This window comes from Dama dama, chromosome 12, assembly GCF_033118175.1.
Source record: "Dama dama isolate Ldn47 chromosome 12, ASM3311817v1, whole genome shotgun sequence".
NCBI classification, from domain to species: Eukaryota; Metazoa; Chordata; class Mammalia; order Artiodactyla; family Cervidae; genus Dama; species Dama dama.
In genome coordinates, this window is record NC_083692.1 from 50,627,604 (window position 1) to 50,915,961 (window position 288,358).

Consider the following 288,358-nt stretch of genomic DNA (forward strand, 5'->3'; position numbering starts at 1 on the left):
CACAGAGTGGAGAGTCCAGCAGCACTCCTCAGAGAGATGAGCTTCTCCAGGCGTGGGGTCCGTCCAGGTACTAGTGATACACCCTGATTTGGGCTATGATCACTTCTACCATTCTAAGATTTTACATTCTCCTGGCCCTTTCTCATTCTTATGGAGACTTTGACTCCGAGTTCATCTGGTCACTAAGTAAAAGAAACTGGTAATGTATTTCTTGAGTCATTTTGAAGCTTGAGTGAGCTAAAAGTTCACTCAATTTCCATAGAGTCCTTTTCTCTCGGTGGCAGCATTCAGCATTGTAGATAAGCAGTTCAGTACTAGGATGGCTCTTCCTCCTTTAGGAGTCACTTGTTCTTTGCTATGGAAACTCATAAGATTTTTTTTCTATTCTTGTAGCTCAGAGATATAATATGCCTAGGAGTATTTTTTATCATCAATCGTTCTTGGAACCCTGTGAGATTCAAATCTCTTATCAGCGAAGAAACTTTCATTACTGATTGCCTCTTCTAGTGTATCCTCCACCCGCTTCTCAGTGTCTATCCATCTCCTGATTTATATCTGTGTTTTTGCACCGTGCTTTGAGGTGTCTTTCTCTTATCTTCCAGGATACTAATTTAGACATCAACCGTGACCACTTTCTCCTTCATCTCTTGAAATTTTTATATCAAAATCTTTTTTGGTCTCAGAGAATCAGTGTGTGTGTGCACGCATGCGCACGCGTGCACGTTGCACTTATATCTCAAGTTTTCTTATTCTTTTGGTTCAAGGTATCTACGCCAATAGCTATTTCTGTTCTGAGGGTTCTGTTGTAATCCTTCTCCCTGGCTGCTGGGCCTCACATGGGAGCTTCTTTTCCCTTGTTTGTTCCTTCGGGCTCTGTCCTATGTATTGGGGTATCTTAAGTGGGAGCATTCCCAAAGTAGTGGAAGGAACAGTAGTCTCAACTTCCCCTGGCCACAGCTTAACAGCAGACAGATTGCCTGTCCTCCAGTGAAGCACGAGAAGGAAGCCTTTCCTGGTCTTTTCACCTCTTCAACTTAGGGTTGGAAGCAACTCCACTCATCTGCTCAGCTCCTCAGGAACCAGGGAGACCAGGTACACTCCCAAGACCTCCCCCAGCCCCAACATCCTCTGTCAGGATAGTGACACCTCATTCCAGGCACTGTCTGCCTCCTCGAGGCCCCAGCAGCTGCTCTGCTCAGGAGAGGCAGGTGGGTTAAGCTGCAAGTAGAAAAAAGACACAATGCACTCAGGCTGCTAATCTTTCTAGAACCTCCTGTTCCTCATTCCTCGTGTGTCAGAACTTCCTCACTTCTTGTTTATTCTCTCAAAGTGCTCAATGACTATCACTGAATAAATGCCACCACCCCTACCACAAATATGTTCTGGTACAGCTTTTATCATTATGCTTTTAGAAGCTAACTCAAACTGGCTTAAATAAAAAAACATTAAAAAAAAAAAATCTCAACAAACAGGAAGTCCCAAGATAGGGTGGGCTTCGGGGAAGGTTGATTCAGCAGCTCTTTAATATCATTAAGATGAAGTGGTTTTTTTTCCCCTCTCTCTACCAACCTTGATGTTGGCTTCATCCTCAGGCTGATAGCAAGTTGGATGCTGCAGCCTCAGGCAGCACACTAAGACTTAACAACAACCAGAGAAAGTCAGAATCCCCGAATATCTTACTGGCCGGACTGGGTTGTATGCCCACACCTAAACTTGCGAGTGACGGCATCAACCAAAGACCAACCATCCCTAACCCGTGGCTGTTTGAGAAAATACTTAATCAGTGAACACGTGCTCACAAGCTAAATGTTCTCAGCTCGATAAGCAGTTTTTCACATGAAAATAAGGATAGCTGGCATTTGAGTGTTCACCATATGCAAGGTGCCTTACAAACATTCTCATTTAATCCTCATCACAGTCCCCGAGGTAACTAATATTATCATCCTTGTTTCACAGATGAGGTACTTAAAGCTTAACTAACTTTAATAAAGTCACACAGTTAATGAACCATCATTTTCCTCCTTACAGATTCTATATGTCTATGAATGCAGCCCAGCATTGCAGCTGGCAACAGAAAATACCCTTTATGTATCAATTCCCTTGGACCCTACCGTAAGAGTTGTCACTAGGTACTCTATGTCTTTCATGTTACAGAGCCTGGTGACTAGCTCACAGTGCAAATCGTTCACAGCAAACCCTCAGCTGTCCTCTCCTGATGAAGCTGGGGAAGTGCAGAGGTGTCTGGCCATGCCTTGGAGTTTTACCTTTGTTTATTATCTATCGAGCTCAAGAATCCAAATATAAAACAAGCCTCAAGATCTTACTATGATACAGCTGAGCCCTACCCATTAAACACTCATGGCTTGTGCATTCATTCTGTATATTCCTTAAGTATGTGGGAAGTCAAACAAGTATTTTATACCCCTTAAAAGCAATACACACTCATGGAACATAAGAACTTACAGGGAGAAGGTATCTGAAGCTCCGTTCCTCAGCTCTCTTCCTATTCCCAAGATGATCAATTACTATGTGGTGTATTTCTATAGACTCTTTTTGTGGTGGATTTATTTTTAATTTTTAATTTCCATTTATGGTAATATTCAAAGATACATAAAAGTAGAAACATAGTAAGGAAGGCAATGTTCCAATCACCCAACTTCAACCATCAACAGTGACAATGTGTTGCACTATATTTGACACCACACTATATGCAGTAATTTTTAATTATTTATTATAAAAAGAATATTTCATAAAAATTCAAACAATATGGAAGAAAAAAGTTAAAAAAAATGCTCTTCCTCTCCCAAGACCAGTGCTCAGAAATAATTTAATAGTTTCCAATGTATCAACTAGACATTTTCTATACATAAATTATGTATCTTTATAAACTTCAAAAATTTCACACATAAGAAATCATGCTACACATATTTATTAATACTTGCTTTTTCCATTTACTGTTTACTTTATCTTGGAGGCCTTCAGAAGTGAGCACCTAAGAGTGCCCTGCATTCCTCAACAGCTATGGTGTTCCATCGGAAAGCATACTTAACCCAGGAATGTGGGGAGGGTGAAAGCTACTTGACTGGAAAGATATGTAGATTCTGTCTCTAGAGCCAGAGGTTTACAAAGTGGGTTGGGTACACACCAAGGTGTGTGTGAAAAGACCTATTGGAATGTGGGAAGAAATACTGTAGCTTCCATTAATCTTTTACTCATCCCTTTAAATTTTTGCTTATTTTAAAACATAGAAACATAACACTTGCATTATTTATAAATATTTCCATATTATGAATGTTTACTCAAGATTTTTCAGTTTGAGATACAAGATCAACAAAGTTGGCAACCACACTCACAGAAAGCAGAGATGCATGTAAGACTGAAAGAGCAGGCTGACAGCCTGACATCTGAACCTCTGTGATCCACGCTTCATCGGTGACAAGTGTAGTAGCTGTGAAGCTCCAAACCTGTAAGAATTCCTTAGGTAAGAGAACCTGTCCCTGGTTGGGGATCTTACAAAGGTGTACACCTTCTACACAGCAACACACAATACAGAATCTAGACCCTCGGATGGAGGGGACAGAGGAGAACAGGAGTTTCCTAGTCTGGGAACACTCTTATAAGGCCCTTTTAGACAGCACAATCGGAGTTAATATACAGTATTAGATGCACTTAGAAGAACCTGACTTTTTAAAAAATCAGTCAATAAACAAAAACGCATTTGACTTTTGCTCAGCATTTTCATGTGACCCTGGAATCCACATCCCCTCCCAACTTATTTTTTTGAATAGTTATTTTAAAACCTATGGAACTAATACTTTGTGAAATTTATAGAAAAATGTTGATCTGGACGTTTGCTGCAGGAAAAGAAAATGTTTAACTTCTACCTTTTATTATGAAATAATTAGACAAAAAAATACTGTTGATGATTTAGCTAAAGAAAACACTTGTCCACACATACAAAGAAGCTAGGGCCTCCCCATTTGATTTCTAAATTGAGCTTTAGGAATCCATTTCTTGTGCCAGGAGTTATAATGTGTTGCTTATAGACTCCAAAGCTAAGCTGTGCTTTTCCCACTTGTGCAAAACATGGTGGGTATATTTTATATTCTAAAAATACAAATGCATATTAGATTTTGAAAGCAAACTTCTCTCTGGGGGTGAGAGGAGGAAGACATGCTGCCAAGGGACTTAGAATCAGAGACGTTAAAAGTTACACGTATGGGTGTGGGTAACGTGATGACACTAACTTTTGCGTATTATTTCATGAAATTAGCCACACTGCCTACTGTGCAAAGCACACACCCGTGATTAAAATACAAATGTTTCTTGAATACTTACTATACACAAGTTCAAGAAAATGGAGATCAATAAAAGTCAGCGCTGTAGAAGAACCGAGAGAGAAGGGCAATCCAGACAGAGGAAACTGGATTCCCACCGGCATCAAAGTATAACAGCATGAAACAGTCAAGAAACTGCCTTGCAGTTAAATTATATCTAAAAGTAAAAGTAAGTTTGGGCTAACTTTTGCCAAAACTTCAAAATTCAGCTCAAGCATATATCCTCTGGGAAATCATCTTGGCTCACACAGGCGTCTCCTCTGAGTTTCTAGCTACACTGTAGTCATAGTTTATGCACAGATACCATTGCATTATCATCGTTGGCTTTTTTCCTTTCCACTAGATTATGAGGTCCCTGAGAACTTGGATTACAGTCCCTGGGGGGCTGAGGACAAAATGCAGCAGGTTGATAAGCGAATGGGAACTGAAGAAGCCACTGGGAATAGACGATTCTTTCAAGAGCTTGGCTTGGGTGGGGCAGGATTATACCACAGTGTGATACGTGCTGTGAAATGACAGAGAATGCAGAGAATGCTGCGCCTGCATGTGCTCTCAGTCGTGTCTGACTCATGACCCCATGGACTGTAGTCCACCAGGCTCCTCTGTCCACGGAATTCTCTCAGCAAGAATACTGGAGTGCCATTTCCTACTCCAGGGGATCTTCCCAACCCAGGGATGGAACCTGCGTGTCCTGCGTTGGCTGGCAGGTTCTTTACCACTGCGCCACCTGGGAAGCCCCAGACAGAATGCCACAATACAGCAAATAAGAAGGACACCTCACCCAGCATGGTAGGAGGTTAGAGGTCCTGATTCTCAGTTTATGGTAGTCAGGATACAGATATCAAGGTCTGCAAAGCCAAGGGCCTTTTACAACTCTCAAACTTTTGCCAACATCCTTAAGAACAGTAACCAAGTAAGACATCTGCCAAAGTACAAGCCAGCTCTTCAGTAAATGAATATGTTCTGTAAAAATGAAAAATCATTTAAAAAAATTACACAAAGGAATCCAAATAGCTGGGTTCACATACGATAAAATCAAGAGCAAAAAATATTACCTTTCCCCAAAGAGAAACTAGCTCTCAGTGCCCAATATATAACCATTCATTATTAATAAAAACCCTATTTGCCCTATCTAATCTCTCTTCATTCTTCAGATTTGGACTCAAGCATCACTTTCTGGGGATGCATGCCATGTCCTCCCTGACTAGGTCCCATCTCCTTCCTCAATCCCATCTCTGCATGACCAGCTCTTGGACCACCAAAGCCTCCCCTCACAGCATTTATCATGGTTGATATTGACATGTATTCACATGATTATTGCTCAAATGGTGGTTCAGACAGTAAAGAATCCACCTGCAATGCAGGAGACCTGGGTTCAAGCCCTGGATCAGAAAGATCCCCTGGAGAAGGAAATAGCTACCCATTGCAGTATTCTTGCCTGGGAAACCCCATGGACAGAGGAGGCTGGTGGGCTACAGTCCATGGGGTCCCAAAGAGTTGGACATGACTGAGCACTGGGCACACGATATAGGATTAGTATCTGTCTCACCTACCAGCCTTAAGTTTCTAAAGGGCAGGGACTATTAAGTTCACTACTGATTTCCTATCATCCAGCAGAGGTGATGGAGCAACCAAGAGCTTAACACAGATCTATCCATCCAGTGAATAACCGAGGCAACCAGTCCACACAAATCAACATGTGCAGACCACATAAGCCAAAGAATTCCAAACATGTTCTGATAAGGTTTCAAGGGAGAAGAAGAAACAATGGTTAATAGGTCAATTCAGTTAATCAGAGCTGCTACTAATAGGAACTGCAAAAAAACTACAATCACAAATCCAAAATAATGAAAATTAATCATAACATTGACACTTTATAATCAAATTATTCTGATTTCTTTACACAGAAAACAATTTCAAGATATCTTTTTAAACATATATTTCCACCTCCAGGGATGATTATCATTTTAAGGAGAAAGAGTAGAATCCAGCTTACTGTACTGAGCTACTTAACACATCCTAATATGGGACACACAGGTTAAATGTGGATAATCTGATCATACTCCCTGACATGTTTTAATAGAAAATATTTTCCTTAAATAGCTATTAAGCCCCACAAAATCTAGTGAGCAAGGAGGGATCTAATGGCCTGCTTGCTATGATTACTAAGTGACTGATAGCTTCAAGCACTCACCCTAGCAGTTGAAATCAATTAATCATTCATCACAACTGGAGCAGAATATAATTAATTATGCTTGCTTGACTGGTTCAAGTTTAATTCCACTAAAATCATTATTTAAAAAATCATTAAGAATATAGGCCATTATCATGAATTGTTGCTAAAATAAAAACAGTAATGAGCTTCTATAAGAATTTAATTCACATTAAATTTTTTTTTAATTTTTATAGAAAATTTTGAATAGGAACACAGGTAGAGAAGACACTATAATGAATCCCCAAGTAGCCATCACCCAGGTTCAACAATTATCAACTCACGGTCAAAACTGTTTTCAACTTTACTCCCAGATATTACCCAATTGCAGCTCACAACTTTTTTTAAGCCAACACCATATCATTTCACTTTTAGGTATTCAATATGCATCTCTAAAAGGGCTCCTTTTCAAAATGTAACCATGATACCATTTTCACACCTAAAAATAACTGCAAAAATCCTTAAAATCACCAAATATCCAGTTGTTTTCCTATTTTCCCAATGGTCTCATTTTTCATTATTTCAATCAGGATCCAAATAAGTCCACAAATTGTACTGGCAGATATACTATCTGGCAGGTATAATATCTTAAATCTCTCTTAATCCATCTTTTTCTTTTTCCCTTGCAATTCAGTTGTTGAAGAAACAAGGTCATTTGTCCTGTAGTTTTCCAGTCTGGGTTTTGCTGATTAAATCTTTTGTGGTATCATTTGACATGTTCCTTTGCATGCATGCGTGCTAAGTCCCTTCAGTCATGTCTCTGTGACCCTGTGGACTGCTGCCCGCCAGGCTCCTCTGTCCATAGGATTTTTCAGGCGAGAATGCTGGAGTGGGTTGCCATGCCCTCCTCCAGGGAATCTTCCTAATCCAGGGATCAAACCCGAGTCTCCTGTGTCTCTGCATTGCAGGTGGATTCTTTACCTGCTAAGCCATGGGTGTCATTTCTAGTAAAGAGGTGGTTAGATCCAGAGGCTTGATCAAGATCAGATCTGACTTTTGGCTGGCCTGCTTCATAAGTGGTATGTGTGTTTCCATTAGGAGGCACAAATTATTTGACTGTACTTTTGTGAGGTTAGTGGTCATTGTCTGGGTCCCTTAATCATTGTGGGATAAAAATGGTGATATTGTATCACTCCTCTTTATTAACTGGAATAGTTAAGTTCCAAAGGTAACTAGAGTTTTGTAAACTATCATTATTAATTCATACAGAAAAACAGTTTTGGCCAATGAAAATTTCCTCAAGATGCTTCCTGAATCTTTCCTGATAGACCTCTAGTCTGATAGACCTCCTTACTTTCTGGTATGACAGTGCTTTTTCTCAGCTCTACATACACATTTCTTTCCCTATACCTGGAATTAGCCAGTTATCCAAGGAAGTCAGGTTTCTTTGAAGACAGTGATATTTAGAGACCAAATAAGGGCACTACTTTTGACTTTCATTTGGGTTTTGTCCAAAGCTAACAAAGTCAACTAAGCAGGAGTCCTACTATTGTTTCTAATAAGTCCACATGGCTACATGCATGTGAATGTTTAACCAGAGGGCTCTCAGATTTTAATAAATTATCTATATAATATGCTAATATATGTTAATGGCAGAAGTATAACTTGGTACATATTATCTGGAAGACAGCATCATTACTTTTATCAACCTTTAGAAAGTCTTTAACTCACTTTTAATTCCACTTTTAGGAATTTATTTCATTATTTGGCTTAGAATTTTCCTTAAAGGATTACTTAAAATAATGAACAATATAAAAACCTCAATGTCCAAACAATAGGCTTTTTAAAATGTACAATACATCCATAGAATGAAATATTTACAGTCATTAAAATTATGTAGATACAATATCAATATATTATTAAATAAGAAAGCTACATAGAATATCCCAAAATGTTAACAATATAAACTGGGCTATTCTCATGTTTCCAATGCTGGTTTAGGATTTGACTTCCCAGGATCTGCCAAGTCAGACACTATTTCTCCAAATGCTCTCCAGTCTCCAAAACGCTGTTCTTGTTATCTCCAGTATTCCTTATCCTTGTTGGATATGATCTTTTCTTTCCCCAATCACTGTGATTTTAGCAGAAATTTTAGGAAAAAACAGAGGCTGATAAGTATTTTGCTCTACCCTCCATTTTTACCTAGCATTGCGCTGTTTTTCATAAGAGAGATCAAATACTCTGAAAAGCTTATCAATTATAAAACATAAATTTCTACTGAAAATAGTGCATACATGTTTGCATTAACAAACATGTTAACATACACAAATAATACAGTAGTGCAGAATACAAGGGTTCACTTGTATCCTAAAGGTTTGTATACAGACATGAGAGTGGAAAAACTAAACTGGTAATAAACAGAAAAAGATTTGAATGGAAGTTGTTTTTAAATGAGAACATAAAACCAGAAATGCTGAAACCGAAGCTGAGTTCTGTAAGGCAAACTGATTATCCTTTCTGCTACTTAGAAGTCAAAAGTGCTTTTTAGGAAACTACAATTTCTTGCAACTTTAGTGACTTCTCTGAAGAATAACTGTCCCTGGCAGCTGCTTTAAAGCTAAATCCAACTTGCTTTCTAGTTTTGGGAGACCTTGACTCTTTAAATCTGGATAAGGAACATCATTTCCTAAACCCCTGAAGACGGGCTGTCCAGTTTTATAATGGACTTACTACTGTTATACTTTCGATTAGAAATACTTAGGAAATTAAAAGCCTTCCCAAGAACAAGAACCCATAATTGCACAGCTGCCATGGACGCTAATCCCACCTTTGGAGAAATAATAATCCTTAGGTCTTAAAATGTACAGACCACAGGGACAGATATAAGAACTTGAGAGTGGTTTGCTCAGCTTGGAGAAATCTTCAGTTTTCAGTAGTCTGTGAATATAACAAAAACAAAGTACCCAAAGCACAAACTGCTGAAGACACCTCAGAAAACAAGACTGATCAGATAAAGCTGCCATTCCCAAAAAGAAGTCCTTCCCCAAACTGTATATTTTCTGACACGATAAAGGGCACTAGTCCAGAAAGCTTAATAATTTATTCTATAGCTGATTTAATCTAAACAAAATTTAAATATGTAGTTGTAAGTAAAAATAGTAAACTTGCAATCATCTGACTTAATATCAATAGTTTAATAAACATAATATATATTTTGAGGTTTCTGAATTAAAGTAAAAAGTATTGCATGATTTTACTAACTTAACAAATACTACTTATTTAAACTGGCCTCAATATATTAAAAAAATAACTTGGGTTTGGGGTAGATTATTCTGTGCAGGGTACTATATTCTGGGCTTACAATTCTTTCTCTAGGTAAGGCTGAAATGTCAAGTCTTCTTACATGCTATGAATTTGACAAAGCAGGAAAACATGGCTCAAATTTTTAAAATACACTTACCATCAAACTCAACTTTTAAAATACATGAAGTACTTAGCATTCAAAACTTTGGAAAATATATATAAGACCACAGTTTCCAAAATGACTCAGCTCTTCCACTAAGACACGTTTAAGCATTCTGAATACTGAGTAGAAATAATGCAAAGCAGTTGAGATTAGTTAAATGTTTTTCAAATGTTCACTGTGTACAGAAAGAGAGAGATCTAACCACAAAATTTTTACATGAAGTCCTAACTAAGAATAAAGATATCTATACTTGTGTGGGAAGAGGCAATTCCCTTTCTGCTTAACCATCTCTTTCATTTAGCAAGGAAAGGCTGCCTTGCGGGACGCTTCTTTTGATAGTTCTCAGAGTTCAAAGAGTATGAAACCTTCAAGTGGATTTCGTCAAGTCTATTTATTAATGCATTTCAAGTTTCAAAAAACCTTACATCTTTGCACAATACTTTATTTTTTGCAATTTTAGTAAAAATTTCCAAAGTGAACAAAAAGATACTGTATAAAACACAGTGGACATTAAACTGACAGTAGTATTAGATCTCACTTGTCTTGATCCTTTTGTTTTACCACATCTTGATTTGGAGTGGAAAGAGTTCAGTGCACGTATCTCTTTTCAGAAAACATTTAACTTAGACTCAAAATAAAATAGGGCAGTTGTATACCTGCCAAAACCCTACCACAGGATAACATTTCAAGCAAAAAATGTACATGTTCAAAGTCTAGCACACTCAAGAAGTTACTAAGAACTCTGGCGGAGTAAAAGTCACCATTTTAGAAATGCAAACCCACTTCCAACCTTTGCACAGTCCAAAAACAAAGGCATTTAAATGATTTAAAAGCAATTACATACATATCTACCTACTTGTTTGTTTAGAATTATTTATAGTCTATCTGGGGTTTCATGTACAAAATTTGTCTCTAAATCATGTACAAAAAGCTGTATTTTGAAAAAAGTCACCACATACTGTACAAGTTTACAAGGAAGAGATCCCATTATTTTCTCTAGCATTTTTGGCCTTGCTGGCTTGCGTCACATTATGAGAATGATTGTGTAAACCTTATACTCTTAAGAAAAAAAGGAAAAAAAAAAAGCCAAACACAAATCATTTCAACTTTACCTAAATTTGACTCCTATGTGAAGCCAGGAAAATCATAGCTGTTTACTTCTAATTTAACGTGATGTAGTTGGAAAACAGAAGCAATAAATACGTCACAAGCTTAAAAGTTTTTTTTGTAATGCCCCCTTCCATTCCTGCATAGCAATAATCCTGTTAATACATTAAATGCTTTTGACTTCTTTCTTTAAAAAGCCAATTATTTACACTTGTTTAAAAAATAAATTTGGAATGGGACATTGTGCTGTTTCACCTTCATTGCTGATAAAATATCTTAGGGAAAAAAAGTGTCAGAAAGCCTATCTACAATTTTAACTACTAGTTGAGCAAATCACTCCTCTTTAGTGGTTACCAATGATCATGATGATATGCTGAAAATTCTGTTCAAATATCTTGATAAAACAGACACACAGCTTTTCTTTTCCATATCAGACAAAACCCAAAACATAATTAGCATACAAACAAGAGGCTGCAAATAAAAAGAATCATTTCATTGACCTAACTGCTACCAAAATGAATAAAAATTTCACCTATCAATTCAAAAATGGAATTGAATTAGAAAGTTTAAAATAAGTAAGCAGAAATCAGACATTTACATAAAGAACTAAGTCTGAAGTAGTAGTATGCTGCATATGTCCAGTTTTCACAACACTTAACTGTGTTCTTCAGTGTCGTCAATCCTGTGCTCTTAGCAGCCGTTTGATAAAACAAAACGAATATCAGAACCAACTCCATCATGAGGAAAAGGTAAACTGATTCTCTTCTCATAACTGCCCATGTAAAGCATGACAGAATCCTGGACCACTGAATACCACCATTCTCTGTTATCCTGAGTATGTCAATTAACAGTAATTTTTCATTAAGAGCGGAAAAAATTTTATAATACAAAGAAACATCCATATTGCAATTTCTGTTTACAATTGCACACAGAAGTACAGTGTACGTAAGAAATAACATGTCTGCATATAACAAGGTATGTACATTGGCAAGTGATGTCTCCAATGTTGAGGTGGTAGAGCCTCCTAGCCTTGATTGGCAGTTGAAAAAAATATATATATTTAAATTTGTGATAAAAGTTTATCGAGAGCCAAGTTTGCCTGCAAGTGAAGAAAATGCAGCAACGAAGAAGAGGGAACACGGGGCACATAATAATATTCTAAGACTTTGTGCCATTAGGTTAAAAATATCTGTCTATAAGAAAATGGGGTTTCTTTTTTTTTTTCACATCCCACCCCCAAATTGGAATTTTCAGGCTTTAAAATTTAAGTAATTCCACCTGATCTGAGGACATGATCTCTTGCCATTTTTTTTCTTCTACTGTTATTTGTGAGGGTTTCATTTGGGGATGATGATTTAATAGGTTTCTCTTTGGAGTGAAGTTTTCCCATTGTAGGCACTAGGAAGAACCAAGGCAAAAGCTGAGTTAACGTCTCATGTGTCCCATCTGATAACTCTCCCGGGGCCTCTGACGCTGGGGCTGTTGAATGGGCTGGGGAGGTCTTCTCCTCTTTAAAGTGCCTGTGGGTCACAAACAAAAGCAAAAGAGGTTTATCACGAGCGTTTCAATCTTTTAAAGACAAAGTTGCCATTTCAATAAGTGGACAGACCAGCTCTGTCCAAAACAAATACAGTATGAGCCGCATACATACTTTTCTATTTTCTGGTAGCCATAATGAAAAAAATAAAAGAGAGACAGGTAAAATAATTTCAATAATATTTTGATTTCATTAACCCAATATAGCCAAAATATTAAAAATTATTAATAAAATATTTCATCTTAAAAATACTAATTCTTCAGAGTTTGGTAGGCATTTTATATTTACAATACATCTCAACTTAGACGAGCCACATTACAACTGCTAAACAGTTACAACTATCAGATTAGTAAGGATTCTGAGGACAGACTCCACGAGGAAGAAACTGCTGGGTATCTTTGAGCAAATGACTTAACCTCTCTGAAGTTCAGATGACTAGTCTCTAAAACAGAGACAATTAACTAACTCATATAGTCTATTGTGAGGATTATATGATAATTCATGTCATAGTGCTCAACATCTTTTGTGAGGGTTCAATAAACAGCAGTTAAGAGCTGGCATTTTCTTAAAATGAAATTAAGTTAAAGAATTTTCCTTGAATGAGAATAATGTAGTCTCATTCAATAAAATGAACTGGTAGTGTAGTTAAAAAGTGTCATGTGGCCCTTGGAAATCCCTAAGAAACTAACAAAAGTTCCTGACTGCTAAAGCAGTAATTTTGAAAAGCAATGACATCGAAAGCAAATTTCCTCTGCTTACCTCCAAGATATTATCCCAGCATGACTACTGAGAGTTTCTTACCTTAAGACAGGGAAATACAGGAGAACAACTGAGGGAAAATTATAAGAAAGCCCTAGTTTTAAACAACTTTATGTAGGGCAGTGGATTTGGCCTGAGGCAAGAGGCTTCAAGAGGTGAAGTTGAGTGGGAGGCAGGAGAGGGAACCCTGGGATGGTGCCCGCCCTTGAACACACAAGAACAGAGTCCAAGGGTCCTGAAGAAAAGGGTGGAAGGGACACCCAGCCTGGTGAGGAGGAGGGAGAAACAGGCGGGGCCTAAATAATCTGGTAAGTGGATTTCTTACCCTTCTCCAAATCCATGAAATGAAATGAAAAGTCACTCAGTCATGTTCAACTCTTTGTGACCACATGGACTATACAGTCCAAGGAATTCTCCAGGCCAGAATACTGGCGTGGGTAGCCTTTCCCTTCTCCAGGGTCTCTCATCTAAAGATCTTTCCCATCTCTCATCTCCCCCCAGCCCCGGCTTCCTGAGAGGTAAAGGTGGAGATAAAACCTTAGGAGTTGTTTTCAGAGATGGAGAATAACTACATTTGTTTGGTAACTGAAGCTTCTACCCTAAGACTCTCCCACAGACTGGAATCTGTATGCCCCCACAAGAGAAATCTGTATTTTTCCCTAGGGAAAATAAGTTTATGTGCCAGAATATATTTCAGGAGCATGAATACAAAACCCATAACTGAAGCATAGCTGTTGGAAAGACCAATTGTTTAAAAGTGGCAAAAACCACTACAATATTGTAATTAGCCTCCAACTAATAAAAGTAAATGGAAAAAAAAAAAAGAAAAAAATAAGTGGTCTATCATAATAAAACCAAAAAGAGAAGATTTTACCATTTTTTTTTTTTAAAAAGAATATATTAGCATTAAATCAGCAGCCATAAGCTAGACTGGGTTGATTGGAAAAAAAAAAAAAAACCACACTTAAAAATCAACTAAATAATCCATCTAGTAATCCCATTCTCAAGGAGAAAGTACTATAAATCAACTACTAAAGACTCCTTTATAATTCAGTTCTACTTGCGAATGGTTCTGAGTAATAAAAATATATACCTTGCTCAAACTGTCTTACCTGGAAGAGGTTTAGGAGGAGGCAACTTTGGATTACTACTTGGAGTGTGTACACTGCATATCTTAATAAAACCAGCCATTAACATGATCAGGGCAATTCCCATAAGTAATACTGCCCACCAATAAGCCTAGAAATAAAAAGATTTTTCCAATGAAAAAACTATAAAATATTTTAGAATATTCTGTACTATATAAAATATATAATAGGATATATTACATTTGAATTTTTAAACAACATTTGCTCAATGGGTGTTGATAGCTATCACATAAAAGCACATACATATTAATTTCTTTAAATATAAAAAAGTGCAAAGGAGGAAAGAAAAATCACCCATAATTTCACTTCCTAGTGGAAACTACTCAATCTTATTTTCATTTCAGTTTCTTTTTCTGTATAACTATGCTTGTTATACACACAGAAAACCCATGTGCAAAACTGGGCTCATCCCACACATGGTTTATATTGTATTTTCCCATGTTACTAAATATTTTCTGATTTAAACATTTCCTTCCTTTCTTTTGCCTGTTACTCTTATAGACTTTGCTTTTTATACTCTCCAGTGACTTAGAAGATATATAGCTTGCTTTAAAGTCTACTAGATTTTTAAAATATTCTTTAACCTATCAATTTTTCTAATCATCAAAGCTAAGACTGAAATTCTATCTTTTCTGAGGCCCCTCTTTCCTGTTTCTCTATTTCATTAGGAACTCTAGTCTTAGGCTACCATTATTAAATTATTTTTATACAATCTATCTTAGTTTTCATTATATATATATATATTACATATATATTCATTTATTTAAAGGTTAACTGCCTTCTTTAACATGAAAAGTGGAAGGATACACACATGCTAGAAGCAGGCAAAGTTTACCTTTGAGAAGGTACTAAAGTTTCACTTCCAACTTAAATCATATTAGATCAATTAGCCAAACAAAAAACTTCAAAAATTACTGGCATATTTATAGAAAAATTATGCTGCCATTCTTAATAAATCCTAAATCTATTTTGCAATTCAAAATATTCAAATTTTGTCTTAAGATAGCATATAATAAACACCATACAAAATATTAACAATTAGAAAACTATGAACCTTATATTATTAAAATGTATACATAGTTACTGCTAATTTTGCCAATAAAACTCACATTTAAGAAGAGTTACTATGATCCAGGGCCTTACAACAAACAGGCTACTACTTCGAGATTTTCTTTACCCAGTAGTGACAATACAATTAAAGAAATAAAAGCTAAAACAAAAATGAATGTTGTGGTCAAACACCCCAAGCCACCCACTTTCCCCATGTGTGTAAAGCCATGTGTATAAATTTATACATACATATAAATTTGTTTAATTTTGAAAGAACCCCAAACTTACAGAAAAGTTCCAAGTACAATACAAAGAAGCTTTTAAAATCTAGAACCATCTAAGAGTAAGCTGTTTCCATGATGTCCTATTACACTTGAACAATTCGACATATAGTTCCTACAATCTATGGGTATTTTCCCTAGATGATCACAATATAATCATCAAAATCAGGAAACTGGTATTGTCACATTAGTACCGCTAAATCCTCTGACCGACTCATTCACGTTTCGCCATTTGTCCCAATACCATCCAATTCAGACCACGCTGCCTTCAGCGGTTGTGTTTCTTTAGTCTCCTGCAGTCTGGAAATAATCCAGTCTTTGCACCTTATATAACTTGGACACTTTTGAAGATTACAGGTCAGTTATTTTGCATTGGAATGTCCCTCAATTTGGGTTTCTCAGATGTTTCTCCATTATTAGATTCAGGTCACACATCTTTGGTTAGAGTATCTCAAAAATGATGATTTATTCTCATTGCATCTGATCATGTGACACACGACTTTGACCTCATTACTGAAGAGGGTTTACCTGACCACTTCATCAAGGTGTAAACTGCCAACCTTGACCAAAAAGATACTCTTCTCTTTTGCAAGTCAATGAGTATTTTGTACAGACATAGTTTAGAACTAAGTAAATATTCTATTCCTTATAAAGCTTACAATTTATTCATTTGTTCATTTGTTTATTCCCTCTCGGTTTCCTATTTTCCTGAATGGTTATAATCCATTACTATCATTATTGTATCTTTTGGGTCTGTCCTCACCATTCTCTGAGTACTGAAGCTGGCATGAGAAGTTCCAGATCCATCTTATTCTTTCCCTGCCCCAGCCCTGGAATCAGCCATTTCTCCAAGGAGCCCCAGTTTCTCTTAGAACTGCCCTTCCTAAGCAGACAATTTCCTCTCAATACTCATACTCTGACATCCCAAGACAGTCACCCCTCCACAGGGCACACAGGGCACCCTGCCTTGTGCCAGGACAGCTCCCCTCACCAGGCAGGGATGCCTCGCCTGCTTGGCATCACCTAATTACCTTTAGGGATGAAGTGTTCAAGAAAGGAGACAGTAAGGGGTGATGTGATTCAGCCTTGCTGCTGAAAGAGTTGATCTTTCAAGAGATGCTACAAATCTGAATTTTTATATGAAATCTGTTTTTAAATGCTGACAACTCATTCAAAATTTCTAAAAACAACAGGTAGACCATACAAGACACATGTGCTGGGTTGAATGTGGCTTGGAAACCAGAGTTTACAATCTACTTTTCAGAAGCTATTTCTTATATCCTCCTGAGAGTGCCAGATAGTTTCCTAAATTTTTCTTTTGTTTTCTATAGAAAATAATTTTCAGAGGATTGCTCCTCCCTGTGAGTCTTTAGGATAATATACTCTTTCCGTTGTTAAATAAATCTCCCATTGGATCCAGTTGTTCTTCCTGTTTTATTCATCCTCAAATAACAGACCTGCTACTTATCAAAAGACAGGGTTTAAGTCCTGTTGTTAGTCTTTCAACTCAAGTGCAGGCTCATTCCTCTTTTCATTTCTGCCTACTGTCACATACACATAGCTTTTGTCCTATTCCAAGCATCCAGAAGCTTTTGAAATGTGGCATTTAAAGCAGTAAGACATTCTTCGACCTTTCCTGTCTGCAACTCTGACACTCTGACCTAGTAAAAAACATTAGGAACCAAAATCACCAGCTTGTACTGCTATAAGCACTCTTCCTGCACTATCACAGAGATCTGCAACCTTGGCTACACATTAGAATTGCCTGGAAAGCTTTTAAAACTCAGTTACCTGGGCCCACTCCAGTACTCTTGCCTGGAGAATCCCATGGACAGAGGAGCCTGGTAGGCTCCAGTCCACGGGGTCGCAAAGAGTCGGACACGACTGAGCGACTTAACTTTACCCGGACTAAATCCCAGGTTCCGACAGGGTTGGGGTAGATCCTGACATCAGCAATTTTGTTAAAGCTGCCCACATGATTCCATTATGTAGCCAAGACTGAGAACTACCTGTCTCTACCAACAAGGGTCAGCAAACTTTTTCTATAAAAGGCCAAACAATAAATATTTAGGCTTTGCAGGCCATATGATTCAGTCAAACTATTCATATCTGCCACTGTAGTACAAAATCAATCATACAAAAGAAACAAACAGGTGAGTGTGGTTGTGTTCCAGGAAAACATTATTTACAATTCAATGTGCTGGTGTAGGGCCCAGGCAACTGCATTTTAAATGAACATGCCTGTGACCAGCATGCAGATGAGTGCTTCTTAGTGTAGACATGCTGGCACTGTGGGAAGGACCATTTTGAGCAATGCAGGGAGTCTAGCATACATGGCTCTCATCCATCAAATGCCATCAGAGTCCCTCAGCTGCTCTGACAACTACTGTATATTTCCAAATATCCTCTGGAAAGGCAGTATCACTTCTAAATGTGATCCAATCCAAAGGACAAAGAGGCAAGGATCTTCCTACTACTTTCAGGCTGGTGATCTAGGTCTGTTTCAGGAGACACACTTCCATTCCTAGTATTCATTATATTCTCTAACACATTTCCTTCCTTCCAGTCTTCACTGCTGAAAACCATTCCACATGGCCATCAGTGTTACAGTTACTTAAAACATGGAATTACATCACTCCTCTATGTAAAACTTTTCTTCAAAAGCTTCCCACCAAAGATCTCCAAGATAAATAAGTGGGAAACAGAAAAAAACAAAACCTGTGCATGCAATGAACTGCAGCCCAATATACATATAATTCTGCTTGTTTTTTAAAACTGTATTTTCTTGTAAAAATACAGCTTCTGAAAAATATATAAGAAACTCATCTTGAGAAAACCAGGCACAAGAGTAAAAAGAAGGCTTACTTTTCAATGTATTACTCTATCAATTTAAAAAAAAAGGATAATCACACTTTTCAAAAGGAAAAAAGTGCAAAAATATTATTTAAATTAGTTCATACTCTGGTTACTATTTCAGGTACTCCCTCTTCTAAAACATCTACCTGTCCCTCTACTTCTACTAGCCCTTAAGAACTTAGCTTTGGCATCACCTCCATAAAGAAGCCTTCCCCAAATAGGTTCTCTATTTCCTGTGAAAATGATGCACAACTGAAAATGTGTTTCTGTGTGCTTACCTTCTCTATCCCAAACTGGACTGAGAGCTTTTTGAATTTATATTCTATAAACTCAGTACCTACTCTACCAAAAAGTATCCACTGGACTAGTTATTAACACGTGAATCATTACTCCAAACACTGACTTTTCAGAACACTTCTACCAGCTCATTTATTGTATCTAGATTTTCCACACATACAAATAATGTAAAAGGCTCTTACAATGCAGAACATAAAAAATTATCGTTCAATACCTCTTCTGATACCAGTTTTTCAGTACCTACACAGTCTTATATAGAAATGCAAGTGGTATGGCAATAAGAAAAGCAGACTAGAAAGAGGAAACTTGAATTTAATACTGGTTATAACTTTGCAGGAAAAAAGGTCAAAAAGACGAAGTCCCAGCTGAGATTAAAGACATTTGCGAAAATATGGCACTTAGGTCTCTGAGTATTTGAGGTCCCTTCTAGCATTGTTCCTGGTCTGCCTCTAAAATCTTCCAGGTAACTACATAATTCAAAAGCCCAAAGCTTGAGATGTTTTCATGACAATAATAGTAGCTTTTCAGAAACTGAATACCACAATGGACAGAAGATAGCAAGAAAAAAACCAAAGCAATAGTGCATTTGAGAGTGTTAATAAATATAGCCACCTCGGGTAGAGGAAATTTTTTAAATGCTTCCTTTAAAACAGAATTATCAGAAAGCAGTAAATGTTAAATTACATGTTTTCTATTTTATAGGTACTATAAAATCTGGGAAAAGAATACCAACCAGGCTAATAAACGCAAAATATGTGTTTCATCTCAAAAAAGGGATCACGATTTGTCCACTTGTTAGGAGTTTAAAATAAAAGAGAACTGTCATTCATTCAATAAGCATTTAAGGAGTGTAAATTATGAGCCAGGCTCTTGTCTTTCATAGATACAAGGGTGTTAAGTAAAACTTAAAGAGACAAAGAAAAGACATCCAAAAGTTTAAAAAAAAAAAGTTGAGACGCTAACAAAGTACTAAATCAAGTCTGAGAAAATAATCCTACAAAAGAAACAAACAGATGATGTTCAATACATCCACTTATATGGCCGAAAGAAAACAAAGTAGAAAAAATGGAGTCAAAATGACAAAATGAAAGGTCAAAATCTACCAGTCTAATTTATTATATTCTAATTGGGATAATTTTTTATTTAATAATCTAAATAAAAAGGACCTCTAGGATAATTTAAAAAAAAAAAAAAAACAGGCTTCATCCAAAAAACTGTGAGGGGGAAGGAGCAAGACAAGCAATTAAATTAAGTATCTTCAGACATAAGATAATCTGAACTGATTTTTAAGATCTCTAGAAAAAGTCAACCACAGAATCCTCTCAGTGAATTTCCAGTGTTAACAATGCTCACTCATAGCAAACTCACTCGACTTCCTGTGGGTCACAAGACCATGTGGGGCCCACAGTTCCTTGTTATGATACTGATTATGCCATCCTGCAGGGGCAGAAAGCTTCCCTTCTATCCTTCAGAAGATGCCACTGTCCAGACTCTGACTAAATATTCTTTTATCCTTCAACACCCCATGCACCACGCCTTACACCGATCTGCCAAGCGGAAGGCAACTGGCTATTATCTTCCTCATACTTTAAACTCAGCCTGGGCAAGGAGTTAAAATACCACTGAGTGAAAACCCCAAAATATTATAACTTAAAATTACAATAATATGTACAATTTTTCTACTCCATATAAATCATGACATTCATTCATCTAGCAAATGCATACTGACTCCTTATCATATGCTAAATATTAAATAAGCCCTGTGACAACAATGCATCTTTGTTGTTAAGGTTTCAATAGAGATGTCCATGCGGCCTATTCTATCAGGCAATGAAGGACTCTAAAAGTCCACAACCACTTTCCACTTTCAACAGAGCAGGATGACAAAGTAGACAATTTCTGTTACAAGTCTCTTTAAAAGGAGTCATTATATTGCAGAGACTGTAAAAATGGTTCCCAAACTTTAGTGTGCATCATCACCTACTGACTCAGTGGGTCTAGGTGGGACCTGATCATATTTGCATTTTTATCCAGTTCCCAGGTGATGCTGATGCTGCTGGTCAGGGGACTACACTTTGACATCCATTAGTCTAGATTAGGCTTAGCAAACATTTCCTATCAAAGACCAGACAAATATTTTAGGCTTTGTGAGGCCATGCAGTCTCTTGCCATAAGCAATATGTAACTGAATCAGTGTGGCCATGTTCTGACAAATCGTTACTTATGGACACTGAAATATGAATTTCATGTAACTTTCAAAAGAATATTATTCTCATTTTTTTCAACTACTTAAAAATGTGATCTCTCCATTTTCATTTCTAATTTTGTTGATTTGGTTCTTCTCCCTTTGTTTCTTAATGAGTCTTGCTAACGGTTTGTCAGTTTTGTTTATCTTTTCAAAAAACCAGCTTTTAGCTTTGTTGATTTTTGCTATGGTCTCTTTTGTTTCTTTTGCATTTATTTCTGCCCTAATTTTTAAGATTTCTTTCCTTCTACTAACCCTGGGGTTATTTCTTCCTTCTCTTGCTGCTTTAGGTGTAGAGCTAGGTTATTTATTTGACTTTTTTCTTGTTTCTAGAGGTAAGCCTGAAATGCTAAGAACCTTCCCCTCAGCACTGCTTTTACAGTGTCCCATAGGTTTTGGGTTGTTGTGTTTTCATTTTCATTCGTTTCTATGCATATTTTGATTTCTTTTTTGATTTCTTCTATGATTTGTTGGTTATTCAGAAGCGTGTTATTTAGCTTCCATATGTTTGAATTTTTAATAATTTTTTTCCTGCAATTGAGATCTAGTCTTACTGCACTGTGGTCAGAAAAGATGACTGGAATGATTTCAATTTTTTTTAATTTACCAAGGCTAGATGTATGGCCCAGGATGTGATCTGTTCTGGAGAAGGTTCCATGTGCACTTGAGAAAAAGGTGAAATAGATTGTTTTGGGGTGAAATGTCCTATAGATATCAATTAGGTCTAGCTGGTCCATTGTGTCATTTAAAGTTTGTGTTTCCTTGTTAATTTTCTGTTTAATTGATCTATCCATAGGTGTGAGTGGGGTATTAAAGTCTCCCACTATTATTGTGTTATTATTAATTTCCCCTTTCATTCTCGTTAGCATTTGCCTTACATATTGCAGTGCTCCCATGTTGGGTGCATATATATTTATAACTGTTATATCTTCTTCTTGGATTGATCCTTTGATCATTATGTAGTGTCCTTCTTTGTCTCTTTTCACAGCCTTTATTTTAAAGTCTATTTTATCTGCCATATGACCCAGCAATCCCACTGCTGGGCATATACACCGAGGAAACCAGATCTGAAAGAGACACGTGTTGCCCAGTGTTCATCGCAGCACTGTTTATAATAGCCAGGACATGGAAGCAACCTAGATGTCCATCAGCAGACGAATGGATAAGGAAGCTGTGGTACATATATACTATGGAATATTACTCAGCCATTAAAAAGAATTCATTTGAATCAGTTCTAATGAGATGGATGAAACTGGAGCCCATTATACAGAGTGAAGTAAGCCAGGAAGATAAAGACCAATACAGTGTACTAACACATATATATGGAATTTAGAAAGATGGTAATGATAACCCTATATGCAAAACAGAAAGAGACACAGATGTACAGAACAGACTTTTAGACTCTGTGGGAGAAGGCGAGGGTGGGATGTTCAGAGAGAACAGCATTGAAACAAGTATACTATCAAGGGTGAAACAGATCACCAGCCCAGGTTGGATGCATGAGACAAGTGCTCAGGGCTGGTACCCTGGGAAGACCCAGAGGGATAGAATGGAGAGGGAGGCGGGAGGGGGGATGGGGATGGGGAACACATGTAAATCCATGGCTGATTCACATCAGTGTATGGCAAAAATCACTACAATATTGTAAAGTAATTAGCCTTCAACTAATAAAAATAAATGGAAAAAAAAATGCAATACAGTTAAAGGAAAATCCTGACTGGGGAGGGGGAAGATTAAAAAAAAAAATGTGAAACCATTCTTACCTTGTGAGCCATATAAAAATAGGCAGTGGGCTGAATTTGGCTCAAGAGTCATAGTTTGCCAACCCCTGCTCTACATGAATGATTGGTTCTCAATTTCAGCTACTCATCAAAACTGAGTGTTGGGAGCTTTGAAATGACCCAAACACTTAGGCTCTGTTCCAAGAGATTCTGATTTAACTGGTCTACGTCGTTAGATGATTCTCATGTACAACATGAATAAAAGTCAGGTAAGTGTGGAAAACGAAGTTAAAAAGATTTCTTATTGCAGGATGTCTCACAATATTATCACAAATCTCCAAGATGGGAACTATAATATGCAATATTTTCTGGATTCATTTGACAACCAAACGCATAATGTTCTGTGAAGCACATGGAAACACTGCTCTAAATCTTTCATAAAGAATACTATGTACTTAATACTTAGGTTCATAAAATTACAGAAAAATAGGAAATTAATTCAAAAATGAGAAACACATTTGGTGTTTGTCAAAAATAATAATGAAAAGATAAACTTCTGATAAATCTGAAGAAATTAAAAAGAAAAAAGCCACCAACAGACAATTATCTTAAAGTGTAGGGGAAACACACTAATAAACCTAAAAAAAATCAAGGTCAAAGATGGTTTTCTATGTCAGATCTAACACAAAAGGTGCAGAAAACGTGAATTATGGAAGAAAACAAAAAAGAATTACCAATGTACCTATTTAAAGAAAAAGTGACAGTGATGCAGGGTCGAAACAGATTTCCTAGTGAATTCTCTCCAACTTTTCAAGAACTAGGTAACTCTCTGATAAATCCAAAGGATGTTTATCATTATCTCCTGGCAAGACACACAGTAGGCACTCAGCCTATTTTATTCAAATGTTACTGTCAAGGACAACTTTTCCCCAGAAAAGAAAAAGTCTTTATAACATCATTTCTTTGGTGCCAGTAGCAGGCAGTAACTCATACCCTGAACTATTAAACTGTTAAGGTTATTCCCACTCTACCTTCAAGAGGGAAAATGCTGGCCGCAGGATACCATGGAAAGGAGACAAAAAAGCCACCAGGTATCAGTAGAAAGGAAAGTCAGTGAAACTAACTCATCATTCCTTTCATTGCCTCTTACACCAGAGCAAACTAACAACCTACATTACTAACTGGATGGACAGTTTCCTTACACATGATGAAAGACCAAAACACAGCTACTAATATAACAAAACAAACTATGCCATGCAACTAAACTCTGCAAAGAGCACAAATGTGACAAATAACTCATAAGGAAGTGGCTGCTGTTTACCTTACTGTTTGACCTGATTAATGCCTACAAATGCAGCAACAGCCTAATAGTACTCAGGTATTATGGACTATGCTCTTCAAAAGGGTGGCATGTGGATATCAACATTGCTATTCTATACTTACTTAAGGCAAATTTGCATAAACCTAGAAGTGCCTGATTAATCAGTTCACAGCATAAGAAAAGACTTCACATTGCTAAAATCCATTGCAAGAAGCATTTCACAAAATCCTCAAAACTAAAATATGAAAAAAAGGTCTTAAGAACACTTTAACTAAAAAGATCATTTCTAGTAAACATTTTAAAATAGGAATAAATGAGTTTTGGAAATTCTAAATGAGTCAAAATTAGATACAATGGTGAAAAATGAAAAAAAAAATTTTTTAGGTGATATGATTTACTATCTAGAAAACCTAAAACATGCCTGAGTTTATGGCACAACATAAACTCAGCAGAACATAACCCTGAGATTCCAATTATCAGATTTTTTTTTTTCTTTGAACATACTGTTTCCCATTGTAGACAAGTATACCAGATCTCAACTTTTTCTTATTAGAGATAATCAGAAAAAAAGGAAAATAGGAACAGGATTTGATTTGAAAACAGGGAAATAAGTAAGGGGGCCAAGAAATTTAAGTTACTTGAAATCACAGAACCGTCAGATGTGAGAAGGATGACCTGAACCCCTGTGTAATTCCAAGCCTATACTCGGTTCGCTTTAGCACAGAGCCAGAAGGCATCTTTAGTTTAACAGATACTTTCTGAATACACATTATACACCCAACACAGGGGTACAAAAATGAGTCACATACAATGTTTTCATTAATAAATCTGCAAAAGGCTCTGTATCTGATCTTGCCCTGTTCAACATTTCCTATTATGGACAAGATGAAGACCCAGAGTTACACTGAAACATCAGAAAAAATCTTCAGAAAATTTTTCATCTCTCCTGTTCAGCAAAGCAGAACCCAGAGCTGGCTATCTGTCATACTGAGACATGGGAGAAGTATAAAAAGCAAGCAGGGCTTTCCAAAACCAACTTGAAGAAATTCTATGACCATACTCTAATCATACGGACCAAAGGAGGAGGCAACGCATCCAAGACATGAGCCAGGGAGCAGAGTAAAACAGAATGACTCCCATCACCTACCAACCAAATCTATGCATGATATACATGTGAAGTGTGTATCTGATGGCTTTATCAGATAAAGCTCAGGGCTATTTGAACTTTAAAACTCATTCTTCAGACAAAGTACAGCTGACCCCTGAAGGAGACAGGTTAATCACAGTTGGCCCACCACATCCACAGTTCCTTTATACCATGGTTCCTCCGTATCTGTAGATTTAACCAGCCTCAGACTGTGTACTAGTACAGTATTTACTACTGAAAAACAGCCACTTGTCAGTGGACCCATGCAGTTCAACCCACGTTGTTCAAGGGTCAACTATAATTCCACAGCACACACAGAAAAGAAGTGATTTTCTCATAACATTGGTGACCTCTAACCAAGTAAAATTATGATCAAATCATTTTAAGATAAGGTTTCTTTAGAAATAAAAATTATACTTACCACAATCCATTCAGCTATGTTTTCATAGAGCTCTGGACTGAAAATTGCTTTTTTAAGCCTCGCTAGAGGGCCATCAGCATCTACTAATCTGCACCTCATGAAAACATCACAGTAGCCTCTAAAATCATTGCATGGGGATCCAGGTTGCAGGGTGATAGTTCGACCAAGGAAATACTTGTTCCACTGCACAGACCCGGTACTGGCACAAGTTGATGGCTCCACTGTAAAAGAAGTGCCAAATATAAGCTGAAGATCTCTACTGGGTTAGCTGGGAGAAAGGGAGGAAAGGAAGAAACTGCCTAAAATCATCACTGTGACATGCTACACAGGCTTTCATTAGTTAGACTGGATAACACCTTTACTAATTCACCTTAAATATCACAACATAAACAACCAGCAGCTCTTTTGACTTAGTGTCTACAATGGCTTAAAATCCTTCTAACAGTGTATATATTAATTATTGCAAAAACACTGGCAGGTTTCGTCTAGTTCATCATGTTAAAAACACTGTAGGGACCACAAAACTGGAAACACAATGCTATGCTACACTTAAATATTTCTCAAGAGAATCAGTTAAGCTGGAAATTATCTGTCCCAACTGTATACCAAAGTTTAACACTTAATATTTAGGAGAAAATAAGGTTTTTCAAACAGATTTTATACTCGTGTATTTTCAAAGCCTTACTCTTCTTCATACAGCAGACGTGGCATAATTCCTTATCATCTTTGCCATCAGAACTGGCACAGGTACACTCCTCCAAGCCATGTTTCTCACAGATAGAACCTGCACATTGCTGAAAGAAAAATAAAAGACCAATTATTTAATCCCTATACAGTCAAACCTCTTGTTCCCAGTAACAGACAGATGCCTCCAATGCTAAAACAACTCAGTAAAAATACAAGAGGTGGTGGGAACATAGATTAGAATCAGAAATAGACCATATAAACACATCTTAAAAAGAGCAAATGCAAATAAGATAGTAAATCTTAAAAAAATGGTAACAAAAATCTAGACAAAACAGAAACAGGGGCGATTAGATGAACACGAACTTTATGTTGGTTATTATGGCTCCTTTATAAGAAGAGAAAAATGAAAAGCTCCTCGTGTAGAGGAAAGTGATTGTTTAGCCAAGAAAGCTTTAAAGGCTTCAAAGGCAGAGGAAATAATCAAGAGTCCTTTTATTTAGGGTACTAAAATATTAATTTATAAAAACTTAAAAGTAGTACAAAGTTACATGCCTAGTTACATAACTATTTTTCTCTAGAGTATCAAACACACGCAGTAGAAAGATGAAAGACAAGTCAATAACAAGTCGAATGCCACCAGGCACTTATGCCACACAATGCAGTCACAGCTTTGTGAGGAAATAGATACGGATGCTGAAACTGGAACTGAGATGAATTACTTTAACTGTGAGGCTTTAAGTGTCAACAAACAATTATTCTGAAAAAGGTTTCCTAAAATTAAATGAAAATCAAATCAAATGCTTACCCCATTAATGCACACTTGTGTATGCCTATTACAGTCTGTGAAGTTCGGTTTAGGATCAGAGGCTGGGCAGAGAGCTGTGATGCCATTACATATTCCTTCTTTTGCACAGTCTGAATCATCCCGACACTTTTCAGTTTTTGACTTGAATGCACACTGTGCTGTACAACAGGGACCTTGACTTGGACTAAAAGAAGCACTGAGTTAAGTAAAGAAAATCACTAGGACATTTCCTATACAATAGATACAGTGTTAATTTTTAAATAATAAATATTATCTTTTAAATGTTAAGTATGTTACTGTTATAGAACTCTCATTGGAACAAGAGGTTACTAAATTTTAACATTCTAATAATTACAGAAAAATGATGAGGAATCTTTATAATGAAGGCATACTATATTCAGCATTCTTATTCTATTTGCCTTTAATAAAAGGTTACAATGGAAAATGGGTTAAATACTAGGCAAGTTATCAGTTTTTCATAGATACATCACACATTAGTCAATTTATCATTTTTTCTCACATTTACACATTAAAATCAAATTAGGATACACAGAACATACATTTTAAAAGTACTGCACAAACTACATTCTATTGCTTGTATTTATCACTACCAGAATCATTTGAGAAGTGAAATAAATTGTATGACACTAAGTTACAAGAATGTGTGGAATCCATATTCCCTAAATATTTAAAGCTAAAATTCTAAAAATACTGATGAAAGTCACATTTTTAATGTTATGAACTAAATAATATGTATTTTACTGAGCTGCTTATTTAACTTATATGTAGAGTACATCATGAGAAATGCTGGGCTGGAGGAAGCACAAGCTGGAATCAAGATTTCTGGGAGAAATATCAATAACCTCAGATATGCAGATGACACCACCCTTATGGCAGAAAGTGAAGAAGAACTAAAGAGCCTCTTGATGAAAGTGAAAGAGGAGAGGGGAGAAGTTGGCTTAAAGCTCAACGTTCAGAAAACTAAGATCATGGCATCCGGTCCCATCACTTCATGGCAAATGAAGTGGGGAAACAGTGGCTGACTTTATTTTTGGGGGATCCAAAAATCACTGCAGATGGTGACTGCAGCCATGTAATTAAAAGACGCTTAATCCTCAGAAGGAAAGTTATGACCAACCTAGACACCGTATTAAAAAGCAGAGACATTACTTTGTCAACAAAGGTCCGTCTAGTCAAGGCTACGGTTTTTCCAGTGATCATGTATGGATGTGATGTGAGAGTTGGACTATAAAAAAAGCTGAGTGCCGAAGAATTGATGCTTTTGAACTGAGGTGTTGGAGAAGACTCTTGAGAGTCCCTTGGACTGCAAGGAGATCCAACCAGTCCCTCCTAAAGAAGATCAGTCCTGGGTTTTCACTGGAAGGAAATGAAACATAATTCAACTGATGTTGAAGTTGAAACTCCAGTACTTTGGCCACTTGATGCAAAGAGCTGACTCATCTGAAAAGACCCTGGTGCTGGGAAAGATTGACGGCAGGAAGAGAAGGGGACGACAGAGGATGAGATCGCTGGATGGCATCACCGACTCAATGGACGTGGGTTTGGGTGGACTCTGGGAGTTGGTAATGGACAGGGAGGCCTGGCGTGCTGCAGTTCATGGGGTTGCAAAGAGTCGGACACGATTGAGCGACTGAACTGAACTGAGCATCCTTTGCATGTCTTTAACACCCACCACACAAATTATAAGTAGCTCAATCTGCCAGCAAAGGTGCACTAAATAATCCTATTCCAGAAAAATAAAACAAATAACAAAAGTTCCAAAACCACATACATCTCTTAATCGAGTTTCTTCTTTTTTAATCTGGTTTTAAATATGACATAACTACCTTCAGGCCTCCCTGGTAGCTCAGCTAGTAAAAAATCAGCCTGCAATGTAGGCAACCCCATTTCAATTCCTGGGTCAGGAAGATTCCCTGGGGAAGGGATAGGCTATCCACTCCAGTATTCTTGGGTTTCCCTGGTGGCTCAGCTGAAGAAGAATCCGCCTGCAATTTGGGAGACCTGGGTTCAATCCCTGGGTTGGGAAGATCCACTGGAGAAGGGGAACAGGTACCCACTCCAGTATTCTAGCCTGGAGAATGGACTGTATAGTCCATGGGGTCGCAAAGAGTCAGACATGGCTGAGCAACTTTCACGAACTACATTCAAGTGACTTCATAGGTACATTAGCATTACTGGAATTAACAAGGTACCTGCACTGCTTTCCAGGTTTCAGCTTGCATTTTTTCCCCTCCGGCTGATTTGCATCGTAGCAGCACTCGTCTTTACACTGGTCACTATAACCACAATCACATTCTTCACCTTGTTCTACCATTCCGTTTCCACAAATAGGTTGGCCAGATTCTGGAGAAAATGAATAAGACAAAGTAAGCACTGTAAGCAACACTTATTTTATTTCAAATTCACAAACTCTGTAAAGCCTCATTTAAAAAAGGAGAAAGGAAAACATTGAAGACTAAGAAAAGTAGAACAAACTAAGAATCCGGAAATGAGGAGATCTAATTATAACAGCAGCTCAGTCACTGACTAGCAGTGTGGCCTTAAGCGAGTCACTTCCCATTCGGGGCCTGTTTCTCAACCTGTGCAGTGAGGGAATCTGACCTGAGGCTCCCTTCTGACGTCCCTTCCAGAAGTGACAGGACTCTATTTAGGCCTGCCACGCTGAGCTTTATTGAACAATGACTGTACTGTTTATAGTACATGACTGCAGAGTAAGTCAGTGCTTCACCAACCAGAAAAAAATCAAACCTTTTATGTTAGAAAATTCCAAACATACAGAGAAGCAGTAAAAAAGTAAGTACAATGAACTCCTATGAACCAATCACTTAGCTTTAACAACTATCAATGATACGCTGTAAACAACTCCATCTAACCTATTCATCTGCTCTTACAAATTCATCTACCAAGATGAATCTAACAGATAAAGAGTTTTTTTCTTTTTTAAATCTAACCATAATCACTTCTCAAAACAACAGTATGCTTAATAGCATCTAACAGCCAATCTATGTTCAATTTGTTTCAGCTACCTCTTTACATCAGTTTATGTGAACCAAGTTTCACACACGCTTTCCCCAACCCCTCTCCCCTTAGTTGCTTTTTATGCATCTTAAGTTCTTTTAATAGATAACAGATTCCCTCCTCTCTTTTGTTTTTACACTATTAGTTGTTAAAGAAATTGGGTCATTTGTGTCCTATGGAATTTCCCGCATTCTATTTGGCTGACTGTATCCTAGTCAACCAGTAGTTTTTTTTAATGTACATTAGTTTTGATCGTCAGCTAGACCAAACTCCTTAAGGAAAGAACCATGGATTATTTATATCTTTTGTATTTCCACAGAGTCTAACATTAGTGGGTCAAACCTTGGTTCATTAAGGTTAGACTGTCTGGTCTAAGCATAGTGAGGAATTTCAGAAAGACTTTCAGGCTCTTTTTCTAAAGTTCTTTGATTTTGTTAGTGAAGTTTAAAATTGGAACAAGAATGCTACTCTTAATAAGAACATAAAAATAACAGAACTTCAACATCTGCAGAGAAATGAAAAGAATCAAATCTCTTCATTTTAGAGAAAAGAAAACTAACGTTTAGAGGGTTTGGGACTTGCTGGAAACCACAGGCCCCAGTCTGGGCAAAACACAGGACTAAAGCAAGGTGTCCTAGATCTAAAGTCTGTGCTCTTTCTGCTACACCAAATCAGCGTGGGAAACAGCTGTAGCACAGACTTCAAACCGAAAGCTGAGTAGGTGGAAGGGAACATACCCCAAGCACAGGAACCCAAAACAAGGTACATCTGAATCAAAAATACTCTATACAGAGACCTTAGCTTTATATTCAGAAATTTCATGCTTACACTTGGCCACATCAAACATTAAAGGAAATTTTAGGGCTAACTGAAGCTCCATCCCTCTCTCTATATTTTCCTGGCCACGTGGGGATCTTACCTCCCCAACCAGGGACCAAACCTGGGCCACAGAAGTGAAAGTACTGAGTCTTAACCATTGGACAGCCAGGTAATTCCTCCTTTCCTTCACTTTATACCATCTCGTTTGTTCTCTAAAGCTAGAAGCATGTACATACACATATATACTAAGTAAATAATAATGATTTTTCTAAAGTTTAGCAATAATCATCTTACAATTCATGTGACATGTAATTTAGGAGAAAAGGAAAAATTGAAAAAGTCAGAAAACCACACATGCAATATTCATTACACATTAGTTTGTGTCTCATACAGAAATAATACTTCAAATCAGCTATTTGCTAATGGCTTAAGTACAGGGGAAAAGATGTTGCTTAAAATGCAAAAATTGTAAGAGCTACATATTTCATTGTAATTTAAGAAGCAATATGCTCATTTTTTTCTATCTTATGGTAAACATTTTTTATTTATTTAGGTATTTTTTTAAATGAAGTAGTTATTTTACAATATTGTGTTAGTTTCAAGTGTACAACAAAATGATTCAGTTATACATATAGGTGTAAAAGTGACAAGTGTTAGTTGCTCAGTCATGCTGGACTCTTTGTAACCCCGTGGACTGCAGTCTGCCAGGCTCCTCTGTCCATGGAATTCTCCAGGCAAGAATACTGGAGTCTCCTGCACTGCAGGCAGATTTTTTACCGAGTCACCAGGGAAGGTCGTGTGTATATTTATTTATTTTTCCAGAATTCTTTCCATTACATGTTATTACAAGATATTAAGTAGTTTCCTGTGCTATACAGTAGATCCTTGTTGTTTACTTATTTTATATATAGTACACACATATGTTAATCTCAAGCCTCTAATTTGTCTCTCCCCCTCACCCCTTGTCCTGACTATCCCTTTTGGTAACTATAAGTTTGTTTTCTATGTCTGTAAGTCTATTTCAACCTTATAAATAAGTTCATTTGTATTCTTTTTTTAGATTCCACATATAAGTAATATCATATGATACTGGTCTTTCTCTGACATTTGTCCATACTAGGAAGGTACAGTAATCAAAATAGTAGGGTGCTGGCACAAAAACAGACATACAGATCAATGGAAGAGTATAGAAAGCCCAAAAATAAACCTATGCACTTATGGTCAATTAATCTATGACAAAGGAGGCAAGAATGAAAAAAAAAGGAGGCAAGAATATACAATGGAGAAAAGATGGTCTCTTCAATAAGTGGTGCTGGGAAAACTGGACATCTACATGTAAAAGAAAGAAATCAGAATAGTCTCTAACATATACAAAAATAAAATGGATTAAAGATCTAAATATAAGACCAGATACTATAAAACTCCTAAAGGAAAACATTGGCAGAACACTCTTTGACATAAATTGCAGCAGCATTTTTCTTTGGATCCATCTCCTGGAGCAATGGAAATAAAAACAAAAACAAACAAATGGACCTAATTAAACTTAAAAATCTTTTGCATAGTAAAGGGAGCCATAAACAAAATGAAAAGACAACCTGCAGACTGGGAGAAAATATGTGCAAATGATGATATCAACAAGGGTTTAATTTCTAAAATATACAAACAGGTCATGCAGCTCAATATCAAACAACCAACCAACCAAATCAAAAACTAAGCAGAAGACCTAAATAGATATTTCTCCAGCAAAGACATATGGATGGCCAACAGGTACATGAAACGATGCTCGATACTGCTAATTATTGGGCTTCCTAGGTGGCTCAGTGGATAAAGAATCCATCTTCAATTCAGGAAATGCAGGAGACTTGTGTTCAATCCCTGAGTGGGGAAGATTCCCTGGAGGAAGCATGGCAACCCACTCCAGTATTCTTGCCTAGAGAATCCCATGGGCAGAGAAGCCTGGTGGGCTACATTTCTTAAGGTCACAAAGAGTCGGACATGACTAAAGCAACTGAGCATGCGCACACATTGTTAATTATTAGAGAAATGCAAATCAAAACTACGAGGTATCACCTCACACCAGTCAGAATAGTTATTATTTAAAAGTCTACAAATAATAAATGCTGGAGAATAGGTGGCGAAAAAAGAAACTTCCTACACTGTTGATGGGAATGTAAACTGGTGTAGCCACTCTGGAGAATAGTATGTAGTTTCCTTAAAAAACTAAAACCACATAATCTTGCAATCCCACTGCTGGACATTTATCTGGAGAAAACTCTCATTTGAAAAAATACATGCACCCCAATGTCCAAAGAAGCACTATTTACAACAGCCAAGACATATGTTCATGAATAGATGAATGGATAAAGATGTGGTGTACACACACACACACACACAGACACAGGAATATTACTCAGACATAAAAAGAATGAATAATGCCATTTGCAGCAACATGGATATACCTAGAGATCATCATATTAAGTGAAGCCAGACAGAGAAAGGTAAATATGTTCATAATTTTTAAAGTCATTTTCAATCAGAAAGCTTATTGTAAAACTCTAGTTTACAAATGAAGAATCTATATGTCACTTCTATCACTGAGAATAATAACAAAAATGATAATATCAATGTAATTTTAATTTGCCCTTTCAAAAGAAAATGAAGGCTTTATAAGAAAAAGTCAATCAATAAAAGTAAAAATTGACTTTGAATCTTCTTAAAATTTAAGTTTTGCTCTGGAAAAGACTGTGAAGAGGATGAAAAGACAAGCTACAGAAAGGAAGAAAATACATGCAGACCAATATGTGATAAGTGACTAGCAGCTGAACTACATAAAGAACCATCAAAACTCAACAGAAAAAAAAAAAACCTCAGTGGCCAAGAAACATGGACATTTCACCAAAGAAGATATACAGATGGCAAAAAACCACATGATATTCAATGTCATTAGTCATCATAAAAATACAAAGTAAAGCCACAATGAATTAACATTATACATATACCACAGTGGATAAAATAAAAAATACCAAAAGCTGACAAGCATAGAGAGAAATTAGACGACTCATACACTGCTGGTGGGAATGTAAAATAGCACAGCCTTCTGGAGAACAGTTTGGCAGTTTCTGCCAAAACATAAAAACATAAATAAAAACAAACAACTGCTATACTGACCTATCAGTTCGATTTGGAAGCATCTGAAACCTATATTCATATGAAAAGCCTAAACTGTTTATAGCTGCTTTATTCATAACAGCCCAAAACTGAAGTTAACCCAAATATTCTTTAACAGAAAAATGGCTGAATGAACTGAGGTACACACATACTACCTGCAATAAAAAGGAACAAACTAATGACACAGGTAAAAATTTTGATTAATTTCCAAGCAATGATATCAAGTGAAAAATCCCCAAAAGTTACATATTGTATGGTTCCATTTATAGAACATTTTTGAAGTGACAAAATTTTAGAAATGGAGAATGATTTAGTGGGGCAGGTGAGAGGCAAGAAGGAGGAGGTTGCTTTTTAAGGTTATAAAACAGTGGTAATGGAATTGTTCTTTTTTTTTTTCAGGCCACACCATGTGGCATATGGGATCCTAACTCCCCGATGAGGGATCAAACCCATGCCCCCTGCATTAGGAGCATGTGGTCCCAAGCACTAGACAGCCAAAGTGAAAGTGTTAGTCACTCAGTCATGTCTGATTCTTCGTGACCCCACGGACCGTAGCCCACCAGGGTCCTCTGAACATGGAATTCTCCAAGCGAGAATACTGGGGTGGGTAGCCATTCCCTTCTCCAGGGGATCTTCCTCTCCCAGGGATTGAACCCAGGCCCCCTACACTGCAGGCAGATTCTTTACTGTCTGGGCCACCAGGGAAGTCCCAATGGAACTGTTCTTAATCATGGCTATGGTGACAGACACATAAACCTACAATGGTAAAACTGTATAGAACTACACACACACAGAGATGAAAATATGAAAAACTGGGGAAATCCAAATAAGATCTGTGGACTGTTAATCAATGTCAACATCCTTATTGTATGTAACACTGTACTACACAGTTTTGCAAGATGTTACCATTGAGGGAAACTGAGTGAAGGAATATGGAATCTCCATTATTTCTTAAACTGCATGGGAATCTAAATTATCTCGATATAAATTTCAATTAAAAACAAAAGGACATAGTGTTACAACAATTTTATGTCAAAACAAAAAAATGCAGCTAAAAAACCCAAAAAGCCGTGCTTATCTGGAAAACGTCTTCAGTTCTTTCCCCTTGGTGCCGTATCTGAGACTGCTGTTTATGTGCAATGTGAGCAGGCCTCAGTGTTTACCCTCAAGTAACTTAAAATCTTATGAAATGGGAGAAGGATCCCCAAAAATGTAATATAAGGAGGGGTATTTAGAACATATTAAATGCCCCAAGAGAGGCAAGACAGATCAGTGGATAGACAAAATGTAGTATATCCCTTAAACCGAGTATTATTCTGCCATAAAAAAGAATGGCATTGTGATACATGGCTATAGCTTGTGTGAATCTTGGAAATACTATGCTAAGTGAAATAAATCAGATAAAAAAGCATAATCCCACTAATATGAGGTTCCTAGAATAGGCAAAGGCACAGAGACACAAAATAGAATAGAGGTTACTAGAAACTGGGGAGAGAGAGAAATAGGAGTTAATTGCTTAACGGTTACAGAATTTCTATCTGGGGTGATTTTTTTAAAAGTTTGAAAATGGAAAAGCGGTGATGGTTGTACAACACGGTAAATGTACTTAATGCCACCGAATGGTACACTTAAAACTAGTTTAAATATAAACTCTGTTATATATATTTTACCACAATAAGAAAAAAATTCACAGCAACTTTATTCATAATAGCCCAAACCTGAAAAGCCCAGGTGTTCATTCAACAGGAGAGAGGATAAGTAAACTGTGATAAATTCATATAATGTACTTCTACCTAGCTCCCCCCCCCCAAAAAAGGTACAAAACACTAATAATGAACTTCAAAATAGTATGATGAGTGAAAGCAGCCTTCCACAAAAGAATGCCAACTGTATGATTCCACTTATATGAAAACAAGCCAAAATTTATCTATGGAGAAATAAATCCATTTATTATGAAACGGGTGCCGAGACTGATGGGGAAAGGAAATGAGAGAATGTTCTTGGGTGACAGAAATGTTGTACATCTTGCCAGGTGCTTAGGTTACACAGGGAGATGCATTTGTCAAAGCTCATCAAAGGGTAGAGTTGATTTGTGTATTTCACTTATGTAAAAAATATAGGCTAAAGGGCTTAGAGTGAAGTATCCTGATATCCCAAATCCATTTTAAATTACAGTAACAATAAAACATGGATTGAGAGATGAATAGATTGATACATATGTGATAAGTGTTAGCTGTTCGGTTGTGTCCAACTCTGCGATCTCATGGACTATAGGCTGCCTGCCTCCTCCTCTGAACATGGAATTCTCCAGGCAAGAATACTGGAGTGGGTAGCCATTGCCTTTACTAGGGGATCTTCCCAACCTAGGGATCAAACCTGGTCTCCTGCATTGCAGACAGATTCTTTACCATCTGAGCCACCAGGGAAGCCCCCTATGTGATACAGCAAATGTATTAAAGTGCTAACAACTGTAAAATATAAAGGTGGTAATAGTGGATACACAGGTGTTTGCTATTTAATTCTTTCCAGTTTTCTGAATGTTTGAAAATATTCATATTAAAATGCTGGGAAAATATACATACCAACAAAACAGTTGTTTCTCTTCTTCTCAAGAACTTGACTTATATTTCTAATACTACAGAGTGAGAATTTATTGTTGTTAAGTTTGTCCCCAGATGTTGCTCTTGCATACATGATGTAATTGCCATTTTCTTTTTGTCCTAAATTCTTAGATTCTCCTGGAGTGCACTCTGTTCCAGAATCATGCTGTCAAAAAGAATATAAAGTTACATAAACAGGAAGTAAAATAGGGTTTTCAGGTCATCTGATTAGATGTAATTTTCTCATCAGAAGAACAATGGAAGCTTGAGGACTCTCCTTTAGACTAGACCTTACCGTTATTTTAGCCTCTGAAAAGGAAAGATAATTTGCTCTTTCAGGGGCCACTGTTTCATAAAGAAGAAAAAAATCAGTGAAGGTCTAATTGCAATGGATATCTTTTTTTTTTTTAATTCACATCAATCTTTGACACATTCTGCAATTATTTCTTTTAGTTCGGTTCCCAAAGGTAGAGTTACTGCATTAAAAGGTCAAACACTTTAAAGATTTTGAAACATACTGCCAAACTGCCTGACAAAAGGGCCATATTAACTTATATTATATAGCAACATGGATCAAGATTTCAACAGGCAGAGATGGGAAGGAATTGGCTTCTTGGCAGAAGTACACTTTTTTAAATGACTTAATTTGACAGGGAAGAGGAAATAACACAGGAAACATACTTAGCCCCAAATTATGGAAAACCCTATAAATACCCTATAAATAAGTTAAGCCCCAAATTATGGAAAACCCTATAAATAAGTTAAGGAAACTGTATTAGCAATATCAACAGGTATTGGATGTAGGGTTATAAGCAGAAGTGACATGATCAGAATGACTAGAACTATACCTAGACAAGGGCTTCCCAGGTGGGCTAGTGGTAAAGAACCTGCGTGCCCAATGCAGGAGACATAAGAGACATGGGTTTGATCGCTGGGTTGGGAAGATCCCCTGGAGGAGGAAATGGCAACTCACTTCAGTATTCTTCCCTGGAAAATCCCATGGACAGAGAAGTCTGGTGGACTACAGTCCATAGGGTCGCAAAGAGTCAGACACAAGTGAAGTGACTTAGCACGCACATACCTAGACAAAGATTAATCTGCTGAGAGTAAATACATTAAGACTTTCATACTGGGAGAAGGGAACTCGCCTCTTGATTGCAAATTTCCAACAATGTTTATAAACTGGTTAACAACAGGTGTGCAATGAACATTTAGGATAGCTTCCCTGGTGGTTCAGATGGTAAAGAATCTGCCTGCAATGTGCAAGACCTGAGTTCAATCCCTGGATTGGGAAGATCTTCTAGAGAAGGCAACAGCTACCCACTACAGTATTCTGACCTGGAGAATTCCATGGACAAAGGAGCCTGGAGGGTTACAGTCCATGGGGTCACAAAGAGACAGGACTAAGTGAATTTCACATAAATAAATATACACAATACAGTGAACCACTCAGACAGAAAGTAACATTGATATAGTACAGATATATGACAGAAGACATAAAGACAGATTTTAGACAAAAATGTCAAAGAAGACAGGCTCAGGAGTTCATGGTCTGGCTGATCTCAATATTAAATTACTGAAAACAAATTTACTAAGCACCTGCTATCTACAGTATAGTATCATGTGTACTCTATGTATAGTATCATGAACAATATACACAAAGGAATGAGGTGTATTTGAGCATGACAGAATCATTAGAAGTAGTCTGGTATGACAGGAAAAGATAACAAGGTAAGCAAAAAAATGTGAACCAATTTATACATTCAACAATAAGTAATATTACATTAATGTATTAAAAAAAAAACACTTTTCTGGCAACCAGTTAGAAGACAAATTAGATGGGAAGTGCAAAGAGAAGACAGTAGATATCCCACTCAAGGTGTGATCCACAGATCAGCAGCAGCAGCATCACATGGGAGTCTTAGAAACAGACACTAAGGCCCCATCAAAGGCCCACTAAAATGGAATCTACACTGTAAGATCCTCAGTAATTTGTATGCACATTAAACTTTGAGAGGTTGAGAGGTCCTAGACTCATGAACTGAAGGGTAGTTGGAAGGATACTAAAATTCCCCTGGTAAGGGTTGGATGAAGTTGACTGGGAGAGTTGAGGACATTTAACTGACCTTGAAAATGCAAGTTAACCATGAACAAGAGTTCTTTGCTCATCTTTAAAATTTCAATTACTCTTTTTTAAGAACAGATCACCAAAGCAGCCAAGAGGTAGAGATATTAGACATATTTCAAAGACTTTATCCATCCATTCCTGATTGGAATTAGAAGAAGAAAGACTTGCAACTTAGTGAGAGGACACTTACATTTTATGAACTGTGGAAACATTAAGTAAGAGCTTGAGAATTTTAAGTTATTAGAATTCAATTTTTTTCCAAACTCAAAAATTCCCATTTTTACAACTGATAAAGTACAAATGAATTTATACAGTTTTCAAATGAAAATTTCCCAAACTTGTAATTTTAATAAGCCCCACCAAAATCACAAAGACAGAATACCTTTCAGTATTTTGTACTTCCATGTATATTAATCTTCGGTTCACTTAAAAATCAATACAATAGACTATATATTGAAAAAGTGAAAGTAAAAGTGTTAGTCTCTCAATCATGTCCGACTCTGTAGCCAGCCAGGCTCCTCTGCCCATGGAATTCTCCAAGTAAGAATACTGAAGTCGGTAGACATTCCCTTCACTGGAATCTTCCTGACACAGGTATCAAACCCAGGTCTCCAACACTGCAGGCAGATTCTTTACCATCTGAACCACAGGGAAGCCCCAGGGTATTAAATAACACCAAAGAATTATTCATTTTGTCAAGTATCATAACCATGTGGTGGTTATAGAAGAAAATGTCTCATTTTTTAAGAAATGCACACTGAAATATGGAAGGGTGAATGACTTTGTTTCTAACACCTCACAAAGAAAAGGAAATACAGAAAGATGTGGCAAAATCTTGATGATCGCTGAATTTGAATCAGAGGTCAGCAAACAGCAGCCCACAGCCTGTTTTCATATGACCTAAGTTAAGAATGGTTTTTCCATGTTTAAAAGATTGTAAAAAATAACAAAACAAAGAAAAATATGCAACAGAGACCAAACGCTGCCCCACAAACCTAGTTTATTAGTAGACCCTTTACAGAAAATGTTTGTTGACCTCTGTCCTGTAGGATGAACGTAAGATTGTGGTACTATCTTTCTCTACTTTTGCGCATGTTACCAAGTTTTAATACTGAAAGATTTTTAAATAACCTGCTAAGTAGAGAAAGACAAATCTAGTAAACCCCAATAATGCTTTAATAGAAACCAAGCAAAAAAAATGCAATTTGCTAACATTCAAACAATGAAAAAAGAACTTTAAACAATGAAAAGTGATTCTCACTCAATAAATATTTGAATGAGTCTTGTACCAGGCACTGTTCCAAGGTCAGGAGTGAATGAAAGAGACAAAATTCCTGCCTTCGTATAATTCTGGCACTGTTGTGCTTCTTTTCTTATTTTAATTACAAGCATTCGATCTTCCTCCTTTTCAGTACTATGGCCAAGTACATTACTGTGTTTTGACATATAAAAACTAAGCATTCATGTGGACTTGTTTTCACTGTAAACAGTATCAACAAAAATTACACAACATGAAAGACCAGCAACTTAAAAAAAGAAACTAATAATTAGGCAATACTTACTGGAGATCCGAAGTTATGTCCAACTTCATGAGCAAAGGTAATGTGAGAGACTTTGGGGGGTACATGAGACCCATAGTTCTGAACAGTAATAATTCCAGTGTTTAAAGACTTCTTCTTACCATCTGAATAGAGCTTACTTTTTTCACATATTCCTCCAGAGCTTCCTAATTCAAAACAAAAAATGGCTAAAATTAGCATCTTCACCCCCCAAATAATTCTCTAATAAATGCCATATTAACTTGAAACATTTTATATGTATTTTGAGTCCAAACTTGGTATATACATATATCAAGTTCTAAAAAGTTTCTTTGGTCAACGATTACAAAGTCATTTCAAATCAAAGTTTTTATGGCACAAATAAATTCTCAGGATTGAATACAAAGCCCTTATAAAATGTTCCTCTTCATAATCAAAATGTCTCCAAATTTTTACTCCTCTTAATTGAGCAAAACACATATTTAAGATTCTGTTAAATTTAAATATTTCAGCATTTACACTGGGTCAAAGCCTATACTTTTTCATTTTTCAAGAAGAAAACTTATATTTAAGTTAAATGAAAGCTGACAAAATATTCTCAAGGAGATGCTAAGGAAGTCACTTCTACAAATAATAATAGCGATGCACAGGAGTATGTGATTCATGTCCTAAAAGACAATGTACTATGTACTCTTTAAAAAGAAAAAAGTAGTAGAGGCTAGGGTGTGGAGGATATAGGCTGATAGAGGTACAAACTTCAAGTTGTAAGATGAGTAAAGTCTGAGGTTCTAATGTGTAACACATGATGACTATAGCTAAAAACATGGTATTATATAAATCAAATCTGCTAAGAGAACAGAAGTTAAACATTCTCACACACAAAAAGGAAAAATGTAAATATGTGGGGCGATGGATGTATTAAACTTGGTGGCGGGAATCATGCATTCACAATGCATACAAATATCAAATCACATTGTACACTTTAAATAGCTTACAATTTTATTTGTCAATTATATCTCAATAAAACTCAAAAAATGTCAAGTGGGTAAAAGAAAAAAGGAACGAAGGAGAGAAAGTGGGAAGGGAGAAAAAGCAAATGTGGTAACATGTTAACTGATTAATTTATCAGGAGTTCACTATACTACTCTTGCAACTTTTTGGCAAGTTTGAATATTTTTCCAAAATAGGTTCAAAAACCTCAATTATGATTTTCCAACATGACTTGAAGATATTTTCAAATTTCAGTCTTCATCTTTTACTTGTATGAAAAATATGAAATCATTTTGTATTTCATCTGTTCATTTACAGTTCCTAAACTTCAGAGCTTAATACCAATATAAAAGTGTTTTCACATATAAATGCAGTCAATTTTAGAAATTAAAAAAAAGAACATCAGCAAATTAGAAACTGGCCAATCCTTGCTTTTACGTACACTGCACTGAGACGATCACAGTATTTTAAATAACTACTAAAGACTTTCAGGGAAAATACTTTGGTTTACATTCACATTTTAAGAGATTATTTGCATTTTTTCATTAAAATACAATCAAATGGATTAGGATATTCTGATAAATGATCTAATTATTTCAAATTAACTTTCTACACACAAAGTTACAACCAAATTACATCTTTTAAAGTCTAACATTTATAATCTCTGATAAAGTATATAATAGGAAAGCAATTCAAAACAGATGTGCAAGACATACTATATTTAAAATGGATAACCAACAAGAAGCCTGAATGTGGCGGCCTGGATGGGAAGGGGCCTTGGGAGAGAATGGATACATGCACATGTACGGCTGAGTCCCTTCGCTGTCCACCTGAAACTATCACAACATTGTTAATCGGTTATACCTAGATACAAAATTAAAAGTTCAAAAAAAAAAAAAAAAGATATGCAAGAATGGCAAGAAACTACAACCGTTGCCTTGTTCCTTTTAATATTAGAAAGTACAGGAAAACATATAATAAATTTAATGACTATTATGATACAATTCAAGAAACTGAAATGATAATGTGCTTTCATAAAAAACTAAACTGAAAGACTAAGTCACATATGCAGATTTTAAAGGGCAAAAGATTGAGAACCTCTGTATTTAATATTTACTATGTTTTCTACACATAAAACTGAATAGAAAGATAACATCAAATGACTTACAAATATTTAACATATTCTGTTAATCTACTTTTACTTTTGGAGTCCGAAGGACTGTATCACTATTCTAGAAACTAGAAAAGATATAAATAAGCATTCTGTATGTAATAATTACAGTCTACATATTATAGTTTTAAATAAGTAGCAAATTAATATCCTGCCTTATTGAAGATGTGTCATACGCAAATTGGTCCAGTGCTGTACTGTCAGACTTGAATTAAGCATAGAAGACTCCACACTGCAAATCTTTATCAGTTAAAAAAAAAGTAAACAGCACATATTAAAAACTCCAATAATGTACTTCCTATATTTTTAAGGTCTATCTAATTTAAGGAAAGATAATGCATAAATTTGAGTGTAGTCTTCTGAAATACAGTCTTTTTAATTCATATCTAGTTTAATATACTTAACTGCTTTTGGTTTCAATAACTATTGCTTATCTGGAAAGTTTGCTCTTTTTACAGACTAACAGCATATGTTGGAATAATTCAGTTATACAGAAAGAAATACAATACTATGTCTAACTTTATTAGTTGTGATTTAACTTTTTAAATACTATAACAATTTTAGATATGCCAGAAACTGAATTAATGATGTTAGAAATACCTACAGCTAAGTCATAACTCAATTTCAGTAATTGCTTTACACTGTAAATTTAAAAGTTTACTACACAGTCATCACTGAAAAATACAAATTATGAATAACAATGATGAATGGATAACTCAAAGACCAACAAAGAAACAGAAACATTTTTCTATCTACAAGATAGTCTGAGGGCTAGTCACAGAATATCAGTCCTAAACTTGTTAGAACAATTCCCCAAAAGAAAAAAAATTATAAAACCTACAAGGGTAAGTTTAATGCCTTGAAAGAATCCATAAATACAGTTTTGGTGAGAGCAAGCCTAAACATCTACAACAATAGTAGCATGCTGACCATTCAACATTAATATGAGCAGTAATTCTGAAGCAGAAGTTAGTATACTGCCAGACAGGTTCTAAAAAAGAAAAACAGAAAAGAAGATCTCTACCAAATGAAATGTCCCTCAAAATGTTCTTCACAAATGGTCAGAGGAATACTCAATGGTTCAGGATTGGCTCTGCAGATGAATTCCACAGTCAGCCTTCTTCAGTGACCTGGCAAACTGAGACTATGTTCACTGGGTTAACTGATAACAGTTAAGGTGGGTAACAGGTGAGCAGAATATGCCTTAATAAAACAAAGACGACCCCCTCAAAAATCATGTTAGAAGAGTGTAGCAAATGAAGTACAACAAAGGGCTATCTAATATACAGAATTTACTTTGTGAAGGGACTGACATTTCAGTCTCTAAATAAGAGACTACTTACTACCTGCTTAACACAAAACTTTGCTTATAAAAAGAGAAGTTTAATCTTTCCAGTTTCCTATTCAAGACTAACTTCGTTTCGGAGACCAGACTCCTCCCTTTCTAGAGCTCCCTTCTAGGTCCTGTATGATTTCACATGGAAGCCTCCAAGTTAGCCCAGTTTACCAGATGTTTCTACTTATTATGGAGTCAGGGCAGGAGGAACTGTTTTTCTCACTAAAAGGAAACTGAAGGCAGAACCCAACCACAATAAAAAATTTTAAGAGAACAAATAAAAAGTAGCATAAAAAAAGACTAAAACACAAGAAACATTATTGGAATGTTTCAACTCTCATTGTTTTTTCCACATTAACTGAGTCAATGAAGAAGACTACAGCTAGTAATTTGAGTAACTATCCTGTGAAAATTAACACAACAGTATCACAACAAAATTCTTTTCACTACTATATATTTGAATAGTGAAACAGCTGCAGAATTAAATGAAATTAAGCTAAATAATACAATAGAAATTAATTAGGTCAAATAAAAATGAAAAAGGTTAAGACAAGCAACAGACCACAAGCTGAAGAGATCAGCTATAAAATATTATTGCAAAAAATTAGTCTAAAACTAGCATTACTAAGATCTGCATACAGAAACATTAAATCACAAAGGAAGGGCAAAGACAGAAGAAATTACAATGAAAAATAAATAAGCTGAAATAACATGGTTTACCTGAATTTACAGAGACAGAACAGACAAGGACCCAGTACACTAGCTCCCAATCCAGAATTCTTCTCTTTATCTCATGACAATTACCCAAAACGATGCCTAAATTCTAGTCAGACCCGACTGATGTGACTTGGCACACACACATGACTCCTCTCTCTTAAGAAGGAAACAGATTCCATCTCTACTTAGATTCAGGAAACATTTCAACTTCTTCTTGGAAATGTCTTAGAGAGATAAAGGTAGGCTGTTATATTATAATAATACGGAGTAAAATAACTACCAAATGCACAAAACGTGGCGTCAAAAGGTCCAGATTCTAGGTTCTTTGTGGTACTGGGTTGTAATCCAACTTTCCTCGTCTGTAGAATGGAGAAAATAACACCTATACATCACAAGGGAACTGAATTAATTAGTAAGAGCAAATACATAAAGTTGCTTATAAAAACAAATAAAATGCAAACCAAATAAACTCAGTTCAGGTAGTCTAAGGGCAAAGGGAAATGAAGAAGAAAGCTGTCAGGGTAGGTATCCTATTTTAGAAAAAGTTGTGTCAAAAGAACAAAGAGCCCTTCTCTTTCCCACTCTGGCCCCATTCTTCCGTCCCTGCCTAGCTGTTCCTCCAGAAGCTTCTAGGAAAAGGCTTGTGAGAGCTAGAGTTGGGGGTTTAACACAGAGTAAAAGAAGAAGGCATCAGATGAAGAACAACAACAAAAATACAAGTAATGTGGCCTAGCATTCTCAAACCAAAACTCTGCCTACTGTCACTTTAATAAAATAAACAGTACTTCATAAAGTAAGTGGTCCAGACATCACAAACTAGACAGAAAAACTAACTGTCCCCCAAACCCTAGTTCAATCATGAGAAAAACATCAAACAGACTTATGACAGAGGGGCATCCAACAATATCCCTGACCAATACGCCTCAAAACTGTCAAGGTTATAAAAAATAAGAAAAGTCTGAAAAATCATCACAGCTAGGAGGAGACTAAAGAGAAATGACAATTAAATGTATGGTTGTATCCTGGACAAGATCCTGGAATGGGAAAAGGATCTGAATAAGAAATCTGAATAAACTAAGGGGTGATTTTAGTTAACAATAATGTACCAATACTGGTTCATTAAGTGTAACAAATGTATCATACTAATGTAAGCTGTTATAAAATAGAAAGGTAGGGGGGATAACACTCTATACTATCAGCTCAATTTCTGTATAAATTTAAAACTGTTCTAAATATATAGTCTTTTTTTTCAAGTAGACATGCAGATATCTGAATATTCAGAAAAATTTGACCAAGCTCTCTCAGAACCACTACATTCTTAATGAACAACAGTCTGGAGTTGAAAATAGAAAACGGCAGGAAGTTTTTAGTCTGAGATCATCTAATCATTTGCCCAGGAGACATTTTGTGAGCAAAAATATTAATATGTTGGTTTTCTAACTTTAGAATGCATCAGAATCACCTGGAGGGCTTCTTCAGATGAAGACTGATGGGCTCCACACCACCTGGAGTTTCTGAGACAGTAGACCTAAGTGAGGCCCATAAATTTACATTCCTAACAAGTTCCCAGGTCATATGGATACTGCTAGTCCATGGCGCACAGTTAAAGAACCACTATATTAACCACAACATATAAAGAAAAACCAAATGAATCCTTGAGTTTCTATAGTATTTACTGATGAATAAGAATAAAGGATTATAAACTTTATGATAAAATTATCCAACTAATCTTTTTCCCAAGCAGGGAAAAAAAGATTTCAGCATATACAAGTTATAAAATATGTGAATTATCACATCACAGGAAAGAGTGAGATGTACAGTCTGCTGACAATGCAAGTAACACAAAATCGGCACAGATCACTCTTAAGGACAAATATCCAAAAATACTGTACTATATGATACATGCAGCCTATGATATAAACATGTAGTTTAATGACAGCAGAGAAATGTGGCAGAGAAACAAAAGCTTTGGAACCTGTAAAAAGGATATTCACTGCTGGTTTTAAAAAAAGAGCAAAATATATAAGAGGAAAACTATAGTACTAAAGATGTTAAAATATGTATAACAAATCAAAGAATTTATCAAAGAATTAATCAAAGAATAAATTAAGAATAGAAAAGCCTGTCTTACTCCATATAAAGTTGAAGTTGATTCTTTTAAAAATATATATCAGAAGGAGAAATTGCTGTTTACAGCTCAGAAGCTGACAGACTACTGATCAAATTCTATATGGCAAATTTATATTCAAAGAGTTGGGGATTCTTTCTACTTATCTTTCACTTAATAAATTTGTATTTCTCTAAACTAGGCTACTGAATCTATTGTACTGTAAATGACAGATCCCCACTGTACTGCAGCAGAAAGGAGATTATCCTATTCCAGCTTTCTCAATGACAGTGGCTTTCATGGCTAAGGTAGACACCAGCAGAATGTGGGTCCATGCAGTCAAGCCAGTGGAGTTATGGGTCCTGGGGTCTCCTGCTCACATCTCTTTTCAGGCAACACTTGAGTTTTGTTAAAATAAAGGCTAGAAATAAAATAATGATAGTAAAGGTAGTCTTTCTTTTTCTTCCCACCTGATGTTCTTGAGCAGGATTTCTCTCCATTTTATCTCACTCCAGAACAAAAGCAAGAAGATAATTTTCCCTTGTTGACTCTAAGAACCTCTCCCCAACCCCCACCCCATTAATTAATTACATTAACTTTTGTGGAACAATTAACATTCTGCTTTTCAGTTTCAGAAATAAGTACCACTTTTCCCCATAAAATTATTTATTTCAGTCACTGAATGTACACCACCAAATGTCAGGATATCTCCCTGTTAGTACTCATGTAATTCATTTCAGAATAAAAAGCTGCTTCATCTATTTTTCCATTTACATTATGCTTATGAATTTTACCTAACTTGAGCTGTACAAATGAAAATACTGCATGGGCATCACTTTCTCCTATACTCTGTAAAATTCAATCCATCATGAAACTGCTTTTCATTTCAAGTAGTTAAGTCAAGACATATTTAGATAAACTACCTGAAGGTGCTCCAACCCACGCCAGACCAAGGACACCATCATCAAAATCTCGATCTGTGAAAACGTAGGCCAAACAGTAGTCATCATGATTCTGCTCAGAATTCAGCTCCAGAAACTTCTCTACACCAATATTTGGAAAACGGAATGGATTTGTAGGGTCCTTCTCATCAGCAGTTGTATTGATCTAAAATCCACAAAACAATGATTTTAATAAGCAGCTAATGTCAGCAGAGCTTTAGTGGAAGTAGTATCCACTACTTAGTCAAATTTTTTTTTTAAGTAGCCATGAGGATAACTGAAGATTTAGAAAAATTTGACCAAGTTGGACAATATACTTGGGGCCCAAGGAAGTTGGGGCTAAATTAATGCTTCTACAGTTATTCCCACTTCCTCCACCCTATAGCTGATCATAGACACCAAAAAGAAAGAAAAATGGAAAGACAAGGTAGGGGAATTAAAACTGAGTAGGTTACATTTCTGAGCAAATATTCACCCCTTTCCTGAACACTTGGGATGAAAAAACAAGTTCTGCTTTCAAAATTTCTAATAAGGAAGTACAGTTTCTCAAATTTAATCATCTGATCAGTCTCCCTTAGTGCTGATCTCCTACATATGGTGATAAGTAAAGGATATAAAACCCTATATTTCACCTAATTAGCAGAACATAAAATAGACATTAAATCCAAGACTGTCAATTCAGCAGACAGATCATATTCCTGGTTCTACTTGCCTAGAAAATTATGAGTCAAGCCCAACTAGCTTCAAGTTCAATTTTTTTCCCTGAATGTAAGAAATTTTTTTTCTTTGCCCATTTGTTTCTCTATTTCAAGCTGAATTCCTCCAGAATGTTTCCTTCAAACATTTTAGCTACTATACTCTTGGGGCAGGTTTCTCTTACACAATGTGAAGAATAATCCATTCTGATACCAAACTTCACCAAAACAAAAGCTTTTATTTATGAGTCATTACTTCTTTTCAGAGACCTCTGCCTATCTTTTGAAGTCCTAGAACAATTTGGTTTTCTCTAAGTAAGAGAATTACATATAAGACTGTTGACAGGGAATAAAAAGGAATATATATGAGAATAAACACTGCTTAGAAGGCAAATCTCAGTCTACTGAAAATATCACTGATAAGGTAAGGCTATTACAGTCAATAAAATGAAAACTACAGGTCTTTTTATGATCCACATCTTTCAGTAAAACCAAGGGGTTTACAAACAGGGTGGCAGAAACCCCTTGAGGTTAACTGCCCAAGGACAGGTATGAGAACATCTGGTTTATCCATTAACAATTAATCAAAAACAATTAGTTATGGTCATATAACACACACATACACAAATCCCAAAACAAGAACACTATGTGTTGTAAGTAGCCCATGCTTAGAGACATGCTACATATTGCTTTTCCCCACAAAACACAGAAATGAAATTCTGATACTTCTATAATATTGGTTATAAATAAAAACTGCATCTAAATTTTAGTTACCTATATTAAAAATGGGATGATGAATATTTAAATATATGCTTACAAAATATAAATTTCAAATTATTTAATGGGTCACAAACTTCAACTGATGAGATTTTAAACTAAAGTTTTAATCTTGACTAAAGGCCGGAAAAAGAACGAACCAACTGCCACATTACCCTTTTATATACATGTGTTTCTTCATAATGCAAATTATTTTACTCAAAAAAATGTACCTTACTAAAACTTCTTAGGGTGTTCTCTGTTTTTCACTACTTTGCACTTTATTCCTCTGTCTACTAAACAGCAATACTTATACCACTTATCACTTTTATTTGCTCATTTAAATGTTTATATCACTCTCAAAATACACAAAAGCAACTGATTACAGTTCTTTATCTGTCTATAAACCATATTATTTCACCTCAAGACAACTCAATGTAGTATTTAATCATGTCACTTTTAAAAGTAAAGACCACTTTCAGTTATTTTTAAAAATATATTACACATGTATACTAAAACTATAATCTAGTCAATCATATTTTAAGAAATATAAAGAATTCTCTATGGGAAGTTCCCTGGAGTTCCAGTGGTCAAGACTCAGTGCTTTCACTGAGAGGGCTAGGGTTCAATCCCTGGTTGGGGAACTAAGATCCTGCAAGCTGCATAGTGAGGCCAAAAATAAATAAATATATAATTTAAAAAAAAAAAAAACATTACAATTTTTGTTAAAAATAAAGAAGTTCTGTGGAAAGTACTTTTGTACAATGGTATTTTTAAAACATGGGTTATCTAGCTTATAAACTCAGATTCTTAAAAGCTATATACTTTGAAAGAATTCATATTTAGAAAATGTTTGAAACTCCTATTTTGTTAATAATTGAGTATTTACTTATTAACAATTTATAACATTAAAACTAAGAATCAGCATTTCTCAAAACGTGTACTGCAATTCTTTGGAGTCTCAGATGATGTTAATACAAAAAAGGTTAAATGAGCTTAGAAATGTATGGATTTCTTTCCCAAAGGATTTCTCAAAACCTGGAATGCATTAGTGTGCACTGTTAAATTTCAAGAGGAAATAGAATTAAGTGTTTCTCCAACTTCCAACTTTACTTAACCACTGTATCTATCCTTCCCTCCACTGGAGCATCAATGGGACACACTCTAAAGTATACTCTATAAGGGAAATCCACAGAAACTACAGAAACTGGGGAAATGTCAAGTACCAAGTCTCTAGTTACCAGAGCGCTTTATAACTAGCATATTAATCAGACAAACAGAAAACAGTACTTTCTACCATACTTCTTCTACAGTCCAGATTAAATCTATAGATTTCATTCTTAAGTCATTAAGTCCAGGTATCCACTCTGTGTGTATATACAACCCAAGAGTAAAGATAACCTGTATTAGTAAATACAATTTAAACTATTTAATGCATAAAAATGAAATAAAAGGCAAGCATTTTCATTTTGTAAACATGATCCTTATTGTTTCTCTTTTTAATGTTAACTATTGAAATTCCTTACTTACTCTTATGCGTTTCACCATGAAACTGATGTTACGGATTCCAGAGAAGTCTGTTGTCTGGTAAATGGTATCAATTGCTTTAACATGACTGGATATCTATTGATATTTTAAAAAAAGAAAAACATTTTAGGGGCAATGTTGAAACGTGAAAAATACTGTGAATTTCCATTTTCCAAATCAAGAATTATTCATATTCTACCACATTCAAATTTTAAAATGTCAATATCATATACTAGATGAAAGGATGAAAAAGATTAGTGAGAAGAGAAACTGAAGACTCTCCAGACTTTTCTCTGGCCAAAACCAAACATGCACTCTTGCCTCGGTCATATGAAACTTTGTTTCCTCAATTCATCCTGCAATGTCATACTTGCATGCTTTTTCACATGCTGCTGCCTTATACCTAGGGTTTTACTCCTTAGACTCAATTCAAACATATTCTGTGAATATCTCCCTGTTAGTATCAGGATACTCAGTCATTCTCTGACTCAGTCTTTCCACTGCTGCACTGGTACATATTCTGTAAGTTTTGTCCACCACTTACTAGGTAGTAGGCACTGGGCTTCCCTGGTGACTCAGTGGGTAAAGAACCCGCTTGCCAATGCAGGAGACACAGATTTGATTCCTAGGTTGGGAAGATCCCCTGGAGAAGGAAATGGCAACACATTCCAGTATTCTTGCCTGGGAAATCCCATGGCAGGAAGAGTCAGGCAGGCTACAGCCCATGGGGTCCAAAAAGCATTTAAGATTACTCGGCAACTAAGTAACAACAAAGGCCTGTTTTAGGTGCTGGAGGTATAGTGGTAAACAAAACTGAGAAGGTCCCAAAAAACTTACAGAGATTTATTTTAGAGGGGGGAGAAAGGGAAGGAAGTAATACAAATATAAATAATATACATTCAGATTTTGCTAAAATTGAGAGAGACAAGCAGAGTGACAGAACACAGAAAAGATCCTCTTTTTACCTAGCTGACTCCCAACTTAACTCTCTGGCTTCTAAATCACTCTATATGAACCGTCCCATCTTCATTTACAAAAAGCATTCCTGCTACCACTTATGTGAAAATATACATGCATATATAGTTTCAAAACTACTTTCAAATAAATTATATAAACATAGAACAGCCAAGTAGAAGCATTAACAATTTTAAAAGGAGCGCAGTTTGCCACACATTGATAAAGAACATCATAACACTGCTGATAAAGTCCCTTATAAATCTGTGCTACCTACACTCAGCTTGGCTTAGTGATCCCTTATCCAATTCTTGGTTCTTTCTCCACCCTGAACACTGGCGGTTCAAACATTTCTCCACAGATGACTAATTAAATATCTTAGTTTACTAAGAGTTCATCTTGAGTTTCTGCTCTTTTAACCTTCAAACTTTTATATCTTTATCCATTTCTATCTTCCACAAATGGTAACTCTTCCTTATGGAGTAACTTTCTTATATTCTTAACCCCAATCCTTACTGGATCTTCAAAAGAACATTGTCTTCCATCAATTTTTCTTTTTCATATCTTACACTGCTTCTCTACTGGATCATTTTCCTCTTCTGACCAACTGCTCGTGTGTCCCCCTTTCACTCAAATATTCCATATTATTCTTAAGCCACCATATTTCTGGTTTTTCATGTCTCTTAAAACCCTAACTGTTCCTGCCAACCAATTCCTTATTGTTCACAATGTTTTCACCCTCACAACTTTACTGAAAGTTTGCTTAAAACACATCAACAATCTTCTGATAACTAAATCAACTAATATTTATAATCATTCTCTCATTTTTCAGCGTTCAGTTCAGTCAGGCAGTTCAGTCGCTCAGTCATGTCCGACTCTTTGTGACCCCATGGACTGCAGCACACCAGGCTTCCCTGTCCATCACCAACTCCCAGATATTGCTCAAACACGTGTCCACTGAGTTGGTGATGCCATCCAACCATCCAATGCCAAGCTTCCCTGTCCTTCACTATCTCCTGAAGCTTGCTCAAACTCATGTCCATTTAATCAGTGATACCATCCAACCATCTCATCTTCTGTTGTCCCCTTCTCCTCCTGCCTTCAATCTTTCACAGCATCAGGGTCTTTTTCACTGAGGTATAATCAACAAATTAAATGTAAGATATTTAAAGTGTATATCATGACAATTTGCCAGACATACACACTGGGAAAGGATCCCTCCCATCAAGTTAATTAACACATTGAAGTCATTCTCTTTGGTATCTCCAAATACGACACTACTGGCTATGCATTTAATTTGAAACTTTTCTTATTCCTTGGCTGATTCTACTTTATCTCCTACCTCTTTTAACTATTACATTTTAGCCCATAATTTCTCTTCAATCTATTCACTATAAAGAGATTTTATCTCCCAGTTCCTTCCCTTTATATTTTATTCTCTCCTTTTCATTCTCTTTCCTTGTTTTAACTATCTCTTAAACCCTTAAATTCCATGCAGAAAGCTCAAGGCTAACCTCTCCCATGCTCCAATTTTGTATTTTCAATACCCTAAAGGGACAATCATATACATGGGTTTTTAAAACATGTCTAAAAGTAAGTTCATTACCACCAACAAAACAAGTTCACCATTTGTACAAATGACACCTCCACCATCTCAGTCTCAAATCCTTGGACTCAAAATGCATTCATCAAACTCAATGGATACCTTCAAAATGAAGGATATTTTGAAGAGTATCTCCAAAAAATTTATACTTTAATAAGGGTTTTTCCAGTAGAGTGAGAGTTGGACTATAATGAAAGCTGAGCACTGAAGAATTGATGCTTCTGAAATGCGGTGTTGGAGAAGACTCTTGAGAGTCCCTTGGACTGCAAGGAGATCCAACCAGTCCATCCTAAAGGAAATCAGTCCTGAATGTTCATTGGAAGGACTGATGTTGAAGCTGAAACTCCCAATACTTTGGCCACCTGATACGAAGAGCTGAGTCATTTGAAAAGACCGTGATGCTGGGAAAGATTGAGGGCAGGAGGAGAAGGGGATGACAGAGGATGAGATGGTTGGATGGCATCACTGACTCAGTGGATATGGGTTTGGGTAAACTCCGGGTGTTGGTGATGGACAGGGAGGCCTGGCGTGCTGCGGTTCATGGGGTCGCAGAGAGTCAGACATGACTGAGTGACTGAATTGAACTAAACTGAAGGGTTGAAAAGATACAAATGCAGAAAATAGTGTAACTTATAGAGTAGGCTTCTCTGATGGCTCAGACAGTAAAGAATCTGTCTGCAATGTGGGAGGACCTGGGTTCTATCCCTGGGTGGGGAAGATCCCCCCGAGGAGGGCAAGGCAACCCTCTCCAGTATACTTGCCTGGAGAATCCCCACAGACAGAGCAGCCTGGCGGGCCGCAGTCCATGAGGTCACAAAAAGGCAGACACAACTGAGCAACGAAGCACAGAGCACACAGAGTGTTAAGTATAATGAGAATACAGACTAGAAATTAAATACTCTCACTAGGATTCTTCTACCTTTCTCTCCTTTAAGACCACAAATGATAATCTGACCCTCTTTTCAAAGCTAAGCTCCAGTGCCATCATCTTCTTCATGAAATCATTTTCTTAAATCTCTCTTTTGAACGACACTAAAATATCCTAACTGGTCTTTCAGTTATTTACGTTCTTATCTTACATATTTTATCACATCACAACTGAAAATACATACTCTTCACTCTTCCAAAATGAGATATGCACTAACTTTAACTTTTAGAGGAAATTACAGGTATAATGAAACAATATGAGAATATCAAAACTAAAGTAGTAGCAAAATTATAGATACCTGGGCGATCACAGCTTCTCGTGTCCCGTAATATTTAAAGAACAGATGATCAGTCTGAATATAAAGCTGACAGGTATTTTTTTCAGCTACAGTTGTACGTTTTTTCCTCAGGAGTTTTGGACCATTAATAGCATGTTCTTCTTGAGGTGTCTATATGTCAAAAGAGTTATTTCTGATCATTAGCATGTTTCACTATCATAATTTATATAATTAATGATATACATTTTAAACAACTTCATTTTCTACTTTATTATGTAAGACCATAGGTTATTTCCTCACACTGTTAAAAATTCCTAAACACCACTTCCAGTCTCGTAACATTCTACTGTATAGATGATTTATTTATTCAAACAATTCTTTAACTTTGAAACATTTTCAAAACATACCATTTAATATGCAATCATGTGTGTGTGTATATAAAACAAGTCTTACAGTAGTCTATAACACTTTGATATCTTCCTCTACCAATCTATCACCCAGCAGTGTCAAATTTAGCATCTAAGTACTTAGGGCATCTGCCCACATTACCTCTAGTCCATCACATTAGCCCAAGCCACCATCACTTACTACCTACAGTACTGCAATAAGAGTGATGGGAATCCGTCTCTATCCATGGCTGACCTTCAATGTGATCTTCATACTGCAATCTTTTCAAAATACGATTTTGAAAATATTACCCATCTGCATTTGTATTTCAATGACTTCCTATCACTCTAAGAATAAAATCGTAAACCCTTTATATGCACCACCTAGTCAACACTACAGACTCTGTTTACCTGTCCAGTTTTGTCCCATTCCACATTACTTCACAGAGAAACCTTACAACACTACCCAACTCTAGCTCTCTCTGCTACAGCTAAACAGAGCTTCTTTCCAATCCTGCAACACATCATCTGTATCACGTCACAGTATTTTGCACATGGTGATGCTGCCTTCCCTGATCTAGATAACTTCTTTCTTCAGACTTAGCAAAGGTTAGTTAAATCACCCATTTTACACCTCACAGAACCACGGACCCATGTCCATCACAGTTAATCATGTGGTTATTTATTTTCTGTCCCCAGTCCACCACCATTACTTCAACCACTAGCATATGAGCTCTGGAAAGAAGAAACTATCTCTGTGTTTGCTTCTTACTATACTGCTAGCTGCAACATACACTTAACAGGCAAATGGTCGACACTCTTAAGTATTTGTTTAAAGAAGTAACACTGTTATTAGATTTAAATATTTGCTGACATCTAAAAGCACCATGTTAAGTGAACTATAATGACAGTAATAGAGAGTTTAACTTAAATTTTAAGCCACGATTCCAAATTTACACTCACATTTTATAATTTCCTTCTCCCTTGACAACTCCGTGTGTTCTCTTAGTTACTGTCTTCACTGTACTTTTACCTATTTTCACTCAGTACATCATTCTAGGATGGCAGTTATTGTTTCAGCACATTCCACTGTCTTCTGGTTTCAACTGTTTCCAATGAGAAATGAGCTGTCATTTTTACTGCTGCTTCTTTGAAGGTGACTGGACTTTTTACTGGTTGTTTTCAAGAGTATATCTTTTGGTCTTTAGACTTTTCTAATACTGTGTAAAGTATAATTTTCTTCATGAAAGATTTTTCCTGCACTAATAACAGGGTTGACTAAATTTGTTGTTTGATATTCTCTGCCATATGTGGAAAATTCTCAGCCACTATCTGTCTCTATTTCACTCTCATTTTTTCTCCTTCTGAGATATCAATTACATACTTTAAAACTTTCTGATGTATCACTATGTCTCTTAAACTCATTTCTGTATTTTCTACCCATTTGTTTCTAAGCGGTTTATTTTTTTCTTATGACATACTATCCAGGTCTAAGTTCATCAAATTCTTAGTTTCTGTTATTATATTTTTCAGTTCTAGAATTTCCATTAGGTTCTTCAGTTCACTTCCAATTTTCTGCTGAAATTTTTAATTTTGTCTTTATGTACTTGAACACACTATAAAGTCTGTATCTAAGTCTGATCATTTCATTATTCAGATACCTTTAGGTTGTTAACATGTCTGACACCTCATCTATACATTTTTGAGGGTATACACCTGTCATTTATCTTTCTTTTTAAATTTCTATTTCTTATTTTTTGGTCGTGCCATACCATGAGGCATGAGCAATCTTTGACCAGGGATCAACACCTTCCTCCCTACAGTGTCTTAACCACTGGACCACCAAGAGAAACCCTGTCATTTAATCTTGAATGACTAATGTTTGGTAAATAATTTTTTCCCTCTCATTCTTCTACCATGTTGTCTCATTTGTTAATATGCTGATTATTTTGAACTGAGTGCTGGACAATGTACATGGAAAATCATAGACATAATCTGAGGCTTCAAGTAATGATATCTTTCTCAAGATCTATTAATATTTTCACTTCCGGCAAGCAATGAGGCTAGATGCATTAGTAATCCTCCATTACCTTAATTCAGTCAGAGATTAAGAAGATGTGGTGAAAAACTCTAATCCCTTTTAGGGAAGGTAGAACACTTTCTGATTCACTTTTACTTCTAGAGAGCAGCCCTTCTTTCATTCACAATCTCAACATGAAGTCCCTAAACAGTACTTTTATCTTTAGCCTCAAGAACCTGGACACTTCTACTCAGGAACTAGAAGATATAGCTAGAGAAAAGGTAGCCCGAAGTGTCACGGTCACTTTCCTAAGAGTCCTTTTTCTCCCCCTAAGATCTGGCCCACACTTCTTCAAAGTCCTGTTATTTCTCTAATGCCTTGAAATAAACAAACACATATGTAGATACATATATAAATAAACATAAACACATTTTTTAAATATTCAAATTTTGAGGTCAGGTTGGCTTCTATTAGTTGTTCTAAGCAGGAGGACTACTTCTCTATTTTTGAAAACAATTCTTTGTCAATGTCATGTATTGTTAACATTGTCTCAGAGTTCATAACTGTCTTCACTGTAAGGTGTCCTTCACTCTTAATTTTCATATAGTGAAATATACCAATTTTTCAGTAGTCAACGATTTCATGCCTTATTAAAGAGTTTCTCTATCTCAAAATACAAAATATTTTTTAATATCTTCTTTTGTCAAGTGTCTTTTCAAATGCCTTTGCCCATTTTTTAATTGAGGTTTGTGTATTTCTTTTTGAGTTCTTGGGCTTCCCCTGTTGCTCAGATGGTAAAGAATCCCCCTGCAATGCAAGAGACCTGGGTTCGATCCCTGGGTTGGGAAGATCCCCTGGAGAAGGGAAAGGCTACCCACTCCAGTATTCTGGCCTAAAGAATTTCATGGACTGAATAGTCCATGTGGTTGCAAAGAATCAGACATGACTTTCACTTTCACTTTAAGAGTTCTTATTATATTCTGGAGAGGCCTTCTGTTAGATATACATACTGTTGACATTTTGCTCACAGTCAGTGGCTTCTTTTTACATTTTCTTAACTCTATCTTTTGAGAAGTTATTAATTTAACAAAGTCAAACTTGCGATTTTGGGTGGGGAGGGGGGCGGGGGGGGCTATTTTTGTATGTTAAGAAAATGTTTTCTATTCCAAAGGCACAAAAATTTCTACGTTTTAATCTAGAAGTTTATGTTTTAGCTTTATGCAGATTTATCATCAATTTTGTATAAGGTGTAATGGTATAAACAAGCTTCCCAGGTGGCTCAGTGGGTAAAGAATCCACCCGCAATGCAGGAGACGTAGGCAGATACGAGTTCAATCCCCGGGTTGGTAAGATCTCCTGAAGGAGGGCACAGCAACCCACTCCAGTATTCTTGCCTGGAGAATCCCATGGACAGAGGAGCCTGGTGGCCTACAATCCACAGGGTCACAAAGAGGCAGACACGGCTGAAGCTACTGAGCACACAGCCCATAACAGTGTAAGTTGAGGTTCTTTTTTTTTTTTTTACAGTACTATTTGTCAGACCTTCTCTGATAGCTCAGTAGGTGAAGGATCCACCTGCAATGAAGGAGATACCGATTTGATTCATGGGTCAGGGAGATCTGCTGGAGAAGGGAAAGGCCACCCACTCTAGTATTATTGGGCTTCCTTTGTGGCCCAGTTGGTAAAAAATCTGCCTGCAATGAAGGAGACCTGGGTTTGACCCCTGGGTTGGGAAGATCCCCTGGAGAACGGAAAGAATACCCACTCCAGTATTCTTGCGTGGAGACTTTCATAGACTGTACAGTCCATGGGATTGCAAAGAGTCGAATACAACTGAGTGACTTTCACTTTTACTTTCATTTGTCAGACCATTCTTCTGTCCTTTAAATTACTTTGGGATTTTTGTGAAATTTAACAGACCATATGGATATGGACTCTCTATTTTGTTCCATAACCTGTAATAAATCTATCCTGAGGTCAGGATGATACCATCTTGATGACTGCAGCTTTATAGTTAAGTCTCAAATTCAGGTAGTATAAGTCCTCTGGCTTTTGTTCTTTCTTGAAAATTGTTTAGGCTGTGGGTCCTTTACATTTCCACATAACTTTGAAAATCTATTCGTTGATTACTAGCTAAATCCTCACTAGGGGATTATACCTGATTCTTTCATTATAATCACTCTTCTCTTTGTTATCAGTAATTTTTGAATATATTAGTAATAGTTGCTTTAAAGTCCTTGTATGTAAATGCCTGTAATTTCTAGTCTGTTTCTGTCTGGTTGTATTTTTTGTCCTGATCATGGATCATATATTTCAACTTCTTGAGCTTCTTGTCATCCAGCAATGTTTTCTAAACGTCTTACATTCGGAATGTTATATCACTGAGTATCTACATTCAGTGTCCTTTTTTAACAAGCACTATTGAGCTTAAGTTATAATCAGCTCAATTCAGTTCAGTCTCTCAGTCGTGTCTGACGCTGTGCAACCCCATAGACTGCAGCAACCCAGGCCTCCCTGTCTATCACCAACTCCCGGAGTTTACTCAAACTCATGTCCACTGAGTCCGTGATGCCATCCAACCATCTCATCCTCTGTCGTCCCCTTCTCCTTCCACTTTCAACCTTTGCCAGCATCAGGGTCTTCTCCAATGAGTTAATTCTTTGCATCAGGTAGCCAAAGTATTGGAGTTTCAGCTTCAACATCAGTCTTTCTGATGAACACCCAGGACTGATTTCCTCTACGATTGACTGGTTGGATATACTTGCAATCCAAGGGACTCTTCAAGATTCTTCTCCAACACCTCAGTCCAAAAGCATCAATTCTTTGGCACTCAGCGTTCTTTATAGTCCAACTCTCACATCCAAACATGACTACTGGAAAAACCATAGCTTTGGCTACACAGACCTTTGTTGGCAAAGTAATGTCTCTGCTTTTAAATATGCTCTCTACGGTGGTCACAGCTTTGCTTCCAAAGAGTAAGAGTCTTTTAATTTCATGGGTGCAGTCACCATCTGCAGTGATTTTGGAGCCCAAAAAATAAAGTCGTTCACTGTTTCCATTGTTTCCCCATCTATTTGCCATGAAGTGATGGGACCAGATTCCATGATCTTAGTTTTCTGAATGTTGAGTTTTAAGCCAACTTTTTCACTCTCCTCTTTCACTTTCATCAGAGGCTCTTTAGTTTTTCTTCACTTTCTGCCATAAGGTTGGTGTCATCTGCATATCTGAGGTTATTGATATTTCTCTTGATTCTAGCTTGTGCTTCCTCCAGCCCAGCATTTCTCATGATGTACTCTGCATATAAGTTAAATAAGCACGGTGACAACATACAGTCTTGACATACTCCTTTCCCAATTTGGAATGAGTTTGTTGTTCCATGTCCAGTTCTAACTGTTGCTTCTTGACCTGCATACAGATTTCTCAAGAGGCAGATCAGGTGGTCTTGGATTCCCATCTCTTTAAGAATTCTCCACAGTTTGTGGTGATCCACACAGTCAAAGGCTTTGGCATAGTCAATAAAGCAGAAATAGATGTTTTTCTGGAACTCTCTTGCTTTTTTGATGATCCAGCAGATGTTGGCAATTTGATCTCTGGTTCCTCTGCCTTTTCTAAAACCAGCTTGAACATCTGGAAGTTCACGCTTCATGTACTGCTGAAGTCTGGCTTGGAGAATTTTGAGCATTACTTTACTATCCTGTGAGATGAATGATTTGTGCGGTAGTTTGAACATTCTGTGGCATTGCCTTTCTTAGGGACTGGAAAGAAAACTGACCTTTTCCAGCCCTGTGGCCACTGCTGAGTTTTCCAGATTTGTTGGCATATTGAGTGCAGCACTTTCACAGCATCATCTTTTAGGATTTAAAATAGCTCAACTGGAATTCTATCACCTCCACTAGCTTCGTTTGTAGTGATGCTTCCTAAGGCCCACTTGACTTCACATTCCAGGATGTCTGGCTCTAGGTGAGTGATCACACCTTCGTGATTATCTGGGTCATGAAGATCTTTTTTGTACAGTTCTTCTGTGTATTCTTGCCACCTCTTCTTAATATCTTCTGCTTCTGTTAGATCCATACCATTTCTGTCCTTTATTGAGCCCATCTTTGCATGAAATGTTCCCTTGGTATCTCTAACTTTCTTGAAGAGATCTCTAGTCTTTCCCATTCTATTATTTTCCTCTGTTTCTTTACACTGATCACTTAGGAAGGCTTTCTCATCTCTCCTTGCTATTCTTTGGAACTCTACATTCAAATGGGTTTACCTTTCCTTTTCTCCTTTGCTTTTCACTTCTCTTCTTTTCACAGCTATTTGTAAGGCCGCCTCAGACAGCTATTTTGCTTTTATACATGTCTTTTTCTTGGGGATGGTCTTGCTCCCTGTCTCTAGTACAATGTCATGAACCTCCATCCATAGTTCTTCAGGCACTCTGTCTATCAGATCTAACCCCTTGAATCTATATCTCACTCCCACTGAATAATCACAAGGGATTTGATTTAGGTCATACCTGAATGGTCTAGTGGTTTTCCCCACTTTCTTCAATTTAAGTCTGAATTTGGCAATAAGGAGTTCATGCTCTGAGCCACAGTCAGCTCCTGGTCTTGTTTTTGCTGACTGTATAGAGGTTCTCCATCTTTGGCTGCAAAGAATATAATCAGTCTGATTTTGGTATTGACCATCTGGTGATGTCCATGTGTAGAGTCTTCTCTTGTGTTCTTCGAAGAGGGTATTTGCTATGACCAGTGTGTTCTCTTAGCAAAACTCTTTATTAGCCTTTGCCCTGCTTCATTCTGTACTCCAAGGCCAAATTTGCCTGTTACTCCAGGTGTTTCCTGACTTCCTACTTTTGCACTCCAGTCCCCTATAATGAAAAGGACATCTTTTTTGGGTGTTAGTTCTACAAGGTCTTGTAGATCTTCATAGAACCGTTCGGCTTCTTCAGCATTACTGGTCATGGCACAGACTTGGATTACCGTGATATTGAATGGTTTGCCTTAGAAATGAACAGAGATCATTCTGTCGTTTTTAAGATTTCATCCAAGTACTGCATTTCAGACTCTTTTGTTGACTATGATGGCTACTCCATTTCTTCGAAGAGATTCTTGCCCCCAGTAGTAGATATAATGGTCATCTGAGTTAAATTCACCCATTCCAGTCCATTTTAGTTCACTGATTCCTAAAATGTCAACGTTCACCCTTGCCATCTTCTGTTTGACCACTTCCAATTTGCCTTGATTCATGGACCTAACATTCCAGGTTCCTATGCAATATTGCTCTTTACAGCACTGGAGTTTGCTTCTATCACCAGTCACATCCACAAATGGGTGTTGTTTTTGCTTTGGGTCCGTCTCTTCATTTTTTCTGGAGTTATTTCTCCACTGATCTCCAATAACATATTGGGCACCTAACAATCTGGGGAGTTCATCTTTCAGGGTCCTATCTTTTTGCCTTTTCACAATGTTCATGGGGTTCTCAAGGCAAGAATACTGAAATGGTTTGCCATTCCCTTCTCCAGTGAGAAGATAGGCAGCTAATTTACTTGAAAAGCACTTTGATCTTTCTGAAGCTTGGTTTTTCAGCTTAGTTAGAACAGGTCTGGAGTAGTCCTTTAGACTAGGGTGAGATTAGCCTATTCCAAGGGTGGGCTGGGACCTCTACCAAGTACAATTTTTGATAGTTGTTTAGTTCATAGATTTCTCAGTAGTTTTTCTTTCTCGGGTAGTTTTCTCATAGAATCTCACCCTGTGTGTGCATAGGCTGGAATCCAGCTAAGATTCAAGGTGACCACTGTGCAGATATCTACAGCTTTTTGTCAGCTTAGCTCACTCCTTCTCCCAGGTACTATGTCCATAAATCCAGATTCGTCAGCCTTTCTGAACCTTAACCTATCTCTTCAATTCTGCAAGAGTGCCATGCATTTCATACTCTTCTTGAAGTGCCCTTCATTGTGCCATTCCTGAAATTTTGCCTCCAGTCAAAAAGTCATAGAAATCAGAGATATTTATTTCTCCTCTCTCAGGGATGTCAATCCTGCATTGCCTGTTGGCCAATATTTGAAAATAATTGGGACTTTTTTTTTTGGTTTTTGTTTTTCCAGTTGTTTTTTGCAGAATGGCTAGTTGGATGCCAGTTACTTTAGCATAGCTGGAAAGGGAAATTTCCACCTACTGTTCTACTAAGAGTTTCAAAGTTTTTGTTTTAGACATGTGGTACTTACCGAGTTTTGTTTTAAATATTATATGAGGTAAAGATACAACTTCATTTTTTCTCCAAATGGATAAATATTTTTGGGGGGCTCCATTTGTTCAACAGTCTCTATTTTACCTTTGAGAGTTTATCTCTACCACATAACAAAGTTTCATATCTGTATGGATCTGTTCCTGAGCAATTAATTTTACCCCTCTGGTCAATCTGTTCATCCCTATGCTAAAAGTACTCTCTCAGTTACTTTAGTAAGTTTTAATATCTTCCAGGGTAAATCTTTTTCTTGTTCACTATCTTTAGATGGGCCTTATTTCTTCTTAGCCTTCACTTTTTCTTGAAACATTTTAGATCCATCAAGTGCTATGAATAATCATGTTGTAACTGACATGGAATTGCATTGAATCAAGAAATCAATATGAGGAAAATTAATATTTTTCTATTAGGTATCAGTTCCATTAATACAGTATATCTCTCTATAATAAAATCAGTCACCTGTAACATTTCTTATAAAGTTTTACAATTTTCCTTATATAGGTCTTTCTTTGTTACATTTACTCTTTGATACATGATATTCTTGACACTATTTTTAATGATGTCCACTCTTGCATTACATTTTTGGTGGGCTACTGCTGATATAAAAAATATATATAACCTTCTTTTGTATATTAATGTTATATCTAGCCACTGATAAACTCTATTATACCTAGCAGTCTATAGTTTCATCCTGTCTATCCACATTGCCGACACCTATACAAGTGACTATCATTTCTCAACTGAATAATTGCAACAGCTTCTAATTAATCTCCCAGTCTCTAGTTTTTCACCCCTAGCCTGAAGCTAAGAATTCTTTACTGGTACTGCTATCTCTCTGGCCTTGTATTCACTGTTCCTTCTCTTTCCATCTCTTCATGGTCAATCTAACTTTTGCTTATTCTTTTAGTTTCTGATTATTGTCCTCAAACACTTTCGAGGCTAGGTTAACTAGTCTTTTTGTGGGTAGAATACCACCCACAAGTATTAACTCTTAACTTAATTCTCAATTTCTTACTACCTTCAATTTTTCTGTGTCTCCAATTAAACCATAAACTTTCTGAGGATAAGCCTTCATCTTAAATATTCCCAGAAGCTGCCACAGATATTCCAGTATATGGGAGATCAATAGAAAATTGTTCAGTGAATATAAGAATAAAATCTCACTTAGACTTGAAAGACCCATTTGAAATGGTATAATCTTATGCCATTTTGCAGATTAAGAAACATACAAATTTGCATTTGTGACTCAAGAAATGTTAATCTACCCTACTACTTTTAGAAAGGATGTTCAAAATACATGATAAATGTTTTTACTATAAAAACAAAACTTTAAAAATTTTAAACTCATGTTTTAAATAACTACAAAACTATCACCTATAAATAAAATAAAAAAAGAATCAAAGGTCAATAGTCAACAGCAGAAAAACTTACAATTCAAATGTTAAAAGCACTGTGATTTTTATTAGGGTAACTAACCATCTGAGTTTGCTTAGACACATGATTTTCAATGGTAAAATGAAGATGTCCCAAGCAAACCTGGGGAAGTTGGTCACTCTAATTTTCATACTAAAGAAACACTGACATTTATACGAAACACATGTTCAGATTGAATACTTTTAATTTTATGATAAATCATGTTAAAGAGAATATTTTGGACATGTTATGATTTGGGGGTCAAGCAGACTGTATTCAAATCTCAGGATCGTATTTTTTTATTATAAGCAAGTTATTTGGCCTCTTTGAGAATTAAGAAATATAAGTATTTCCTGACAATAGTATAAATATTTTATAAATCCTAGAACATACATCTTAAATGCAGAACCACACACAACTTCACTTTCATTTCTTAAACACAAACTTGTATTAAAATCTTACCTGTGTTACTTCTTCTACACCAGTCATCTGGTACTTCCTCATCCTTTCAAACACTGAATGATCTGCACAACCCCCCTGTGGACCATATTTATGGGGATACTCTAAAACACAAAGAAGAAATGCTATTACTGTCACATGTTAAGATAGTACCAATTATCTTGTAAACAAAAATGTATGTGTCATAATTCATGAAAGCCATAAATGCTTATTGAGCACCAATGGGAAAGGCATTATGCTAGGTATTCTAATTTTAAAATATGACAAGTAAGGACTTCCCTGGTGGTCCACTGGTTAAGAATCCATGCTCCCAACGCAGGAGGTCCAGGTTCGATTCCTGGTCAGGGAATTAGAACCCACAACTAAGAGTTCACATGCTGCAACCAAAGATCCCACATGACACAACTAAAACCTGGCATAGCCAAATAAATAAATAAATTTCCTTTTTTAAAAAGTTTGGCAGGTTCCAAAGTTCTCCTTCAACATCACGGGTCTCTAGGTTTTTTTCATATGACTGATTTGTGAGTTCTAAAGAAGACCAATAATCGTTCTTTATTCTGGGTTTAAATTTCCAAATGTTGCCCACTTCAGACATATAGAGCATTTTAAGACTGCAATTTACTTCATTTTGTAATTTATAACTTTCCCTTCAAACACATTAAATTTCCTATTCTGTGAATATATAAAACTACTTCAATCTGAACTAGTTAGGCTAATATAATACTTATTTGTTTGAATTCCTTCAATGAATACCAACTAGCCTTAAAGGAAAGTAATCTAGAAACATGCTCCATGGCGTGGTAAAAACAGATTGAGTTTAAACTTCTTTAATGTATAATTCAAGTGAATGCTTTACAAAGCAATAACTATTTTATTATCATTTGTTTTCCTTTTCTAATTAAACAGTGATTAATTTTGCTTTAACTGAATTGTTTCTATTTACTGATAGCTGTTCAATTTAGTGTAGTCATTTAAAAGTTTATTTCACTCTCTCAGTTCACATACTTCTCCCTTGTTAAGGTTTGCCTTAGTTCATGAACATATTTTATAACTCTATCTAGTACCCATAATTAAGAGAACTGTCAAAATAAAATACCAAGACATGGGTGAGAGGGGAAGCACTAAAACATCTATAAGTAGCTATAGTTATAATATACAGAATTATAATTAAAAAACACTTTCCTAAGTAAATCTAGAACCTAAAGTGGACACTAGTGACCTATTCCATCGGAAATACTAATTAAATATTACAATATAAATCTAAACTGGCTGGTAGGAGGCAGAGGTTATGCCTACCCAACCTATCTACACTGATACAGTAGCTCTGATTTAAACTTTAGTTTTTACCAGAAGTCAAGACTGCAACAGTTGTAAAATTCCAACCAATAAATGTGGAAGAAATGACAGACTTAAAAATTTACCATTTTATAACTCCATTTGCATAAGTTGATATGGGCAAGGACCACCCCCTCCCAGGTGGCACTGGTGGTAAAGAATCTGGCTGCTAATACAGGAGATGAAGGAGACCTGGGTTTGACCTCTGGGTCAGGAAGATCCCCTGGAGGAGGGCATGGCAACCCACTCTGTATTCTTGCCCAGGAAGTGCCAGGGACAGAGGAGCCTGGCAGGCTACAGTCCATGGGGTTGCAAAGAGTTGGACACGACTGAGCAACTTGGCATTAAGGGGTACCAAAGCCATTAGGTCAAAATGTACCATACCAGGATATTCAAAGTTCCTGAAAGTATCACCCCATAGGTGGTGGTTTAATCATTAAGTTGTGTCTGACTCTTGTGACCCCATGAACTGTAGCCCGCCAGGCTCCTCCGTCCCTGGGATTTCCCAGACAAGAATACTGGAGTGGGTAGCCATTTCTTTTTCAAGGGGACCTTCCCAACCCAGGGATCGAACCTGTGTCTCCTGCACCGCAGACGAATCTGAATGGCTGGAAACAGACAAACTGAGAACGGCAAGGGTAAAATTGGCACCAACTAAAGCAGCCTAGATTCCTGAGTCACTTCTTGAAAAAAAGCTGACCGATGATGAATATTCACATTAAACTGTTACAGTAGTGAGAAATGGGGTTTCAGTGCCTTTTGTCGTTTAATTTGGGACTATCTGGTACTGCAGGCAGCATCACCTTATACACAGTAAAAAGTTTTGTTAAGGAGAATAGAAAAACTCATTCTATATCTGAGCTGCACTGGAATTTAGCAGTTTTCCTGTCACAGTCAATATCAAAATAATTTTGGCCCAGCATATCAGAAAATGTTTAGCAGTATTAGTATTTACCACTATTTCCTGCATATTTTCATCTCAAACTAGTTTTCATTTATCCCAAGATACAACTTTTGCCCCCCAAAAAATCAGTCATATGGTTAAGTCGAAGACTGATACCTACATAGACTCTACAACAGTCAGATTAAACATTTTGCATGTCTAGAGAAATAAGTGCTATTATCATTTTTCAAACAGTTTTTTAAGAGAATTTACTAAATCAAGATTTTCAGTTTCAGAAACCAAAAAGCTGTGGTTCATTAGGAATCTAGTTATAAGTCCCCCACAAAACAAATATGTCAAAACAACATTTTTTGTTTTCATATATAATCCAGTTTAACCAACACTTCAAAATAAAGTGAAATCAGTTGATATGCCTGATCTTATTCAAATTTAAGAAATGCCAAATATCATAACATAATCATGACAGATATTAGGATTTACCTTTCATTCAAAGCATACCATAAAAGGTATTTTGAATCTCCTCCTACACAGGCATAAAAGAGCTGCTACAAAGTACTTCTAGAAGAGAAAATTTCCTTGCCAACACATAAACAAATTATATGTGTATAGCATTTAACTAAACATCTTACAAAACTGAGGAATGGAACAAAAATATCCCTATCTTAAACAACTGCAACATCATTTTTAATGCAATGATAAGGGAAGTCAACAAACAATATATATGTCTGATTTATATATAGTCAGCATTCCCTATTATATAGTATCCCAATAAACTATATCTTCCAGATATTAATAATGTTGAATACTAAGCACATTGGCACTCTGTATCATCAACATACTGGTACTGATGCTAGGCATGTGACCATTAGGATTAAGGTAATCAAGTAACTACTGGGTATCTCATCTACTTGATAAAATACATAGTTGATTTATATATGCAAACATATACATATATATATACACATGAATGTATTTGTGACATCGTAAATACAGGTGATATTAGAGTCAATCTCTTCCCTACCACTCCTCCACATGATCAGAAGTCAGGCAAGTACTGGTATAATACCATACCATCAATAAGATAATATCAGCAGGAGTTGACAGGAAGCCAGTAGAACAACCATCCATATAGCAGGCTACTACTCCCCAGTAAAAAGGTAGCCTGGATTCAAAAGTAAGATTGCCCTGCCCCTATCTCATTCCTAATAGGCTGCATTTGGCTGGAATCAAGGGAGTCCTTAATGTTCCACAAAATCACTTCCTCTGGTCCATCATGACAGGGGTCAAGAGAATCATTCTGCAGCACTCTTCACCTCTATCAGCAGGATTCCAGCAAATACCAAGGGAAACCCTAGAACTCTTCCTGTTCATAGGAAGACATTCCCCTGACCCCCACTTCCTTAAACACTCACAACTATCTACCATTTTCTGCCTTGGGCCCATCAGCACTATTTTCATTGGGGTTCAGCTTTTATGGTCATGAGACTATACCACCAAATACTTCAATTTACTATAAGTTTTTGCAGCCTCCAAATCACTACTCCCCTCTATTATCTTATTTTTAGCTCCTAACTCACCATCACTCTCTCAGACACCACTCCATCATAATTCCTAGTGATTTCAACATTCAGGTTGATGACCCTTAAATACACTCATACTACCTTTTCTCCAATGGTCTTCTCCTAGCTCAGTTTCTCACTTACATGGTCATACTTTTGAACCTGTCAACACTAATTACTGAAACCCCTTCTTAATCTCAATTTCCTCATCCTACTTTCTTTCCACCACTCCTCTTTTCAGAACACTCCCCCTTAGACTCCAGCAATCCTTCAACATCTTGAAAACCCTCCAATCCACCAATGCTACTACCCTGTCCACCACTGGATATTCTCTTTCTCTTTATTCAGCTTAAATCCCAGAGTCAATTATTATTATAATTACTCCATTCATTTACCTTCAACCCCCTTGCCACCTCCACTTCCCAACTCTCAAACAAAACCTGTTAAAATGCAACTCTCTACTAAAAAAAAAAAAAAAAAAAAAAAAATTCAACTCTCTACCTGTACCCCTCCAGTTCAATGGAGCTGGAGAAGAAAATGCTAACTATAATTGTTCTCATTCAAAAATTATAATCTGTAACTTCAAGCAGTTCCTTTATGCCACCTGGCATTTCCAGAGACCCTTCTCAATCCTATTTCATTGTTTAACTTTACCGCATTAGTTGTTCAGTCCCTAAGCCATGTCTGACTCTCTGTGACAATGTGGACTGCAGCACGACAGGGTTCCCTGTCCTTCACGATCTCCCTGAGTTTGCTCAAACTCATGTGCATTCAGTCGGTGATGCCATCCAGCCATCTCATCCTCTGCCACCCCCTACTCCTCCTGCCCTCAGTCTTTCCCAGCATCAGGGCCTTTTCCAATGAGTTGGCTCCTACCACATTAGTACAGGAAATAAAACGGACCAAGCAAGCTGAGACTATGCAAAGTCATCTTAATAATCAGCGGAGGAAATTACAACTATTCCATGACCTTCAAAAATTTTTGTCAAAGTATTGAAACTCTATTATTTATAAATGTGTAGGGAAATAAAAAATAAGACTATTTATATTTAGTACACCACAATATAAAACATTACAAACATCAAGAGTTAGTATATTTAAAAGAACTAAAGTGTTTTATTTCTTTGTAAATTGTATTTTATATATCATGAAGTTTAAATATACATTCTTTTGGAAAGCCTGATATTCAGGATTAAAAAAAAAAATTCCAAAGTCACAAAACAGTATTATATATGCCTCAAAATCTGTCAACACAATACTCTCTCAATAGAAAAAACAAGAAACAAGTATAAAATGTTTCCCATATACTTTCAAAACTTCTAAAAGAGCCTATTTTCCCTGGTCACCACATAAACTATGAAAATGGGACAATGACATTTCCCTCTAAAATTACTGACAATATAATCCCCATTTCTAGAAAAAGCCTTTGTTCGACTAATGAATAAGCCCTCATTGAGATGCTAAATCATAGGATGCACTGTAGTTCCCCTGAAAAGGCCAAACAGCATATTCTTTCACAAAGAATGAGTCATTGGTGTAGAATATTCAGCCTATTTAAAACAAAGATCAGCTTTAAATCTAAGGCCTTTCTTCCAGTTCCTTTGCATGCCAACCTCTTGCTTTTGCTTTGTTGTAGGAGGCACAGATATAAATAATACATATATTGTGATACCACCTCAAGCAGGAAATAGCTCTAATTAACTCTCAATCATCCACTTCAGGAAGGGGAAATATTTACAGTTCAGATCATCTGCCCCAACAGAGTCACACATAAAACACCCACTTCTCACTAGATACTAACTACAGTAGACTTAACATCCTCACTACTCCTAGCAAGCCATCCCTCCCTCAATGTGACTGCCAGGTTAGGAATTTTACTGCAGAATCCTAAGCCTTAACTCTGAGATAATTCTAACAATCAAAACTTGGTATAATTTCTCTAGTAATGAAACAGTTTGGTGTCATTTCAAGGGGCTCCGAAGAGCTCTGGTACCATAGTCCTTTATGTCTCAGTGCAGAGAAGAATTCAGTGAGAGCAAAGTGATAGATAAGAAGTGATGTATTAGAATAGGACCCTTGTGAGGCTTACAAGCATGCAGGGAGAAATGCCACGTCTCGAGTACTTACTGGGCTAGTTTCATAATCAGGAAAAGTGGAAGGGGGTGGAAAACTTCTTTGTCTTTCTTGAGTAGACATCATGTTTCCATCATTAGTTTCTCCTCCAGGTTGGGCAGGGGAATTTTCTTATCCCTACATGGTCAAGCTAAGTCCACAAATTATTGTTTTTTATATGTACAAACAGCATGTCCTAGGGACCATTAACTTACTGAGCTCACTGGGCAATCAATATGTGGGTCTCATCCCACCACTATTTTATTGTTTTGGGACATGTCCCATGCTTCTGTTGCATGGTTTTGTTGCTAAGAAAGCTGGCTTGGTTTTGTCATTAAGCAAACCTGCTTTCTTAAGTAATCATTAAATTATAGGGATCTCTCATTTTTTTTCTACTTAAAATCCTCTAGGCAGGATTAACTATCTAGTCATCATTTGTCCCTTTACTCTGTCTGTATCAATAACACACTATGAATCACTAAATTTAATCAAATGACCCAACTTTTATGCTAGTCAATGAATTTAAAAGAGAGTGGCTCCATAGACAGTTACTGTACAAAAACTTGCTTTGCTAGTATCTGAAAGGTAGATAGGTGAGGTCCTTTCCCATGAAAATGCCATTTATTCCCAAAGTTGCCAAAAAACAGCAAGGGTTCACTGAAACAGTAAAAAGAAGAGGAGGTTTTTTCTTTCTTCTTCTTTTCAAGGAGAGATGGTGAATTTGAAGGAATGGAAGAATGGGTCAGGCAGCCCCCAAATATCCTTCCCCCTTCTAATTCCAGTGGACAGAGGTCCTTTTCTCCCTTTCCCCATCTCTCACAACCAGTCTCTGTTTGGGGAGGGTGGCGAGACCAGGAAAAGAAAGGTATAGTATGAATGTCCCTGGGAAGGAGAGTAAGCTAAAGAGGTCCCCTTTTCCACATGCTCTCACAACACTGATCTCCAAGGAAACAGAAACTTGGAGCTGGTCCAGGCAAGTCCCTTCCCACCTATAGTTTTTAAGATGGGCTGGTGTTGGGGGCCAGGGGAGTCATGGGTATCAGGTCAATAGGAAATGTGCTGCTCTATTATTCTGATCAGCAGACTCTAGAGGGCATTAGGACAGAAACTCTGCCTTGTTCATCACTGTATCCAAGATATCTAGAAGTGTCTTGTACAGATTAGACACTCAAACAATATTAACTATTAAGCTATCATTAAACCTGTAAATCTTAAAACTGAAACGGAATGAAAACTTGTATCATACTGATTTAAAGTGACTGTTAACTCCATTTATTTGATTTAGCACTATAAACCTATACACAGAAAACAGGTGACTCCAGGCCAAAGAGACTAGTTCCTTTTCTGAAGTTCCTGAGCTGCAGCAGCTAAATGTAAATATGGTCCTAGCCAGAATAATATTTATCTTTCTCCTATTATCACAGATTCTTATCTCCAGCAGTCAAAAGTCTACCCCTATCTTCAAAGTTCAAGTTAAATGCCACCTCCACTGGGAATCTTCCTACATATTCCTATGGGTCCCCCAGGGCATACTAGTGCTTTGATGATAACATTTCTGATACAAAATTTATCACATAGTGACGCTCAATTATTGACTAAGAATATTCCTGAAGGTTTAAAAAGAAGTCTGAATGGTTCCTCAATATTCCCAAGTCAATAAACATTTGCTAAATTTAATTTTTCAGTCGGCAGCTGATTTCCACACCTCTTTTCAAAGGTCATCAACTAACTAAAGATCTGTAAATTGTTGGCTCCAACAACATCCTTTTAACCTTCATTCCACCTGCAATAACTAGGCACTGTCTCTCATTATGTTCTAAATCTCTAACTACTTTACAGATTGACTATAAAATAGGGCACATTCAAAATTAGGGCCATACTGTATGCACATAAATTTCCTAATTAAATGTCAATGTTATTCCTAATTTTACTAATTTATTTACAAAACTAATAATGGGAAGGAAAAACTATTATTTACCAAACATAAGCAATACAAGAATAAATGACACAATATATACGATCAAAGAGCTTACAGTCTAGCTGGGATATCAGATATGTAAACAAGAATTCCATTTAATTATCTACTTGCTAAATATTAAGTCTCTCTGCAATCATCCACAGTTTATTAAATAATGGTTGAATTTACTCATCCAGCCAACAGCAATTTTCCTTCCATGCCTCTTCTCAAAGGTCATCATATGACCAATGATCTGTAAATACTGAACTCAAAACATACAGAGGACTCACCAATATACCAATCGAAGTAAAAAGAGGATACCCAGAACTAAGGGGCCAGAAAAGGTTTCCAGGACATTATACTTGGATTATATTTTGAAGGATGAGTGTGGGTTTGGCGAAGAGAGAATTTATACGTAAGTAACATAAGATGAGCATTCGTTCTGCTCTCTTGTTTCCACAAGGCTAGTCTTAAATTTCCAAAATGCCCCCTCTTTAGAGCTAAGTTAAGAAGACAGTTTTAAGGAGTATATAACATATAATTGCACTTACATAAAATTCTAGATAATGCCAAATTCACCTACAGATTGGTGCTTGAGGAAAGAGAGGTGGGAAGAAAAGGAGGACTACACTGAGGAGAAGGAAGCAACTGGGGGCAATGAATATTTATACTATTCTTGATTATGGTGACAGTTTCACAGATAAATACATATGTTTAAAATTACCAAACTGTATACTTTACATATTAACAGTTTATGTCAATTTTTCCTCAATAAAATTGTTTAAAGAAAGATGAGACAACCAAAGACAATGTATAAGCTTCAACTGCATCCTATATATACATTTTTTTAATGTCACTTTTGTGGAGCAATTAGAGAAACAGGCCTGCAAACTACATTAACACATTATTACATCAATGTTAAGTTTCTAGGTAGAAAAGTATAAATCTGTATGACTTTCTTAGAGCATCACCTGGTAATATACAACATGCTGAGGGGGAAAATTATGCACAAAAATGTGTACTGCAGTAATAAAAAAAAGAGTAAACAATCTAAATGTCCATTTAGTTGATGAGTTGATAAATAATATATTCATCAATGAAACGATGAAATACTATGCAGGCATTAAAAAGGTAGGGCTAGCCTCATGTTCAAAAAAGATAGGGCTATATTTATTGGAATAGAAACAAATATAAGGTATTTATATTTGACACACTTCATCTTCTAATTAAGTCACAAGGAAAAATGTCTATTTTATATAGTCATTTCATAATCAGAAAAGCTAAGAATGTTTCCAGCTTTGGAGAAAAAGTAGTTTGGAATTATCAAATTTTAGAAGAAATAAGGAATGTTAACAATGTGACACCTTCACTTTATAATACGAAGAAAATGAGACCCAGAAAAAGAAAGTTCCTTACTTGCCTAAGGTCACAAAGCTATTCTAAAACATCATCCTGATTTCCCCTCAAACTACCTTCTCATACACATGCCATGCCTCAGTTCTCTGACATGTTACCTCCCATGCTTTTTCCCTAACCTGTCTCTCACTAACTTATGTGATTTTAAGTAAATGAATTAAACTCAAAAACAGTTTTAACTGTTGATCTACAAGGTCATCTTTAAATCTATGATTCTGTAAGGGAGCAAAATTTGACACCTGAAAATGTCTTTCATTGGTATTTTTTAGCTTTCATTTTTATTTTCGTAAGTTACGAAAGTATGATAACATATTTATAGGAGACTTGGAAAATACAAAACAAGGTTATATAGAGTTTCAGTAAATATTACAATTATTTTTTAAGTGGATAAACCAAGATCTTTATTTGGAATTTCAATACCAAACTCTCAAAAATTAAAAGAATGAATATAGAGAAGTAGAAGTATCCTTCTACTTTTTAGTAAACCTGAAAAGTTCTGTGAACCAATTGAATGTAATTAAGATTTATACAAATTTCACACAACAGTAGGATACAAATTCTATTTAAGTTCCCATTAATTTTAAACTAGGAGACACTGGAACATACAGAGGGACATAAAACAAGGTGCAAAAATTTCAGGGTCTAAAGGTATTGAAATCATAGTCTTTCTCTTATCACTGTGGAATTACATTATAAATCAGTATCAAAAGATATTTGAAAATAACCCACATATTTTCAAGTGCGTGTGACATTTACGAAGAAAGTGCTTCAACTGGGCCATCAAAAACCTCAATAAAGTTAGACTGAAAAAAACACAGAGGGTGACTACAGAGATGAAAACATTTAAATGAGAAATTAGTATCAAAATGAGAAATTAATATTCAAGATACTTTAAACAAAATCCCATGTATCTGAAAATTAAATTTCTACTATTAAATGATGGGTGTATTTAAGAAGCCATAACAAGAAAAATTAGAAAATACCTGCTATAGAATAAAAATGAAAAGAGAATTTACCAGAATCTGTTGCATGCAGCTGAAGCTGATCAATGCAATTAAATACCATGCAGAGTCTTGAAGAAAATATGAAAACAAATAATGGACACTGGTGTAAAATTTTGTGAAATTTGAAGAAAATCTGTACTTAGTTATTAACACTGTATCACTTGTTAATTTCCTGTTCATTTGTTTTACAACATACTACAAAATGTCTTTCTTTGGCATACAGATTATTTTAGGCCAATTATTTTTAAGAAAGAGGAAGGTAGAAAGAAAAAAAATCTTTCTTTCTACCTCCCCTTTAACTGCCTGAAAGAATTTAGATAAAGGGTCAGGTCTAGGAAGAGCACTATCAACACAGAGATCTACAAAAAATATGGAGTAGGTGTGGCAGGAAGAACTCAGCAGGGCCTGGAGATCAAAGCCCTCTCTGTGTCCCATTGTCCCTGCGTGGCACAGCAAACACCTGTTTACCCAACATTTGCTCTCCCATCTTCCTGTAAGTTTTTTGCTCCCCTTTTAAATACCAAACCCTTAGCCTCTTCACCTATGAAATGCCATATAAACTTCAATTGCCTAAGTTGTTCTGGGGTCTCATTTTCCTGATGGAGACCTTGTACGTACATAATTAAATGCGATCTTCTTCTTCTTTTAAAATTCTTAGATCAGCTAGAAGAACAAAAATGGAACACAGGGAAAGTTTTTTCCTTCCCCAACAAAATCCAAGACTCTACAGTTGGTGAAAGCAGGAAAATCCAAATCAATGAATTCCTAGTCTATTTGAATATAAACATAAGATACAAGATTGCTTACCAAGATATCTAATCTCCAAATTTATAAACCATGAACAGAAGTTTTACATGTTTATAATAAATATGATACCACAATGTAAAGCTGTTCTTTACAGGGCTCAAGTCTCAGACCTATGTCTTTAGACACACTTACAAGGTCACTAAACATAAACATCAAGCACTGAATTGTGCTAGAAGAGATGTGAAATATAAACATATACACACTTTTAATGCTACTTCTATTAGTTTTTCTATAAATCATCACTCATAAAAGTTGAACCTGAAATGTCAACTTACCCTATTTTCCAGTAGCAAACATAGCCATACTTCTGCAAAATCAATGATACCAAAAATAAAGCCTTAGCTTTCTCCTAATATTTTTAATCCTCACAATAACTGTCTTTACTGTCATTAAGTCCTTTGACTTTAGCCCCTTTAAACAAGTCTCTCCTAACTTACAATGTACAATGTAACTAATAATGTACTGGAGGGAAGTCAGGATACATGGATCCTTGCCATGAAAATATCTTGCCCAAGCTGTTTAAAAAGACTCTTTAGGCTTCAGTTTCGGACTTCCAAGGTGACACAGTGGTAAAGAATCCACCTGCCAATGCAGGAGATGCAAGAGATGTGGGTTTGATCCCTGGGCTGGGAAGATCCCCTGGAGAAGGAAATGGCAACCTACTCCAATATTCTTGCCTGGAAAATTTCATGGACAGAGGAGCCTGGTGGGCTACAGTCCATAGGGTCACAAAGAGTTAGACACAACTGAGCATGCACCTACACACACACAGACTTCAGTTTCCATGATCTTAAAACTTAAGAGTTTAGAAGTAATTCTAGTGCCTTTTGTACCAGTACTAAAATTACAGAATTCCATTAAATTCAGAACTATCAATACATCAATCTTCGGTCTATTCCAAAAAACTCTTTTTCACAAACAGCTTGCCGATGAGGTATGAAGAAGAAACAATGCCCCCCAAAAGAAAATCCTTATTTTTTAAACACACATGGTTATGAAGTCTTAATTTAAAACTTTCTTTCTTCTTACTATCAAATCAAATATCTATAAACTTTTTCCAAACTCTCAAAACCTACAACAGTATAGTGAGAACATATTCAAACTGCATCCTTAATACAATATTCAGGTGTACAATGAACTAAATTTCTTATTCCATCTCTTTGTAAAACTATAACAAAACACTGCAAAACAAAATCGTGAGGTAATATTTCTCAGAAGAAAAAGAACAAAATTTTCAAATATAATTTTACTTTCTAGGGTGAGTTTTAAAGTTGTTTTATAAGGTAACAGCTTTGTTATTTTTAAATAATCTATGTTTCTGAAATGATCATTATGCAGCTAAAATATTTTCTATTTATGTTTTTAAATAAATATGTATACAAATATACATGCTAACCAATCAAAAAATGTCTTGATTTAAAATGTCTTTAACTTGAGTCTTAATTACATACATAAAATAAACTGTGATTGAATAATATGAAAGTGCTGGGCATATTTTCCCCAAATTCTGCAAAAAGAATCAAACCCCTTAAATGTGTTCCCGATTAAATATCTCACATTTCTAATTAAATATTTTTCAAAAAGCTATCATTTCTCACAGACTTCTCAACTTTTCTTCATTTGTGCCTGTGGATTGTTTGAAGAAATTATATTTCCCTAGAGATTAACTCAGGAAAAAACAAAAAGAGTCAACAATGCCTTTAAGTTTTTATACTTCTTTCAAATATTATCACTGTGCTTAATAAAATTAAGTATTTAAGATCAATGCTAAGTAAAGCAAGTTTATAGACTGACAATAAACTTGTATACACTATGGAAGTTCTAAAGTCATGGGCACTTCCCATCACAGTTGAGCCATTCTGTGACTGAATTATCAATCAGAACACTTCATTCCTTAATCTTTCTAAGTGTCTACCACTGTCTGTCACAACTTCAATACACATAAGCATATTTCTAAGCTCCAGACTGGACCTTAAGCACAGACAGAAACATTTCAAGATAAATCCTCAGAATTTCCTGTGACCTCTAGATGAACACGATCAATCAATATATCAGATATGAAAAATGCTAGTCATTATCAATACTTTCCAATTCAATTCTTCCTTCCCTCTTTTTCTTCTATTCCTTGTCCCTTCTTCTCACTAACAGTAACACAAAAAGAGTTGAAAGTCTTAATGCCTATGAGAAAACTCATTTATGTCAACAACTTCCAAAACACATTATGGAACAAATTGTTTTTTTAAGGTTAATTAAAAACAATATCCTTACGTTTCAGAAATAGAGACTTCTACGTGAAGGAGTCATTCATCTTGAAATGATTAAGTAAAATTCAACAGTCTCAATTTTTCAGAACGAGGAATAATGAGTCTTCTCATTGAAACACAAGATAATGAAGCTACAAGTACAGTCCCAGCTAGCACACAGGCTGACAGTAAAAGTATCCTACTGCCATATGAGGCACAAGCCAATGCAAGCTCTCTGGGCTTCTCTATACCACCCAAAGGACAATAATCTGAAGTGAAAGAATTTGACTCTTACTCTGCAGCGTCAAATATTTACTTAAAATACCTTTTAATTCAGAGGCAAAATAGTTCTTTATAAGTACAGCATGGAAAAATTACTTAGACCTTTGCCTCTCAGAAAGGTAGTACACAAAAGGGTACAAAGAGCCACTATTTACCACTATTCAAACCAATTCCAAAGCACTTACACAGACATTCCTAAAAGTACTCATATTAGTAAGATTAGCAGTATAGTTTATGGTATAGCATAGTTTACAGGACAATGTTTTTTCCAGTTTCTTTGAAATAAACTGGTCCAAGAGGTAGAGAACTAAATGGTATTCTTACCCTGTCATAACTGTTCATACCTCTTTGTCCTAGAAGACAGTGCCTTTTAACCACCTAAGCACAGAATTGAACAAGTGCGAATTTTAAGCTGGTCACTACATGTAGTTATCACCTTCATGTCAAATTATTGGCACTTAAGAAAATTATATCAAAGCATCTAGAAGTTATTAAGTATTTTCACTGAAAACTGGCTCTGTGTTCCTGTATACAGGAATGGCCTCAGAAGCCATTCCCTAAGGTTCTCCAGAAGAGCAGTATCTTATTCCACGGTAGTTTCACATATTCAGGTCTAGAGCTACAAGAACAGTATTAAGAGGAAGGTAGCCAAATTCTCATCAGGATTCCTATCCAAAGCTGGCATGCCTCACCTGTAATTTACTTCTGCTGAAAGTAATACATATAGGGACACCAAATTCACTCAAGCCTATAGACAATGACCTAAACAATCATACTGTACTTTAGTTGTAAAAATAAACTATTGGCACTTAAGTAAATTATATGAAAATAATATTATTATTAAATAATAAAGGGACACGGTCTCCCTTTTAATTAGCTGTGAAATAAAACATCCACTGCTAAATATGTTAAGGAAAGAATTTGGCTCTAAGCAGCAATAAATGCAAATGTGTGATTTCAGGGAGGCTTACAGATTTCAGAAAAGACCCAGAAATCCTTGGAATAAGGGCAGTGAGAATTTACAGCTTCATTTACAAGAATGAAGCAGAAGACACAGGGATAAGAACACAACATCCACAATCAAGCAACATAAAGTTTCTATGCTCCGTTTCCTCAACTGTAAAGTAGAGGTAACATGTGTGCCTACATACCTCATAGGGTTATTGTGAAGATTAAAATAATGCAGGCAAAGAACTTCATATGGTGCTGGGTATACATTAAAGAATAGTAACTACTTGTACTTCTACTGTTATTAGAACCTTAGGTATTCTACACTGAGAGGTTAAAGGGCCAATTAAAAGTAAATTTAATCTAGACAAGTATCATGTGATTTCACTTACACACAGAAACTAAAAAAACAAAGCAAATGAATGAATAAAACAAAACAAAAACAGACTTATAGACACAGAGAACAAATCAGTGGTTGCCAGGAAGAAGAGTAGGAGACTGGGCGAATAGATCAAAGAGATTAAGAGGCTCAAACGTCCAGTCATGAAATAAGGAAGTCATAAGGAAATAATACATAGCATAGAGAATACAGTCAGTAATACTCTAATAATTGTGTATAGTGACTGATGTTACTAGCTTATCATGGTGATCATTTCATAATGTATATAGCTGAAGTTAATATAATGTTGTATATCAACTATATTTTAACTTAAATAAAATTTATCTATCCATCCTCTAGAACAGAGGTAGGCAAACAAAAGCCTACTAGATAGATGAGTTCTTTTGTTTGGCATGAAAGCTAAAGATGGATTTTACATTTCCAAATGGTGGGAAAAAATTAAAAGAATAATATTTTGTGTCATGTAAAAATCTCATGAAATTCAAACTTAAGTGTCAATAACTAAAGTTTTATTGGAACACAGTCATTCTTATTCATTCACATATTTTCTACTCTGTTTTCATACAACAATGGCAGAATTCAGTTGCAATAGAACTAATATGGCCAATAAACATGAAATATTTAATATCTGAACCTTTTACAGTCTATCAACCTTGGTCTAGAATCTAGACTTAGAGCAACTATTTAACTAAAAAGTTAACAAGTGTATGCTTTCCTTTCATAGCTAATTTGACAGATTTTCAGCTAGTTTTTCGAAAGTAACAGTTTAAATCTGCAAGCATTAAAAAGTCTGTTTAAGGCAATGCTTCCCATATTGTCATCGTCACATCATGACATTTCCATTTACCAGAGAAAGTTACAAACAAAATCACCCTAAATATTACTATTTTTAAGCTCTAATACCACTACTGGTATATAATAATAAACACAATGTGAAAAGATCTCCTTACCATGAATATATATTTACTAAAACAATTAAGAATTAAGCACTGAAATCAATGGTAAAGTTAAATGCCAAAAGGAATTGAACACTAAGTTGCATCCACTGCCATCAATTCTCCAAGCTGACTCATCACCTTTGGGGAAAAAGAAAGGTTGAAATAAAGGGAGATATCTGAAAATCACTAAAAGATGCAAAGTGGAAAAATGCAATTATATGATGAAGAAGAAACAGAATTCTGAAAAAAGAGCAGGACATGCTTAAACTACATACAAGTAGTACACACATAAAAGGCAAAACAAACACAGTAGAGGATACTTATAGGAAATAGAAGGAGAAGAACTGCTTGATTACAATATGATAAGAAGGAAACCATGAATTCAAAATCTGTCAATCACTCTCTTCCTCTCCTTTATTTCCCCAAAGGTCTTGTTCGATTTTGAGAATACTTTCTAGGGAAAATGTTGCAGGACTTTATTAAGTATCAGTGAAGAAAAGTCCTCCAGAGGTAAATGATATGTGAGATGTTAAAGGAGAAAAACAAAAAAACAGAAACTGTAGTTGAAGAACTTACACACCCTGACAGGGGAGGTAAACCTGCAAAACAACTAAATTACTAAGAAAATTCAAAAGTATCATACAAATCAAGTAGATGATGATCCTGTTGGCAAAAAGAAAGGAAGGTAAAGGAATCCATACTCCAGCTTGTGAAGGAAGACTGTAGATTGGAGTTTGAGGAGAATCTGAAATATCAAGAAGGGAATTGGAACAGAAATCAAATAGGGATGAGCAAAAATGTGGATAAGCAGTATTAACAACAAATTTATGATTTATCAGGTAGTAGTAAAACCATAAATGTGTTCCATCTAGAGCAATTATGCTATTTTCTATAGTAATCGAGCATTAGAGATGACAGACTTCAGTATAGAAACTGTCAAAGCTGACAGAGCAAAAAGTCAACATGATTAAGACTTTCCCGTACATTACCAGGGGTGAGAACAAAATTACTGACAACAAATTTCTATATGCATAATAGAAAATGAAGCTTGGAACCTGCCAGATAAGGAAAATAGGCAAAAACTGAGAGACTAGTCTTATTACAGTCAAAAATAAAATATGAGTATTCAAGAGGCATGTGAATTAGAGGAATGTATTTCTGGGTCATTTCATTTCAGCATTCTCATGATTTAATGATTATGGATATACAGACAATGTTAGAATGAAAAGGTCAAGTCCAAATACATTTTCTACTCTCTTAAAACACAGAAAAAGAACTTTCCCAACAAATTACCATCATATAAAGACTATGGTCAAGTATAAAATCTGTAACAATAAATCTGAAGTTTTACCCAGCGCAAGTCATCAATTCAAGATCCCAAAAATATTCAAAAGGCTTAGAAATTACAAAAACATCTAAAATATTCTTTAAATGCTATGCAAATATCCACACTGAAATTTACGTAAGAAGATGGTGCTTCGGTAGGCCATACACATGCATACGCATACAGGTGTTACAGCATTAAATGACTAGATAACATCAGAATATAGAATTTCCAGTTCAATCAGAGTTGGCTGATTCATAGTTCAAATACAATTGGTAGTATCATGTCAACAAAGTGGAGGCAGAGACCGACAATGATATTATCTCACTATATAAATCTATCATTTAACTGAGATTTTGGTTGTGAACCTACTTTCTAGCCTGGTTAATAGCTTAGGAAAGAAAACAGCTCAGATTTCATTTGTCTCCACATAGTTTTAACTATTTATATGCTTTTGCAAAATTAAGTACTTACTAATATCATCTTCATGATAAATGACAGAGTGAAATGGCAGAGTTCGGTCTTTAATATATCTCTCTGCTGGCTCAACATAAAAGGTGCCACCATGAGTCTGAATGAATCCTTCAAATCTTCCATCAATAACAGACCCATGGCTAAAACTTCCTTCTTCACCTATTAATGAAAGCAACAAACTCTTAAAAAATTCAATTTGCACATGAATGTTAAATTCATTCTTCTTTAAAAAGCCATTCTTATGTATTGAAAAAAACCTAAATACAAATTTACCAGAGAAATTAATTTTCACATGAAATATATCAATGTAAATGTGAACAACTAGAACTTAGTAAATATATATTATATATATATATATATATACATAAAAACAATGAAATATGGAACATCTGTCTTGCCGACAATCAAATTCCCAACACCTAGCACAGAGCCTGGTATGTATGCAATAGTCATTGAATAAATGACGGCGAAATAAACTTAGAAAGAGACAAGTAGCTCTTTGTTAAAATACATACATTTAACAGCTCTTTGTTAAAATACAAGTATAAAATACATACTTTCAAAATAAAGACATTAAAGTATATTTTGAATTTCTGCTCTAATTGTCATTAAAAAAAAGTTCTCTCCCACCTAATATATTCTGCATGAGCATCTTGGCTTCCTTACCACAACTGGGTTTTAGAAATACATTTTCAAAATAGAAGAGTGTAAAAATTTTCGAAGTATACCACTAATTCTTTTCAAGATATTGGAAGTTTGTGACAGTATCTCATCAATGATACTTCTTTAGGGAAAGAAAATAATAAAAAAGAAAGTAGTTTTGGTTTTTAATAGTCACAAAACATCAAATGATAAGAGGTGGGAAGTAGGAGGGGTCTATGAAGTTTAATTTACCATTTAAAATTTTTTCACTAAAACAAAACAAAACAAAGGTCTAGCTTTTATTTTCTGACTTTGTATGGCTTTCTCTTTTATTAACCATAATGTATAACTTTCTCAGATACTAACAATTAAAAGTTACTATGAATATACACAAACACAACTAAAAAAAAAATTCTAAACATCAGTTTTTTTTTTCAATTTCTAAGTTGTAGATTAGCACTAATTAGTTGACTTTAATCATAGACTGAAGCTGAATCCAAGACATTTGCATTTTAAATGATATGACATTTATCTACAAACTCATTTTGTCATATGCTTCTCGACTATCACCTAGCAAAATAAAGGGGGTGGGAGGACTACTAAGCTACTTATCCAGCAAGATAAACTATTAAGAAAATAATAAAAAAAAAACTATAACATTAGAAATCTTGATCAATGGAAAAACACTTTACTTTTCTATTACACAATTATAACAGTACAAAAAACTTTAAATTTATTAACTGTGCTCCATCTACAAATGAGAAATTTTAAGTACAAAAAAACCTCATTTATCCTCATTAAAAAAAAAAAAAAAAAAGAAACCTTTCTCAAAGTGTTTAATTTTTCAAGTTAAGATTTGAGGGGAAATCTCTCTACTATGTAGAAATGAAATTTAACTTTCAGTTAACTTTAATAAGTCTTAATAAATGAGGATCATTTTGGGTATTTACTAACGTACAGTTATAATTCCATGATATTTTGTCCGTAGTACCCCCAGAAGACTTTGATTTTTTAGCTTTTTACAACTTCCATAAATTGTTCTGTTCTTCATTCATTACTAAGCTGATAAATGTAGTTTTCCATTGAACTAGTAAGTGTGCCCTCATCTCCCTAATATCTTTTTAAATCTGGTGTAGTAAGAGAAAGTTGTTAGCATTGTGAACAAAAAGCAAATAGGTTCTGAGGAAGGAAGGCCTTCAGAGGACTTTCCTATGAAAGACTTTGCACATTATTTTTGGCTGTTAAGATCATTTTACAGTTTCATTGTAGACTTCTCTTATAAAACACAGTTAAGTTACTGTTAATTTCTTTCATGGAAAAACAGAAAAATTATACAAATCATTAAACTTTTTAAAAATATGTAGCAGTCTGGAGGTAATGAAAGAATCAAAACTTCATACCTTTTAAAAGTCAGGCACTACATAATTCGATACTAAATATATATGTAAAAGTTGATCCAAGAATTACTTCATCCTTCAAAGACCACTGTTCTTCATGATATAGTCAAATCTGCCCAGGATTTACACCATCTTTCTGAAATATTTGCCTACACTTCAAAAAACACAAATTTTCTTGTGTAGAAAAAAAATCAGAGTTCTTTAAGGTTCAACTTACCATAAATATGTCCAGTGTAAATATGAGAAGTATCATAATCAAGTACTGCATTTGATGTTTCCACCCTAAATTCCTCACTGAAAAGGGAAGTATCCCTCTTCATTCGTAGGTTGAAATGTCTGCAAACAGGGTGGGAAAGGAAAAAAATGAAATTAAAAGGATCCAAATTTAAACAATTATTTTTTTAAATAAAGGAAATCTGCAAAATGTGGACTGTTCCACAAAACCTGTCTATTTGGGAAATAACTGACCAATTTTCTCATTAAAATTCTGATCTAAAATTCAACGTTAAAAAAATAAAATAAAATAAAATAAAATTCAACGTAACACTGATACAACTCACATACAAATGATCAGTAATCATCTAGGAATATATTAAAAAATAAATGCCTATAGGCTGATTCCTATATGGTGAAACAAGATCATTCTGAGTGCAACTAACGTGCTTCAAGATAAAAACAAGCTTCTTGACCCAATTACTGTTATTCACCACTACCTGTCTTTCCTCTCTAGTAATTCCACAGCTTTGCCATTTTCTCCTCTTATCCACAATTCAGATAATACATATGAAAGTGTCACCTAATTACATAGTTAACATCTCCTCTCAGAAAAGTAAGTATGCATACTCTTTCCTACAGACACATACAGAAAGAGACACACACACATATATACATACACACACAGAAAACATTTCAAATCCTTTATTTTTCCCTGGGGCAACTTCTAGTTCTTTTTAGACCTTTCTCAGTTCAGTTTGGAGATTCCAAACACAAAGGACCATGATAGCTGAAATCATACTCATTCTAACTGTCCTCTATAAAAGAAAAGACCAAAATACTAAAATAAAATTAAGCAAAGAAATCTCAGGTTTTAGAATCAAACTCAGAATCAAAATCTTAAGACTAAATTTACTAGTCCAGTATTCCTATCCACTAAATAAAGATAACACATTCCATTTTCTGGAACCATTTTAAGGATTAGGGATTATAATCTATGAAAAAATAAACTCATTAACACAGTACTTGGCACAAAGGAGATGTTAAGGATAACATATTAGCTATCACTAGTAAACTTTTAGAATTAAATCAATTGCCATAACTTTCATAATCAACTAACTGACTTTCATAACTGCCATAAAAGTCTGCACATAATATAATTTCTGCTTAAAGAATATGAACCAAAGTTTTTTTTTTTCCCCCATTTATTTTTATTAGTTGGAGGCTAATTACTTTACAATATTGTAGTGGGTTTTGTCATACATTGACATGAATCAGCCATGGAGTATTAGCCAACCTCCAAATGTTAGTAAAGTGAAAATGAAAGTGAAGTCGCTCAGTCCTGTCCAGCTCTTTGCGACCCCAAGGACTGTAGCCCACCAGGCTCCTCCATCCATGGAATTTTCTAGGCAAGTGTACTGGAGTGGGTTGCCATTTCCTTCTCCAGGGGATCTTCCCGACCCAGGGATTGAACCTGGGTCTCCTGCATTGCGGGCAGATGCTTTGACTTCCCTGATGGCTCGGACAGTAAAGCGTCTGCCTACAATGCAGGAGACCCGGGTTCAACCCCTGGGTCAGGAAGATCCCCTGGAGAAGGGAATGGCAACCCACTCCAGTATTCTTGCCCCCCCCAAAAAAGAGGGGCTCAAAGAAATATTTGACTTCCCTGGTGGCTCAGACGGTAAAGTGTCTGCCTACAATGTGGGAGACCTAGGTTCAATCCGTGGGTCGGGAAGATCCCCTGGAGAAGGGAATGGCAACCCACTCCAGTATTCTTGCTCCTCCCCACAAAAAAGGGGCTCAAATGTTAGTAGGACAAGAAATAATTTAAACTCTGACACACTGCTGGTGAAGGTAAAAAATGGAACACTTTGGAAAATTGGCCGTTATTTATAAAGTTAAACATTCAAAAACCCTATGACCCACAATTCTACACCAAGAGAAATGAAAATATAAAACGTATGTCTGCACAAACAACTGGACACAAATGTCCAAACCAGTTTTATTCAAAATAGCCAAACCTGGAAATAACCTTAATGTCAATCAGCAAGTAGAGAGAGAAAAGGCTGTGGCTTATTCATATAGTAGCAAACTATTCAACAATAAAATGATTCAGTTCAGTTCAGCTGTTCAGTCATGTTCGACTCTCTGCAACCACATGGACTACAGCACGCCAGGCTTCCCTGTCCATCATCAACTCCCGGAGCTTCAAGACCCATGTCCATTGAGTCGGTGATGCCATCCAACCATCTCATCCTCTGTCGTCCCCTTCTCCTCCTGCCTTCAATCTTTTCTAGCATCAGGGTCTTTTCCAGTGAGTCAGTTCTTCCCATCAGGTGGCCAAAGTATTGGAGTTTCAGCTTCAGCATCAGTCTTTCCAATGAATATTCAGGACTGATCCCCTTTACGAACACGTTGGATCTCCTTGCAGTCCAAGGGACTCTCAAGAGTCTTCTCCAACAACACAGCTCAAAAGCATCAATTCTTCGGCACTCAGCTTTCTTTATGGTCCAAACTCTCACATCTAAACATGACTGCTAGGAAAACCATAGCTTTGACTAGACTGACCTTTGTCAGCAATGTCTCTGCTTTTTAATATGCTGTCTAGATTGGTCATAGATTTTCTTCCAAGGAGGAAGCGTCTTTAATTTCATGGCTGCAGTCACCATCTGCAGTGATTTGGGAGCCCAAGAAAATAAAGTCTGTCACTGTTCCCATTGTTTCCCATCTATTTGCCATGAAGTGATGGCAACAGATGTCATGATCTTCATTTTTTGAATGTTGAGCTTTAAGCCAACTTTTTCACTCTCCTCTTTCACTTTCATCAAGAGGTTCTTTAATTCTTATTTGCTTTCTGCCATAAGGGTGGTATCATCCATATATCTGAGATATGTAAGGTTGTATCATCTGCATATCAGCATTATACATTTAATAAAATGATTAAATTCCTAAAAATAGGTACTTTTATAACACAAAAGACTGCACATAGTATAATTCCATATACATGCAATTTAACAGGCAAAATCTATCTGTAGTGTCAGAAAGCAGATCAGTGATTACCTGGGATGGAGAGATACTAAGAGCAAATGGGAATGAAGGAATGTTTTTGCTCTGATGGAAATGTTCTACACCTTGATTTGAATGGTGGTTCACAAGTACATACATTTGTCAAAACTTAAACTATTTACCTGAAATGACAGAAGTATACAATAAAGGACAGAGACAGTATGGGCCTAACAGAAGCAGAAGATATTAAGAAGAGGTGGCAGGAATACACAGAAGAACTATGCAAAAAAGATCTTAATGACCCAGATAATCACGATGGTGTGATCATTCACCTAGAGCCAGACATCCTGGAGTGCTAAATCAAGTGGGCCTTAGGAAGCATCACTACAAACAAAGCTAGTGGAGATGATGGAATTCCAGCTGAACTATTTCAAATCTTAAAAGATGATGCTGTGAAAATGCTGCACTCAATATGCCAGCAAATTTGGGAAATTTAGCAGTGGCCACAGGACTGGAAAAAGTCAGTTTTCATTCCAATCCCAAAGGAAGGCAATGCCAAAGAATGCTCAACCTACCGCATAATTGCACTCATCTCACACTCTAGCAAAGTAATGCTCAAAATTCTCCAAGCTAGGCTTCAACAGCACATGAACCGAAAACTTTCATATGTTCAAGCTGGATTTAGAAAAGGCAGGGGAACCTGACATCAAATTGCCAACATTCGTTGGATGATAGAAAAAGCAAGAGAATTCCAGAAAAACACCTACTTCTGCTTCACAGACTACACAAAGCTTTTGACTGTGTAGATCACAACAAAATGTGGAAAATTCTTAAAGAGACGGGAATACCAGACCATCTTACCTGACTCCTGAGAACTCTGTATGCAGGTCAAGAAGCAACAACAGAACCAGACATGGAACATCGGACTGGATTAAAATTGGGAAAGGAGTGCGTCAAGGCTGTATATTGTCACTCTGCTTATTTAACTTATATGCAGAGTACATCATGTGAAATGCTGGGCTGGATGAAGCACAAGCTGGAATAAAGATTGCCAGGAGAAATATCAATACCTCAGACATGCAGATGACACAACCCTAATGGCAGAAAGCAAAGAGGAACTAAAGAGCCTCTTGATGAAAGTGAATGAGGAGAGTGAAAAAGCTGGTGTAAAACTCAACAGTCAAAAACAAAGATTATGGCATCCGGTCCCATCACTTCAAGGCAAATAGATGGGGAATGGTGGAAACAGTGAGACTTCATTTTGGGGGACTCCAAAATCACTGCAGCCATGAAATTAAGACTTTCTCCTTGGGAAAAAAGCTATGACCAACCTAGACAACATATTAAAAAGCAGTGACATTACTTTGCCAACAAAGGTCAGTCTAGTCAAAGCAATGGTATTTCTAGTAGTCATGTATGGATGTGAGAGTTGAACAATAAAGAAAGCTGAGTGTCAAAGAATTGATGCTTTTGAGTTGTGGTTGTTGGAGAAGACTCCTGAGACCCCTTGGATTGCAAGGAGATCCAACCAGTCCATCCTAAAGGAGATCAGTCCTGAGTATTCATTGGAAGGACTGATGCTGAAGCTGAAACTCCAATACTTTGGCCACCTGATGGGAAGAACTGTCTCACTGGAAAAGACCCTGATGCTAGAAAAGATTGAAGGCAGGAGGAGAAGGGGACGACAGAGGATGAGATGGTTGGATGGCATCACCGACTCGATGGACATGAGTCTGAGCAAGCTCCAGGAGTTGGTGCTGGACAGGGAAACCTGGTGTGTTGCAGTCCATGGGGTCACAAAGAGTCACACACAAATGAGTGACTGAACTGAACTGAACTGAAACTATACACTTGAAATGAATGTAATGTAAATTATACCTCAATACAGATGATTTTAAAGAAAAAGAATCAATCATTTTTCAAGTGAATAGGGGTCAACAGTTGGGTTTTATTCATTAGCTTCATAATAATGCCACCTTTTTTGAACACTATAATCTTTTTTTCTTTAATTTCCCGTCAATATTGGCAATCTGTTATTTTGTGGCTGCACTCATTTCTATTTGCCTAAAACTCTCACAAAAAATCTCCTAGGGCTTCCCAAGTACTGTGACAATGACTGTAGGCTAGGAAAGACATCCTTAGAACCTTAAGGTTTTAATCCACTGCAGCAAGCAATCAACAAAGCCAAAGATCTTCTAAATGGGAATTCCACAGTTAAAAAAACAATCCTAAACAAATAGGAATCCTGCCTGAATTCTTACTCCATATCCTTTTCATAAAATTGCTTTCATCAACTAACAAGACAGGAAATCCTTGATCATATATACAAGTATAAATACACACATTATTTTTTAAAGGATCATAATGATTTGAAAATCATTCATTTCTATTCATTTATGTACTTTTAATTTACTATATAAATAGTACTTCTAAAAGAGCATCTTTGTTAAATAGACTAAACAATAAAAGTCCATGGGCTTAATATGTTTGTCATTCAGGATTTGTTTATTATTTAGCAAAACTGTTATACCTTAAAACCATTATAAGCAGGAGCTTAAACTTTTGGCTCAAAGAAAAGAAAAATTACAGTGAACACTGCCTTAAAAAAAAAAAAATCGCTGCATTTTGGGAAAAGTTTGGTGGTTCCTCAAAAAGTTAAACAGAGAATTACTGTATTATCCAGAAATTCTACTTCTAGGTATACACCCTAAGGACTGGAAGTCAGGGACTCGTGTACACCAATGTTTACAGCGTTATTCATAACAGCCAAAAGGCGGAAACAACCCTGATGTCCACCACATATGGATTTTAAGACATGTGTGTGTGCAGTGTAAGCATGCAGCGGGTCATTTAACTTTAAAAAGGAATGGAACTCTAATACATGACACAACACGGATGAACCCTGGAAACACTATGCTAGGTGAAATGAGCCAGATGCAGAAGGTCATGTATCATATGACCCCAGTTATGCAGTACCTAAAATAGGCAAATTCCTAGAGACAGAAAGTAGAATAAAAGTTACCAAGGGCTGGTAGGAGGACAGAATACAGAGTTATTGTTTAATGGGTACACAGTTTCTGTTTGGTATAATCAAAAAGCTCTGGAAATGAACAGCAGTGATAGTTCGACAACACTTTAAATGTACCTAACGCCACTGAATTGTAACCATTAAAAATGGTCAAAATCCTAAGTTACATGTTATTTTGCCAACATAAAAATAAAATTTTAGAAATCATGTATTCCCCAAAGCTAAGGTATAAATAAAATTGTGTGGGCAAAGATATCCATTCCAGTAGTAAAAGCCCCGAGAATATTGGTTGAGATACTACTGGTTGAGATAGCAGTATTGTGATAACGATGAGATTATAACATTCTTCTCAAATTAATGTAGGTTTTAGGGCTTCCCTGGTGGCTCAGTGGTAAAGAATCCAACTGTCAATGCAGGAGACACGGGTTCAATTCCTGGGTTGGGAAAATCCCCTGGACAAAGAAATGGCAACCCACTAAAGTATTCTTGCCTGGAAAACCCCATGGACAGAAGAGTCTGGTAGGCTACACATGGGGTCACAAAGAATCAGACACAACTTCGTGATTAAGCAACAAAAATTAAATAGTTTCAGAGCCCTTTCACACATATTACTGCACCTCATCCTCACAGTAACATTGCAAGTGAAGCATGATGAATGTTTTTATGAGACTCAGGTCACAAGACTAGAATTAGGACTAGAGCTCTAGTATTTGGTTGCTGCATCTTGCTTTTGATAGTATCACAAATGCCTCTCAAGCATGTGATGGAAGCAGTCAACTTAATATTTGCTGAGTACTGTAGTGGTCTTAATGTATGTAATATTACCAGTCTTCGCCAACACGTTACCTTTTAAAATTTGAACAAATTCAAGTAAGATATAGAAGTGAAATATATAACCTTATTTGAATTTTACTGAAAATTTTACTTTACACCACCATACAAAGTACCTTTTGATGCCTGAGATACTCTTAAGACTAAGGCTAAACTCTGTCCCCTTTTACTATGCTTCTTTCAGTAAGTTTAGTTCTTTTTTTGTTATTACAGTGCACTGCCACCAAAGATAAATTTTAGATTTCCTCTGAGGTGGAAGATGCTCTGTATAAGGAACATTATTTGCACTGTGGATGTTTTCCTACTCTTAGATTTAACCACTATGTTCACTGTATGGATCAATAGTATTTTGTATCTCATCCCGATTACAGTAGTTCTATTATCATTCTTTCTGTAGTGCCATATAGTAAAGTTATAAAGAACGGAGTGAAATTATCAGCTAACAAATGACAGTCGTTTGAAAAAATACATGAAACGGATTTTCCAAATCTCTGGCTTTGAAACTTTTATGCTTTGAAAATGCAGTTGTACCATGTGGTAATAAAAGCTGGTTTTCCCCTCTTAGGCTTTAAAAAAGCACTCTGAATCTAAGCAGTACTAGAGGTAGGAGACCCACCTTCAGTATGGACAACAAAATAAATTATGTTAGTATATGATTCTGTAAGTTTCTAGATCATATACCTTCTATACTAATGAGGTATTCTATAGATTCTATAGATTAGAACACTTAAAGATTATAGAGTAAAAAGAAGTTGTCTTTTCCCTCACATTATTATAGGCTAAAGACAGTATATGGCTCTGACTCTCAGAAGAAACCAGCAATAGCTAAAGATGCATCCCTCGAACTGGTCATGGTATTAGGGCTGGTGCAAAATTGCAATTTTGCATCATTGTGAAACTCTGCCATTTGATATTGGAATATATTCTTAAACAAATGTGGTTATGTTATACATCATTTTAATGGCATTTCTCACTTCATGTTTTTCTGCTAATGACTTACTTTTTGCTGTTTATTTTAGATTACAGAAATGACATTAAACAAAAAGCAAATTTGAGCTATTTTTTTTAATCCAGTACAAAATGGGTCGTAAAACAGCAGAGACAACTCACGCATCATCAACAATGCGTTTGACCCAGGAACTGCTAATGAATGTACAGTGCAGTGATGATTCAAGAAGTTTTGCAAAGACTAGAGCCTCAAAGATGAAGAACATAGTGGCCAGCCATCAGAAGTTGACGAGCACCAACTGAGAGCCATCACTGAAGGTGATCCTCTTACAACTACATGGGAAACTGCCGAAGAACTCAACATCAACCATCCTATGGTCATTTGGCATTTAAAGCAAACTGGAAAGGTGAAAAGGCTAGGTTACTGGGTGCCTTGTGAGCTGACTGCAACTCAAAAAAGTTTTGAAGTGTTGTCATCTCTTATTCTACACAACAATGACAAACCATTTCTTGATTAGACTGTGATATGCAATGAAAAGTGGATCGTTTACAACAACCAGTGATGACCAGCTCAGTAGCTGGACCAAGCAAAACCCCCTAAGCACTTCTCAAAGCTAAACTTGCACCAAAAAAGGTCATGGTCTCTGGTGATCTGCTGCCAGTTTGATCCATTACAGCTTTCTGAATCCTGATGAAACCATTGCATCTGAGAAATATGCTCAGCAAATCGATGAGATGCACCAAAAACTGCAACACCTGCAGCCGGCATTGGTCAATAGAAAGGGCCCAATTCTTCTCCACGACAGTGCCCGACCAACATGTCGCACACCAACATTTCAAAAGTTGAACAAATTGGGCTACAAAGTTTTGCCTCATCCACCATATTCACCTGACCTCTCACCAATTCACTACCACTTCTTCAAGCATCTTGACAACTTTTGCAGGGAAAACGCTTCCACAACCAGCAGAAAGCAGAAAATGCTTTCCAAGAGATTGTCAAATCCCAAGACACAAATTTTTACACTACAGGAATAAACAAACTTACTTCTCATTGGCAAAAATATGTTGATTGTAATGGTTCCTATTTTGATTAATAAAGATGTGTTTGAGCCTAGTTATAATGATTTAAAATTCATGGTCCAAAACCGCAATTACTTTTGTACCAACCTAATAGGACAAAAAAGCCTCAGCTAATGAAGTACATTGTTAACTGGGGAAAGAAATCTGAGAGCAAAAGCTTTGCTTCCAAGTATGTTTGAGTGATCTGGCAGTCCCAGAGAGGTCTACTGTGTCTAAACGGGACAGGTTTGTCACAGGCCTGGAGAATGACCCCTAGAAATAAAACAGGATTTAACAGGCCTTCTTTAGAAAATAGACGTTTCTAGGTATTCTATCCCTGTAACATTCACATTCTTCTTCATAAAAATGCTTGAAAAAGTCTGCATTCAAATTATTTTTGTAAGACATGTTGCCAGTATTAATAGCAAATATTACTGTGAGTCAAATAGCACACTTTTTGAAACAGAAAAGTCCTTTTTCAAATTATCTTAAAGAAGCCACCACCCCCTGCCCCCCTGAAAAAGGATAAAACAGAAGAGGTTGATAGAAAGGGAAAGAACAGTTAGCCCGTGTGTATGCTTTGGGGCCAAACCTGAAGCATTCTCCACAGAAATTCTAGGACTCTATAGTTTGGAAAACACAGTTCCAGGCTTTACTAATGGTCCCGAGGTAGACAGATTGCCCCAAATAAGCAAAAATAAACCTATAAGATTCCTCAAGAATTACCAAGGAAGATAAAAGTGAAACTAAAACTGAAGTTTGTAGCAGTTAAGTGCTATGATGAGAAACAAAGCAGGATAAAAGGACAGAATGGTAGAAGGAAAGAAGGTGCTACTTTACGAAGGGTGGCAGGCAAGATTTCTCTGAATGGATGACATTTGAGCAGAGATTTGAATGAAATGGAGGCTCAAGAGCCATGTGACTTAAAAAAAAAAAAAAAAGAGCCATGTGGCTATGGAGTGGAGGTGGGAAAGAGCTGTGAGCAGAAGAACTACACACACTGCGTGTCAGGGAAAAATCACTTGGGCTGAAGTGGTATATAGAGGGGGGAGGGGAGGAGATATGGTAAGAAAACAGAATATAGCACACAGAAGAGATCAAAATCTTTGTTCAATTAATGAAGACCTGGGCAGCCAGCAAGTTATTCTTTACGTGACAAACACTGTCTAAAACATCTCCATGAATATATTTCTTTAAACTACAATATTCCCTGTGCCCATTGTGGGATGTGAGAGAAAGGGGACTTGTCATCCTGCTGCACATTCTCATAATCTCAAATCTCTCCTTTTAAAAGATAAAACTTGCCGTCTCCTCCCCCATGCTCCTCAGGGATTCTACTCCCATAACATTTTTCTGCCCTTGTAACCCTTCCACATCCAGGGAGGCTTGAAGATTCAAACCCCTCCTCCAAGCCCCACTCCCGGGCTCTTCTCATTCAACTGCAACCACATAAGCAGTTCAGGTCTCCTTTTATTTGGGTAACTGGGTTCTACACTGAATTCTCTCTCTTTTTTTTTTTTTTTTCATTTATTTTTATTAGTTGGAGGCTAATTACTTTACAATATTGTAGTGGTTTTTGTCATACATTGACACGAATCAGCCATGGATTTACAAGTATTTCCCATCCCGATCCCCCCTCCCACCTCCCTCTCCACCGGATTCCTCTGGGTCTTCCCAGTGCACCAGGCCCGAGCACTTGTCTCATGCATTCAGCCTGGGCCGGTGATCTGTTTCACCCTAGATAATATACATGTTTCGATGCTGTTCTCTTGAAACACTGAATTCTTATCCTCAGCCTCCCTCCCACTTAAGGTAGAGTTTCTGATGAAGAAAAGCTACTGCCATTCTGCTACAACAAAGTGTTTAACAGCTTTTTTATTTTGCTTTGCAACCTCTAAAAGAAAAGGAACACAATGATGAGAACTTCTACTTGAGATTTAATACTGATAAACTGTGAATAACCGGCTGATGATGAAGTAACAAGAACTTAAGAAGACAACACCATCATCTTATCATCAGGGAGTCTGTTAAAACAAGAAATAAGAAAAAGCCTAAGAAAGAAAGTAAGTTCTAAGTTCAGGCACTCATGCTCGTGTCTGACTCTTAGCGACCCCATGGACTGCAGTACACCAGGCCTCCCTGTCCATCACCAACACCCGGAGCTTGCTCAAACTCATGTCCATCGAGTCGGTGATGCCATCCATCCACCTTATCCTCTGACATCTCCTTCTCCTCCTGCCCTCAATCTTTCCCAGCATCAGGGTCTTTTCCAAGGAGTCAGTTCTTCTCATCCAGTGGCCAAAGTATTGGAGTTTCAGCTTCAACATCAGTCCTTCTAATGAATATTCAGTACTGAGTTCCTTTAGGATGGACTGGTTGGATCTCCTTACAGTCCAAGGGACTCTCAAGAGTTTTCTCCAACACCACAGTTCAAAAGCATCAATTCTTTGGCACCCAGCTTTCTTTGTAGTCCAACTCTCACATTCATACATGACTACTGGAAAAACCATAGCTTTGACTAGATGTACCTTTGTAGCAAAGGTTTTAATAAAGCAGATTTTTAAACATTCACAGAAAGTATGAGTAAAATCTCCTATTTGGGGACTTAAAATATACACAAGTGAAGTTGAATGATTGACCATGTCTCCAAAATGTCATCCAAGCTGGACAGAGTAACCTCTGAAGTCTCTAAGATGAACAATGTGAAAGGCTCACTGAGTTTAATAACAGGTATGAGTAAGCTACTGCTGAAAGCAAAACATTAAAAAATTGGAGGAGTCATGTGAGAACAATTTTATTATGGACAATTAAAATGTTTGTATTTCTTACATTTAGGAAAAAACTAGCCAAGCTATACTAAAAAAATAACCAGATTCTTGCATTCAATCACCAGAGAATTAGTATAGATGGTTTTTCAAAGATACTGGCCCAATATGCTCTTTTAACCAAAATGCCCAAAGACACACTAGTTATTATCATGAATCATTAGAAATTCAAACAAAAAAATGTTACTTCTTTACCCTTATACATGACTATGAAGTCCCCAAATTTGAATTACTTTGCATAACTAGATCAGTGAGATCAAACAAAACTAGAGAAATTCAAAGGATCAGTAACATGGACTAGGAATACTGGTAATGTTTAGCAAGACAAAAGCAAAAAGCAACAATTAACCACTCTCTTCCTCTTAAACGCTTTTCCCCCTGGCTTCTAGGTATTATGCTCTCAGGTTTTCTACTTTTCTTACCACTCTTCAGTTTTTGCACCCCCTCCTCCACTTACAACTTAAAATTTGTTCAGCAGCACTTCAACAACTGGGCCCTCTTGATAAACTTCACATAACATGTTCAAACCTGAACTTCTGACTTCTCCTCAAAACTTATAGCTGTTCCAGTATCATATCTCAGTAAATGGCTCCAGCGGTCACTCAGTTGCTCAAACTAGAAAAGGTCATCCTCGACTCCTTCTCTTAGGACCTCAATATGTATCAACCATGCCCAATAAATTCTACCTTCAAAATATCTCTCACATTTATCCACTCTCATCATCTCTAAGTCAGTTCAGTTCAGTCGCTCAGTCGTGTCCAACTCTTTGCGACCCCATGAATCACAGCAAGCCAGGCCTCCCTGTCCATCACCAACTCCCGGAGTTTACTCAAACTGATGCCCATCGAGTCGGTGATGCCATCCAGCCATCTCGTCCTCTGTTGTCCCCTTCTCCTTCTGCCCCCAATCCCTCCCAGCAACAGGGTCTTTCCCAATGAGTCAATTCTTCACATGAGGTAGCCAGAGTATTGGAGTTTCAGCTTCAACATCAGTCCCTCCAATGAACACCCAGGACTGATCTCCTTTAGGATGGACTGGTTGGATCTCCTTGCAGTCCAAGGGACTCTCAAGAGTCTTCTCCAACACCACAGTTCAAAAGCATCAATTTTCGGCGCTCAGCTTTCCTCATCATCTCTAGTACCATCCTAATTCAGGCTACCACTTCTCATGAGGATGTCTTAATGCCTTTAACGTTACTCCTTTCCAAACTATTCTTCATCTGCAGCCAGACCAGACTTTTTTACCTCATAAAGTTACTTACCATTAGAAACATTCCATGGCTAACTAAAAAAACTATCACCATGACTTACATACACTCTCAAAGATATGGCTCCTGCTTATTTCAGCCTAATTAAAAACCATTCTTCCTCACATCTTAGGAACCAGCCATACTGAAATTCCTTCGTCTCAGTATCTTCACACATGCTATTTCTTCTGTCTAATCACCTTCTTTAGTCACCCTTCCAGGGTCCATTTAAACTCATTTTCTATGACCAGTGGCCTTCCCTGACCTCCAGACAAGATGGCATTCCCCTATGCTCCCACAGCAATCTATGAAAACATTCTTAACATTCATCACAGCTGTCATTCCTGATATAATACGTCTATTTCTCATGAGTCCATAAACTCCTGAACAGTAAGAACTTCTCTTTTTCAGCCTCTCTACTCCTAGCAGCTACTAAAAGTGCCTGAAAGGGAATTCCCTGGCAATCTAGTGGTGAGAACTGGCACTTCCACAGTGGCAATTCTACTGCCAGGGGCTCAGGTTCAACCTCTGGTTGGGGAACTAAGTTCCTGCAAGCCACGTGGCACAACCAAAACTAAAATAAAAGTAAACAGAAGTACCTGAAATACATTGGATGCTTAATAAATATATAAAACAATGAAAGGACTGAAATAAAACATACAAGTGGACTTAGTAAACTATGGCATATTAAAACTAGAGAAACATCTCTTGGAGCTTAAATAAAAATAAAGGAAATATACAATATATTTGTTCTTTCGATCCAAGGATCAAAATTCCATTTAACAGAATTTGTGATTTAGGGTTTAAAAAAAGAAAAAGACAAGTACAGCTACTACGTAACACAATTATTTGTCTAAGATTTAAGATTCCCGATATGCTATTCCTTGTTTCAGCATTATTCTCCCAGTACAGACTATTTTGGAACTTAACTAGTACAAAGTGACTAGAACTTAAAAAAATTTCAGAGATGCACACAACAATTCAAGTTTATCCTTAGGAACAAATATCAGAAATATATTCCCATCTAAAAAAGCAGAAAAAAGCTTGAAGAGGTTATAATACAACCAAGTGAGGACTCTTGGTATCCAGAAGCTACTTCAAATAGGAAGTGTATACACGATTATCAAAGATTTTTTAAACCTATTTAATGCTTTAATGTTCTAAAACATTACTTACAAAAAATAAAACAAAATAAATAAAATAAAATATTACTTAAAAGATTTCACTGACACTTAATAAAACAACCAAGCAGGCATAATGTTACCAATAAACTAAACATATCTATTCAACACAATTATATTAATATAAAGGATTTTCAGGTATAGTGAAATAGGATAAACATTAGTCATACAAAATCCTTGCCATGCTTTTAAGAGACAACATAACAACTTAGAGGGGGCTTAGTCACTTAAAGAACAGAAAAAAAACAAAGTTGGCTATGAATCTGAATTTAGTCTGAGTTGGGGAGCTTACTTCACAAAAGACCATACTGCAAATGCAACATTTTAGTGTGAAATATAACTTACAACTGAGGACTGTAACTGAACAATGATGGATGGGCTTTCCTACTAGGCATATACCTAATTTCTGACATTTATGTGTCTAGGTCACCGACTCTAGAAACTCTGACATTCAATATGCTATCAGATACAAGCCTGTTTTAGATCAACTTTCCAAAGAACTAAAAACAGTCAGAAAAACATTTTTACACTCTTATTTCCATTCCCTTCTCAAAAAGGTAGGAAGGTCAGTTTAAGTTTTTTTTAAAAATTCATCCTCTCTTTTACATAAATCTTACTTTGTGCTTAAAAACATGTAAAATAAAAATGCTTCATGTTTAAATCTTATCTAAGAAGCTAAGTTCAGAGCAATCATCAGCTCTCAATTTAACTTCTTCAACACAAAATTACATGAACACAATGAAGCTCTTCCTATTCTTATTTTAGTAAGTAATTCAAGTAGCCAGTGTAGCCTTCAGAGCTTTTAAAAGATATATGTTAGGCTTTTATTATCTGTGTAAGCATGAAGAATAGGCTATCTTAGAAAATCCACTGCTGAGACAGAGTGGTATGAAATGAAGTCTATGCCAAAAGGCACTGTACCTGACATAAAGTAGGTCCAAAGAAATACCATTCTCCCTGCAAAATTTTTCCTGTAGCTTGCTCAACTTTTGCTGGAAGAGATTTAAATGCAATAGAGTTTCATAGATTAAATTTAAAACTTTTTAAAACTCTTTCCATATCCAAAACAACAGCATTTTTACACAATTCAAATTTATTCTATTTCTCATGAGTTGGCATCCATTTGTGCTGTCCAGATTCTTATCTCTTCTTCTTAAGTGTGCTGGTTTGTCTACAGAGTTAAAAGGGTCCTGGGTTTCTATTACCCTGCTCAAGATATGTCAAAGATCAAGTCTAAGATGCTACCTGACTAACCCAACTCCAGTCATGGAGATATCTATGCCTTTCACAAGTTACCTGGACTACATTCTCGACATCCTTATATATCAGAGGATGTCAGAACCTAAGTCTCAAATAGCAAAGCAAATTTCAAATCAAGTATCAGACCATTTATAGCTTGGAAATGTACAATTGAGGCTACAGGAATAATAGAAATATTGTCAACACTAGAAAAAACTACTGGTTTTAGAGTATATAAGTACTCTAAAATATTATATTACATTTAGATAAAATTTGAAATCTTCTATACTATATGCAAATCATACATTAGATAAAAACGAGCTTTGACTTACTGATTATGTACCGAAAAAATTAAACAAAGAGCCAGAAAAATAGTTTATTACACCTCAGTTCAGTTCAGTCACTCAGTCGTATCCAGCTCTTTGCGAGCCCAAGGACTGCAGCATACCAGGCCTCCCTGTCCATCACCAACTCCCGAAGTTTACTCAAACTCATCTCTATTGAGTAGGTGATGCCATCCAGTCATCTCACCCTCTGTCGTCGCCTTCTCCTCCTGCCTTCAGTCTTTCCCAACATCAGGGTCTTTTCAAATGACTCAGCTCTTCACATCAGGTGGCCAAAGTATTGGAGTTTCAGCTTCAACATCAGTCCTTCCAATGAACATTCAGGATTGATCTCCTAGAGGATGGACTGGTTGGATCTCCCTGCAGTCCAAGGGACTCTCAAGAGTCTTCTCCAACACCACAGTTCAAAAACATCAATTCTTCAGGGCTCAGCTCTCTTTATAGTCCAACTCTCACATCCATACATGATTACTGGAAAAACGACCAATAGCCTTGACTAGACGGACTGTAGTTGGAAAAGTAATGTCTCTGCTTTTTAACATGCTATCTAGGGTGGTCATAACTTTCCTTCCAAGGAGTAAGCATCTTTTAATTTCATGGCTGCAGTCACCATCTGCAGTGATTTTGGAGCCCAAAAAAATAAAGTCTTTCACTGTTTCCACAGTTTCCCCATGCATTTGCCATGAAGTGATGGGACTGGATGCCATGATCTTAGTCTTCTGAATGTTGAGCTTTAAGCCAAACTTTTCACTCTCCTCTTTCACTTTTATCAAGAGGCTTCTTAGTTCTTCTTCACTCTGCCATAAGGGGGGTGTTATCTGCATGTCTGAGATTATTAATATTTCTCCCGGCAACCTTGATTCCAGTTTGTGCTTCTTCCAGCCCAGCATTTCTCATGATGTACTCTGCATATAAGTTAAATAAGCAGGGTGACAATATACAGCCTTGATGTACTCCTTTTCCTGTTTGGAACCAGTCTGTTGTTCCGTGTCCAGTTCTAACTGTTGCCTCCTGACCTACATATAGGTTTCTCAAGAGGGAGGTCAGGTGGTCTGTTATTCCCATCTCTTTCAGAATTTTCCACCGTTTATTGTGATCCACAGAGTCAAAGGCTTTGGCACAGTCAATAAAGCAGAATTAGATGTTTTTCTGGAACTCTCTTGCTCTTTTGATGATCCAGCAGATGTTAGCAATTTGATCTCTGTGCGCTCTGCCTTTTCTAAACCCAGTTTGAACATCTGAAGTTCATGGTTCACGTATTGCTGAAGCCTGGCTTGGAGAATTCTGAGCATTACTTTACTAGCGTGTGAGATGAGTGCAATTATTACAGACTAGATAGTATTGAGGTTTTTTGTTTTCTTTTTTAATTCAGTTATTTGGGTGTTACTAATGTATTTTGTAGAATTTTAAAGCAGAAGAGGCCTTAAACATTATCTCATCCAAACGTCAAGGTTTTAATGAGCAAACTAAGGCTCAAAAGAAGTCACTAGATAACACATGTCAGGTCACAGGGGAACACCAATCTGTCTCCTAATTACCACAATTCTCCTTTCTCTATCTAGTACAAAAAAAAAAAAAAAATACATATACACAAACACACGTAAGAAAAACTGAAATTTCATGATGTATATGAGTCAAACTATTATGCTATACACCTTAAATTTATAGAGTGCGTGTGTGTATGCTCAGTGGCTTCAGTCATGTCCAAATCTGCAACCCTGTGGACCATAGCCCACCAAGCTCCTCTGTCCATGGGATTCTCCAGGCAAGAATCTTGGAGTGGATTGCTATGCCCTCCTCCAGGGGATCTTCCTGACCCAGGGATCGAACCCACATCTCCTACACTGCAAGCAAATTCTCACTGAGTCACCAGAGAAGCCCCCATGTCAATTAAATCTCAATAAAACTGCAAGGGGGAAGAAAAGAACAATGCTTTTTCATAGAATTGTCAAAAATGGCCTTTAGGCTTAAAGAACCTTGACATTTCTTCACTGATATTTGTAAACCTGGGGTATGGTACACACTTTTTTTTTTTTTTTGACATTGAACAAGTTTCTTTTTATTTTTTATTTTTTTAATTAATTTATTTATTTAAATTGGAGGCTAATTACTTTACAATACTGTAGTGGTTTTTGCCATACATTGACATGAATTAGCCCTGGGTATGTCCTTTCTTTTTTAGGAAACTTGGAAGACAGGTTGAAAGAAGTGTGTTCGTGTGCCTGGGCATGAAAACAAACAGAACAAAGAATAACTTAAATACTGACATATATGCACACATACTCACATACCCACACTCCAAAGAAGCTGTGCTTATATCCCAAACTAACATTCTGTATATGGTTGGGTAGGAGAAGAGACTTAGTAGAAAATCTGTAATTATACTTACAGAGGTCACTTTTACAAGTCTATTTCAAGGAAAAAGAGAAATAAAACTATCAGATCATCACATTTTTAACTAAAGTATGTTAGAAGGGAGTGACTATAACCGTGTTTTAGGGCACAAACTCTGAGACAGTGTGACTATACAAGGATAATAATTGAGACAAAAAAATAAATTTTCTGAATTCAAATCTATTCTAGAAAATGCAGTTCATGTATATAATTAACTAAATAGATTTCTGTTAAAAGTACCTAGGATAACCACTTATACACAGAATGAGATTTCTTGGTTCCAGGTTCTTTCTGAGTGCCTCAGTGAGTTCTCCCTCCTTTGAACATCAATAGCATTCTATCTGTAAAGCACCATATCACTTTTCTTCCTATGCAATGACTGACATTCATCTTGAAGCTTCTATTAGGATGACTAAATAACAGCGTGTTATTTAGCACACTCTCTCTCAGTTACTCTAACACACATTCAAAAAAAAGCAGAAGGATCTAAGATTTGGTTTTGCGATATGTTCAATATGAAATATAAAATGGAGTTAATAAAAATCTAGCAATGGAATAGAAATGTGATATCCAAACCAAAGGCAGCTAGAATCTCTACTTTTCCTTTTGGCAGTCACACCACATTTGCAATATAGTATTAAATTTATTTTGAGATAGCCACTAAAAACAGGAAGGATAAAAGACTGCTTACAATTTCATGGTGCCAATACAAATGGGTAATTAAAATTTTCTCTGAGGTTAAGGGTCATAAAAATGTATATGAATTGCCATAATCAAAATTTTTATCTCAAAAGCTCAGATCCTAAAATAAACTTTTTTCTCCTTCATATCAAAGTAGAAATATAACTTGAAAGTGCTTTTTCTATAATGATCGTTGCTTTCTAATATGGAAATTAAGTAAACTATTTACTTCGATTTGCAAAATACTTTAAGTATCACAACATTTCTTATAATCTTATTTTTCCATCCATTAAAATCTTTCTTGAGTATCTGTAATATAATGGCAAATAGTGGACACACTAAATAGGAGCAGATATCTTGCCTGTGAGGAAGAAAACAGTTACAGAAAAATAAACAAGAAATAAACACAGGAAAAGGAAGAGATATTGAATCAAATGCCAATGGTACACATAAGTAATTTAGAAGTTCAGAGTAAGGTGTAAATAAAACTTCAAAGAAGCAGATATTGAATTGTGCATTAAAAGAGGATCAGAATTTATTTAAGATAAATAACACAGGGAACAAACCTATGTATGATATACTCAGCAATGAGAAGCTCATTCTGAACGAAACAGACACTTGATCTTGGGAAGTGGAACAAAATAAGTTTAGAATTGAGTTGAATTAATTTGCAAAGAATTTTTGAATTAATTTATGAAGACGGACGGGTCTTGGTGGACAGTTCTGACAAAATGTGGTCCACTGTAGAAGGGAATGTCAAACCACTTAAGTGTTCTTCCCTTGAGAACCCCGTGAAGAGTATGAAAATGCAAAAAGATAGGACACTGAAACATGAACTCCCCAGACTGGTAGGTGCCCAAGATGCTACTGGAGATCAATGGAGAAATAACTCCAGAAAGAATGAAGAGATGAACCCAAAGCAAAAACAACACCCAGTTGCGGATGGGACTGGTGATACAAGCAAGGTCCGATGCTATAAATAGCAATATTGCATAGGAACCTGGAAAGTTAGGTCCATGAATCAAGGCAAATTGGAAGTGGTCAAACAGGAGATGGCAAGGGTGAACGTTGACATTTTAGGAATCAGTGAACTAAAATGGACTGGAATGGGTGAATTTAACTCAGATGACCATTATATCTACTACTGTGGGCAAGAATCCCTTTGAAGAAATGGAGTAGCCATCACAGTCACCAATAGACTCTGAAATGCAGTACTTGGATGCAATCTCCACAACGACAGAATGATCTCTGTTCATTTCCAAGGCAAACCATTCAATATCACAGTAATCCAAGTCTATGCCCTGACCAGTAATGTTGAAGAAGCTGAAGTTGAATGGTTCTATGAAGACCTACAAGACCTTTTAAAACTGACACCCAAAAAAGATGCCCTTTTCATTATAGGCGACTGGAATGCCAAAGGAGGAAGTCAAGAAACACCTGGAGTAACAGGCAAATTTGGGCTTGGAGTACAGAATGAAGCAAGGCAAAGGCTAATAGAGTTTTGCCAAGAGAACACACTGGTCATAGCAAGCACCCTGTTCCAAGAACACAAGAGAAGACTCTACACATGGACATCACCAGATGGTCAACACCAAAATCAGATTGATTATATTCTTTGCAGCCAAAGATGGAGAAGCTCTATACCGTCAGCAAAAACAAGACCAGGAGTTGACTGTGGCTCGGATCATGAACCGCTTATTGCCAAATTCAGACTTAAATTGAAGAAAGTAGGGAAAACCACTAGACCATTCAGGTATGACCAAAATTAAATCCCTTGCAATTATACAGTGGAAGTGAGAAACAGATTGAAGGGACATCGATCTAATAGACATAGTGCCTGATAAACTATGGACAGAGATTCATGACATTATACAGGAGACAGGGATCAAGACCATCCTGAAGAAAAAGAAATGCAAAAAAAAAAAAAAAAAGTGGCTGCATCAGGAGGCCTTACAAACAGCTGTGAAAATAAGAGAAGTGAAAAGCAAAGGAGAAAAGGAAAGATATACCAAGATACACCCATCTGAATGCAGAGTTCCAAAGAATAGGAAAGAGAGATAAGAAAGCCTTCCTCAGTGATCAGTGCAGAGAAATAGAGAAAACAATAAAATGGGAAAGACCAGAGATCTCTTCAAGAAAATGAGAGTTACCAAGGGAACATTTCAGGCAAAGATGGGCTCAATAAAGGACAGATGGTATGGACCTAACACAAGGAGAAGATATTAAGAGAAGAGGTGGCAAGAATATACAGAAGAACTGTACAAAAAAGATATTAATGACCCAGATAATCACAATGGTGTGATCACTCACCTAGAGCCAGACATCCTGGAATGTGAAGTCAAGCGGGCCTTAGGAAGTATGACTACGAACAAAGCATGTGAAGGTGATGGAATTTCACTTAAGCTATTTCAAATCTTAGAAGATGATGCTGTGAAAGTGCTGCACTCAATATGCCAGCAAATCTGGAAAATGCAGCAGTGGCAACAGGACTGGAAAAGGTCAGTTTTCATTCCAATCCCAAAGAAAGGGAATGACGAAGAATGCTAAAACTACCACACAATTGCACTCATCTCACACGATAGTAAAGAAACACTCAAAATTCTCCAAGCGAGACTTCAACAGTACGTGAAGTGTGAACTTCCAGATGTTCAAGCTGGGTTTAGAAAAGGTAGAGGAACCAGAGATCAAATTGCCAACATCTGCTGGATCATCAAAAAAGCAAGAGAGTTCCAGAAAAACATCTAATTCTGCTTTATTGACTGTGCCAAAGCCTTTGACTCTGTGGACCACAATAAACTGTGGAAAATTCTGAAAGAGATGGGAATAACAGACCACCTGACCTCCCTCTTGAGAAACCTATATGCAGGTCAGGAGGCAACAGTTAGAACTGGACATGGAACAACAGACTGGTTCCAAACAGGAAAAGGAGTACATCAAGGCTGTATATTGTCACCCTGCTCATTTAACTTATATGCAGAGTACATCATGAGAAATGCTGGGCTGGAAGAAGCGTAAGTTGGAATCAAGATTGTCGGGAGAAATAGCAATAACCTCAGATATGCAGATGACACCACCCTTATGGCAGAAAGTGAAGAAGAACTAAGAAGCCTCTTGATAAAAGTGAAAAAGGAGAGTGAAAAGGTTGGCTTAAAGCTCAACATTCAGAAAATTAAGATTATGGCATCCAGTCCCATCACTTCATGGCAAATACATGGGGAAACAGTGAAAGACTTTATTTTTTTGGGCTCCAAAATCACTGCAGATGGTGACTGCAGCCATGAAATTAAAAGACGCTTACTCCTCGGAAGGAAAGTTATGACCAAACTAGACAGCATATTAAAAAGCAGAGACAATACTTTGTCAACAAAGGTCTGTTTCGTGAAGGTTATGGTTTTTCCAGTAGTCATGTATGGATGTGAGAGTTGGACTATAAAGAAAGCTGAGCACAGATGAATTGATGCTTTTGAACTGTGGTATTGGAGAAGACTCTTGAGAGTCCCTTGGACTGCAAGGAGATCCAACCAGTCCATTCTAAAGGAAATCAGTCCTGGGTGTTCATTGGAAGGACTGATGTTGAAACTGATACTCCAATATTTTGGCCACCTGATGCGAAGAGCTGACTCATTTGAAAAGACCCTGATGCTGGGAAAGATTGAAGGCAGGAGAAGGGGATGACAGAGGATGAGATGGCTGGACGGCAGCACCGACTCAATGGAGTTTGGGTAAACTCCGGGAGTTGGTGATGGACAGGGAGACCTGGCGTGCTGCGTTTCATGGGGTCGCAAAGAGTCGTACACAACTGAGCAATTGAACTGAACTGAACAGACAAAGAGAAAAATATAGGGTTTTCAGTCAGCCAGATCTGGGTCAAATCTGTGCTATTAACTTTTTTTTGGCCGCATTGTACAGCATACAGGATTGTAGTTGCTGGATCAGGGATAAAACCTATGCCCCTTACAATGGGAACAGAATCTTAACCCCTGGACCACCTGGGAAGTCCCTGGGTTACATAACTTTAAAGAAGCTATTTAACTTCTCTGAGTCTTAAGTTTCCTTGGATATAAAAAGATTTACCTTGTTTGGATGTTGAGAGAGTAAATAAGAAAATACACATAAAGCATCTATGTTCTTGTACGTGGAACACAACAGCACTAAATAAATGTGATTTTTACCTCCCTCCCTTGGCTCCCTGCATTTTATGCCTTAACTATACTGAGAATTAAGCAGTACAGTAGGTCATCTGTCTACAAGTTGTCATGTTAGAGCTGATAAAATTGAGTTAATGAGAAATTAAATGACATTCAATGGCCTACAACCGGCTACCTTCACTGTTGGCACCAGGGAATAGACATATAGGCCATAAAACACATAAAAGATAGTTGGAAATCACAAACACAGACTCTTCTTTAAAGACATATCCTCTACTAATACAACTGAGGATCTGATTCATGAACTTAAAAACATTTAAATGTGACTGTTTCCTTAACAATATAAAAAGGGCAATCTGTTTTAAAAGAAAACAATTTTTCATGTACACACCAAATTCCAGTGTAGGCTGAATTTACAAATGGGGACTATTCCATTAGAGAAGGAAAATTAAAGGTATAAATTTCTTCTCTTAACATACATTGAATACACTGGAACTTCAGACACAATCAGCAATAAATTTACTTACCTTCCATGAGCATGAAAATCTAGGCGTAAAAACTGGTCCTCATGTGAGACTGCTCTTTTGGCACGCTGGTGTTTTTGGTGTAATGAATCCACATCATATGATAATCCTTCATAATGTCTAATGTATTTATTTAAAGGATTTCCATACTGACCTACAAAAAATAAACAGTTTGAATTAATATTATTTCATGGTTTATTTTAGTTCTAAAATGATTCCACAATTATTCTGTATTAAACAACTGTTTCACCAATCTTAATACTTTATTTTCATAAACGTTTTTTAACTTTTTGTTTTTGTTTGTGGTCACGTCACACAGCATATTTAGTTTCCTGACCAGGGATCAAACCCGTGCTTCCTGCAAGTGGAAGCAGAGTCTTAACCACTGGATCACCAGGGAAGTCCCTAAAAGCTTATTATAATGGGAATTTTAACCACACACACAAGTGTTGATGTTAGCCATAAGTTTGTCTAAGACGTCCTTAATCAAGCTGAGGAAGTTCTCTTTTATTTAACTTTGCTGATAAAAACTACCAGGAAGAGATGTTGATCTTTGTCTGCATCTATTAAGATGATTATAATAGATAATCAATAAAAACTTACTCTATAGCACTAGGAACTATACCTATATGGGAAAAGAATTTGAAATATATATACATATATTTATGAATAAATTAATCACTTTGACATACACCTGAAACTAGCACCACATTGTAAATCAACTATATTGCAATAAAAATAAGTAATAATTTTTTAAAAAGATGATTGTGTTTTTTTCCTTTTAGTTTATTAATATGTAAAATCAAACTGACTTATTCTCATGGGTAGAAGAACTAAACAGACATTTCTCCAAAGAAGACGTACAGATGGCCAACAGACACGTGGAAAGATGTTCAACATCACTAATTATTGGGGGTCCCCTGATGGCTCAGCAGGTAAAGAATCTGCCTGCCAATGCAGGGGACACAGCTTTGATCCCCAGTCTGGGAAGACTCCACATGCTGCAGAGCAACTAAGCCTGTGTAACACAACTACCAAGCCCACGTTCTAGGGCTCCCGAGCCACGGCTATGAGTCCGCATGTCCTAGAGCCTGTGCTCTGTAACAAGTCATAGCAATGAGAAGCCCTGGTATCACAACAAAGGGTAGCCCCCTCTTTCCCACCACTAGAGAAAACCCACATGAGGCAAAGAATACCAAGTGAAACCAAAAGCAAATAATATATAAAAAAAATTTTAAGCTCTACAAATAACAAATGCTAAAGAAGGAACTCTCTCCTACACTGTCGGTAGGAATGTAAACTGATGCAACAGATACAGAGAATAGTATGGAGATTCCTCAAAAAAGTAAAACTAGAATTTCCATATAATCCAGCAATCTTACTCCTGGGCATATATCTGTACAAAACTATAAATCAGGACTATATATGCACACCTATATTCACAGCAGCACTATTCACAACAGTGAATGCTGACATGGAAACAACTTAAATGTCCCTCAACAGATAAATGAATAAAGCTGTGCTACATGTATACAATGGAATCTGACTTAGCTATAAAAGAGAACAAAATAATGCCATTTGGATAGAACTAGAGAATGTCATACTAAGTGAACTTAAGTCAGAAAAAGAAAGACAAATACCATATTATATCACTTATATGTGGACAGACTCACTGACACAGAGAACAGACTTGAGGCTGCCAAGGGTGGGGAAGGAGGAGGGATGGATTAAGTGGGAGCTTGAGGTTAGCAGAGGCAAACCATTATATACTGAAGAGAGAAAGAAGGTCCTACTGTATAGTATAAGGAACTGTATTCAATATCCTATGATAAACATAATGGGAAACAATTTTAAAAAAAGACTGCATATATATGTGTATAACTGAATCACTATGCTGTACAGCTGAAATTAACATTGTAAATAAGCTATACTTCAATTTTTTTAAAAACTGTTGATTTTCTAATGTTAAATCACCCTTGCATTACCAATAAATCCAACTTGATTATACTATAATATGTGTTTTATAATAGTGTTAGATTTGATAAATTTTGTTTAGAATTTTTATTATGTATGTTCACGAGCGACACTAGTCTGTAGTTTTCTTGGACTGTTTTTGTCAAGTATTGGTATCAATATAAAAAAACATTTTGAGAGTATTACCTCTTCCTCAATTTTCTGGACAAATTCATGTGCAACTGGTATTATTTCCTCCTTAAATGTTTGATAGAATTCACCAGTGAAGCCATCTTAGCCTGGAGTTTTCTTTGTGAAAGGTTATTAATGACATCAACTTGATACATAAACAGCTATTCTGGTTATCTATTTCTTGAGTGATCTTTGGTAAGAATTTGTCCATTTCACCTAAGTTTTTGAAGTTATGGAAATAAAACTGCTCATAATATTCCCTTATATGTTTTTTAATATCTTCTGAATCTATAATAATGTTACCTCCCTCATTCCAGATATCAGTAATCTATATCTTCTCTCTTTGGGTCCTAACCAAGATAGTTAGAGATTTATTGATTTGACTGATCTTCTCAAGAACCAACTTTTATTTCCTTTTATTTTCCTGTATTATTTTTCTGCTTTCTATTTTTTAATTTTCAATTTGATCTCTAGTTCTTTCTTTCCACTTTCTTTGAGTTGAATCACTCTATTTTTTTTTAGTGAAGACAACTGATATAAGTTTTCATTCCAATCCCAAAGAAAGGCAATGCCAAAGAATGTTCAAACAACAGAATGTTCAAAAAAACATTTTGAAAGTACTACCTCTTCTTCAATTTTCTGAACAAATTTATCTACTTCACAGTTACACTCATCTCACACACTAGCAAAGCAATGCTCAATATTCTTCAAGCTAGGCTTCAATAATAGTATGTGAACTGAGAACTTCCAGATGTTCCAACTGGATTTAGAAAAGGCAGAAGAACCAGACATCAAATTGCCAACATCCGCTGGACCATTGAAAACACAAAAGAATTCCAGAAAAACATCTACTTCTGCTTCATTGACTATGCTAAAGCCTTTGACTGTGTGGATCACAACACTGTGGAAAATTCTTCAAGAGATGGGAATACCACACCACCTGATTTGCCTCCTGCAAAACCTGTATGCAGGTCAAGAAGTAACAAGTTACAACTGGACATGGAACAACAGACTGGTTCCAAATTGGAAAAGGAGTACATCAAGACTCTATACTGTCACTCTGCTTATTTAACTTACATGCAGAGTACATCATGCGAAATGCTGGGCTGGATGAAGCACAAGCTGGAATCAAGATTGCAGAGAGAAACATCACTAACGTCAGATATGCAGATGACACAACCCTTATGGCAGAAAGCAAAGAGGAACTAAAGAGCCTCTTGATGAAAGTGAAAGAGAGTGAAAAAGCTGGCTTAAAACTCAACATTCAGAAAACGAAGATCATGGCATCTGGTCCTATCACTTCATGGCAAATAGATGGGGAAACAATGGAAACAGTGACAGACTTAATTTTCTTGAGCTCCAAAACCACTGCAGATGGTGACTGCAGCCATGAAATTAAAAGACAATTGATCCTTGGAAGAAAAGCTATGACCAAGCTAGACAGCATATTAAAAAGCAGAGACATTACTATGCCAACAAAGGTCTGTCTAGTCAAAGCTATGGTTTTTCCCGTAGTCATGTATGGATGTGAGAGTTGGACCATAAAGAAGGCTCAGTGCCAAAGAACTGATGCTTTTCCACTTTCTTTGAGTTGAATCACTCTATTTTTTTTTAGTGAAGACAATTGATATAAGTTTTCATTCCAATCCCAAAGAAAGGCAATGCCAAAGAATGTTCAAACAACAGAATGTTCAAAAACTGTAGTGTTAGAGAAGACTCTTGAGAGTCCACTGGACTGCAAAGAGGTCAAATCAGTTCATCTTAAAGGAAATCAGGCCCGAATATTCATTCATTGGAAGGACAGATTCTCAAGCTGAAGCTCCAATACTTTGGCCACATGATCGGAAGAGGTGACTCATGAGAAAAGACCCTGATACTGGGAAAGACTGAAGACAGGAGGAGAAGGGGACGACAGAGGACGAGATGGTTGGATGGCATCACCGACTCAATGGACATGAGTTTGAGCAAGCTCTAGGAGATGGTGAAGTACAGAGAAGCCTGGCATGCTACAGTCCACGGGGTCTCAAAGAGTCGGACATGACTGAGCAACTGAACAACAATGATTTAAGACTTCTGTATTCAGTTATTTTCTTTTCTATCCAGGTGCTATAAGTGTCCCCTTAATACTGTTTAGCAGCATCCCACCGATTTTGTTATGCTGTGTTACCATTTTCATTCTCTTCAATAACTTTATTTCCTTTTTAATTTCTTCTGTAATTCATATGCTATTTAGCTTCTACTCTATTCTATTCTATATGCTATTTAGATGCTATTAAGCCTGTTATTTAGATTCTATAATATGAGGAATTTTTCAGATATCTTTCTGTTACTGACCTCTAAATTAATTCTACTATGCCCAGAAAACATACTTTGTATGACAATCCTTTTAAATACACTGAGATTTATTTTATGACCAAGAATGTGGTCTATCCTTGCAAATGTTTCATGCACAGCTGAAAAGAATGTATATTCTACTGTTAATGGATGAGTATTCCAGAAATGTCAACCTCTGCACATACTGAGTACAGTGTTACATAAACAACAACCAGGTCAATTGGTTCACAGTGTTGTTTAATCTTCTATATCCTTCATGATTTTCTACCTACCTGTTCTATTACTAACAGAAAGGCCCTGAAATCTGTCTATGATTATGGCTTTTTCTAATTTCTCCTGGCAGTTCTTTGCTTAATTGATTTTTGAAGTTCTATTATTATGTGCATAAATGTTAATAATTTTGTGCCTTTTGGATTAATTCACTCCTTTATCATTTTCAGATGATCTTCTTTATTCTTTGTTCTAAAATCTACTTTGTCTGGTATTGATATAGCCACTCCCATTTTTTTTGTTATTTGACTAGCATGGTCTCTTTCTCTTCCATCCTTTTCCTTTTAGCCTATTTGTGCCTACGTATTTAGTGCAAGTTCATTGTAGGCAGCATAGAGTTGGGTCTTGCTTTTTTGTCCAATCTTTTAATTAGGGTGTTTAGATCATTTACATTTAAAGTAGTTACTAATGTGGTTAAGTTTAAGTCTATCATATTGCTATTTATGTTTGTCCCATCTGTTCTTTGCTTCCTTCTCCTTTCTCAGGATTATTTTTTTATGATTCTCTTTTTATTTCTTCACTAGCCTATTAGCAAAACTCTCTGGTTATTTTAGTGGTTGCTTTAGGGCCTATAAGTAAACGTCTTTAACTTAATCTACCTTCAAATGATATTATAGCACTTCAGGTATAAAAATCTGACATTACTATATTTTCATTCCTCTCCTCCTACTGTCATCACATACTTTATTTACTTATGTCTGATGAAGTCCACAATACACTGCTAATGTTTTGGTTTAAAGAGACAATTATCTTTTGAAGAGATTTAAATAACAAGAAAAAAATCTCTACTTCTCATTTCCAGGGTTCTTCATTCCTTGGTGTGAACTCATGTTCATCTGGTATCATTTTTCTTCTACCTGGATAACTCCCTCTAACATTTCTTCTGCTGGTGAAAGGTTTTTCCAGATATTGGTTGTCTCAAAGTCTTTATTTTGTCTTTATTTTTGAAAGATATTTTTACTGGGCATAGAATTTCAGGCTGACAGGTTTGTATTTTTTGAATGTTGCTCCACTATCTTTTCACCTGTATTCCTTCTGACAAGAAATCTGTCATCCTTACCATTGCTCCTCTGAAGGTAATGTTTTTTCCCTCCCTAGTGCTTTTAAGATGTTCCTCTTTAACACTGGTTTTGAACAATTTAATTATGATGTGCTCTGGTTTCTTCATACTTACTAAGCTTTAGTTTCAGTAAACTTCTTGGATCTGTGGATTTATAATTTTTCAACTACGATTTATTCAAAAATTTTTTTACTCTCTCCACCCCCACCTGCCCAAGGAATCCAATTATTAGTATATTAAGGTCATCAAATTCTTCCCAGAGCCCCCTGATGGGTCTTCTCATATTTATCAAAAATTCTTCTCTGTTTCACTTTGAACAGCTTCTAGTGATTTCAGTTCAATAATATTCTCTTTAATGTCTAATCTGTTGTTAATGCTATCCGGTATACTTTCCATCTAAAACACTGTTAGTTTTCATCTGTGCAAGTTAGATTTGCATCTGTTTTATATCTTTTATGTCTCTACTTAACTTTTTTAACATATGAAATACAGTTATAATAACTCTCTTAATGTTCTTGTCTGCTAATTTTAATGCCCACGACAGCTATGAGTTGGTTCCAATTGATTGCTTATTCTTTCCATTAGAGAGTGTGTTTTCCTGCTTCATTGCATGTCTTATAATCTTGCACTGAATGGATGGTAGATGCTGTGAATTTCACCTTGCAGTGGCTGGAACATTTTTTGTACTCTTACAAATATTCTGGTTTGTCATAGGACAAATTAAAAGGTATTTGGAAACAGTTTGATCCTTTTGGGTCTTCCCTTTATGATTTGTTACATGAGTGTGCAGCAGTGTTCAATGTAGGGCTAATTTCCCCCTACTACTGGGGCAAGACATATTTGAGTACTCTATCCAGTGCTCCACAAATCATGAGTTTCTCCAGTTTGGCCGGTATGAACAATCACTATTTCCAGCACTATATGAACACGGGGCACTGTTCTTTCCCTGGCCTCAGGTAGTTTCCCCACATATGTACACTGATCAAAAATACTCTACCAAACACTCCAGGGGAACCCTCTGCAGATCTCAAGGATTCTCTCTCTATGCAGCACCCTTCATTGTGAGATTCTGTCTACAAACAAGCTGCCTTAGTCCAATTCCATCTCCACAACTCTGAGTTTGCTGGTCTCCACCTAGGTTCCCTCTTATAGATGGAAATTCATTCCAAGCAGAAAGCTGGAACAATCAAAGGTCTCACTTCATTTGTTTCCCCTCTCTTGGGGATCATGTCATTCACCACCTGGTGACCAGTGTCTTAAAAACCATTGTTTCTCACCTAATGCATTGCATAAAGCCTAAATGTTTCATCACTAAATTTTCTGCTTACACAATCAGCTGCCAGTCACTACATGGTTAAAGATACAAGCTCTTAAATCATCTGGGTTTAAGTTCTGGAGACAGCATAACAAGGTAAGTATACTTAATACTACTGAACTATACACTAGAAATGCTTAAGATCATAAATTTTATGGTACATAATATTTTGTTAGGATAAAAAAATTATCTGGGTTTGAATCCCATTACTTTCATTTATTAGCTTGTTTTCCTGATCAAATGGAAAACTCAGCTTCATTTTCCCATCCTTAAAATAGAGAGAAGTAGAATACCTTTCCTTTAAGGCTGTTACAATGATTAAATGACTTAAGCTATGTGTGGTAGTTAGCAAAGTGCCCACCATACAGTAAAGGCTCAATAAATTATTCACAGTTATCATCATCTCTTCCCTCTCCTCCCCTTCCATTTCCTCCTCCTTTCACACCTGTCTTTGAGACCTATTTACACAAATTGAGGCCAGAGATTCAGGAATAAAGACAGAAGTAGGTTTGAATTCTGACATTTCCTCACCATGACTACATGATCCAGTAACTATTTAACTTTTTTAAACCTCAGGGGTTTTTTTTTGTTTTGTTTTAATCTGTAAAATAAAGACAACCGTGAATACTTTAAATGCAAGTAAACTGCTTAGCAGAAAGGGTAGAATGAAAAGACCACTCAGTTTAAACTACTGAGTCACTTCACCATACTTTAGAATGCACTGTTCTCAAGAGAGGCGACAGAAATGTAGTCCAAAACTAGAATTCAAAGCTACCTTACAACTAGCAAAGAAAATATAATGAAGCCAAGGTATGAGAGAAAATAAGCCTCCTGGTATGGAAATTTTAAAAATCGGGACTAAATAACAGAATCATACATTGTACCAATATATGTTCCATATTTCTTAAAGATATCTTTACATTTATACATGGATTTTTAAAAACACCCCACACAAGAGAAAACATCAAGAAAAATATCAAAAATGGTGAAGTTGTACTAAGAGAACTTTAGGGTAGTTTCTTCCTTTTTAAAAATCAAAGTAGGGGAACGTCCCTGGTGGTACAGTAGCTAAGAATCTGCCTGCTAATGCAGGGGACAATCTCTGGTCCAGGATGATTCCACATGCTGCCAAGTAACTAAGCCCATATGCCACAACTACAAGAGAAGCCACTGCAACAAGAAGCCTGTGTACCACAACTAAGAGTAGCACATGCTCACCACAACTAGAGAAAAGCCAACGTACAGCAACGAAGACCCAGCGCAACCAAAAATAAATTATATTTTTCAAAAAAATCAAAGTAGGATTACTAAGTTATATTTCTTTTAAGTGGACTGAGTAGTCACAGTACAATCTTAGCTTTGCAAAGTTACTTCTCCCACTCCTTTCTCAGCACCAAAAAGGTGACTTTTTAAATCGCAGTGCAGATAAAGTATTTTGCCACTTTTAATAACTTAAAAAAACAGTAACTGTGGCTGTTCTAGGGAAGCACATGTCATAAAGGCTCAATTATTTGCATGGACAGAACACTTCAGCAAGACATTAAAGAAAGTCATCTTTTCTCTATCCCACACACAAAGGAATTTTATAAAGCAACATAATGTTTCCTTGCACTTGAAAAGGACCTGAGTAATGATTTTCAGAGATATAACAGAGATAAAACATGATTTCACAGCATTTAATTGGGAAAGTTAAAAATGCTACCCAGGTACATACAGTTAACAAGTCCACTTCATTATCAGACCTATGTTCCTTTGTTAACTATGCCTAACTATCAGTATTTATGATATGATCATAGTAATACTTTTAAAATTATTGAACACAATGTATTAAATGAGGGAATTCCCTGGCAATCCAGGGGTTAGGACTCTGACACTTTCACTGCCAGGGCCTGGGTTCAATCTCTGGTTGGGGAACTAAGATCCCACATATATAATGGTATTTAGGCATAGTTAACACAGGAACTGAAACTGCATTATCTTACTTCTCCCTCTGATACTTAATGAAATAATGGGGAAACCATGGAGAAAAAATATATATATATAAAAAGCAGCCCTCCAACACTAAGAAAAAATCCTCAAGAACTAAAACCAAATAAGAAAAGGATATAATCAAGTGTGTGTTAGAGCTGACTGATACAGGCTCAATTCTCTTCCCAACTCTGTTCAATGACATGTTGGTGGCTCGAAATCAGCCATGGGTGGAGTACTTATACTAATGAAATTAGAAAAGCTACAAATCAGAGGGTTTATTGTTTTTTTTTCTTACTATCAAGAGAGTCAGTGGACTAATACAACACAGGGTATATAACCTAATGGTATAATCTTTCAAACAAGCAGCCAAGGAAATAAATAGAATACTCTAATGAGAAAGTGGAAAAGCACAGCACACTGAACTCCTAATGCTGACCCTAGCCGCATAATTCACTTTTTAAAAAAATTCTCTCTTCTGTTTTACCTACTTTCTGCAAATCAGAACTGTATGTACCTGCGGAGCATTTTTAACTTTCCCAATTAAACGCTATGAAATTATGTTTTATCTCAATTATAAAGATTCTGAAAAATTTCAAGAGAACAGAACCCTGGAATTCTCAGAAAGACTGTATATGATCATGAGTCATGATTCACAGAAAAGTAGGTAAAACAGAAAATAATGAGCCCCTCAAACTATGACTTAAAGGAAAAAAATACACTGGTCTCAGAGACAAACAAAACAGAACTTACCCACATTATATCATAGAAAAAACAACAGAACAAAGAAAAGCCTCACCACCACAAACATGGCAAAACATAGCAGAGTAAAAACAATGAAAAAAAAAAAAAAATCAACAACAAAAAGAGAAAAAACCCAATTAAAAGGAAACAAAAACATTTGGAAACTATCTGGAACAAACCAGAATCAACCAGACTTACATGATATTAAGGAATTCTTATTAATTTTCCTCAATACAAAAACACTGTGGTTATATAGTAGGAAAATAATCTGAATTTGGGGAGATGTATTTTGAAGTACTTAGGAGTAAAATGACAAGCATAATTTTCACTGAAGTGATTCCCAATGAGACAAAAAAGAAAAAGGACACAAACTGCTATCAGTTTCCACTTCTGACTACAATGAAGTAAGAAGAACTAAATCTAAACATTCAGAAAACTTGACGAAATACATGGGAGGATAAACAAATGAGGTAAGATCTACAATTGGCCCAACTTAACTACCTATAAGCAGTTTAAGGTCAATATGCAGAGTATAGAAACCAAACAGAACCTGCTGACAGGGAGGCCAGGCATTTAGAATTTGTGGACCAGAGTGCCAAAGAGGAAGCTAACAGAAAGGGAGCTCAGAGATCTAAAGAAGGGTTCCCCCTATATGTTTGGCAAATTTGTATCTGATCATGTGAGAATCAACTATCCCAGACCAGAAAAATAAACCACAAAAAAAGTAAGCAGAACAATCTTAAAAGTTTATATAGTTAGGGCTGGGAAGTGTTCGTATTCCCACCATCCAGAGAACAAAGACCTGTAATATACGGAGCACTGGTAGAGCCCTCAGGAAAACATCATCTTATTCACAGGGCAAAATTAGCCATAGACTAAAGGCTGTTTGGGATCCACCCTAACAAAGCTTAAAGGACTTCGTCCAAAGAACTCAACTGATTCCAAGTCGTTTAATTGTACAACAACAAAATTTGACCACGTTTAAAGGCAAGACAAAATCAAACACCAAAAAAGTAAATATCAAAAATGAACTGCATCCAGTCAATAATTACCATGCATGTAAAGACTCAGGAAAACATCTTTTTCTCATACTATTGGATGAAGAAGTCAGACATTAGCAAAAGAAACTATAAAGATGACAGAATTAACATACAAAGAAATTGAAACAGTTATCATGGGCTAACAGTTGAAAACTAAGGACAAAAAAAAAAAAAAAAACACCTTAAAATCAGCTGTTGGGTTAGGACAAAAGGAACTAGAGAAAAAGACACATTACATATAGAAGAATGAATGTACAAATGATAGCATAACTACATAACTCAGAAGATAACTCACCAACATATTTGAAATACTACCAAAAAAAAAAATTCTCAACCTAAGATTCCATACCCAGTGAAACATATCTCATAAATGAAGATGAAGGGGGGAAAAGGTGAAATAAACCCTTTTTCAGACATCAAAGCTGACAATTTATTGCCAGCAGACCTGCATTGCAAGATATGTCAAAGGAAGTTTTCAGGCAGAAGGAATATACCAGATGGAAACCTGTGTTGACCCAAAGAAGAGTGTCAAGAACAATAACTATATGAGAAAATAAAAAAGATTTCTTTTCTCATTCTTTAACCTCTTTCAAAGTCAAATGATTGTGTTTAAAAAACACTATGTGTATAAACACTATAGTACATAGCAGTTATGACACACATAGAATTAAAATGTATGATAATACAGCTCAATGGAGGAGAGGAAACACGAAAGGACACTGTAAAAGAAGTGGTATTTTATCCAAAAGTACACATTGACAAGTTACAGGTGTATACTGTACACCCTAGGAACAACCTCTAAAAATACATAACTAAACAGGTACATTACATAAACCAATAACAGAGTTAAGATTAAATCATTTTTTAAAGCAAATTAATCCCAAAAAACCTAGAAAAAGAAGGGTTTAAAAAAGGCCTTATGAACAAATGGAACAGAAAGCAAACAGTAAGATGGAAGTTTTAAACTCAATCATATCAATAATTACATTAAAAGTTAATGATTTAAACATAATTAAAAGATAGAAAGTCACTTTCTTATTTTTCAAGAAAGGTAAAGATGAATTAAACTAAAAAAAAAAAATGGGAAAATTATACCATCCAAACCCTAATACAAGAAAGCCAGAGTGGCTACAGTACTGTCAAAGTAAACTTCAAAACAAACCAAAAAAAGGAGAGAAAGAAAGGGATTAAAAAAAGACATTTGAGTTTTAAGTGTGCATCACGTAATAGAGCTTCAAACTATGTGAACAAAAAGCTGACAGAACTGAAAGACAAATTTGTAATTATACCTGGAAATAACACTCCTCACTGAACAAGTAGACAAAAATAAGGACTGAACACTATCAAGCAATTTGACTCAATTAACATTTTATAAAATATTCCACCCAATCACAGAGTACGTATTTTCACAGGCACATGGTGTATTTAAAAAAAAAAAAAAATTTCCATTCTAGGCCATGAAGTGTATTTCCATAAATTTTTACAGACTGAAATCATAGATCACGTTTTCTGTTAGTGCAATTAAAATGGAGGAAGTCTTGTTCAGGCTTCAGAAGCAACAGAACAGGCCTTTGACTTGCTTTTAACCTGACTGGACATTGCCCAGATACCCTCCCAGTTCGCAAGCACAGCAAGTCAGCTAACACTTTAGATAAGAAAAAGAGTAGGTCTTGGAATTCTTGAGCCCCTGGAGGTCTGGACAACCCCCTTAAAGAAAGCCTATGACTCACAAGGTGAAGTAAACAGCATTGTAAAAAGGGTAAAGTAAAAACCAGAGAAGCACTTTTGCGCGCAAACCATTAATGAGAGCAGTTTGCGGCTTGGAATTATAAGCAGCCACTGAAACAGCAATTTGAAGCCTCACCCGTGGGGTGGGCATACAGCCCAGGACCCTTTCCCAACTGGGACTCCACGTTGCTGTTAATGAGGGACTTCCCAGCACTATTAAAGTCTGAATGAGGATCCATTTTGGTGATGTATACACTATTACTTCTATTGTTTCTTTTCCTTTTCTTTTGGAAAAAGTGAAAAGTGAAAGTGTTATTCGCTCACTCATGTCTGACTCTTTGTGACCCCATGGACTGTAGCCTCTGACCATGGAATTCTCCAGGCAAAAATACTGGAGTGGGTAGCCATTCCCTTCTCCAGGGGATCTTCCTCACCCAGGGATCAAACCCGGGTCTCCTGCACTGCAGCCAGATTCTTCACCATCTGAGCCACCAGGGAAGCCCATTTCTTTTCTCTTTTTTTTTTTTTTTTTCTTTTTTTTCTGTGGGAAGGGCAGAGTGGCCTGTGACCCGCGGGGCGGGGCTGGGGGGCTAGAGCTGAGTCCCCCAGAGCCAGGAAGAGCGGCCCCGACCCTGCTGGGCCTCACTGCAGCTCCTGCCCCCTCGGCTCAGAGGAGCTCCCTCGTGTGTAGTCACTCAGTCGTGTCCGACTCTTTGTGACCCCATAGACTGGGGCCTGCCAGGCTCCTCTGTCCATGGGATTCTCCAGGCAAGAGTATTGGAGTGGGTTGCCAGTTCCTTCTCCCATTTCTTTTCTCTTAATGACTGCATGTGGAAATTAAGTTAAATAATCTTCTAGAAAAAATTGAAATTGTTTATAAGTGTAACGAAAGGTTTGTTAACGAACTCTTCAAACCTAAAATGAAAGTAAAACTTCTGGAAAACATACCCTGGTGAAATTAAATCAGTAGGAGATATCTGGAAAAAGTCCCAAATATTGGGAACTTAACACACTTCTAAATAGCCCATAGATCAAAGAAGAAATCAAAAGGGAAATGAGAAGCATTTTTAATTGACTGCAAAGAGCACAGGGAACTTTACTGGTTGATGTAAAAGTTCTAAATTATTGTTATGGCAGTGGTTATATACCACTACATACCTTTCTCAAAATTAATTGCTGAATTTTACTTATGGAAATTATACCTCAATAAAGCTAATTACAATTTTTTAAAAGAAAAACAGTGAGTCGAAGTGGTAGGCATATTGGGTATTTGGCCTTTCTTTTACTTTTTCCCACGGTTAGAAACTTTTTCAAAAAAAAAAAAAAAAAATCCAGAATCTAAAACAATTCAAAATAGTCCAACTTACTAATCCTCCCCTTTGAGAAAAAAATAAACATTCTACTGACCTTCAAGAAACTATGAAGCATCCTATAATGACTCATTATTCACAAGTAACTGTATTTTTGTTAATATGACAGACGTTAAGTAGTAAAAGATGGGGGAAATAAAAGATTAAATGACAATTGGTGACCCCAAGTACGAAAAGAACACTGGGGGAAACCAAATATCAAGGAAAAGTATCAGCTGAGAAGTAGTTACTAGCCCATTTTGAAGAATTTCTTGGCAGTACAAAAGGTCCAATTCAACATTTAAGCTAACAAGCTAAAAGAAAACCTGGACGCCTACTACTCATCAGACTGTTACCACTGAGATTGGAAATTTGTGTTTGTGAATGTTTGTCCTTACAGAACTAAATCTTTTTCTGTGTACAGTATTTTGCATTTTTGTCACACATAATACCTTGCTATTCATACTGTGATTCAGGAATGCCTGGGATCTCCTGGGGAACTGTTAGGGATACAAAACTTGGGCTCATCTCAGATCTACTGATCCCCAAGTGACTCGGGTTCTACCCAGATGTATCTGATCCCCAGAGTGATCTGTATGCATATAGAAGTTTTGAGGAGCTTGCAGCTTTTCTCTATACAGAAATACCCTAACTTCTACCAGCAGCTATATCCTTCTTTTTCTATGTACTTGCTTTAACCTAAGCCTTTAACAGTATATCATTAGGGTCAGGTACCACCAGTTCTACCATTTAAGCAAGAAATACTTTATCTGAAGTCACAGGTAATGTACTGATTAGGAAAAGCTCCCAAATAATATAAAACAGGGGTAGACAAACTATAAGCCCAAAGGTCAATTTGAACTGGTCACCTCTTTTCTCGAAATAGCTCTATGTTCATTAATTTATGTATTTCCTATCACTGCTTTTCAATGGCAGAGCTGAACAAGCAGAGCACTGCAAAACAGATATCAAATCTATAGAAAGTTACTTAAGCACTCAGTTTTATTACTGTGATTGGTTATAATCATCTTTGTCCCCCCTCTACAATAGGATTTCTAACCAAGATCCATGTGCCTCCCTAGGGGATTCATGAGCACCCGCCCCCTTAATATTTGCATGCAAATATTATGAATAAATATGTGTGTGTTTATATATATATGGTATATATGTATGTTTATAGTTGGTACTTTGCTTCTGCTTTTCATATTTAAATATTTTATTCATCTATTTATAATTTTTTTTATTAAACTTATTACACTAGCTAGGACTATGAAACCACACTGAATAACAGTGAGAGCATTTTTACTTTGTTCCTGACTTTAGCCTTTACTTTTCATTATATAATACATTCATAATACTATGCTAAGGTTGTTTCTTCCCATTCCTATTTTAGAAATGCAGTATTTTAAAATTCACATGAAAATTAGACTAAAAGACATTGCTTTAAAAAAAAAAAAAAAAGCTTCACATTTTCAGTTTTAAATGGAAAAATTTTTAAATCCAAAACTATAAACTTTTTTTTTTCAAGGAGAACTCAGTTTTTACGGGTCAAGCCAAATGCAATGCAAAGTTGTTGTTACTTTTTTTAACTAAAATAAATAAATCAGATTTGTCCCTGTGACGGGTCAGGGGAGCTGGCCCCTTGGCCTTGTACTGCCCCTCACTCCTGCCCCTCCTCTCCCCCTCTGACCAGCTTTGGCACAGCAGAAAGAAGAATGCTTCGGAGTCTCCATCGCGTTGAAGGGAAGAGGAAAGGAGGTGGCTAGGCGGTGAAGGGAGAGCAGGACCAGAGGAGCAGCCGGCGCCCGGGATCTGAGCGGCACTTCCTGGCCACACCCAGCCCCAGGTGGTGGAGTGTGCGCGGCCGCACACGGCCGGGACCCTCGGGAGCGGTGGAAGTGGTCGCAGCAGAGCAGACCCTCTCGCTCTGTGCAGGTCAGTCTCGGGCCATCTCCCAGCAGCAGTCCTGCAGCAATGCCCTTGGTCCACCGCACGGTGAGGGTCCTGCCAGAGCCCACCCACCCCACAAACCCTCAGACAGTGATGGCTCCTGCGAGGGGTTGGGGGCTCAGCTTGGGGAGAGGAAGCCACCCTTGTCCAGGTGCGGGAATCTCTTGCTGGGTGACCAGCACTGCCGGCACAGGGGAATGCTGCATGAGGCTGGTCCTGTGGGGTGAATTGGGGGGATAGGGTGGGGGCAGACCTGTCCTTCCCAGGACACCTGCAGGGGCTCCCTCTCCTCCTCCCGCTCCGCACTGTCTCCATGAAGGCTGCTCAGCTGGACAGAAGTTGTAGAGCCCGGGGAGCACCTGGCTAGAGGGGGCAGCCAAGCACAGGAAGGGGCAACAGCCTCGTGCCTAAGTGAGCACGGGGCGTGTGCGGGAAGGGTGGGCAGAGGTGCGGGCAGTGCGGGGGCACCACGCTGTAGTTGGAAGCAAGGGGCATATATATGTCTATTTTATTTGTAAAAAGCATTCAATGTTTTAAATGGACACTGATAGTTTACTATGTACAAAATATATATATATATCCTGACTAGATAGGCTTCTTACTTAAGTTGATTAATTAAACAATGTTTATAAACTAGATGTAATGATAACTAAAACTTCCTATCTTGCTATCAAGCACTTGCTATCTTGCCAGGTCTAGTAGTTGCTCTACAGCTTTTCATTTAATACACCCAACAGACCTACGGGATTTCCCTGGTGGCTCAGACAGTAAAGAATCTGCGTGCAATGCAGAAGACCTACGTTCAATCCCTGGATTGGAAAGAGCCCCTGGAGGAAGGCATGGCAACTGACTCCAGTATTCTAGTCCGAGAGAATCCCCACGGGCAAAGGAGTCTGGCGGGCTACAGTCCATGGGGTCGCAGAGTAAGACATGACTGAGCGATTAAACACACACATACACACGGACCTACTAGCCCATTTTAAAGAAAATGGAGGTCTGAGAGCTATGTAACAAATCCAAGATCAGTTTGGTTTCAGTGACTTCATAACATTCTACAATAATTGTATTACTCTCATCATAAACAAGATAAGTTACCATTCACATTTCTGATGGGACTACAAAAAACTGAAAAGAAAAAAATTACCAAAATAACAGCACATGGCAGGGAACTTCAAAAACCTAAACTGACATCTACCTCTAAGATGCACAAAAACGAGTAATGAAATACCAGAAAAGAATGTGCTTTTTATAGACCAAAAAAAAAAAATATATATATATATATGTGTGTGTATGTGTGTGTGTGTATGTATACCCTTGATTTCCACAGCTAGTGATTGAAATTGGCACAATTTACTCCACAGGAGCCCATGCCAATCTCCTACCCTTGCACTACTTAGCTCAGGCAGACACCACAAAATTGCCTGTTCCCACATGCAGAGTCTCAACCTACTGAAATCTGTTCTTATACTTTAGCAACCAGTCAAAAAATTCAAGAAGTAGGGACAGAATACAACTCTATCACTAAATCTCACTGTTGCACTTAAATAATCACCCATCTCTGCAACTATATCTGAACAGACCTGGACTTCTGACCTACTCATCATCATATTTCAGCTTCCCTTTGTTACAGATTTTCCTGATTCCCTGCCTACTTGTCTACTACAATTCCTAATCAGCTACTCTATTCCTTATCCTTGTTACATGCTAGACTCTCCCAGGTTCCAGGAGCCTATAAATATACATGCCCTAATACTAAAAATCATTGCTTCTAAGGACTTCCCTGGTGGTCCAGTGGCTAACACTCGGTGCTCCCAATGCAGGGAGCCCGAGTTCAATCCCTGGTCAGGGAACCAGATCCCACATGCTGTAACCAGAGATCCTGCAACAAAGATAAAAGATCCTGCTCGCTGCAACTAAGACCCAACATAGCCAAATAAATAAATATCTTAAAAAAAAAATCATTCCTTCAATCTTGAGAAAGAAGAATGGAACTGGAGGAATCAATCTGCCTGACTTAAGACTATACTACAAAGCTAGAGTCATCAAGACAGTATGGTACTGGCACAAAGACAGAAATATAGGTCAATGGAACAAAATAGAAAGAGCAGAGATAAACCCACACACCTATGGATACCTTATTTTTGACAAAGGAGGCAAAAATATACAATGGAAAAAAGACAATCTCTTTAACAAGTGCTGCTGGAAAAACTAGTCAACCACCTGTAAAAGAATGAAACTAGAACACTTTCTAATACCACACTCAAAAATAAACTCAAAATGGGTTAAAGACCTAAATTTAAGACCAGAAACTATAAAACTCTTAGACGAAAACACAGGCAGAACACTCTCTGACATAAATCACAGCAAGATCCTGTGACCCACCTCCCAGAGTAACAGAAATAAAAATAAAACAAATGGGACCTAATTAAACGTAAAAGCTTTTGCACAACAAAGGAAACTATAAGCAAGGTGAAAAGGCAGACTTCATAATGGGAGAAAATAATAGCAAATGAAACAACTGACAAGAATTAATCTCCAAAATACACAAGCAGCTCATACAGCTCAATACCAGAAAAATACATGACCCAATCAAAACGTGGGCCAAAGAATCAAACAGACATTTCACCAAAGAAGACATACAGATGGCTAATAAACACATGAAAAGATGCTCAACATCACGCATTATCAGAGAAATGCAAATCAAAACCACAATGAGGTATCATCTCACACCAGTCAGAATGGCTACCATCAAAAGGCTACAAACAATAAATACTGGAGAGGGTGTGGAGAAAAGAGAACCCTCTTACACTGTTCACAGGGATGCAAACTAGTACAGCCACTATGGAGAACAGTGTGGAGAACACTATGGAGAACAGTTAAAAAACTGGAAATAGAACTACATGCAAAAGGGAAAAGTGGAAGTGAAAGTCGCTCAGTTGTGTCTGATTCTTTGTGACCCCATGGACTGTATAGTCCACGGAATTCTCCAGTCAAGAATACTGGAGTGGGTGGGTAGTCTTTCCCTTCTCCAGGGGACCTTCCCAACCCCGGGATCAAACCAAGATCTCCCACATTGCAGGCAGGTTCTTTCAGCTGAGTGACCCAATAATCCCACTGCTGGGCATACACACCAAGGAACCAGAATTGAAAGAGACACATGTACCCCAATGTTCACTGAAGCACTGTTCACAATAGCTAGGACATGGAAGCACCCTAGACGTCCATCAGTAGATGAATGGATAAGGAAACTGTGATACATATATACAATGGAATATTACTCAGCTATAAAAAAGAACACATTTGAGTTCAGTTCTAATGAAGTGGATGAAACTGGAGCCTATTATACAGATAAGTCAGAAAGAGAAACACCAATACAGTATATTAAACGCATACATGTGTAATTTAGAAAGACATAATGACAACCTTATATGCAAGACAGTGAAAGAGACACAAGATGTAAAGAACCAAAAAAAAAAAAAAAAAGATGTAAAGAACAGACTTTTGAACTCTGTGAGAGAAGGCAAGGGTGGGATGATTTGAGAGAACAGCATTGAAACATGTATATTACCATATGTAAAATAAATGGCCAGTGCCAACTCGATGCATGAAGCAGGGCACTCAAAAGTCGGTGCTGTGGGACAACCCAGAGGGATGAGGTGGGGAGGGAGGTGGGAGAAGGGTTCAAGATGGGGGGACACATGTAAACCTGTGGCTGATTCATGTTGATGTACAGCAAAAACCATAATATTGTAATTAGCCTCCAATTAAAATAAATTAATTTAAAAGAAAAAAAATCATTGCTTCTCTAATACCAAGCGTGAACCAAGAGAAATCATGAATCAAGAGACATCAGACACAAATAAGAATCCAAGATTCTGTGTTCCCTGCAAATCAACAAGTAAATACTACACAGGAAACCTGACCCAGAACCTATAGATATTTCCATAAATACTAACACATTTTCTATTGTGATCTTGATCAATTCCCATACTTCTCATACAGTATTCCATTACTTGAAATAATATTCTACTACTCGACAATACTGGAACCCTCCCCATTTTTATCTTCCTCAAAACTACCCAGGTATCCCCAACAGCAGCAGTACACACCATAATTACTCCAAAAGTATCTTGTGAAAAACACCAATACTGCCCTGCCTCTCCAATGCCAGGTCTGTACCAGAAACACAACCTTAAAACAGTTAAGGAAAAATCTGTCATAATGTCTGAGAGATGCACACTACTGGCAAAACTTTGCAGGCATACCTGTCTGCTCAGTTCAGAATCCAGGTCTCCAGTGATGCTTCTGATCAGAGGAGCCTAGTTCAAAAGACTAGTTTACATGTCTGTGTCCCAGCTGCAAATGAAAGGCTGGGGAATCTAAATTAGGGAGGTGGAATTCATAAGGCTGAAAATGTGGCAAGGTTCAAAAGGTTCTAGACAGAATTCGTAACAAATACCTGGCCCCTTAGCTTCCACTCCTGCCCCACTACAATCTATTTTTCACACAGCAGTCAGAGTAACAACGTTCAAGTAAAGTTGCATCATGTCACATTTCTGCTCAAAATCTTCCACTCCTCACCCATGGTTTCCCCTCCATCTCAATTGAGCCTTCATCTCAATTTATAATTTGAAAATAAAAAAAGTCCTAGCCATGGCTCACAAGGTTGACTGTGATCCTTATAAGGAGCAGCATTCCCCTACTCCACTTCTATATCAGTCTTATCTCATCTTCTACCACTCTCCCCTTTCTCTGTGAGCTATAGTCACATTCGTCTCCTGATCGTCCCTCTGCCTGGAATATCTTCCCCCACAGCCAATATCGTGGCTACCACATTTCATTCAGGTATCTACACAATTTCTTCAGTCTTTCTCTGATTACCTTATCTAAACGCGTAAGTCCCAATCATACTCATTCTAATATCCTGCTCTATCTTCCCTGATATTATTTTGTACTGACATATCCCTCTACGACCAGAAGTTCCATGAGAACAAGAACTCTGATCCGTTCAATGATGTACCCTCATTATCTAGAAGGAAGGAAGAAAATAGGCGCTCAGTAAACATTTGCTGTAAGAATTAATGGATCCACTCAACGTTTCACAGAAATTTCCACTTTCACTTGTATTTATCAAAAGAGCAGCCAGTATTCTGCTGCTAAGAGAGCCATATATCAACCAACAGAAAATGTGACCCCATGATATTCATCCAAGAAGTATCAGAATTTCTAATAGGTCTAGTATTTGCAAAGTGCTATCAGTTAAAAAATAAAATTATTATAATTCTATTCATTAGTTAGGTGTTTTTTCCAAATCTTCTATCAATGCTATGAGTGCATTTCAGGTATTTGTCTCTGCAATCATCCGTGTGGCTTTCATCACTATTTTGCATGACTTTATAAACTGTCACACAGCATTCCTTTTTGCACCTAAGTTTATCAATAACCACAGAAGTATGTGGTCAACATATCTTACTCCATGTTTCAAAAGTTTAGCACAGTTTAGCAAAAATTATCTTTATTTATGGGCTTCCCTGATAGCTCAGTTGGTAAAGAACCTGCCTGCAATGCAAGAGACCCCGGTTCGATTCCTGGGTCGGGAAGATCCCCTGGAGAAGGGATAGGCTACCCACTCCAGTATTCTTGGGTTTCCCTTGTGGCTCAGCTGGTAAAAGATCAACCTGCAGTGAGGGGGACCTGGGTTCAATCCCTGGGTTGGGAAGATTCCCCCGGAGAAGGGAAAGGCTACCCACTCCAGTATTCTGGCCTGGAGAATTCCATGGAGTTGCAAAGAGGTTTTTTTTTCAAATTTTATATCAACGATATGAATACATTTCAGATACTTGTCTCTGCAACTATCCATGCAGCTTTCGTCTCTATTTTGCATGACTTTACAAACTTTCACACAGTATTCCTTTTTGCAACTAAGTTTATCAATAACCACAGAAGTACAAGGTCAACATGTCTTACTTCATATTTCAACAGTTTAGCAAACATTATCTTTATTTATAACTAAACACCATGAGTTAAAATCCCAACTATGCCACTTATTAGTTGAGTGATCTTGGACAAGTTACCTAACTCTGTGCCTCATTTCCCCTGCCTGTAAAATAGATGAAATAGTAATACCTATAGCTAATAGTGTTGTTATATGGATTCAATTATCTAATATATATAAAGAGATTAATAATAATGTACAGTACATAAGCAAAGGAAAAAAGGAAAGATATTCCCATCTGAATGCAGAATTCCAAAGAATAGCAAGGAGAGATAAAAAAGCCTTCCTCAGTGATCAATGCAAAGAAATAGAGGAAAACAATAAAATGGGAAAGACTAGAGATCTCTTCAGAAAATTAGAGATACCAAGGGAACATTTCATGCAAAGATGGGCTCGATAAAGGACAGAAATGGTATGGACCTAACAAAAGCAAAAGATATTAAGGAAGAGGTGGCAAGAATACACAGAAGAACTATACAAAAAAGATCTTCATGACCCAGGTAATCACGATGGTGTGATCACTCACCTAGAGCCAAACATCCTGGAATGTGAAGTCAAGTGGGCCTTAGGAAGCACCACTATGAACAAAGCTAGTGGAGGTGATGGAATTCCAGTTGAGCTATTTCAAATCCTGAAAGATGATGCTGTGAAAGTGCTGCACTCAATATGCCAGCAAATTTGGAAAACTCAACAGTGGCCACAGGACTGGAAAAGGTCAGTTTTCATTTCAGTCCCAAAGAAAGGCAATGCTAAGGAATGCTCAAACTACCACACAATTGCACTCATCTCACACACTAGTAAAATAATGCTCAAAATTCTCCAAGCCAGGCTTCAGCCATACGTGAACCATGAACTTCCTGATGTTCAACCTGGTTTTAGAAAAGGCAGAGGAACCAGAGATCAAACTGCCAACAACTGCTGGATCATCGAAAAAGCAAGAGAGTTCCAGAAAAACATCTATTTCTGCTTTATTGATTATGCTAAAGCCTTTGACTGTGTGGATCACAATAAACTGTGGGAAACCCAGGGAAAATTCTGAAAGAGATGGGAATATCAGACCACCGACCTGTCTCTTGAGAAACCTGTATGCAGGTCAGGAAGCAACAGTTAGAACTGGACATGGAACAACAGACTGGTTCCAAATAGGAAAAGGAGTACGTCAAGGCTGTATATTGTCACCCTGCTTATTTAACTTATAGGCAGAGTACATCATGAGAAACACTGGGCTGGGAAGAAGCACAAGCTGGAATCAAGATTGCCAGGAGAAAGATCAATAACCTCAGATATACAGATGACACCACTCTTATGGCAGAAAGTGAAGAAGAACTAAAAAGCCTCCTGATGAAAGTGAAGGAGGAGAGTGAAAAAGTTGGCTTAAAGCTCAACATTCAGAAAACTAAGATCATGGCATCTGGTCCCATCACTTCATGGCAAATAGATGGGGAAACAGTGGAAACAGTGGAAGACTTTTATTTTCTTGGGCTCCAAAATCACTGCAGATGGTGACTGCAGCCATGAAATTAAAAGATGCTTGCTCCTTGGAAGGGAAGTTATGACCAACCTAGATAGCATATTAAAAAGCAGAGACATTACTTTGCCAACAAAGGTCCGTCTAGTTAAGGCTATCGTTTTTCCAGTGGTCATGTATGGATGTGAGAGTTGGACGGTGAAGAAAGCAGAGCACCAAAAAATTGATGCTTTTGAACTGTGGTGTTGGAGAAGACTCTTGAGACTCCCTTGGACTGCAAGGAGATCAAACCAGTCCATCCTAAAGGAGATCAGTCCTGGGTATTCATTGAAAGGACTGATATTGAAGCTGAAACTCCAATACTTTGGCCACCTCATGCAAAGAGTTGACTCACTGGAAAAGACCCTAATGCTGGGAAGGATTGGGGACAGGAGAAGGGGATGACAGAGGATGAGATGGCTGGATGGCATCACCGACTCAATGGACATGGGTTTGGGTAGACTCTGGGAGTTGGTGATGGACAGGGAAGCCTGGCGTGCTGCCATTCATGGGGTCACAAAGAGTTGGACATGACTGAGCAACTGAACTGACAGTACATAATAGGTAAGAATTCAGTAAATAATGGCTAAATTAACCAATGAACATATATTATCTCATTTCACCTTCATAACAACTCTGTAGGGGAAGTATAATTAATCTTAAAATGAGGCACAAAGAGGTTAAGTAAGCAACCCAAGACTACAAAACTTCCATCTTGCTCTAATATTCTGTGACTCTAAACTTACCCTAAAATGAAAAGGGTATTTTTAAAGTTTCATCTTAGTAACATAACAAAGTTTACAAGTTTTATTGAGTAAAATCAGATAACCATGAAGACATTCTACATTTCCCCTTTTAGGATAATTTTTGCAGTGAATGACAAGTGCCAAGTGTTTTAATAATATTTTTAAATATTAACAGAAACACAGAGTAGTTGAGAAAAAGCAATTTGGTTTTTACAAAGAAAATATAACCCATTCAATCTACTAATTCCTTTAATTAACTGGGCATATAAAAATAATCAGCAAAACCAATACAATAACAAAAATGGTATTTTCATTCCATTTTAAAGTCAATTAAAGTAAAAAGATTAATTATAAGCTTTGGAAGTTTTTTTTTTTCCAGACAGAAACTTGGAATTCTTATGTAGTTCATTAAAAAAATGAAATTATTTAGTTCAGTAAACATTCATTTATTCACTCAACACATATATATTGGGCACTTACTATCTGCACTGTATACTATAAGGGCACTGTTTTTAGATGCTGGGAATACAGAAGTGAACAAAACAAAATTACTGACCTTATGAAACTTTATCCTAGAGAAGGACAGCAGACAGTATAACAAGTAATAATTTCACTTTTGTGGTTTATAAATTTTTCTCATTTTATTGAAGTATATTTGATTTACAATGTTGTGTTAATTTGTTCTGTACAGCAAAATGACTGTTATATATCTATCTTTTCACGTTATTTTCCATTATGGTTTGTCACGGGATATCAAAAAGAGTTCCCTGTGAACAAGTAAGTAACATCAGACGGCTCTAAGACTGTTATCACAGGGTGAGTGGATAGAGAATGCCAAGTAAGGGTTTGTATTTTTATATGAGGTAATCAGAAGACTTCATAATATCTGCAGAAACACAACAGAAAGAGAGCAAAGCATAACAATGTGAATGTACTTAAACACTACTGAACAGTTAAAAATGGTTAAGCTGGTAGATTTTATGTGCATTTCACCACCATGTAACTTTTTTTTTACTTAAAAAATAAAAAGGGGACAAATGTATACCTACAGCTGATTTGTGCTGATGTATGGCAGAAACTAATACAATGCTGTAAAGCAATTCTCCTTCAATTAAAAATAAATAACTTTTTAAAAAAATAAAAAAGAAATAGGGTTGACACTATAGCAATCTACGGGGAATACTGATCCATGTAAAAGGATTGGCAAGTGCAAAATCCCTGAGACAGGAGTAAGCTTGGCATTTTTCTTAAAAGCTCTGTGTGGTAGGAGCAGAAATAAACAATGGGGAAGCACTGGGGCAGGATAAGCATACATGTACATGATGTAGGGCCTTAAGAGCCACTATAAGGACACTGGCTTTTACTTAAAATAATAAGCCGCTGGATGGAGTTTTTTTTTTTTTAATCTTGCTATTTTTTGTTGAGGTACAATTCACATAACATAAAACTCACCATTTTAACCATTTTAAAGTGTACAAAGTACCAATGGATGGTTTTGGCCAAAGTAGCTTCTGAACAGGATCACAATGACTGCTATGCTGAGAGAACAAGAGAACAGGAAGAAGAGTTAGCAGGTTTTACAGTAATTAAAGTGAAATGGGTGTTTACTTGTATCAATCAGGGCAGTAGTAGTGGAGCTAATAAGAAGTTGTCAAAATCTGCATATACTTTAAAGGAGGAACTGACAGGATTGCAAGCAGAGTGTAACAGAAAACAATGAATCAAGGATAACTCAGTTTTTGGCCTGAGCAACTGAAGAACAGAGCTCCCACCTACTGAGATGGGAAATTCTACAGGAAAAAAGACTGTGGGTGAGAGGAATCAGAGGTCTGATTTCAGACATGTCTAACTCCAGAGGCCCACCAGACATCTAACTGGAGACATAGCTGGGATACTGGAGTCCAGAATTCAGAGGAGAGTCCTGGGCTAGAGACTCAAATGTGGGGTCACCATCACGCAGTGTGCTGCTGTGCTTAGCGCTCAGTCGTGTCTGACTCTCTGTGACCCCATGGACTATAGCCCACCAAGATCCTCTGTCCATGGGATTTTTCAGACAATACTGGACAGGGTTGCCATTTTCCTCCTCCAGGGGTTATTTAAAACAACCAGTAAGTACCAGCACAGGAACTACTTCTTCCAAAGGTCTATAGCCATTTAAATTAATATGTGATTTGTGGCCCATAAAAGACTACTATTCTTCCTCTAATTTAAATCCTTTATTTACATGGAATAGATCTGTACAAAAGGAATCATAGCCTACAAGTCTAGGAGTGAAAAAACAAAACGACGACAAACAATGAAAAAAAAATACTAATGTTCAGTCGTCCATGCATACGGAACTAGAGGTTCTTTTATCACTCTGAAATATCACCCAAGCAGGGCAACATGAATGAGCGAAGGTAAAAGGAAGGACTCAATGGATGGCAATCTTTAACTCCTTCTCTCCCTTCTGATAAATGGAATACTCACTGAAGATGTTCTCATCATGTAAAGTTCTTAACAATGGAGAAACAAATCTGTTACCAGACATCAAACCTAGAGTACAGTAAGATGTTTGTAATCTAACATGAAAGGAAAATGAAAGGTTCCACTGAGGAAAATTTCTAAACAACTGAAGTTTATCTAGGTGCCAAATACCTTTCCTTTTGAACCAGTACTGAATTTTTTCCCCCCTCTAACATCTTCTAGAGCCAGGTTCCTCCTTATTAACATCTTTAGCCTAAGAGCTCATAACAATGTGATAACCTCTAGGCGATTACATTATTGTACCATTGTTTCTACATAATAGCCCCATCCTGAAGTGCAGTTATTCTGTCAATGTCTCCTTTCTCTACCGTTAACCTTTTTTTTTTTTTTTTACTAAATAGAAAAGGAGACTAACACTGTTTTACTTTCTAGTCCTTAGCTGTGGTTGCCAGAAATCCAGCCTTCACAAAGCACATATTACAATTCCTTGGTACCTAGTACCTACAACCTCCATGGGAAATTTGAACACTTAAAAAAATAGAAAACAATTTTCTCAGCTATTTAAGGGTAATGTCCTCAACCTTATTAGATGCATACTGAAGTATTTAAGGGCACCAACTTACTTTAGGGGTTCAGAATGAAAAAAAAGAATGTATATATTAAGAATGGTAAAGCAACGTGGCAAAAGATAATCATTAATAATCTTAATGTTAGCTGGCCTATAAATACTTCCAACCCTTCAGAAAACATACATGTTTTTAAGACAAAAAGTTAGGGGGAAATTAGCAGTATATCAAGCAAACGCCTATGTGTAAAACTGGTAGAAGAATAATGCGACTGGACCTATAAGATGGAGAAAACATATAACTAAGTTTCAAGAAAAACTGGGTAAAAAGTAAAAAGCAACACCAAAAAACTACCTACATACACAAATGGCAGAAAAAATGACCAGTAGGTTCAAAGTAGAAAAAAACTAACTTGGTCTCCTCACCACACTGGAGAGCTCAAGGACCTTGTTTCCTTTTTACAGAGAACACTATTTTATTTCCTATACGTGTTTTCAAAGTCACCAGGATACTGGTATTTACTAAAGGTAATTCGACTTTAAAAAATGTTTTTCTCTGTATCACAAAAGTTTTGGAATAGATACTTCTGTAAAAGATGGGGACTTCCTTGGTCGTGCAGTAGGTAAGAGTCTGCCTGCCAATGCAGGACATATAGGTTCAATCACTGGTTCAGGGAGATTTCGCATGCCTCAGAGCAACTAGTCCATGCATTACAACTACCGAGTCTGCATTCTAGGGCCCACGAGCAACAGCTAATAAGCCCCTGTGCCACAACTAGGGAAGCTCGGGTGCCCAAGAGCCAGCAAGTCGCAACTACTGAGCCTGCATGCTGCAACTACTAAAGCCCATGCACCTTGAACCTGTGCTCCGCAACAAGAGAAGCCACAATGAGAAGCCAGCGCCAATGCAACTAGAGAGTAGCCCCCTGCTCTCTGTAACTAGAGAAAGCCCACATACAGCAACAAAGACCCAGAGCAACCAAAACTAAATAAATAAAAAGAAATATAGTAGGGTGTACATGTCCAAAAAAGTTAAAAACAAAAAAAGATATAACCTATATCTCATCATCCAGATTTACTATCTGTCCTCAACCTCTTAAAATAGGAATACATATATAAATTTATCTGTGACAAAACTGAAATGGTACTGTGCATAAAATGTTCTCTGAGGTGCTTCTCTCATCTTAATTGTAAATATTTTTTAATGTCAAAAAAAAAAAAAAACTTTAAAAGAACTTGACTGACCAAAAATCAAATGACTCAAATACTAAGCATAAAGAGCCTGAGTTATGCGCTGATGGTAATCAATCTTCATACAAAGGCAAAATCTAACAACCTCATTATACCTTTTATATTACTTTTTATTCTTATATTAAAAATTAGTATATATAATACATATATATTTATATATTTTATATACTTTTAATGTATTTTATAACACTTTTTAAAGTATGTGTTTTTTAGAGGCAGTAAAGTCTTTGAGAGTATGAATTCTGGAGCCAGACTGACTATATTCAAGTCCTGGCTTCCACAATTAGTAGCTATAGGGCTTTGTGACCTTGAATAGGTTACCCTCCCTGATCCCGTTACCTCTTTTCTGAAATAAGAACAACAGAATCAAAAAAAAAAAGAACAACAGAATCTTATGTCAATGTTGTGAAGACTGAGTTAATACAAAAAATTCCCTAAAATCATACCTGGAATAAAATAAGTACACCATAAACACTAACCACTATGATTATTTTCCTTATTCCACACGTTGGCAGGAATGCTTTGCAAACAAAAGCTTCCTTCCCAACTCCTGAGTCCAAAACCTACAATCTTCTGTTCTCATCAAATTAAATATAAGAACAGGGGGGAAAAGAAAAACAGAATGAAAATTTCAACAATGTCAGAAGGAAAATATAATCAGAGTATATCTTACAGATGGTGGGTATCATCTTTGTGTGGGGTAGCAATATTATATAAGGAAATAATTTTTTTCCTATTTTTATCAAACAAAGATGACAATGCTAAGAATGGAGGAAGAAAATCTGTAAAAATCTTTTGACATTACACATCTCCCTATTTACAGAAAAACTCAATTTCAATAAATGAGAGGATGTGTAAGAATAAGCTAAGGCTGGCACACTTCCATTCATCAGAAAAATTACTTGTAATCAAGTTGTTTTCTACAGACTTTTCATTTGTGTAATTTTAAAATTAGGCACCAAGAGCATTTTTCCCCAACTATCAAGTGTGCTTCCTTCCTAAGGAACTTGAGTCATCAGCTGTGTCTTAGGCATCACAGTACATTGACCAATGCTTCTTAGACTTGATATATAATCACTCTGATCTTGAAGTACTAAATACCATTAACAATCTGTTCTCTTGTATGACAAAGGTAGACTTCAAGAACTATAACGTCCTCTATTTCAGAAATATACTTAAGTTTCTTTACTACAGTCTTAGAAAAGTTACTTCTACAATGTGACTTCAAACTTAAGCCACAGTACCTGCTTCTTCATTAGAAACCAGTCAAATCATTTTCTATAACTATCCATCCCTAACAGTTATAAGTGAAAGCTCAAGACAGGAGAGTATGTCTGAATTGTAAGCATATTACAATATACACACTTTTTCAGATAAGCTGGTCTCTAAGAATTAAAAATAGTAAAGCTAGCTGGCTCAAAGTGAAATTATAAACTATAAATTTTAAAGTAAATCAACCACAAAAATATGAAATATCAATAGCTAAAACCTAACAAATGTATTAAATTTCAACCACTTATGAAATACTTAAAATTCCAAAAGTGGAAACATGCACATAATTTAGATTAAGGAAACACCTTTACACCGTCAAGTGCAAACATAAGTACAGACAAGGGACTATGACTTTTGGCCCACCACGCACATGCACGTGCACGTGCACACACACACACACACACACACAAAATGGCTCCAACTACCACCCCATGTTGACATACATCTACCCCACACTTCGCACCTTATCCTAAATCTACTCTCATTACCTCGCCCTTCCCCCATATTATACCCCAAACCATCTGCCTCTGCCTCCTTCCAGGAAATCTGATGTGTAAATAAAACAATTCAGCCAAAGATGTTACCAATGACAATAATGGTAGGGAAGGATGGAGTTATGAAAAAGACATAAAGGTCTTTGAGGACTTACTATGAGTTAAAATTCTAAAGAAAATAAATTGTGAAAAGGTAAAGCTGAGTAAAACTAATTCTGAAGAGAGATTTGCAGAGTAAACTGCTGGTCAAAGTATCTTTCACCACAGAAACTAAAATCCAGCTAATCCATGGCTTTTCTAGGTTAACAAGAAACTGGTTTGGTTTTCAGATAATCCTTACGGGCTATCAGTCATTTAATCACTCTTATAAATTAACCAAATCAAATATAAATTCAAAGCTGAAGGAAGAATGGGCAATACTGGGGAAAAAAATTTTCTAACTGCAGTGCACAGAGCACTCCAAGATGAAGGCTTCAACAGGATAAGAGTATGGGATGCTTAAGTGACTTGTAATCAATTAAGACAGCAAGCTATCAGAAATAACAACAAAAAAGGATGATGACAATGGTGGAAAACTCGTGCTAGACAGAGCAGGGTTTCTCAACCTCAGTCCTTCTGACACTTTGGCCAGATAATTCTGTGTTGGGCGGGGGGGGGGGGGGGCGGGTAGCTGCCCTATGAATTGTTAAGATGTTTCACAGTATCTCTGGCCTCTACCCATTAGATAGATACCAGCAAGCATCCCTCAAGTTGTGACAACCAAAACTATCTCTAGACTTACAGATATTTTTATGTCTGCTTTGCATATACATTTCAACTACACATTAATTTTTCAAAATTTGAAAATTTTTCAAATTTTTCAAATATTTTTCATAGTATTTACATCATAAATACTATGATGTAAATTCAGAACAGACATTTTAAAAGATTCAATGATTAAGTGACAGAATTGTGTTCAAGAGGAAATTAAGGATTTCTTAAATTCTATTTCTTAATGTGTGGTAATGATGTTCTAGTATTTCAACTTCTATAAATACATTTATTTAACTATATTCTGTAACTAATAGATTCCAAATGAAATTAGGCTTGGAAACAACATATTTTTAATAATTTTGCACAGCACTTTACAATCTCTTCAGCAATTTTACAAATTTATCCCACTTAATTCTTAGGAAAAAAAGCAAATTATATTACACCCAATTAAAAAGTATTAAAAAAAAAAAAAAGTATAGGGTTCTACCTGTATTCTTTTGAAAACTAAATCCAAAGTTCAAAGCTGTTAAATATATATGTGTGTCTGTGTATGTGCATATCCCTTTCAATCATTAATGCAAACAAAGATAAATGGAAAGAAAATTCTGCTCCACAAATCATATTTGTACACTTGGCTCAAGTACAGAAATCACATTATTTTCCCCAATTTGTGTCTGAAATTTCACAATTCACATATAACCAAAAGTATCAAGCATATTCTTGAACTGAAGAGTCTAATTCCAATTTATGTATCTTTAAATCTAACCTATCCCCTCCACCTCAAATTCACCAAAATTCTATCTCCTAACTATCAGGAACAATGCTTCCTAAGTTTTCGTTTTGTTTTAGTTGCTAAGTCATGTCCTACTCTTGTGACCCCAAGGACTGTAGCCCGCCAGGCTCCTCTGGCCATAGGATTTCTGGACCAGAATACTGGAATGAATGCGGAGAAGGAATGCCATTTCCCTCTCCAGGGGATCTTTCCAAACCAGAGATCAAGCCCACATCTCCTGCACTGCAGGCAGATTCTTTACCACTGTGCCACCAGGGAAGACTGCTTCCTAAATGACTAGCCACAAACTGTTGAAGGACTGTGCAAAGTTTTAGCTAACATTCAACAAAAGCATTGCTTCCCTGGCAGCTCAGTAGTAAAGAATCCACCTGCAATGCAGGAGCCGCAAAAGAGAGAGGCTCCATCCTTGGGCTGGGAAGATCCCCTGGAGAAGGAAATGGCAACATGTGCCAGTATTCTTGCCTGGAGAATCCCATGGACAGAGGAGCCTGGTGGGCTACAGTCCATTGGGTCTCAAAGAGTCAGATACAACTGAAGCAACTTAGCAACAAAAGTATTAGCATACAAGTCAGATAAAATTCAACTCTAACACACATTCCAACTTTGAACCTTCAATCTAGATTCAAAATCTTAGACATTTTTCAATTACAAAGTCTGAGGTCCTCAAAGCTTTATAAAACTACTCTGTCTCCAATACAACAGCCTCTAAGGTCCAAATTCAACACAGAGTGAGCCCTCAATAAATTGTGGTATCTTTGCATTAAACATCTGACAAGTTTTACCAGTTATTCTTCCATATGATTTCTTGTGTACTCTTGTTTATTTCTACAATCACTACCCCAATCCAGGACTCAATTACCCAGTTCATCAAGTAGCTAACTTATTCCTTATTGTATCATATCCCAACTGCTCAGTTCAGTTCAGTCCCTCATTGGTGTTCGACTCTTTGCAACTCCATGGACTGCAGCACCCCAGGCTTCCCTGTCCATCACCAAGACTCTCGGAGCTTGCACAGACTCATGTCCATGGAGTTGGTGATGCCTTCCAACCATCTCATCTTCTGTCATCCCCTTCTCCTCCTGCCTTCAATCTTTCCCAGCATCAGGGTCTTTTCCAGTGAGTCAGTTCTTCTCATCAGGTGGCCAAAGTATTGGATCTTCAGTTTCAGCATCAGTCCTTCCAATGAATATTCAGGACTGATTTCCTTTAGGATTGATTGGTTGGATCTCCTTGCAGTCCAAGGGACTCTCAAGAGTCTTCTCCCAACACCACAGTTCAAAAGCATCAATTCTTCAGCGCTCAGCTTTCTTTATAGTCCAACTCTCACATCCATACATGACTACTGGAAAAACCATAGCTTTGACTCAACAGACCTTTGTTGGTTCAACTAACCAAAATTCCACAATATTGGTTGACTCAACCAACCAAATTCCCAACTGCTCAACCAACTAAAAGTCCACAATACGCTATAGTTACCATAGCCTATTATATGAAAAATGAGAGTTCCAGTCATCATGGCTCAAGTTAGCATTTCTCCTTATTTCCTACCGTAAACTCTCCATTCTAGGCAAGTAAACCTACATGTTATCTTACTACACCTTATAATATTTGCTTTATCTCAAAAAGCTCTCTTCAACTGGTTGATGTCCCTCCAGCTTAATAAATTCTCATTTCAACTACAGTACATAATTGGAACTCTTATTTTTATACCTTGACATTTATGTCTACTCTGGCGAGCTCAATGCTTTTTACCTCTCCTCTCACTCAAGACTGTGCCTTCATGACTCCTACTAGCCACAGACATACAATAAACACTGATGACTAAACAACAATGTTCTTATTGTACATGTTCTCACATTGTTTAGTTGGAGCTATAGTAGCTTCAGAATGGAATCACCCAATATCAAAGGGAATCTACACTCCCTGAGAACTGTTCTCAGTACTGCTGTTTCTGCAACCTAGCTAGGACAGAATTGTCCCCACTAGTCCTAAGGCAAAGCCTTCACACTGCTATGTGGCAGTGTTACTACCTTCACAAGACTCTAAATGGTAGGATTATTCCATTTATCCTTAACGTTGCTCCCTTTCCCTTGTAAAAAAATTGACAACCAAACTAAGTTTAGCCCAAAACAGTAAGCTGTTCTTATACTAAATCTCAATCATTTAAGAAAAGATTAAATCCAGCCCCTTTAAAAGGGGCACAGTAAATGTGTTTTATAAAAACTTCTAAGTTATCTACAGGACTCTCAACCAATTTTTTTCTGAGTCCCATCCCAGCAGAAAAAGAAGTAGTTTCTTATTTCCTCACTGAGATAAAGAGATGTAGAAAAATTGTAACTATCATTATTTAAGACCTTCAAATTGTTACTATTATGAACATAAGAATTTTGTAAAATATCTAATACCCTAATGCCAGATAAAAAGTATTGTGTATGCCACAGTTTTTATTAGCAAATTTCTAGGACCACAGAAAAATCAATATTATAAACAATATAATAAAAGTTGAATAAGAGGTCTCAATCCAAAAGAAATAATTTTAAGGTTGCTGTCGGGACTGCAAGGGGCATGGGTTTGATCCTTGGTTGGGGGACTAAGATCCCACATTTCACACAGCACAACCAAATAAATGTTGCTGTCATGTTTGCAAGATGAAATTGAAGCAAAGATGCAAATAACATACCTACAAGGACTGAGGCGAGTAACAAAAATGAGTGCAGCAGGCTAAGCATACATACAGCCAGCCAGATTGAAGGGAATCACGCTGATTCCCAAGCCCAGTTTAAAGAGGGGAACAGCTGCTGCTCTGCTCTAGACAATAGTAATATTTCTGAGCAGTTAACAGGATTTTCAAGCCTTCCTCTCAAAATACAGAAATCCATAAACTTCACTCAGAAATTTCCCAATTTGGGACTTCCCTGGTGGTCCAGAGGCTAAGACTCCATGTCCCAGTTCAGGAAGCCTGGGTTCGATCCCTGGTCAGGGAACTAGATCCCATATGCTGCAACTAAGGATCCCACATGCCGCAATTAAGACCCAGCACAGTCAGTAAATTTTAACCAAAGAGAAGAAGAAATTTTTAAAAGAAGTTTCCCAATTTTTCAAAGTTCATCAGCACTTGAAACTTAAAGACACTGCAAATCAAACAAAACACATCTCTAAGGTGATTCAGTCCAGAGAACACCGTTGAACTAACATGTTAAAACTGCTTTCAAAAAGGCATGAGGGGGCAATAGGTGAAAAGTTCAGGTTTAGGTCAAACTGGCTTGGGTTTGACTGTCTAATTCACCACTGAGCAGGTGGACAATGTCAGAAAAAATATTTCTTCAAGCCTGTTTCTTCAAATATAGAATGTCACCACTCTCTCATACAAGTTGGAAAGTGAAACTTCTAACACAGTATCAGAAATACAGCAGACATTACAAAAATGTCCCTTACTCTCCCTGCTCCACCCTGCAAGTCTGTAAGATAATTTAAAAGATATTAGATAATAAACACCCTGGAAGATGTTAAACAAGTTATAAAAATGAGAGCAAAAGAGAGGGGTGCTTGCCATGCCCAGTTCTTTGCTACTCAAAGAGGTCCTTACACACACAGAAAAGATACTGCTAACTAATGGCTTGAAATGGGTCTTCTCAAGATAGTACAGTTAGCTGGACTATCAATATCAAGATTAAAAAGATGAAGAGTCGCAGCTCCTTAAAGATAAAGACCAAAAGTCTGTCCATTTTATTAAATTCATAGACTCTGACTTGCAGGTAGAAGTGAGAAATAATTTAAGCTTAAACTTTTATACTTTTCATACTTTTGGCCCAACTTCCAGAAAACTTATTTCTTTAAGAAGCATGCAACAAAGCAAAGCATCTACACCAGACTTTTTAATATAAGAAACATGTCAGGAATTCCCTGGTTGTCCAGTGGTTAGGACTCCATGTTCTCAGCTTGGATTTGATCCCTGGTTGGGAAACTAAAATCCCCACAAGCCCAGACAGCACAAAGAAAAAAAAAAATCATACTCTAAGAGTTCATTTAAAGTATGATTTCATTAAACAAAAACAGGGGATTGATTTTACTACTACCGCTGAAATACCTTTGGACCTCTCAAACACACCAACTTTTTTAAAGAGAAAGAAAAAATATCAACTCACCAATATATTTGTGTTAAAAAGTACAATTCACATATACATAAAAATTCTTTGGGCTATATATAATCAGAATAGTTCTAATAAATTTCTAATGTGGTTGCATATAATAAAGCATTTTATTCATATATTTGAGTACATGTCTATACAGATGCTAAGCTCTAGAAAATTCATGGTCAGTCAGTCAGTCAGTTCAGTCGCTCAGTCGTGCATCTTCCTACAAACAGAACACAGGGTGGACATGTGTGAGAAACGGACAGCATTGGGAAAGTTTAGTTTCAAGATTCTAAACACATTCTCTTTTCTAGCTTCCCACCATCACACTAAGAGCAAGATAAAACTAATGCAAAACAGGATTGACAAATCACAAAGCGGAAGCAACTAAAAACGATTATTAAGTATCTAAAACGACTTATACTTTAAAGTTAAATCCACATTTCTACTATAGCTTGTCCTAATCTACACAAACGTGTATTCATTCTCTCATAGGAGAGTCTGAATGCATTCTATTCTCATATCATCCTTAGATAAACTTCTTACAAACGACCATAAATAGCTCAGATGTGTGGATAAAAATACATTACAAATATCTCCAGGTACCCCAAAACTACAATCTTGATGTTAATTTTGAAATTAAAGATTTCTCAGTGGCTTTTTAAAAAAAAAAATCTGCTTAAAACAAACATCAAAAAGTAAGCAGCCTTTTAACCAATGTTTAATGAAAAACGATACTTTATAAATGACTCCAGAGTTCTGAATTTAGAAAATCTTTGTTTAAAAAGGGTCTTAGTCCGCAAAGATTACGCTGTCAATTTATACTTTTTCTTCAACCAACAGAATAGACCAGTGTCTATTCTTACTGTTTAACTCTTTAAAAACAAAGGACATTTTACATACTACTAATCAGTAGTTTAAACTGCCTCATGTGGATGCCTTACTTTTTACTACCTCATAGAAATCAGCATCTAACAAAAAGCGAAAACAGAAATGTGCTGGAAGTCACATTTAGAACATAAATACAAATGTAAAAACAAAGGCCCTTATAGAGGTTATCCAGCATAGATATTTCAAACTAAACATCTACTAGAAGCTCCTAATCTAAAATGTTTCTCTAGAAAATGAACACTACAAACTGCAACAGAAGTCAACCTACAAAGCATCCTCAGACTAAGTAAAAGACGGAACAAAAAATATGCTAGGCTATGCAGTCCTAAGTCAGGGAAAAGAACAAAAACAATCCACTACATGAAATATTCAGACATATTCTAAATTATCAAATGAATCTATACTCATCCAAAACACCCCGAAAAAATTCCAATCCAATTCTTTTAAACATACTTTAAAGTCTTTAAGTTTACTACGGTGGGAAGTGAAAAAGTTAACCAAAAATAAAGCACTTCACACAAGAATAAAATGATGCAGTTGGTCCTGGGTTACACTGGAAACAAAAAAAGTCTTCAAAACCGGAGTCATCAAGAAATTATACGCTTTAGCACACTTTAACTCCAACGTGGGGAGGTGGGGTGGTGGAGGGTTGCCACTGTTTTGACAATCCATTAATTACACTATATGTCTATTCCACCTGAGGGTTGAAGAAAACTCTTCCAAGTTAGGTCACGAGGGACCGTCCCTCTGAAAGACGCAAAGCAGCCTACAGACCAAAGAACATCCCGAAACGACTTAGCTTTCTCTCCACGAAACCCTTTCCCCCGGGCAACAGAATGTTTTCACAGAGCAGAAACACACCCTCCTGCTAATCTTCTCGGAACAGTCGGACAGAGGCGGGGCACTCTGGAGAGCCGTAGCCGCCCGGCTCTAGACCAGCCGGAGACCACTGTTACACCTCCTCCGGCGACCCCTCCGCAGAACCGGGTCGGTCTGGATCGCCGCGCCCGGTAAAGAACAATACAATCGCAACTTCCCACGAGCCTGCGCGGTGATTCTTCGCGGCGGAGGGGACTCCGGAATTCGCCACGGGCAGGGGCTGGGGCAAAAGGGTAAGGAGGGTGAGTGCTGGACCAGACTGGCAAAGATCACCGACCCCGTGGCAGCTGCCCGCCCCGTCGCCCGGCAAGCCCGCTGGAGTGACGGTGCCACCAGCCTGAGCCCCACGGCTCTCGCTTGGCCACCGGACCTCCCGACTTTGCTTCTCTGGCAAGCGACCCCAGCCTCCCCTGCTGCTGGGGCGGCAGGGGGCGGGAAAGGCCTCGCCGGAGATTCAGAGCGTCCTCGGCCCGCCACGGAAGGGAACGCGGTCGGGGCGCGGGGGACAATAGGGAGTGGGGAGCACTACGCGCCCGAGTGGCGCCGCCGGCCGGCCGGGCTGACTGACGCACCCGCCGCACGGCGCGACTGGGCTCCGCTCGGCCCGGCCGCCGCTGCCGCCGCGCGGTCCGCCGAGCTCACGGCGCCCCCGGCACTGGGGGTCGTGCCTCACCTCCCAGCCCCGGAACCCAGGAGAGGAGCAGAAATAACACTCTCAGCAACACCATCTTCCGCCGCCGCCGCCGCCGCCGCCGCCGCCTCCTCACGGGTTAACAGCAGCACATCGAACCGGAGGGAGAAGCTGAAGGGGCTTGGTCCGGAGCCTACACGGGAAGCCGGGACCTCCCCGGGCAGGAGAAACGGCGAAACACCTCCCTCTCGCCCCACTTCAGGGGCCGGCAAAGCTCCCAGCACCTCCAAAACAGGGACCTCCCTCCCCCTCGTTCGTTTCCTTCCTCCCTTCCCCGCTTTCCTTCCCTCGCTCCTTCCCTCTTCTCTACCTCCCTCCCCCGAGCCCGGGACCTCCGCCTCCTTCCTTACCACGTGACCAGCCGGCGCCCAACGGGCAGGCGGAGCCGCACCCCTTCCTCCCGCCCCTCCCCCTCCCCCAGGCGCCCCAGGGCCGCGCGCATGCGCACTGGGGCCGGTTCCCGGGCTGCTAGGCCCGCCGCCGCTTCCTGTCCGCCGGCGGAGAGCTGGGATTGGGCTTGGGAGGCGGGGTTTCCTGGGGTTCCGCCTCCGGACTGGAGCGCAACTCTGCGGACCGTACAGGGTTCGCTCTTAGTGCTGATGAGAACTGTGTCTTGAGCAGAAGAGGCAAACTGAGGGATGTTAAGGCGTCGCTGTCCTCGTCTTAACTTCACAGGGAATGGGGATTTTTGTTACTTCTTTTTTTGCCTCCCTGGGTGTACAACTTCTACCAAGTAAACAAAAGCAAAGCCTCCCCCACCCCGCAATAGAAGCAAAATCCCAACAAACAATAATTACTTTGGAGACAGCCAACAAAGCTCAGAACCTGAATGTAAAGCCTTTCAAGCAGCAGAAACATACAGCCTAAGTCCTATTTTTCTGAATTCTATAAAACTGTGTCACAGACCAGGCCTTGGCCATTCTAAAAGCGTGCAGCCTCTACCACAGGTACTGAATCTAGCCTGAAAAATGTCCTAGTTACCACTTTCTGTTCCTTCTCTGAAGAGAACTCTGGAGTCTCCTTCACCCCAACTTCTTTGAAGCTCCTGTTTGAGCTCACAGTAACTCACTTTGATTTTTTAAACTTGTATTCCATGGATTAAAAACTTAAACATAAAACCTGAAACCGTAAGACCTAGAAGGAAACAGAGTGAAAGCTTGATGGCAATGGTTTTTTTGGATGTGATTCGAAAAGCACAAACAACAGAAACAAAAGTAAATAAGTGGGCCCACATCAAACTAAAAACCCTTGGCAGAAGAATCAAAATGAAAAGGCAGTGTTTGGAATGAGAGAAAACACTTCAAATTGTTTCTCTTATAAGGGGTTAATAAATTAAAATATATAAGGAACTCTTACAACTCAGAGGTTACAAAGTAGACAATCCAATTAATCCAATTTGAAAATGTGCAGAGGAACATAGTGCTTTTTCAAAGAAAACATCCAAATGACCAATAGGTGCTTGAAAAGATTCTCAATACCACTAATCATCAAAGAAATGCAAATCAAAACCACAGTGAAATAAAGCCACATTGTTAGAATGGTTATCATCAAAAAGATAAGAGATATTTGGACTTCGGTGGATAAGAATCTGCCTGCCTATGCATAGGTCACAGGTTCGGTCCTGGATCTGGGAAGATTCCACATGCCCCAGAGCAACTAAGCCCCTGCGCCACAGCTACTGAGCACTCTAGGGCCCATGAGCTAGAACTAATGAACCTGTGTGCTACAACTACTGAAGCCCATGGAGTCCCCACATCACAACTACTGAGCCCACGCGCTCCGACTATTGAAGCCAGTGCATGGCAATGAGGAGTAGCCCCTGCACACCACGAGAGAAAGCCCGCGCAAAGCAGTGAAGACACAGCACAGCCAAAAATAAATAAATATATACATATATATAAAGACAAGAGATACTTCTTGGCAAGAATATGGAGATAGGGAAACTCTTGTGCATTTTAGGTTGGAATGTAAATTGGTGAAAGTAGTACAGAAAACAGCATAGATGCTCCTCAAAAAATTAAAAATACAACTATCATAGGGCTCAGCAACACCCACTCCTGGGTATAAAACCAAAGGAAGTGAAGTCAAGGTCTTGAAGCAAAATCTACACGCACATATTCATTATAATATCATTTGCAATAGTGTCCCTGTATGGATGAATGGCTAAACACAATGTGGTATATAGATAACATGGCATACTATTCAGCAATGAGAAGGAAGGAAATCTTGCCATCAGGGATTAACCTGAAAGGCATTATGCTAAGTGAACTAAATCAAACAGAGAAAGACAAATACTGTGTGGTCTTATTTATATGTGGAATTTTAAAAGGCCAAACTAAAAGAAACAGAGAGTAAAATGGTGGTTACCAGGGTCTGGGAGGTGGGGGAAATCTGGAGATATTGGTCAAAGGGTACAAACTCCCAGTTATAAGGTGAATAAGTGCTGGGAATCTAATACTGGTAATCATTTTGCAGTACTTAAGTGTATCAAATCATGTGTCAATTACATGAAAAACATGTATACAGTTTACATGTGGTATGTTGATTATGCAAAGATATATATATTTGAATGCCGAGTTCCAAAGGATAGCAAGGAGAGATAAGGAAGCTTTCCTCAGTTATCAATGCAAAGAAATAGAGAAAAACAATAAAATGGGAAAGACTAGAGCTCTCTTCAAGAAAATTAGAGATACCAAGGGAACATTTCATGCAAAGATGGGCTCAATAAAGGACAGAAATGGTATGGACCTAACAGAAGCAGAAGATATTTAAGAAGAGGTGGCGAGAATACACAGGAGAACTATACGAAAACAATCTTCATGACCCAGATAATCACGATGGTGTGATCATTCACCTAGAGCCAGACATCCTGCAAGGTGAAGTCAAGTGGATCTTATTAGGAAGCATCACTACGAACAAAGCATGTGGAGGTGATGGAATTCCAGTTGAGCTATTTCAAATCCTAAAAGATGATCTGTGAAAGTGCTGCACTCAATATGCCAGCAAATTTGGAAAACTCAGCAGTGGTCACGGGAGTGGAAAAGGTCAGTTTTCATTCCAATCCGAAAGAAAGGCAATGCCAAAGAATGCTCAAACTACCACACAATTACACTCATCTCACATGCTAGCAAAGTAATGCTAAAATTTTCCAAGTCAGGTTTCAACAGTACGTGAACCGTGAACTTCCAGATGTTCAAGCTAGGTTTAGAAAAGGTAGAGGAACCAGAGATCAAATTGCCAACATCTGCTGGATCATTGAAAAAGCAAGAGAGTTCCAGAAAAACATCTAATTCTGCTTTATTGACTATGCCAAAACCTTTGACTGTGTGGCGCACCACAAACTGTAGAAAATTCTGAAAGAGATGGGAATACCAGATCACCTGAGCTGCCTCCTGAGAAATCCGTATGCAGGTCAAGAAGCAACAGTTAGAACTGGACATGAAACAACAGACAGGTCCCAAATTGAGAAAGGAGTACGTCAAGGCTGTATATTGTCACCCTACTTATTTAACTTATATGCAGAGTACATCATGCGAAATGCTGGGCTGGATGAAGCACAAGCTGGAATCAAGAGTGCCAGGAGGAATATCAATAACCTCAGATATGCAGATGATACCACCCTTATGGCAGAAAGTGAAGAAGAACTAAAGAGCCTTTTGATGAAAGTGAAAGAGGAGAGTGAAAAAGTTGGCTTAAAGCTCAACATTTGGAAAACTAAGATCATGGCATCCGGTCCCATCACTTCATGGCAAATAGATGGAGAAACAATGGAAACAGGGAGAGATTTTATTTTGGGGGGGCTCCAAAGTCACTGCAGATGGTGACTGCACCCATGAAATTAAAAGACGCTTGCTCCTTGGAAGAAAAATTATGACCAACCTAGAGAGCATATTACAAAGCAGAGACATTGCTTTGCCAACAAAGGTCCGTGTAGCCAAAGCTATGGTTTTTCCAGTAGTCATATTTGGATGTGAGAGTTGGACTATAAAGAAAGCTGAGCACCAAAGAATTGATGCTTTTGAACTGTGGTGTTAGAAAAGACTCTTGAGAGTCCCTGGGACTGCAAGGAGATCCAACCAGTCAATAAGAAAGGAGATCAGTCCTGAATGTTCATTGGAAGGACTGATCCTGAAACTCCAATACTTTGGCCACCTGATGCTGGGAAAGACTGAAGGCGGAAGGAGAAGGGGGCGACAGAGGATGAGATGGTTAGATGGCATCACCAACTCAATGCTCACGTGCTGCAGTCCATGGGGTCGCAAAGAATCGGACATGACTCAGCATCTGTGCTTCCTAGATGATTCATCTAGGAAGAATCCTGCCGAGCTGGAGACAGGGGTTCAATCCTGTGTCGGGAAAATCCCCTAGAGGAGGAAATGGCAATCCACTTGCCTGAGAGATCCCCTGGACAGAGGAGCTTGTGTCTGTGGGGTCGCAAAGAGTCAGACAGGACTGCATGACTAAGCAACAAATTAGTCTTCATCTTTAGCATCCTGCCTCAGTAGGCTGAATTAAAGAAGATAGGTATTAATACTAATAATAATTTTGAATTCCTACTTTTTACTGTAGGTTTTTTCAACTTACTACCACGTGCTTTTTTAATTCTCATTTTGAAAAATGGATTACTATAGTTTTGCTCCAACATCAGTAAGCTCAAAAACACAGTCAGAAGTTCAGAAATTATCTGACTCTTCTTCCTTTGTCTACTCATAACTAGTCACCAACTATTAATTCTTCCCTAAAAATGTTTTTCTTGTGCCTTAAATCCTTCCCTACCTACTATTGTCACTCCAATTCACACAATCATTTTCTCTTGCTTACTGGACTTTTAACCCATCTCACTCCAGTCTCTCTCACTTCTGGTCCTGCTTTCAAATCTCACCTCAATCCACTACAGTTTGCCTCCATCCCCATCAGCCCCAAGAAGCTACCCTTGCTGGAGCCATCAAAGATCTGTTAGTTAACCAATGCCACTACACACTTTCACTCCTTATCTAACTAGGCTTTTTGGTCAGTTAACATTCTCTCCTCAAAATTCCCCCCTCCAATGTTTCCCAAGGTCATGCTCACCCCTGATTTTCCTCCTTACTTTTAACTGTGACTTCTGCATCTCTTGGCTTCCCTGGTGGCTCAGACAGTAAAGAATCTGCCTACAGTGCAGGAGACCCAGGTTTGATCCCTAAGTCGGGAAGATCCCTTGGAGAAAGGAATGGCTGTCCAGAAAAGGAAATGTCTACACACTCCAGTACTCTTTCCTGGAGAATTCCATGAACAGAGGAGACTTGTGGGCTACAGTCCATGAGGTGGCAAAGAGTTGGACACAACTGAGCAACTAACACTTTCCCTTTCACTTTTCTGCTTCTGTTCCCTGGGGTTTTTTCCTCTCTTTATCCTTTAGATATTATATTGATATTCCTCAGGATTTTATCTTTGGCTTTCATATTTTCTCATTCTTCATGTGCATGACTATTTTTTACTACCTCCAAATACTCTGACTCACTAGGCTGTAAACTCCATGAAAACAAAGCCTGGATCTGTATTGTTCTGAGTTCTATCCTGCTACCTAGCACATAGTCAGCACTTTTCCTACACCCGTGCCCCAAGCACCAGCCCTATATCCTAGTTTGCCAGTATAACAACCTTGAATAAGGCATCTGTACCACAATTTCCTAATGTTTACATTAGGAATAGTAGGAGTAGTAATACCTACCTTTGAAGGTAGAGAGTTAAATAAATTAATAGAGGTAAGGTAATGAGAATATAGCAAGGCATTAGAGCAAGCATTATAAAATCTTAGGTGTTGTTACATATCTAACATGTGCTAGCCAATTCCTTCCTGACATTATATGGCCACACCAAATTCAACATGTCCCAAAGTGAACAAATCCCTACATCAACCTACCCAAACTGTTTTTTTTTTTCCTTCTAAATTCCCTATTTGAGTTAAGGCAACATTGTCCATGCAATTACCTAAACTTCTCTCCCATTCCAGTAATCAAGTCATCTCTATTCTCCACTGTATGAAATTCCACCTCTTCCACCTATTTCTACTGCCACAGCCCAGGCTCTGGTCTTCCCAGTTCATATCACCTATTCCCTGACTTTTTACCACCACTGCTGCCAGAGTGACCTTTTTGAAAAATATGTCCTTTTATCTCCAGGATAAAATGCAAGGCCTTTATGATCTGTTCATTGCTTTCCATGACAGATTCATCTTTCATGGCTCTTTTCCTACTTTATCTTCTAAAGGTAGCAAGGACAAAGATCAGAGTAATAGTATTAGCTGGTTGTTGGGCTTCCCTGGTGGCTCAGATGTTAAAGAATCCGCCTGCAATATGGGAGACCAGGGTGCACTCCCTGGGTTGGAAAGACCCCCTGGAGGAGGGCATGGCAACCCACTCCAGTATTCTTGTCTGGAGAATCCCCATGGACAGAGGAGGTTGGCGGGCTACGGGTCATGGGGTCGTATGCTCAGACACTACTGAGCAAGCTCGTTATTAGTAAGGAAATGGAAGCTTAAAGAACTTAAATAAATCACCAAAATCTCAATGCTGGTACCTGGCAGAGTCAGCACCCAAAGTTAAATCTGACTCGAAAGCATGTGCTCTAATCACTCCAATACACTGCTGTTCAACTGCAGTTGTCTTCTCAGACGCACGTATCACTTCCCTCTTCAGTATCTTTGCACATTTTATTCCCTCCATAAGGAATTTCAATAATTCATGTTACGACACTTTTTTTGGTCAGGATTTTGCTTTCTGTATAAAAGATGGCTCAGAGAAGAAAAACACTTATAAAATCCATTTGGGGACTTCCCTGGTGGCCCAGTGGCTAAAACTCTGAGCTCCCAACGCAAAGGGCTGGGGTTCAATCCCTGGTTAGGGAACTAGATGCCACACGCTCTGACTAAGACCTGGCAAAGCCAAATAAAAATAATAAAATGAAAATGAAAATCCACTTTTGAGGAAAAGAGAACAGTAGAAAATGGTATTTACAACTTAAGGCATTTAGAAGAGTGTTATAAATATCACTTTCTTTTCAAATGTAAAGGAATAGATATTGTTAAACTTATAGCTCAGGTTTCTCCTTTGTAACATTTCACTAACTTTACCACTAGACAAAATTTAAAATCACTTGCTCAATAACCGTGATATTCAAACCCAACCTGCTCCATGCACAGGATGCTGAGAAAACATACAGGGGAAGTCAAGGGGCTGAAAAAAAAAATTTAAGTATACCATATCCATAATTCTAATGTATTTGTATCAAACTGTACTGTATTTGTTTATGTTAAATCTTCCTTAATTCCTAAAGATAGTAATGAATCACATGTTATAGGGGTTTTGAAAACAGAACCTCAGAGAGTTAAATATCCAACAAATGTTTATTGAATCTTAATGCCAGACTAGAATCCATTTCACTAACATATTCAAAACCTAGGAGTGATTGCTCCCCTCACTGTCTAAAGTCGTGATATCTTATTCTAACGTTCAAGATGCTCCAAAAACCTCAATTGTCGAAATTTTCTCTCTTATTGTTACAATACAGCTTCTACTCCACCCTGTCAAACTGCACGTGGGAATGCGAAAATATCGTCAACTTTCTCCCTTCTACACTTTCTCTCTCTCTCATCCTCCCTGCTCATACGGTATGTTTAAAAGAGAAAGAAAGGCAATGGGCCCAAAATGGAGTTACTTATACTAGGCCTCTTGTCACCAAACTAAGATTTAATAGTTTCAGCTCTCTCAGAAACAGAAACTTAAACCAGTCAATCAGGAATCACCTGATCAGCACCTGATAGGTAATATACCAAACTGTATATTGGGTCAGTCCCTTATTGTCCCCTAAAGGAAAGTAGCTTTGCGATAACAAACATGCTCTTTTGCCTAATATAAGTTCCTTGCTTTCACTGTCTTCTGCCTATAAAAGTCTTTCATTTTTTACAGTACCTTTCTATCTGCTAGATTGAATGCTTCCTGATTTAAATCTATTTTTGTTCAAATAAATTCTTAAAATGTTTAATATGCCTCAGGTTACCTTTTAACATGTATTTCAGACATAGGCTTTAAAGTGCTGGTGACAACCGGTAGCTCATAAACCAATCTAGACTCACAGACAAGTTCAGTTTGATTTGTAGTTGAAAATATTTTTTTTCTTAATTATATGTCATTCTTCAACAGTTAGGAATGTTCATGTTAAAGCCTGGACGCCCGATTTTCTGTGAAAACTGAAAGGTTAAGCAGACTGAAGTTCCTGCCCAGCGTTAGCTGGCTGAGACTGAGGAGAGACAGCCCTCCTTGGACGGGGCTGGCCTAATGTCCCTGCAGTCTGCCTTATCCCTTTCAGTATTTTACCTTATCATATTTGTTTTAAAAATTAGACCAAGTTCCAAATAGTCCTGAAGTGTTTTCCTAGAATCTTGGGGCCCCCGATCTCAATCACATTTAATACAAAACACCTATTATTTATATCCTTCATCTGCAATTAATCATGTGTTACTTTATTGATGAAGAGGCTTTGAGGAGGAGCAGAGGGCACTCAGAAAACTTTACAGGATGACAATGATAATTATAGGTTATTCATGCAACCAAAATTTGATCTGTTCCTGCTTTGGGGATTTCCAGACCACCCAGACAATATTCCTGATGTAGTGCCAGGCACCAAGGTAAGCAATTCCCAAACACGATCCCATTTACTCTTTGCAACAATGCTGTGAAGTAGGTAAGATTCCATTTTATAAATGAGGAAGCAGGGGCAGACCAGGGTTCTAAACCAAGTATGTTTGACTCCAAATCGTGTAGTCTAGTCTTTTGAATTACTGGATGAATTCATTCTTATTATCACTGCCATGATCCAGATCTACTTCTTAGCTTTGAAGTTCAAGAAGCTTGATTTTTCTCACCGCAATCTGAATTGATCAGCCAACAAAGACTAATTCATAGGAACTAAACTTCAAGGGACTTACGTCTTAATCAAAATGCCACCTTATTGTTTTAGAACTTAGATGTTCATGTTAAATCAATAATACATTCTTTTGTAATCTTCGATGCTTCAGAGGCTAAGTCATAATTGAAAGTGGCTTAGTGAACAAGGTATCAGTACAGAAGAAATTAATAGAATGATTTTACTGATTTGTTCATCCAACTATCCAACTGACTGTGCTACATAAGAATCTATCAAGATACGAGACAAGTACCAGGCCATCCACCTATTCAGGTGCCCCCCACACACACCGTGCCCTCCCCCCAGCCCGTCTCCTTAGATGGTGATTAAAGCCTATTGTGACAAACCCTTATGTTTTGGGATCTTTTCTATATTCTATAAAGACTACCATCTCCCTTTCTGTTATTACTATTTGCTTTCTTCAGTTGTAATTGATTAGTCTACAACTTTTTACACCTATTCCGATTTAATTTCCAGAGCTTACTTTTGCTTCTTTTGAACTTTGAAGGAATTCCGTTTTCTAAGGGAACTATGACAAATAGCTAAACTGATTTATTTTATACTTATTTGGTTTTTTAATTCTCATCTTTCTGGGAAATACCTTATAGTAGCCCTTATGCACTACCTTAGGTGTCCCATCTCTATTTCACTTTGTAGATGCTTATGCTTTGTCTTCCTAACCAGATTAAAACCAGTTTGAGGACAGTAACAACAATATCTTTGAAGAGCTTTACTCTCTGTTCCCATTTTATTTACAAAACCATCTAGCAAAATCATTCATGCTATTATTTATCGCCTGCTTTTATTTTTTTCTTTTACAAAAGGTGAAAACTGAAGTTAGGAGAAGTAAATTGACCTACCCAAGTTTATAAAATTAGTCAATGATAAGACCAGGTTCTAGTCCCAGTTCTTGCAGTCTCTGTTCATCACACTTTCTCTGAACATCACACTGTTCATCACATGAGGCTGCTTCTGCATGCTCATGCTTAATATCTCTTCTGTGCCCCACAACATCAGATTGTAAATATTGAATAAATAATCAGAGGTTTTGTTTGTAATTATAAGCCAATGAGTCTTAATTCTTACTATTTGTTTGTTAATATATCAACTATACATTTCAATAATGCAAATGGTTATTATCTGATATTGTTTCAGATGAGTATTTCTCAACATATGACAAGTGGCACAACAGTATTAGAGTCACCTAGAATGCCTGTCAAAATTGCAGACTCCCAAGTTTTTTCCAATTCTGTTGAATGAAACTTCTAGGGGATGGAGCCCAGAAACACACATTTCAATAGGCTTTTCACCTAACAGTTAATCACACTGACGTTTGACAATCACTGTTCCAAATAAAAATAATGAGGGATAGGGTGAATGTAAAATACAAAGTTCTCTTGGAAAGCTGATAATGGTGGTTAAAAAGAATGAGGACAGATTAAGGAAAGCTTTTACTATCTGGCCAACTCATGATATTTAGTGGTTAAGGAAATGCCTTTAAAGGTTTTCAGCAGTAGGAGGAAGTAACAAAAGCACTGCTTATCTAGCAATATACATAATGTACTCAAAGGAACAGAAATCATAGAGAAATCAGTCAGCAAGTTTATTCCAACACACTCAGTAACCTAGGACAGCAGAGAGAATGGAAAACAAAGCTTGAATAAAACACTGAGAAAGAGTTATATCCTGACTTGACTTGCACTTCCAGCAAGTTATCTGATGGATTTAATTTTATGTACAGTTATAGAGATTCAGTTCCAAGAACATTGATTGCAGTGAAGTTCATAATAAACAATGAAAATGATCTAAATATCTAAGAAATAGGTATTGTTCAGCCATATAGTAGGACATTATTTTTTTTTTTTCCCTAATGTTATTTTAACAGACCAAAGAGCAGCAAAGCAAATAATCTTTGCCACCCTTTGGACTATAGCCCACCAGGCTCCTCTGTCCATGGGATTTCTCAGGCAAGAAAGCTGGAGTGGGTTGCCATTTCCTCCTTCATTTTTTTATTTTTATTTTTTAGTAGGATATTATTAACTCACTAGGAATGTTGCTGATGATTGGATACTAACACATAAAGATGTTTATGATATATTGATAACTGAAACAAACATGTTTAGAATAGTCTAGTTTTTGTTGATAAAAATACGTAAGTGTTCAGATGCCTAGAAAAGTTTGGGAAGGATAGACGTGCAATAAAGTATCACCAGTGTTATTTCTAACACTTCATTCCACATAATTCGAAGATGGGTGTTTTTTATTTTCCTCTTTTTGCTTGTTTTCTAATTTTTGGAAAGTGAACATGCTTTGGATTTGTACTTTAAAAAAAAAAGCAGAGTTAATTATTTCTTTACATTAAGCATTTATGTTAAAAAATAGGACTTGACCATGAAGAAACTAAAACAAAACTATTTGAATGTCTTAAGCCTGGGTAACAGAGACTGGTACTAAATGAAAAGTGGAGGAAAGACAAGAGCAAAACAGCATTTTGAGACCGGGATTACATACATATCTAAAGGGAGAGAATATAGAAAAGTGGCCAAAAAAGTAACTTTGAGGCAGTGTGGAGTTCTGGGAGAGTAATAAGAAAATAACACTGGCTGTAGAAGATGAACTTAGAAAATTTTTGTCTTGCTAAGATTTATTTATTAGCAGTAGGGATGAGGAGGGGAGGCTTCCACTAATGCTAGAACAGTAATTCTCAAACTTTATCATGCACCAGAATCACCTGGAAATCTTATTAAAACAGACCTCTTGTTGCTGGGCTCTACACCTTGATTCTATAATCTGGGTGGAAATAGACAATTTATTTTTACATTTTTAATTTATTATTTTTGGCTGTGCTGAGTCTTTGCTGCTGCAAGCAGACTTTTCTCTAGGTGCAGAGTGCAGGGGCCACTCTCTAGTTTGCGGTGGCGCAGTTCTCATTGTGGTGGCTTCTCCTGTTGTGGAGCATAGGCTCCAGGGCACGGGCTCAGCAGTCGCAGCACACGGGCTTAGTTGCTCCGTGACATGTGGACTCTTCCCAGACCACCAGGGATGGAAACCATGTCCCCTGTATTGGCAGGCAGCATCTTAACCACGGACCACCAGGGAAGTCCAAGCATTTTCATTTTTAACAAGAAGCTCTATACAGTCAGCAAAAACAAGACCAGGAGCTGACTGTGGCTCAGATTATGAACTCCTCATTGCCAAATTCAGACTGAAATTGAAGAAAGTGGAGAAAACCACTAGACCATTCAGGTGTGATGACTTAAATCAAATCCCCTATAATTATACAGTGGAAGTGAGAAATAGATTTAAGGGACTAGATCTGATAGACAGAGAGCCTGATGAACAATGGACAGAGGTTTGTGACATTGTACAGGAAACAGGAATCAAGACCATCCCCAAGAAAAAGAAATGCAAAAAAGCAAAATGGCTGTGGGAGGAGGCCTTACAAATAGCTGTGAAAAGAAGGGAAGCAAAAAGCAAAGGAAAAAAAGGAAAGATATACTCATTTGAATGCAGAGTTCCAAAGAATAGCAAGGAGAGATAAGAAAGCCTTCCTCAGTGATCAATGCAAAGAAATAGAGGAAAACAACAGAATGGGGAAGACTAGAGATCTCTTCAAAAAATTAGAGATACCAAGGGAACATTTCAGGCAAAGATGGGCTCAATAACAGACAGAAATGGTATGGACCTAACAAAAGCAAAAGATATTAAGAAGAGGTGGCAAAAATGCACAGAAGAACTGTATAAAAAAGACATTAATGACCCAGATAATCACAATGCTGTGATCACTCACCTAGAGTAAGACATCATGGAATGTGAAGTCAAGTGGGCCTTAGGAAGCATCACTATGAACAAAGCTAGTGGAGGTGATGGAATTCCAGTTGAGCTATTTCAAATCCTGAAAGATGATGCTGTGAAAGTGCTGCACTCAATATGCCAGCAAACTTGGAAAACTCAGCAGTGGCCACAGGACTGGAAAAGGTCAGTTTTCATTCCAGTCCCTAAGAAAGACAATGCCACAGAATGCTCAAACTACTGCACAATTGCACTCATCTCACACGCTGGTAAAGTAATGCTCAAAATTCTTCAAGCCAGACTTTGGCAGTACATGGAGTGTGAACTTCCAGATGTTCAAGCTGGTTTCAGAAAAGGCAGAGGAACCAGAAATCAAATTGCCAACATCTGCTGGATCATAGAAAAAGCAAGAGAGTTCCAGAAAAACATCTATTTCTGCTTTATCGACTATGCCAAAGCCTTTGACTGTGTGGATCACGATAAACTGTGGAAAATTCTGAAAGAGATGGGGATACCAGACCACCTGACCTGCCTCTTGAGAAACCTGTATGCAGGTCAGGAAGCAACAGTTAGAACTGGACATGGAACAACAGACTGGTTCCCAATAGGAAAAGGAGTATGTCAAGGCTGTATATTGTCACCCTGCTTATTTAACGTATATGCAGAGTACATCATGAGAAACGCTGGGCTGGAAGAAGCACAAGCTGGAATCAAGGTTGCCAGGAGAAATATCAATAACGTCAGATATGCAGATGACACCACCCTTATGGCAGAAAGTGAAGAACTAAAGAGCCTCTTGATGAAAGTGAAAGAGGAGAGTGAAAAAGTTGGCTTAAGGATCAATATTCAGAAAACTAAGATCATGGCATCCGGTCCCATCATTTCATGGCAAACAGATGGGGAAACAGTGGAAACAATGGCTGATTTTATTTTTCTGGGCTCCAAAATCACTACAGCTGGTGATTGCAGCCATGAAATTAAAAGATACTTACCCCTTGGAAGGAAAGTTATGACCAACTTGGACAGCATATTGAAAAGCAGAGACATTACTTTGCCAACAAAGGTCCATCTCGTCAAGGCTATGGTTTTTCCAGTGGTCATGTATGGATGTGAGATTTGGACTATAAAGAAAACTGAGCACCGAAGAATTGATGCTTTTGAACTGTGGTGTTGGAGAAGACTCCTGAGACCCCTTGGATTGCAAGGAGATCCAACCAGTCCATCCTAAAGGAGATCAGTCCTGGGTGTTCATTGGAAGGGCTGATGTTGAAGCTGAAACTCCAATACTTTGGCCACCTGATGTGAAGAGCTGACTCATTTAAAAAGATCCTGATGCTGGGAAAGATTGGGCACAGGAGGAGAAGGGGACGAGAGAGGATGAGATGGTTGGATGGCATCACCGACTTGATGGACATCGGTTTGGTGAACTCCGGGAGTTGGTGATGGTAGGGAGGCCTGACGTGCTGCAGTTCATGGTGTCGCAGAGTCAGACTGGGACTGAACAACTGAACTGAACTGAACAAGAATCCAAGTGATGTTGATACTGCTAATCCTCAAACCAGATTGAGAACAATCATACTAGAATTAAGAGAGATCAGGTTAACTGTTGGGTTGACAGGGTAGAAGTTTGAGGAGAGAAGTCCTAAGGCATGAGATATGTGCATGCATGCTCAGTCGCTCAGTTGCGTCTGACTCTGCAACCCTGTGGGCTGCAGCCTGCCTAACTCCTCTGTCCATGGGATTTCCCAGGCAAGAATACTGGAGTGGGTTGCCATTTTCTTTTCCAGGGGCTCTGGAACCCTGGGATCCAGCCTGTGTCTTCTGTATCTCCTGCATTGCAGACAGGTTCTTTACCGCTAATCCATAAGGGAGGCCAGGAAATATACTTGATTCAATTAAAAAAAAAAAAAAAATGAACTAGATGAACAGAGCCACTTCCAGAGGCCCTCTCTCATGAGGCAGAAGAGTCTTGATCCAAGAGGAGCATGGGGCACTAGGCAAGGGAACTGGGCTGGAATTGTACAGCAAGAAGGAGCTGGGGCGTGGGAGTTTAAAAAAAATGAAAACAAACCTTAACATCTGGTGTGTTACCAGGGGAACAAGGATTCTGAACTGAAGGTGATGGACTATATTCCTTTAATTCACTCCTGGTGAAACCTATCTGGACTTATATTTAGGTCCCACTTTTTAAAAAGTCTACATAAGTAAAATTGAGAGAAGTTTTATTAATGCTGTAGCACATTAGAGCTACAGTAAAAGGGAAAAGAAGGTCACTTCCCTCCGGTCACAATCATGTATCTTTAACACCACCAGAACAGACTAGCATCTGGTGAAACAGCATGTAGTAGAAGCAGCACCTGGTAGAATATCACAGGATTGGATTTGTTTCTGAACAGGTGTGGGACTCCTCATGGGGGCTCTCAGAAATAATTAAATACGGGATGTACTTTACAGGAGGCTGGAATTTCTGCATAGTCACTCGAGGGCCAGAGCCAGGGCAATTTGAATTACATGGAAACCCTTGATTTTAACTCAGAATTTTATCACTCTCTCTTGTGTAAAATGCTAAGAGGAGTAAAGGTATACATGTCTTGTACCTGTGCAGTAATCAGAGCCAATTTTGACTCAACTAACAATAAAGAACCACTGCATTATTTTTAGTAGAATCCACAAAATAAAAGCAAGATGTTTAAATTATAGCTCTGATAGGTTTATGCAGGATAAGGTGAGGAAGACAGAATCATAGACTGGGGAATAACTAAAATGCTGCTAGATTCTAGTAGAAAAATGATAAGGACTCAGTGAGGAAGAGGCTATACATAAATGAAATAGTAAAGGGGTGTACAATATCAGTAAGACTTGACAGATGAGATAATAGTAAATAAATTTGGGTAAAAGCCAGATATAGCATCAATTTTTCTGTCATGGTAGCTAGAAAAGCCATGATCTAACCATGAAAAACAGAGAATTTTAAAAGAATTATCATTCTGATGATAAAGATGAATTTATTTCCAAAGCAGGAATAAAGACACAGACATGGAGAACAAACTTATGGATATCAAGGGGGAGAGGAGGAGAGGTGAGATTAATTGGGAGATTGGGATTGATATATGTACAGTACTATGTATAAAATAGATAAATAATAAGAAGCTATTGCATAGCATAGGGAAACTCTACTCACTGCTCTGTGGTGACTTAATAGGGAAGGAAATCCAAAAAAGACAGGATGTACGTATATGTAGAGCTGATTCACTTCGCTGCACAGCAGATATTAACACAACATTGTAAAGCAATTATACTCCAATAAAAATTAATTTAAAAAAGGAAAAAAAAAACTATTATTTTGAGAGTTAGAGATACATTTTTTAGATTTCTTAAGGCTGAAGTAATAACCAGCCTGTGATTTTAATCAGGAGAGTATAGAGTTTAATTACTCCTTCATTATCTCACACTAAAAGATTTTTTTTCTCATCGGAATCTTTTTAAGTTACTGCTTATACCACTCCTTCAGAATTAACTATTAATTAACTTGTATTATTAATGACCAATTCACGTGAATGTCTTATTTCTCAAAGTAGATTTTGCTCTCCTAAAGAATAAAACCAATGTTTTACACTAGTATCCCAATATCTCATTCTCTGGCACTACCAATAACTCCATACTAACTAAATGATACTATTTTACAGCATATGGTTCAGACATCCTTTAAAAAATATAAAGGATATATTAAAAATTATGATCAGTGTTCTAAGAGATGAAAGGAACTAGAAGGAACTCTTGGATATTAAATATACAATAGTGTCAATAAGTAATGCATCAAAAAGAACTGAAAGATAAATTTGAGTAAATCTCTTAGAAAGCAGAACAAAAAGATAAATACAATTAGAGAAAAGATAAGATTTATAAAAGAAAGGAAAAGGACATTTCCCAGACCTGAAGGATGTGTCTCTACACTGAATGTGATCACCAAATACCCAGTGCAATGAATAAAGCAAGACCCACCCAGAAGTATATCAAATACTGAAATGGTGGAACACCAAGAAGAAAGAGATCAAATAAATGTCAGAGAGAAGAACTAGGTTATATAAAAAGGTTTCAGAATCTAATAGTATCAGACTACTCTATAATCACCTGGAAGCTAGAAGACAGTTTCTCAACAACTAAAATGAAGAAAAAGTATCTCCAATGCTGAGTTTTATATTCCAGCCAAACTATACGATATAAAAGTAGAATAAAGGTCCAGCTATTTTCAGACAAATATAACCTACAAAAATATGCTTCCTATGCACTCTTTCTCAGGAAGCCGAGAATATATTCCACCAAATCAAGGAAACAGGAAGACAGGAGATCCAAGAAAGAAAGGAATCAACACAGAAGAGAGGAAGAAGCAATTTATAAAACAACAGAAAAAAGAAATCCCAGGATGACAGCTGCTCAGCAGGCCTATAAAACAAGTCCAGATCAGAGCAGAAATGAGTGTTCAGGAGAGATGTACACAAGATTACAATGGGTCTGAGAAGTAACATGATATGGTTGACAGTACTGCTAAGTCTGGCTGAGTTCGTGATAGGTGAAGAGTTTTAAAGCCAAGCAACAAAATGATAAGGCAATTGTTAATTCCAGGGAAAACAAAACTTTAGCAAAAAAAGTAATCACAGTCACAGTAAAATACCTGATTTTGTGGTGAATAAATCTAATGCTTTACCTTTTGAGTACTTTGATCAAAGTTTTGAAAAAAATTGGGAGGTTGGAGCAAAAGAAGGAAAAAGTGGTATGAAAGAAAAAAAATTAAATCCTCATCTTTCATAGGACTAAATCAATAAACAATATCTACAACTTTTAAATGAAGACATCAGAGTGTAATCATGTTGCTCAGAAATATGGGGATAAGGAGCTAAAGACATCTAGGTGTTGAACAGGACTGCATCAGCGTGGAGAGATAGAGCAGTAACTGCTTTTTTACATAAACTATCTGACTTTTGAGCTTCCTTGGTGGCTCAATGACAAAGAACCTGCCCGCCAATGTAGGAGATGCAGGTTCCACCCCTGGGTTGGGAGGATCCCCTAGAGAAGGAAACGACAACACCAGTATTCTTGCTGGGAAATACCATGGACAGAGGAACCTGGTGGGCTACAGTCCATGAGGTCATAAAACATGGGACAGGACTTAGATACTAAATAACAACAACATTTGACTTTTAAGGCTATTACATCTGTAACCCTGAAAAAAAATTAAAAATTATGGATAATAACAAGTTTGTTTTTAAAATGATCTATTTTAACTAGAGATGCAAATAAGCAAAAAAGAATGGGATATTTTCCAATTTAGTATCTTCTGACATTTCTCCCTAGATGCTACTGGCCACCTCTCTTAGAAAATACTTTGCACATTTTCACAAACTTAAATATATATATTTGGTCATCTTGATTTATATAGTTGCTATGAAAAAAAACCTGATTCTGTTTTTATTATAGATAAGCCATTAAACTATGCATGTGAACATTTGAAACATATACTGATAAAAACTACAAGAGCAAGAAGGTTTAAGTAGCAATTTTGACAAATGGTTGGAGAAGGCAATGGCACCCCACTCCAGTACTCTTGCCTGGAAAATCCCATGGATGGAGGAGCCTGGTAGGCTGCAGTCCATGGGGTCTCCAAGAGTCAGACATGACTGAGAGACTTCACTTTCACTTTTCACTTTTATGCATTAGAGAAGGAAATGGCAACCCACTCCAGTGTTCTTGCCTGGAGAATCCCAGGGATGGGGTCACACAGAGTCGGACACAACTGAAGTGACTTAGCAGTAGCAGTAGCAGTTGAAAAATGGTGAATGGTCATTATTTGAGATGCAGTTTCAAGATTTTTTTTTTTTTTTTTTTCCCTTTTGCACTTTCAAGATTTTTAGCTCTACTATGGTTTCTGGCCTGTAAAAATGATTCATCTATTCAATTTTTTCATGCAATACACTTTTATAAATATCCTTTTTAAAATCAAGGCAGCATGCTGACTTCTGAATTTCCTGAAATCTGTAATATTCTCACTTGTACTTAATGATCTTAAATACTGTAAAGTGCTTAATCCAGCAACATATATCTTAATCTGTTAACATTTGCAATTCTTTTTCAGGGAAAGATTCTAATCTGAACAATAGTATTTATTGCTTATGGATTGACACGGAGACCAAAAACACACAAAACTCCTAAATTCAATACTCTAAAGAAGCTTTCTATTATCTCTTCTAATTTTCCTCTTTGCCAGGAGTTGGATAAGTATCATATTATGTCACTGTAAAAAAGGTGGAAGGAACGTCATTTCTGCATTGTCAGGAAATAGTATTTCCCAAGCAAATATCAAAAATGTAGCAGTAAGAAAAAACATCAGACAGTAAACAGCAAGAAGATATGAGCCCTTCCTCTTATTCACCATGGCATCCCTAGTGCCACAGAATCCAGCAATGTAATGGGTACTGAAACATGTTAAAGTGAATGAAACACTGCTTAGTAACTTTGTCTGTCTTCTCTAATCAAGAGATACAGAAAGACCACATTCTGTTAGATATCAGGAACTGATGTATCTGACTAGGAAGGAAGATATGTCTTGCCATTTTCGGATCCCCATTACCTAAAGAAGGTTGAAAGGCAAAAAAAAGAAAAAAGCCCCCGTCAGGAACAGATCACAGATCAGAGTAGCACCAGCCTACTCTGCCCTCTCTGAAAACTGAATGTCCTTAAGAGGAGTACACTCAATAGAAAACTCACTTTTCCTGACACAGGCACTTCCCACTCCATGCAAAAGGAGGCCAAGTTAAAACCGCAAAGACTTGGCTAATGCAAGCACAAGTTAATTTATTATGATTGGCCCAAATCACCCACTTTTTTGTTTGCCGCGCAGGCCAATATCCACAAACGCACTGACGCCTCATGTAGAGCGAACGTTTTCCCCAGTAGCTGATGAGGAGCAGGATGTTTCTCAGCCAAAACCGAGAGAGACTGGAAATCGTGCATTGTAGTAATCCAAACACCTTGAGTGGATCCCAGCCTTTAAAATTTACATTTCGTAAGAAATTCCTTCAATTTTCCATATTACAAGCTGGGGAAACAAATCGGAGCTTTTCAGGGACGAGTTCTTTTCCAAATACTACAACTGCTGCCAACTCCCCATCCCTCAGCCCCAGGCTGAACCACACACGACTCAGCTCTGAAGGGTCACAACCGAGCTGACCGCCTCCCCGCTCGCCTTTAAAGAAGCCGCGCGCGGTCTAGCTGCCCCAGAGTTCAACTTCCGGCCACAAAATGAGAGGATGTTTTTCTCCTGGCCACGCCCTCCTAGCCACGCCCTCCACTCCCCGCGCTGGCAAGAGCGCGCGGGCGCGCAGGCGAGGCGGAGCCCCGTGGGCGGTCGCTGTGAGTGTCCCTTTCACCCGGCGGCGCGCAGGCACGCCCAGGGCCCACGGACAGCGCGGCGGCGCGCGCGCGCGCTCCCGATGCCCTCCCCCGTGACGTGCCTGGCCGAGGCCGCGCAAGGGCGCTGTAGCTGCCAGTGCCGCTGTCATGGCGTCTGAGTCGCTGTCTGAGGAGAACCCGCCGCGGTCTCTTTAGAGTGAGGGGCGGGCGGCTGGGTATGGAGAGCGGCCCCGAGAGCCTGCAGCCGCTAGAACACGGGGTGGCCGCCGGGCCAGCGCCAGGGACAGGTTCTCCGCAGGAAGGACAACAAGAGACCAGGCTCGCCGCTGGGGATGGTCCTGGAGTATGGGCGGCGGAGAGCAGCGGCGGGAAGGGGCAGGGGGCGGTGGCCGCCGGGAGGAGCCTCTCGGACTCGGCTTCTCCCGCTGGCTCTCCTCAGGTTCTGGTACCCTGCAGCTCGCTCCCGAGCTTGGACTTGAAGGAGAGCGATTTGGAGAGTCCTGCTGCCCAGAAGAAGCCTCTAGGAGGGCAACACAAGGTGACCGCCTCCCCGGAGACAGCCGAGGCCGGAGCTGACCATGGGCTGGGTCCTGCCGGAGAAGCGGGCGCCCGCCCGGATCCCGCCGGCACCTGCCGGGAAGAGTCGGCGGCCGCGGGCTCTTCAGAGCCCAGCAGCGGCGGCGGCCTCAGCAGCAGTTGCAGCGACCCGAGCCCTCCTGGGGAATCGCCGAGCCTGGACTCCCTGGAGTCGTTCTCTAACCTACCTTCTTTTCCCAGTAGCTCCGAGTTTAATAGTGAGGAAGGAGCTGAGAACAGGGTCCCCGAGGAGGAGGAGGGCGCGGCGGTGTTGCCCGGGGCTGTGCCCCTGTGTGGAGAGGAGGTGGTGGAGGAGGAGGAAGGGGAGACAGCCCAGGTGCTGGCGGCCTCCAAGGAACGCTTCCCGGGACAGTCTGTCTATCATATCAAGTGGATCCAGTGGAAGGAAGAGAACACACCTATCATCACCCAGAATGAGAATGGCCCCTGCCCTTTACTGGCCATCCTCAATGTTTTGCTTCTGGCCTGGAAGGTACATTCCGCAGCTTCTATTTCCTACAGCTTTTGGGGAGGGGTAAAAGGGGATGAGGGAGTTGCTGCATTGTCAGCTGATATCTTCTTCCTTTCTTTCCTCATTCATCAGTAATCCCCGTTTCTTCTTACACGAAACTCACTCTGAGATTGTCTTTTTTAAGGAATATTCTCATATGTATGTCAGAAAGAACTGCTGGCAACCTAAGATCTCTCTTCTAGCGTTTAGTGATTAGCGTTCAACATTCAGCTGTGGCTGATACACTTGGAAACAGCCAGGTCTTAGAGGATCCTAAATCTTTTTATTATTTTTTAACTATATTTTTCTGTTATTCCTTCTTACTGACTTTATCCCATATGCAGAGGCGTGAAGAATTGGACAAAATCATCTTCAGAAGTTATCCTCAATCCGTTATATCAGGGAGCAAGTTTTGATGGTTATGTTTATGCTCCATTTGGGTGTGGATACTTAAGGACGTGGTAATAGGGAAGATGTGGCCCCTTAGACAAATTCCATTTAAGGAAAAGTAATGGCCTGAGACCTAATTACCATAGCTTCTGGGTTTTCAAAGATTGTTTTTATTTTATGGATGGTTTTTATTTGCCTCATTTCTTTGACTCTAGTTAAATAGTCTAGCAGTATTACCCATAACCACACAGAATGTGTTAAGAGAGCTAAAATTATAATAACAAATGAGAAAAGATATATTCAAGATAAAGGAGCAAAAGAGGGAAGGGCCCTTCAAAAGTAACTATACTGAGGACTCAGGAGTAAGTCACCTGTACATGAAGTGTCTTATTTAAGCTTGCAGTTTTAGAGTGCTGAGAAGATGCATTTTAGAGCACATATTTTACTGTCAAATTGAGAGCTGTACCTATAGGTAAAATGTTCCCCAGAAAAAAATAACCTGGATTCTTGTGACCAGTTAGAAAGAAAATCAAGTAAAGGGAATAGTGTTTATGAAATTCCCTCATCTTCCTGTCTAGCAAGGGATAATGCAAAAGAAATAAGATTAGAAATCTTACCAGTATCAAGTACATAATGGCACTCAAATGTTTTGAGTGGAGATTGCTTGCTCTTGAAGAGCTGTTGAGCTATTTGGAACTGCAGCATTGACTTACTTGAAATTACTAAAGAACAATGCAAGACAATATACTATAAATACTAGGTTATAGGAAGCAGATTGAAATGCATTAGACAGCCCAAGAGGGGAAATTTTCCTTTAGTCTGGCGTAGTTCCAGAGAGCTTCATGAAATTTTTATATCTTGAAGGAAGCTTTTGAGGAAAAAGTAGGATTTAAAATAACAGAAAAATGGGAATCCTGAGAGAGGGAAGCATATAAACAAAAAGGAATGAAAACAGGATGAATAATACATGTGTGTATGTGTTTTGGATGACAGGAGTGGAAAGTTTATATTGCAAGATAATAGAAAATAAGATTGAAAAGGTGAAGAGCCACTTGATGAAGGACCTTGAATGTTAGACTAAGGAGTTAGATTTCATCCTATAAGCCAAAGTTTCCAGTCTGTTTGTCTGAAGGAGTAACTGTTTCCTTTAGGCTTTTCTCACTTCCTAGTTTCTACATACTACTGCAGAAGCTCAAAGGAAAGAGCAAGTGCTGTGGTCTCAAATATTTGAGGATAGATGAGCATTGGATTGGTCTTTGAAAGACAGCTTCAAGTGAATGACCATAACATTTGGGTTCCCACTTTGTGTGAGATAATAGAATACAGAGATGAGTAAGATGCAAGAGTGCCCTCATATAGCTTAGTATTGATTCAGAGACAGACATATAAACCATAATCCCAGTGCAGTGTGGAATTATGGTATGGAATTACAGAGAAAAGTGTAAGTGGGAGTGGAATGTGTTAAGGGAGAGCTTCATAGAAGAGGTAACCTATATACTGATGGGTCTCATGGGTCTGATGGGTGAGTAAAAGAAATTCATTTCAGGCCGAGGGAATAGTGTATTCAAAGATGTTGAAGCAGAAAAATGTTTGTTTTATTTGGGGATTCCAACCTTGGAGTGCGGCGGCGGAGGAGAAGGAAATGGCAGTAGCAGGGAATAAAATTGATGTTAGGTTAGACTCTGAATGAGAAAGCATGCTAAAGAGCTTCAGGATTATTTTATAAGTCTTTGGTTCTTGCCTTTTTTTTTTTTCTGCCTTAAGGTTATTGATGCACACAAAAATTACTCATCAGTAATCGTCAGTGATTGATAGGGAGATGTATTAAGAGAAGCAAGGTTGGATAGAGCAGTGTCCTAAAAGTGAGCCAGGGTTTCTGAGGTCAGCACTGTTCAGAATAGTACTTAGTTGTTTTTTGCCTTTTTCACACTCATTCTTTCAGTGTCAGTAGAGTTTTCCAAACTGTATGATGTGTGATGACATCCTTGCCCTGACAGTTAATGGAATGTGTGCTCTGCTTTCTTGTGTTTAAAATTTTTCTCAATTTTTATTTCTGGTATAGTAAATGTTGATAGATAGAATCCACTTAAACTAGAGCTTTTTAGGATCCTCAGTGATTTTTTAGGACTGAAGAGGGTCTTGAGACCAAAAAGTTTGAGAAATGCAGTTGTAGAGAAAAATAGTAAATAGAGTTTGAAAGTTTTCCCTGGTGGCTCAGTCAGTAAAGAGTCTGCCTGCTATGCAGGAGATCTGGGTTCCATCCCTGGGTTGGGAAGACCCCCTGGAGAAGGAAATGGCAACCCACTCCAGTATTCTTGCCTGGAGAATTCCATGGACAGAGGAGCCTGGTGGGCTAGAGTCCTTGGTCACAAAGAGTCGAGCATGACTGAGTGACTTAACTTTCTTTCAGGATATGAAGGCAATTGTCAGAGTTCAGAGGACCCATCACTAGGCATGTTTAGACTTTATATATAGTTGATAGTACGAAGCTATTATAAATTATTGGATAAAGGAATGAAAGAGATCTTTTCATTTGAGATTAAACTAGAAGTCAGACTGTAGTGAGTGTAGCAACAAGAATTGATGAGATTAACTCTTTTGGATGGGGAATTCTTTGCCCCTTCTCTTTGATGAGGATAGTGTCACACAGCCTAAATGATGAATTGACTACTAACTGGATATAGGAAATTAAGGATGTGACACTTTTTCCAATTTGAGTAATAGAGAATTGCTTGGATCATTCAAAAGATAGAGAATGTGCTTTAGGTGGGAAAGTTGATGCAAAGTTTGGTTGTGTCGGATTGGAATTGTCTTACTAACAGTAAGTCATAAAAATATAAATGTTTATTATACCTTCAGAAGATTAGAATGGGCCTCAGAAAAGAGGTTAAAATTATGGGAAAAATTGAATTGGAGAATTATTGCATAAATTTAAGTATGGTATCTATGAGAATAAATTAATTCTCCATAGAAAATGGTGAACAGTAGTTCTCAACTATTTGGGGAGGGACTTCCCCGGTTGCCCAGTGGCTAAGACTCTGCACTCCCAGTGCAGAGGAGCCCGAGTTCCACCGCTGGTCAGGGAATTAGATCCCACATGCTGCAACTAAGAGTTTGCATGTCGCAACTAAACGTCCTGCGTGCTGCAACTAAAAGGTCCTACATGCCTCAGTGAAGACCCAGCACAGACAAATAAATATAAACAAATAAAGCTGGTGGGGAGAAGGGAATGCTAAGCAGTAAAGATGAAAGAGTATAAAAGAAACCAGTATAGGCCCAATTTGAGATGTAAATGAAAACTAGAAATGGGACAATGTCAAAACGGTAGTCTGGGGGAGAGACTCTTAATTTTTTTTTTTAAGTGACTTATTGTCAAATGCAACAGTGTCAAGGAACTGGTGAAGTAGGAAAGATTGTTGCCAAAAAGGACAGGTATGAGAACAGGGCATTACAAAGTTAGGATATCATAGAATCCTCAGAGGTGGTAAAATTCTCTTCAGAGGAAAAGAACAACAATCTTTTTTTTTTTTTTTTACCCTGAAGTAATAGAAGATACAAAGACAAGGTTATGTTAATTAAAATGGAGAGAGAAGTGAAAATTGAGGCCTCATTCTCAATTTTGGCAAAATGACCGTTGATCTCATCAGTAATAACTCTTGAACTTGTCAGTAGTTAAGAGGAGAGGTTGCAAAGCATCAAAGTGTGATTTTGTGAGAATATTATGTTGTATTTTAAAGAAGTTCTCATCTCGTTGGAAATTATGCCTAGGAATTGAGGCATAAGTAGAAAGTTGTAGGTGGCCATGGATAAATTGGGGTGCTCTTTTAAAACTTCTAGTATGTCCATTTTGCTCCTCCCCCCATTAGTTCTCTTATCTCTGGAAACCAGAGCAGGAAGAATGGCTGGTTAGCATTATCAAGTATTGGGTTTTTCAAGTGTTGATTCATTGAGAGTCAGTGGAGTTAAGGGTTGAAAGTAAAAGAGTTGATCATCTCTTTCTAGGGAGAATGAAGCAATGAGAAAAATCAATAGGGAATTCTCTAGCAGTTCAGTGGTTAGGGCTCTTCACTTCCACTGTAAAGGGCACAGGTTCTGTCCCTGGTTGGGAAACTTTAAAAAAAAGAAAGAAATCAATAAACTGAATACATTAGGAGGATTTGAGGGATTCAAAGGAAGGAAGTGCCATGTCTCTGAGTGAGAGATGACAGGTAAAATTATCCAATATGGTAAGTACTGATTTGGAAATGTTGGAGTTTTAATTAGAAGTGTTGGTTTAGGACTGATGGAAAATAGGTGATCATTAATAATCTGTAAAATAGTTGAGCCATGATAATCCAATAAATCAATAAAGAAGGAAATCTGTTCATTAATTTAATTTGAGCTCAAATTTTCTAATTCTCTTAACTGACACAAGGTAAATTGACTCAAATTTATGTCTTGGAACACATTTTCATTTGCTTCTTTAAAAGAGACTGGTTTTGGTGGTTTTTAAATAATTTTTCTTTAGTCTTTCATTTTATCTATCAAACACAATGCCATTTATAGGTTTACTTGAGGACTGTGACCCAGTTAATCAGTTATGTTTATAAAAATCAACAAGTCAGAAGAAATGTAAAATTTACTTTCTGATGATACTGGCCTATACTATAAATGTTAGATCTGAGTGATGCGTACTTGTCATCATGCTGTTATTTTTCTACTTTTGCATATGATTTAACTTTTGCATTACAAAACATTTTTAAAAGCTTCTGCATTAGTATTTTTATATCAGGAGATATGTTTAATAACAGAGGGAGTCCCTCCTTTGTCACACTTTTGTATTCTTATAGAAAGAATATAGGTTTAAGGCCCACATACTCAAAAAAATATATGTATGTATATATAGACATATGAAATGAAGTGAAAATCACTTGGTCGTGTCCGACTCTTTGCAACCCCATGGACTATACAGTCCATGGAATTCTCCAGGCCAGAATACTGGAGTGGGTAACCTTTCCCTTCTCCAGAGGATCTTCCCAACCTAGGGATCAAACCCAGGTCTCGTGCATTGCAGGTGGATTCTTTACCAGCTGAGCCAAAGGGAAGTCCATATAGACCTATATATGTATATATAACTTATACTGTACTTGTAGTAGAGGACATATAGTATTGTGATACCTAATTGGTACGTAACATGTTAGTGGAAGACTAAATGCACTGTTCTGATTTAAGATGTGCTTCTATTTAAGATGTGCACATCTTCTCTCCTGCCTAGCCCTTTTGGGTGGAAAATTCTTCTCTCTTTGCTTACCAGGAGCTGAAGTGATGATCTACTCCACATAACGGGAGGAACACCAGGATTCTTAAGTTTGTTTATATTAGGCTGGTTGCTCCTAGGTTTAGACGTTATCGAGAAACTGTAAAGAAGAATTGATATATTTGATTCAGTAAAAAAAGCAAAGAGCTTAAGGTTAAAAAAAAAAAAGACAAAAATATACCCCTTCCCCCAAAAAACTTCACCAGGAACTAAGTCAAAACACACACTACAAACTGAGGGAATTATCTGCTAGACTACTGTATGTGTCTAAGGGCTAATTTATCAATTTACAAAGAACCCCCATAAATTAAAAAAGGAACTTCCTTGGTGCCCCAGTAGCTAAGACTCCATGCTTTCAATGCAGTGGGTATGGGTTACGTCCCTGGTCAGGGAACTAGATCCCACATGCTGCCAAATAAATAAATATTTAAAAGTAGATAAATAAATTAGAAAGAAAAAGATGAGCAATGCAATAGCAAAATGAGCAGAAGGCCATTAGCAGAAAATTCAGTGTTCAAATGGACATATTCTCTGTCTCATTATTACCTGCAGAGGCTGTGCTTCTTCCTAGAAAGCTTTTGCTCTAGTTCTCCTTCCCTCCTGGTGACTTTTCTTTTCTTGGACACTTTTCACGGATACCTCTTCTTAGTTTTGACTAGGTATTACTTTCTCTTTTTTACTTCCTGACTTACAGGAATATTGTAGCCATACAAATTTTCTCATATTCCCCTTTTCCTAAAGCAGGCACAAAGCTCTTTTGAGGATTTCCAAGTGTTCAGTTCAGTTCAGTCGCTCAGTCGTGTCAGACTCTGCGACCCCATGAACTGCAGCATGCCAGGCCTCCCTGTCCATCACCAACTCCCAGAGTCCACCCAAACCCTTGTTCATTGAGTCGGTGATGCCATCCAGCCATCTCATCCTCTGTCATTCCCTTCTCCTCCTGCCCTCAATCTTTCCCAGAATCAGGGTGTTTTCCTGTGAGACAGCTCTTCTCATCAATTGGCCAAAGTATTGGAGTTTCAGCTTCAACATCAGTCCTTTCAGTGAACACCAAGGACTGATCTCCTTTAGGATGGACTGGTTGGATCTCTTCGCAGTCCAAGGGATTCTCAAGAGTCTTCTCCAACACCATAGTTCAAAAGCATCAATTCTTTGGCGCTCAGCTTTCTTTATAGTCCAACTCTCACATGCATACATGACCCCTGGCAAAACCATAGCCTTGATGAGATGGACCTTTGTTGGCAAAGTAATGTCTCTGCTTTTCAATATGCTGTCCAAGTTGGTCATAACTTTCCTTCCAAGGGGTAAGTATCTTTTAATTTCACAGCTGCAGTCACCAGCTGTAGTGATTTTGGAGCCCAGAAAAATAAAATCAGCCATTGTTTCCACTGTTTCTCCATCTATATGCCATGAAGTGATGGGACCAGATGCCATGATCTTAGTCTTCTGAATGTTGAGCTTTAAGCCAACTTTTTCACTCTCCTCTTTCACTTTCATCAAGAGGCTCTTTAGTTCCTCTTCACTTTCTGCCATAAGGGTGGTGTCATCTGCATATCTGACGTTATTGATCTTTCTTCTGGCAACCTTGATTCCATCTTGTGCTTCTTCCAGCCCAGCGTTTCTCATGATGTACTCTGCATATACGTTAAATAAGCAGGGTGACAATATACAGCCTTGACGTACTCCTTTTCCTATTGGGAACCAGTCTGTTGTTCCATGTCCAGTTCTAACTGTTGCTTCCTGACCTGCATACAGGTTTCTCAAGAGGCAGGTCAGGTGGTCTGGTATCCCCATCTCTTTCAGAATTTTCCATAGTTTATTGTGATCCACACAGTCAAAGGCTTTGGCATAGTCAATAAAGCAGAAATAGATGTTTTCTGGAACTCTCTTGCTTTTTCTATGATCCAGCGGATGTTGGCAATTTGATCTCTGGTTCCTCTGCCTTTTCTGGAACTGGCTTGAACATCTGGAAGTTCACGCTCCATGTACTGCCGAAGTCTGGCTTGAAGAATTTTGAGCATTACTTTACTATCCTGTGAGATGAGTGCAATTGTGCGGTAGTTTGAGCATTCTGTGGCATTGCCTTTCTTAGGGACTGGAATGAAAACTGACCTTTTCCAGTCCTGTGGCCACTGCTGAGTTTTCCAAGTTTGCTGGCATGTTGAGTGCAGCACTTTGACAGCATGATCTTTTAGGATTTGAAATAGCTCAACTGGAATTCCATCACCTCCATTAGCTTTGTTTGTAGTGATGCATCCTAAAGGCCCACTTGACTTCAAATTCCATAAAACTGTTCCCTTGGTATCTCTAAGTTTCTTGAAGAAATCTCTAGTCTTTCCCATTTTATTGTTTTCCTCAATTTCTTTGCACTGATCACTGAAGAAGGCTTTCTTATCTCTCCTTGCTATTCTTTGGAACTCTGCATTCAGATGCTTATATCTTTCCTTTTCCCTTTTGCTTTTTGCTTCCCTTCTTTTCTCAGCTGTTTGTAAGGCCTCCTCAGACAGCCGTTTTGCTTTTTTGCATTACTTTTTCTTGGGGATGGTCTTGATTCCTGTCTCCTGTAGAATGTCATGAACCTCCATCTATCATTCATCAGGCACTCTATCAGATCTAGTCCCTTAAATCTATTTCTCACTTCCACTGTATGGTCATAAGGGATTTTATTTAGGTCATACCTGAATGGTCTAGTGGTTTTCTCCACTTTCTTCAATTTCAGTCTGAATTTGGCAATAAGGAGTTCATGATCTTAAGCCACAGTCAGCGCCTGGTCTTGTTTTTGCTGACTGTATAGAGCTTCTCCATCTTTGGCTGCAAAGAATATAATCAATCTGATTTTGGTGTTGACCATCTGGTGATGTCCATGTGTAGAGTCTTCTCTTGTGTTGTTTTGGAGGAAGGTGTTTGCTATGACCAGTGCATTCTCTAGGCAAAACTCTATTAGCCTTTGCCCTGCTTCTTTCTGTACTCCAAGGCCAAATTAGCCTGTTACTCCAGGTGTTTCTTGACTTCCTACTTTGGCATTCCAGTCCCCTATAATGAAAAGGGCATCTTTTGGGGGTGTTAGTTCTAGAAGGTCTTGTAGGTCTTCATAGAACCATTCAACTTCAGCTTCTTCAACGTTACTGTTCAGGACATAGACTTGGATTACCGTGATATTGAATGGTTTGCCATGGAAATGAACAGAGATCATTCTGTCGTTGTGCAGATTGCATCCAAGTACTGCATTTCGGACTCTTGTTGACTATGATGGCTATTCCGTTTCTTCGAAGGGATTCCTGCCCACATTAGTAGATATAATGGTCATCTGAGTTAAATTCACCCATTCCAGTCCATCTTAGTTCGCTGATTCCTAGAATGTCGATGTTCACTCTTGCCATCTCCTGTTTGACCACTTGCAATTTGCCTTGATTCATGGACCTAACATTCCAGGTTCCTATGCAATATTGCTCTTTATAGCATCGGACCTTGCTTGTATCACAAGTCCCATCCACAACTGGGTGTTGTTTTTGCTTTGACTCCATCCCTACATTCTTTCTGGAGTTATTTTTCCACTGATCTCCAGTAGCATATTGGGCACCTAAAGACCTGGGGCGTTCATGTTTCAGTGTCCTATCTTTTTGCCTTTTAATACTGTTCGTGGAGTTCTCAACGCAAGAATACTGAAGTGGTTTGCCATTCCCTTCTCCAGTGGATCACATTGTGTCAGACCTCTCCACCATGACCCTTCTGGCTTGGGTGGCCCCACACAGCATGGCTTAGTTTCACTGAGTTAGACAAGGCTGTGTTCCATGTGATCAGACTGGCTAGTTGTCTGTGATTGTGGTTTCAGTCTGTCTGCCCTCTGATGCCCTTTCTTAGTGCCTACCTCTTACTTGGTTTTCTCTTACCTTGGATGTGGGGTATCTCTTCACGGCTGCTCCAGCAAAGCACAGCTGCTGCACCTTACCTCAGACATGGGGTAGCTCCTCCCGGCCGCCGCCCCTGACCTCGGGCATGGGGTAGCTCCTCTCGGCCAAGTGTGTTACTTATAAAGATGGAAAAACAGATGGTGAGCCAAAGATTCCATTTTAGCCTCTGTCAGCCATATTTGTTCTTAAATATAGATCCTTTAAGGAGAGATAAAAACTTCACACCGTGGTGAAGTTTGTTTACACAAAAGATGCAAGCAAGACTTCTGAAGTTTTTATTTCCAGTCAGTCCTAAAAATTAGGATTGGTGTAATATCTCTGGATTTGTGAGATAAAGTGGAAATGGGCAGATGATATTATGAGTACTCCCTGTGGTGGTTGTCTTATTAGTGATGTCCTCATTGTTTTCCTCTCCCTTTGCTATGAGTAGTCCTTCAGTGGAAAACTTTCCCATTCTCCTTCCATCCTTGTCGATGTTGACTCCCAAGTAGCATTTACACACAAGTAGTATGAGTAATCTTAGGGTACCACCTAAGATTAATAATTATAACCCTAAGTACTCAATTATTTTTGTCCAGATACTCTGCTAAGTATTTTATATGTATTATATGCATTTTCTGTTTTAGTTTTCTCAGCCACATCTTAAGATCCTTGTGTAGATATTGTTCCTATTTTACATACATAGAAAATTGAGGTATATAAAGATCAAATAACTTACCCAAGGTAAGTTGATACCCACTCCAGAACCTGAGCTCTTAGTTCAGATATTTGGTTGGAAAGTTAAAATTAAAGATAACACCTGGTGGACAACAGGTCTGGGACAAACCAGGGTGGAAGAAGAGCTAGTGATAAAGTCAGAGAAGCAGGAATAGACGTCATGAATCACGATTCCTTAGAAGAAATCCTGGGGATCTACTCTTTTTACAGATTCATTCTGTTTTCAGCCGCATATGTTTTATCTCATGTCCTCTGAATTCTCTGACACTTCCAATTTCAGAGCCTTTCTTGAGTTCTGTGGTGAGTGAGCTTGCCTTAACCATGAAAGTTTATTGATTATATTCTTTAATATTTTCAAAAATTAGTAAGCTTTCTCTGTCCTGCCACTATCCTAATTCAGGCCACTTTTCATCTTCTGTACCTTCTAACTGGTCTCTTACCTTATCCTATTCTCATCTATCTTGCAAGCAATTAATATAAAAATTTCACTTACTTTTTCTTTAGTAGGTTTTTCGGCGTTGATAAGCTTGCTCAGCTGCTTAAGTATAAGTGCAGTGAAATTTGAACTAAAGATGTCTTCTTTTACTCATGAATCTTTTACTGGGGAAATTTCTCTGGAACAACATTCTTCATTGTTTTATAATCCTTTGAATTGCATGTAAAATAGGACATTCTTGAAAATCTAATACATATGGATACATCTATAATTTCTGATGGTTAAGAATTTTTAAATAGGCCTCGATATTACTCCGAGTGTGGGATTTGAGTTATGATAAACATTGATGGTAAAAGTGTTGCAAATTGCTGGAAGTTAAAGCTTGTCTCTTATTAAATGTTCCTGATATGAAATACTGATGGCAAGTAGAAAGTTAAATTTTTAGTATTTTTTAAGTACAGTAATTATTTTTAATAATAAATTAATATTACCTATAAGAAATTAGAATATAAAACATGATTCACAATAGCTTGTAATACATGTTTAATTGCTGGAGCCAGAATTAAAGGCATGTTGAAAGGATCCTTAAGTGTTTTAGCTCTTATTTTGAAAAAAACCTACATTCTTCTCTTTGATTCCAGTTAACAGTACTTGCAGTGCAATTATTTTACAATTTGAACTTAAAAACTCATGAATTCTATATGATTTACTGCATATTCAAAATCAGTGAAACTTGAACTGAGAAAAAAATTGTTTTTTTAGCCACACTGCATGGCTTGCAGGATCTTAGTCTCCTGACCAGGGATCTAACCTGGGCCTCCCTGTCCTGGAAGTGTGGAGCCCTCACCATGGACCACCAGGGAATTTCCAAGAAACTGTATTATTTATGTATTATTTAGTGATCCATTTTACCATAAGTAATGAAAAGTAGACTGCAGCATAGGAATCAAATAATTCATGGACAAATTAAAAATCTTTGTCTCCTGAGTTCCAACTCAACTTTCTGTTTGAATGTCAAACTACGTTTCACAGTTATGAAGCAGATATCATTTCTTATACAAACTTACCAAATTTTTTATTTTCATTAGGTGTAGGGATCTTAACTTTTGGAGTTTCCTGAACCTTAGAGTCAACCTTAGAGTTAGTTTTTCTTTTCTCATTATCCTCCACTTTTCATTGGTCATAAAGTTCTGCCAGTTCTTCATTTAAAATATATTTCAGATGATGTTTTGTATAAGACTTCATTGAAAGAAAGTGTTACTGTTTTTAAGTCTGTATATTAATTTTGTATCCTGCAATTTTATCAAACTCATTGATGAGTTCTGGTGGTTTCTTGGTGTTTTTAGGATTTTCTATGTATAGCATGTCATCTGCAAACATTGACAGTTTTACATCCTCTTTTCCAGTTTGGATTCCTTTTATTTCTTTTTCTGACATGGTTGCTATGATCAGGACTTCCAATACTATGTTGAATAAAAGTGGTGACGGAAATTCCCTGGAGGTTCAGAGGTTAGAACTCTGTACTTCCACTGCAGGGGACACAGGTTCAATCCCTGACTGGGGAACTAAGGTCCCAGAGCCACATGGTGCAGCCAAAAAAAAAAAAAAAAAGTGTTAGTGAGCATCCTTGTCTTCTTCCTGATCTGAGAAGAAATGGTGAAGTGCTTTTCACCATTGAGTATGATGTTAGCTGTGGACCTTTCATAAGTGGTCTTTATTATGTTGAGGTGTGTTTTCTCTGTACCCAATTTGTAGAGAACTTTTATTGTAAATGATTATTGAATTTTGTCAAAAGTTTTTTGTGTATCTGTTGAGATGAACATATAATTTTTTTTGGAACATATAATTTTTATTCATCAGTTTGTTAATGTGACGTATCACATTGATTGATTTGCATATATTGAACTAAACCATCTTTGCATTCCTGGGATAAATTCCACTTGTTCATGGTGTATAATCCTTTTTATGTATTGTTGAATTCAGTTTGCTGATATTTTGCTAAGGATTTTTGCATCTATGTTCATCAGTGATATTGACCTATAATTTTCATTTTGTGTGATATCTTTGGTTTTGGTATCAAAGTGATACTTGCTTCATAGAATGAGTTCAGAAGCATCTTTTCTTGTGCAATATTTGGAATAGTTTGAAAAGGATAGGTATTAACTCTTTTCTAAATGTTTGTTAGAATTCATCTGGGAAGCCATCTGATCTTGGACTTTTTTTTAAAAATAATATTGTACTAAACATCAATAGGCTTGGAAACAAAACTGTAAAACAACAGACACCACACATACAATTATTTGCTACTGATGCATGGTTGACCAGTGTCCCACCTAATCAATAGGTTTTTGTTTTTTTGGGTTTTGTTGGGTCTTCGCTGCTGTGTGGGCTTTCCTCCAGTTGTGGAAAGCAAGGACTGTTTTCTAGTTGCAGTGTGCTGGCTTCTCATTGGAGTGGCTTTTCTCGTGAAGCATAGGCTCTGTGGTGCTTGGGCTTCAATAATTATGTCATGTAGGCTCAGTAGTTGTGGCTCCCAGGCTCTACAGCTTAGGCTCAATAGTTGAGGCACATGGGCATAGCTGCTCTGGGACATGTGGGATCTTCCTGGATCAAGGACAGAACCCGTGTCTCCTGCATTTGCAGGCAGATTCTTGACCACTGAGCTACCAGGGACCCCGATCTTGGACTTTTATTTGTTGGGAGTTTTTTAAGTTACTGATTCAGTTTCATTACAGGTAATTGATCTGTTCATATTTTCTTTTTTTTCCTGGTTCAGTCTTGAGAAATTATACATTTCTAGAAATTCGTCCATTTCTTCGAAGGTTGTCTGTCGTATTGGAGTATAATTGTTGGTGTGTGCTCAGTCACTTCAGTCGTGGCCAACTGTTTGTGACCCTATGGACTACAGCCCACCAATCTCCTCTGTCCATGGAATTCTCCAGGCAAGAATACTGGAGTGGGTTGCCATTTCCTCCTCCAGGGGATATTCCTGACCCAGGGATTGAACTTGCCTCTCTTGTGTCTCCTGCATGGGCAGGCGGGTTCTTTACCACTAGTGCCACCTCAGAAGCATAATTGTTGGTGGTACTCTCTTATGATCCTTTGTATTTCTGTAGTGATAGTTGTACCTTCTTTTTCATTTTTATTTTTATTGATTTGGGCCCACTTTCTTTTTTTCTTGATGAGTCTGGCTAAAGATTTATCAATTTTGTTGTATCTTCTCAAAGAACTAGCTCTTAGTTTCATTGATTTATTTTTTTCCCCCGTATTCTTTTTTTTTTTCCCCCCCGTATTCTAAGCTAGCTTTCCCATAACATATTTTTGTGGGTTTTTTTTTTTTTTTTCCTTTAATAAACTTTAAAGAGACAATGGAAAGAAAGCCTTAGGATCATTAACAAAATCTTTGGCATTTGCTTTTGTGGTGATGGTGGTAGAGGGAAGCAAAAAGAGAAGTAAGCTTTCAGGAAGATCATTTTGTGGTTAAAAAAAATTAAAATCTGTTGATGGTTCCTAAAGATTAGTGGGAAACAAGCATTTCTTCACTATTGTACTCTTTAATCTCTCGGTTTAATGAACATCCAGAATTTTTAGTTGGCTAAGATTCAGGAAATGAATATACTACTGAGTATGCTTGGGAATAGTCTGTTAAAATATTTACATATTTGTTGTCTCACTTCTAAAATCTATATAAAGATTGTCATTTCCTGTTTCAAATGCTTGAAACAAGATGTGGTAGGTGGTTGTTATTATTTGGAAATTTCAAGACTAAAACCTGAAATCATCTATTTGTAGAAATCTAGGATTATAGAATGTATTTCCCAAATACATATACTTGTTAGTGCTTTGCTTTCTTATTTTGACAATTTTATAGTAAGATCACTACATTGACCAAAAGAGGATAAGCTGTTTGTTTATGGAATTTTCTAGTAAAATGTATATTTAGTATATATATTTATTTTACTTTTGGCTGTTCTGTCTGGGTCTTTGTTGCTGTGCAGGGGCATTCTCTAGTTGTGGTACACGGGCTTCTCATTGTGGTGGCTTGTCTTACTGCAGAACACAGGCTCTGGAGTGTGTGGGCTTCAGTAGTTGTGGCTTGCAGGCTCTGGAGCACAGGCTCAATAGTTGCGGCTCACAGGCTTGTTTGCTCCACAGCATGTGGGATCTTTCCAGACCAGGGATTAAACCCGTGTCCCTTGCATTGGCAGGTAGACGCTTCACCACTGGACCGCCAGGGAAGCCCTCTAGTGAATGTATTTCTGTACTGGATTTGTCTGGAATAAAAGAATGTATAGGTCTTATTTTATTCAAAAAGCATTGTTAGGTGTAAATGGGGCTTTCAGATTGGTCTGACAATTATTCAGAATGTAAATATTCACAGTGTATGTAAACTACTAGTTTAAATATCAGACCTTCAAAGTGTTATTGAAACACCTTGATGAAATATTATCTAAAAGCAGTTAAAATCATCTAAAGCAGCATTCAGCATACTTTTCCTGTAAAGGTGCATGTGTGCTAAGTTGCTTCAGTTGTGTCTAACCTCTGTGCGACCGTATGGACTGTAGCTTGGCAGGCTCCTCTGTCCATGTGATTCTCCAGCAAGAATACTGGAGTGGGTTGCCATGCCCTCCTCCAGGGGATTTTCCTGACTGGGATCGGACCCACGTCTCATATCTCCTGTATTGGCAGGCCAGTTCTCTACCACTAGTGCTACCTGGAAAGCCCTCCTGTAAAGGACCAAATAGTAAATATTTTAGGCTTTATGGGCTGTACCTGGTCTCTGCTGCAAAGATTCAACTTTGCTATTATAGTCAAAGCAGCCAAAGACAGTACATAAACAAATGAGGGTGACACTCAATAAAACTTTATTTAGAAAAGCAGGAGACTTTAACTTGCCAATGAGTTTCAGTTTAAAAAATAATACTATTTATGGGAACTCTCAGTACTTTCTGCTCAACTTTTCTGTAAACCTAAAACTGCACCAAAAGAAGTATATTACAATTTCTGGGACTTCCCTAGCAGTCCAGTGGTTAAGACTCTGTACTTCCACTATAGGGGGCATTGGTTCAATCCCTGGTCAGAGAACTAAGATCCCACATACCACATGGTGCAGCCAAAAGGAAAAATCTATTACAGTTTTTCTAAATGTCTTAGAAAATAAAAATTATTTAGAATCAAGTAATGATCAAAACCTCCATGACGTCTCTTGGTTTTCACTGAATGATAAAGCCACTGGATGACTAACTCATCCGTTCTAGCTGTCTGGTATGCTTTGAGAGGGTCTAAAACTGTTTCACAAGGATCTTTTTTAGGACTTATTTATTCATTGATTAAAGTAAACAAAGAGGTAGAGATGTCACATACTGTTACTACATTTGGTAACATAAATACTCAGAGCACCTTCTTCAACACTTGTTGGAGGAATTGCTGATTTAAATGATTTCCTTGATTGAACAGAAAATAATTCTTAAAATATTAATTCTTGAAGATTTTTGAATTATACTGCTATTCTATTGTTGATATGTTAACTACTTTGAGTTTTCATCCTATAGTATTTATTTTTCTTCTATGAATATACCAAGAAGTATCCTTTTAAATAAGTCAGCTAAAATGTTTACAATCGTTGGCTGTAATATCTGTGTAACTCAGCTGATAATTCATTTGAAAAATTTAGACTGTGTTGCAGCTGAATTAACTTTTGAGACTTAAATGTGACTGTAACATATATATCTACTTCTAAACTTTTTATTGTGACATGTAGCACAGAAAATACATAAAACAGAGATGTCCAGTTTAACAGGTTAATTATAAAGCAAACAGTGGAACTACCATGCAAGTCAAGATACAAAGCATTGCCAGCACCCCAGAGGCCTCTTGTATGTCTCGTTCTAACTATAACCCCTTCCCTTATTCCTAGGGTTAACTACAGTCCTGATTTTTATAGTATCCATTTTCTTTTTTTAGTACATGTGCAGCTCTAAACAGTGTAGTTTATTTTGCCTGTTTTTTTTTTTAATTTTACAGGTGGGCTCATATAGTATGAATACTTCAGTTTATGACCAATCCTTTATACTATATTCATTTTAGCTATTCAACAACAACAACAAAAAATGATCAAGGTAGACTGAAGTGATGGGATATTGAGCTGTGTTCAGAAAAACTGCTTCATGGCTGATCTGTCAAAACATGTTTGGTGCCACTTCCTGCCCTTTAACCACATTTTCTGTCACACAGGACACTGTTGCATGTGCCTAATGACAATCAGGATGGGTGATGAAAGGCATAGCACTTGTTTTTGAAAACAGATTTCTCAGTGATTCTATGAGATCTTGAATTTTATGGTGATAGGATTGTGTTAAACTAATCTTTAATACAACAAAGCTATTGTTGTATTAAAGATTAAAGTGAGTATGGTATACATATAGTAGATACATATAATATATATACATGTGTTTCTGACTGAAGAAACACTTTAATTACCTAAAACATTTGATTTTATACAAAAAATACTTTGTTTTTCAGGTGAAACTTCCACCGATGATGGAAATCATAACTGCTGAACAGCTGATGGAATATTTAGGTTAGTGTTGAAAGTGAATGACTTTTATATCTCTTTCAAGATAAAACAAAGTTTTCAAAGCTATTATATTACCAAATTTCACCTTTTTGAAGCTATTTTTAATCTCTTAACTAAATAATTTTATTAGTGTGTTTCTGTTCTTGGATGTTACAGACTTCTTTCTGACCAGCATTAAAATTCTTTAATGTAAGTAAAGAGACTAGTGACATCTAGAAAACAACAAGGTATATATTAATTCCAATAAATTACAGAATGGGAAATGGCATAGAAACTCTAACAGTGCATGTAGAGAGTGTTTAAAAATATTGAATAGACTTGAATTAAAACCCAGAAAGTGATTTAGAGCAGTGCTAACCCAAAATATGGTTCACGAACCTATGCCAGTCAATAAAATGTTAGACCAGTCTACAGTGAAATAGAGGCTTGTACTAGAGTATAAAATATTTACTATAGGAAGCACACTGTTTAGTCCATCTGAAATATTTTTGAAGCCAGTTTTTCTTGATGAAGGAAGCAGCATATTGAATTGCATTCTTATGCAAGCTTCCTATTTCAAAACAGACCGTAATACACAGTTTGCAGATCAGCTGCATTCAGAACTTGTTTACAGAGCAGGTAGTTGTTTATCACACTGAGGTCTTTTACAACTTAACAAGTAAGAATTTATATATTTGCACTGTTACCAAATGAGAAATCTTAATCCATATTCTTATTTTTAGTAATTAAGTTTCTATTAAAAAGATCTTATTAGCTGATTAGTTTGTCTATGCTCTTCCAGACAACTAGCTAACTGATTTTTTTGTGAGATATAAGTTTAGTGAAATAATTGAGATTACAGCTTTTGGAAGACCTTTTTACTTATATAACTAATATAATTTAATCCTATTCATTGGCTAGGAACCTCATCATTAAGTGTAGATTACTTCAAAACTAGATATCTGAAAATAGAATTTCTGTTTTCTACCTCTTTTACTCTAGCTTGGTGATTCTTAAACTTTGTGATTTCTAAATTATATTTCATAGAAAAAGGCTGAAATATGCTTAGTGGTTGTGAGGAACAGCCAGAGGACTACCAAGGACTGCAAAGGGGAAGTGTCAGGAGATGAGATTAGAGATAATGGAATCCTATCTCATAGAATATCCTAGGCTTTTATAGCAACTTTGACTTTTGCTGTGGGTGATCTGAGAAGCCATTAAGAATTTTGAACAGAGAACTGACATGATCTGACTTTGAGTTTAACAAGAATTCTCTGGCTTCAAACAGAGTAATAGAAATGAGATTATAAAATATGGTCAGATTCTGAGTATAGAGCTGACAGAATTTGCTGATTAGTTGAATGTGGAGTGAGAGTAAAGTCAAGAGTTACCCAGTGATTTTTGGCTTGAACAACTGGAAGGATGGCATTAACATCAACTGAAACAGGAACAAATGGAAGGAACATGTTTACGGAAGAATATCAGGATTTTGGTTTGGGGATATTTATTGACTTTAAAGTGGAGATATCAGGGAGGCAGTGGGATATATAAATCTAGAACCTAGAAGACAGGTCTAGATCAGCACTGTACAGTGAACCTTTGTGTGTTGATGGAAATGTTCTTTATCTGGGCTGTCCAGTTTCATAGCCACTAACCACATATGGCTCTTGATCTCTTAAAATGTAGTGAATATTTAGCTACGTTTTAAATTGTAGGAAAGTTGAATGCTTAATTTTAATTTAAATTAATATAGCCACATGTCATTACTGGCTGTTGTGTTGGACAGTGCATGTCTAGCCTGTAAATACAAATTTAGGAACAGTAACTGTCATATAAAGGATCATTAGACTGAGTCACAAATAATATGAACGTAGACAAAGAAGACATCAGTGGACTGAATCTGGGACATGCCCGTGATTAGAAGCTGGAGAAGAGGAAGAATAGATAGAAACTCAGCTATGTAGAAGAAAAACTGGAGACTGATTTCCTAGAATCTAAATGAAGAGTTTCAGTGAAGAATGAGAGACTGTCTGAGTCAAATGTTGCTAATAGGCTTTGCAGGATGAAGACTAAAAATTAACCACTGATTGAAGCCATACAGAGGTAATTGGTAACTTCAGTAAGTCCACAGGATGAAAACCTGACTGGAGTAGGCACAAGAGAAAATCAGAAGTCCTAAGACATAACCAATAAGAGTGAAACATAATGCAGCCACTGTGGAAAACAGTTTGTTACTCGATGGGCATGAGTTTGAGTAAACTCCGAGAGTTTGTGATGGACAGGGGGGCCTGGTATTCTACGATTCATGGGGTTGCAAAGAGTCAGACATGACTGAGCGACTGAACTGAACTGAACTGAACTGAAAGAAGCTAATATAGAATTGCCGTATAACCCTACAGCTTCCCCCAAGAGGAGTAAAGACATATGTCCATACAAAAACTTGTATAGAAACGTTCATAGCAGCATTATTCATATATGCCAAAAAATTGGAAACAATCCAGGTAGCCATCAACTGATGAATAAACCAACTGTGGTATATCCATACAATGAAACATTATTCAGCCATAAAAGCAAATGTACTGATGTATTCTATAATATAAATAAGCCTTAAAGATGTTGTGCTAAGTGAAAGAAGCCAAGTCATAAAAGACCACTTATTGTGTGATTCCATTTATATGAATGTTCAGAATAGGCAAATTTAGAGACAGAAAGTAGGATTTGTGGTTGCTTAGGACTGGGGAATATAGGGGGGAAATAGAGATTGACTGCTAAAGGGTATAGAACTTCTTTTGGGGGGGACCAAAATGTTCCAAAATTAGATCATGATGATAATTTCACAGTCCTGTTAATATAGTTCAAAAACATTGAACTGTACACATTACATGGGTTAATTGTATGGTATGTGAGTTATGTTTCAATAAAGCTGGTTTTAACAAAAGAAAATTGGAGGAAAGGAATTGAAAAATATACTTTAGACAAATGAAGAATTAGTCTTAGGTAGTACAGATAGCTCATCCTTAGTAATAGAAGGGAAGATAGACTGTTAAAAATAGGTGCAGGTTGGACTTCTTTAGTGGTTTAGTGTTTAAGAATATGCCTGCCAATGCAGGGGACATGGGTTTGTTCCATGGTCTGGGAGGATCCCACATGCCACAGAGCATGTGTGCCACAACTACTGACCTTCCTACACCACAGCTACTGAAGACTGCATGCTCTAGGGCCTGTGCTCTACAACAAGAAAAGCCATCACAATGAGAAGCCCACACACTGCAACTGAAGAGTAGCCCTGTCTTACTGCAACTAAAGAAAGCCCACAGGCAGCAACAAAGACTCAGTGCAGCCAAAAATAAATAAACACAAAAATTTTTTAAAAGATAAAAGTAGATGGGTAGATGTGGGTGTGGTAGCTTGTAGAAGGTCTTTTAAGTACTTTTATTTTCTCAATAAATGGGAAATCAGATCATCAGCTGAGGGTGAGAATGAAGGAGGAGTTATTGAAGATGAGAAGGAAGGTATAAAATAGTTGCTTAGACAAGTGGGAGAGTGAATGAGGAGATGCAGTATGATTCCTGGGTTTTACCCTGGGGTTGGTGAGACCAGCCGGCGTTGGTGGTATGATTGCTGCAGTCACATTCTGCTGCATGAGTATACGCTTACATAGTGGAGAAGCAGAGTTTAACCAGAGCTGGGTTTTTGCCAAGTGAGTATGTTGAAGAAAGAGTCTAGGGAATTGAAGTTATGTGTAGATATACCTGTGATATAATTATAATAATGGGCCATAATATTTAAGTTGCACAAAGAGGAGATGTGGATATAAATACATTGAAGAAAAATGTGACAGGATTTAGTGGATTGTAGGCCCTAATATAGTCGAAGAATTTTTGGAACCTGGTAGTAACAAAATTGTATGATCATAGGGAATGAGTTTCTGATATAAGGTGGAATATATGATTTTTGTTGGAAAAGAGGTCAAGGAATAGAAAGGCCAAAGTATTAGGTGGGTCATCTCTATGAGCATTAAAATTATCAAAAATTATGGCAGGATTTGTATCATAGAGAGATAGTGAGCTAGGAATGAGGGAGATTGACCTAAAAGTTCGTAGAGAACTATAACCAGGTGGGTGAATAATGGGTAGTAGTATATCATGGCATGGGTTTTAAAACTGAGTTTTAGGGAGGATGAGGGGAAAGGATGATCATAAGGAACAAGTAGATATCTGCCACCAGCAGATTCACTGGTAAAGAAGTATAAGCGAGAAAAGAGCTATGACTTGAAAGGGCTGCAGTGTCATCAGGGCAGAGCCAAATTTCATTTAGGCAGAAGGCGAAGGAAACATTAAGAAAAAACATTTAGTAGCTTTGTTGTTGAGAGACCATGAGTTCCAGAGGACGTTGAAATCCAAAATAGGAATTTAGGGGTCATGGATGGGAAGATCCCCTGGAGAAGGAAATGGCAACCCACTCCAGTATTCTTGTGGAAAATTTCATGACAGAGGAGCCTAGTGGGCTACATACAGTCCATGGGGTTGCAAAGTGTTGGACATGACTGAGTGAATGAGCACACACAAGTCTAAAGATGCTATTTAAATCTGTGGAAACAGATGAGATCATTAAGAGAGAAAGAATAAAGAGAGAAATGGGTACAGGATTGTCTCCTGAAGTTTCCCAGCCTGCCCAAATTGGGTAGAACTGTGTTTCTCAACCTTTTTTTTTTTTTTTCAGTATTGCCCCCCCCGCCCCCCCCCCCCCCAAGGAGCCTTTGTAGACATCTTTGTCCTAATCACTCCAGGAAATTTTAATACCACAGACATACTGTGTGTCTCTTCGTGCTCTGTGGCCCTTTGAAGGCCACAAGCCCTTATAATATCTAAGATATTTTTGCCCCTACCCTCCCAGAATCAGTTTTTGCCCTCTTAGGGGGGCAACATCACCCCTGCTGAAATACATAGGTTAGAAGACACAATGGTAAGGGAAGGAGTAGCCACTAAGAAGAAAGGAGAAAAGCCAGAAGAGGGTGATCCAGTGAAGCCAAGAAGAGAAGAGTGCTAGGAGGGAGAATAAGAGAGTGTTGAATACTGGAGAATATTCTCTACATAATTTGGCAACATGGAAGTTATTGTAACCTTCACAGAAACAATGTCAGTAGAGTGACTGGATGGAAATGAAATGGTGAGTTGAGGAGCATTTAAGAGATGAGTAAGTGAAGACTCAATTGCAGATAACTTTTGAGAAGTTTGTCTATGGATGGGTATGAGAAGTAGGTGAAGAGTAGGAAAAGGTTTAGTAGAGAACATGTGACTTACCTTGGGTTTTGTGGTATACTTAGAATCCTTATAAAGAAGGTGGTATACTTAGATCCCTTGTAAAAAAGGAGAAAGATTGTTTTAGGGCTAGGTGTAAACTATTTTAAGCTCAAGCTCAAGGTAAATAAATGTAAGGCATTTTTTTTCCTTAATTTTATTTATTTTTGGGGGTGGGGCTGTGTTGTGTCTTTGTTGCTGTGCAGGATTTTCTCTAGTTGTGGTGAGTGGAGGCTATGCTCTAGTTGTGGTGCGTGGGCTTCTCATTGCAGTGGCTTCTCTTGTGGAGCATAAGCTCTGGGCATGCAGGCTTCAGTAGTTATGGCACATGGGCTCAGTAGCACAGGCTTAGTAGCTCCGAGGCATGGGATCTTCCCAAAATCAGGGCCTGAAGCCCTGTCTCCCACATTGGCAGGCAAATTTTTTACCACTGAGCCACCAGGGAAACCCCTGTAAGACATGTTTGGAAGAAGGGTGATTTGAGTACAATTTGACTGTGGTTGGTAACTCTGCATGTTACAGAAAGGTAGATTGGAGATTGGGTTAGTAGGCTACAGCTAAACTGAGGAGTTTTGGAAGCCAGTCAGAGAAGTTGTTTACTATGGTAGGCTGCCTCATGTATTTTAGTTCAAGAGGAGTAAACAACATGTTAAGTGTAGTTTTTAGGATTGTCTGGTTGAGACCGATTAGGAAATAGTAATAGCAGTTCAGATGTGGTCAAATATCAATAGATTTTTGAATGCCTAATATATGTAGAAAATGTATATTTTTGAGCCGGGTTTCCTATCCATTTCTTCCATATCCAACTGCTATCTGTCCTACTTTCTTTGTTCTCATATCATGACTATAATCACCTAAACCTATACCACCTGGCATAGTAGCCACTGGCCACATGTGGCTTTTGAGCACTTGAAATATTGCCAGAGTGAATTGAGATTTTCTATAAGTGTAAAATATATACTGGATTTCAAACATTTAGCTCAAAAAAGAATGTAACATATCAGTGATTTTTGTAATGATTATGTGTTTAAATGATAATATTTTTAATATACTGCACTAAATAAAATATATTATTAAAATTACTTTTACCTAATTCTGGGACTTCCTGGTGGCTCACTGACTAAGACTTTGCACTTCCAATGTAGGGGGCCATGGTTCGATTCCTGGGCAGGGAATTAGATATCACATGCCACAACTAAAGATCCTGTATGCCACAACAAAGATCAAAGATCTCAAGTGCTACAACTAAAACTTGGCACAGCCAAATAAATATTTTTTAAAAATTTTTTACCTATTTCTTTTTACTTTTTAAAAATGTGGCTATTAAAAATTTGAGGTTGCATATAGCTTACATTATATTTCTATTGGACAGTGCTAACCTAAACTATGATGCCTCTCCACAGCTTCTTATTTCATCCTGGCTCTGCTGTCTGTGCTACCATAGACTGATATCATTTACCTAACCTGTTCCTTCTGTTATTACCATCAGTCTTCTTGCCTTTGTCTTCTGGGACAAAATAAGCTCTTTTGCTGTTGGTTCTTGTAGCTAAAGAATGCAGTTGTAATGGCAGAGACCCATGAGCAGAGGCAGAAGGCATATAAATGGATGTACTAATAGCAGGAAAAGATAAGACTGAAGTAGCAATAAAAGCATCATAAATTATAATACCTCTTGATTTTACAGATGAGGTAACCAAAGCTCAGAAAGGTTAAATAATGTGTGCTCTCAACCTGGGCACCTTCTACTATTATTTTTTAAATGCTGAAAGGCTAGTATTCTCAAAAGTGTATCTCTTCTCCCTTCCTACCACTCAGGTCTATATTTTAAGTTTGTACTTCTTGTCTCTAGCTTCCTTTTTCTTTTTTCTTATCCAGCAAATATTTACTAATCATGTACTATAGACACATTGTTTGGAGTTGTCAACAATACAGTCAGTGTGACTGCACAAATGTACTCTGCTAAGAAAATGTTAACATGGTTTTTTTCTTGGAAAGAAAATAATTAGTACATCTTGGTATTTTAAATTTATCCAACTGTTTTAAAAAGTCCTAAAGAAGCAGGACATAGAGTAGAGAGTTTTTTAAATTACAGGGAAAAGAAAAATTGATGAAGAAATGTTTAGATCTGGGGTAGGTGAAGAGGTTTGGAAGTCCTGGGTGAGGGTACTGGACTACTAGGGATAGCATGAAAGTAATATGATCCTAATGGCAGGTAGGGGAGAAGTGAGCAAGAGTGATTTGATAAGAGAGATTCTGGAAACTCTGCCTTACCAAAGATAAAATTTATTCAAGGCCATTTCTGCCAGAACTAACTGTTTAGTTTTCTAAGCTATTTGGATTTTGTTCTCTTGAGATGACTGAAGTTCTCTGGAGGAACCAGAGACATTTTGCATTAATAAGCAAGCACTAGTAGAAATATTGTAAAAGAAACCGTTGAAGACTTTCCTGTACCCAGATGAGGAACCATGGGGAATGGGAATTTTGATTGTTAAAGATTAGAAGAGGTGTGGATTTTAATTTGGAAATTTCTAGAGCAGGGCCTTGAAATTTGGAAGGAAAAGCTATGACAAATCTAGACAGCTTATTAAAAGCAGAAACATCACTTTGTCAACAAAGGTCCATATAGTCAACGCTGTGGTTTTTCCACATGTAGTCATGTATGAATGTGAGAGTCGGACCATGAAGAAGGCTGAGCATCGAAGAATTGATGCCTTTGAACTGTGGTGTTGGAGAAGACTCTTGAGAGTCCCTTGGACTGCAAGGATATCCAGCCTGTCAATCCTAAGGAAATCAGTTCTGAATATTCATTGGAAGGACTGATGCTGAAGCTGAAACTCCAATGCTTTGGCCACCTGATGCAAAGAACTGACTCATTAGAAAAGACCCTGATGCTGGGAAAGATTGAAGGCAGGAGGAGAAAGGGATGACAGAGGATGATTGGATGGCATCACTGACTCAATGGACATGAGTTTGAGCAAGCTCCAGGAGATGGTGAAGGACAGGGAAGCCTGGCATGCTGCAGTCCATGGGGTTGCAAAGAGTCGTACACAACTGAATAACAAGAGCAGGGCCAAACTTGAACATGGCTTCTTGGAGAACTTTGGCCTCAAGAAAGAAACATAAAAGCTTGGATACCTGGGAAGTACTGGGAGATCTAATAAAATGGGAATGACGTGTAGGTGAAAGGCAGAAAATGGTTAGAAAGATAAGGTAAAGAAGCACAACATAAACTGGAATGTGAAACCGTTCATCTCAGATTGGGACTTGAACCCACGTGGCCGGGACTCAAACCTGGCCAAAACCCAGTTTAGGACTCAAACCTAGCAAAAACCCTGCTTGGGACTCTAACCCACGTGGCCAGAACTTGAACCCAGCCAAAACCCATGGTCTTCCAACTGAGATCACAGAGCTGGTTTAGGGATATAATGGAAGTTCAGGTTCTTGATATCTCATAGTAGAAAGAATTCAGTGAGAGACAAAGTGATATATGTAAGAAGTGGATTTACTTAGAAACACAATACACAGATAGAGTGTAGGCCGTGTCTGAAGGCAGGAGTAACCTTGGGAGAAGCACATGCCACAGACAACATCATGGGCCTTCGAACAGAGAGAGTGTGGTCTTGAAATATGGTGTGGTTAGATTTTGGGGGCTGGATAATTTCGTAGTCTATTAAGTGGGAGGATTATTCCAGCTATTTTGGGAAAGGGGTGGAGATTTTCGAAATTGGGCCACTGTCTACTTTTTGGTCGACCCTTGAAACTGTTGTGGTACCTCTACGTATGTCATTTAGCTTGCTGATGTGTTACAATGAATGTATCTTGAGGATCAAGGTCTAGTCCAAGTTGACTTGTCTGCCATTTTGGACCCATTTGGTTCTAATCAGTTTATGTTGTGTCCTCAGACTTTATCATTCTTTCAGGGGTTGTGCCCTGTCCCCTTCCCTCCTGTTTCAAACGTATAGTATGATTTTTATAGTTTGTATGATCGTGAGATTAGCACCATATTATAGTAAGGAAAATAGTTGGTGGGATGGTGTGGCTGTCTGACTTTTTAAAAGATATTTTTTCTTTTTTTTCCAAACTGATGTGAAATATTTATTCCAAATTAGATATTTTATGCAGTAGTTTTCCCCCTCAACAGACTTGTGATAACCACATCTTTTGAATCTGTAAATAATGTTATCAAAATAATCTTTGAAATCTCACAAAAATTTATATTTTACAATCCACCCTGAATATCAAGGCTGCAAGACTAATACAACATTTCCTATATCCAAATATTTTACAGCTGTATCCAGAAAGAAAAAAATAAAAGGAAAAAACCACATATGCTTGGTTAAGGGCTGACATTACCTGAGCATCCCGAAATAAAATATCCAAATTATTAGCACTAATTTATTACAACTATAACTTCAATAGTCACTTTGTCATTGACAATGATTGCTTGAGCACAGGGGTGTGTGTTCCAAGGGCTGGTAGTAGAAGCTGTTACTGCAGACCAGTGTCTCTTCCTCTCTGCACTGCCAGCTCCCACCTGTGCATTGCCCTATATATACTGTGTGTATGTGTGTGTTTTAAAAATATTTCCCACCACATGAAGTTCTCTCTATTAAGCAGATAGCAGAGAAGAACAACAACAAAAGCTAAACCAGCCAATCCCTCGCTCTTAAAAGATAATTTATCTTTTGAACATAAATACTATAAAAGCAATACTGAAGCATTTTAATTTTGCCTACAAAATTTTGTCCACAAAGAGTTGGACACGACTGAGTAACTAAACTGAACTGAACTGAATTTTGCCTACAGTTAATTGCGTCTCTTCTTTTCCAGGTGCTTACCATGGGATAGGTTCCCTACTGACAAACCCTGTCTGCTGTTTTTGGCCTAATGTAGCTGTCACGTTTTTGCTTCTTGATTTCTGTTTGTCTGGAATATCCCATTAGTAGCAAAGTCTTAGGGATTCTTTCTTTGAAATTCTTTCCTCTCGGTATACTGGTATTTGGGAGTGTGGTTTATTGCAAGCTCTTTTGTTTTCTCTACTATCCAAACTGGACTGTTTACAAATGTTATCTTCTTAAAGCACTAATTTTATCCTTCACTTGTCGACTTAAAAACAAAGATCCCTTAAGATCTTCACAAGCAACCAAACTTATCAATGTGGTATTTATGATTTTTCTGTAATCTGATCAAGGTTACCCATCCAGCCATATTTCCCACCACTCTGCAACATAAATCTTATGTATGCTGCTGCTGCTGCTGCTAAATCGCTTCAGTCATGTCTGACTCTGTGCGACCCCATAGATGGCAGCCCACCAGGCTCCCCCGTCCCTGGGATTCTCCAGGCAAGAACACTGGAATGGGTTGCCATTTCCTTCTCCAGTGCATTAAAGTGAAAAGTGAAAGTGAAGTCGCTCAGTCGTGTCCGACCGTTAGCGACCCCATGGACTGCAGCCTATTAGTCTCCTCCATCCATGGGATTTTCCAGGCAAGAGTACTGGAGTGGGTTGCCATAGCCTTCTCCAATCTTATGTATAAACCTCCTTATAAGCTATCCACAGGGCATGATGTTTCTTATACATGCTTTTTCCTTCATTCTTTCTCCCTCGAAGAATGCTTTTCCCCTCACTGCCTTGGCAAGTTTTGCTTTAGATACTACCTGCTCCAAAGGAGATTTCTAAGTGCTACAGGCTATCTCAATATCTCTTTTCAAAATCGTGTGATACTTAAGGCATTTATTACAGTTTACAGTATATTATATATACCTTATTATTATCTTATTCTGTTTTCTGTATGTTCTTTACCCAACCAGATTACTAGTTTTTTAAGAGAAATAGTCATTTCCAAACAGGTTATTTGTTTTAACCTGTTGCTGAACACGGAATAAACTATCAATAAATACTTTTTGATTGAAATAGTGTTGTTGATCAATTTTGAAATAAAGGCTAGATAAGTTAGACAAAACAGCAATCTTAAGAGGTGATTTTTTAGATATCTAAAACTGAAGTATGTTCCCTTAAAAACTCAAAATCAGTCTTTTAAAAATATCTAACTCTCTATTATAAACTTTCCTAAAACTATAGATGTCTGTTACTACATAAGATATCACCTCAAAATTTAGTTGCTTTGAACAATGAACATTTATTGTCACAAAGTACCTGTGGGTCAGGAATCTGAGTGTGGCTGGGTGACTCTCATTTAAGGTCTCTCACACAGTTGCAGTCAGCGTTTCAGTTGGGGCTGCAGTCTTATCTCCAGGCCCAGCTGAGGAGGATCTACTTCTAAGCTTGCTTACTTGGTTGTTGACAGGATTCAGTTCCTCACAGGTCATTGGACTGAGGTCCTCAGTTTCTCATTGACTGTGGCCAGAGGCCTCCTTCAGTTACTTGCCATGGCCTCTCCCATAAGGCAGCTCAGAACATGACACGTGGCATTTTTCAGAGTGAGCAAGTGAGACAGCACCATGATGAAAGACACAGTGTTTTCTTTTCTAATTTTTTAAGTGACATTTCATTAATTCTGTTGTATTTTATTCACTGGAACTGAGTCCAGTCCACAATCAAGGGAAAGGGATTAGACAGAGGTGTGAATACCGGGCAATAGGGTACGTCAAAGAGGCTGCCTCCCTTAGCGAGGCCATTCTTCTCTTGTCAAAATATCTTTTCTGACCTCAGGAAAAGAGAAGTTGCTTATCTGAGTCTTTCCCAATATTTATTACACTCGTAACACATAAGCTTTATTCTATGATAGCATACCTAGGGTCATTTAGTATTGAATTATATAATATTCTGCATCCTGACCCTGCTAAAATGTTAGAAAAACATACACTACAGTGTTGTATCAGGATAATTACAGAACTTAAATGAAATAAAGGATCAAAGTATAGCAAATATGGTCCCAATTATTTGAATAAATAATGTATAAAATTTACTCAGTGTAGTTTTCAGTTAAGTGCTATATTAAAATCTCAACATGTAAATATACAATGTGCCAGTTATAGTAAGTTTTCAAAAATATTTGTTAAATATACTTGCTTATATATTTCTGTGAATGAATGAATTTAGTATTTTTGGAGTTCCTTTACCTATGGTATAATAATATTATTATTAGTTCGATTTTGCTGTCTTAAAATTCTAAATAAACCCACAGATAATAATATATTGATGTTTATAGGAATTCTTTGGTTATCAAAATTGGAGAGATTGAAAGAGTACTTGATACAGTCATTGGAAGTTTATTTTGAATTTGAAAATAAAAGTTATATAAAAGCAATTTATCAACTTGTTAGTGGTTTAGGAGGCTGAGTGAGAAGTTGGTCCGATATATCACTGTTTATATAAAAATTAATTCCAAATAACATAAAGACTTAAATGTAAAAAAAGACAAACATAAAATTACAGGAAGAAAGTATATGTGAATGTTTGTATACTCTGAAGGGGTGAAAATCTTTCTAAACATAACGTCAAGCTCAGAAGCTGTAATAGAAGAATGAGACTATATAAAATTAAATATTTCTATATGGTGAAAAATAGGCAAAAAAGCACTATCATAAAGTCAGAGGTCAATATGGGGAAAAAAATAATTTACCACACATATAACAGGAAATGTTCTCATTTCTCTAATTGAAAAAGAGCTTTTATAGTTCAATAAGAAAAATGTAATATTGTATAGGCAGGCAATTTGAAGAAAAGTATGTATAACTAATATATATTTTAAAAAGCAAAACATAGATCAAAAGGTACAGCATATATTAAAATGATGCTACATATATTTAAAAAGTGTGACATATACTAAAAGTCATTTATATATTAAAAAAGTGATACCAAATAAAAATACATGTATAAAAAGATATCAGTTTGGAGGGGTGAATGGTTGGTTTACAATATTAGTTTCAGGTGTACAGCCTAGTGATTCGGTTTCTTTACAGATTATACTCCATTTAAAATTACACAATAGTGGCTATAATTCCCTGTTCTATACAATATATCCTTGTTGCTTATCTGTTTTATACATAGTACTTTTTATCTCAATTCCATACCACTTTCTTGCCTTTCTCCTTTCCTTTTCCCTACTGGTAATCACTAATATATCAGTTTTTTAAATGCAAAGAAGTTACTGTTTACTTCTAAGAAAAGCAACATTCAGAAGACTGATAACACTCATTCTTGGAAAGGTATTAGGGTAACAATTATATTGCTGATATCCATGAAACTTTGTAAAGCGTTTTAGAGTTTTATTGTAGTGATGTGGAAAGATACTCATTAAGGAAGAAAAATAAATTCAAAACATAGGATGTACACTGAAAAAAATATGAGATCTTAGTTAACGGTTAACATTGATTTTCTCTGATGATTTTCTCTGAATAGAATTGGGTGGGGGCTCTTTTTTATGTTACTTATTTTTACAATTTATAATTTAAATATATTACCTTTGTAATTAGAAAAAAAGTGATATTTTTAAAAGGCAACTTTACAATTTCTTTTTACAGGAGATTACATGCTTGATACAAAGCCAAAAGAAATTTCAGAAATTCAGCGTTTAAACTATGAGCAGGTAACAGACCCAATTTTTGTTATATTAAAATAGGTAATTTGCCCTTATGGGTATATTCATTGGTCTCTACCAATGGCTTTTCAGGCATATTTTTTTGTTTTCTTTTTTTTACGCCCTTTTAAAAATGTAAAAACCATTTTCAGCCCACAGCTATATTTGACCCACAGGCCATACTTTGCTGATCTCTCTTTTATATGAACCTATATACAGTCCATGGGGTCACAAAAGTTGGACACGACTTAGTGACTAAACAGTATAACATGAAGAATGAAACATGGATACCATTCTACACACCTATGAAGAATCATAACCTAGTGTTTTCCTTGAAAAAATTGACTTTCAAGTGAATTTGTTATTGATTCATCTTCCCTCATTTGTTTATATTTTACAATTAAGTTATATTTTGGAAATTGTTCAGCAAATGATGTCTAGGGTATGCCATTAGGACTAAATCTGCTATTTCATAGTTTCAGTGTGTTTTCATTGTTTGGCACATTCTTTTGAGATCCTATTCTGTAACATGGGCGGGGACCACTGGTCTCAAAATTATTGGAGCTGGACGTAAGCAGGCAGAGCTTCATTTTCTTCGGTTTTCTTTCTTTGTTTGACAGTAGAAGGCAAGAAGAACACAGGTTCTTGCAGTGGAAGACGTATCAGCTAGGGAAGAAACATATCATTGGAACTTTTGTTTAAATGTGTTCACATTGTTTGGCTTGTTCTTTGGAGATACTATTCTGTAATACACGAGGGAACCACTCAGTTCAGTTCAGTTGAGTTCAGTTGCTTAGTCGTGTCCGACTTTTTGCGACCCCATGAATCGCAGCATGCCAGGCCTCCCTGTCCATCACCAACTCCCAGAGTCTACCCAAACCCATGTCCATCGAGTCGGTGATACCATCCAGCCATCTCATCCTCTGTTGTCCCCTTCTCCTCCTGCCCCCAATCCTTCCCAGCATTAGGGTCTTTTCCAATGAGTCAACTCTTCGCATGAGGTGCTCAAAGTATTAGAGTTTCAGCTTCAGCATCAGTCCTTCCAATGAAGTCAGGACTGATCTCCTTAGGATGGACTGGTTGGATCTTCTTGCAGTCCAAGGGACTTGCAAGAGTTCTCCAACAACACAGTTCAAAAACATCAATTCTTCGGCGCTCAGTTTTCTTCACCATCCAACTCTCACATCCATACATGACCACTGGAAAAACGATAGCCTTGACTAGACGGACCTTTGTTGGCAAAGTAATGTCTCTGCTTTTCAATATGTTATCCAGGTTGGTCATAACTTTCCTTTCAAGGAGTAAGCGTCTTTTAATTTCATGGCTGCAATCACCATCTGCACTGATTTTGGAGCCCCCCAAAATAAAAGTCTGACACTGTTTCCACTGTTTCCCCATCTATTTCCCATGAAGTGATGGGACCAGATGCCATGATCTTAGTCTTCTGAATGTTGAGCTTTAAGCCAACTTTTTCACTCTCCTCTTTCACTTTCATCAAGAGGCTTTTTAGTTCCTCTTCACTTTCTGCTATAAGGGCAGTGTTGTCTGCATATCTGATGTTATTGATCTTTCTCCTGGCAATCTTGATTCCAACTTGTGTTTCTTCCAGCCCAACGTTTCTCATGATGTACTCTGCATATAAGTTAAATAAGCAGGGTAACAATATACAGCCTTGACGTACTCCTTTTCCTATTGGGAAACAGTCTGTTGTTCCATGTCCAGTTCTAACTGTCGCTTCCTGACCTGCATACAGGTTTCTCAAGAGACAGGTCGGTGGTCTGGTATTCCCATCTCTTTCAGAATTTTCCACAGTTTATCGTGATCCACACAGTCAAAGGCTTTGGCATAGTCAATGAAGCAGAAATAGATGTTTTTCTGGAACTCTCTTGCTTTTTTGATAATCCAGCAGATGTTGGCAATTTGATCTCTGGTTCCTCTACCTTTTCTAAAACCAGCTTGAACATCTGGAAGTTCACAGTTCACGTATTGCTGAAGCCTGGCTTGGAGAATTTTGAGCATTACTTTACTAGCGTGTGAGATGAGTGCAGTTGTGTGGTAGTTTGAGCATTCTTTGGGATTGGAATGAAAACTGACCTTTTCCAGTCCTGTGTCCACTGCTGAGTTTTCCAAATTTGCTGACATATTGAGTGCAGCACTTTCACAACATCATCATAATGCAAATTTGGTAAATGATATAAGTTTAACCATATCACTTTACACTTATAAAATATGCGCTGGTTTTATAAATTGAAGGTTAACATAAAGGGACCACCAGGCTCAAAATTACTGGAACTGGAAGTAAGCAAGCAGAGCTTCATTTTCTTCAGTATTCTTCCTTTGTTTGACTGTAGAAGGCAAGAAGAACACAGGTTCTTGCAGTGGAAGACGGTATCAGCTAGGGAAGAAACATATCATTGGAACCTTTATGTTTACTTTCAAAGTAACCCTTATACATACTTTCACCAGTGTCCAGATAGCAACAAGAAAACTAATTTCAATATTGCAAAATTTCTTGAATTTGAATGTTAGATAATCTAGTCCTAATAAGATCTAAAAGCTAAGTATGTTACATTGAATCACTGTGTAAGGTAGGAAATCTGTGTGTATGTTAAGTCGCTTCAGTTGTATTCGACTCTGTGCAGCCCCATGGACCTGCCAGGTTCCTCTGCCCATGGGATTCTCCAGGCAAGAATTCTGGGGTGGGGTGCCATGTTCTCCTCCAGGAAATCTGTAGTTAAAGCCAAATAGGTATACTAAGTCATTTCAGTTCTTTTGGAATTTGTAACTTAAAGCAAGGATTTCCAAACATTTTTCACAGTAGAAACTTGTTTTCAAATGAAATCTTATGTTAACCTTCAATTTATAAAACCAGTGAATATTTTATAAGTGTAAAGTGATATGGTTAAACTTATGAATGAGTGAGTGAGTGAAGTTGCTCAGTCGTATCCAACTCTTTGCGACCCCGTGGACCTTCCTGTCTCCTCTGTTCATGGGATTCTCCAGGCAAGAATACTGGAATGGGTTGCCATTTCCTTCTCCAGGGGATCTTCCCGACCCAGGGATCGAACCCAGGTCTCCCGCACTGCAGGCAGACGCTTTAACCTCTGAGCCACCAGGGAAGCCCTATGGTTAAACTTATATCATTTATCAAAGTTGTATCATTTTTTATTGAAATCAGTAAGGCTATTGTAATTAATACAAAAATTTGAAATTAGAAATTGTAGATCATAGTTGCAGTTTCATATCAACCTCAAAATTTAGTTCATTTCTGTTGCACAGACTTGAGAAAATCTTGAGTGAAAAGTATTTGCAAATGATACCAGCACTTTGTTTCAAGTCTTGTCTTGCAGTCTTAGGATGTACTTCCATTAAGATGATTTGGACTCTTGAAAAATGACTGAAAGTTTTGTTTCAAAGTTGAAACAAACACTGACAGCTACTTGCATTTCTTATCAACATGTCAGACAAAAAGTACCCTGTGTTTAAAATAAGCTCTAAAACTATTTATAAGGTATTGTGATTGAATTACCATTCATTTTGAGAATAGCACGTTCAGTTCAGTTCAGTTCAGTTGCTCAGTTGTTCCGACTCTTTGCGACCCCATGAACTGCAGCATGCCAGGCCTCCCTGTCCATCACCGACTCCCAGAGTCCACCCAAACCCATGTCCATTAAGTCGGTGATGCCATCCAACCATCTTATCCTCTGTTGTCCCCTTCTCCTTCTGCCCTTAATCTTTCCCAGCATCAGAGTTAGTACCAAGCTGATAAAATTGAGTCTAAACTGGTTTTTAATGCTCCACAGGTATGATGTAACAATAATCTTTTTGTATAATTTGTGTGAGCAGAAATGTTCAAGCCTAAATTTTAAAAAGGTCAGCACAGAACTTCAATCTTCCTAATTAAGAATCCTTACCTAAAGTTGCAATATAAACAAAGAGCATATTTTTTCCAGTTTTGCTTTTGATGACAACACAAGAAATTACTGTGTGTGTTTTTGACAGATTTTTATATTACTGCAAATATATTTTTAAAATGTATCTTATGTTTAAATTTAAAATTTTACCACGTTAACAGTACCTTTAAGAAAAATTCTAAGAAGCAGTTGAACTATTGGCTTAAAGAAGTAGTAGTCCTTTTATAAGCACCCTTCCCTAATTTATATTTTATATTAATTATCATAATTTGAATTCAGGAACAAAATGGCAAAATACTCTTTCAAACTCTTTGTTTATAGATTTATTTATATTAGTTTTATTCTTTATGGAGATTATTAGTTATATTAATTTAGTTATTTTAATATTATATAATCTGTTTAAAATGTAGAAGATATATATAGGTGTAAGCTTGAAGTTATACTCTCCCTTGAAGAAAATTGGGTGATTGGCAACCAAGAATTTAACACATAGCAGAAAAAATCAGTAGTAGTAAAACTACAATCCTACAGTAGCTCATATTCATTCATATTTTCTCACATTCATCATTGTTATGGCTTTAGGAAAAGTTTTAAAACACTGAAAGGAAAAAAATGTGAGCTGATTGTTTTCAAAGTTTCAACTTTAGGGAAGACTGAGAAAATAAGTGTTTCAGGGTATTAGAATTGTTAGAGAGAGGTGAGACTGGCAAAAACCAAAGACTCTATAATAGTGCTATCCTGTTGTAAATTCCTCACTCATAAATTTAAAACATTTGAGTAATTTCTGTTTTTGTCTGTGTAGTCTCTTAGGATAGAATTTTGTAAGTTAACTGGTAAACTTTTCTTTTGACCTAAATTTGTCCTTTCCAGATTTCAGAGAGTCCATAATTGTAATATAAAAGGGTTTATTTCATGTTTAGCCGTTTTACTATAAGCCCTCCAGTAGGCTATAGTCTGTAGCCTATTTTATATCTTTAGTATATAGTATCTGATTAACAGTATAGATTTAATAAAATTTTATCAAATTTTGTATATTGATTTTTATTTGTTGCATCAAATATACCCTCTATACTTATGTCCATACTTAATATATTAAAATGTTTAGAAAAACATGTTTTAAAATAGTCTTCCTTACATACATGACCATGTTTAATGAGAAACCTGGTGTGGACAGAATGACTCTGATTTGACCAATAAGTCTTTGTGATTGAGGCTCTTTTTCACAGACTTCACCTCCCACCGTTTACATTGATACAGAATTATTATCCAAAGTCCATATACATTAGGGTTCACTCTTGGTGTTTATACGTTCTTTGAAAGTGTCTCAGTCATGTCCAACTCTTTACAACCCCAATCGTCTATACAGTCCATGGAATTCTCCAGGCCAGAATACTGGAGTGGGTAGCTGTTCCCTTCTCCATGGGATCTTCCCATACATTCTTTGGGTTTTGACAAATATATGATGTGTATCACCATTATAGTATCATACAGAATAGTTTCTCTGCCCTAAAAATCCTCAGTGCTTTGCCACTACATCCCTCCCTCCTCCACTGATCTTTTTACTGTCTCCATCGTTTTGCCTTTTCCCATCATTTTGTGTCATGTGGAATCATACAATACATTTCATATTGGCTTCTTTCACCTTGTAATGTACATTTAAATTTTTTTCTGTGTCTGTTCATGGCTTGATAGCTGATTTCTTTTTCTTTCTTTTGTTTAAATTATGGTTAAAAAAACATAAAATTTACTCTTTAACCATTTTTTTTCTCTTAGCCATTAAGTGTAGTATTAACTATATTATATTCATGTGTGACAGATCTCTAAAACAGTTTCACCTTGTAAAACTAAAATTCTATACTAATTGAACACCTCCCCAGATCTCCCTCTAGCCCCAGACAACTACCATTCTACTATTTCCATGATTTTGACTACTCTATCTCATATAAGTGGAGTCACATAATATTTGTTCTTTGCAGTAGCTTATTTCACTCAGTATAATGTCCTCAAGTTTCATCCATGTTGTAACATGTAATAAGATTTCCTTATTTTTTTTTAAAGGCTGAATAATATTCTGTTATGTGTGTATGTGTGTGTGTGTGTGTGTATATAAAACATGTTTCCTTTATCCATTTATCTGCTAATGGACATTTGAACTACTTGCACCTCTTGGCTGTTGTGAATAATGCTGCAGTGAATATAGGTGTACACCTGTCTCTTTAAGGTGGTGCTTTTGATTCTTTTAGGAATATACCTGGAAGTGGGAGAGGCCTTTCTCTTTGACTAGAAACTTTTGTCTTTGAACTTCCTGGTCTAAAAATAGGCCCCCCTCCCCTCTCTGTATATCTTTATCCTATCCAATTTTTCTTACTAATACTTAACTTTATATTATAATTTATGTATTTTTCTCTCATAGTAAAATGTTAGTTCCATGAGATTAAGAACTTTGTTTTATCCACTCTTTTATTTTTAGAACTCATATTTAATGCCTGTAACATAGTTCATTTCAGTCGCTCAGTCCTGTCTGATTCTTTGCAGCCCCATGGACTGCAGCATGCCAGGCTTCCCTGTCCATCACCAACTCCCGGAGCATGCTCAAACTCATGTCCGTGCAGTTGGTGACACCATCCAACCATCTCATCTTCTGTCGTCCTCTTCTCCTCCTGCCTTCAATCTTTCCCAGCATCAGGGTCTTTTCCATTGAGTCAGTTCTTCGCATCAGGTGGCCAAAGTATTGGAGTTTCAGCTTCAGCATCAGTCCTTCCAATGAATATTCAGAAATGATTTCCTTTAGGATTGATGGGTTGGATATCCTTGCAGTCCAAGGGACTCTCAAGAGTCTTCTCCAACACCACAGTTCAAAAACATCAATTCTTCAGCTCTCAGCTTTCTTTGTAGTCCAACTCTCACATCCATACATGACTACTGGAAAAACCATAGCTTTGACTACACAAACGTTTGTCAGAAAAGTAATGGCTCTGCTTTTTAATATGCTGTCTAGGTTGGTCATAGCTTTTCTCCCAAGGAGCATGCGTCTTTTAATATCATGGCTGCAGTCACCATCTGCAGTCATTTTGAAGCCCAAGGAAATAAAGTTTCTCACTGATGCCATTGTTTCCCATCTATTTGCCATGAACTCATGGGATCGGATGCCATGATCTTAGTTTTTTGAATGTTGAGCTTTAAGCCAACTTTTTCACTCTTCTCTTTCACTTTCATCAAGAGGCTCTTTAGTTCTTCTTCACTTTCTGCCATAAGGGTGGTGTCATCTGTATATTTGAGGTTATTGATATTTCTCCCGGCAATCTTGATTCCAGCTTGTGCTTTCATCCAGCCCTGCATTTCACATGATGTACTCTGCATGTGAGTTAAACAAACAGGATGACAATATACATTCTTGATGTACTCCTTTCCCATGGAAATCAATTTGTTGTTCCATGTCCGTTTCTAACTGTTTCTTCTTGACCTGCATATAGACTTCTCAGGAGGCAGGTAAGGTGGTCTGGTATTCTCATCTCTTTAAGAAATTTTCACAGTTTGTTGTGATCCACACAGTCAAAGGCTTTGGCATAGTCAAACCAGGGGTCAAACCCGGGCCTCCCACACTGCGGGCAGAATCTTTACTGTCTGAGCCACCAGGGAAGCCCCTGAAACATAGTAGGTACTTAATAATAAAAATGGAAAGGATGAATAAATTGGATAAAGTGGAAAATTTGTAGTAAATGTGCCTGTATTTAAATATATTTTTTGTTGTTGTTTTTCTCATTTTTTTCTCTTCCCCTTTCTATTTTCAGAATATGAGTGATGCTATGGCAGTATTGCACAAACTACAGACAGGCTTGGATGTAAATGTAAAATTCACTGGTGTTCGAGTCTTTGAATATACACCAGAATGCATAGTATTTGATCTTCTTGATATTCCTTTGTATCATGGATGGTTAGTGGACCCTCAGGTAAGTACAAAATCTTAAATTATATGAACACAAATATCATAAAAATTTATTAATTTGGCAAAGTAATCTAGGTTTACATTTTCTGATACTTATATTTTTGTGCTTTTACATGGAATTAGCCACATTGTGAGGTTAAGAGCACAGTCCTCTAGAGTGCTAAATCTCCTCAAGACTTCTGGCTATAATTTCATGGAGTTAGAGGCTGACTACAGAGCTGAGTGCACATCTTCACCAACACCTATTATTGTCTATCTTTTTGATTGTAGCCATCATAGTAGGTGTAAAGTTGTATCTCATTGTGGATTTGTTTGCATTTCTCTAATGACTAATGTTGATTATCTTTCCATGTACTTATTAGCCATTTGTATATCTTTAGAGAAATATCTGCAAATCTCTTGGCCATTTTTAATTGGACTATTTGTCTTTTTGTTACCGGGTTCTAAGAGTTTTTTGTATATTTACAATATATAAAGTATGTAAGTATAAAGTATATACTTTTAGTGCTTACATTTAGGAGTTTGATCGATTTTGAGTTGACTTGTGTATGTGGTTTGGGGAAGGAATCCAACATTATTCTTTTGCATGTGGTATTCAGTTGTCTCACTCTCATTTGTTGAAAAGATTATTCTTCCCCGCAGTGAATTATCTTGGCACTCAGAATGATCTTTGTGAAATAAACCCTCCCCTTTATCCCTGTGCCCTACTCCTTTCATCAGAAGCCTCCAGTGTAACTAGAATAAGATACAAAATCTTTTTTTTTTTAATTTTCGTTAGAGTACAGTTGATTTACAATCTTGTGTTAGTTTTAGGTTTACAGGGAAGTGTAGTCAGTTATACATATATCCACTGCTTGTTAGATTCTTCTCCCATATAGGCCATTATAGAGTACTGAGTAGAGTTCTTTATACTATACAGCAGGCCCTTATTACTAATTTATTTATATAAAGTAGTGTGGATATGTCAGTCTCTCAATCTCCCAATTTATCCCCCCTTCCCCTTCTAGCCCTGGTAATCATAAGTTTGTTTTCTACATCTGTGACTCTAATTCTGTTTTGTAAATAAGTCAATTTGCACCATTTTTTTTAGATTCCACGAATAAGTGATATCATATATCTGTCCCTATCTGACTTACTTCACTTAATATGGCAATCTCTGGGTTCGTCCATGTTGCTGCAGATGGCATTATATCATTCTTTATAGTAAGATACAAAATCTTTATTAGAATTTTTATGATACACTGCATAATCTAAACTCTGTCTCATGTCCAGTTTCGCCTCTTATGTAATTCTCCCACCTTTTTACTGCCCTCCAACACCAGCTGCCTTCCTATTTTTGAGATATACAGAGCTCATTTCTAGCTCGGGTTTTTGTACTAGCTGATTGCCCACTGTGGAACACTGTTTTACTGCCCTAACACATTGTTCTCCCATATCTTTCCATTTCTGGTCTCCTCATTATTCAGGTCTTAGATCAAATATCATCTTGTTAGAGAGGCCTTCCCTTGTTGAAATTAGTCACCCTCCTTTTCCCAAGTCATTATCTAGAATTGTTTATTTACTTGATTAACTGTCATCTCCCAGTAGAGTGTATATTTTGTGAAGGCTAGGCTCTTATTGTTAAGAACAGTGCCTGGCACATAGAAGATTCTCAGTAAATATTAACTGATGAAATGAAACATTCATGCATGCATTACCTACAGAGATGGAGAGATCATATAGCAAAGATTTGGCAGTGTTTCTTCACCCCTGTCCTTTAAAGGTAACTGGTATTTCTGAGCAGTGAAAGGCTTGCTGTAAGCAGACATCTGTTTATTTATTTTGGCACTCTGACTCTTGAGAACATCACTAAAAAGTCTAGACATGTCCAGCATCTGATTCCTCCAAGGTAAATCATTTTGGATCCTGGCAAATGGCAGTGCCAGGTAGCCTAGATTCTTGAGGAAAATGAACTTATGGCCCAAGGGACTTAATTCTGAGTTCTTAAAAACTGGATTTAGATTATCCCTCTGACTGTATGTGTAGCTGCATATTGTCTGGCAAACAGTTGAATTTATAGGCTTAGAGAAAAGTATACTCTAATGTAGGATACAAATTGTTCATCAGATTTTTCTGGTCTGCACAGTGGTTTTCAAAATCTTGGGCCTGAGAGCTGTGCTTTTTATCTATTTTTACTTACTTGTTTCATGAGTGACGGATTTTAAGCTGAGAAAGAAAAAAGAACAAGGCAAAAGCTTAAAATCCATAGGTTTCTATGAAATATCTCTTGGCACTGGCTAATTCTTTGTATTCTTTGAATATGTGTACTGCAAATAATTATCTTGCAAATAAATGTCATTCTCTGGATGGTAGATGGACACTAATTCAGCCACTGAGAAGGTATTTCTCCATTATTGATAATTAATTCTTTAAGTGCAACATTTGAAGCCAGATAACAGTGAAAATCATACATTCAGTGTGCTGAAAGAAGACAAATACTAGTCATTTCCTGTTCCCAGAAAAATTCTCTCAAGAATGGAGAGAAATAAAATCATTTTTAAGATTGGCTTCATCTTTTTAAAAAATATTTATTTATTTATTTGTCTGTGCCAAGCCTTAGATGCAGGATCTTTAGTTGCAGCATGTGAACTCTTAATTGCAGCATGTGGGATCTAGTTCCCTGACCAGGGGTCTAACCTGGTCTCCCTGTGTTGAGAGTGCAGTCTTAGCCCCTGGACCACCAGGGAAGTCCCTAAAGTCGTTTTTAGATTAATTGAATTAAGATAGTTTCCTGCCAGTAGACCACTGTTGAGGGAAATTCTGAACAAGGATTTTGAAAAGAAAGAAAGTGATCCCAGATGGAAGAGTGAGTGGAGAGAAAATAACATGATAAATTTAAATCATTGTTGACTATATTAAAGAATAACATCATCCTTTACAGTTTAAAAACATTAGCATATGAAAAATAATAAGCTGGGAGAAGGGTAAAGTTTTCTAATGGCCTAGAATTAATTGATCAAGAAGAGAATATTAAGTTCTAAGTTTGATATGATAAGGGTTGATATTATAGTTCTTATAACTTCTCTGTCCAATATGGTAGCCAAATATGGCTAGTTAAATTTAATTAAATATTTACTTCCTAAGTTTCACTAGACACACTTTAAATTGCTCAGTAGCCACCTGTGACTAGTGGGTATCTTACTGGGCAACAAAGATTTGGAATATTTCCATTATTATAGCATGTGCAGATGGATAACGCTCCTTTAGAATAACCATGAAAAGAATAGAAAACATAGTAGGTAACTTCTGGATTAGTAAAAGGATTAATCCAAAAAGAAGAAAGAAGAGGTAAAGAAAGATAGAGCTGATGGGAAAGAGAGAACGGTAGATTTAATATATTCAAATATATGAATAATTATAGTAATATCAATAGGACTAAATGCTGTAGTTAAAAGTCAGTGATTCTGAGGTCGGATTAAGACATATATATTTGCTGTTACAAGAGACATATATAAAATAGTCTAAAGTTAAACAGAATGATTGCAGATAGATAAAAGAGATGCCATACATTGCTAATCAAAAGAAAACTGATGTACCAATAGTAATATCAGAAAGAATAGACTTTTGAGTCGAAAAGCATTACTAATGACAAAATGTTTAATTTGCTAAGAAGATATAATCATTTCAAGTGTGTATGTGTCTGGAGACACCTGGAAAATAAATACCCTGATTGACTGTTTATTCCTTGGACTCATGGGAATCGCCACAGAGAGTAAAGGTCAGTTTTTAACAATGGAAAACAGAATTTGTATGCATCTAATAACATAAGCTCCATGTACATAAAGCAGAATTTAATAAGAAGAAAGAAATTTGTCATACTGGAAGCTTTTAAAATACTTTTCACTACAATTGATAGAAGCAGAAAAGATAACCTAATAAACATATATTCTTTTCAAAAAATTAATGAACTGTTAATTTTTGACTAATTCTAGATTTATAGGAAAGTTGCAAAGATGGTATTCAGAATTCCCATACATTCTTCACCCAATTTCCCCTACTCTTACATGACCATAATGGATGTGTCAAAACTTAGAGATTTAATGTTGGTACCTTACTATTAACTATATTACAGTTCTCACATTTCACTGATTTTTTCACTATTTTTTTTTATGTTCCAGAATCCAATTCAGGATATTATATTGCATTTTAATCATTGTATCTTCATAGTCTCCCCTTGTCTATGCTGCTTTCTCAGCCTTTCCTTGTTTCCTATGAACCTGACTATCCATTCTTTTTATGCACTAATGAAATTTATACAACTTGACCTAATGCTGTTATAAAGCCAAGTTTCAACAAATTTATAAGGATTTAAAATAAACGAAGTGTAAAATTTAAAAAAAAAAAAAAAAAAGGTGTAAAATAGTCTCTGACCACAATGTAAGTAATCTAGAAATCATTAGAAAAAATCAGTAGAGACTGTTTGAGTCAAAAACTCATAATGAAACAGTATATTTTAAACTACACAGCAACTAAATCTTTATCAAAATTTGTGAGATTTAGCTAAAACAGTTTTTAAAGCCGTAAAAGTCATATATTAAGGGATAGTAAAAGACTAAAAATTAATGAGCTATGTATCTATCTTAAGAGCAAAAGTATTAAAATAGAAAATAAATATATAATAAAGAAGACTAGCAAAGCTAAAATTCTTCAAAACAAGCTTGAAGAAACACTTAAAAAAATGGATACCCAAATGACCAGTGAACATATGAACTAGTCATCAGGCAAATGCAAATTACAGTCAAAATACACACATCAGAATGGCTAACATTTAGAAGTCTGACAATACTAAGTGTTGGAGAAGATATGCAATATAGAGAATTTTCATTCCATGCTAATGATAACATAAACTGACTACCTCCTTTGGAAAGCAGTTTGGAGTTACCTAGTAAAGTTGAGGATACGACTCAGGAATTTGACAAGGCACATTTACTAGAGAAAATCTAGATTTGTGAAACAGGATAAATGTACAAAGAGAGTTCATAGCAGTGTTATTTGTCATCACCCCAAACTGAAAACAACTTGAATATCCATCAAAAGATGAATGAATAACTGTTACATTCATACTATGGAATGCTATAGTACAATGAAAACAAAGAACAGCTTCTTACCACTACATACAGCTGCTTAGTATAATATATATTTGCTAAACCATCTATTTTATTCACTGCTTAGTCTTTAGTTTCTCTAATAGCACGTGGCACATAGTAGTACATAAAAGACATCCAAATGAGTTAATTGATGAAATGCTAATGTAGAGATTCTGCCTATGCAAACTTGAAATCTTTGTATTGTTCATCGCTAGTCTATAGAAGTACAACTAATTTTTATATATTGATCATGTATTATTCTAGGTGTATTTTTGTGGATTTCTTAGGATTGAAAATTCAGTACTTTGGAAAGACTTAATGAAGTTGAATACTGAAGATAGTTGCTGTAATCAGTAAAGATATTCCAAAAAATAATGAAAATCTAAAGAGATTATACTCTCAAACTGCTTCTTAAGGGCCTAAGTTTTCATTTTAAATAAATTAAAACTGGAAGGCATATTCTTGTGTCGTTTATATAGAATCATAGCCAAAAGATCCACTTTCAAAGAAACAGCCTTATTTTGGCTCTGTGTCAGAAAGTTGACAAGTGAATACAGTTGTGTTTTAAGTTAACATGAAATGTTTAAGATATGTATATAATATTTTCCACAGTTCTCTGCTTTAACTTATTCAATTAACTTATCTTCAGCCAACCATTAGTACACTTGTATGATTAAGAGGCTTTTACCATCCTTAAATTTTCCAGAAAGAGAGGAAATAAATTATAGCCTAAAGAAGTTGTTCTCAAACTTTGCTATACTGCAGTGGAATGAAAACTTAGATACTTGAGAAACAACTTGAGTCTTGAAATCTTTTAACTTTTTAAAACACTCTCTGTTTAAAAACCACTGTTCTGTTCCTTGTGCAAATCTGTTGGTTCTTGTAGTATTCTAGAAGATCATTTGGATATGGAAAGAGAATATTGCCCCTCTTATTTTTTATTTCATTGTGTAAATTTATGTTAATATATTAAGTACATGTAAATAACTTACAAATATATTTTAGGAATGGGAGTGCAATCAAAGTAAGTTGTTTAGACAACAGACATCTATTTTTTTTCTTCAATAGTCAAAGCAAAGTATAATGGAAGGAGAGTAGAGATGCCCAATTTTATTGTCCTATACTTTAAAAATTTGAATTTATTTTTCTGCTGTACCTCCACAGACAAAATAAGAATCATGAGGCAAATATTTTCCCTTAAGAATATATATTAACTTTCCTTTAGGGAAGTAACATTAGTTATGCTTACTTGTATCTCCAGTATACTTTGCTAGGAACTAAGTAATAAAATGGGAAAACCTTGTTAACCCATAGATTAACATCTTTTAGATTTGCCTTGCTTTAAATACAGAACATTTGTTTTTCAATTTAAAAAAATGGGATTGTCTTAATTTTCTTCCTGAAATAGATTACTTTTTTTATTTTAATCACTTAAATACATCTTTACAATCTTTAGAAATAAAGTTGTATATAATAATTCCATTTTATAATTTTTTGCATAATTGAAATATAGCTAAGCAGTATTTTTCATAGTATGCTATAGTGAGCTATAAACAAATTTGAAGACTGTTGGGTGTTGATTTTAGTGATGATTTTTTTTCATAAGTAATAATTTTAAATTTAGTATCGTATTAGAATAAAACCCTCAAGAGTGATGTGGGTTTTTTTGTTACTGTTTTTATAATAACTTTATCATGATTAGTGAGACAGTCATTTGTTTTCTAGATTGATGACATTGTAAAAGCTGTTGGTAACTGCAGCTACAACCAGCTAGTGGAGAAGATCATCTCTTGTAAGCAGTCAGAAAATAGTGAGCTGGTTAGTGAAGGTGGGTGAGTGCTGCTAATACCTGACTTATTCTTGGCAGAATAACTTGTCTTATAATTTAATATCTTTTAAATGTCTTAAAAACAACTTCTAAAAATAAAAGTGATGCTACCTGTGGGAATTAAAAGAAGTAATTATTTTAAAAAAAGAAGTAATTATTCATAAAGGTGCCAGTGAAAGGTTTTTCCTAGAACCTTTTTTACTTGCCTTGTAAGATCAGGCCTGGATTCTAATAAAAGTCTTTGGAATCACTTGCTATCTTTGATATTGCCAATTACCAGGGGTTACTGATAATTGCTCTTTTAAAAAAGGGTTATTATTTGGGAGTACTGAGGGAACTTTATAATTCATCCTAAACACTTTAGTTGACTGAGTGTGATGTGTGTTATGGTACTCATGTTCATTTTAGTAGAGCTCTGCCTTATATTTCAGTATAATATAGTATGTTAAAGTTCTGTTCTGGATCAGAGTACACTCTTGATCATCAGTTTTCCTAATTCTTAGCTAAAAGTAAGTATTGCTAAATTCATCAATATAGAAGTGGTTTCTTTCTTTTTTCTTTTTTTTAAACTGTGTTCCGGTCAGTGAAGGGAAGAGCAGATTTGAAACCAAAATGCTGTCAGGAGCCATAGCATTTGGTATAATTTCCCCAACACCCACTTCACTTTTTCATAAATATACACAAATACTAAGTTTCCTGTTCTTCTCGGGTTGAAGGACTAACAGAAGAAAGAGAAATAGTGAAAAGTAGGTGATAAGCTTCATCTTTCTGTCTCAGACACACTTCTTTCACATGAAGTATAATAAAAATCGATTATAATCACTATATGTTATAAAATTAAAGCTAAGTGACTACAAGAGTATCTAAGAACATATGAAAGAAGATATGTAAGTGAATCTCAAACTATATTGGTTAATAAGAACCCAACTGATTATTGCTCAATTGACTTCCCTGGTAGCTCAGATGGTAAAGCGTCTGTCTGCAATGCAGAAGACCCGGGTTCAATCCCTGGGTCGGGAAGATCCCCTGGAGAAGGAAATGGCAATCCACTCCAGTGCTCTTGCCTGGAAAATCCCATGAATGGAGGAGCCTGGTAGGCTACAGTCCATGGGGTTGCAAAGAGTTGGACACGACTGAGCGACTTCACTTTCACTATCCAGGCATAAATATTCAGGGATATTGATGATTGATTTGTGTGACACCTCTTTCACTACAGCCTAAGACAGCAAAGTTTAAATTTTAGGGGAGAGAAGAGCAAGAAAAGCTGTCACAAAAAATGTCTTCCCTTAGTTAACAAAATTCCACTCACTAGAACCTTCCATTCTTTATCCATGCTCTGTAAATATTCTTAGAAAGCAGGCTACAAAGAAATTACCTCTCTGTGGATTCCTACTTTCTCAGTAACTTTCAGTATGCTATTCAATAATAATTGAGAGAACAATTGGATCTGGAAAGTGTTAACAGATAAAATGATAGCCAATAAGTGATATTTGGATGAATATATTTATGAGGTAAGAAACTATAGGAAACACTATTAACAGCATTTTCACCAAGTGAGGCTGCATTGTAACATGGGTAGCACTTATTACACCAGCAGAATGAATAGCAACTGAAAAACAGTCTGTTCCTCACTTCTCCTTTTTCTCAAAGTGGTTTTACAGCTATTTAATATTATTATTTCTCTAGCATTGATTTCTGGGATAATGAAAAAGGTAGCTAATTTGTATAATATTGATAACTTGAGAAGAACATCTTGGTAAAAACAAGAAGGAATCTTCTTCCTCTTTAGCGGTACAGAATTTCTAGGTAATATATACCAAGCTGATTAATTCCTTGATATATGAATTTTGTAATGGTGAAATTGTGCTTATCAGATTTCCATTTCAAAGAAAAATTATATATGGAATTCAATACAGTTAAAAAGCTCAACTAGTTTTTTGTTTATAAGAAATTACAAATATGTAGTCTGTTTGAAATAAATATTCAGTCTCAGTGGCTGCATGTATAAAGGCACTATGACATCAGTAGTGAAATGAAAGACCACAATGGACCTTTTTACTTATATAACGTAGCAGTTAGCTTTCCTCCATTTTCTTTTTTTTTTTTTTTTCCATTTTCTTCATCATATTTTCTTGGGTATATTATTCAGCTGAAGAAGTCTGCTTTCTTTTTCTATTTAGCCTTACAATTGTAACTTTCCTTCTGAATCATAAAATATCCCAAAATGTTTTATTATTTCACTCTGTATTAAAAATTATTGAACTTTGGCCTTAGATGGTAACTGCTTTTTTTTTTTAATTCAAATGTTTCGTTTCCGTAAGGTACAGAATACAAGAAATACTTTTACTATCATTCTTTTTTTATGAAAAAGAAATATTATTTAGCTATCAGTCAAATAGAATTAGACATCCTTTCAACTTCTTTCAGAAAATATTTGTTTTCTTCTGATGGCAGTATCTCGTAAGTAAAAGTTCAGAACTTTTTGTGTACATAGAATATTTATTATTTGCTGCCTCTTTTGGATGTTAATATTTTTTTGATTCAAGTTATAATGATGGGTTGTAGCATGGCAGCAAAAGTCAGCAGGGAAAAAAATAGCTCATTACTAGCTGCCAGACTCCACAAAGCTTGTCATTAATTCTAGGTGCTCTCTCAGGAATAATTTCTTTAACAACTGTTTCTAGATTTAAAAAAAAAAAGCTTAAGGAAATTTTTCCAGCATATTCACTTATTCAAGTACCTATTGAGCCTTTATTATGTGCCATAAACACTGAAGATTGTAGTTTGAGCTCATATTATTTTTGATTAAATAAAATTGATTTCCTTTTGTTTTTCTTTCTCTTTCATTTTGAAAAAACTCCAACCCATAAAGTTGGAATAGCAAAATGAATGTGTGTATATGTATGTACATACATATATATGTTTCATCTAAATTCACCAATTACTAATGTATTCAAGTTTTACTTCCTTTCTGTATTCACACACACCCACAATTTTTTTCCTAAATCATGTAATAATTAATTGCAAATATTATAACACTATCCATTAACTCTCCAGTATTTGTCTTCTAAGAACAAAGAATATTCCTCTGTAATCACAATATAATTATCTCAGGAAATTTAGCATTGATATACTACCAGTATCTAACGTACTATTTATATTCAAAATTCCCAAGTTATCCCAATAATGCCCCTTATAACTTTTAAGCTTTTTCAATACAGGCTTCAATCAGGTATCATTTAATTATCATACCCAACTTAGTCTCCTGTAATTTAGAACAGATCTCTATCTATTTTTCTTTTTGGTCTTTTGTGGTATTTACTTTTCTTTATAATCCAGCCTAATTGTTTTATAAAATAGTCCTCAATTTTGATTCATTTGATTGTTTCCTCCTAAGTAGACTTGTGTTAAATATTTTCAGTGTGGTTACTACATAGGTGACATTGTGTCTTTCCTAGTGCATCAAATCGAGTGGCATATCATGTCTGACTATCCCATTGTTGGTGATGTTCAAATTTAATTAAGGTGATACTTACCAGATTTTTTTATTGGAAAGATGCCCTTTTCCATTTGTAATTAATACATAATTGCTTATATTATGCTTTGAAACTCCATAATTTGTTTAGTTATGAAAAGTTAAAACTAAATTAGGCTTTTGAATATGTCACTGTTACAAGTTGGTAGAAGAATTAGGAAACACTTAAGTCTAAATTAAGCTATGCTCTGTGGTTCAGGAAGAAATAAAGTTCAGTTTACATTTATAATGCAATAAATTTGCATTTATAATGCAGTAAATTTTTTAACTTAATGCCAGTTAAGTTCCAATCTTCACTTTGCCATAACTAGTTTTATGTCCTTAAGCAAGTCACTTCTTCTCTCTGAATCCGTGTCCTGATTGTTAGAAACAAATAGCTGAGAAAGACTTTTCTAGGGTTAAATTTTGGAATTTATATATGAAAGTAATATTGTACTATAGCTCCACTGAATTTTTGTATCTTTTTGAAACAGTTTTATGGAGAGGATGTTGTGTGAGTGTGGTATGGAAGGGACATTTAGAAACATCTTTCTGAAAGAAGTGTTTAATTACATGAATATTCTAACAGCAATGGTACTTCTCACAGAGACATAATGCTTACATTTTAAATGTTAGATAATAGTAAGTGTTTTAGTATATAACTAATACGTTTCACTTAGTAACTTAGTACTTAGCAAAGTAATGATAATAATTAAGGGGAATCTTATTTCTAAATGTATAAAACCCAAGAAGTTGCAGATGTGCTATAAGTTTCCTTTGGCTGTGGTTTTCTGTATAACTTTTTGCACTTCCCCTCCTACTTTACCAATTCCTTGGAATAGCTTGGTATATTGGTAACTTTTTACAACCAGTTTGTAGCTAGAAGTGCTGTGACTTGACACTGAAAGTGAGGGATAGGCCCTGTCAACTATAAATTGACACTTGCCTGTCAACTACAAATTGGCACTTGCTGAGAGCATTGCCAGCAAGTGAAGAACAACAGCAAGGGCATTAGCCATCTGTCTGTGCTGCTGCAGCTGCTGACCTTCGACACTCCCTGAAGGGAATTCAGTGTGGAGAGTGAGGGAAACTGGTGTAACAGGTCTTTAGATAGTAAGGTATTTTCAGGAATGATTTCATGATCCCAATCTTTGCATCTCCTCATATCTAGAAAAGCACTAAATCCCTTCATGGTGACATCAGCTCCTTGTGACTAGCAGAAAACCTTTTGTAAAATGAGTGCTTGGTTGCATTGAACTCCCCCTTCACCAAAATCTTATATTATTACCTTCCTCCACTAGCTCTTTGGACCAGTCTCTCAGAGCTATCTGAGGTGCTGTCTCTTGGGCTGCAGTCCTCATTTTGCCCCAAATAAAACTTAACTCACAATTCTAGAAAATAAAGTAAGGGATGATAAGGGAGTGGAATAAACCTATATTATACAGCTGCCTCTGGCCCTACCAAGTTTCTACCAACTTTTTTTTCAATTTTTTGTTGAGGTGTCAGTTTCTTAACACAGATTCATCTTTACTCCCTAATCTGCACTTCCCTGCTCACTTAAAAAACTTTTAAGAGCATTCTCCTCCCCTCCATTCCTTTTTAAAGAAAGGGAGCAAAAGGAGAAAGGAAAATAAAGAAGGAAAGAGAGAAATACAGGCTTTTAAAATATTTATACAATTGATTTTCATTATTACTGAAAGTTATGTCCTGTAAAGTTGCTGTGAACACTGAATTAGCCAATACCAAACCACTACTCTCAAGGGAAACACAAGATTGGGTAGCTGTGAGCTTCTGGTCACATTTTCTTCAGCTTGTCAAGAGATAACCTTGTTTTTTGTGTGTGTTCCTGTTTAGAGACACCTCTGTTGACTCATAAACATTAAACTCATAGCCAACAGCCCTGTAACTGCCTGACCGAAGCTGTAAAAAATATGTATTCTAAGGCACATCACAACCTTTGTGTGCTTAGGAACACTAACTTCAACATTATACTTAGGAACCATTTTACGCACTAAAAATCACCCCAAAAAAGCACAAAAATTTCACAAAATGTGAAAGTGTGGCATTACATAGAACATGAAAATGACACTTCTTCACAGTATGAGAGCTGAAACAAGAAGGCACAGTGTTGCTTATTTTGCCTTCGGTGGGGAATGTGCATATTGGGTAACTCAATTTTTTTGCTATTTTGTACATACTTAGGAATGCAATAAGTATTTATTTTTGGAGTTATAAATTTTAGATAGACAAATTTGCAGATATGAACCCATGTTAATAATGAGGATCAACCGTACATACATATCTTTTAAATTAAACCCCAGAAAGCTTCTTTGGATTTCATTATGTTTGAAAAGAAAAGAGATGATTTCTATTTCTGATTTTAATATATCTATATAATGAGTGGCATATGTTGGAGGAGAATAGAATAAAAATGTCATTGGTTACCCCACTGTTTTCTGTTAGGTTTTATGCCTACCTTTAGTTTTAAGGCATGAATTGAGCAGTTTGTGAATGGAGAATTATCTGAGATCTTTGTCAAAATCTTAAGCAACTCAGTTTCTTGAAGCTGCTTTTAATTTCTAAACACCTATCCTTCGGGGAAGAGGTTGTTAACGTACAACTTTTGCTCCTACCCAGTTTTTAAGTTGCTAACCCTTGCCTTCTCATTTGTTATATTGGGTTTTATTTTCATTTTTTTTTTTTTTTATTAGTTGGAGGCTAATTACTTCACAACAAGTTTTATTGTATCTGTTTCTTTTATTGAAATTCTTTGCAAAAGTAGGTGTGGTATGAGTAAGTGCATTTATTGATAAAAAGAATTTCAGATAATTATTTCTTTAGCCTGGAATTGTCAGACATATCTTCCATAGCAGAATAATAAAGAAGAATCTCCAGTTTGGCACCATCATGTTATAATAGAAAAGTCTTACTTTGATTGGCCTTTCTTCATACTTGGAACACAGTGTAAATAGAAAAACTTTTAAATTTTGAAATTATTCTTCCATTTAATATTATGCATTGGTTCCTAGGCTTTGTAGCTGAGCAGTTTCTAAATAACACAGCCACTCAACTGACATACCATGGATTATGTGAACTAACTTCAACGGTTCAGGAAGGAGAACTTTGTGTGTTCTTTCGGAATAATCATTTTAGCACCATGACCAAATACAAGGTATGATATAGAAATAGCTGTTGTTATTCTGAACTAAAGGAGCTTGATTTAGAGGTGTCTTACAATCTGCTTCAAAATAAAAAAATTTAGCATAATATTCTTTAACCATCAAATTACAAAGGTAATTATTAATTCTTTAGAGTGGAAATCAGTTTTTTGTATTTATTTAGGTCTCAACTCCCTTTGCACAGATTACTGCATTGAAACGTATTTATTTTCTTTCTAAGGAAAAAGAAGATAAACCCTAGAGATAGAACTAGGATGACTGCTGATGATGGATGTTTACATTTGAGATCTAAAGGACTTTAGAGGAAAGAATCAAAATTTGTTGCATGATAGTGTTTTCTATTATTATAGTTATCAGTGTGACTTTAAATTCTTTTCATTGTGCCATTTATGGCTTTGCCAAAAAAAAACTTACTGATTCATCCCTCTTGTCATCTCTTCAGCCCTTCCATTTTTAGAGCTGCCACTTAATTCAGGAGTTCATCAACTTATCTCTAGACTTCTGTGGCAGAATATTGCTCTGATCATGTCAGTAATATAGCAAAAATGTTCAGTAGAACCCAGTTCCTAGAGGATAAAAATGCAAGATATTTTCTACTGTCCCCTTGTGCCAACACTTTGCTTCAGCCATAATGGTCTGTCTACTCATTAATAACCCTTCATCTCCATATACACTTTATGTTTTCCCATTTATGCACCTTTATTGCCATTTCTTACTTGTTAATCCCTCTGTTTACATTCTCACCCCCCTTTTCTTTAGAAGATTTATTGATTTTTTTAAAATTCTATACTTTATTTATTTATATTTTAGCTGTCCTCAGTCTTTGTTGCTGTGCATGGGCCTTCTTCAGTTACAGCGAGCAGGGGTTACTCTCTGGTTGTAGTGTTCAGGCTTCTCATGGCAGTGCCTTCTCTTATTGCTGAGCACAGGCTCTAGAGCGCCATCTCAGTAGTTGTGGCGCATGGGCTTAAGTTGCTCCACAGCATGTAGGATCTTCCCGAACCATGGATCAAATCCGTGACCCTGCATTTACAGGTTGATTCTTTACAACTGAACCACCAAGGAAGCCCCCATTCTCACCTGTTTTTGCCTATCCAGTTTTCACCTATCGTTTAAGAAGCATTTCAAATACTAACTCTTCAGTAAGCTACTTCTTTTCTCCTTAAACCAGTGGTTCTCAACCCAGATTGTATGCTAGAACTGCCTAGCGTACAGTTTTAAGGGAGCTTTTAGAAAAATCCCAATGCCCAGATCCCACCATGATCTCAGTTAAATCAGAATCTGTAGAGGTGGGACCTGGGTATTCTTAAAAACCCTTTCCAGGTGATTTTTTTAAAGTTTTTAAAATTTATTTTTGGTTGTGCTGGGTCTTTATTGCTGCCCATGGGCTTTCTTTAGTTGTAGCAAGTGGTGGCTACTCTTCCTTGTAGTCATGGGCTTCTCATTGCAGTGGTTTCTCCTGTTGCAGACCACAGGCCCTAGGTGCTCAAGCTTCAGTGGTTGTAGTGCATGGGCTCAGTAGTTGTGGCATGCAGCCTCAGTAGTTGAGGCGTGCAGGCTTATTGAAGTCAAGAATCTGACTTCATGTTTCCTTCAACACATTAATCAGTGAACTGTAAAAAGCAGTATAAAATAATGATTTGTTTGCTTATATAGGAATACTCCATAATCCTAGCTTTCCTGCTCTGCTCTTTGTTATAGCAAGGGTTTATTTGTATAATTGCCATATTTAAGCTAGATGTGTGATAGGTATGGACCCAGATTTATCCATATTCCTCAGAAATCTAAGGCCAAAGAACTACAAAATCAGAATTATTGCTACATAATAAATACTGCTAGGTCATCTTGCTTTATTTTACCTTATCTCCTCAAGTCCATACTTTGTTCATTCATTTAATAAAATATCTATTGGGCATGATTATGACTGGGTGCTCAGCTAAGTACCAGGACTGCAGCTTGAGCAAGGCAGCTCCTGATTTGGCAAGGGAAACACACGTTAAATAACTGCACAAGTAGTTATCATTTCTACTGAGATTTACTCTGTAAAGGCTGCATACAACATACTGTGAGTACTTTTATTAGACTTATAACCTATTTGAGAATGTCAGGAACAAAGAGGGGTTGCAGTTAGCTAAGCAGATGGAGCATGTGTGCAATGCCCTGAGGAGGGAAATAACCTAACTTTGTAAGGAGTTCAAAGAAGGCCTATGTGACTAAAGCATAGAAAATAGGAGGCATGATGTAAGGCTCAAGAAATAGATACCAGATCTTGTAGAGTTCTCAGTTAAAAGGAAAAATAGGGAATTCCCTGGTGGTCCAGGGGTTGGGACTTGGCGCTTTCATTGCCAGGGCCTGGGTTCAATCCCTGGTTGGGGAACTAAGATCCTATAAGCCACAGTTCAGTTCAGTTGCTCAGTCATGTCCGACTCTTTGCCGACACCATGGACTGCAGCACGCCAGGCTTCCCTGTCCATCACCAACTCCCGGAGCTTGCTCAAACTCACGTCCATCAAGTCGGTGATGCCATCCAAAAAAAAAAAAAAAGAAGAAATAGACCTTGGTCTCCTAAGGGCCTAATGGTTCCTTTTGTTCTCTCTCTCTCTCTCTTTTTTCCTTTTGCTTATTAGCAGGGGTGAGATATTTCAGATGAGAAAACAAGGTCTCTGGCTATCATTGGTGATTGTTTTAGAACTTCCCAAAATTGAACTTTAGATGTTACCTTTTTTTTTTTAATCAAGGCCATACCCCTGACCTGTAAGTCCTTTAATAGTCATCTAGGTATTTGCAGTTTTCCTATGTGGTTGGAAAGAGTGTCCCTCTCCTAGAACTCATTCTACATTAGATCTGTTTCTGGATTGAGTATGCATTTCTGTGACGTAATGATAGCTGAGGGAAGGTGTGCATCCTGCTATTTCTCTACGTCTAAGTTTTCTCAATGAACCTTATTTCATGGCTAAACAGTATATCACTAGTGGTGATACCCTTATGTAACATTAACACATTATTGACTGAAAACCTATTAATGCCATAGACATTAGTTTCTGCAAAAATCCCCTGGTCAATAATGTGTTGAGATGCTTTGGACTTCGAGGCAAGAATGGACATGTATTTAGTTAGGAGACGATTGTAGGAGGGCAAATAAGAGATTGTAGTGACTTGAACTAAGATTGTAAAGAACTAGAGAGTAGACAGATTCCATAGACATTTAGGAGATATAATCAACCAGATTTGGTCATTAAGATGGATAGAAATTATTTCAAGCATTTTTTCTGACCACAATGGTATGAAACTAAAAATCAGCCAAAGAAAGAAAAATGAGGGAAAAAAAATTACATGAAGACTAAACAATATGCTACTAAAAAACCAGTGAGTAACAATGAAATCAAAAAGGAAATTACAAAACATCTTGAGACAAATGACAATGAAAACAACTTTACAAAATCTATGGGATGCAGCAAAAGCAGTTCTAAGAAGGAATTTTATAGTAATACAGGCTTCCTCAAAAACAAGGAAAATCTCAAACTACTGAAGCTTCCACCTAAGAGAAGTAGAAGAACAAAAAAAATCTGAAGTCAGCAGAAGGAATAAAATAATAGTGATCAAAGAGAAAATAAAACAGAAATTTTAAAAAATAGAAAAAAAAATCAGTGAAACCAAGAGCTGATTGTTTGAAAGTATAAACAGCAAAATTGACACCTCTAGCCAGGCTCACCAAGAAGAAAAGAGAGAGGACCCAAATAAAATAAGAAATGAAGGAGGAAAAATAACATCCAATATTGTAGAAATTTTAAAAACTCATAAATTCTGTGAATATATGCCAACAAATTGGGAATTCCTAGAATTCCTAGAAAAAATGGATAAGTTTCTGTAAACAAGTTTGTCAAAACTGAGTCAAAGTGAAACAGGTAATTTGAACAGAATGATCTCTAGAAATGAAATAGAATCTATAATCAAACAAACCCCCAAACCAAAAACTCCTGGCAAACAAAAAAGTCCAGGACCAAATGGCTTTACTGGAGAATTCTACCAAACATGCAAAGAAAAACTTATCCCTTTCAAAGTATTCCAAAATATTGAAGAGGAAGAAACACTACCAAAGTCATACTATGAAACCACCCCTGATAGCAAAACCAGACAAAGATACCACAAAAAAAGAAAATTACAGGCCAGTATCTTTGATGAATATAGTTGCATAAATTCTCAATGAAATATTAGCAAACTGTATCCAGCTATACATAAAAAAGATCATTACCATGATCAAGTTGTATTCATTCCAGAATTGCAAGGATGGTTCAAGATATGCAAATCAATGAGATGAAAGCCACTTGATCATCTTAAATAGGTGCAGAAAAAGCATTTGGTAAAATTCAACGTCCATTCATTCATGATAAAAGCTATCACTAGGAGCTTCCCTGGTGACTCAGTGGTAAAAAATCTGCCTGCCTATGTAGGAAATATGGGTTCGATCCCTGATCTGGGAAGATCCCACTTGCTGTGGAACAGCTAAGCCCAAGCAACACAACTGTTGAGCCTGTCGTCTAGAACCTGGGAACCACAACTGCCGAACCCACATACCACAGCTACTGAATCCTGTGTGCGCTAGAGCCTGTGCTCCACAAGAGAAGCCCATGTATTATAATGAATAGTAGCTTCATTCTCTAGATGCTTGCCACATCTAGAGAAAAACCTGCATAGCAACAAAGATCTACTGCAGCCAAAAATAAATAAATAAAATTATTATTTTTTTAATATCAATAAAGTGAGTATAGAGGAAACATATCTCAACATAATAAAAGTCATTTATGACAAACCCATAGCCAATATAATACTCAATGGTGAAAAGCTGAAAACCTTTCTACTGAATTTAGGAACAAGGCAAGGATGCCTGCTCTCATCACTTCTATTCAACATAGTATTGGAAGTTCTGGCCACAGCAAACAGATGAGAAAAGTAAATAAATGGTATCCATATTGGAAGGAGAGAGGTAAAACTGTCATGCTATGCAGATGACATGATTCTTTATATAGAAAACCATAAAGCCACCACACAAAAACTATTAGATCTAATAAATAAGTTCAGTAAGGTAGTAAGATACCATATTAATATACAGAAATGTGTTGAATTTCTTTAAACCAACAAGTATCAGAAATATTTTTTTAAAGTCCTGTTTAAAATTTTATCTAGAAACCCCTCCAAACAAACAAACCTAGAAATAAACCTAACCAAGGAAGTGAAAGACCTGTATACTAAGAACTATAAAACATTGGTAAAGGAAATTGAAGCCAATTCAAAGAAATGGAAAGAGATCCTGTGCTCTTGGATGGAAGAATTCATATTATTAAAATGGCCATACTACCCAAAGCAATCTACAGATTTAATACAATCCCTTTCAAATAACCCATGACATTTTCTGCAGAATTAGAACAAGCATTCCTAAAATTTATAAGGAACCACAAAAGACTCAGAATTGCCAAAGGAATCCTGAAGAAAAAGAACAACTGTAGGCATAATCCTCCCAGACTTTAGAATACCACAAAGCTACAGTCATCAAAAAGCATGGGGGGAAAAAAAGCATGGAATTGGCAGAAAAACAGAAATATGGATCCAGTGGAACAAGATAAAGAACACAGGAATAAACTCACACACTTATGGTCAATTAATCTTCGACAAAGGAAACAAGAATAGCCAATGGAGAAAAGGCAGTTTCTTTAGGAAGTAGTGTTGGGAAAGTTGGACAGATGCATGTAAATCAATGAAGTTAGAACATTCCCTCACACCATATACAAAAATAAACTCAAAATGACTTAAAGACTTAAATGTAAGACATGACACCATAAAACTCCTGTGCCACCAAATTGGGACAACCTTGAAAAAATGGACAAGTTTTTATAAACCTACTGCTTGCTAAAACTGAGTAAGAAGAAACATACTTTGAACAGACTGATCACTAGAAGTAAAACAGAATCTGTTAAAAAAAAATTTTTTTTTGGAACAATGACAACATCAAAAAACTCCCCAAAAGCCCAGACTAGATAGTTTTACTGAAGAATTCTACCAAACATACAAAGAACTTATCTTTCTCAAACTATTCCAGAAGACTGAAGAGGAGGGAACATTACCCAATTCATTCTACGAGACCATTACCTAGAAGAAAACATAGGTGAAACATTCTTTGATAAATCACAGCAGTATTTTCTTAGATCAATCTCCCAAGGTGAAAGAAATAAAAGCAAAGATGAACAAATCAAATTTAAAAGCTTTTGCACAGTGTAGGAAATCAACAACAAAAAGGCAACCCACTGAATGGGAGAAAACATTTGCAAATGTTGTGTCATATAAGGGGTTAATTTCCAAAACATACAAAGAACTCATACAACTCAATTAAAAAAAAATAACCCAATCAAAAACTAGCAGAAGACCTAAATAGACATTTCTCCAAAAAGACATGTAAATGGCCAATAGGCATATGAAAAGATGCTCAAAACTGCTAATTATTAGGGAAGGGCAAATGAAAGCCACAATGAGACATCACTCACACTGGTCAGAATGGTCATCACCAAAAAGTTTAGAAATAATAAATGCTAGAGAGGGTGTGGGAAAAAGGGTAAACTGTTGGGAAAGTAAATTGGTATACCTACTATGGAAAACAGTATGAAGATTCCTTAAAAAACTAAGAATAGAACTACCATATGATCCAACAATTCCACTCCTGGGTGTGTATCCAGAAAAGACAAAAACCCTAGTTGAAAAAGGTACATGCACCCCTGTGTTCATAGCAGCACTATTTATAATAGCCAAGACATGAAGCAGCGTAAGTGTCCATCAACAGATAAATAGAATGGCCATCATAAGGAAGATGAGGAAGGATAGACATTTTCATAGGTGAAAGGGATTGACCTTTGATTTTAAAAGAGACCTCTTCATCATAAAGAAGGGAAAGAATAGACTGTGAGTATGACTATAGGTTAGTCTGCCTTTTCTAAATGCAGCTTGTATATCTGAAGTTCTCGGTTCATATATTGCTAAAGCCCAGCTTGAAGGATTTTGAGCATTACCTTGCTAGCATGCGAAATGAGTGCAATTGTATGGTAGTTTGGACATTTTCTGAGTGATCAAATTGCCAACATTCATTGGATCATAGAGAAAGCAAAGGGATTCCAAAAATACATCTACTTCTGCTTCATTGACTATACTAAAGCCTTTGACTGTGTGGATCACAAAAAATAATGAAAAATTCTTAAAGAGGTGGGAATACCAGACCACCTTACCTGTCTCCTGAGAAACCTGTATGCAGGATGGAAAGCAATAGTTAGAACCTTACATGGACAGCTGTCCAAATTGGGAAAGAAGTACGTCAAGGTTGTCTATTGTCACCCTGCTTATTTAACTTATATACAGAGTACATCATGCAAAATGTCAGGCTGGTTGACTCATAAGCTGGAATCAAGATTGCTGGAAGAAATATCAACAACCTCAGATATGCAGGTGTTACCACCCTAGTGACAGAAAGCAAAGAGCTAAAAAGCCTCTTGATGAGAGTGAAAGATGAGAGTGAAAAAGCTGGGTTAAAACTCAACATTCAGAAAACTTAAGATCAAAAAAAAGAGAAAACTTAAGATCGTGGCATCCGGTCCCATTACTTCATGGCAAATAGATGGGGAAAAAGTGGAAACAGTGACAGATTTTATTTTCCTGGGCTCCAGAATCACTGTGGATGGTGACTGCAGCCATGAAATTAAAAGACACTTCCTCCTTGGAAGAAAAACAGTGACATCACTTCGCCGACAAAGGTCCATATAGTCAAAGCTATGGTTTTTCCAGTAGTCATGTATACATGTGAGAGTTGGACCATAAAGAAGGCTGCACGCTGAAGAGTTGATGCTATGGTGTTGGAGAAGACTTTTGAGAGTCCCTTGGACTACAAGATCAAACCAGTGAATCCTAAAGGAAATCAACCCTGAATATTCATTGGAAGCACTGATGCTGAAGTTGAAACTCCAGTACTTTGGCCACCTGAATGGGAAGAGCTGATTCATTGGAAAAGACCCTGATGCTGGGAAAGATTGAAGGCAGGAAGAGAAGGGGGCGACAGAGGATGAGATGGCTGGACGGCATCACCAACTTAATGGACTTGAGTTTGAGTGAACAGGGAAGTCTATGGTGCTGCAGTTCATGGGGGTAGCAAAGAGTCAGATACGGCTGAGCTACTGAACAACAAATAACAACAATGGCTACAGGTAGGTTTATAGATTTGATGGCAGGAAATAGAGAAAGTTATTGTTTCAATACTTCTATTTTCTATTGCGTGGAAGGCAAGATCATTTACTGATCAGGAACAGGAAGTTTTCTAACATTTCACTTTTGAAGGACCTTGAGATTTTTAGGGCCATTTTATGCATTCATATTTTATGATCACTTTATTTTGTATCTTCCTGCTTCTGTAACCTCTTTGGAACACCTAAAGTAGAAACACAGTTCATTCCGTGGAATTCTAGATATACTTTTCAACAAAAAATAAATTTAATATCTGGATAGAATATTTTCTCAACACTGTATAGATAAATGATGTCTATAACTAGGGACCTATAATAATAATAAACTACCAGTCTATAATAAATTGGCAGTCAGTCAAAAGTATCTGTAAGTGTATTATTCTGTTAATGGGGCTTATTTTTACTGTGATTTGTAGAAAAGATTTTTATGCTTTCTGGTACCCATATCATTATCTCATTTAATTTTCACAACTCCCCTGTGAGGAATGGATATTATTATTCCCACTTTACATCCGAGAGACCAGGCTTTCAATAATTCAAATCCAACCTAGTTAACCAGGACTAGCAGTGCTTTCCTTTGTATTTTAAGGCTGAAATTGCTTAACTTTTGCATTACATTATTAGATTTTCTTCTGTTTTGCCAATTTACAAAATGTGATGGCTTTATGTATATTGTTAATACAAATAATATATACTCTGTATAAAATTATTAGAGTATTTTACATAGAATAGATTTTTGTTCAGTCTTTAATGGTTAAAACTGCCATTTTTAAAAAAATATAAAAATTGTCTAATTTATTTCACATAATGTACATTTTATATATTAATAATCTACAAATTTAATATATGTATTTTGTATTTTTGATGAAATTAATATTTTAGAGACTGGTGAGTGAGATTGGGAAGAAGATTTAAGGTTAGATATGCAAACTTTGGCTAGATAATATGACAAGTGCTAGGATACAAAAGCAAGAAATTTTATTTTCCTTCCTTTTTAGCCATACCACATGGTTTGCGGGATCTTAGTTCCCCAACTAGGGATTGAACCCAGGCCCCAGCAGTGAAAACATTGTTTCCTAACCACTGGACAGCCAGGGAATTCCCAAGAAATATTCTTAGTGGTGATCTAATTGTAGACTGTCAGAAATAAATGAACCTGAAGTATTCAGTACAGCATGGATATGTGCTTTGCTATTTTACACTGCAGTTATGTCAAGGAACTGTTAAGTAATAACCAGCATTGTTGTCAGTGGACCAATTATAGACTTTTTTGATAAATGTCAACATCTAAAAGAGGAAGAAATTGAGGCTGGTGTCCACAAGAAGATAGGTTAGATATGCATGAAATGACTACCCTTTTAATTAAAACATTTAAATATTCATGTGCTATGGATAGCAATAGCTTTCATAAAAACCCTCCTAGAATTTACCTTTCCTAAAGTGTCATTTGGAGAAAAATTATTGATAAGATTATAGTTCCAACAGCTAAAATAATATACAACCTACATAGAATAAATTCTAAAACTTATATATTGTATAATATGTTGAAATGCATTGTGATAAGTATTAAACAAAAGGGTCAGACTTGTTCAGTGGAAAATTAAGTTTTTTCTTTTAAATTATCCTAGAACAAGGTAGACCCTAACTGAGTATTAAAAATATGTTAGGTCAAGCCTGAAATGTATTAGTAGAGAGAAGTAAGTAAACAGACAATGATAATTCAGTGTATGAAGTGCTGTAATAGTGTTAAGTCCAGAATTCTGTGGAATCACAGAAAAGGAGGACCTAATAACAGAGTAAGGTGGGATCATTACTATCCATGATATGAATCCTAAAGCACTTAGCATAGTGCTGAGCATATGGCAGGCACTCAATATTTGATAAATTGGAACATACCTGATTTTTTAAAAAATGATCCTGGACTTAATTTTTGCTTAAAATAGTATCTTTAAACTTTATACCAATATGTTTTTCTTTATAAATACTTTTCATGTTGCTGTAGTCATTTCAGTGACCTTATAAATTAATCTGTGTCTACAGCTGATTCTTGAATCTAACTGCTACTAGACAATAGGAAAGACTTTGTGCTCTAGGAAGCGCTGTGTCTCACAGGGCTGGACACATAGTAAATGTTCAAGAGTAACTACTTAGGTTTTTTTTTTTTAAGCTTCAGAATTTATTCAGTAATTTTGCTACACATACCACAAGATTCTTTAAAGGAATTTCTTGTTATTAATTATTAAGATTGTGTATAAGTGAAAACTTGATAAGTATGATTCTTGTGCAATTATAAACACTATATTAACCAGTGGGAACTCTAAGTAATTGAAAGTCTTGTCCTTGGCAAATCGGAAGAAAAAATTGCTTACAAGCATTATACTAGGGACCCTTTATATATGATTGGAATTAGAACTGATGCCTATGAACAGTTAGAGATCAATGCTAAATTCTATGATAATGACTATAAAAACATTATGAATACACTGATTCAATAAATATTAGACTCCAGCTTTATGAGACAGCCTATAGTAGGCCAAGAGATAGATTATATAGTCTGGAGAGCAAGGAGGAAAACATAATCATTGTATAGTATGATTCAGTGCTACAATAAAAAAAAGTACAAAGTACCATTGCTGTATAAATTAAGAGCAGCAATTGGAGCAGAAAGGGAAAAATTGATATGGATTGGATTAGTGATATAGGCTTAATTTTTTAAGAAATAGGCAATATTATATAATTTTATTATACTGTATCTTGTTATTTGATGTATTTTTTAGGGACTTATTGTCTAGTATTTTTCTATTTTGTGAAAGGAGATTAAAAAACCCCAAGGGGCTGTTTATAAGTTATGAATTAGTTGAGATGCCAAGAACTCCTAATTCTCATTATACTATGGTATAGCAATTATAAACTATATTCAAAGTCAAGTGGATATAACTCAGTGAGCAAGTAAGTTATCTACCTGGTCTGCTATTTATTATGTCATGCAGTAGGATAACATAACAGGAAATTAGTAGAATTATATTTTAAACAGATTATAGAATTTCTTTTAAATTATAAATTTTTTAAACTAGTTTTAATCAATTTAACAGTCCTTTTTCTTATTTCTTATTAAGGGTCTACTATATTTGTTGGTAACAGACCAAGGATTTCTCACTGAAGAAAAAGTTGTTTGGGAAAGCTTACACAATGTTGATGGTGATGGAAATTTCTGTGACTCAGAATTTCATCTGCGGCCTCCTTCAGATCCTGAAACTGTATATAGAGGACAACAAGATCAGATAGATCAGGTAAATATGTTGTTTTATCTTCATATTGTTTTACTGTTAAATGCTCATTCCTTTCAAATATGAATTTAGTTATTCAGAATTTTGAACTAAAGATTTGTTAATATATCAATACTTGTGAAATTCTGATACTTACTAAATAGCTAAATGATTATTCTACATTAATTGTACACTTTGGTTCAGAAGGCCTGATTATATTGAACTGTGAAGGTTGTGGTAAAGACTTTGAATTTCGTTCTAATTGTAGGAGGGAAGATATGCCAGGTATTAAACATGGAAGTGACAATGATCTTTACTTTACCTTTTTTTTAAAGTGAGGTAACATTAGTTTATAACATTATATGTTTCATATGTACAACAGTATATTTCTACTTCTGTAAAAAATATGGAATGCTTTTCAAGTTTGCATGTCATCCTTGCATAGGGGCCATGTTAATCTTCTCTGTGTCATTCCAATTTTAGTATATATGCTGCCAAAGGAAGCACTACTTTACCTTTTTAAAAACCTGCTATGTGGCAAATGCATAGGAAGGACACTGGTGTAAGCAAACTAGCAATTTGCTTAGCCTTAGTGGTAGAAACGAAGAGATGAGTACATATTTGAGATCTATTTTGGTTAGTCAGAAAAAAGTAGAACAGAGGGAGTCTTCAAGATTGCATGCACTGGGTAAAGAGTAGGGGCTTTTCTAAGCCTTAGAATCAAGGTAAGGAGGAACAGATACTTCTACAGCAGGAGCTGCACTGCTGGTAGAATTCTTGTTTAGAACTGAGATAAATGAAATTTTTGCTTGTTGGCGGGTAGGCTTAGAGCCACAGTTGTGTTTATTACTAGAAGTCTAACAGTGATGTGACATTTTCTTTAACTGAGACAGAAATATGTTAAACAGTTGGCACATGTTTTGCTGATAACAATTTAAGTGCATAGAGACTGTGTTCATTTAACCAGTATTCATTGAGCAGTTGTATTGAACACTGTAACTAGGTCCTGGGGACACAAAGATAAATCATTCTGTCCTGTTCTCAGAGATTTGGCAGTCAGTTGGGGAAGCAGGTATTTTACCAACTAATATATAAGTTCTGTAATGGCAGTTTGAATAGCAGGCTGTGAATGGACAAAAGAATACTTGATTCAAACAAATGCTAATCTTTCTAGGACTCTCAACTTTGCTTTGACAAACAGCCATAGTAATCCATACTCATTTTCCTCCAGAAGGTATACAGGGGCATTGTTTTTAAATGTTATTTAAGAGAAATATACAAGATTTTTAAACCACTGTATATAAAAAATATTGGCACAGAGGGATTGTAGTAAAGCAGTAGATGGCCACAGTAATCTAGTCGTAAGATCTTGAGAATATACGTATGATATTGTTTGCAAAGTAACAAAGAAGGGGGTCTTTGCTGGTGGTCCAGTGGCTAAGATTTCATGGTCCCAAGGCAGGGGGCCCAGGTTCAATCCCTGCTTAGGGGACTAGATCCCACATGCTGTTACTAAGAGTTCACATGCCACAACTGAAAAATGATCCTGCATGGCAGATTGAAGATCCCATGTGCATCAACTAAAGATCTCCCTTGCCACAGCTAGGACCCAGTGCAGCCAAATAAGTGAATAAATAAAAATAAATACTTTTTTAAAGTATCAAAGACTTGACAAAGAGTGGAGTTTGAAGAATCCAGGAGAAAAATGTGAAGGCCAATTTCTTGATGCCTCTAAGATGATCATGCTAGATAGTACAAAGTGTTCACAGGCAATGACCTTTTACATAACTTCTGTGATTATTTATAATTCTCTTTGAGAGTGTGCTGGGGGAGGTGCACAGAATAGTCAAGTTTCATTCAGCACTAATTTCGTAATAAAAGTGGATATTAAGTTAGATGTATAACTTTTGACCAAAGATGTGTCACTTTATCTCATAGGAAATAATCTGAGTGTGTATGTAGGAGGAAGAAGAGCGTAATTAAGTAATTGAATATGATTGTTTGGTGGACAGCTACATTGGCTCTAAAAATTGTCTTTGGAATATTATTTAATAAATAATTTGGGTCTATGTTTACGATTTCTTTAAAACAGAAGACTTTTATGCTATTAAATAGAAAATAGATTATGATAGTTTCAGGAGTTGGAAGATGTGTTTGAATCCGTATGTGAATATAGAAAAAACCAAGATGAATTATGTATTAATTGTTAACAGTAGTTGACTCTGTGATGATGATATGGTAATCTTAACTCTCCTATTTATGCTTTTTTATTTTGTATCAATTTTCTATAGACCTGTGCTTCTCTCCTTTATAAACTTTCTTGAATGCCTTATATACTGCTTCTAGAAAGAATTTTGAATGAATTTTTAAAGAATTTTTAAAATATTGATAACAATGGCAGTATTTCTGAAATAATACTATTTCCCAAACATAAATAATAAACTTTTATATTTAACATCTAGTATGTTTTTCAAAAGCCATTTTCATAGATTTGTAGATATAATCTCTGTATTTATACACATTAGTTCTTGGGTAAAATCTCACAGCTAAAGATGGTTATCATTTAATTTCTTAGGACTATCTTATGGCTTTATCTTTACAACAAGAACAGCAGAGCCAAGAGATCAATTGGGAACAAATACCTGAAGGAATCAGTGATTTGGAACTAGCAAAGAAACTCCAAGAAGAAGAGGATCGACGAGCTTCTCAATATTACCAGGAACAGGAGCAAGCGGCAGCAGCTGCTGCGTCTGCTTCTGCCTCTGCTTCTACACAGGCCCCGGTAAAGACTAGCGTTCTGACTCTGAAATACAAGGATCATTTTAGCAATAAAGAAATGTGTGCTGAGATCAAAACTTTTAAGTTAGGTATTGACTCTGTTAGCATTTTAGCATCCATGGGTTTTATGACACAGTCCTAAGTTTGTGATTATCTTAATATATTTCTAATTTAGTTAAATTTATTTTTTCTGAGGTTTTGATTGCAAGATTTTCTAAATTAAATTCTTAATAGCTTCATACAATATAAACCAATTTGAACAAATCTTTCCTATCAGTTAGAAGGCAGTATGAGGTACTGCTGGAAAGAATGGACTTTGGAGCCAGATAAATGTGGATTTGCATTTTCTGCTTCTGTCTCCCCTTACTAGGTACACCATGGGCAAAGTCCTCTACCTCTCTTAGCCTCATTTTCCCTGTTTGTAAAGTAGAAGATAATACTTAACTCTGAGGTTTGTGGTTAAGAGCAAATAATGTTGCACTTAATCCAATGTCTAGCATGTGCTGAGTATTCAACAAAGGTTATTAGCACCTTTCCACTCTTCCCTTTTCCCAGTTAAATGTTGTAAGCACTGGAAATATGACTAAGGTGTTTCTATTAGTTAAATCTCATTAAATGAGAAAAAAATTCTCCTTCTTTTATGTTTAACTGTACCATGCTACAACTGTTCCTTTGATTTAGGTGTACTAGGAAGCATGATGTCTTTTAAGTTATGATGAAACTTTAAATATAGAGGTCTCTATTAACATAGTATAACATTTCTCTTTCTAGCTCAAATATTGATTACTCCAAGCTTAAAAGTTAAAACCTACCATGTTATGGTTAGCTTTTCACTGAAGTTCTCTTATTTCACAGAATACACATTTCACACCAAGTCCTCAGTTTCTTTTTCCCTCCTTTTAAAATCTGTTTGTTATAGTATATGTAATAAAATCTTGGAGAACTACTATAGTTTGCCAGAAAGGTGCCACTTTCTTTAACTGTCCCAAACTTTAACATAAATTGTCTTTAAATTGAATCTTTAGGCTATATAATGCTACATGTTATTTATTGTTTATTTACTTACAATAATGGATACATTAATTATATCTATTCTGAATGATAGAGGCAATTACGCAGATACCATATAACATTAAAAATTTATATACCAGTTTTTTTCCATTAATGATTCCTTTCACTCTCATGGTTTTTCTTTCTAGGTAACTCTGCTTAAGCATCTTAGAAAAATTGTGATAATTTCTTCCTGTTTATTTTCCTTAAAGCAAAGCCAGCCAGCACAAGCCTCTCCGTCAAGTGGCAGACAATCTGGAAACAGTGAACGTAAACGAAAGGAACCACGAGAAAAAGATAAAGAAAAGGAAAAGGAGAAAAATAGCTGTGTCATTTTGTAACAAGTGGATTCTGTTGGAGCCATCTGTGTGTCTTCAGAAACAACCATAGGAGGAAAGGAAGAAAAACCGATAAATACCGTCTGTGCCTGATTTCCCAGTGGGTTTTGTTCATGTTTATCAGGGGAAAGGTTGTTACTTAATTACAATCAGACTTTTTAAGATCACAAGTACACTCTTTATGAGCTGGAGTTTCATGTTACAAGTTGGAAATGCTGTGTTGTCATTCATGAAAAATAATGTACTTGTAGCCAAATACGTAAATAACAGCAAATTTTGTGTCATAGTGACATTCATAACTCATATCAGTTAGTAAGCTATTTCATCTTCTGTTCTAACAATAGAGATAATTGATTTTGTCTGATTCCTTCCTCAAATCTAAATATTAGCACAATAGTTTCTTAAATTAATTTTTACAATGTTAAATTATGATCTGATCCATGAGAAACCAGGGGTTTAATATAGATTTAAAAAGAAAAAAAAAAAAAGACAAAAATAATAAGAATAAATAACCCTCAGTTGTATATTGGACTAGTTCAGCCCTTGAACAGCTTTACCTTTCTTTAGGAATGTACATTTTAGATATACCTTGAGAAACTGATAATGGAACTTGGATTTAATTTAGATAGAAAAAAAAATAAAGATTTTATTTCTTTTCCAGTAACAAAATTACATAACACTAATACTCATCAAAATCAGATCTTAATAACTTTGTCGTATTGTAAAATTTTGAGGAGTTTTAAAATCTTTAATATAGGTTACTTGGACCACAGTTACTATTTATTCAGTGTGACAAGTGAGTATAAAGAGGAAACCATAGTGGATGCTAGCCCTTGTAAATATAGGGATGTACAAAAAGAGATAGTTCAGTGTCTACCTTTTTCTATAATTACCTTGAACCTTAAAATTTAAATCATGTTTATTTTGTAGAAAATTAAGTATACTTATTAAATTTAAAAAAGCACATTTCTGAAAGGATGTTAGACAGAGATAATCTCTGAGTCTAGTGGAAAAGCATTATTAAAAATCTGTTTGACGATAGGTAAGAACTTGGAGGAATTTATGTAGAAACAATCAAGATTTTTCTAACTTATGAGAACCAAATAACCTATAACATCTTATAGTGTTTCTAGGATTCAGAAAGAATATTTATTGAACTTTATTATGAGGCAACACATATTTTCCTGTATTTCTATAGTTTGGAAAACTATCCTTGATAGTCCTTTTGATATGCTTTATATTTAAAAATTTGTTTTAGTCATTTTGAAAAGACTATTGCTGCTGTAAGTAGTTATGTGATTTACATTCTAAGCCTCAGTAAATTTGTCTGTTCAAGAGCATCTTAATTTAACCTGAGCATCCACTTAGAGAATGCTTTTTGTGGTCTGGGGGGACGAAAGACTACAAAAAAAAAATGTAGTCTTGATTTCTTAAGCTATGTCCTTAACATTCTCTGTGATCCAAGACCAGTTGTAGGATAAATCTATATGTAAAAAGTAAAGTCTTATTTATGGATGAAGTTATTCTAAGGGAAATATTCAGGGTCAAGCTGTATCTTTTATGTCCGCCTGTATCACATGTCTCTTTATGTTATACCATTTGTTATTCCTTCAAATTTCACATGCTAGCATGATAAGTCATCAGAGAACCTGTTTGGTTTATAAAACTTTCATACAAAATATTTGGTGAGCCTCTTGACCGTAACCCAGAATATGCATATATTGTTCAAGTAATCAGATATAAGATGTACTACACAGTTCTCTATTAGCTCAAACAAGTTGATTCTTAGGCCAAGTTTATTCTTGATATCACTCTGTTGGTTAAAGGAGGAAACTCAAACCTCACAGTTTGTTTTTCCCAGAACAGATAGTAGTGTCGGTGCATTATATTTTATTAAGAAACAAAACAATAAATCATGAGAAATTTTTAAAAACGTATTTGAGGCATGCTTTTCCATAATTATATTCTTAACTATTCATTGCCCTTGAAAAGCATATGTGTAGAAGTTATTCCTCTGTTAGTTGTTACTGTCTTCTTAATTTGTTCCAAAGACAACACTGCCATTCTGCATTCCCACTGAAGGAAAAAAAATTTACTCAAAACCAGCAGTGCTGCTATCAGATAAGTAAATGTCAATGTATACTTATAAGAAATAAGTAAGAAATGTAATGTGTTTGTTAATTCAGCCTTTTTCTATGTAATATTTCCCAGTTGGGCTTTCTTACATTCCTGGAATTCAGTTTGGTATACCAAGAGTAATAATGATAAAATGTTTACTTTGAATACTGTGGGAGGAAAATTAAATGTTTAATTCTGTTAAAAAAATTTCTTAGAGATCTGGTTTTGCATCCTTGAAAGTAAAAAAGAATTTAGAGTGATTATGTTTTTATTTTGCTCAAGTCAACAAATTACATATTCATACATTTCATTGTTGGTTTGGGTATATTGGAATTTGATAGTGGTTTATTAGTCTTTCCTTCACAGTATTTTGTAATGCTTGAAAATTGTTACATGTATAAGACTAGCAGAAATTAGAACGTAAACAATTTTGTTTTTAAGATTTATAGGCTAGATTAGAGGCACATTTGCATAAACCAGTTACCATTAGAGCTAGCAAAAGAGGCAGATGAATGAATGGATACGGTCGTTGAACTTTCTCGTACTTTTAAAGACTGTTCCTTAAGGTTAGTGACCAGTCTTTATTAACAGTATGAAAATTTTCTCATGCCAATCCCATTGAATCAACAGTGCTGTGATTTACAGTGTTATTGACACTTAAATATTGTGTTTTGTGTGTGTGTGTGTGTATTTCTGAAGCAAGGATCTATGACTTCTAATAGATTCTCAAGGGAATCTAGGAACTTTCCACAAATTTAAGACTCATCATTGTAAGCATACACACACCAAGCTATTTGAGGCAGTTAAAACTGGCATTTGGCTGCTTCCTGTAAAATGCTAGTTCAATGTGCATAGGTAAAGTAACTTATTTCATGTTTCAAGTTGTCCAGTAAGTAGTTGAATGAGACATAGATTTAAGTATTAGAATTAGGCTTTGGGATATATTTTCTGTCTCACATCTCTAGTATTTGACTACTTACCCCACATTATGTTTTGAATTCTTCCCCATACTTCTTGATCTTAGCTTAATTAACAAGCAGTGTACTATCAGATTGATTGAATCCAACATTAACCATTTTGTACCTTCACAAAACCGTAACATTTTGTTTTCAATGAATAACCAGCTCAGTTCGCTAAGAGACAAAATATCTCGAGAGGAAAGAGGACTAGAAGTCAAATATATATTTAAGAAGAGAACTATATTAATGTTGGCCTTTCAAGCAGATACTTATAAAATTCTGCTGGACAAAAATCAAGGCAAGAATTTCTAGAGCTGTCCTAAAGCAAATCATTTATTTTTTAAAAAAAAGCAAATTGATGGCATTTCATTTAGCTTTCCTATTAAATGAAGTTATAGTAAAACATGATGGAAAGCTTATGGCTTTTACCTATCACAAAATATTTGGACATACAACTTAAACCCTAATAATAAATTTACTAAAATTTGATTAAAAATAAGATGGCATTAAAGATAGCATATAATTTGTATTTTAAGGAATGGGAAATGTGAAATTCTGAAGCATTTTGTGTGAAAACCTGGCTTTTATCCTGCCTTCAGCAAATTTACTGTGCCTCAGTTTACTCTATGTATCTAAAGAGTGCTCGTTTTTAGTGCTTTGCACCTTCGAATATAGGGCATAGTATAAGCACAGGGTATTATTGAAATAATCATAAATATTACACACCTTTTGCTCTTGAATGTGTAGGTTTTTTCCCCCAATGGCAATATTTCTAAAGCCAGATTTTTCTGAATGCTGTTAAAGTGTGGAGAGTTGTCTTGTGTTTGAGTATGGCATCATCTCTTCCTAGGTGTGTGTTTGTTTTGTTTTACTGCACTGCACAGTATGTGGGATCTTAATTCCCAAACCAGGGATCAAACCCATGCCCCCTGCAGTGGAAGTGCTGAATCTTAACCACTGGACACCAGGAAATTCCCTCTTCCACACATGTAGAATTTTACAGTTGCTTTTGTGTTCTGTAGGGCTACAGAATCAAAACCAAGAGTATTTGGGAGTATAAAAGCATTGAAAATCTATTTTTTCCAGTATCTTTAATATATCTAAATATTTAGATTCTATTCCTTCATGGAACAAAGTACAGTGAGATCAGATTACTGATACATATATGTAAACTTTTTTGCTGGATGAAATTCATTTAGATCTCTCATGTACTGTCCTTTTTAGGATTATTTAAATTATTATTATTTTTTTAACTATAAACTGTTATTTGACAATATACAGTTAAATTTCTATTAGAAAGTAACCAAAAATAGTAAAAGAACTAACTGCAATCAGAGTTCAGTTCTTAGGTCCTTTAGTTATTGAGTGTCATTTTTACAGATGACCGACACTCGAGAAAACATGAAAAATTGTGGTTACTCTTTTGGAGTTTCACTTTAAAACTAAAATTATAATCAAAGGCTTCTTGAATAAAATATACTGCAATACAGAGATAATGCAGTCTAAAGGGACAAATTGCAGGACCCTGTTAATTTATTTTGAAGATTTATCTAAATTTTAATTCACGCATGTCTCTTTCTTAATCCCATTGTTCCTGCTGTTAGAAATTAGAGTTTAGTAAATTGTGATATGCATATATGTATTTTACATGAAGGATTCTAATGTCTAACTTTCCTTTTCTGATCTCAAAAAAAATTCAACTCATAATGCAGGGCAAAAGTGTTCAACTGTTGCCTCAAGCTTAGCTTTATACTGTTGACCTGAGAAAGAGTGAGATTTAGACTTGTCTACCTATAATACATTTTTTTACAGCATAGGACTGTCCCAGAAAAGGTGTTAAAATACCATGGCAGAAACATAAAACCTAAGCTTTAAACCACTGTAGATTTAAAGATCAAAAAGTTGTAGTACTATGTTACAATGTCTCTACTTAGTCTGATAGTAACCATAAGAATTCCTTCAAACCACTTAATAATTTGTCACGATTAACTTCAAAGAATTTTTATCTATCCTTACTGCAGTATCCTGACAGGCAGAGGCACCCTAGATTAGATGGTAGACAAAGCAAAATATTTCTGAAGGTGATCCTGACTTCTTTGGCGCTAGTGTAGTTACAGCTTTAAGTAAGAATTCAGGAAACTATGAAATACCCATTTAAATTCTCAAATCAAAGACCTGTCCAAATGAGTATTATAACTGAAATACCCTGCAGAACAGTTCTAACTAATGAAATGTGTTTTAAGATTAAGACTGGCGTTTAATCTGTCCTATATGTCTCTCAATTTTATCTGTTTTTGTTGTTTTTTACATGGTAGTTGAATGAAATAGCCATTTTTTTCCAGAGTATATAGGATATCCTAGAGCTTTACAGATTTTTAAAGATGAGAATTTGAAAAGCTTCCAGTGGTTTTTGTTAAAATGCTGTTTTCTTAATAAAATGATAACTATTGTTTTTACAGATCCACACATCACAAGTAGGATAATATGATCGGAGACTGATGTGTGCTTGCTACCCAACAATCAGCAAAGGCATAATCTTCACTTGTGAAACTTCAGAGGTACCCTGAAAGTAATTTCCTAAAGTTAGTGCATGTGTCTTTTTTCCTTGAATTGTACAGAATAATTGGGATGTGGCACATATTTGGGGGCCTAGCAAGTGAAGTGGTGTAACGACTACAGAGAAAGTGATCTTGAAATATAACAAGAAAAAAGGTTTTCTTATTCTCCCACTTTATTGTCCAGCTATTTGGGTCAGGAGGTTGCTATGATAGATTTCTGTACCAGGCCAAGACTGGCCAACTGAAAGAGTTCTCAAAAAGTTTAAATATATCGACTGTGTACGAGTGCCTATTTTTTTCTCCTTCTTTCTTTTACTGTCTTAATGCCCTTTCTGCTTCTGAAATAATACATCTGTTTTGCTTTATGACCAGCTTGAATTCCAGTTGTAGAATAATCGCAGCCCTAGAGGTTGATAGAAAAGAGCATTGAAATACAGTTTTTGAATAAAAACATCTAAAAGCATCTCCCCAGCTTAGGTTTGAACTGAATTTTTAAGAAAATGATTGTTTTATATGCTAATTATGCTAAAACTATTTGAATTTAAAAACTAAGTAAGTTTCAGAAGTTTCACTTTTGGAGGATACTCCTATAAGGGGCATATTGAACAAAGATGAGAAAGTATAAAATATTTCTGAAGGAATTATTCAGTATTATTCAACTTTTAGTTTCATGTTTGTTATTGTACCACAAAGATAGTGTCATTTTTGGATTAAAATGTTAGATTTTTGTTAATATACTTAAATCTGTAACCAGTGGTAACACTATTAGTATTTTTTATTATAGATTATATTTTATTTCAATAAACTTTGATATTTAGACCCAAAAGTATTTCTGCTATGTATATTCATCTCATTAAGCTACTTCTTATAAACATAAAATAAGTGGAAAAATGGGGAATTAACATTAATTCACATTTACCTAGGATTGGCTCTTAACATACTTGGACCAACTCTTTTTTTTTAAACATTTTTTTAAAAAACATTTTCCAATGTGTCTGTTTTTGTGCTAGCACTATACTGTGTTGATTACTGTGGTTTTGTAGTACAGTTTGAAATCTGGAGGGGTAATACCTCCACCTTCTTCTTTTTTCTCTGGATTGCTTTGGCTATTCAGGGTGTTAGGATTGTTTTTCTATTTCTGTGAAGAATGTCTTTGGCATATTGATGGGTAATGCATTGAATCTGTGAATGGCTTTGGGTAGTATGGCCACTTTAACAGTATTAATTCTCCCACTCTGTAAGCATGGGATATCATTTCATTTGTCCTCTTCAATTTCTGTGAAGTTTTATAGTTTTCATTATACAGATGTTTCACTTACTTGGTTAAATTTATTCCTAAGTATTTTACTGTTTTTGATGCCATTTTAAATGAGATAAGTTCATTTCTTCTTCAAATACTTCATTGATTTTGTATGTTGATGTTTAGCATAGCAAGGCAGCCATGCTCATTACTATACACCAGTGCTGCACTGTATATTGATTTATATATCCTGCCACTTTACTGAAATTAGACTAATTCCGAGATTTTTGAATTAGTTGGGAATTTTGAATTCTTGGGATTTTCTATATCATATTATGATCCTATATGACATTTTAACTTATTTCTTTCTTTCTGATTTGGATGGCTTTTATTTCTTTATCTTGACTAATTGCTCTAGCTAGGATTTCCAGAACTGTATTGAATAGGTGTGATAAAACTGGGCATCCTTGCCTTATTCCTGATCTTAGGGAAACATTTTCACTTTCTCTCCATTCTGTATAATATTAGCTGTGGGTTTGTTGTATATGGCCTTTATTATGTTGAGGCATGTTCCTACTATATCCAGTATGTTAAGGGTTTTTATCATAAAATAATACTGCATTTTGTCAGATGCTTTTCCTGCATCTATTGAGATGAGCAGGTGATTTTTACCTTTCATTTTATTGGTGTGATGTATTACAGAGGTCCTAAATCTTTTTGGCACCAGGGACCAGTTTCATGGAATACAGTTTTTTCATGGTCCAGTGTGGGGGAGGATGGTTGCCAGATGATTAAAGTACATTACATTTATTGTGCACTTTATTTCTATTATTACATTGTGATATACAATGAAATAATTATACAAATCACCATAATGCAGAATCAGTGGGAGCCCTGAGCTTGTTTTCCTGCAACTAGACAATTCCCTGTGGGAGTGATGGGAGACAGTGACATCTAAATTATGTTGCTTATGTCCAGTCTACTCTGTAATCTCATTTGGTCACTGTCACTACAGAAAACCCTGCTTTATAAAGATAGGATATGGGGAAATGGAAGCAGGATTTTCAGTGCTTTTGTGACAATATCAGGATATTCCACCTTGACTTTAATCCAAAATGTATGGAGAGTTGAAGTTGTCGCAAATGTAATTTTAAGGCCACCGTCATTTGCATTCTCAAGCTGTGGATCCTCTTCTAGCACAAAGTTGATTCACCTGTCTTATTAAAAAATGGGTTGCAGATCCATTCTTTCCCAGTTCAGGGGTCTTTTGTAGTTGGAAAGTAATGCTCAAACTCTTTTGAAAGCTGAGATGGGTGATCATGCACCAGCTGGGAGAAAGAAGGCCCTGGCTCAGTCTCTTTCTGCATCTCTGGTAATGTTTGAAATGTCAAAAATCCCAATGTTCATTTGTTTCCTCCACAGTTCCAGTTTGGCTTTGAATGTACCTTGAAAAAAGTTGTTGCTCTCCCCTAAAGTGACAGATTGAGTTTGTTGAGCAGGTTGAATATGTCACACAAGCAAGCAGGTTTTGTGACCTAGTCTGTGTCACCGAAATGTGCTGCCAGTGGTAACTGATTTTCTAGAAGAAATTTCTGGAGAGGCTCTTGTAACTCAAAAACTCTGGCCAGTGATCTACCTTTAGAAAGCCATCTCACTGCTGTGTATAATAGATGTATGTGTCTGTCTCTTTCAGAGCTGTGCAAACAGACATGGGTTAAAGGCATGTACTTTTCATATGGTTGACAATTTTAATCACATCCTGCAAAACACTGTTAAGTTCGGGTGACATTTTTCAGCTTGCTAGCATTTCTCTATGGATGACACAGTGTGTAGGTTCACATTCAGACATAGTGAAACCAGAAAGTCATCCAGACACAGCAGCCGCTCCATCTGTGCATATACCGACACAGAATGACCAATTCAATTTTCCTGATATGTAATCATTCAAAGACTTGAATAGTTCTACAACTGTGATGTTGGTTGGCAACAGAAGTGCACACAACCTATTCTCATGCACATCCTCCTGAAAAAATAGATCACAAGAAAACCAGCATTGTTGCCTCCTTGTCAACCTTGAGACACTCATCAACCTGGATTGCACACCACAGTGACTCATTAATCCTTTATAACTATTGTGCCTCAATATCCTCTGCTATTTTATCAGTTTGTCTAGTTACAGTGCTAGCCAAAAGAGGAACATGTGCCACCATTTCAACTGCAACCTCTTCTAAAAATTCATAACAAATATCCTTAGCAGCAGGCAGGATCAACTCTTCATTAGTAAAGGGCTTCTTTTTTTTTTTTTGAAACATTTATTTTTATTCATTTGGCGGCATAGTCTTAGTTGTGGCATGTGGGATCTAGTTCCCTGACCAGGGATCGAACCCAGCCCCCCTGTATCAGGAGCGCAGAGTCTTAGCCACTGGACCACCAGGGAATTCCCAATAAAGGGCTTCTTAACTTTACCAATGTGGTTAGCCACTAAGAAGGATGCTTTTGGCAGACACATTTGATGAAGTGGTGGCCTTCAATTATTGCTTCCGTTCTTCACATTCACAGTTTTTTTCTTCTGAAAAACTCCAAAGGCTTGTCTTTTGATGGAGAGTGCTTGGTCTCCATGTGGGGAAGCAGTTTTAAAGGTTTCATGGCTTTGTTCAATAGCTGGCCACCACAGATTATACAAAGCAGACTTGGAGAAGTGAATCACCTGTTGAGTGAGCCCATAATTTAAGTCGGACTCTTAGTATTTTCTTTTAAATGCAGCTTTCTTTTTGTTGGCAGCCTTAGAGTCTTCTGCTGTCTCATCATTGGGGCTTTCCACCTTTTCAAAGAAGCTCTTCAGCAACATTGGTTTTTCATTCATTTTGACTAGGGTTGGCTTGTGAGCTTGTGGGCTTCGACTTCCCAGGTAGCTCAAATGGTAAAGAATCTGCCTGCAGTGTGGAGGACCTGGGTTCACTCCCTGGGTTGGGAAGGTCATGGCAACCCACTCCAGTATTGTTGCCTGGAGAATTCCATGGACAGAGGAGCCCTGTGGGCTACAATCCATGAGGTTGCAAAGAGTCAGACACGACTGAGTGACTAACACACACATACACAGCTTTTGGACTTACCAATACTGTGGCTGAGACAAGTATGCAGTGCAGGAAAGAGGCACAGACTGAAGTGGCAGACAGAATAATGGGAGGGCCGTGCATGGACTAAAATAAGTGTTGGATTCTGATTTCAAGTCAGAATCATCTCTGCTTGTCACCAGATGCAGCTGTACAGTTGAAGTACATCAACTCAGTTGCCACTATAAAGCCTGCTGCCAGATGTAATTTAATTGTCACTTGTCACTCACTGATAGGGTTTTGATATGAGTCTGCAACCAGTTGATTTATTATGGTCTCTGTGCAGTCAAACTTCCCTACTAATGATAATCTGTATTTGCTAATGATAATCTGAATTTCCAACTTCAGGGTAAATTTTAATGCCATTTATAATTTAGTTGCTTAGTATATAGTTACATTATCACTCTAGCTCTGAGATTTTATTTATATGCTGAGATACGTATCAATCAAATTGACAAAAATTTTTTAAAAATATTAAAAGCAACAATAGAAAAGCAACATCATCAAAGGGACTCTTGATAAGGTTATCAGCTGATTTTCTCACCAGAAAAAGCTCAAGCCCAATATATACAGATAAAGCTTTTGATAAAATTCACTATGATTTGTAATAAAAACTCTATGAAAAGTGTAACCTACCTCAACACAATAAAGGCCATATATGACAAACCAACAGCTAACATATTCAGTGGTAAAAAGCTCAAAGCATTTCCTCTAAGATCAGAAACAAAACAAGGATGTCCTCTCTCTACTCTTACTCAACATAGTTTTGGAAGTCCTAGCCACGACAGTCAGAGAAGAAAAAGAAATAAAGGGAATCCAAACCAGAAAAAGAAGGAGTAAAACTAACTGTTTTTAGAAAATCCTAAAGACACTACCGGAAAAGTACTAGAGCTCATCAATGAGTTCGGTAAAGTTGCAGGATACAAAATTAATACACAGAAATCCCTTCCATCTCTATTCACTAACGATAATAGATCAGAAAGAGAAATTAAGGAAACAATCCCATTTTCCATTGCATCAAAAATAGTAAAAATAACCTACCTAAGGACGCTAAAGACCTGTACTCTGAAAACTGTAAGACACTGAGGAAAGAAATCAAAGATGACACAAAGAGATGGAAAGATATATCAAGTTCTTGGATTGGAAGAATCAGTATTGTCAAGTGAATATTCTACTCAAGACAATCTATAGATTCAATGTAATCCCTATTCAAGTTCCAATGCAGTTCCCTCCCATACCCGGGACCCGCTCTAGTCACTGTGATTTCTCTTTTTTTTTTTCTTCTTTTTTTTTTTTTCTCACTGTGATCTCTCTTTGGAGAGAGCAGCTGGTCACTAGAGCCACTCACCCACTCACTGCCTTCAACCTCCTCCTCCTCTGGTTCCCAGTGAACCAATTTCTGCCTTCTCTGCCATAACCACCTCTGCCACTGCTGGCTCCAGCACCACTTCCCTCACTCCATGGCCTCCTCTCTGTTCCAATCCATTCACTTTCAGGCACACACATGGATGGATCTCTCAGATGTCCTGCTATGCAGTGGCTTTTTTTCATGGCTATCCAATTTGTGATTCAGAGGGTAAAACGTCTGCCTGCAATGTGGGAGACGTGGGTTCAATCCACGGGTCAGGAAGATTCCCTGGAGAAGGAAATGGCAACCCACTGCAGTACTCTTGCCTGGAAAATTACATGGACAGAGGAGCCTGATACGTTACAGTCCATGGGATTGTAGAGTCTTGACTGAGCAACTTCACTTCTAAAGGGAAGGGAGAAGGGAACAACTCCCACTGCCATGAGGCTGACTTCCCTCAAGTTAGTTTTTCTGTGTGGTGTGAAGTAAAGATCGAGTCATTTTTTGCATACAACCATTCCATTATTTCAGCCTTACTTGTGGAAAAGATTATCCTTTCCCCATTTTCTTGTATTGGTACTTTTGTCAAAATCATTAACCATGAATGTTTGAAGTTTTATTTCCTTGATTCCATTAATCTATTATTCTATCTTTATGTAAGTATCATAATGTCTTGATTTGGCTGTACAAAAAGCCTTGAAATCAGGTAGCAGGTGTAATTGAATTTTTCTCTGCTATTTCCAGGTTGCTCTGACCTTTATAGATTCTTTATAGTTGAATTTTTATATAATTTTAAAAATCATTTAAAATCAATCTGCCAATTTCTATAAGAAAAACCCTATAGAGTTTTTATTTGGATTGTATTGAATCCATAGAATAATTTCTGAAGCAGTGACATCTTAATATTTAATCTCTTAGTCTGTGGACATCATTGTAGATAAATTAGACTTCATCAAAACTTAAAACTTTTGCTCTGCTAGGGTTACTTAAGAAAATGAAAAAGCAAGTGAAATACTGAGAGAAAATATTTTCAAAGCATATACTGTCAAAGACTTAGATTAATAGATAAATTCTTACAACTCAAGAGAAGGCAAAAAAATTTTTTACGTTAGCAAAAGTTTGAATAGACACTTCCCAAAAGAAAATAAACAAATGCAAATAAGTACATGAAAAGAGACTCAACATCTTTAGTCATAAGAAATTTCAAGTTAAATCATAATGAGATATAACTACACACCCACTGGAATGGGTTAAATTAAATAGACTGATAATACCAAGTGTTCATAAAGATGTGAAACAATTAGAACTCTTAGACTGCTTGTACGAATATAAAATAATATCACTTTGGGAAAAATTTGGCAGTTTCTTAAAACATTAAAAATATACCTACCATTCAACCTGCCTATTTCACTCTTACTTAACAAAGAGAAGTGAAAGCATACGTGCACACAAAGATTTGTATACAGATATTCAGAATAACTTCATTTGAAAGAGCATAAAATTAAAAATAATCTAGATGTCCATTACCAGCTGAATGCATAAATAATGTCATTCATCCATACAATGAAGCACTGCTCATCACTATAAAGGAATGAACTATTGATACATGCAACAATGTGAATGAATCTCCAAGTATGCTGAGTAAAAAAAGCTAGATAAAAGTCTAATTTGGTCTTATTAGACCCAAGTGATGAATGAGTTTTTATTCCCACTGATTCTCCATTTGACAGTCCAGTTTTTCCTGTTCTTAAACCTAGAAAAAATCATGATGTCTCAGAGTAGCTTATAGCAGTCTTAATTCTTGTGGTCCCATCCATTAAGGCCTGCATACCCAGTACTGAATATTACTTAAATTACTACTGCCATCCAGAGACTGGTAATTTAGCTACTAAAGATTTGACTAGCATGTTCTATTTGGTGCCTATTTACATAGCTTCTCAACCACAATTCACCTTCACCTTTGAAGGAACGTAATACACCTTTACTAGGCTACCCATGGGGGCCCTCAACATCTTTGCCATCATACAAAATCTTTGCAAACAATATCTTAACTACATTCACCTTTCCCTAGGAGCATCAGTATTAAATACATTGATGATGTCCTCCTTTCGGGAGTTTCACTTGACAAATTCATTAAGGACACACAAATCCAACATCTTTTAGTCCTTTTGGAGTTCTAAAGACAATGTATTATTTAATTACAAGTTTTACTTAATCTCACTGATGCCACTATTTATAAATCAGACCATCTTAAATGGGGCTCCCTTTCAACAAAAGGCTCTAGAATCTGTCTGAACTAAAATCAAGGGCACTTCCTTCAGTGCCTTTAGACACTCCTTTGCTGTAGAGGCTTTGACAGCTCCCCACCTGCCCCCTGGAGTCTCTGGACCACCTATGATAACCATAAATTACCAACAGGCTAACCTTCTCAGATTCATGCTATATATCATTAGAGCAGAAATTGCTGGTCACATACTGGGATATCCTGGAAATACAGGCTCTCACATTCCACAAGCCTGTGATCCTCTGTACCCATCTGCCAGTTATGCCTTGAGCCTATGGAAGCAGCACGGCACAAGCCTGGCACTGCTACTGAGGCCTCCTTGATGCAGGGTGGAGCCAAACCTGGGCCGGCGGGCATGTTCTGCGTCAAAGAGAATTGTTCTCCTTTGCTGTTAGTTCCTTGCCGGATGTCATGACCCCTCCAGATCCCTTGACCCCGAGGAGCCACTTGGGATTAACTGAGTGAACAGCAGTGGGGGAGCTCATAGAGTGTACGGCATTGCCACCATCAGAAGTGAGGGAGCTCAGAGCAATGTTGCTGCTTTGTCTGAGATGTCCTTCAAGGACATGTCCTTGAAGGATGGTACACAAGGGTCAGCAAAATTAGCCAAACTGCGGGTAGTTAGCACCAAATGCCCTAGTCAGCAAATTGCCCCATCTGCACATTTTTATAAACATTTGTAGTCTTGAGCAAAGAACTGTTCCCGGTGTCTTTTACAGTCTTTCAGGGAATTGAAACTTTTTTCCATTGAGAGAATTTTGTAAAGACTAAAATAAATGAAAAAAATAAATAAATAAAATAAAATAAATGGAAATCCAAAGGTGCAATGTTTGGTGAGGATAATGGAGGAATCAGAACTTCCCAGCCAAGCTGTAACAGTTTTTGCCAGGTCATCAAAGAAACATGCAATCTCCTGTTACCCTAATGGAAGACTATGCATTTTCTGTTGACTAATTCCAGACGCTTTTTGTGCTTTCAGTTGGTCTGAGAGCAAGCCTTGTTGGAATTAATCATTTGGTTTTCCAGAAGGAGCTCATAATAGAAGACTCCCTTCCAATCCTTCTTTCTGTATACACATCACCTTCTTTGGATGAAGAATGGCTTTTGCTGTGGTTGGTTCATTTCACTTGCCCCGTGATCTCTTCTGTTGCAAATTATTGTACGGTATCCACTCTTCATAGCTCATCACAGTTTGTTTTAAAAATGGAACATTTTTGTTAACATTTCAGTGGAGAATTGCATGTGGGAATACAGTGAATGTTTGTTTTGTTTTGTTTTGTTTTTTGCTTAACTTATATGGAACCCAAACATCAAAACGATTAACATAGCCAAGCTGGTACAAATGACTTTTAATGCTTGATTGGGATATTTTGAGTATGGTGGCCATCTCCTGTGTGGTATAATGTTGATTGTTCTCAATTAATGTCTCAGTTTGATCACTATCAACTTCAACTTGTCTACCCAGCTGTGGAGCATCGTCCAGTGAGGAATCTTCAGCATGAAACTTCGCAAACCACTTTTGACACATTCAATCAGTCACAGAACCTTTTCCATATACCACACAAATCTTTTTTTGTGTTTCAGTTGTGCTTTTTCCTTTCTTGAAGTAATAAATAAAGTATAATATGCCAAAAATGTTACTTTTTCCTTCCATCTTCTATATTAAAATGGCTACACAAAAATCACCAAATTTGATAAGTTTTTTAAAAAATGCACAGATATGACAGCTGTCGCAATACAATCTAACAAAATTGTTTCAAAAGAAGTTAAAGACAACTGAGTGTTACTGGAGCCATCTTAATGGAAAAAAATGAACTTTCTGTCCAACTCAATAAATAAAATGATGTTGTTTTCATTTTATTGTCTTATGTACTAAAGTAATAAAGTCCATTTTTTTCAAAGCCTTGTATCATGTTAAATATCAACTTTTCCTTAATGATTAAATTCCTGCTGATTTTTAAACAAAGAAATAAAAATATTTAACTGCTACAAAGTCCTAACCACCATCTGAGCCTTCACTGAGTTGTAGTAGCAACATCAAAGATCACTCATCACAGATAACCATAACAAATATAATAATGAAAAAGTCTGAAATATTGTAAGATTTACCAAAATGTGACAGAAACATAAAGTAAGCAAATGTTGTTGGAAAAATAGCACCAACAGACTTGCTCAGTGCACAGTTGCCACAAACCTTCAACCTGTAAAAAAGCAGTGTCTGTGAAGCATGATTGGAGAAGGAAATGGCAACCCACTCCAGTACTCTTGCCTGGAAAATCCCATGGACGGAGGAGCCTGGTAGGCTGCAGTCCATAGGGTCACACAGAGTTGGACACGACTGAGCAACTTCACTTTCACTTTTCACTTTCATGCATTGGAGAAGGAAATGGCAACCCACTCCCGTGTTCTTGCCTGGAGAATCCCAGGGACGGGGGAGCCTGGTGGGCCGCTGTCTATGGGGTTGCATAGAGTCAGACACGACTGAAGCGACTTAGCAGCAGCACGAAGCATGATAAAATGGGGCATGCATTATGTAATAAAAGTGTAAATATTATATCCCTGGAGAAGGAAATGGCATCCCACTCCAGCTTTCTTGCCTTGAAAATCCCATGCACAAATAAAAAGAAAATCCCATGCACAGAGGAGCCTCGTGGGCTACAGTCTGTGGAGTTGCAAAAGAATTGGACACAACTTAGTGACCAAACAACAACAAATATATATGTTCCCACCAATTCCACTCCTACATATTTACTCCAGAGAAATGAAAACGTGCACAGAGAATTGTACACAAATATTCATGCCAGTTTTATTCATAGTAGCCAAAATCTCAACTCAAATTTTCATCAATAGGTGAATGCATAAAAAATTATAGTACACCCATACAGTGCAATGCTGTACAGCAACAATAAGGAACTACAAAGCAATATGGATGAATTGCAGAAACATTACACTGAACAAAAGGAGCCAGATACAAAATTAACATTATTGTGTGATTGTTTATATGAAACTCTAGGAAACAAAATCGCCAGTGACAGGAAGATCAATGACTGCCTAGGGCTGAAGATGTGACTTGTGATGACCAGGAAAGGGCACAAGAAAGACCGTTAGTGATGAAAATATTCTGCATCTTGACCATGGTAGTGGTTACTTGGGTGTATAATTTGTCAAAACTCATTATACTGTACACTTAAAATGTGTGCATAGTATTATTTGTAAATTTTACTTAAAAATTTTAAAAAATATTTCTATATACTAGCAACAAATGATTGAATATTAAAATTTTATAATTCCATTTATAATATATCAAACATACTAAATATAAATTTGACAAAATATGTATAAGACCTATACACTGAGAACGTGACCTTGAGTTACCTCATTTCTGTCTTTGTCCATGCCCACCTTGAGATTTTACATTTAAATTTTTAAAGTTAATTACATAGAGTGAGAATTGTAAAGTATAATATTTTTGTTTCTTAAGTACAAATTTTAGTTACTGCAAAAAATACTGAACTGCCTGGAAAATCCCATGGATGGAGGAGCCTGGTAGGCTGCAGTCTGTGGGGTCGCACAGAGTTGGACACGACTGAGCGACTTCACTTTCACTTTTCACTTTCATGCATTGGAGAAGGAAATGGCAACCCACTCCAATGTTCTTGCCTGGAGAATCCCAGGGACGGGGAAGCCTTGTGGGCTGCCATCTATGGGGTCGCACAGAGTTGGACACAACTGAAGCAACTTAGCAGCAGCAATATCTTGTAAGTTGAAAATTCATTTTTAATCAGTATTTTAAAACTAAAGAATAAAGCAAATGCTTATTACAGAAAATAATTTTGTCATACAGAGGAGGAAGTGTTTAGAAATTATTTGCTTTGTGGTATCAAATATATGTTAAGTCACTGGTCGTATCTCCCCTACATGGATGAAATGACTTGAACTGATCTTCTTTTAAGTATGTGTCTATGTTTCAATCTTGGTTCCACCACTTGCCATCTTGGACAAACTGTTCCTTAGCTTCCACACATTAAAATAGGAATAATATTAGTACCGAGATCTAAATCATAAGCCTGTTTCTGAAAATTAAATGAATTAATGCATGTTTATTACTTAGTACAATGCCTAGAACATAGTAAGTGCTCAATAAATATGAACTTCTGTGATGACAATCAAGCTTATTTAATGTGCCTGACAAGATTTGTTTCCCTTTTAGTCTCCTGTGATTAGATAGAATGACCAGAATTGCCTACATTTGAATTTTTATTGTAAGTTGGACAGGAATCATAAAGGTCATAAATCTGTAGATAAAGAAAGTGGGGTCCATAAAAGTTAGATTATGTGCTTCAGCTAGTAGGATCAGAACCAGATTCCAAGACTTCTAACTCTGGATCTAGTCTCTTAATCTTGTTATCAATCTATAATCCTTTTTAAATGTACTCTCCCAGTTAATATACTAAATACAAAGTACTGCTTATCTAAATAATACTTAGAATTAATATTTCACAGCTTAACCAAGACAGTTTTAAAAGCCCTAGACACAAGTTCCTAATGCTGAAGTTCACCTTCTCCTATCCCAAGTGGTTCAATGATATGAAATTATTAATCATCAGTTAATTGGAAAATTACATTAATCAGAGCATCTCATCCCACTGGCAAGATGGTGTTTCTAAAACTAAAATGACATGTTGGAGCAGTGATAAGGAAAACTCTACTAATAAAATTGGCAACTGCTCTTCAAAGAATATTTGGTTCTCCCTACTCCGAGCTGTATCTCCATAATGATTCTTAACCCAGGCTGCACATGTGGATCCTTTGGGAAAGCTTTGGCAGACAAATATGCTGAAGTGTTGCCCTGAATGTCTTGGAGTAGGGTCCAGGCTTGAGAACTATTTACTGCCTTATCTCACCAAATTAGACCTAAGATTTCATCAGCAACAGCTATACTATTTCAATTCTCTATGTAACCAGCAACATTTACAAATGAAATTTTTCTTTTTTATCAGAGAACACAAGTTTGCTACAAGAGAATGAATGAGAATTAGTTCAGTATTCCATGTGTGTTTTCACCGTTTAAATCCTTAACAACAGCCTTGCAAGGTAAGCCAAGTTCATCATAGCATCTTGGACTTACAGATAAGCTGCCCATAATTGTACCCACCTAGTAAATGGCAGACTGCCACTTGAACTCCTAATTCCTGCATATTCCTAAGTCTTTAGACTGGACAGTCCTGTAGATTGTCCAGAAACGAGGGCCTTTCCTATGGTACAGTCTGGCCCACGTGTGCTTTGTTAAGAGTGGTTCTGTGGTAGTGAAATGTAAACAAGGTGAAGCAGACCCAGGGTGTTTTTCCTGAGGCCAGAGAGTCAAGAACAAAGAGGGACCAAGGATTGCAGATCATTTGGGAAATAGAGTAAAAGTAATTTTAAAAGCTCATAGATATATGATAATTTTAAGAAAACTGGGATACTAGCGTTTTATCTTACAGGATACTTTAGAATTTTTTAGTCTTACTACCCTATACTTAAGAAATGTACTATATATCTTACTTCTCATGGTATCTGATCTGTCTCCTCTCCACTCCATCTCCCAAATGCCTGCCTGGTAGATAGACCATAATGAGTAAAGTAATAAAGTTAATATATGTTGACAGATATTAGAAATCTGAGAGACAGAAAACTGTCTTTATCCAAATGACTGGTTATTGTTTGAGCTTTTGGTGTAAGCAGTCTCTTAATAAATCAATAAAAATTTAACCATTGAGCAGATTTCATATTCTTGCTTCCTAACCCAGATGGCAAATCCAAGTGGGAAGCAAATATATGATTTGGTGAGCTTGGAACTGGAGCAAAGATGATTTGATGGTTAATATTCATGCCTAAGAGGCTTCCCAGGTGGCTCAGTGGTAAAGAATCTGCCTGGGATGCAGGTGCAGGAGATGCCACGGGCTCAATAACCTGGGTCGGGAAGGTTGCCTGGAGGAGGGCATGGCAACCCACTCCAATATTCTTGCCTCAAAGAATCCCATGGACAGAAGAGCCTGGCCAGGCACAGTTCATAGGGTCGCACAGAATCGGGCACAACTGAAGCACCTGAGCACACACACATCCTGTCTAAGGCAGGCATCGCCTCTTGGGCTTAACTCTGATGGTCTGGGCAACCTGTCCCTAAACAGTCCCATTTCTTTGCTGCTGCAAAGGGAGCAGAGGCTTGGAGAGTTTTGGGCCCTCCTCAAATGCTTACCTCAATTTTCACCAAATACTCTCAAAGTTACAAATATTCAATCTTAGAAAATGTGTTCGGTCAGTTCAGTCACTCAGTCATGTGCGACTCTGCGACCACATGGACTGAAGCAAGCCAGGCTTCCCCGTCGATCACCAACTCCCAAAGTTTGCTCAAACTCATGTCTATCAAGTCGATGATGCCATCCATCTCATCCTCTGTTATCCCCTTCTGCCTTGAAAAGACCCAGCATCAGGGTCTTTTCAAATGAGTCAGTTCTTCGCATCAGGTGGCCAAAGTATTGGAGTTGCAGCTTCAGCATCAGTCCTTCTAATGAATATTCAGGACTGATCTCCTTTAGGATAGACTGGTTGGATCTCCTTGCAGTGCAAGGGACTCTCAAGAGTCTTCTCCAACACCACAGTTCAAAAGCATCAATTCTTCGCACTCAGCTTTCTTTATGGTCCAACTCTCACATCCATACACTGGAAAAACCATAGCTTTGACTAGATGGACCTTTGCTGGCAAAGTAATGTCTCTGCTTTTTAATATGCTGTCTAGGTTGGTCATAGCTTTTCTTCCAAGAAGCAAGTGTCTTTTAATTTCTTCTAATTAGAAAACCATGTTGGTTACACCAATTCAATTGTACAAAGCCCAGACCCCCACCCCAACCCCTATTCATACCAAACTGCAGCCCCTAAGTACCTTCTAGAAAAATTCTGAATTCTCCATATAGGTATTTACTTGACAGTTATTTATTGAGTAGCTACTAAGTGTGAGGTGCTCAGGATATGGCAGTGAAAACTAAACAAAAAAAGCTGCAGACAAAACTGCTGCCCTCCTGGAGCTTATATCCAAGTTAGAAGAAATATATGATAAATGTCAGACGGAAAGGGGAAGGGAGAATATTGAGAGTGGATAAAAGTGTTATAAAAGTTATAAATACTAGGGAAGGCATCACTGAGAAAGTGACATTTTCACAAAGTGGATGTGGCAGGGGAGTGTATTCCAGATCAAGGCAAAAGGCCAGAGATGGGAGACTGTATTCAAGAAACAGGAAGAGGCTGATGTGACGGAAACAAAGTTAGCAAGGAAAGAAGCAGGAAACAAGGTGATCAGAAGTAGCGCAATTCCAAAGACTGGATTTATTCCAAGGGAGACAAGGCAATATTTGAAGGTTTAGAACAGAAAAAAGAAAAACATTTGCCATTTGGTGGTGTAGACATAAAAGTAATTGATATAGAATACATAGGTGAAAATTAACTGTTTGGAAGCTTACCCTTAAGCCTGGTTAGAAGCACCAAGTATAACAAAGAGAGAGAAAGGAAAGATAGAACCTTATTTTGCAGGAAGCACTTAAGGACTTCAGAAAAGTTTTTTTCAGGTAAAAATAAGCTGATGCAGTTTGACTGATCTGTTTACATGATGCAGTTTGACTGATGCAGTTTACATGATGTAGAAAAGAGAATTTTATGTATGGCAGCCTTATTGACTTTGAAGATAGTGGCTAAACATTTGTGAGGATTAGCTAGTTTGTGGGTGGGAGCAGTGACTGAAATGTTAAATTAGAGACACTGAGAGGAAAGCTAATTAAGCACTGTTAGAGGTGTTGGCAAAGATTCATCTTTAGGTAACAAGCTGGATTAGATGAGGTTTGAAAGAATGCAACAGTAATTTGACATTTTTATAGTAAGGATTTAGTAAGTGTTTAATTGTTGGAACCGGCTTAAATATGGAGGAACTGGGTTAACTGACAAGGGATTCAATACAGGCAGAAGGGTTTCTAAATTTTTCTATGCAACTCTAAAGTTTTTACATTTCTTTTACAATTATTTTGGACAATTATTTGAAACTATAATTATTTGAAGTTTCTGACTTCAGTGTCTTGTCCAAGCTTATTAAGACTGGCTCTTTCTTCTTTTTTATTTTTTTCCTTCTTCTTTTTTAAAAACCATCTCTTTCCTGAACCACTGTAAGCTGTCTGTTACTCTTCAATCACTGAAACCTTCTAATTTATGCTGAAACAGTTTTGGATTGTTTGATAAGTATATGGAGAGTAATTACATTTTTTCTTTTCTCTTGGTTTTGAGGAACTCATCTTCCTTTATAAACTCTTTAAAATTGGATTTCACTACTGATCCTTAGCCAGCCAGAATCTTTAGTAACTGATGCCCCGAACCCTGACGGTTACTTCCAAACCCAATGCCAAAACTTCAGAAGGCAGTTCTGTTAGGTTTTTTGAACTTAAAAATGCTATACTATGGCAACTCTGAGGGAAAAATAACTACCTACCAGTTTGTGGACAGCTGTGCCATTCAGTGTTAGGTGCAGAAAAGATTATAACAAATCAAAGATCTAATATTTTAAGAGATTACTTCTCAGATCCCCATCTGAAAATGGATAGGACAATAATTGTTACTTATAGCTAGTAGGATTCTTTTTGAGTATTAGGCAAGCAATGCATTTAAAATGCTTAGTACATTGCCCACCAAATAAAGTGCTTAGCAATGTTAGCAACTAGGTAATCCATTATGGTAAGCATAGCTCCACTCTAGCAATGGGGGAAAAGATCAAAAGTGACCTAAAGACCCAAAGTTTACAAAGAGGCAAAGCAGAAAAGTAAGTTAGTTCACTGCAATACATAATTGAGGCTTCTATTGTACCATTCTACAACGTGCACAGGGAATCAGGAAAGGAAGAAGTAGACCTCTACACACAGACAGACAGGGAAGAAAAGGGTATGAAATCCAGAACAATAGAAAAAGTGCCAGTTCCCCAGAGAGTCAAAGACAAAGGTGCCCTGGCTGCCTTCAGTAAAGAACTTCTATAGAGACTCCTTCTCAGATCAAAAGGCGGCCTCAGGGCAAGCCCCTGGCACCCATCTTTTACTCTGCATATGCGTACATGCTGCCGAGTTTTCCAAGAATCTAGACCATCTGAACTACTGATTCACATGAAGGAATATGGGAGGCTTTAAGAGGTGGTATTCAAATTTTTCCTTGAAGGACTTCCCTGGAAAAGATGCATTAAAAAAAAAAAAAAGTCATAAGGTCAGTGCTTAAGTTTCCAACACTTCAGCAGAAGTGAAAAGTCAGACTTATATCCTAGGAAGAAGACCAAAACACTTGTCTTTAAAGCTCTACTTAGTCAATAACTTGGAGTAAGGAAAGGGGCTGGAGGACCAACACCTAAAATGCTGGAAACAAAGACACATACACTTCCAGGTGTGGATTTTTATTTTCACAAAGAGACAACAATGCCTTCCCACATACAAGTATTTACAAAACCCAACTGATTCACCAATCTAGAACCTGGGTTTTTGTTTTTTGTTTTTCCACTTCTCAACATAGTTGGGAATATGGAAACATTAATACCAACACAATTCCCAGAGATGGAATTTATCCATCAAACAGTGCAGATTACCTAAAAGTGCACTTACCTGCACAACTCAGTCTAAGAACCTCAGTGATACAAACCTCATGGCCAAGGTTTCATTAATCTATTTGGTTTCATACCATGCAAACCTGAACAAGTGTGCTGCTACACTAAACTGAAAATCGGTTTTCATTTTACAATTAAAAAGGTTCTCAACGCTTTAGCAACTATACAGAATATGAAGGTTTATTTCAAAAAAGAGTACATTTCTTAAAACCAGGATACACAGATGCACTTAATGTAACAGTACCTTCTGCAAAAATAGGTTACATAATACTCAGAAATGCAAGGAACAATCTTATTTTCTAAAAATTAAACAGCAGACTTCTTAAGCTTAAACAGCCTTCAAAATGGAGGCCGAAAATTCTTGGTGATAAGAAGTAACTCTAGAGCCTGACACCACAGAGCTAATGCTGCAAATTAAACCACTACCACACACCTGCAAACTACTCTTTATATTCACACAGCGTTAAACAAAATGGTTTTGATTCCTATCCTTTCCAATGTGTCTTGGTGCTGCAAGAAAAAAAGTTGAATGATACACAAAACTATTAAAAGTTACAACGGAACTATTTAAACATCTTCTCCAAAATTGAGAAAAGCAATCATGTTAAATTTTAAAAAAAGAGAAAAAGGAAAAGTCTGACAACTCTCAAGCAAGTCAGAGGTCCTCTTCATAAGTAGTCAAGTAAAGTTTACAGGAGATTTCAATAAATTATCTTGAAACCATGGCAGCAAGTAATTTTCAGAATCGTCGTGGAGGTCCACCCTTAAATGGCTTAAATCCGGAGCCACTTCCTCTTGGCATGGAATTGCCACTGATTTGTACAATTCTATTAATTGGGGATGCATTGCTGAAAAAAGGTTTAAAAGAAAAAAATGTCAGAGAACAAAAGAGAAAATAACTATAGCTAATACCTAAAAAGTGATTATCATTTAACAGACACTATTCTTTGTACTTTACCCATATTAAATAATTTACTTTTTTCAACAGTTCTGTGAGGTATGTACCATTACTAACCCCGCTTTCCTGATGAAGAGTGATACAGCATTTAAGTTACCTGCCTAAGGTCACAACGATTATCTGATAATAAACAGTGGTGTAAAGATTTCAACTCTGGCAGTCTTGTGTTAAACCCCTGCCTCTTAGTAAGCCATGCAATGGTCTGCATATGAATGGACTTCTCAAAGTGTGGTCCCCAGATCTGCATCAGCATCAACTAGGAACTTGAACCTCTGAACTACAGGACATCATTTAAGAAATACTTTTGGAATTTCTTTTATATGAATAATGCAACATAGTAGGTATGAATAAACAATATAGGAATAAAAACCCACCCCAAAACCCTATAACAAATTCGGAAGATAAAAATCCATGGTGAAATGGTTTAAGGATAAAACCTGATTAAAGAAAGGCTTGGATGCCAGGCTAAGTTATCTAAAGAAGCTGTTTGTAGTTCTGGAACAAGTAAATGGTGTAAGAAAATAGTCTCAACAGTTAAATTTAGAAATAATGTGAAAAAATGGAGGAGAGAAAAATATTGGGAAGATCGACAGGAGCTAAAATGAAAAAGAAGACAAAGCTACCACAAATATTTTTTTAAACTGAACCATACTTAGAAATTTATGCTAGGCAAGGAGAAAAATAAAGATGAGGCTCATATTTTTTCCAGTCTGGCACTGGCAAATTAAAAGAAGTTGGAGACAACAGAAACATAAAGATCTGAAACAGGAGGGGAATGAGTTTGCTTGTGACCCTGAATTTTGATTCATCCAAGCATCTACATGGTTATCACAGTATAAAACAATACAGAATAGTGTCTAAAATCCAACCATGTGAAGGAGCCAATAAAATAAATAAAAAACAGAAGAATGTTTCAAAAAAGGAAAATCAAAAAGGGTTTAATCACCAAAGAGCCCAAGAACTAAAAAAAAAAAATAAAGGAATCTGTATTTATCAAGCAAAAATGTATGGGTGACCTTTGAAAACCAAGGAGAGGGGAAGGAGAGGGCGGGACACACCTGACATATATACACTACCATTTGTAGAGAGATAGTTAGCGGGAACCTGCTCTGAGGCACAGGGAGCTCAGCTAGGTGCTCTGTGAAGACCTAGATGGATGGGACAGCGGTAGGGGGTGGGAGGGAAGTTCAAGAGGGAGAGGATATATGGATACATATACCTGATTCACTTCCTTGAACAGCAGAAACTAACACAATATTGTAAAGCAATTATCCTCCACTTTAAAAAAAAAAAAAAGAATGAGTGATGAGGCTGGGCAGGCACAAGTATAACACTCACTTAAATTTGATGGTGGAAGCAACCAATAGAATAGTAGTAACCTGGGTCAGTGAGCTAAGCCAATGTCTCTTCTAAGACAGATGAATGGGAAAGAATGAAGTGTATAGAAGAGAGAGGCCAAATACTTGCCAGCTGAAGGGTCACAATGGATATTGGTGTGAAGAGAAAATAAAGCTCATCTCTTAGCATCTGAACAGGCTTTGGGATAAATGTCCAAAAATTTTGATAGAGCTATTTGAGAAAGGAGGAAGCAGAACATACTTTCAGTTTCTTCTTCCTTTCTAAAAATTTTTGTAATGATAGTGAACAAGAAGATTGTTCCAATATGAAATTAATATTCCTGTCTACTGGATTCTGACATGTATACATACCTATATCAAGATTATGCCAAAATACCAATTAATTAACTTATAATGAGGAATATTAACATCAGAGCATGAGCACAAACCCTGCATATAATCTCCTGGAGACTTTGAGTTAATATGAAGAAATATCTGGGCAGACCTAGGGTTGTTACTCATTGTAATTCAATCTCTCAGAAACCATAATGACTTTTAAAGGATAAAGGTTTGGTTGTATGCTGGCAGAAAAACTTGAACTGATTAACTACTTACCTCGTATGTTGCGTTATCATGCCTGCTCCTGTCCGGCCATCACCCATTCGCCTTGTATCATGATAGCCAGGCCCTTGAGAAGGTGGACCATGCCATTCTTTCCTTGGTCCACTTGTGTCCCGTCCATGGCGTTCAACTACATGTCGTTCTTCAGGATAGTGCTAAAGAATAACATATTAAAAGAAAAGTCAGGACAACCTCAGCCTCAGGCCAATTTACTTATGCTGGTGTACTTCTCATGTCAGAAAGAAATTAAGATGTCTGAGAAGATGAAAGAACAAATAATATGACAAAAGGTTTCCATCTACTTTGAACTGGGAAGCTACTCAGGCTACAAGGGTAGAAAAGGTAGAAAAGTAGAAAATGATTCAGCATTGTTATTTCTATACCTTCTAACACCCATGTACTTTTTGACCCTTGAGTATTTCTGGATCTATATATAATGCCTAGATCTCTGTATATGTTAAGAAGGCATACTGAGAGATCAAAACCTTAAGACAATCAGGCTGGGGTATATGATCCACATGCAAATACCACATAGAAATAGGAGCTGTCATCTTATTATACACAGTATTAGTTACTGTTATGACTCTTACAAGGCCTTACATCCATGACTATTAAAAAAAAGAATACTGAACATAAAGAAACAAAAACAGAGAACTAAGGATCTGAGGGAGGGAAAAAAAAAGTCATGAAAGCCTACAGAAATCTGAAGGTGCTCTACAGATACATACTGCTGTCAGAACAGCTTACAGACCAACACCATGAAAATGAAATTTCCAAGGGAGGAACAAGATCTTTTCCTTAAAGATACCTTTTGCAAAAAGGGTAACTGAATGCAGAGAGGCTAGTCTATGAGACTGTGTTAAACTTTACTCTAAATAAGGCAGAATATCTGGATTATATAATAAATTTTTTAAAGTTCTATTCAGGGTATAGCTCAATGAATTGATCTACTGAATATTTCTACTTACTAGAAACACTGAAACTTATAAATCCCAGCAGGCCCAAATCTGTTTCAAATGTGTTTTGTATGAAGTGAAAAACAAAAAGTGGTATTAACTAGAATGCCTAGAGATTAAAAAGTTTTCAGGTAAAAAGCTGTTACAAAACCACAGAGTACCAGAGGATAATAGAAGTTGAAGGATGGATACATACATATACATACACTTCAGAATTCTTTTCTGTATGTAATTTGAGAATACTCTATCTTCACTACTGTCAACCTATATTATGCCAGTTATTTCATCAACAGAATGCTTTCAAATCAGGTAAAAGGTTTTTGTTCATTTGAATTGCAAACAGATGTCCTCTGTTCATTAACTTACAAAATATTCAAGTCAATAAAGTGTCACAAGAGTAAAAAGCAATTAAAAAACACAAAATATTCCACTTACCTACCTCTAAAAATAAAAGAACAAAAAAGAAACAAGTGTTTTATTTCAGTTCTACACTTTATTTAATTAAGTAGGAGGAAAGATAAGAGGATTATTTAAAGGAAGAAAAAAAAAGGAAAAAGATGACAGAAACACAAGTACAGGTCAAAGATTTTCCATCCAGTTTGAAAATCTCAATTTCTTAAAAAAGAAATAAAGCCAAAGTCATCATATCTACCAAATATAACAATTCTCAAATTTCAGCAGCAATTTTAATAAAAATTTCAGGGATTAAGTCAAATTATTATGTTGTACACTTTAAACTTACACAGTTCTCTTTGTCAATTATATTTCAATAAAACTAGAATTAAAAAAAAACTTCAGGGCTAGTATCCTGCTTCTCTGGACTACTATGTTCAACTGTCTTGAAAATACAAAAGGGACTTCCCTGACCGTCCAGTGATTGAGAAGCCTCCATCCAATGCAGAGTACTCAAGTTCTATCCCTGGTGAGGGAACTAAGATTCCACATGCCACAGGGAAACTAAGCTCATGCACTGCAACTTCTCAGCGCACTGCAGGCCACAACTAAGACCTGATGCAGGGAAACAAGTAAGAAATATTTTTTTAAAAAATAGAAGGAGCATTAAGACCTTTCGTGAGAAATGAGTCTGCCAATCATGCCAATCTAACTAGGCCACGCCCAAATGATACTATAAATACAATGTCTCAATGAGTCCTCTAAATTTATTTCTGGAGAGTTGACAATAAACTGTCATAAGCACTTACCTGTGCTCCACTTCCTCGGTCAGTGATTACTCCTCTGTCTCCCTCCCTGTTTCCATAGCCGGAAGCATTACTTCGAGTCCCAGGAGGAGCCCCTCTTACACTGTGCCCTGATACTTCTCTCCCAGATCGTTCTGGCCTTTCAACTCTGTTAAACAAAATTCAAGAACATATACAATCAAACTCTTAACCTTTTTTGAAAAACCCCAGTGCTTTATTACCACATTAGCTGGGCATTAGAAACTACACAAATAACCTCGTTTCCCGTTTGTCGGTGGACATGCCTCCTTCAGCCTTCCAGGAGGTTGGTCTAGATGGATTAGGCCCTCCTTCTCGAGGATGTCTAGGGTGGGTGGTATCAGGTCTGTCATGAATGATCACTGTTCTCCTCTCATCTCGTTCTCCTCGTACTTCTCGCCTGTCTGTTTCTCGAAGTTCGTTTCTCGGTGGTGGAGGCTCATTTCTTCTGGAATCACTGAAATTTTTGGGATACCTTTCAAAACCTAGATCTTCTCTTCGTGCAGAAGGACGTGGTTTTTTCCCTTCACTTTGACCAACAAAACGTTCTCTCCTGTTATCCAAAACAAAGAACACAGGTCTTGAGAAGTAAGTACTTGGTCTGATTCTTCTTAACTTTATTTGCATAATCTACAATAAGAACACCTTCTTTAAAAAATCACTTAAGGCAAAGTGAACAAAATAGCCACAATTATTGATTATAATGGGGCTTCCTAGGTAGCTTGGTGGTAAACAATCTCCCTGTCAATGCAAGAGAAATGGGTTCGATCCCTGGGTTGGAAAGATCCCTTGGAGGAGAAAAGGGTAACCCACCACTATTCTTGCCTGGAAAGCCCCATGGGCAGAGGAGCCTGACAGGCTACAGTTCACAGGGTTGCAAAGAGTCAGACATGCCTGAGCACGATGATGACTGAGCATAATAACCTATGTTCTTTTAAACTGAGCTAAATGTCTGGCAGGAAGGGTGGTTTTTTGGCATATAAGGGAAATTACATCAAACACTCAAGTCACTACCAACAGAAGGATATTTTACTGTTCTTCACAAGTGAGGCAAATCCAAAGGTAACAATACTTTCACTTAGTTTTAAAGGTTAAGAAGATAAAGCCTACCTACTTAAGCATGTTTTATGGTGGCCTATAAAACTAATTTTTAATACAGAATCACATTCTCATTAACAAATAGAAAAACCAAACATGATTTGTTCTGAATACTCAATTATGACCTATACTTCAGATTTTAATAGAGAACCAAACTATCACTAACAAGTCTCATACACCAAATACAGTAATTTTCAACATATTCATTTACCTATCAAAAGATGAAGACTGAATTGATGAACTCTCAGGAAACCTGCCCCTCTCTCGGTGGTCAAAGTCATTAAATCTATTCTGTTGCCGAGAGTAGTCAGATCCATGGCTGAATCGTGCATCTGTATCTAGAGACAACTTTTTATTCTCGCTCCAGTAAGGATCATCCCGCCTTGAAGAAAAACATTTGCTCGTTTATATAAATTAGTTTTACAGCAACAAAATAACACTTATTGGAGTCATACATACCACATGCTAGGAACTGTGGATACAGAGGGCTAATAAACTCAAGACAAACATTCTTTTGTAAGAACAAACTAGCAAAAAATTAGCAAATTACAGAAAGTTATATAGTGTTAGAGGAATTTCACAGAAAAGAAAATAATTGAAAAACTGTTTTCAAATTACTAAATGAAAAAAGCAGATAAGACAAATACTTGATACCATTCTAAAATAAAATTCTAACCAGGAGCATACAACACTTTTGGTTATATTTAACTTTGGAAAGGATAGAGAGGTTAGTCCCAAGCAGAATTCATTTGCTCTGCTCTACTTATTTCTCAACACAATGAACTAAATCTCACAGAATTTATATTAAGAAAATTAAATTACTATATTTTGAAGGCTATTAAGAACCATGAATGCAAACAAATAACAGAATCTATATTTTAGTGTTCCCAAGTTTGTGACTTTGATTTCTGTAGTGTCTGTACTACCCTGTAAGAATTTTCAAAATGGGTCTGAGTTTGAGAGCCATTATTAAAGTCTACCATGTATTCAATATTTCAAGTCACAGTGGAAAACATTTGGCAAAGGAAGGAAAATGGAGGGCAGGGGGGATGGGGAGATTTTTCATCTACCTGAAAATCCACTGATGTTCAATTCACTACTGCAATCATTCCCATCCCTCTTGATCATGACCTTTAATTCCAGCGACAGGTGCCTGTACTAATTCTATAGTCTTAGCATGAAAGGAATAAGACAACAAGTTTAACTGTTAAAGAAAGCAAGCAACTACCTATGATCTACATCACGTGGGCGTTTCAAAGAATTCCTTTTTTCTTGTTCATAACGAAGCTGCTGCTGTTGCCTTCTCAGTTCCTCTCGTTCTCGAGCAATACGTTCAGCTTCCTTACGACGTTCCTTCAGACAACACAGAAGGAAGAGCCAACCAATGCAAAATGAAAACATAAGGTAAGTATATATGCAACCTTGCTTTAATCCTATCATTAAGAAAACATCATAAGCAAGCACCAGGCAAAAGACAAACCTGGGACAAAAAATCTGACTTCAGTAATTGCATCTAAGCTATGACTACTGTTCTGTAACATTAAAAATAACAGAGACGGGGTGGTGAAAGCTGGCAAGTAATTTGGAAGGTCAGATTTAGTTTAATAATTTGAAACAAAAGCACCTAAAAGTAATTAGAGATAAAGTTATTAATAGGACTAAGTGCCCTAAAACCCTGGATGCAATTCTGCAAAGAGAGGCATTATTTCCTTCCAGCCTTGGGGAATCATTCCCACTATAATAAGTAAGGAAATAGTTATTATTTTCTAAGAATGGGATAGTGACAGAGCCTGGATTACAACTACTCTGGACTCATAGTCCTATGCTCAGACTATTAGGCTGCCATGATATCGCAGAGTTCAAGTTATTACCAATTGGCTACAACAAAGTCATGACTAAATGTAGTTTTAATTAGCACCTAATTCACTGTTATCTCAGGGACACTTAATAAATGCTCATTAGTTGAACTTATTCTATAAAAGCTTTACAGCATGTAAAGCAAATTTTAGGGCAAAAATCACAGGGTTTGAAAAAGGTCAGTTATTTAAGATGAAAAGATTTTCTGACTGCACCTGTTCAATACGAATGCGTTCCCTTTCCAAGCGTTCGCGTTCCATTCTCTCTCTCTCTAGTTTTTGCCTTTCAATTTCTAGGCGCTCTCTCTCTCTCTGTAAGCGTTCCCGTTCTTCCCGTTCACGAATTATTCTAATGCGTTCTCGCTCTCGACGCTCTCTTTCTGCAATCTCTCTTCGTCTAACAAAAATCAGTATTTAGAAATACTTAAATTATGCTAGCACTGTGTGAAAGAGAATAGCTTTTGAATTTATATTTTTCCTTGAGGTTGGCAATTTTATACTTCGACTCATTCTAAATAGTTTTAATGTAATTGGAAAGAGAACTCAAAATAAAACTTTAAACAGATTTCAATGCTGTCACTTATTTAAGACTGTCACCTGAACAATTTTACAGAGTAGTTGCCTCTTAGATGATTCCTGTTTAAATAAAAATCCCACTATAATAGCCCATTAATTAGTCAACATCTTTAAAAGGATATTCTACATATATGAATTTACTAAACTACAAACTTCTGTTTTTGATAGAAAAATTTCCAGTATCTAGGATACATTCTATCTCCTTAAATGAAGTAAGCCTTAGTTTTGTTGAACTGGGATCCTAGCCACCAACATGAATTACAGCAAATGCTATACTAAATGGCTGCCCTCAAGGCCTCTTTTGGAGTGTTTACAACCCATAATAGATGGCTCCAGATAACACATTTCTTTGAGTTCAAATATGTGCTCAACTAAATTATTATATTAAGACTTTTTAACAGTGGGTTACTTTTCTGTTTGTTTTTAATCATTTCCTCACTTTAAGGCACCCAGTGTATTCTGTCAATCAGCATGTCTTCTCCTAGTAACCTGAGTGGTTCTCAATGGTTCAGTACTGCCCCCGTGGAGGGGCATATCTAATTATCACAATGACCAAGGGGGCTGTTATGAGCAATTAGTTAAGGGGACCAAGGATTCTACGTATCATTTGATGCATGGCATAGTCAAGAACACACAGCACAAAGAACCATCCAACACTCCAAATATCTTTCAAATGCCATAATGTAATTCATGTCATCCAAACAAAATCACTTCTAGAAAAAAAAAAATCTGGCCCTAGCATTTAACTAATTTTTAATAAATGCTAGTTTCATTTCCTTTGGCCTTTTATGTACACTAAAGTTTCCAGGAATGCAGCTCCATATAAATAAGAGGAAAAATTACACCTTCTTGAGAACTTCACCAAGAGTTGTTCACCATTTCAGAAGTCATTTCATAACATCAACACTACTCCTGGTATTTGACTCACCAATACGACAAACCGGTATCAATCTGTGTTTGTAGCTGTCACATTCTCACTGAGTCTTAAGAGAGGTGCAAACATCTGACTACTTCATTAGATCTTGTAGAGCGTCATGCCTAAACATTCATATCTGGAATATATGCTTCATTATAAATTACTTTTATGTTTTCTTCATATTAGAGTTAAAGCTTTATATTGTTCTTTTTTGTATATTTGTATAGTAAGTATGTTACATATCAACTTCATTTCAGATTAGTAAAGAAGGTGCTACAATTTTTTGTTGTTTTATTACTATGAAATGAGTGCTGGTCTGATAGGTTTGAGAAGTGCTGCCTAATAACTCCCAATTTCACTCTTCTCTCAGCTGTGGTCATCTGAACAGGAAGGCAAATATACTGAGACTTCATCAAAAAAAAAAAAAAAAGGTTCTGAGTATATGCAAGAACTGGAGAAGACAATGGCAACCCACTCCAGTACTCTTGCCTGGGAAATCCCATGGACGGCTACAGTCCATGGGGTCACGAAGAGTTGGACATGACTGAGCGACTTCACTTTCATTTTTCACTTTCATGCACTGGAGAAGGAAATGGCAACCCACTCCAGTATTCTTGCCTGGAGAATCCCAGGGATGGGAGCCTGGTGGGCTGCCGTCTATGGGATCGCACAGAGTTGGACACGACTGACGTGACTTAGCAGCAGCAGCAGCATGCAAGAATTATTTCCTTTTAGTAAACTGTGCGGCAATCATAGTATTATTTAAGTTGCTAAAAGTATCGCTGGTAGTTCCTAGCACCCTTCTGAATGAATAGATGAAACTCTGTAAGTGACCATTCAACAATACAGAATATTTGGAAATTTATATTATGAAACACTTTTACAAGAAAACTTTAAGTGGCATCCAAAAATTGACAGCAAACTGGCACTCGTGATGAACTATTGAGATATGGCCACTAAAAGTAGAAATGTTTTGTTCTCATTTTGTTTTAAAGAGGATGCCTGCTTTAGGACAGAGTTTGAACACAGTAAGGTTCACAGGTTAAATCTTCCTTTACTTGGGCTCTAATTCAAAGTACAATACATTTTTCCTAAAATGTCAATGTATTATTTGGCCACTACAGCTTACACTAAGACTATCTTATATCAAAATCAAAATTTGCCTTCAAAGTCATGTTTTTTTATAGCGGCAGCTTTGGAGTAGAGGAAAGAGCATTGGACTTGGAGTCAGAAGACTTGGGTCTGAGTCCCGACTCTGCCACTCATTAGCCATGTGGCATTGGAAGAGTCATTCAGCCTCTCTGGGCCTCCATTTTTTTCATTTATATAATGGATATAACTAACCTTATAGAACTGTTGAGATAGAGATAATAGATGCAAAGGTATTTTGTAAATTGTAAAATACTATGCAAACTAAAGAAATCATTAGGTTTTACTTCTTAAAAGTGACAAATATCTTTCTATAATATAATTTTCAGAAATCTGGTTTATAACTAATGTTAAAGATATACCTATAGTTAAAAACAGGTATGAAACAGACTCTTTTCCTACCTTCGAAGTTCCATTGCTCGCCGCAATCTTTCAAAACGAACTAAATGTTCTCTCAACCTTTGTTCCTTCATCTTTTCAAAAGGCAAGATGTCTTTCCTCCTGTAGTCTTTGTCCCTTTTTTTGTCTAAGCTAGCCCTCTCCTTTTCCATGCTTCTTCCATGAATCTATAGGAAAAAAAAAAATTGTTAACAGGACTAGAAGTTAAAGTAATTCTTTTTTTTTCAAGTTGAGCTGGTAATTTAAAAAGCTTAAATGAATAATGACATCCCCCTTTTCTTAGATTTTCTATCATGGACACATGCAAAATGGTTAGAGATAACTGAATTATCTTCCTTTGGAAACAGGCAAAATAGTATACAACATCCCTCTCAGGGACTTACTTTCTCGTATCTTCCTCTTCTTGATGGCCTACAATGATCGCCTTTAGTTTGGTCTAGTATTACCATGTGTCCTGGACTCTTTGAACCTAAAAGAAAAAAATTAGATAAGCAAATATCTAAAAATATTCCCATCAAAAAGAAAATATAATGTAAGCATGCTGAATTCTTAAGACAACCAAATATTTACAAACCAAAACATGATATAAAAAACTTATTCTATGAGAAATGTAAAGAGTTATTAAAACTTGATCCACTAATGTAAATACTTTCAAAGATACCAAAAGATCAATTATATAGCTATTATTCAATGACCATTTTCAGTCAGCCCAGATTTAACAGTAAATGGGCTTAGGTGGAAGAAGACAGCTGTTTTCCCAGTCCTATTAGATCTCATTTTCTACCACAGTGACATCTAACAACAAAGTTTACATATTTATCTAGATCGTATTCTCAAGTTTCCCCTTTCACTGTAAAAATTAAGCTGCAGGATGCATTAAAAAGGGACTGAGAAGAAAGATACATAGCATACTTATTCGTTTCTTTTCTTCACTTTTTTTAATCGATTCTGAAGTCTGGCCACTTGATCCATTATCATTCTTCTCATCTTTACCTTCTAGTTTCTTAGTATCCTTGCCTTCTTTTTTTTCAGTTTTCTCAGACAACCTTTTCTCTTCTTTTTTGACTGAGGCTTGTGTCCTGACCATACCACCCCACACAAGAAAACAACAAAATGAGAACTACTTCATCAATGTACCAAAAAAGTCTATAGGCTAATTGACAAAATAAATCCTTACTTGCTACTTCTATCACTCATATTTTTTTTGTCTCCAGAACTTCTTGAACTACTCTTTTCATCAATTTCTTTCTTTAATTCTTTCTTAGAAGGATCACCTTTAACCTGAAAAGTTTAAACAGGAAGAAAAAAAATATAAATTTTATTTTATTTTTTTTTCTGGAGTGCATGGGCTCTCTAGTTGATATTGGTAGGCTCAGTAGTTGCAGCTTAGCTGCCCTGAGGCATGTGGGATTCTAGTTCCCAACCAGGGATCGAACCCACATCCAATGCACTGGAAGGTAGATTCTCAACCAAAGGACCACCAGGGAAGTCCCAAATATGTAAGTTTAAAGTTACATTTTTATGTTTGTAAAAAGTATGTGGATGGTAAAAAAAATTTGGGAAACAGAAGTAAAATAATTAAAATGAATATATAAAAATAAAAATCATTCCCAATTTTTCTCCTTACTAGTGTAATATTGTTAAATTGAGAATTACTATCCTTCTAACAGTTAAGCAAGCTTACTTTTTCAACAGAAATTAGCTGTCCATGCAGCTCAGTGCGATGAAGATGTGCAATACATCTCGACACCTCTGTGCTTGAAGACATAGTTACAATGCCATAGCACTTGGCCCCAGGACTTCGAGCATTTGTGACTACTTTTGCACTCAGAACCTATAAAAATGAGATTATACTTTAGTTTTACAGTTTCACGAGTACATTTCTAAGATAAAACTTCAGAATGTAGACTATTCAAATTAAAGGATATGTTCAGGATGTATAAATTCAGGACAATATATATTATTGTTTTATATTCTTGGACTCACCAACTACCTTGCCTATAATATTCAGGGGAACAATTTAAAATGTTAAAAATCAATTTAACCTACTTTTTTACTTTTCTTCTTTTTTAAATACATTGCCAAAACACAGTCAAGTCACATCAAGGAAGTAATGGCACAATTAACAAAAGCAAAGAAACAATATTTTCAATTAGATTTGGACCAAAATTTCCCTATCAAAGACCCACCCCTAATCTCTTAAAGATATTAAAACAAAAAAGGTAAGTTCCTAGCGGGTGTCTAGGTAAGTATTAACACTTTTCTATAATGAGTCTCTCAAAAATAGTCTCCCACACATGAAAAAGCAGCCTTAAAAATATACTCCACAAAACACACTCTAAGAAGACATAGTTTCCATTTATATACTTTAAAAATGTATACCAATATAAAAGTGACAAATAATTCAGCTCTATAAAATGAATAGCTAAGAGAGATAAGGCAGGGATGGTTGAGTGAGAAGAAAAGTGGGAAAGAACAATCTAGTGCTGAACAAATAGGAACACAGACACAATGTCAGGAAGAGGAACAGAGGGATCTGGTGTGAGTAGCTGGAAACTATCAGCTTTTATCTTAGCTCTGGGACAGAGTGACTTGCCCCAACAGCAATTTCATTTTTAAACCCAAGGTCCTTGTTATAAGTACATGGTTTCCTTATATAGTTTTAGCCCTAATTAAATTGCTGGAAACAGAACCAAAAATGTACCACAAACTGATCATGGGACCACAATTCTCAGTGTTTTGTATCTGACATCTACAAGAACCTCCTTACTCTGTAGGCACTTCTCTAATTAGAAGGAAAAAAAACAATTTCTAAAATCAATAGGATAGATTTTTGTAACATTTATTAATGGCTATTTACTGATATTGGTGGTCATAAATTTAATAAATATTTGAAAGCCTATCATGTGCATGCAAAGTATAGTAGATAAGACCCCTGCTATCAAAGAGTTTACAGCAGAGTAGGTTACATATATCATGCATATTGAAAACTAAAATGTAAAGAGAAAATAGTGAGTGCTATAAGGGATGTGTATCAACTACAATTTAATTCAACAGCTATTAATTGAATATTCAATTCATTTAATTATCAACTAGTTTTATTTTTTATTAGGTCTCCCCTTATATGCCAGAAAAACTTCTGATCAACCAACCACAGTAAAGCCTCCTTTTTTGCTCTCTAAACTCTGCACTCTTACTTCATAGCACATATCAAAACTTCTGATCAAGTCCATTTTACCAGTTTTACATTCTTCTGCACCACTGTACTGGAATTTGTATAATAAAAGGGACATCAGTTTTGGGGTTCCCCCCATATTCTATATCCCAGTGCTTCTATTTTCCAGATGACCAGATCAGCTTCACCAATTTTAGGTCCAAGATAAATCATGATGAATGTGATGAAATAAACTCAGTCCTTCCTTGACTTAAATGGACTCAAAAAATGAGCTTTTAATACAAAGATTCCCAGGGCTCAGAGTGAGATTATATGATATAATAAAACTCATGATTACCACAGAACTAAATAGTTATGCCTATAACAGTCCTGAGATAAGAAATTAGATTTTATATGTATTGTTTTGAATACAGCCTCTGTTTAAAAAGGACATAGAAATATGGATAAAAAGATAAAAACAATGTACCTTTCCATATTTGCCAAAGAGGTTCTTCAAATCAGCAGCTTTGGTATTAGAAGAAAGTCCACTAACCCAGATATTTTTAGTTGAGCTTCCACTGCTACCACTAGCACTAATTGTACTTCCTAGAATAGATTTAATATCAGAAGTTTAAGTTTCTCAATTGGAAAATTTTTAAACAAAATTATTAGGGCTATAAACTTCCAAAATTATAAAACCCTCTAATTTTGACAGCATGACTTCACTACATCAAAATCCTACACATCTCCTATAACTAAAATTGAACACAATAACAGATAACACAAACATGTCTGAATTTGTACATTTTCTACTGCATGAGTTTTAAGACAAAGTGGGTAAAAATATCAATTATATGTCTTGGACTTTTGCCGTTTAAATTCATTCATTTATATTCAACCACTGCACTAAATTCAGGCAACCAGGAAGCAGCGGTCTAGGAATGGACAGACTACTTAATTACCTATACCTGTCATGGGCTTTAGCTCCTGAGAGACTGAGAGCACAAAGGGAAAAGTCAAACAAAGGGATAAACTGTTTTCAAAAATTTAAATGTTTAGTAACAAAGACTAGCCAACAGTTCATCTTCATTTTGTATTAGAGATAGGGTAAGAGAAAGTGGAAATTACATGCAACTAGAAAACTCTGGATTAAAAAAAAAACAAATTCTTCTAAAGCAAATCAATTACAAAGATCAGAGACCCCAAAATTCTTTAGAATAGGTAAATGCTTATATGAACAATTTCTACACTATTTCCATACACAAATTATTGTTTCATACAGATAAATGCCATTTCTTAAAATACAGGCCTGGTCAGTTACCCTTCAGTGCTTTATTTCCAATGTGCTATTATAAAAAAGGAATTTTCATTTCATCATTTAGAAAACAATTCTTACCCACTTTAAGAGAAATAATATCTAAGCAATAAAAGTAACAATTTTTATAACTTCACGGTATCAAATATAGAAAGAGTAAAATGTTTAATGCTTTAAAAATTACAAGCCACAAGTTTTAAAGAACTGCTATCAGTGTACTTATGAGAAGACAACACACGCTGACTCAAATATTTTAAATATTAATGATTGCTGCATTTCTGATAAGAAACGTACTTATCAAAGGAAATGTTTTATCTTATGAAACATTAACTAGAAGTTCGTGTATCTTTTATATTTTACCAGTAACACCTGGGCCCACATACTCCTCTTAAGTAGAGAAAAAAAATTTTAATGATAGGAAGTTAACATTTAATTAAGACTACACTAAGCTTCTAAATTTAAAGGATAATATTTAATAAATTTATTATATCTTATCCATTAACCAAAACTGTAAGGGATGTAGGTAATGCAATTAATTGTCACTTACTAAGTCAATCAGTAAAATGTCTAATTACAAAAATATGCCAATAAAATATACTAAAAAAGATAAGGGACACATAACATTCCTTTTTTTAGGCACTCAAGAGGCATTTTTTGATTCTGTAGTACCCAAATGGTGTTATTCTTCCCTTAAAATGCTTTTTTAAAACACAAGAAATATTTTTCACATTTACAGCATATATAAGATGAAACTAAAGCACATGACCAGGAGATAAGCCGAGACTTCACAGTAACAAAGACTAATCAAATAATGCACCTTTAAACTTACAAAATTTTAAAATAAAACTACTTTTCTACATAAAACTCTCATCAATGCAAAATAAGTCAATCAGGAAGTAAATTCTGAAGAATTAAAATCCTATATAACTGGCTATATTAACAGGTGTGTGCCCTGATTTAAAGAATCAAAAACATAAAACCAAATGTTGAGGCTAACTTGCTTTCAGCTCCATAAATACTATTTATATCACATTTCCTAATAGACAGAACAAGAAAAAGATTGTGGTAGTGTGTGGGGGTTATAAGAGATAATCAAAGATGAAATACTTCTGAAACTTTAAGAAATGAAATGTCTATTTTATGAATATTCAATAGATACTTAGAACACAATGCAAAAAATACACAGCAAATATATTTGACTCAAATTCATACCAGTTTATAAATTAAATAATTAAGAAAGTAATGCTTCAATCACACTTGAGAATTTGCTGGAATCTAACTCCGCTGTTCACACAAAAGCCACCAAAAAATTTACTATGTCAATTTTTAAGGACTAAATGTAAAAAGAAATCCTAGACAATTATTACTTTTTAAAGAAAACATTCAATTTATCACTGATATAAGTAGGAAAAAATACATTACCTTTGTCATCTTTGGATGATGTCTTGCTGTCTTTAGATTCCTTTGAAGAGCTACAGAAGCAAATCACCAGAAGAAAATTGAAAACAAAAAAGCAAAAACAAAAAGAACAAAAAGAACAAAAATCGAACAGCTTGATATTGACTATATTTCAAACCAGTGCTATCCATACAAATTAACAATTCCAAAAGCCTAGATTAGGTTATTTGAACAAATGATTCCCTTAGGATTCTTGCACTGATTTTCCCCAAGATTCCTGAAGATCTAGATTTTCTGACAATTCTATTCAGTGGATATATGGCCATCTTCTCCAGATTTCAGGACTGGGACTTGACTTCATTTGTGTTCTTAGGACTGATAGTTGTTCATTAACCATCATCACAAGGATTTTTAAAAATGAAACACAAAAAAATTGTCAATTTGAAAAAAAAAAAAAACAAAAAAAAAACCAAATATATGCTGACAATTCGACAATGCAATCAGTAGGACACACTGCATATTACGAAGATCTTGAAATTTTTTTTTAAAGTAACTTATGACGGTCAAAAATATTATAGGCAGGATCATAAGTACTAATTACTGTACATGGTCTTGAAGCCACCCCCTTAATGTAGAGTGATCTTATTGAATGCTGGAATTCAGTATCGTAAAGAACTGACATAGAAAAACAAACCTCTTTGCTTGACCAGAGGCCCCAGTAGACGAGGGCCCTTTCTTCAAAGTATCCTTTTCTTTGTCTCCAGATTCTGCTTTCTTAGAACCTTCTCTGGCTTCCTTCTCGACAGGATCACCCTTCACGCAGTCTTCCTTCTTACCATCTTTATGGTTCGCATTCATCTCATAATCCTTGCTTTCCTTCTCCGGGCTCTGTGCAATGACGTCCTGCCCATCTTTTGGCTTACTTGCTTCAGAATCTGTAATTTTCACATTTTTACCTGTTTCTAGGAGGTCATCACCATCAAAATCCAGAGTGATGGCATCTTCAGCCTGGATTGTAACCGAGATGTTGTCATCCTCAGCTTCTTTCACAGTCGCATTAGCTTCCATCTCTTCATGAGCTGTGTGATCAGCCTCAGCTAGGTTCCCTTCTGAAGGAAGAGGTTTAGATACTTCTTGTGTACCATCACCAGAACCTGCTATATCTAAGAGGATTTAACAGGAATAAATATGGCAAAACAAGAAGTTTAAACAATTTTCATATTCATAAGCTAGAATAGGACCTAGAAAATATAAACCCAGTTATTAGCACTGATGGAAGGTTAGGAAGAAAAACACAAGGGTATTAACTAACATAAACAATCCTTTACCCAGGATCACTTATTCTTCATGGAAAAAATGATCTCTAAATACAAATACCAAACAACAAAAGTGAGGAGAGAGTTCCATCCTGAGGATACCAGCTCTTCATTTCTGGTTATAAGTTAATGGCATATGGAAGGTGTTTTTCCTCCACGAGAGAGTGACAAATGTGCAGAGTTGTTATTCAATGTTCAAATTATCTTGGGATTTAACCCTTGTGACCTTCAGAACTCCCATAGTGACGTCTTGAAAGGTCACAGTCTGAGGATACCAATCAGTCTTCAAAGTATTCAGGGCCTCATCTTTTTCACTCTTCTTATTCCTGTGTAGTCCGAAAACTGCTACAAGAGGCTCCAAAGATGGCCTGCTCCATAATATTTAAGAAAGTGGTCATTTCCAGGCTTCATCCTGTCCAGTCAGTCCTGCAATTACCATTTTCAAAGATGTCTTGCATTCACCCAAAAGCGAAAGGCCTCGAGCATCTGAGATTTTCAGTCGGTAGCTTTACTTCATTCATTGCTTCTAGGTTTTTTATTCTGCCTGTTCCATGTCCTTTCTAGTCCAAAGTAGGAGGATCCCTGGACGTCCTTCCAAGAGCTCTTCTATAACCTCAGACCAACCACATATATTGCTACTGATGTCCCTGTAATTGTATTGGATAAGATAGGTCTCCAGAACTACTGAAACTGTCAGAAGACTGTACAAAATTTCTCCAAGCAGCAAACAAAAAGTCAGTCTCCTGGTCACCCAACAATTTTAGGGCTAGTTGTAAAATTAATTATCCATTTCATACTAGGATTACCGGTAAGCACGTATGAGTTACTGCAGTGCCAGTCTTAAGGATATAATCAACTTACCGTATGCTAGAAGTTGGTTTTAAAAATAAAATTTAAATTAGGTTAAACAAAAAATGGCATGTCCACCACAGTAACTGATATGTACCATTAAGTTAGAACATGTCTTCAAAGTGTTAAAAAGAAAATTAAACCAATTAAAAAATAAAATCAAGGTGCTAACTTAATTCACTAAATTGATAAATTTGAAAATAAACTCATTTCAAAAATAAGATTTTGAATAAGGAATGCTTTATTTTCACAGTTTACTGTTTTTCTAAATGTCACCAATTTTTAAACTCTACTTAGCATCAAACATACCTTTCTCATTTTCTTCTTCCTCAGCATCCTGAAAGTCAAAGAATAATCAAATGTAAAATGAACTCATTTAAAACTGGATTTCAGTAATAGTACAATATCTATCAAGTTAAATTGTAGAGTAATATTAATTAAAGACACCTATTACTAACAAACACAAGATATTCCAATCAGAACCAAAACACAGAGAAACATGTAGCATATGTCTAGTATACATGACTTAGACAAGAAAACAGGCAAATATATCAATGGTTGTATCAACAATAAACTGGAATATTTAGTTTCCCTATTCAAAACTGGTTTCAATTACCCAAATCTTACTCTTATCAAAAAGTTGCTAGGAATTCCCTGCCAGGCTGGGGTTCAATCTCTGGTCTGGGAACCAAGATTCCACAAGCCATGAGGCATGGCCGAAAAAAGAGAGAAAGAGATGCAAAAAGCCACCAATAAAAAGCCTGCCCTGATTAATTCACATGACTCAGTTCAAAGGCACTTTTAGGACATACTATTCAAAATGTACCAGAAAATATAACATGAAGACATACTTTTGCAAGGGATGAAATGCATATTAATAAACAAATAAAGAATATTCCCAATTTAGGCATCTCAGAAGTAAGAAGAAGGACAAGAGTAGTTTCAAATTCTTCATTGCTTTCTATCTGTTAAAAATGAATTCATACATTGTTTCATATACACACTGGTGGTCAGCCACTTTAAAAATGGTATTTGTGCTACAGGTAATCAAAATAAGTTAATAATTTTATTAAATGACTGATTTTAATTTTTAAATATATGATATTTTAATTTTTATATATGTGACATCATGTAATCTAAAATTAAGCACGTAATGGCTTGAAAACAGGAATATCACAAAGAAGAAAATATTTACACCAAGCAAAATACTGCAAAAATAAAAAATTATAACAAGATAGAAACATTTCCCAAAATTAAAGATCATAACAAATATGCATAAAATTAAGGTATGTTTTGACTTACAACTTATAAAATAAAAGCTGAGTAGAAGTAGATCATATTTAGTCAAGATGGTGTGAGGTTACCAAACGCAAAGCCTTACAGGAGTGACTCTCAAACTTTGATTTTGTATCAGAATCTCCTGGAGTGACTGTTAAAATAGACTGCTGAGCACCAACCCCACAGTTTCTGATTCAAGACTGGAGTAAAGCCTGGAAATTTGCATCTCTGCAAGTTTCAGTGATGCTGATGCTTTTGGTCCAGGGGCTACAAATTAAGAACTGTGCCTGAGAGTGAAGCCTAGCAGTGAAATTAGACTTTAGGCAAAATTTAACTGTAAACAAAATTTTAAATGCCACATGTATCTCCTAATACAATTTTAGGTTCATGTAAGTCCACATTTCTTAAAAATAACAAATATTTTATCATATGCTCAGCTACATTTGGATAACAAGTATATTTCTAAGAAATCATTTAAAATAATTTTTCAACTTCAAGTTGACATATATGTGCCCCATTTAGGGAATGACCAATTGTTTTACAAACTAAAGTAATATGAAGGAAAGTGAAAACACTGAAACAATTAAGCCACAAGCTTAGTATGTAGAATAGTACAAAAGAAGATTACTAATAGTAGCAATGTGACTCCTATTGTATACGTCCATTATACGGTGCTCTAATAACCTCCTAATTGTTATACTGGAATTTAGTTTTAATCATTATATTTTTATTGTGCAACATTTGGAAAGGAAAGAAATGATCTGACAGGGTGGACTGGCAGGCAGTGACAGCAAAGAAAGGATGAGTTATGCTGGAATTACCGAAAAAATCTTTTTCTCCCAAATTCTCTTTTAGTTTAGTAATTTATCTTAAAGGGATAAGTAAACTGGAATATCTTCACTTTTACTTAAAAGAAGAACAAAAGAACTTAAAAGAATGCAACTTGCTTCCACATCTACTTGTAATTCAACAGTACACCACTTCCAAGTTATTCTTTTAGAGATTCAGTATCGATAAGGTTCAAGGAAAAAAAGAAATAGTCAAAAGTATTTGCTATTTTAAAAAACAAAATTTTTTAAAATACTGTGATGTAAAAAACAAAATCTTTCTGCTGTACTTTCTGCCAAGTAGAAATGTTATTTCTAGCTGCTAAAACCATCAGTAAGGTTTGCCTTACTTTTGCTGGTTTTTAAGTATCTATCCTAATCACTTAACAGGTCTTCTGAAGGGTTTCACAACTTTAGTTTCTAAACGAATGGTAACACTAGCCTTATTACATACACTTAAATGCCCCAAGGAAAAGAATCTGAGCCAATTTCTAGAAAACAAACTGATTACAATGGGGGTGGAGAGCAAAAACAACTAGGGTTAGTAGAAAAGATGAGCCACACACCCGTGCATATTTGCATTATATTTCTATGTGCAGTAAACATAGAACTACTAAGGTTCAATCATTTCTTGCAATAAAAAAAACAAACCAAGAAATACAAAAAAGATACTGGGAAAATTTCCCTGAATATGCACAGACATGATACGTGCCTTATTTCAAAGTAATTTTCCTCCACTGAAAACATATTTTTTCAGAATGAGGAATATGGTAAATAAGTAACCACAATGAAAAAGCATCCTTTTAATTAACTACATGTTTAGTTTATCTTGAAAAAACATAATATTTCACATATGAAAATGAAGCAAATGCTTTATAATGTTCATGTTGTTTATCTTTGTAATGGGATCTACAACCCTTAAATGCCAAAAATCATACAGGGGGGTACAGCTCAGAGGTGAGCATTTGACTGCAAAAATCATACAGAAAGCTTCTCTATTTTTATTTCATTCTAGGAGCAGCAATGACTAATGATAACGACAAACCTAGGACTTACTTTTCAGTTAACAAAGTTTACTTTCTACCCATTCTAGTACCTTTCCCAAAGGTTAATCTTGTGATTTATACACAAGTGCTAAGTAAGAAAACATCTTCTGGAAGGCCTCCTCTCCCTTGACTTGTACATAAACACTGTATTCAGTCTGACTAATTTACAATAAACCATCAAAATAACCCTAAACCACCAATTGCCTATTACCTACCTGGAAATATGCTAAAGACCATGGGAAATAAGAAATACTGGCACATAATAAGTACTTAATAAATATTTGTTGAATGAGTTTACTGAATAAATGTACTGTGAGACACTGTTGTTTTTAAGTGGAGGGACTTAACTAACTGCTCATTTTATATAGGCAGAGGGTTTAACTGCAGCACTGTGTAAGTACAATGGAATTCAGAAAACATTTACTAGTGTGGAGTTACTTGTGAAAAGAATACAGACTAGGCACCAAGATATGTAGGTATTTGTTCTATATTTACCACTGAAACAGTTTTACTCTGTGATATTGTGATCTTCCTGGGTCAAGAAGATCCCCTGGAGAAGGAAATGGCAACCCACTCCAGCAGTCTCGTCTGGGAAATCCCATGGACAGAGAAGCCTGGAGAGCTACAGACCATGAGGTCACAAAGAATCAGACACTGAGCGACTAAACAACAACACTGTCATCTACCTAGGTGAACTTCACCTATAAGTTAGAGATAACATATGACCTAAATAGGGTATACAGGATTATATAAGACAGTGGGTGTAAAAAGTTCTCTGTAAACAGTAAAACACTATGTAAGGGAAAGCTTTATGGAAGAGACAGAGATAAATCTGGCTTTGAGAGTTATACAGACTTCATATGACAAAAAAGGGGAGGTACTTCAAGTTGATGAAACTTTGGGGCAAGGGCAAATAGAAAAAATAATACACAATGCACTCATAGAAGATTGACAAGATTGAAACTAGAGGAAATTTTTAAGAATAAAGCATTACCAAATATAAACATTCTGGAGAAAATTTTCCAAACAATTCTAAATAACTGATATCTCCAAGCTAGTAAAACAATACCACAAGTAATCACTAATTACACATGTACTATGTGACGGATATAAGATTGCTCTTCACATCAACCTCGCAGGTAAGACTTACAATGTTCATTTTATAGACACAGAAATGGACTAAGAACACACTCAAAGTCACAATATTTTAAGTAACTAACAGAAGTAGAATGCGAACCAAATTCTACCTGGTATGACAAACTGCCCAGAGGCTAACACCTAAAAGCTAAAGCTCTAAGCTTCAAGTCAAAGCCTGAAGACTGGCTTTAAATAAACAGATACCTGTATAAATGCACTTGCCTATTTACTTATATTTTTAAAGACAAGGAATAAAACAATTAATCCTGAATTTTAAAAAATTCACCAATAAGGGGATGGGTAAAGGGGGCTTTCTTGAATGTATCCTTTCTTAGATTTGACTTTGGAATCATGTAAATATTTTTAAAAATTATAAAACTAAAATATCTATTTTGAAATAATTATAGATTCACAAGAAGTTACAGATTAAAATTTTTAAAAAACTATACTTAAATATTGAACCTATATATATATTAGTTTGTGATCATATAGAAAGCTAATCTAAAACACACTGATTTGTTCATTCCTAGAGGGTATATCCTTATAAGAGAGATAACCTGAGTGGAAAAAAACTTATCTGCAGAAATCACACTGCTGATGGTGCTGGTATTATCATCCTAGGACTATTGTACATATACTGTGAGATAAACGAAATAATTAACTTAGCAGTATACCTTATGAACTCAAAATCTATTTTATCTTAAAAGTAAAAAACCAACAAAAACAAATAAACAAAAAACACATTCTCTAACACTGTACATTGAAAAGGCCTAGAAAATATGAACAACCCAGAGGCAATGAACACCATTGAACCCTACCATCAAGATTATTGTCTCAAAATACCATTTACCACTAAATGGAAGAAGTGGCTAATTACAGGTCTGGAGTAGGAAATAGAAATCTGAACCAGACAGCAAGGAAATAAAGACTACTTGGATCACGTTGAAAGGATTAAAGAAAAAAAAAGAAAGGATTAAAGAGACAACCTGAAGAGATTCTCACTGGCTACAGATAGGACAATCTGAGTATTAATAAGGATAATAATAACTACAATGGATTGAAATACACTAAAAATATTTAAATCCATGCGTTCAAAATGAAACAAAGGGACAAAAAGAAAAAAAAAAAAATCAGTCACTATCAGAGATGCTCATGAACCAACTCATTATTTTGAAAATTGGTAAATAAAGGAAAAATAATCAAACATATATCCTGGCTTTTCTTTGTAAATGATACCACAAGGTAACCAAATAATAGATGAGAAGTTTTTTCCCAAGGAACATTCCAGCCAACAAATAAAGAAAATAAAAGAATACCACCACTTTGATCAATTAAATCAGTGTAATATAGATCATCAATGACTGGTACCATCACCAAAAAGATGCAGTCAGACATTATGTGTATCCAAATAGAAGAATACAACACTACCTATGAATTAGTTTTATCTCTTGTGGGGATGGGGATAGGGGTGTCGGAATCAGATAGCAAGCCTCAGGATCCTATAAACCACAACTTAAAGGAAATACACTAAACAGAGGAACATGCTGACTAAATTCACAGGAACATAATCAGCAAAATACAGATGTTGGAAGCTCTATGAATGACAGGGGGTGTCAAACTATGCGAGATGCTCTTTCTGTAGCTATTTTTATTGAAACCGCCATGTCCATTCATTTACCTAATGCTTGTAGCTGCTTTCACACTCAGTGGCAGAGCTGAATAGTTGTAACAGACCATCAGGCCCACACAGCTAACATATTTTCTACCTAGCCTTTAATGAAAAACTTTGCCACCTCTTGCTGTATATGATAAACAACTCAATTTCTTTAACAAATTAAGTTGAGGGGGGAGATGAACAGAAAACCTATAGATTGAAAGAGGCCTGAAAGACATTTCAATCAATCACAGTATCTCGATCTTATTTGCATCAAACAAATAAACAGATTCAAATAAAGCTTTCTTAAAAAAAAACAACTTAGGAAAACTGAGTATTAGAAGATATTTTAAAAAATCATATATTAGGAATAATAATGTAAAAAAAGAGTTCTCTTTCAGAGATATACACTGCATGTTTTAAGGCAAAATATGTCTGGAATTTGTTTCAAAATAGTGCAGAAAAGGAAAAGTGAATGGAGGTTATAGATGAAACAATACTGCCCTGAACTGCGAGCAGCAGAAGCTTGTAACGAGTTATACTCTGTGCAGTACTCCTTAACGTGCACAGCAAGACAACACATCCATTAGTCATGCTTAGAAGCATCAAAATCATAATGGAATGGAGATACATTCATATATATTTCTACATATTGCACCATACATCATTAAGGAAGAGGAAAAAAGGTCATTTTACTTCTCTGAAGATGTAACCTCCCTGATACAATAAGCAAAACTTGCCCTTTGATAAGAAGTAAATAAGGGTTCTTTCACTCTCATGATGGAATAGGAGAGTAAGGCCAAATCTAGCCCATAAAAATTTGCAAAAATTAAAAAAAGGCACTCATTCCTTAAGATACTTCTGTTGGATTTTTATAATATATACATAATCTATTATGAGAATGGGGACACTCAGATGTAACCCTTCACACACTCCAACTTGTGCAATGGAAGGAGAAGCCCTTGATGAAAATTAAAAAACTTTTTTTTGCCAATGAATATGAAGAGTTCAACTCTACCTTTTTGCAAATTAGTAATATCTAGAAAAGGTACTCCTCCAATTTGGGAGTTAATCTTCCTCATCTATTTTTTATCATTCAAAAATGAACATACCTGAGGATAGCATGGGGGGAAGTCTACTGACTTTCACAGTCCTAACATTTCCTTCCTGAATATTCCAAACTACCAAAAACATTTCCCCCAGAAATGCACTCTCTCCCATTACAATGAACACAGAGAACCAATATACAGCCTCACCAGCATTCCAAACAAAGAGCACTGGGGTAAAGAAGGAGTGACCAGAAGTAATCAGCTAAGCAGGCTATGAATATACAGCGCATTATATACCCTTGCAGCAATACAGTGAGGAAACAGCACACCTGATCACTGTTTTTCCTCAATCTAGTAAACAGAATGGGAACCCCACCTCTATTTGAAAGTATACTATTTAAAGAGGGTACATGAACAAGGTATTCTTGAGTACACAAATGGGAAAAAGACAAAGGCTAATTTTTAATACAGAAATTGAGCTATAAATGGCTGTTTATAGCATCTGTACATCATGCTTTAAAATGTACACTATGCATATCACATAGACCAAAAACAAAATCTAATACACAATAGAAATCATTTTCTACACATACACATGTACACACCCACATGTATACACATATCCGAAGTAAATTACTTAAACAGAGATTTTTATAATTTTTATACTATATTTATCATAGGGGTATTAAATTAACAAAATTTTAAAGCTTTAATAGGATATTAGTACTTTTAAATGATTTATTTCATACCAAAGTGACCAAAAAAAAAAAAATCAAGGAGGGTGAAGGCTTCCCAAAAAACTGATAACTAGACTTATGTTTTAGAAAAAGGATAGACCGGTTTTATTTTTATTTTGAAAATGGTAGGAACCTTATTGTAATAACTTCCAATTATCTGCACAGCAAGAGAAATTTCAGCCACCAATTTAAAGTATTTTATATATACCATGTAACTCAGTATTATATTTAAGGCAATTTTATGAATTAAATAATTATGAAGTCAAATTAGATTCCTTTTCCAAGCCCTTCCACCCAACAATATCAAATTCATAGGACTAAATGTAAACTTACTTGGGCTGTTAGAAAGGTATCATCTTCACCTTCTTGAGCTTCAATTTCCTAAGTAAAAGGGTATACAATAGCTTTGCTTTACAAAATATCTGGGTAACATGAGAACGCTTTTATGCTACACCCGATTATCACTTGCCTCATGTTCTGTGCAATGTCTATAGATACCATGGCTTAGCCAATGCTTAATAATTCAGACTATATTTTTATGCCAACATAAAAGCTTAGTCACATTGATAAAAGAATTAGAGACAAAAAAAAAGAATTAGAAACAAGTCCTTCATGAGCCCTTCATTTATTAAGCTAGGTAGAACACAGTGTTCTAATTAAGCATGAATACTGACCCCCTCATCCACTGATTTTCTTAAGATGTACTAACATACTTCAAAGCAGGACAAATGGTCTATTTCATTCAAAGAAAAGATTTAAAAATTATATCTTTAAAGCTTTTAAGTTAACCTTTCATAAGTAATTTCCCCACCTTTGATAATAACCAAATAAATGCAAATTAATCTTTTACATCTAAAGTAGGAAAAAAAAAAACTTACTATCTGGTAATGTTGGCAAGGTCAGTGTTAAATTGGTACACTCTTTCATAGTGGGATAGTAAACAACTTAAAACTTAAATATCCCAAATTAAAAGAGTAGCTATTAGACACCCAGGAAACAGTCTAGTAAATTACGATGTAATGTACAAATTTTGAAGTCATTATATGTTACGTGAAAATATATGGAGTAAATAGCAATTTATAGCATGATAACTACTAGGTAAAAACATATACATATGTGGAAAATAATAAGCAAAAATTGAAAGGTTATCTTAGATTGCAGGATTCTGAGTGATTTATAAGTAACTTTAAAAGTATATTTTTTTAAAGTTCTGACTTCCCCATTGAACTAGAAAAATACTTTTTTATTATTTAGTACTTAGTTTAACTGTGTCACGTCTTAAAAAAACTGGCTAAAGACCTGACTTTCGATGTCCTCTTTTTCTATATCTTCTACTGCTTCTGCCTCTATTAATTCATGAGCAGTCTTGTTCTCTTCTGCAGAAAGTAACTCCTTGGAATGCACATTTTCTTCTTCATTTTCACCAAATTCTTCAGAGTCCTTCAGTTCATCATTTCCATCTTGTTCATGTGCCTCTTGATTCTCCAATTCACAGTCCTTTTAATGGTAAGAAAATTTGATACAATTCGAGGCAAAGTACTGGGGGCTATCCACCAAACCCTTTTGGTAATTTACATCTCTAAATGTTTTCACTTCTATCATATTTTGACATCACCCCCAAAGTCAAAGTTCAGTCATTTTATATTACATACTAACTGTGCCTTTAAAAATAGAGGGGGGTCTAATACCAAGGTCATTAAACTATGCATCTGAGTTCCCAAATCACTTACACTGAAATACATATACACTAATTGGATTGCT

General features: G+C 36.6%; 3 protein-coding genes, 1 long non-coding RNA gene and 2 other non-coding genes across 13 annotated transcripts in view; 2 read left to right on the forward strand and 4 right to left on the reverse strand.

Annotated features, from left to right (window-relative positions):
* Nucleotides 1-10,327: 10,327 nt before the first annotated feature.
* Nucleotides 10,328-147,177, reverse strand: ADAM10 (ADAM metallopeptidase domain 10). Its single transcript, XM_061157255.1, has 16 exons — nucleotides 146,871-147,177; nucleotides 108,553-108,703; nucleotides 85,100-85,218; nucleotides 82,844-83,002; nucleotides 65,144-65,244; nucleotides 54,653-54,802; nucleotides 50,873-50,965; nucleotides 47,874-48,057; nucleotides 40,654-40,817; nucleotides 36,946-37,129; nucleotides 29,551-29,701; nucleotides 27,338-27,521; nucleotides 26,531-26,639; nucleotides 25,846-26,066; nucleotides 14,471-14,597; nucleotides 10,328-12,582 (listed from the first exon to the last, which is right to left on the reverse strand). The coding sequence occupies exons 1-16, from the start codon at nucleotides 146,923-146,925 to the stop codon at nucleotides 12,488-12,490; spliced, it is 2,247 nt and encodes a 748-aa protein (XP_061013238.1). The 5' UTR covers nucleotides 146,926-147,177; the 3' UTR covers nucleotides 10,328-12,487.
* On the reverse strand, nucleotides 132,825-146,654 carry LOC133066311 (uncharacterized). Its single transcript, XR_009695116.1, has 3 exons — nucleotides 146,180-146,654; nucleotides 134,153-134,238; nucleotides 132,825-133,586 (listed from the first exon to the last, which is right to left on the reverse strand). It is a non-coding gene; the product is annotated as an uncharacterized LOC133066311 (long non-coding RNA).
* A 19,944-nt stretch (nucleotides 147,178-167,121) lies between the features above and the next one.
* Nucleotides 167,122-251,999, forward strand: MINDY2 (MINDY lysine 48 deubiquitinase 2). 5 transcript variants are annotated; one of them, XR_009695119.1, is made up of 11 exons: nucleotides 167,124-168,099; nucleotides 185,390-185,447; nucleotides 199,209-199,273; nucleotides 206,970-207,128; nucleotides 213,976-214,078; nucleotides 220,622-220,764; nucleotides 232,161-232,334; nucleotides 234,886-235,092; nucleotides 236,351-236,576; nucleotides 242,013-242,111; nucleotides 251,528-251,995. XR_009695119.1 is itself a non-coding variant. In XM_061157257.1 (9 exons), the coding sequence occupies exons 1-9, from the start codon at nucleotides 167,248-167,250 to the stop codon at nucleotides 236,477-236,479; spliced, it is 1,890 nt and encodes a 629-aa protein (XP_061013240.1). In that variant the 5' UTR covers nucleotides 167,125-167,247; the 3' UTR covers nucleotides 236,480-242,928. The 5 variants fall into 5 exon arrangements, 2 of the variants coding, with proteins under 2 accessions (XP_061013241.1, XP_061013240.1); XR_009695118.1 differs by lacking the exon at nucleotides 251,528-251,995 and having other exon boundaries at nucleotides 242,013-242,928; XR_009695117.1 differs by having other exon boundaries at nucleotides 167,125-168,099; nucleotides 236,351-242,111; nucleotides 251,528-251,999.
* Nucleotides 180,360-180,432, forward strand: TRNAG-UCC (transfer RNA glycine (anticodon UCC)). The gene has a single exon. It is a non-coding gene; the product is annotated as a tRNA-Gly (tRNA).
* Nucleotides 232,711-232,817, reverse strand: LOC133067502 (U6 spliceosomal RNA). The gene has a single exon (XR_009695294.1). It is a non-coding gene; the product is annotated as a U6 spliceosomal RNA (small nuclear RNA).
* Nucleotides 252,000-259,907: 7,908 nt separating the features above from the next.
* Nucleotides 259,908-288,358, reverse strand: part of SLTM (SAFB like transcription modulator) — a 43,140-nt gene continuing 14,689 nt past the window's right edge. Inside the window, exons 4-21 of one of the 4 annotated variants that reach the window (XM_061157261.1) lie at nucleotides 287,897-288,094; nucleotides 286,931-286,978; nucleotides 279,179-279,206; nucleotides 277,399-277,810; nucleotides 276,729-276,778; nucleotides 274,479-274,597; nucleotides 272,522-272,671; nucleotides 272,015-272,118; nucleotides 271,750-271,916; nucleotides 271,221-271,306; nucleotides 270,841-271,004; nucleotides 268,014-268,194; nucleotides 267,170-267,294; nucleotides 266,153-266,323; nucleotides 265,082-265,396; nucleotides 264,829-264,973; nucleotides 262,665-262,825; nucleotides 259,908-260,602 (exon numbers count right to left, since the gene is read on the reverse strand). In XM_061157261.1, the coding sequence (XP_061013244.1) occupies nucleotides 260,494-260,602; nucleotides 262,665-262,825; nucleotides 264,829-264,973; nucleotides 265,082-265,396; nucleotides 266,153-266,323; nucleotides 267,170-267,294; nucleotides 268,014-268,194; nucleotides 270,841-271,004; nucleotides 271,221-271,306; nucleotides 271,750-271,916; nucleotides 272,015-272,118; nucleotides 272,522-272,671; nucleotides 274,479-274,597; nucleotides 276,729-276,778; nucleotides 277,399-277,810; nucleotides 279,179-279,206; nucleotides 286,931-286,978; nucleotides 287,897-288,094 (2,733 nt within the window). In that variant the 3' untranslated portion in view covers nucleotides 259,908-260,493. Of the gene's footprint in view, nucleotides 260,603-262,132; nucleotides 262,282-262,664; nucleotides 262,826-264,828; nucleotides 264,974-265,081; nucleotides 265,397-266,152; nucleotides 266,324-267,169; nucleotides 267,295-268,013; nucleotides 268,195-270,840; nucleotides 271,005-271,220; nucleotides 271,307-271,749; nucleotides 271,917-272,014; nucleotides 272,119-272,521; nucleotides 272,672-274,478; nucleotides 274,598-276,728; nucleotides 276,779-277,398; nucleotides 277,868-279,178; nucleotides 279,207-286,930; nucleotides 286,979-287,896; nucleotides 288,095-288,358 lie in introns of those variants that run through there. The other 3 variants (XM_061157260.1, XM_061157259.1, XM_061157262.1) reach the window with 3 other exon arrangements.

Bases quoted from the DNA above. Each gene is read 5' to 3' on its own strand.
- ADAM10 (XM_061157255.1), bottom strand. From the start codon at position 146,925: ATGGTGTTGCTGAGAGTGTTATTTCTGCTCCTCTCCTGGGTTCCGGGG. The intron at 27,522-29,550 runs GTACCTTGTTAA...TGCTTCTTTTAG, and splicing joins AAACCTGGAAAGCAGTGCAG to TCCAAGTCAAGGTCCCTGTT. The intron at 14,598-25,845 runs GTAAGTATAATT...TTTTATTTCTAG, and splicing joins ACATAGCTGAATGGATTGTG to GCTTATTGGTGGGCAGTATT.
- MINDY2 (XM_061157257.1), top strand. From the start codon at position 167,248: ATGGAGAGCGGCCCCGAGAGCCTGCAGCCGCTAGAACACGGGGTGGCC. The intron at 207,129-213,975 runs GTAAGTACAAAA...TTTGTTTTCTAG, and splicing joins GATGGTTAGTGGACCCTCAG to ATTGATGACATTGTAAAAGC. The intron at 235,093-236,350 runs GTAAAGACTAGC...TTTTCCTTAAAG, and splicing joins CTGCTTCTACACAGGCCCCG to CAAAGCCAGCCAGCACAAGC.